Source organism: Aotus nancymaae, unplaced genomic scaffold (assembly GCF_030222135.1).
Source record: "Aotus nancymaae isolate 86718 unplaced genomic scaffold, 86718_ANA_hifiasm-v0.15.2.pri h1tg000004l, whole genome shotgun sequence".
Classification (NCBI taxonomy): Eukaryota; Metazoa; Chordata; class Mammalia; order Primates; family Aotidae; genus Aotus; species Aotus nancymaae.
The window spans coordinates 56,125,773-56,414,130 of NW_026988415.1; the positions used below are offsets into that span (position 1 = coordinate 56,125,773).

Genomic DNA, 288,358 nt, shown 5'->3' on the forward strand with positions numbered 1-288,358 from the left:
ACAAAATTGGTGATTTATTTCCTCCCCCCTAAGGGTCACAACTGACATCCTTATTACAAAGACAGGTTAACAAGAGAGAAGCAAAATAATTATATTTAGTCACAGTTTTATGTTACATGAGAACCTTCAGAATAAAGACCCAAAGATATGGGTGAAGCTATCAGTTTTTATGCTTAGGTTTAATGAAGAATGGTCAACTGTGCAGAGCAATGACTGAAAAGAGACTATAATAGGTAATGCTAATAGATTAAGTAGGGAAACAGCAAGGCCCGTCTATTCATATTTGTCCTGGCCTCTCTGTGCAGCATTTCTTACTTCTGGGTGTGGGTAAGGACCCTTTTTCAAAAGGGGGTCTTAGGACCTACAATCAAACAAGGTAGGTCAGATACGTTCTTTATGGCAGTTAGACAGGATAAGTGATGCAGGAGAGGGCTCTTTCTCCACTCATTAGGAATGTTGGGTGATGGTTCAGCAATTATCACAGGGTCTTAGGACCTACAATCAAACAAGGTAGGTCAGATACGTTCTTTATGGCAGTTAGACAGGATAAGTGATGCAGGAGAGGGCTCTTTCTCCACTCATTAGGAATGTTGGGTGATGGTTCAGCAATTATCACATTGAAAAACTGATAATTGACAGCCAGTGTCAGGGAGAGGTCATTTCCTGATGGTCCACATCTGTTGCACTAAAGTGTTAATTGCAAATGCCACAGAGATGCAACTTCCTGGGCATATGCATTAAGAGACAAAATGGCAAAGTATGATCTTCCAAGGGCACTCCACCAGAAAAGGGAAGAAAGTCTCAGATGAGTGTCCATACAACTTCCTAAAAATACTGTGTGTGCTCATCTCCCAAGGATAAGGAGGGCACTGTGCATGCAGGAAGCCCACTCTAAATGAAGAATCATGGGAAAGGGGCTAGTCTATAAAGTTCTAGTATAGTGGTTAAACATAGCACTTGACCTTCACATGCCCTCCTATGTCTATTCCAAGCGTACTTTCCTTTCTTTCCTGTTCAAAAGACTTTTTAAATAAACTTCCACTCCTGCCTTGGTCTCTTTTTCTGCCTTATGCCTCTCAGTCGAATTATTTCTTCTGATGAGGCAAGAACTGAGGATGTTGCAGACCTGTACGGATTCACCACCTGTAACTTGGATACCTTCCACCCCTAACATATTTGGTACCATGAGACTCAGATATGTGCCACCAGTAACATATCTGTTGCTGGAAGACACGGATATTTGCCACCCCAACATTTTCAGAGAAAGGAAGAGGAAAGTTAGGGTAATCATTTTTAGGTTTTAGAACTATTACCTAATTTATCATTGCTTATTTTATGTCCATAGAAATGCCTTATTGAATATTAGAATGCTGAAATCATATAGAGGTCTTAATTTTGTGGAAGCCCATCTACAACATCTCTTCCAGAAAGGAGACATAGTGTTAACTGTCTCATGTGGAAAAGGAGTTCTAGTTTCTATGATCTATCTTGAAGAAAAGGGGTTTTAGTTTCCATGGCTTCCCTTGGGAAAGAATGAGGGTGTAACAGACAGGAGTGCAGTGCAGAAGGACAGAGGAAACCCATGCTTCTGAAGATCTGCTTCCGAGGTCTTCATTTTGAGTTATTGTTTTATGAACCTCAGTGTTCTCCAATTTGAAACTTCCACAAGAGGATTTGAAGTCCAGAAATTGGGTTGGTGGATTGTCTCATAAGCCATTGTCTCTGTCTCTTAATCCCAAAATAGGCCGGTCCAGTTAAACAGTCAACAGTTAGGTCTCATTTCAGGAAGCGGTGTTGTAGATGGGCTTCCAGACAAGTTAGGCCTCTATATGATTTCACTAATTAAACATTTAGTATGAGGAATTTCTATGGAAACAAAACAAAACAGTTCCTCAGATATTGTACCATTATCTACTACTTAATTTAACATAACATGACTTTAAGATTTTAAATAACTGAATTCTTGAAACTATGACAAATTACATTTATAAATATATAATGCTTATTTTGTTTATATTTGCGTAATTTAATTTTTTATTGTTGGCCTGGTCCAATTTGTTTTATTAATTTTTATTTTATTTTAATACATTTTGGGGTACAAGTGATTTTCTGTTACATGAATGAATTATGTAGTGGTGAATTCTAAGATTTTGATGCACCCATCACACAAGTAGTGCACATTGTAACTAATGCATAGTTTTTTAGCCCTAGCTGCCATCCCACCCTCCCCCTTCTGAGTCTCTAAAGACCACTATATCACTCTGTATCCCTTTGAATATTGACAGCTTAGTTCCCAATTATGAGTGAGAACATACAGTTTTTGGTTTATGATCCCCGTGTTACTTAGAATAATGACCTCCAGCTCCACACAAGTTGCTACAAAAGACATTATTCTCTTCCTTTTAATGGCTAAGTAGTAATCTAAGTATATCTACCACATTTTCTTCATCCACTCATTAGTCAATGGGCACTTAGGTTACTTCCAAACCTTTGCAATTGTAAATTGTGTTGCTATAAATATACGTGTGCAAGTGTCTTTTTCACATAATGACTTTTTTTGCCTTTGGGTAGATACCCAGCAGTGAGATTGCTGGGTTGAACAGTAGATCTACTTTTAGCTCTTTAGGGAATCTTCATACTGTTTTCCATAGAGCTTGTACTAATTTACATTCCTACCAGCAATGTGTAAGCATTCCCTTTTCCCCAAATCCATGCCAATACAGATTTTTTTTTTTTTTACTATTTAATAATGACCACTCTTGCAGGAGTAAGGTGGTATCTACAGACCTTTCAAAGGGTCCTGTTTAGTAACTGCACTGCCTCTTGAAAAAGTTCACAATGTGATTCTGTATGCACTACTTTGTCCTTTCAATATGCTAGCAATGCTTCTAATGTGCCATCTTGAAAAAAGTCAGAAATAAATTACTTATTTTTAACAATTATATTTTAATTGCCCGTAGAAAAAAGAGCTAGCTTTTTAAAAGTTATTCTCTTTCAAAAAATGCAAATCAAAGTTTACCCTAAATCAGCCAATCTCATCCTAACTCATGCATGTGAATCACTGGAGGCAGGATATGTTCACACTGAGCTTGATTTTGCCCTGTTGCTGGTGGCCCAGCTGGTTTAAACACACACGTTCCCAGGGTTTACAATTGCCATCTGCCTATATCCCAGAATACAGAGGCTCACATCTAAGTACATAAGCTCATAGCAAGTCGTATAATGTTTTCTGGGAGCCCAGCATCCAGCCTCCTCAGGTTCCTCCTCCTCACACAAATCAAGTATGTATCAACAATATTATGAAAGTGCAGATAACAAAAAGCTAAAAGTTAAACATGGTTTTTCCCTCTCCTTTAAATATCTAGGAAGTCACCAGTGATGAGTTGAATACCGCCCCAGTCTGATCAGATAAATAAATAAATAAATAAATATCTAGGAGGTAACAAGCTTGTTTGAATAGAAACTATAGGTTTAAAAAAATATGCTTGCATAATAATAAATTTTGACTCTTCTGAAGACATTTTTACTTTTATTTCACAAAGAGTTTTAAAGCTAGGTTTATTTACCTAAGGTTATCTCAGATCGCTTAAACTAAAATGCATTTGAGTTCGTTTTTATTTTTTATCTTCACAAAAGACTAAGATATGTTGTCTACTACTAAAAATAAATTTATGTAGGCTGCAGACTAGATTTTAGGTTTGAATGTTTCTATATTCATGTGGGTGGACAAAATATTCATTACTGCTAAAACTAGATTTGTTGCAATTTTTTTCTAATTTGGTCTTCAGGATTTTCTCTGGATGGTGGTTATAAACTCTAACCCTGGTCTGGCAGGTTTATCAAGAGTGTAACTGAATTGTTTGCAACTCAATGGATAAATGCTGTGGGGATGGATACCCTATTCTCCATGATGCGCTTATTTCACATTGCATGCCTGTATCAAAATACATCATGTACCCCATAAATATATATACCTTCTATGCAGCCATAAAAATTTTAGAAAAAAGGCTATCAACTCTCTAGGAAAGCCCTGATGGAGGGCCAGGTGAATGGGAGAATTAAATTCAAGTGTTTCAGTTAGATGAGACAGATGAGAGACAGGATAATTCAAAAATGGTAACAAAAAAATCATAGGAATTTAATACAGGATTTTACACATAAATACACAAACTAGCCTAGGAGAAAATTAAGATATCATTGCCATTTACTGCCAATTTCTATCTGACTTGATCAGACATCAGACATTTGAGACTTTTTTTTTATCTAAGCATGTAAAGAAACTAAGAGGACAGGAAGCCAGAGATTTCCCTGGAGTAACACCCATTTTTTGCAACCACTGTCAGTTACCTTGGAAATTGCAGCTCTTGACAGTGACTTTTTAGTGACTCTAAACTCAAAGTTCTAGTGTTCTGCCACACTATAAAGTAACACTTGGTACTCCCAAAAGCCAGAGATCACGGAACTCAAGGCAAAAGATAAAAAAGCTTCACACTTTAGAGGAACCCATCCATGACTCTTGGGACTCCACGAGAAAGACAGGATCTCCAAAGAGGGTTTAATGGTGTCCATTTTGTGTTCCTCAAACAATCTCAAGTATGCTACAAGTCTACTTTAATTCCCTCCATATGGTAGCCAGAACTCTAAGGTTACCCGTTAGAGTTCTTATTCATTGGCCACCAAATGGAGAAGTATGGGCTGAAAAAAGCCAGTGAAAAGAAAAAAGGGGGAGAAACAAATTGAATTAGTCTTAAAGGAGCCAGGTTAGGGAAAGTTCAAGTTTTCTATAAAGGCCAATGAAGTTCCAGTTAGCAAGGTTTCAAGAAAAAGGAGTTCACTTGACTTAGATGTTCCCATGGAAGAAATATAATTCAAAATAGAAAAAAAAGAAAGGCTTTCTTTTTTTTTTTTAAAGTATAACTTGAACATCAGCTTTTAATTAAGCTGACCTTTGACCATAGAGATCTTTTTGAAAAAAATATTTTTTAAATCTCAACATATTTCAGCGAGGAGAAACATACAATATGTCTGGTTTTCAAAATATTTTTTTCTTCTTCTTTTTTTATTTTTAGTTTTTTATTTGAGACAGAGTCTCAGTCTATCACCCAGGCTGGAGTATAGTCACACAGTCTCAGTTCATTGCAACCTCCGCCTCCCAGGTTCAAGATATTATCTTGCCTCAGCCTCCCAAGTAGCTGGGACTATAGGCACACAACACCATACTGGGCTAATTTTTTGTATTTTTGTAGAGACGGAGATTCACCATGTTGGACAGCCTGGTCTCAAGCTCCTGACCTCAGGTGATCTGCCTGCTGCGGCCTCCCCAAGTGTTGGAATTACAGTCATGAGCCACCACGCCTGGCCCCCTTTTTTAAATTGAAGGTTTCTATGAAGTGAGTCAGATACAAAACCAATAACACTTGTATGTCTTAACCAAGAACGCACAAAGTGTCTCCAAAGAGGATCAAGAAGCAGGGCTTACAAGATCCAGTGCCACTTCCAAAGACAACGAAAAGAAAAGAAAAGGCTTAATTAACTCCTTGAGAGCTGGCAGCAGGCAATATGCTAGCTCAAAATGAAATCCAACTCATATTCTGTAGGGCCACATTATTTTAATGAGGGCCACCAACCTTTTGATTAGCTGCTTGGACACACAGGCCCAACAATCTCCTTGCTCATAAGGAACAACAAGCCAAACCAAGTTCTTAGGACATAAAATGAGACAAGCAGGAATGCAACAGCTGTTCCTGGAAGAGAATGGATCAATAACAAATGGGTGCCTCAAAACTAAATGTACAGAAGAAGAGTCACAATACAAACAAATCCTTTTCTACTGCTATCCTGAGTTTGGAAAGGAAGGAATAAAGAAAGAATGATAGCTTCTCTTCTTAACTGGGCACTACAGGCAGAGATCCAGAACTGACCCTGGTAGAACTTCTTACCTTACTTTGCTGGCTTTTTGTCAGTTCTCTCAGAACCTCATTTTTACGTTTCTGAGCAATCAGGTGCCTAACCATCTCATCATCATCATCAGAGCTGTAGAAGTGGAAAGGGGATGATTCTTTTCCTATTTATCATAAAGGTCATGGCCAGTACCCCTATAACAAAGACAGGTTAACAAGAGAAAAGCATAACACAATCATTTGATCATAGTTTACATGACACAGGAGGCATAAGAATGAAGAAAATACACAGGGGAAGCTATTCATTTTATGCTTAGTTTCAATAAAGAAATGATAGCTGTGTAGACTGGACAAAAAAGAATATTATCTAACACTAATAGACTGAGGAATGAAACCCAGCAAGGCCTGTCCAGCTTCTTTGTGGCCTCTCTGTGCAACATTCCTTCCTTCCATTCATGGAGCAGGACTCTTTTTTTTCTTTCTTTCTTTTTTTTGAGATGGAATTTCGCTCTGTTGCCGAGGCTGGAGTGCAGTGGCATGATTTCGGTTCACCACAACCTCTGCCTCCTGGGTTCAAGTGATTCTCCCTCCTCAGTCTCTTGAGTAGCTGGGATTACAGGCGTGTCCCAACATGCCAGGCTGACTTTTTGTATTTTTAGTAGCGGCTGTGCATGGTGGCTCACGCCTGTAATCTCAGCACTTTGGGAGGCAGAGACGGGCAGATCATGAGGTCAGGAGGTCAAGACCACACTGACTAACATGGAGCAGGACTCTTTCTAGAATGGGGTACCTATAACCTAAAATCAAACAAGCTAGGTCAGAGAATTTCTTTATGGCCAATTCTTATGCCAAAATTAGGGGGAAAGTTAAGGTAGTAGTTTTAGGGTTTATAGCTGGCTTTGGAGAAAAGTTCTGGTTATGATATCCTACCTTGTGGAAGAGGATTCTAGTTTCTACAGCTTTCCTTGGAGGAGAATGAGGTTAAGAGATGGCAGGGCAGGAGACAGAATTTCTGAGGCTTTCACTTTGGAGTGTTGTTTTCTGATCTCCTACACCCTATTAAAATTTGGTTAGAAAGATACATTACTATCTTTATACTAACCATCAATGTGCACTCAAATAAGTGGTTTCATTCTTCAGAAGGGTCCTGCATTGTATAGTTGTGACCATTTGGACACAAAACTTAAAAGGACATTTTTCTTGTTGGGTCTTATTGTAGTGCTTATGTGAGTCACAGAAAAACACAATTCCAGTCTATCACTGTAGTATTTTCTGTTTTGGGTGTGTACAGTCTGGTTTAGGTTGATTTTTATTTTTTTGGTCTATGAATGTCCAATTGTTCCAATGCTATTTATTGAAAAGGATATTCCTCCTCCATTAGGTTGCATTTGTGCAAATAGTTGGGCAGTCTCCAACTGCAAGGTCAACTCTTCCCTTAGTCTTCAGCCTGCCAATTTACCTTTCAGACTTTCCAGCTTCTACAATCACATAATCATGTGAACTGATGTCCTAAAAGTCTCTCTCTCTCTTAGTAGACATATAGATAGATAGATAGATATAGGTAGATAGAGACATAGAAGAATATAAGTATTATGTATATATTCATGTATCTATACTTGTAAATATCCTGTTGGTTCTCTTTCTTTGGAGAACCATGATGACTACGGATTTTGTTACCAAAAATGGTTCTAGAGGAACAGAGTTTTAAGGATGAGTTTTCTGAATAGCTTCTGGAGTTTCTTGAATTAGTTCTCTAATTGATTTAAATTTATAGACACTGCTGCGCTCTCAAATAGTAATGAGTATATTCCCAAAGGTGAAGAGAGTACTGAGAGTCCATGGCATATTGTGGCAATAAAGGTACACAAAATATCACAATTGGATACTCCTAATCAAATACTTATAAGAGGCAAGATTTTGAACAACTATGTATCTGGTATTTTAGAACATTCTAAACAAACTATTGACTCTAAGGAAACAGGCTGATTGCTCCTAATCTTGCTGAAGAAGTGGAGAAAATAGAGTATAAGCTCAGGTATTCCTACTGTCAGCCCAAGTGCCACATAAATGACCTGAAAGTTTCAATGTCTGGCCTGAAATAAACCTTTATTGTTTGTACCCTCAGAGATGAGATTGCTGAAAACCAAACCCAGAGTTTCATTCGGTGAGTGACTGAATCACAACCCAAATTGAATTTCCAACCTCAGAAAGTGTCTGCTGTTAAAGTGAGATCATTGATTCGAAAGACATGGAATCCTAAAACTTGAAATGGGATATCTGGGCAGACTGTGATGAACCTAAGGATACCGAGTCCTTGAATTTTCATGAGTCTTCTCTCTAAGTAGAGAAGCCTCTGCAACCCCATCTAAGGAGATTAATCCTACATTGCCCAAGGAAACTGTAATGGCTCCCTTAAGGTTATTGCCTTGCAAGATACTCCTGATTCTTCTCAGGATCCACCCTCAACACTACTCTTTACTTCTACACCTATAACTAGACTCAAGTCCCAAAAGGGACTGAAAGGTGGAATACAAAGTGTGATTCATGAGGTATGTTACACTTCAAAAGAACTACATTTTTCCCCCAATTTACACATGTGATATCATAGTGGAAGAAACTTAAAGTTGGAATACGCTATATTTATTGATAGGAGCCCACTAAGCAGAGATTCTCAATTTAAGGTTGTAGCCCAGGAATTTACAAAGTGCTCCAGTAGTTTATTTGGTTGGTTGCCTGAAACATGGATCAAAAGGTGACCCTCAACAAATGAAGGAGAGATGTCAAAACTTTTTTTGGTATGCTGTGGGTGAAGGAATTAAAGCACTTAGAGAGACTGGCAAGTAATTTGTCTTTTAAGACCTGCTGATCCATCTCAGTAGGGTCCAAATAACAAACCTTTTACCATGAGAAAAATGTTAGGGGACCTTTAGCATCCTTGAAGAGCTCTATGGTCGTCCTTCTCTGTGAATCAGAACTTACAGTGGAAACTACTGTTACTGAATTGGGAAATCTAAATGCAATAAGGGAAATTGGATCTTAAGGTGGCAGGGGCCAAGTGGCAGCACTCAATTCCCCCCAAAAAGGTGGGCATGGTTATCCTAATGGACAACATAGTCAAAGAAGTAATCAGAATAGTCTGACTTGAAGAGACCTATGGCTCTGGGTATTTAATCACAGTGTTCCTAAAAGTGAAATTCATAGGAAACTTACTAAATTCTCACATTATCTGTATAAACAGAAAATGTTTAGGTAAAGTGAACAAACATCTACCTTGAATCATAAAAAGAGATAGTAGTTGTGACCTTTTAATCAATTCCCAAACATGAAGCCAGTTTACAGACTCAGAATCCCTTTGATAAAAGAAAGGCCAGATCCACTTGAAAAAGGAATCTGTTACATTGTCAAAATATTTCACAGTTTATCTTACTACAAGCCTTCTCCCAAGAGATTTATGTCCTTTTACCATGATAACTGTGCAGTGAGAAAAAGGATATAATCAGAAACTTTCAGGAATTACCACATACTGGCTCTGAACTGACACTAATAACATCACTCTGTTGCACCAGTCAAAGAAAGAACTTATGGAGGTCAGATGATCAATGATGTTTTAGCTCTGGTCCATCTTCAGGGTCTAGAGGATGCCCCAAATCATTCTGTGGTTAATTCCCTATTTCCATAATCTATAATTGGTATAGATAATCTCAGGAATTGGCACAGTCTCTACATGAGTTCCCTGACTTGTGAAATAAAGGTTATTATGGTAGGAAATGTCAGGTGGGAGCCAGTATGTATAAGTACATTCTCACACTGCTGTAAAGATACCACCAAAGATTGGGTAATTTATAAAGGAAAGAGGTTTAATTGACTCACAGTTCTACATGGTTGGGGAGGCCTCAGGAAACTTACAATCATGGTGGAAGGTGAAGGGGAATCAAGAACCTTCTTCACATGGCAGCAGGAGAGAGAAGAGTGAGCAAGGGAAATGCCAGATGCTTATAAAACCATCAGATCTCATGAGAACTCACTCACTATCACAAGAACAGTATGGGGGAAACTGCCCCCATTATCATGTGGGGATTACAATTCCTGATGCTATTTGGGTGGGGACACGTGGGGATTTGACATGTTGGGAATACAATTCCAGATGATATTTGGGTGGGGACACAGAGCCAATCCATATCACAGTGGAACTGCCACTACCTGGGAGAATAGAAAACAAAAAGCAATGTCATACTCCTGGATAGATTCTAGTAACTGGCATTACCACAGTGGGCATTAAGGATGCAGGAGCAGTGATAATCACCATATCTCTATTCAAGTCACCTACTTGGTATGTACACAAAACAAATTTTGGATGATTACAATAGATTATCATACTCTTAACCTCGTGCTGACTCCAACTGCAGCTGCTGAACCGAATGTGATTCTACTGCATGAGAAAATCTATATATCCTCTGGTACCTTTATGCAGCTGTTCATCTGGAAAATGTTTTTATCTCCATACTATTAGTAACAGCCATAAGAAGCAGTATAATTTCACCTGATATGACCAACAATCAAACTTCACTGTCCTAACTCAGGAGTATATTAACTATTTGGTCTTAAGTCATAATTTTTTCAGAGATTTTGACCACATATTTTCTCCTACGAAAGTCACACTGGTCCAATACACTGATAACATTATGCTGATTCAATCTATAGAACAAGAAGTAGCAGTAATTCTGGAATAATTGGTAAGGTATTTGCCTGTGAGAGAGTAGAAAATAAATCTCAATAAACACCAGAGACCTTTATTAGAGTGAAATAGCTATAGTACTGTGATTGTATCAAGTAAATATATCCCTTATAAGCTAAAGAATAAGTTTTTGTATGTGACCCTTCCCACAACCAAAAAAGTGGCACAATGCTTATGGATCCATTTTGGACGTTAAAGGCAACATGTTTCTCATTCATGTATGCTATCTTGGCCTATTTATTGAGTAACCCAAAAAGCTGTCAGTTTTGAGCAGGGTTCAGAACAAGAGAAGACTCTGTGGCAGGTGCAGGATGCTGTGCAAGCTGCTCTGTCACTTGAGCTATATGATGCAGATAAAATGGAGTTTGAAATGTTCGTGTCACAGTTGCTGTTTGGAGCCTTTGGTAGGATCCTATAGATAAATCACAGTACAGGGCATCAGGAATTTGTAGGAAACTCTGCTATTCTTGGCAGATAACTACTTTTCTTTTGAGAGACAGCCCTTGGCCTACTATTGGGCCATGACAAAATCTGAATGCTTAATCACAGGTCACCAAGTTACCATGTAACTGAAGCTGCCCATAATTAACTAGATGTTCTCCGACCTACCAAGCCATAAGGTTAAGGAAGTATAGCAGCACTTCATTATGAAATGGAAGCAGTAACTCCAGACGGAGCTTCAGCAGGCTCTAAATGCAAAGATGGGTTATATGAAGTGGTGACCTAAATGCCTATGGTCCCCACTCCTGCTGCATTGCCTTCTCTCTCTCAGTCTGCACCTATTGCCTCTTTGGAAATTTCTTGTGATCATCTGATAGGGGAAGGGAAGATCTGGGCCTGGTTTGCAAATGGTTCTGCTTGATATGTAGGCATTACCTAAAAGTGGATAGTTAGAGCACTGCAGCCTCTTTCTGTACATACCCGGAAAACAGTATTGAAGAAAAATCCTCCTATTGGGCAGAACTTCAATAAGTGCACCAGGCTGTTTACTTTGTTTGGAAGAAGAAATGGCCAGATTTGCAGTTGTATGTCAACCCATGACAATAGTTTGGCTTAAAGGTTAGAAAATTTATAGAACATCATTTGAAAATAGTTGACAAGGAAGTCTGGGGGAGAGGTATGTAGATAGACCTCTCTGAATGGGTGAAGAATTTGAAGATATTTGTATCCCATATGAATGCTCAACAATGGGTGACCTCAGAAGACAAAGTTTTTAATAATCAAGTGGATAAGATCACCCATTCTGTGGAAGATACCAGACAGCCTCTTTCCCAGCCAACCATATAATCGCCCAGTGGGCTCATGAATAAAGTGGTTCTGCTGACAAGGACAGAGTTTATGCCTAGGCTTAGCAACATGGCCTTCCATTCATCAAGGCTGACCTGGCTATGGCCACTCCTGAGTGCCCAATCTGCTAGCATCAGAAACCAACACTGAGCCTTTGATATAACACCCTTCCTTGTGGTGATCAGCAAGAAGATTACATTGGAACACTTCCATTATGGAAAGGGTAGTGTTTTTGGTTTTTTGTTTGTTTTTTCTTACTGGAACAAAAACTCATTCTGGAAATGGATTTTCCTTTCCTGCATGTGCAATGCTTCTGCTAAAACTACCATCTGTGGACTCACAGGACACCTTAGCATGCGTTCCACACATATTGCTTCTTATCAAGGAATCCACTTCACAGAAAATAACGTGTGGCAATGGGCCCATGTTTATGGAATTCATTGGTCTTACTATGTTTCTCACTATTATAAAGCAGCAGGCTTAATAGAACAGTGGTATGGCCTTTTGAAGTCTCAGTTCCTATGCCAACTACAGTTACTATCTTGAAAGGCTGGGGTAAGATTCTTCAGTACACTGTTTATTCTCTGAATCAGCATCTAATCTGGTGCCATTTTTCTAAAAGCTAGGATTTCTGTGTCCAGAATTCAAGGAGTAGAAATGGTAGTGGCACGATTAGCTATTATGCCTAGTGATCCACTTTGCATCCTGTTGCAATGACCTTATGCTCTGTTGGCCTAAAAGTCTTATTTCCAAAGGGAAAATGCTTCTTCCAGGAGACATAATAATGATTACTCTGTACTTGACGTTAAGAATACTACCTGGACACTTCGAGATTCTTATCCCATTGAATCAATAGACAAAGAAGTGAAATATTGTGCTGGCTGAGGTGATTGATCTTGATTACCAAGTGGAAATTAAACTGCTACTTAACAATAGCATAAGAAATATAGGAGTCTGAAATACAGGAGATCCCTTGGAGTATCTCTTAGTATCACCATTCACTGTGATTAAAGTGAATGGAAAACTACAACGACCCAATTCAGGCAAAACTACTAATAAAGCAGGCACTTCTGAAATGAAGTTTTGTTTACCCCACCAGGTAAATAGCCATGACTAATCAAGATGTTTGCCGAAGGCAAAGGAAATATTGAATGGGTAGTGTAAGAACGCAGTTGTAAATAGAAATGCTTCTCCAGTTATAATGGGGTTTCATCCTGATAAACCCATTATAAGCTGAAAATATTGTAAGTCAAAAATGCATTTAATACAAGTTACCTACCATACACCATAGCTTAGCTTAGCCTACCTTAAACATGCTCAGAACAGTATTATAAGACAGTATCATACAACATATTGCTAGCTTGGGAAAAGATCAAATTTCAGAATTTAAAGTATGATTTTTACTGAATATATATCACTCTCACATCATCATCAAGTTGAAAAATTGCCAGCAAAAAAATTGTAAGTTGGAGATTGTCTGTATATCCCATGACTATCTGATGAGTTACAAAAGTGAGGATGTAATTATAATAAATGTTTTTTCTTATTTTACTGCAAATATATTTATATGCATATATTTGTAGAAATATATAGACATATAGACATATATACATTCAACTATCTCTATAATGTTGAGCAAATACCATTTTTATTCTATCTCTTACTCTCTTTTTATATAATGTAAGGCATTTTTACTTAATAGCCTAATATTTGAGCATTTTTAACTGTATATTATAGTAACTAAATTCTAGAATATCAAGAAGAAAAGTGAATGTTAAAGATTTTGCATCCTTTTCTGGAGAAAGTGTTAGTGCATTTTTGGTTGTATGTAGTAAAATGTATCATGTTAGGCTGAAGTATAACTTTTTAATTTTGTGTATTTTGAGATTATAGTTTGATATGCATATGCATGCCAGATGGACAAAGGGTAGACTTGTGATGATTCATTTTATGTGTCAATTTGGATAGGCTATGTACTAGCCTATTTAGTGAAACATATTAGGATGTTGCTGTGAAGGTATTTTTTAGGTGAGATTAACATTTAAATTAGCGGACTTTGAATAAAGCAGATTGCCCTCTATAATGTGGGTGGGCCTCATGCAGTCATTTCCAGGATTTAAGGAAAAGACTGATCTTCTCTGAGAAAAAGGGAATTTGCCCACTGACCTCCTTAATATTTGGGCTGCAACATAGACTCTTCCATGAGTCTCTAGCCTGCTTGCTGGTCTACGAGCTGAGACTTGCCAGCCTCAACAATTTTGTAGACAGTTTCTTAAAGTAAACTCTCTCTCCTCCCCTGACCGCCCCCCCCACATTCTATTGGTTCTATTTTTTTCTGGAGAACACTGTCTATTATAGGAATAAAATACCATAATCAGATTGCACCAATCACAATTTATCCCTGAAACAGGAAGGAGCCCAATGTCATCTAATACCTGAGCAGAACTGGGGATTTGTTGGCAAAGAAAAATATGGAGAATGTATATTCAGTGGAAACAAATTGTGTCTGCTACAATCATATTTTTGTTGTCTGCAATCTTGATTGTGAAATTGAATATTTTTTTTTCTTTTGGAGATTTTATGATCAATTCCAAATATACAGTACAGGGTAGATAAAATGATTAAGAAAAAAAATCATATTTAATTCCCCATCAACACAAAGCCATATTATTCAAAATGTGTTTCAAAATACTTAGCCAGATCACCAAATCTCAGTCACTACCTTAGTTTAAACAGTGAAATTGAATGTTTTTACCAAGCACAAGTTTGTAGCAAAAAAGAATACATCCTTCAATGAGGAAACACAAATGATCAGACTTTTTTCCTTCTTTCCTCCTACCCCAATTTTAGGGATATGCAGAGGGAAAGACTATAGCGAAAGAAAACTGTCGATTCTATGGGAATTTGTCCAGTTAAATAATGTGTACTGGCATAATTGTACCAACAGTTAAAAAACAAACAGTAACAGATCTTTATTGAGCACCTTTTGTTTATAGGTTCTGGAGACATAGCAGTTGATAAAACAGGAAGAAAAGAATAGCCCCCAGAGATTACATTCTAGTGTTATGCAAATTCATTGTATTAATCTCTAATGTGCCAAGTAAATATGTCTCTTTCCATCTGGTTCTTAAAGTATGTTTAATGGCTTTATTAACACATAAATCACATGGATAATGGGTACAAAAAATAGTTAGAAAACATGACTAATATCTAGTATTTGATACCACAACAAGGTGACTATCATCAATCATAATTTAACTGTACATTTTATAGTAACTACAAGAGTATAATTCGACTGTTTGTAACACAAAGGATAAATGCTTGAGGAGATGGAAACCCCATTTTGCATGATAGAATTATTTCATATTGCATGTCTTTATCAAAATATCTAATGTATCCCACAAATATATATACCTACTATGTACCCACAAAAATTAAAAATTAAAAAGATGTAATTTACATGCCATACAATTTATGCATTTAAATTTTATAATTTAATGGTTTTTGTGTATTCAACAATATGTGCAACCATCATCACAGTCAATTTAGACTTTTCCATCAGCCCCCAAAGAAATCTCATTCTATTATATTTTTGTGGATTTGTCTGTTTCTCTATTCAGCTCCATCCATTTTGATTTCATTTAATTTTAGGTTATCTTGTTTTGTGCTTACACATTTAAAATCATCATGACATTTTGGTTGGTTAATCTATTTATCATTATCTAATGTTTCTCGTTGTCACTAGTAATTTTCATTGCACTAAAGATCTACTGTTGCCACTGTGGCTGTAGACCCAACCCCTGCATCACACCAACTGCTGCATACTGGTGTGATGCAGGGGATGAGTTGGCCCCTGGATCTCTGGTGGTGACTTAGCCATAGGCAGTTCAATCAGCTTGTTCCAGCAGGTACAGGTTTTCTCATTAAGTCCCAGCAGGATTCTCATTCCTCTCCACCACATGCCCCACTCCCCATTAACTGTTGCCCCAGAGCTAACCTCTTGGCAGTTCTGGGTTTCAGATATCTGTAATGTTTCATCTAGGATATACAGAAGATAAAAGAAAGAAAAAAACCACAAAATTCGCCATGATTATGTTCTTCAAGTCCTGATGTCCCTAGGCATTCCACCTTTAATTCCACCCTTCTGAATTCTTCATTTTGAATTATTTCTAGGGCATTTTGTTTTATTAAGCAGGAGAGAAAAGGAAAAGGAAAGTCTAGGCCATCTCGTCTCAGAACCAGAGCTCTACATCCATATATAAAATATATATCTAAGGTACGCATGCAGGAGGTTTACTGAAAAGTGTTCTTCTGATTAACACCTGTATTAGTGAAGGAAGCAGGATTGGCAGTGGCAGAAGTTCAATAGCAATTCAATGACTACAACTCCCTGTTGTGCATACAGGGAGTGCTGAAGCTGAAATCATCTTTCAGAGTTTCTAGGTGAAGCAAAGGATGGAGCATTTGGAACCTAAGCAATAATCGTTGGAAGTAAGCTGCCTCCAGGACGGAAGTACAGTCTTGGGAGAGGTAGTTTACTTTCACAGAGGGTGATTTTTTTCTGAGTGTCTAAGCTGTGAGCTATTGGCAACCAACATTCCTGACAGTTTAGGGAATGAATTCCTAGATCTGCCAAATAGACGTCAGCACCCACTACACTTAGAAAATTGCAAAACTTTCAGAATGAGACTCTAAAACAGGATATTCTGATTAGGAAAATCTATACTTGTACATGGAATATCTGCAATTTAAAAATCTCCACAAGTATTTCTGGTATACAATCAGGGTTGAAAACTGCCTGTCTATTTGGTTAATTACCAGCATGGTTCTGATGGATACATGCATGAAGGAGATGGAAAAGAAGAAAAAGATTAGCATGAAGTGGGATGAATCTGTGAACATGTTTAGAAAGCGTACATCTTTTAGTGAGTCATGAAGGAAATATAATGATTTAATTGACGGTGATAAAGAGAATTTTCAGTGAATGTGTAATCAAGCAGTATAAGTGAAAACACAACATGCACAGAAAATTCCAGAAGTAGTAATCATATAGTGATTTTAATTATATGCTTTATACACAGATCTGGGACTAATTTTCTGAGATGTGAATCATGTGCTGTGTGACATTCTGTAAGACAGTGGTCCCCAACTCTTTTGGTACCATGGACCAGTTTTGTGGAAGACAATTTTTCCATGGATGGGTATAGGGTGGGGCTGGGTTCTACCTCAGATCAAATCATCAGATATTATATTCTCATAAAGAATACACAACTTAGATTCCTCGCATGTGCATTTCACAATAGGGTTCACACTCCTGTGAGAATATAATGCCACCACTAATCTGACAGGCAATAATTCTCACTAGCCTGCTGCTTACCTCCTGCTGTGCAGCCCAGTTCCTAACAGGCTACAGAGCAGTACCAGTCTGTGGCCCCAGGGTCGGGGATCCCTGCTGTAAGATACTGAAACTTTCAAAGTCTTCTTTCTACATAATGAAAAGCTCCTTCATTCAATAACAATTTATTGAATGCCTACCATATATGAATCACATCTTTAGGTACTGGTGTACAGTGGTGAACACCACAGTCATGGTCCCTATTCTTATAGGCATAATATGTACCTCTTAAAATTGTTGCCTGGATATAATATATTGCATATACAAGTACTTATCATGCTGCTTAGCACATATGAGCTCAATGAATGCTAGCTGTTGTTTGTGTTAATAGTATCATTATAGCCGGAGCAGGATGTCTAGTGACCTGTAAATAGATAGTAAATATGAGATACAGTAAGATATTTCAAACCAAATTTAAGACTTTTGACTTAAATTCATAAATTACAGAAAGGAGTTGTGGCTTACTTTTCTTTTTTAAGTTATATTTGATTTCTAATTGCAAATAATAATTTTATATGTTTATGGGTACAATGTGATGTTTTGTAACATGTCTACATTGTGGAATAATCAAATATGGTCAATTAACATATTTATCACACACAAATACTATCATTTATTTGTGGTGACAGCATTTAAAATCCTTTTTTTTTAGCTGTTTTGATATAAATAATAAAGTATCATCAATTACAAATTAAGTATAGAAGAAAAGTTCCTGAACACAAGAAAATTCATGTATGAAAAGCCAACAGCGATCATCATACTCGATGTGAAAAGTCGAAGGGTTTTCCTCTAAGCTAAGGAAAAAGGCAAGAATGTGGCCTGTCTTTCTAAAACTTTTTTTTAAAAACATGGCAAATACATTTAAAATTTAACTTACTGTCCAAGACACCAAAATAGTTAAATGGAGAAAATTAATTTATTTAAGAATGGAAGATGGAAAAATTGCATATTTATATGAAGAAGAGTAATTTCACATCCTCACATCATACATAAAAAATAATTCAAGATGGACCACAGAGTTAAAGGTAAAATTTCAAAATACAAGGTACGAGAAAACACTACAATAACTCCATTAATTAAGTGAAAGGAAGGAAATCTTAAGTCTTAAGAAATAATAAGCATAAGAAAAAATACTGAAAAACTACACTTCACCAAAATGTAAAACTTCTTAGCAAAATACCTTGTTAAGAAAATTAATAGGTGTGCAGTGGCTCATGTCTGTAATCCTAGCACTTTGGGAGGCTGAGGCAGGTGGATTGCCTGAGCTCAAGAGTTCGAGACCAGCCTGGGCAACATGGTAAAACCCCATCTCTACTAAAAATACAAAAAATTAGCCGGGCTTGGTGGCGTGCGCCTGTAGTCCCGGCTACGTGGAAGGCTGAGGCAGGAGAATTGCTTGAATCCAGGAGGTGGAGGTTGAAGTGAGCCAGAGAGTGCCATTGCACTCCAGCCTGGGCAACTGAGTGAGACCCCCCATCTCAAAACAAAACAAAACAAAAAAACAAAAATTAATAGGGAAGACAAAACTCGAAACTAGCAGAAAATATTTAGAAAGTATATATCTGACAAAATACTGGTAATGCTCATATATTTTAAACGAACAAATCTATTTAAAAATGACAATTTTTAAAAAATAGGGAAATATTATAACACACTCCATTTAAACAAACTTTTTTTTTTTAAGAAATAGGGAACGATTCTAACAGACACTTCACAATTAACATGAAAAAGTCATCAGAAAGATTTTTTTCATATTGAATATACAGTGTGGTACATTCAGCAGAGTGGCTAAAATTACAAATAAAGACTAACAATACTAAATGCCATTTGAGTATGAATCAAGTGAACGCTGAGTGTTAGTTGGAGTGTAGAAAACCACACTGCATTTGGATACGTTTAGCAGACTCTTAAAAATCTAAATAGTACTTATTCTTTTTTTTTTTTTTTTTTTTTTTTTTTTTTTTTTTTTTGAGACGGAGTCTTGCTCTTGTTACCCAGGCTGGAGTGCAATGGCGCGATCTCGGCTCACCGCAACCTCCGCCTCCTGGGTTCAGGCAATTCTCCTGCCTCAGCCTCCTGAGTAGCTGGGATTACAGGCACGCGCCACCGTGCCCAGCTAATTTTTTTTTTTGTATTAATAGAGACGGGGTTTCACAATGTTGACCAGGATGGTCTCGATCTCTCGACCTCGTGATCCACTCGCCTCGGCCTCCCAAAGTGCTGGGATTACAGGCTTGAGCCACCGCGCCCGGCCAATAGTACTTATTCTTAATAGTCAAGAACTGGACATACATGCATCCATCAATAGGAGAGCAGATTAACATTATGTGGATAACTAATATTATTAGACGTATTAAAATCTTCATCTACCCCTAAATCCTTGTCAACTATGGATCTTTTCAACATCGCTATATATTTGCCTTTGCTGGTGTATGGTATAACTGCATTCATATGGTTTGAAGCCTTTTCTGACTGGCTTCTTTCACTTCACAATAGGCATTTTAAATTCATCTATGTTTTCTGTGGTTTGATAGCTCAATTTCAAAAATCAATAGACTTTTTTAAAGCAGTTTTTGACATTACAGAAAAATTGAGAAAAAATTAGAGAGCTTGCTATGAGATTTCTCCCCTTCCTCCAGTTCCCATTATTATTGGTATCGTACATTAGTGTGGTGCATTTATTACAATTGATGAGTTAATATTAATGTATTGTTATTAACTAAAGTCTGTAATTCCCATTAGGATTCACTCTTGGTGTTGTATATACTATGGATTTTTACAAATTCTCATATACAGTGATGTGCATCCACCATTATAGTTTCATAAAGACAGTTATTGCCCTAAAAATCTACCAAGATATGAGCATTCATCTTCCCTCCTCCTCCCTAAAACCCTGGAAATCACTGATCTTTTTATTACCTAATTTTAAATTTTTCCAGGGTGTTAAAAAAGTGAAATTACATTTTATGTATCTCTTCCAGACTGGTTCCTTTCAATTAACAATGCATATTGAAGACGTATCTAAACATTCACTGTCAAAACCAATCACCTAGATTTTGTGCTGTTATCATATCTGAGTTCTATAGTTTTGTATTCCATATTTATATCTATTATCCATTTTGAGATCTATGATCCATTTGTGTGTGCAAGAGAGAAACATGTAAAATATGTGTTTAGGTTCACACTTTTTGCATATGAAAGACCAAATATTCTAGCATCATTTGTTGAAAATACTATTCTTTCTCCAGTTAATTGACTTTGCTCTCTTGCCACAGGTCAGTTGAATATGTTAGAATGGTTGATTTATGGAATTTCTATGTTGTTGACTGGATCTACGTTTCTGTTATTTGCTAATACTATGTTGTCTTAATTACTGTAATTTTATAGTAAGTCTTGTCATCATGTGGTGTGTGTCCTCAAATTTTTTCTTCTTCAGTATAGTGTTGTCTATTCTCTTTTGCTTTACATATAAACTTTAGAATCTGTTTTTTAATATATACAAACAATTTTCTGAGTTCTAAAATGGAGTGCATTGAATATACAGATTAAGTTCAGAAGAATTTGAGGCACGATAAATAAGATTAGGAGCCTGTACTGGCTTGTCCTCTTGTATGAAGCCTAGTGGGCTCTGTATCCCTTGCACACCCATGCATCAGCACCTAATTCTTTTGCAAGGTAAGCAGTCCTACAGGATACCAACAGACTGCCAAATGGTTACATGTTCCTTATACCTAGTACAGCCAGAGAAAGAGAAAAAAGATCCCTTATTCCTCATGTAACTTCCCCAGTCTCCAATCAGTCAGCACCAAAAGCCCAAAAAAATATTAACTACAAATTCCTGCCTGGGTGGGGGCGGGGAGTAACAGGGGCTTCTCTGGAGTCCCATATGTGCAGCCAGGCTCAAGATTTAATTCAGTAACCTTTTCCTCATTTTTAACAGTAAAATAACATGCTCCCTAGGAGGAGATTGTATACCCTAATGATGCATGTGATGCATTTTAGAGCACATACTAAGCACATTTACCAACCGCAGGCCCGCCTTTATGTACTTGATCTCACCAGTATTTTATGAATATGTATGTACGGTTCACATAAAGAGAATTCCCCTGAAGACACCAGGGGCTGTCTTTCTTTTTGAGCTGCCCGCTCTGCCTCTCAGAGTGTAATTTTGTTTTGCAATAAACTTTGCTCCCTCTTACTTTGGACTTGCGGTGAACTCAATAACTTGAACCAGGCGACTGACAACAAATGGACATCTAAATATTGAGTCTTCTAATTCATAGACACAGAGTAATGCTCCATCCACTCCTTTTTTGATTTATTTATTTTTCTCCATTTATTTAGAGGTTTGATTTCTTTCATAAGATTTTTGAAGTTTCCCCACATAGATCCTGTATACATTTTAATAAATTTATATCTAAGTATTTCATTTCTGAGTACTATAATGGTGGTGTATTTTTTTAATTACAGTTCTTATTTCTATAACTAATTGCTGGTATATAAGACATCAATATATTTTTATTTATTATCCTTTTAGTCTGCAACCTCGCTATATTTATGTATTAGTTCCAGTAGTTATTTTGTCAACTCTTTGGGATTTTGTTAATTCTTTGGGATTTTCTACATAGAGAACATGTCATCTGTGAATAAATACTGTCATTTTATTTCTTCCCAGTCTATACATATTTTCTGTACTTGTCTTGTACAAGCTAAGTCATTCCAATAGTACAATGTTGAGTAAGTGACAACAGAGGACATTCTTGACTTATTTTTGACGGTGGGAAAGTATACAGTTTCTCATTTTTAAGTATGATGATAGTTATTTGTATGGTGAACAGTGTTTTGTAAGTGTTTTTTAACAAGTATTCCTCTCTATTTCTTGTTTGCTGGAAGGGTTTTTCTTTGGATCTGTTGATATAATCATATGATGTGATTCTTTTTCTTATTCTGTTGTTATGGTAGACTATATTCTTATTAGAATGCTGAAACAGACTTGCATACCTAAATTTCAGTAAATTTTACTGAATTTAGATTTTTAGATTTGTAGGGTTTTTCTAAAAATTACTTTAAATATTTTATTACACTCTCTTCTTTCTTACAAAGTTTTTGATGAGAAATGACTGTAGTTCTTATTGTTATTTCTCCATGTTAAGGTACCAGCTTTTATTCTGGTTTCTTTCAAGATGTTCTCTCTTTACTTTTCTATAGTTTGGACAGACATGCCTACGAGCTTCTTGTTAAGTTTTCCAACTTGGTGTTTTCTGTGTTTCTTGAAACTATGGTTTGCTATCTGTTATTAATTTTGAAAGTTTTCAAGCATTATAACTTCAAATATTCTGTTCTCCTCTTTTCTTTTGTTATTAGAATTAAGCATATGTCACACCTTTTGAAGCTGTTCCACAATTCTCTTCTTTTTCTGTTTCATTATTTTGTTTAATCTTTGCACTCTAGTATGGCAAGTTTTTATTTCCTTATCATCAAGCTTGCTGATTCTTTCCTTGTACTGATAAGCCTGTCAAGGGCCTTCATTTTGATTTTTAGAGTGGTTTTTATTTCCGGCATTTTCTTTCTCTGTTCTTTTGTGCTACCTTTTCTTTTATCTTTAGTATCCCTAACATTTTAGTCTTAGTTATTTTTATATTGTCTATCTTGCAACTCCAATATCTATCTTGGATCTGAGTCTGGTCCTGATTCTTCCTTTGATTCTTAACATTGTGTTTGACTTGCCTTTTTGTCTGCTTTATTTTTCTTTTTCTTGAAAGGCGAGCATTGTACCAGGTAATAATGTTGTGGAACTTTTTTCTTAGTTCAGCTAAAGAAGGGGTCCTTATCATAGGGCCATGAAAAATTAGGCTCGCAGACAATTTGAAGTGTTATACCCAAGCGAGTATAAACAGAAGTGACATGCACTGAGTTTGTTGAGAGTCCATCTTTACGCCGGTGTCTGAGAGTTAGCTAGAGCTCAAACCTCTTGGCCAATAACAAAGGGTGGTCCACATTTTTATACCAGTTTAGGGTCAGGGGGCGGTAAGCAGATTATTACAGAAGCAGAAGGAGCAGGTTAGGGGAGAAGGGGGGCCTAACAAAAAGTTCTACTTAAAATTGTTTTTTTTTTTTACTCAGGATGTGGGGTAGCAGTTACACGGTTACAGATACAGGATGTACAGGGCCGTTGGGCCCTGTTTCTCAGAAAATTGGTTACAAAGATGCCAGGTGTCTCAGACCGCAAGCTTTAGGAACAGAATGCCCTACATAACTCAGGGCGGGTAAACATAGCTCAAGGTGGGCAAGATGGAGTTGACAGGATTATTTAAAATGTATTCATTATAGCCAACTTCAAGCTAGGGTATTTCAGACGCGTGAGGAGGGCAGGGTTTATTGGATGAAAAGAAAAAGAAGAAAACAGGCACTCTCCGCAAGGCCAGAGTCCCCGCTAGAGTGCTTCCGGCCTGGCAGATTGAACTCCAGGTTCCACCCAGGAAGAGGAGGGGCCGAGCTCCTTCCTGTGGCAAACAGCATGAACCTCCATGGCTCCACCCCAGCACACTCCACCCAGTGAGCAGGTGGGCTGGAGTTTTTCTGGGGACCCCTTCCCACCTGGCTATCTCAATAAGAACTGAGGTAAGTACAACTTTAGAAACTGGCCTTTGTTTACTGTTTGCTGTTTGTGCAGCTGCCAGAGGCCTCAAATTTCCCCACTATCCTTGTTTTTATCTTCGCTGTTGTCTTTTGCTCAGAGAAAGCCTGTGCTGTTCAACTCTTTAAAATTAAACCGTTATTGTACTGTAGGCTTTTAATATGGTGGTAAGTTATGAGGAAGTATATTGTTCTAGAATCATCTGGCTAAACTTTAGTCTTTAAGTGGGCCTGTGTCTCAGGTCTACAGCTTCACAAGTGTGAAGTTTCCCCTGTGGTGTAGCGTTTTTCCGTGCTTGGCCCCTACTCCCTTCTCTGGTTGCAGTATTCTGAATTTATTTACTACAGGCACTGTTTAGTATTATGTCATCCTCTTCGGTGTGAGATAGTAAGTCTGGAGAGGACTGGAGTGGAATCAAAACCCTTGCCCCAGTTGGGATAAGGTTCTGGCAACGTATTTCTTCCTAGAGAGTATGGCTTTGTTAAGGAGAAGGCTTAGGGATTATTCTAAGATGACTATTTTTCTCTCCTCATGCCAAAGCCATAAGCGGATATTTCTCAGGTCTTCTCCTTGTTAACCTGTTTTATTTCTTGTAGCTAAGGCCTGAGAAAGTGCAGGGGGCCCTAAAAATGTGGCCCGTCAAAAGATTCTAATTTTTTTTAATCTATACTTAGTTTTCAACAATTCAGTAAAATTACCATATAACTGCCCCTAAGAGTTTATGGCTCCAGCAGCTTTCCTCCCAATTAACCAGACACAGTTTGTCTCTTTGGGGTCATCTAACGCTCTAGATTTCAAGTTGGCAGCTTTTCCTGGGACCTTAGTTCTGTTATTGATTTCCGGTTGATTGAACTTTCTCTTGTAAAGACTGAAGTGAGGACTCTAAATATTACATGTTGAAGCTGAAATCAAAAGTCCCTGAAGACTTCAAATATAATTTTTAATCCTAAAATATTTCATATTACATAGTTACTTTAAGTACATTTAAAATACTCATATATAAGCTAAAACTTTTGTTTGTAGTAGTCTATTATAAACAGGTCATTAAAGTAAATGACTACCCAAATGATGGCTAGTACAGTGTCTTTTTTTTTTTTTTTTGAGATGGAGTCTTGCTCTGTCACCAAGGCTGGAGTGTAGTGGCGCGATCTCGGCTCACTGCAACCTCTGTCTCCTGGGTTCAAGCGATTCTCCTGCCTCAGCCTCCCGAGTAGCTGGCATTACAGGTATGTGCCACCATAACCATGATAATTTCTGTATTTTTAATAGAGATGGGGTTTCACCATGTTGACCAGGCAAGTCTCAAACTCCTGACCTTAGATAATCCACTGGCCTTGGCCTCCCAAAGTGCTGGAATTGCAGGCATGAGCCACTGTGCCCGGTGCCATTAGTTTTTATAACAAGCTTTTTTCTTCTCCTAGACTCCATTCTTTCACACACTCATACACACAAATATATATTTTATATATATATTTGTACACACAAGTTTGACATATAATTTATTTAATAAATGATAAAAATAATGAATAGGAGCAGCATAGACTTAAAAAAAAACAAAACCAATACATGTTAACTGAACCCTGCTATGCATAATTGTTTATTTATTACACAAAGCAGTATGAGACACATTATTGTCAACTGAAGAATTTCAATATAATTGTGCCAAAAAAGACTTATGAAAAGGTGAACTCAAGAGTTAACAATACATTTACATATGTAACTAAGATCTTCATTTTTCCCTTCATTTTCTGACCATTTTGGTCGTAGTCAGTATGCATAGCAGAGAAACGTAAGAGAGTGCACATGGGATAAGTGCTTCTGGGATGTAGGTGGGATTTGAGAGCCCCAGCAACATGAGGAGGGCATTGTGCATCCAGCGTGCCTTGCTTGAAGTGTCAGAGCCTGACAGTAGTGAGGAGAGTGATTATGCTCAGAAACGGACAGTATGGCATGAAGATTAGCCTAAATAGGTTGAGAAGGATTCTACACAGACGCGTGAGCTACTATGGGGAGTTGGAGCCCATGTATAGTGAGAAGTGCATCCATGTGGGTTGCAGAGAATAAAAGCGGACAGAGATGGGAGACTATTCCTACGTATTATGGTCACAAGTATGTTTTATTTTCTTGAACGGAAAGATAGTGCCTCTTGCTGCTTTGTATAGCACATAGCAAGTAAACATATTAAGAATAATGGGAGACTGAGTTTTCATTGTCAGAAAAGATAATTACTGATATAGAAAAAAAAAACTACAATGCACTAAGTACCATTAGTATGAAATTAGAGATATTAGTGTAAACTCATTGTTTTTACCCTATAAAGGTTGATTAAAAATTAATTAATATATACTTGGATGTGCATATATGTAGATGGATGATGCTCCCATAACAGTGAGTATACAGATCACCAAAATCTATGCTTTTAAATACTATTCTTCACCAATGGGACCAGGTTTCTGTGAGGGAAATGGCTCATTTCAGGGATGAGGAAAAATATAAGATGCATCTAAAATATCTTGTGCCAGGAAGCAAGGGAGTACTCAAAGAATATTGGGATATATTAAAATAACATATAAAATGGCCAAACTGGGGAAAATTTGATAATCAGATAATGCCTCATTATGTCACCAGCTATTATCAAGTTAACAAGTGTTGAGTGAAAATAAGAGTAAAATACAGCTCGAAGAGTTATAAAAGACAGGTTTCTCTGGGGTACAGAAAAAAAAAAGACGCAGAACCAAAACCCAAATAGAAGCAGACATTGAGAAAATAACTTCTGGTAAACCACTCAACCTTGTTAACACAACATATAACTGGAGGAATTTACAGCCTAAGATGCAGTTGGCATGACCTTAAAAATACCAGCTTACTCCTTACTAACACAAACTTCAACAAAAGTCTAGCTGAAGAAAATGTGTGTTCATCAGTAAGCATAAAAATTATTTACCCCATTATTTACTTCCCTTTCTAACATGACTGGCTTTCACAAAAATTATAAGAAATATTAAAAATGAAGAAAAACACACTTTCAAGTGGTATGACAATTATTAAAACAAGACTCAGATATGACAAAGATGTTGACATTATTTCACAGAACATATTTAAAATAATAATGAAATGTTTGTCTCTAATGATAAAAGTAGATGACATGAAAGATCAGAGTACTTTCAACAGGCTCATTGATAACCTGAATATAAATGAGGAAAGCATTCATGAACTTGAAGATAGATCAACTAAAATTAGCCAAATCAAAACAGAGAAAAGTATGTGTGTGTGTGCGTGTGTGTGTGTGTTTGTGTGTGTGTGTGCTGGGGGATCATAACAGTACCTTTCAGAAATGTAGTGTTAACAAAAGATTATTAGATTTGCAGAGGAAAAAAGAAGGACTTTACTTTCTAAATTAAAAAACAAAGGAGAAAAACAACAAAGGAGATGTACATAGGAGAAAAAACAATCTGAAGATTAAAGAGGCATAGCCTTCATTACAAATGAAAATGTGCTCTCTGGAGAGGTCTGGCTTAAACAGGGAAAGTTCTTGCCTTGTTCTCAATCAGGTTCATTCATGTAAATAAAGGATTCAAACTTGTTCATCTATGAATGCTCAAAATAGTCGAGCTCTGATTGGGTGGTTTTCAAGCCCCAAACAAAGGCTTCGGTCAGATGTTTCTTTCAAATAGCAAGGAGGAGGAGAAGAAGATTCTAGTTTATCTTGGCAAAAACAGACTGGTTTGGCTTGATTATAAAAAGGGAGGTGCTGTGATGGCTGTCTGGTTCTGTTTTAACTTGGAATACCTCAGTTAGCCATGGGGAGTCTATTTTGTCTGTTGGCCAGGAGAATATTTTAACAATGAGAAAATGTAAAACATTCTAAAATAGTACAATCAGAAGCACAGATGTAAAGAAGAGAGATAACAGAGAATAAAAATAAATATATATGATTAAAAATAAATATATTGAATAACCAAGATTTCCTCCAAATTGATAACAGTCTCCAAAATCAGGAAATAACTGTAATGATGAGCAACCAGCAGCCCTCCAGGCTACTCTGCCTATGGAGTAGCCATTCTTTTATTTCCTTACTTTCTTAATAAACTTGCTTTTAGTTTGCTCTACGGACTGGCCTCAAATTCTTTCTTGTGCAAGATCCAATAACCCTCTCTTGGGGTATGGATTGGGACCCCTTTTGGGTAACAACTTTCTGTTGAACACTGAAGAGACAATTTAGTGAGGAGACTCCCTTAACCCAAAAGAAACAGACTGAAGCACTGATTGGTCAACTTTGGATAAGTGGTGGGGTATCCGGGTAGAGGATGGGATTGGGTTAGAGGCCCAATTTAGGGGAGTGAAAGTCTGTCCTAAGACAGAGAGGGTTAAAGGCCTATCTTAATAAAAGGCAAGGATGCTTAACCAAACACGGATTCAAGGCCCAAGGTTTGAGTCCTTCCTAAGATTTAGGAGGTTGGATGTTTGTCTCAGTAAAGTTCCTCTCAGCTAACAAGTTTGGTACTATGAGATGCTAACTGCTATTCTCTTCGGATTAATCTGCCTTACACTCTTTCTTGACAGGTATAGGTGACAGGATTTGGCATGTACAGGATCACCAGACATGGGGAGATTTTTTTCTCTCCTCAAAAGAGGAAACTTGAGGGCTGATAGGGCTGTCAGAAAATATCCTTTCATGACTCACAAGCAGCTGGCTGAACGTTTGATTCAGCATCACTGCAATGGTGGGTCTTTCTCTGGCCTCTCTGAGCACCTCACCTTCCCCATTCTGCTACAGACAATCTTCTGCCTCTCTCTTTCTCTCCTTTCCCTTTCTTATCTTTTCTATTACTCAGGGCAACCATATTGCCAAGAAATCCCATGTTGAAACTCCTGGTAGGAGGTTGAATTAACAATGATGGGGCCCAACCTGGGGCAACTTTGAGCCTTACCAGTTTGATATTGAGTGCTAAGCAGAGTGGCTAATGTCTAAGTTTTGTCACATGTATTTTACTCTGGCCAGAATGGCAAATGAGAATTTTCCTTTGTGTTGCTGCTTGTCCCCCAAAGCTATGGTGCAACTGTTGTAACTGAGCAAGTTGTAAAGAAAGCACCACACTCTGAGTTTAAATCAGGCATCCTTTATTGCCGGCGACTGAGAGATGGCTAATGCTCAAAATTCTCTCAGCCCCGAAGAAGGGGCTTGATTCCTTTTTATACCTTGCTTAGAGAAAGAGGGTGGCAAAGTGGAATTTTACAGAAGCAGAAGAATGCTGATTAAGGGGAAGTGGTTGTAGGTAAGGGTATTTCCATACAATCACCAAGGTGGGTATTCACAATAGCAGGAGAACTTGCCAAGCATCATGTGGTTACAACGGTTACAAGGTTCTGAGTACAGCATGACCCCGCTGTGCACCCAAAAGAGAAATGGTGGGGAGGGAAAGGCTAAAATGGGGTTGTCTGGCTCACATCTAAGATGGAGTCTGTTAGGCCAGCACGTTCTCCACTTGTGTTTTTGGGGATTCAAAGTACTGACTCTTCAGTTACAACTAAGGGGATGTATTGGGTTCTAAGGTGCATGAATTTGACCAAGGCTGTGTGTTGTCTTATGAAATTAAGGAGCCAATTTAATATACAGGGTCCAAAGATTAAGCCTAACAGGAGGAGAAGAGGTCCTGCTAACCTTGTTAATAAAGTAGTTAGCCATGGACTCCAATTAAACATGTTTTTGTACCATGGGGTGCTATTTTCCCGTTCCTGTTGGCATTTATCTAAATTTTCTTGAACCCTTTGAAGAGTATCTTTTATGACCCCAGACCGGTTGGCATAAAAACAGCAGCTTTCTCCCAAAGTAGCACATAAACCCCCTTGGGAAAGGAACAGTAGATCTAGGCCTCGGCGGTTTTGGAGAGCAACTTCAGCCAGAGAGTCCACCTGGGTATGTAACATGTTTATGGATGACTGGAGATTTCCTAAGTCAGCATCTACTTGTTGAGATAGGGACATTGGCCCAGTCTCTCCTTTGACCAGAGCTGCAGTGCCAATAGCAACTGACCCAGCTACACTAAGGCTGACCAGGACAGGCACAAAGAGTGGAGCAGCTCGGCGGAACCTGGAGTGCAGTCCAGGGGAAGCGATGAGATGTCCTTCTGGTCCACTGTACACGTAGACCTGGGGAAGCACATGAACCAACACGCACAGGACAGGCCCAGGTTCAGTTCCATTGATGCAGCGGGTGAGGCCTGAGGTGCAGGCCAACCAAGTATTGTTGGGTGCCTGGTAGGAGACTGAGGCATTTAAGGAAGTAACTAGAGACTGGTTACAGGTAGCCTGAAAAGGAGAAGCAGATAGATTATACCCAGTGCTAATTAGGCAGGAGGCATTTCCTGAAATGTCCCCTAGCGTAAGGGAACAGGGGAGTGCCTGACAAGAAAGAGGACTGATGTTGAGAGTGGCTTCAACTCCCAGTCCAATGTAGTATGGGGGTTTGGCCTTTAGGCATAGCCAACAATCCTGGGCCAGTTTAGGCTGAGTAACATTAAGAAGTTGATGCATTCCATTTAGAATGGACATTAGGCCAGGTTAGAGGTATTGATGCTGAGGCCAAGATGGAGGAGCTGGAATTGGCAATGGGACAATTGAGCTGACTTTGTCTGGGTGTTGGTGGAACATGGGGTCGCCTAAATCAGTTAAAGGTCCAATTGGCTTAGGAGAGCTCCATGGGACCAGAACTCTCTTTTGGATGGTGAACAGAGTCCCATGATCAAACCCTGTGACATAGAGTCTTAATCCCCATGTCATACCAAAGTACCAATGAGCTGAGTTAGGGTTATGAATAGTTATGGTAAGAGGATTGCAAGTTCCTACAGTACATGTTTTGGGGAGGGAATTGCGAGCTATGGAGAGAGTTGAGGACTGGGTTGGTCCTCCAGAGTAAGTGGCCAAGGTTACACAAGTCCAGTAAGGGCAGAAAAATTCGTAAACTTGCTGGCAGCTAGTATCGGGGTGATCTCCTGGACAGAGGTAAAAGTCAACAGACTGAAGTCTCTTTTCTGCGTTTGTAGATTCTCCACATCCAGCTTGGCCTCGAGCATGTCCAAAGTGGGTGGCAAGGTTGATGGTGCCCACTCTGGGAATAACAACAGAGTTGCGGGTGGCAATGCTGGGGCCAGGTCCTGGGAACAGAGCACACAAATCGACCACCAGAGAGACCTTATTGGAGATACCTGTCTTCCAAGCCCAGGTGGTATTTGCAAACACATGCCCAGACTTAAAAGAAGTGAGGAGAAAAGAGTAGGTAGGGGTAGAGGACATAGCTGGAGGAAACAGATAAAAAAGATTAACAAGAAGGATTAGTCGGAGGACTTCAGTCGACTCAGGTGTAACTTTAAGGGGCCTGGCACAGGTTTGGGGACCCATGTTTCTTGTTGGGTTTTGCTAGGCTTTTTGATGCGGCAGTGGTGGATCCAAGCAGGAATGCTGTCAACCTTTAGGGCCGTTGGTATGGTGAGGATGATGGTGTGAGGTCCTTTCCAGGCAGGAGTGCGTCCTTCTTTTTGGAACTTTTTGACATACACCAGGTCACCAGGATGGAAAGTGTGGCAGGGCCCGGTCTGGTCAGGAACTGGATTAGGGTTCACTCCCCGGACAAGTGGCTGGATGATGTCTTGAACCTGTTGGAGAGACTGTACATACTGTAATAAGCTTAGGATATTTCTGCTAGATGGGTATCTTTTAGTCTGGGCAAAATAGATGGGGCCCTTCCATACATGATTTCAAAAGGAGAGAACCCTGCCTTTTAAGGGGTGCATCTAACTCTAAGAAGGACTAAAGGAAGTAGGTTTGTCCAACTTTCACCAGTCTCCAAGATTAATTTTGTAAGAGCACTTTTTAAGGTGCAATTCATGCGTTCTACCTGCCCAGAGCTCTGGGGTCGATAGGCACAATGGAGATTCCATTGAATGTTTAAAGCCTTGCTGACTGATTGAGCTATGGACGAGGTGAAGGCTGGCCCATTATCAGATCCTATGGCAAACGGCACCCCATGTTGAGGGATGATTTCATTGAGTAATAATTTAACTACCGTGGAGGCAGTTTTGTTTCTGGTGGCAAATGCCTCAGTCCATCCAGATAAAGTGTCTACCATTACCAGGAGATATTTATATCCCACCCAGCACGGTTTTACTTCTGTGAAGTCTATCTCCCATCTTTCTCCTGGGCTGCATCCTCGGAGATGGCAGACCAGTTCAGGCCTCAGATCTTGCTTGGCGTTTACCTGTGCACAAGCCGTACATCAGGAGGCCACTTGGTTACACCTCATCATGGAAGTGAGGAATTTTGAAACAGCTTCTCAAAAGCTGGGCTAGTTTTATTCCTCCAAAGTGGGTGGCAGAGTGGAGGTGACCAACCAAGGCTTCTCCAAGGGCACAGGGCAAGAAAATTCTGGAATCTGGGAGAATCCACCAACCATCTGGGTTTTTACTGGCCTGAAGATCTGATGTTTGTTTTTCTTCTTCTAGAGAGCATGCCGGGTGGTCAGGTAAGTCAGGCTGTGGGAAAGATACAGTGGGTAGTAGGATTAAAGATGTCACTGGGAGCCGGGCTGCCTCTGAGGCAGCAGAATCTGCCTTTTTGTTTCCTTGGGCAACTGCTGTATCTTCTTTTTGATGTCTTTTGCAGTGGATTACAGCCACCTGTTGAGGGAGCCAAACAGCCTCGAGCAGGGCTAGAATTTCTTTGTTTTTGATGGTCTTTCCGGCTGAGGTGAGTAGTCCACGCTCTTGATAAATGGCTCCATGAACATGTACAGTGGCAACAGCATACTGGTTGTCAGTGTAGATGTTAATACATTTGTCCTTACCCCACCAGAGAGCCTGAGTGAGGGCAACTAATTCAGCCTTTTGTGCAGAAGTTCCGGCTGGCAGGGCCTGGGCCCATAGAGTGTCCATTTCTGTGGTGACGGCTGCACCAGCCTTTCACACTCCTTGCTCAAGGAAGCTGCTACCATCCGTAAATATGGTGGCATCTGCCTTTTCCAAGGGAACATCCTGAAGATCAGGTCGGCCAGTTTCTGTAGTCTCTAACACCTCTTGGCAGTCATGGACAGGTACAGTTAAGTCTGGATCAGGGAGTAGAGTGTCTGGATTTAAATACCTTGTCAGGGAGAAAGTTAGGTGGGACTGGTCTAACAGCACACTTTGGTACTGCAATATACAAGCATTTGACATCCATTTGCCAGAAGCACTGCACAGCAACATTTCAATGGCATGAGGAGCTGTGAGGGTTAAATTTTGACCCAGGGTTAGTTTATCAGCTTCCTGGACCAGACTTGCTGTTGTTGCCATGGTTCGTAGACAATTTGGCCACTCGGAGGCTACAGGGTCCAATTTTTTGGGCAGATAGGCCACTGAGCATCTCCATGGCCCCAAGGTTTGAGTGAGTACCCCTTTTCCCTGACTCTCATGAACAAATATATGAAATGGTTTTGAGATATTTGGAAGGGCTAGGGCAGGGGCCTCAGTTAGTGCCTTTTTTAGGTTTTGAAAGGCCTGTTCTACCATGTCAGTCCAAACCAGCAGGCCATTTCCACCTGTAGCTGCATACAGAGGCTTGGCGATTTCTGTGAATGCGGTATCCACAGACAGCAGTACCCTGTGGCCCCCAGAAAGTCATGTACTTGTCTTTTGGTGGTGAGAGTGGGGACTCGCAGGATGGCCTCCTTTCAAGCACTGGTGAATGCCCTTTTCCCCTCGTTTATTTTGTACCCCAGGTAGGAAACCTTAGAGAGGCAAAGCTGGGCCTTCTTGGCCAAGACCCAATATTCAAGCTCCTGAAGTAGGTGAAGTAACTCTCTAGTATGCTGCAGACAGCTGTTGGTAGTTTCAGTGGCCAGTAACAGGTCATCTACATGCTGGAGTAGAGTACAGTTAGGATGGCTGACTTGAAAAGGTATAAGGTCTTGTTGAAAGGCCTCTCCAAAAAGGGTGGGGGAATTTTTAAACCCCTGGGGTAGCCGAGTCCAGGTGAGTTGGGTGGTATCATCTGAACTGGGATCTGTCCATTCAAAAGTAAAAATCGGCTGGCTTTGGGGGGCCAGAGTGATGGTGAAGAAAGCATCCCTTAAGTCAAGTACAGTGTACACTGTATGTTCTGGTGGGAGCAGACTGAAGAGAGTGTACAGATTAGGGACAGTCAGATGGACTGTGACTGTCCACTTGTTGACTTCCCACGGGTCCTGTATGGGCCAGTAGTCCTTTGTTTCGGGTTTCTGGATTGGCAAAAATGGAGTATTCCAGGCGGACTGGCAAGGTGTGAGTATACTGGCCTGTAATAGCTGTTAAACATGGGGATTGAGTCCCTCTTGAGCCCACTGACTCATAGGATATTGTTTTACCTGGACTGGTAGAGCCGTGGCCAGGAGTTCTACAATGGCTGGTGGGTAGCGTTTTGCTAGCCCTGGAGGATTTGACTCTGCCCAGACTCAGGGGAAAAGAGTTTGCAGATTCAGTAAGAGAGGGTTAGCTTCACCCTCCAGTGGTTGGGAGGATGAAACTAAGAGATACTCCTCCAACAGGGGGGCAGTTAGTAGGTACTGAGCAATAGGAGACGTTGTGGCCCCCAACGTGAGATGAGCTTGTTGGGCCAAGAAAGAGATGGATGCCTGTAGTTTATGGAGTAGGTCTCGTCCGAGGAGGGGGAAAGGGCACTCTGGAACTACCAGAAACAAGTGGGTTGACCCAAATTTACTTCTCATGAGTGGCTGACAGGGTATTCCCGGATAGTTCTGATAGCCCCTTGCATGGCAACCTTTTTGTTAGAGACGCTACCCAAGGGTGCTTGCAGTACAGAGTGTTCTGCGCCAGTGTCAATTAGGAAGTGTACAGGCTGGACCACCACAGTAGCAGTAACCATGGGCTCCTGGGGGCCAAGAGAAAGGGAACCCTGGCTCCATCAATCTTCTTCAGGATCCCTTGTTTTTGGAAAAATGAGAACCTTTTTCTCTGGCTTCGCTGGGCATTCCTTTTTCCAGTGTCTGATTTGTTTACAATATGCACATTGATTTTTTTGTAGGGGTGTTCTCTTTCCCTTTTTATGGGAGTCTTGAGTTTTTGAATCAGGCTTCCCCCCACTATAACTTTTTCATTTAGGATTCTTGCTTAGTTTCCTGGAGTGCAACAACTAGGATTTTTGCCTGCCTTCCTGAAGCCTTTTTAGCTGCCAGAACAGCCTGCTTCTGTTTTTCATGGTCTCGATTGTCAAAAACCTTTTGAGGTATTTCTAGGAGTTGCGTAATATTCATTCCAGCAAATCCCTCAAATTTTTGTAACTTTTTACGAATATCAGGAGCTGCCTGGGCCACAAATGCCAAAGTAATAGCACAGCTATTTTCAGGAGCCACTGGGTCAAACGGGGTGTAAATTTGATAGGCCTCCTGGAAGCATTTTAAAAACGCTCCAGGTGACTCGTCAGGCCCCTGGACAACTTAAGTTGTCTTAGACAGATTTATGGGTTTCTGAGTGACTCCTTTGATACCCACAAGGAGATACCAGTGGAAATCGTCCAAATCTTTCCTCCCTTCTGAGGTATTTGGGTCCCAATCAGGCCAAGTAGAAGGAAAAACCTCGTCTCAGGCCTCCTCCTCTGGTCTAGTGACTGAAGTGAAGAAAAACGTTCTGGCTTCCGTTCGAATACGGTCCCTCTCTTCAGATGTAAAAAGAGTCAGGAGAAGCTGCTGACAGTCATCACAGGTGGGTTGATGAGTCTGGAGTATGGACTCAACCAGCGAGGTTAGGACCTGAGGTTTCTCAGAGGAAGGTGGGTTTTGAGCCTTCCAGTTGTACAGGTCAGAAGTAGAAAAGGGAACATAGACCAAAAATAGGACAGAAGTCTCGCCACCTGGTGGGGATGGTGCCTCCCTTAAGGGGAAGAGTGCGGCAGCCTCCCCCTGCTGAGGCCATACTTGGGAAGTGATAGGCAGAGAGGCCACAGGAGATGAGAACAAGGAGACAGGGGGATCTCATGGGAGTGGGAGGATTATAGGGTGGAGGCAAGAGGTGAAGAGTTTTCCTCCTCCTCAGAAGGGGGCACAACAGGAGGAGCAGAGGCGGCTGAGGGTCGTGGCAAAGGAGAAGTCTGGCTCAGAAGGACCTTGGATGAAGGACTATGAGAGGCACAAGATCGGAGCCAAGGGGGAGGGTTCTGGACTAAGTCTAGCTATTGATCAATATAGGGAAATTGATCAGGGTGTCCAGGCGTTCCAGTAATGACTCGCCAAACAGTCTGGAGCATCAGGGGATCCAAGGACCCCATCAAGGGCCATCCAGTTCCAGAGTTTGGCCATTCCACTTCACAGAGAGTCCAGAGTCTACCTTTTATAAGGCGAACTCCGCAGTCATCCAAAAAACCTGAGGAAGAAATTCTTTAACATACATTGAAGGAGAGAGGAAGGTTGAGACGAAGACGTTCTCATTACTGAGTTAGAACTTAACAGACAAAGTAAACAGGAAGGAGACTAAATTTAAATAGAATTAATGACAGAACTGGGACTCTGTCCTCCAGCATCCTGGAGTATTAGAGTCATGAGGGAGGACAGAGCCAAGTCTTGGAGATGCTGGACTTATTGGGACATGGGGAAAAGAGTTGTTAGGGGTAAAAGATGGGGATGAGTAAGATAAGGGCTACTTGAGTCTTCCTGAAGATTGGAGAGTTGCCACGAAGGGATGTAATAGGAGTGTAGAAGGTGCAGGGCTATATGGGCGTAGGTCTCCCGGCACAGTGCCTTATTTAAGGGCACGGGGAAAGTTATGGGATGACAAAAAAGGTGGGCAAGGAGGTCAACAGGATGGCTATTTTGGATCCACCGCTGGTCTAAGGAGAAGTCTGACCAGTCATTGGGGTGTGGGGTATGACAATCTAGTCACCAACAACCTTTATGATGCCAGAAATCCCAGACAGGTGGATGTTTTGTACAATTTCCTCCGTAACAACACCTGATTTGTTTTTGACAGAAAAGACAGGACTGGGATGGCCAGCCCAAATGACTAATGAGGGATTTGCCTTCCTGTAATAGGAAGTCTGTACTGAGGACCTTGAAGAAGTTCTCACCCAGTCGTCTCAGGCAGTAAGGACTACGGGACATACAAATTAAGACGTTAAAGATAAACAGGACAACAGACACTGGAATAGACAAACAATTATGGCAGTATCAGAGGCAGACAAAAAGGGTGGGTACCATATAGGAACACTCAGATGTCTGTCTGGCTGCACCTCTTGCAGGGACTTTAGGCACCTCATGGCATAAACAGGTCATTTTAAACCCCCGACTCAGATCAGGCCTACTCCCATGCTGTCTTTAAGCTGTATGAGGTCACCACGGAACCACAGGTTAGGGCACACTTGAACTCCGTAGCTTTCACCGTGGAGCCACAAACTGGATCCTCAGAGGCAAGCCTCCAAGGTCCCCATGCACTCACACATACACTTAGAGGCTATGGAAGTTTTTACAATTTTGAGGATACAGGCTTGCAATTTATTAAGCCAGTCAGAATACAGGAGTCATTCCCGGCATCCCAGAGAATTGATTGACTCATTTGAAGATTGACCCTTATCAGGGTTCGCCTCCAGAAATAACCTGGGCAGATCTGTCTTACCTTCTCTGCGGAGCAGGACTAAGGACTCGGAGGAATAATTTGGTTGGGCGTACCGTGAATTGATCTGCTGTCCTCCGGAAAGTGGTGGCCTCCGGGGCCCTGGAATGTCTCAGGGTGTGCCTCCCCTATAGCCCACTTCTTAATCCAGGGGAGCACGCAAGTCCGGTCCGCGCCCAGTGGTAAATCTCTCTGGGGCCTCCAAATGTTGTAACCAAGCGAGTTGTAAGGAAAACACCACACTCCCTGAGTTTGAATCAGGAGTCCTTTATTGCCAGAGACTGAGAGACGGCTAATGCTCAAAATTTTCTTGGCCCCGAAGAAGGGTCTTCATTCCTTTTTATACCTTGCTTAGAGAAAGGGGGTGGCAAAGTGGAATTTTACAGAAGCAGAAGAATGCTGATTAAGGGGTAGTGGTTGCGGGTAAGGGTATATCCATACAATCACCAAGGGGGGTATTCACAATAGCAGGGGAACTTGCCAAGCAGGATGTGGTTACAACGGTTACAAGGTTCTGAGTACAACGTGACCCCGTTATGCACCCAAAAGAGAAATGGTGGGGAGGGAAAAGCTAAAATGGGGTTTGTCTGGCTCACATCTAAGATGGAGTCTGTTAGGCAAGCACATAACAAGCCAGGTCACTAGGGCCACTCAGGGAAAGGGAACACTGAGCCTGGCATGCTAATAAAAGGGTAAGAATTTCTTACTAGTTAGACTTCTGGCCTCTCTCTCTCTGTCTGTTCAAACTGGTTAAATAAATGGTAAAAATCACTGTTTTTCTCCTGTGTAGAATTTTGATTAATGGGAAAAAGGATTTTCAAGGCTAGTCTTAAGCTGTAGCAAATCTGGTGTGCTTTGTGTGTCTTTCTGTATTGTTTTGTCATATAGACTGGTACCTTAGGATGGAATGTGGGCCTAGGACACCTGTAAGCTTGCTGATTAAGATGGCCCAGCAAACTGGTCAGTCATGTCCTTGGGAGCTTGACCTTGTAACCATGTAGCAGTACTTTCTCTTGGTCTCCACCACAAACATGGTATCCCGGGTTCAGGGTTCAGTTCCCAGCTTAAAGAATGAGTCCTTTCTGGTTTGATACCTGTGTGATCTTTAACATTTGTTGATTCTCCTCCCCTCCACAGAGTGTCTTGAATTTCCTTTCTCTGAGCACAGAAATAAATACTATTTGGCCTGACTAAAGTCAGGTAATAAAAAATTTAAAAGGACTTTTATAAACAGTGCTATATTTAAAAGTCAGCTTAATTAAAACCAGATATTGAAGCTCTAACAGACTTGGACTCCTTGGGGAAAACAGAGGAGGCACCACAGACCCAGTTTTGGGGAAAAACAAAACACTTGTTTCCCTCATGAAACCCTAGGAATTTGAAGTGGACAGATTTCTTTCAAAATCTAAAGTTTTGTTTTGTTTTGCATTACATTATCTGACTTTTTTGACTTTTGGGAGTTTCAGAAACTACTTCAAATTATGAGAGAACTTTGGTGTGTAATAACTAGGTAGGAAATACAGTTTGGGGAATTGTTAATGGCAGTTATGGGGTGAAACTCAGCTCTTTCCACGTTTGGATCAGAGAAGCATGCTCTTGACTACCTGGAAAGTATAGAAATCTACCCATCCCACATTGAGAGATAAGACTCCCACGGGAGATGGTCTGATTCCCTCTTTTTGGGATCCAGAATCTGGTATAACTATAGGACCCTTAATTTCTAGAGATCTGTTTTGCCTTCCAGTTGTGCCTGACTATTAGGTTGTAGAAACTGCATGCTTTCCTGGCCCTTTTCCTCCAAAGATTACACCCTAAAACCAATAATCCAATTAGGAATCTGACAAATTAAAAATCTTACAAGCACTGGCTCTTCTTCTGTGTCTGTATTTATATGTGTTGTGTGTGTGATATTAAAAAAAAACTTTAATTTGTTTTAAAATAGTGTTAAATCACATATTTTATCAAAAAATTTAAAAGTGCAATGCCTTTTAGTTCACATGACTTAAATAATCTTTGAGAAATAAAAACAGCTTTAAAGATTTTTGGTAAAATCAAGATATTTGGTCTAAATCAGGAAGGCCAGATATTAAGTTTACTAAATGCTTTAAAGTCATAAACTGCTTCTTTGACTTTTGACAATTGTTCATTTTACTTACTTTGAAGCAATAGATTCTTGCAAAGGCATAGGGACATGTGGAGAGTCATGTGCCCTAGCTATGCTGGAAAAGGTAAGCCATTATCTGCCCTTCTTTCTGATGTCCTAAGCTCCACACCTAGGACATAATTACAATCACCTACTAACCAGGTTTTTCACCAAGAGTAAAAGTTGCTAGGAGTTAGCAGTGTAACATATATTTGAGACTACCAAAGAAACAGCTCTACATGTAAGGCATGTAAGGAATATAGAATATATTTTTGGTGAAAGATTATAAGAAGGCATGGGAGTGTGGATTTCTTGCTTAAGTTTAGAGGTTTAAATGATTGTTTTAAGTTGGAATTGTGTAAAATAAACACTATGTCTGAACATATTGGCTAAACTTAAAGGGGTATACAGTTTTCCTATAAATTCAAGATTTATTGAACAATTGAAAAAGAATAAAAGCACATGTTTTTCTTAACACTGATCTGCTTTTTAACAAAATCTTGCAACATGTTACAAAAGGCTTGAGAATGTTACCTTATGGTCAAACATTAAAATTGGTTAGAAATGTCTGTAAAGTTGTATCAAGGATAAAGTTTAACATTAATAGTGCATTAATGCAAAAATGACCTTTGGCTTATTTGGTATAAAAATCATACAGAAAGCATTGTCAAATATGAAATGGTGTTTGGCTTTCTTTGGGTTGTATTTGTATAAAAGTGTTATTGGTATATGTTCCAAAATTATGAGAAACTCCAAAAATTGTGATATGGCTTAGTGTATGCTATTAATAGTTATAATTGTTATGTGAAATTGTTGTATGCCACAGATGTAAACAAAATTCCCAGTCAACTGTGGCTTTAATAGAGGCTTCCCTAAGGAATTTTTTTTAATCCACAGACAATTGTTTTGCTTTAGTCCTCTTTATAAGGTGGTTTTATAATCAACTATAGGACTTTAACAGGCCCTCTTGAATGGAGGTTTCTGATAGCTTTGGAGATTATAACACCAGAATAGAGGAAAAACTTTCAGGACTCTCATGGTGAGCTGAAATGTTCATGAATATCAAGAAGAACAGGAGTCAACTGCATGAACTAGACTAAGAGAAGATGGAAGTAATTATTTTTTGACTTTGCTTAAAAACATTGCCCATCCTTTGTTTTGTTTTAAAGAGTCAGGGAAACTTTTGAGTTATTTATGGCCTTAATAACTGTGTAAAGTATACTCCTGTGAACAACATTTAGAGCATATTTGTTTCTCTCTACCTGATTTCTCTAAAATTTGGAAATATGTTTGTGAGTATGTTAAATTGTGGCAATATAGTTATTTGCATAAGCGCCATAAGAATGTTTTATTTTGCAAAAGGACACAATTGGATAAACTGTTTATTTCACCAAGACTTTGACTGTAATAACATGCTTTCTTTTAAGGAATCAAATTTTACATGTAGAGCCAATAGAAGCCCCTTAGGAAAACTGGCCTCATACCTTGTCTACAGAGTTCCTGTACAGGGTTCTTGACATGAGATAAGTAAAGAATGTCACTTTCTTACAGGCCCAGGAGCCCCAGGTTGTCTTGAGATCTCAATAGGAGAGGAATTTACCCAACTCATAGGTATTTGATCATAAAACTCCATGGCTGGGCTCAGCTTTAAAAGAAAACAGTCTTGTATGAGATTCCTACTGGAACAGAGTTCAATCAAAACCAATTCAAAAAGCCTATGTGAAAAATAATTATTCTTGCTCCACTTTATACAAATAATCAAGCCAAGTATAATAAAGCAAGTCAGTCTTACTATGATTTCTTTTTAGTGAAAATGGGAGACTGGAGAAATAAACTATGTTTCAAGAACTGTAGTACACTTGTTATTAGATTCTAGTCTCATCAGAGGTTTTTGTGGGTTTTTTTTCCTGCATTTTAGACAGACTTTGCTTATTCTTGTAACCCAACCAATGATCTCTGGCTGCTGCTCAGAACAAACAAGAGAGATGGGTAATGTAAAAATCTGGATCGATATTCTAATTCTGGGCATATATTTGAACAGCTAGTGACCTCATGTCAGCTTGGTTCCAACAGTTGCCCAGTTCATGGAAAGCCTTCTAATTTAAGTTTACTTGGGATAATTTTGCTTATTTTACTTTACTTTAGTGGAATATATTTGTGATTGTACTCTTTGTGTAGGAATGCATAATAAGCTTATTCAGTATTTTCTTAAATTGAACACTTATTAAAATATCACCTTTTGTAGGAATTCATAGTTATGAATGACCTTCACCACACTGATACTTCCTGACTGGGCTCGAATCTACCTGTAATACAAGAGACTCTAATAGCTAAGCAGGAATAACATCACCCTATTCAGGCTGAAGAAGTTACAGAAGATGGATCTTTGCTCCTCTACAACCCTTAAGATTAAGAGATGTCTTATAAAAGAGATGAGGGAAATGTCAGAGGTGTTTGAACCAGAGCAACTCCATCTTAAATAGAGGTTGGGCAAAATAAGGCTGAGGTATAGTGGGCTGCATTCCCAGATGGTTAGGCATTCTAAGTCACAGAATTAGATAGGAGGTTGGCACAAGATACAGGTCATAAAAACCTTGCTGATAAAACAGGTTGCAGGAAAGAAGCTGGCTAAAACCCAGCAAAACCAAGATGGAGATGAGAATGACCTCTGGTTGTCCTCACTGCTACATTCTCATCAGTGCCATGATTATTTATAAATGCCATGGCAATGTCAGGAAGTTACCCTATATGGTCTTAAAGGGGGAAGAACCCTCAGCTCCGGGAATTGCCCACCCCTTTCCTGGAAAATTCATGAATAAAAAAATGGCTATAAAAATGGGCAACCATTTTTATGGTTGTTTCTTGATAAGCCATTCTTTTATTCATTTACTTTCTTAATGAACTTGTTTTCACTTCGGTTTATGGACTTGCCACAAATTCTTTTTTGTGTGAAATCCAAGAGACCTCTCTTGGGGTCTGGATTGGGATCCCTTTCCAGTTACAGTACCAGCTCTAGTCTACTAGAAATGGTAAAAAAATCAGGAAGGACAGATATAAGAAAGGTCAGAGACTTGATTCTGTACAAATTAATGAAGAACACAGTGAATAGATTAAATAAAAGTAAAATTAAATGGGTTATCTTAATTTTAATTGTTCTAAAAGATAACTAACACAAAAATAGAAACAATTTTGTTATTAGCATATTCAAAACTAAAATATATGACAAAAATAGCACAAAGAAAGTGAGGGAAGAATTGAACAAATATTGTAATAAGTTTCTTCACAATAAGAAAAAAACATTCAAAATCAACAAATCTTTGATCTATTAGAGAACTGAGGTCATAAGACAAACTGCTACCCAGAACACTGGAGAGACAGACAGCTTACTGGATGGAAGTTTAGGAGCAGAAGCCCACAACTGGATTTAGTATCAGTAGGAACATTTTAACTGTAATTGACATATTGCTGGAGGTTAGATGTAGACAGACCTGACAGGAGGCTCAGTGGGTATAATCAACTTCAACTTTACGAAATTATGCCAAATTTTTCCCTAAAATAGTTATATCTCTTTATATCCCTACCATATGTGTCTGAGAGCACCCAGGACTCTACACTGCTGCTAACATTTTGTACTGTCAAACTTTGTTTTGCTACGTTCATAATAAACAAGACATGGTAACAGTGTGATTTTGAGTTTACCTGATTATCACTGAGGTTGAGAATTCATCCATGTTTCTCAGTCATGTAAGTGACTTGTGTAAACTGAGTCTCTATATCCTTTGCTTATCTTTCATTTTTTAAAATACATTGATTTGGGCCAGACGCGGTGGCTCACGCCTGTAATCCCAGCACTTTGGGAGTCTGAGGTTGGCGGATCATGAGTTCAAGAGATCAAGACCATCCTGGCCAACATGGTGAAACCCCGTCTCTACTAAAAAATACAAAAATTAGATGGGTGTGGTGGCACGCACCTGTAGTCCCAGCTGCTTGGGAGGCTGAGGCAGGAGAATTGCTTGAACTCGGGAGGCAGAGGTTGCAGTGAGCCAAGATCACACCACTGCACTCTAGCCTGGCGCCTGGCGACAAAGTGAGACTCTGTCTCAAAAAAATATATATATATTGATTTATAGAAATTGTTTATACGTTCCAAAAACTAATCACTTCATGTGTATAAGCACTACATTCCCTAAGTGTTGTTGGTTTATTGTTAAATTATGGAAATAGTGTCGTTATGCAAACTTTTTAAAATACTCAAATTTGTCAGTACAACAGTACAATTATCAGTCTTTTCCCTTATGCTTATACATTCTTTATGTCAGGAAATTTTGACTTAAACCAATTCAACAGAATGCTTACTAAAATGTTCTTAAAATATTTTAAAGTTTTGCTTTTAACATTTAGGTCTGTAATCTTTTTGCTTGTCACTGATTTCTTATTTGTTTTGTTTTCTGTTTGTTTTTATGCTACAATTAAAGGCTCAGATATTTTCCCCTTTAGAGAATCTGTAGTCCCAATACCAGTTTTAAAACATTTTCTTGTCTATTTAAAAATATATATTGTATGTTGACAAATTACAGTTGTATATATTTATAAAGTATGAAGTGTTACTATAATTTTTAATACAATGTGAAGTAATTAGTATATATGTAACCATTTTTTATATTTTTTGTAATGAGAATGTTAAACATTTACTCTTTTAGTGATAACTGAAATGTATAGTACTCAATTATTAGCTATATTAAGCACATTATTCTATTGATCAAAAAATAAGCATTCTTCATATTTAACTGAGACTTTGCACTCTTTGATTATTATCTGTTCATTCCTGACCTCCTGGCCTTCGGTAATCACCATTCTATGTTCTTCCTCAATGAGTTTATTTTAGGCTATACATATAAGTGAGAACATATGATATTTATCATTCGGTATTTGGCACATTTTGCTTAGCATAATGCGCTCTAATTCTAATTCTGGGATTACAGACATGAGTGCGGTGGCTCATGCCTGTAATCCCAGCACTTTGGGAGGCTGAGGTGTGTGGATCACCTGAGGACAGGAGTTTGAGACCAGCCTGACCAACATGGCTAAACCCTGTCTCTACTAAAAATACAAAATTAGCCAGGTGTGGTGGTGGGTGCCTGTAATCTCAGCTACTTGAGAGGCTGAGGCAGGAGAATCACTTGAATGGGGGAAGCAGAGGTTGCAGTGAGCCAAGATCATGCCATTGCACTCCAGCCTGGGCAACAAGAGCGAAACATTGTCTCAAGAAAAGAAAAAAAAGATTTTATTTCTTGTTTAAGGCTGAATGGTATTCTATCGTGTGTATATTTTACATTTTCTTTATCCAATCGTTGTTGAACACTTAGGATGGTACTATATCTTAGGTACTGTGACTAGTGCTGCAAAAACAAGGGAACACAATATCTCTATGACATACTGATTTCAAATCATTCAGGTAAATACTCAGGCATGGGATTGTGGATCATATGGTAATTCTACTTTTAGTTTAATGAAAAACCTTCATACTCTTTCCCATAATGGATATGCTAATTTATATTGTCACCAACAGTGTCCAACTGTTAAATTTCTTACACATTCTCACCAATACCTTTTTTTAATTGTAGTTATTCTAACCGGTAAAAAATTACATTTTGATTTTAATCTGTAATTCCTTAATTTGTAGTAACATTGGGTATTTTATTATCTGTTAATGATTTGTATGTATTCTTTTGAAAAATGTCTATTAAGGTCTCTTGATAATTTCTTTACCTTTTTTTGTTGTTGTTGAGACAAAGTCTCATTCTATTGCCCAAAATGAAGTGCACTTGGGTGAACATGGCTCACTGCAGTCTAGACTTTCCAGGCTCAAGTGATTGTCCTGCCTCCAGAGACACTGGGACCACACATGTGCACCACATTGCCTGGTTGTTATATATATATACATATATGTATGTATTTTGTAGAGACAGGGTCTCCCTATGTTGCCCAGGATAGTCTCAAATTGCCCAGCTTAAGTTATCCTCCTGCCTCTGCCTCCCAAAGTGTTGGGAGGCACATGAGCCATCATACCAAGCCTTGCTAATGTATTAATCATATTATTGTTTCATGTCATCAAAACACTGAATTGTTGTGGTAGAATAAAAATAATGCCTTAAGGTAGCATTTTTCTTCTTTTGAAAAAATATTATGTTTTCATGTGATTAAGGAATATTTGTGTTTATTTCTATGTATTATGTATGCATTTATAATTCTCTCCTTGCACAATTTACAGGTCTGACTTTTTAAATGTTGTTATTTTCTTAATTTGTATAAGCTCTGTCTATACCAGGGATATTACATATTGTTTGTGATACAAAAATTATAACTTTTCCAGTTTGACATTTCCATTGATTATTTCACCTATGTTTCTTTTTATTTTTAGATAATAGAAGTTATAAAAATAAAGCAAAAGGTAGTGAATAATAAGCATGGGAATAGAAATAAATAAAATAAAGACTAGAAAAAAAATAGACACAAATCAATACAACCAAAATTTGCTTATTTGAAAACATTAATCAATTGGCAACTATGGCTAGACTTACAAAAATGAAAATAGAGATGACTCAAATGTGTTAAATTTAGAATAAAAGAGGAGTATTTTTACTGACATTACAGAAATGAAAAGGATTATAAGAAATAACATGAACAACTGTATGAAAGCAAATTAGACACCTTAGATGAAATAGGTTACCACAAATACAAAACTTCTAAAACCCACATAGGAAGAAACAGAAAATAGAAATCAACCTGTAACAATAAAGCTTTTATAATGGCAATTTTAAAACTTCCCATAAATAAGAGTCAAGGAGGAGGTTCCCTTAATATCTAATTTTACCAACTCCTGGGTGGGCAGTTGGGGAGGGATAACATGGGGAGAAATGCCAGATATAGCTGATGGGGAGGAAGGCAGTAAACCACATTGCCATGTATGTACCTATGAAACAATCTTGCAGGTTCTTTACATGTACCTCAAAACCTAAAATGCAATAAAATATATATTTTAAAAAATGTATAATTTTACCAAAAGCTTAAATAACACCAATCTTAAATTTGCATTTACAAGATAATAAAACATTTACAAGATAATAAAGGAGAAAAAAAATTTAATCCAATTATATATGGCCTGATGAAAAAATAGACAATGTCATCTCGAGAAGAAAAAAACAGCTACATACCAATATTTCTTATCAATATATATGCAGTAATCTTCAAGAAGATATAAGCAAACCAATCCAACAACATATAAAAAGATTAGAGGCCACTGGCATAGGTACAAGCAGGAATGCTGCAGCCCCACTCTCTCCAGTATGCCACACCAGCCCATGCATGTGTACTCTGCCACACTGCTGGCACACACAAGCAAGCATGGATCCCACTGCCACTATGCCAACAAAATGCTTTGGCCAGCACTGCCAATCAAAGTGTTGTAGCTAGTGGACTGGGAACACATTGGACCCTCCAGCACAGCAGGTTTTTAAACTTGAGGGGCCACAGAACAAAGCAAGGAGCCATATATCAGCCCCTCAGAATTAGCACACAGAGCCTAAGAATGCTGAGTTGACTTATCCCCTTAAAATCTTCTAGATCTGAAACTAGTTAATTGAACCTACTTTATACCACAATCACGCCCCCAAAGGCATCAAAGAAGATAAAAGCAAAAACCCCATCCAAAGGAAGACAACTTCAAAGACTGGAGGAACAACAGTCTACAATGATAAGAAAGAATGAGCACATGATCTCTGGTAACTCAAAAAGACAGTGTCCTATTTTCTCCAAACAAACCCACTAGTCCCTCAGGAAGTTTCTTAAACAGGCTGAAATGGCTGAAATTAAGGGACTGTGTTAAGGGAAAAAAATCTTCTCTTCCTGGGTCCATGAGGGGCATTGTTTCAAAGGCAGGACTTTCCCAGAGCCACACCTCCATCTACGCCCCCATCTGGGAACACAGAGTTCTTTGTTTGGGTTTCCAGGGAGCAGGCTAGGTAGAGGAATCCAGGTGGGCTTCTTTGTCCAAAACACCCCGGAAAGCTCTGGGAGGAGGGGGCTCTATTGCATATCAAGCAGCCAATCTGGTATCAGAGTCAAAGATCAATCACTCCAGAGGAAGTTTGAAAGAACTCCTCTCATTGGATGAGAACATGAATGAGGAGGGAATAACTCCAGGGTTAAAACTCCGCTGCTACTTACCTATATGGATATCCCCTCCAGAGTCCCCTCCCACAACAGCGTGGGATCTCTCTCTCTCTCTCTCTCTCTCTCTTTCTCTCTCTTTCTCTCTCTCTGCCTAACAAATCGCTTTTCTGCAAAACTCTTTGAGTCCACTATATTTATTTGAAAGGTAAGCTCACCATGCCTTTGGGGCCGTTTTCCCCATTTTGGGGGTAAGAGAGGCCAAGGACCTCAGATTGGGGAACTTGGAGCATCTTTGGGATGCCCTGCTCCCTCCCTGGTTACAAAATGACAGAATTCAGAGAATGGATAGGAATGAAGATCACTGAGATTTGGGAAAATTTGAAACCCAATCTAAGGAATCTAAGAACATGATAAAACAATGAACTCAACTAAACTGACCTAATAGTTGAAAAACTCATTTCAAAAATTTCATAATACAATCTAAAATATTAAGTGTAGAATCAATCAACCCGAGGGACAAATCTCAGAGCATGAAGGCCAGATCTTTGAAAACACTCAGATAAAATTAAAGAGAAAAGAATAAAGAAGATTGAACAAAATTTCTGAGAAATACAGGATTATGTAAAGAGACAAAATTTATGACTCATTTACATCCCTGAAACAAGAAGCAAAAACAAGTAACTTGGAAAACATATTTGAAAATATCAATAAAAATTTCTCCAATTCTGCTAGAGAGGCCAATATTAAAATTCAAGAAGTGCAGAGACCCCCTGCAAGATACTATACAAGGCAACTATCCCTAAGACACATTGTTATCAGATTCTTCAAGGTTGAAATAAAGAAAAAATGACAAAGGCAGCAAAAGAGTAGGAGCAGGTCACCTAAAAATGGTATCCCATCAGGTTAATAGTGGACCTTTCAGCAGAAACACTGCAAGCCAGAAGACAGTGGTGGCCCATATACATTATTCATAAAGGACATAAATTCTAACCATGAATTTTATTCCTGCCAAAATAAGCTTAATACACGAAGGAGAAATAAGATTATTTTCAGAAAAATAAATGCTAATGAAATTTATTACCACTATTTCTGCTTTACAAAAAGTCCTTAAGTGAGTGCTAAATATGGAAAGGAAAGACCATTACCAGCTACCAGAACAACATACTTAAGTACATAAATCATTGATGTATAAAGCAAGTACACAATCAGCTCTGCATATTAGCCAGCTAGGAACAGGATGACTAAATCAAATCTGTACATATCAAGATTAACCTTGAATGTGAATGGGCTAAATGCCCCAAATAAAAGGAACAAAGTGGCAAGTTGCATAAAGAAAGGAAGACCCAATGGTATCCTGTCTTCAGAACCTCTCTCACATGCAATTACACCCATAGGTTCAAAGACAATGGATGCAGAAAAGCCCAGCAAATAAACAGAAAACAGAAAAAAGCAAGGATTGCTATTCTAATTTCAGACAAAACAGATTTTAAACCAACAAACATCAAAAATGGCAAAGAAAGGCATTACATAATTGTAAAGAATTTAATTCAACAAGAAGATATTAATATCTGAAGAATATATGCACCCAAAACAGGAGCACACCAATTTACATAATTAGTACTTAGAAACCTATAAGGAGACTTAGATTGCCACACAATAACAGTGGCAACTTTAGCACTAAAGAGACTATATTAGACAGATCATTGCGGCAGAAAAATAACAAAGATATTTGGGACCTGAACTCAACACTTGGCCAAATAGACCTATTAGACATCTACAGAACTCTCCATCCCAAAACAACAGAATATACATTATACTCTAGCACGTACTCTAAAATGGAGCACAAAATCAGTCATAAAACAATTCTCAACAAATTATAAAAAACAAAAATTATACCAACCATACTCAGACCACAGCACAATAAAAATACAAATCAATACTAAGAACATTGTTCAAAACTGTACAATTACATGGAAATTAAACAACATGCTCCTAAATTACTTTTTGGTAAATATTGAAATTAATGCAAAAATAAATTCTTTGTTACTAATGAGAACCAAGTTTCAACATACCAGAATCTCTGGTACCTAGATAAAGTAGTGTTAAGAGGGAATTTTATATTGCTAAATGCACATATCACAAAGTTAAAAGATCTCAAATTAACAACTTAACATCGCAGCCAGAAGAACTAGAAAAACCAGAGCAAATCAACTCCAAAGGTAGCAGAAGACAAGAAATAACCAAAGTAAGGGCCGAACTGAAGGAAACTGAGACACAAGAAACCATACAAAAATCAACAAATCTAGGTGTTGATTTTTTCAAAACAATAAAATTGATAGACCACTGACTAGACTAATAAAAAAGAGAAGATTTAAATAAATAAAATCGGAAATGACAAAGGGGTTGTTACCACAAATCCCTAGAAATACAAAAAACACTCAGAAATTGCTTTGAACCCCTCTACACACCAAGCTAGAACAGTTGAAAAAAAAATTCCTAGATACATACAACATCTCTATATTGAACTATAAAAATATTGAATCTCTGAATAGACCAATAATAAGTTCCAAAATTGAATCTATAATAGAAACCCTACAAACCAAAAGAAGCTGAGGACCAGATGGATTCACAGCTTAATTTCTACCAGCATAAAGAAAGGCTGATACCATTTCTACTGACACTAATCTAAAATATTGAGGAGAAGGGACTCCTACCTAACACATTCTAGGAGGCCAGCATCACTCTGATATGAAAACCTGGTAGAGACACAACAAAAAAGAAAACTTTAGACTAATATAATTGATAAACATATATGGAAATATCCTCAACAAAGTACTAGCAAACCAAATTTAGCAATGCATCAAACAGCTAATCTATCATTATCAAGTAGGCTTTATCTCTAGGGTGAAAGATTGGTTCAACATGTGAAAATCAATAAATGTGACTCATCACATAAAAGGAACAAAAAACAAAACTGACACAATTATCTCAATAGATGCAGAAAAGGCTTTTGATAAAATCCAACATCTGTTCATCTTAAAATCCTCAACAAGCAAGGCGTGGAGGAAGCATAACAACAAAAAAGCTTTCTATGGCAAATACAGTCATCAGCATACTGAATGGGCAAATGCTGGGAACATTCCCCTGAGAATTGGAACAAGACAAAAATGCCCACTCTCACCACTTTTACTCAATGTAGGATTGGACTGGATGTTCCATGCCAGGTAAGAAAAAGTAATAAAAGATATCCATATAGCAAGAGAGGAAGTCAAACTATCTCTTTGTACTTAATATGATTCTATACCTAGAAAATTTTATAGTCTCTTCCCAAGAGCTCCTAAGTCTGATAAACAACCTTAGAAAATTACCTGGATACAAAATTGATGTGCAGAAATTAGGAGCATTTCTATACAGCAACAACTAAGGTGAGAGTCTAATCAAGAACACTATGCCATTCACAATAGCCAGAAAAAATAATAAAATACCAAGGAGTACAGCTAAGTAGGAAGGTGAAAATCTACAATGAGAATTACAAAACTCTGCTCAAAGTCAGAGAAGACACAGATAAATGGAAAACATTTAATGCTCCTGGACAGGAAGACTCAATATTGTTGAAATAGTCATACTGCCCAAAGCAATTTATGCATTCAGTGCTATTCCTTATCAAACTGCCAATGACATTCTTTACAAAATTAGAAAAACTATCATAAAATTTATATGGAACTAAAAAGAGCTGGAGTAGCCAAAGTAATCCTAAGAAATATGAACAAAGTTGGAGAAATCACATTACCCAGCTTCAAACTATAATACAAAGCTACAGTGACCAGCAAAGTGTGTTACTTGTTGAAAAATAGACACACAGAAAAACTGAACAGAATAGAGACCCTAGAAATCTGCATATCTACAATCACCTGATCTTCAACAAATTTGGCAAGAAAATAGCAATGGGAAAAGCACTCCCATTTAATAAATGGTGATGCAATAACTGGCTAGCCATAAGTAGAAGATTGAAACTGGACTCATTCCTTGTGCCATATACAAAAATCAACTCAAGATGAATCGAAGACTTAAATGTAAAACCTAAAACTATAAAACCTTTGGAATATAACTTAAGAAATACCATCTTGTTCATAGGACTCAGTAAAGCTTTCATAATAAAGATGGCAAAAGCAATTGCAACAGAAACATAAACTGACAAGTGGGACTTAATTAAATTAAGAGCCTCTATACTATGAAAGACACTATCAACAGAGTAAAGAGATAACCTACCAAATGGGAGAAAATATTTGCAAACTATGTGTCTGATGATGGTCTAATATCCAGGATCTATAAGAAACTTTAACAAATAACAAAAAAGACATAACCTCACTAAAAATGAGCAAAGAACATTAACGGACACTTTTCAAAGAAAACATACATGCAGCCAAGAAGCACACAAAAAATGCTGAACATCACTATTTGTTAGAGAAATGCAAGTCACAACCACAATGAGGTACCATCTCACACAAGTCAGTATGGCCATTATTAAAAAGTCAAAAAATAACAGATGCTGGTGAAGATGTAGAGAAAAGGGAATGCTTATATATAGCTGGTGGGATGTAAAGCAGTTCAGTGACTGTAGAAAACAGTTGTCAATTTCCTGAAAAACTTAAAACAGAACTATCATTTGACCCAGTAATCCCATTATTGATTTTATATACCCAGTGGAATATAAATCATTCTACTATAATGATGCATACATACATATATTAATCTTGGCATTAATTGATAGTAACAAAGACATGGAATTAACCTAAATGTTCATCAATGATAAACTGGATTTATTAAAAATATGAAAGATATATGCAATGGAATACTAAACAACCATAAAAAAGAATGAGATCATGTCTGTTGCAACAACATGGATGGAGCTGGAGAAGATTATCCTAAGCATACTAACACAGGAACAGAAACCCAAAAACTGCATGTTTTCACTTATAGGTGGGAACTAAACACTTAGTACATATGAATATAGAGAAGGGAACAACAGACGCCAGGGCTATTTGTGAATAGAAGGATGAGAGGAGGGTGGAGATTGAAAAAAGAAAACAAACTATTAGGTACTGTGCTTTTACCTAGGTAAGAAAATAATCTGTATATCAAACTCCCAAAACAATTTACCTATATAATATACCTACACATGCACCTCTGAACTTAAATGAAAGTTAAAAAAATAAATTATAGGATAATTGAAAAATGCAAATAGTTTGTATGTCATGAAGTGAGATTCACTTCAATTTTGTGTAATATAACATTTGATATAATAACGAACAAATAAACACTTGACCATATCAAGAAGAAAAATTATGACAAAGTTATTCACCCATTCATTATTAAAAACCTTTAAATTTTTAATGGAAGTGAACTTCTTCAACCTGATAAAGAACATCTGTAATAAACTCATAACTAGCATCATAATGAATTTTAAAAGAACTCGAGTTTTTTCCTAATATCAAGAACAAGATTAAAATGTTTTTTCTCATTGTTCAACACTATTGAGCAGGTTATAGCTATGACAATGAGGCAAGGAAAAAACATTTTTAAGTATCCAGATAGGAAATGAACCGATAAACCTATCTCTGTTTGCAGATAAAATGATTTTATACAAAGAAAATTCTAAGAAATAAAATTTAGAAACTATTAGAACTAATAAATAAATGTGTTCTACCAAGTTGCAAGACGTGATTAATATACAAAAATTAATTGTTTTTCTAAAAATAAACAATTCAAAATGAGAATAAAAAAATTCATTTAAAACAACATCAGAAAGAACAGAACCATTAGAAATTAATTTAACAAAATACGTGCAGGACTTGTACGTTGAAATGAACAAAATATTATTAAAAGTAGTTAAGATCTAAATAAATGAAAAGATCTTCCTTGTTTATGGAGTGGAAAACAAAATATTGCTAAAATGGTGGTAGTTTTAAAATTAATCTCAAAAATCAATGCACTCCCTATAAAAATCTCTGCTGATTTTTCTGAAATTGAGATGATAAGTATACATTTTATATAAAGATTCAATTGGCCCAGAATAGCCACAAAAATTAGAAAAGGAAAACCAGTTGGGAGAACTCACACTTTCTAATTTCAAAAACATACTACAAAGCAGCAATAAGTAAAGACACTATGGTACTGGCATAAGAATAAACATATAGATCAATTCAACCACTTAAAAATCTATAAATAAATTCTTCCAGTTTTGGTTAGACTGATTTTTTTTTTCTTTACTGTTTTCTAGAGAGATTACTGAGGAAACCATAGTCTGTTCAATCAAAGTGCAGGGACTATTAGATATCCACATACTAAACAGGATCCACACCCAGTCCATGCTACGTCAATAACAAAAAATCAGGGAAACAGGACACCACCTAAAGAAAATAAATTTCCAGCAAATGACCTCAAATAAATGGAGATCTACTAATTGCCTGAAATATAATTCATACTAATAAATGTGAGGCCAGGTGCAGTAGCTCATATCAGTAATCCCAACACTGTGGGAGGCCAAAATGGGAGAAATGTTTGAGGCCAGTAATTTGAGACCAGCCTAAGAAGCAAAGTGAGATCTCATTTCTAAAGAAATAAAGTATCTGGGTGTGGTGGCATACACCTTTATTATTATTATTATTATTTTTTTTATTGCATTTTAGGTTTTGGGGTACATGTGAAGAACATGCAAGATTGTTGCATGGGTGCATACGTGGCAGTGTGATTTGCTGCCTTCCTCCCCTTCACCTATATGTGGCATTTCTCCCCATGCTATCTCTCCCCAATGCCCCACCTCCCACTGTCCCTCCCCTATTTCCCCCCAACAGACCCCAGTGTATAGTGCTCCCCTCCCTGTGTCCATGTGTTCTCATTGTTCAACACCCGCCTATGAGTGAGAACATGCGGTGTTTGATTTTGTGTTCTTGTGTCAGAATGATGGTTTCCAGGTTCATCCATGTCCCTACAAAGGATGTGAACTCATCGTTTTTGAAGGCTGCATAATATTCCATGGTGTGTATGTGCCACATTTTCCCTGTCCAGTCTATCATCGATGGGCATTTGGGTTGGTTCCAGGTCTTTGCTATTATAAACTGTGCTGCAATGAACATTCGTGTGCATGTGTCCTTATAGTAGAACGATTTATAATCCTTTGGATATATACCCAGTAATGGGATTGCACCTTTTAAGTCCTAGATACTCATGGGGCCAAGAAGGGAGACTCACTTGAGCCCAGGAATTTGAGGCTACAGGGAACTATCACTGCATCACTGAACACCAGCCTGGGTGACTGAGTGAGATCCTGTCTCTAAATAATAGTAATAATAATAATAATAAATGTCATACACTACATTAAATAATGTAGGATAAAAACCATGTGATTATCTTAATAGATGCAGTAAAAGCATTTGACAAAATTCCATATCCTGTCGTAATAAATATCCTTTGCAATTTATGTATAGAAAAATGTATTTCAACATAAAAAAGGCTGTATATGACAAGCTCACAGCTGTCATTATGCTCAATATTTTACTGAAATCCCAGATGGTTGATCTAGGTCCCATTGCTCACCACACGGAAAGCTGATCACTGAGGTTAGTGTTGCTAGGGAAGAAGGCTTTATTCAGGTGCTGCAGCAGAGGATATGAGAGATAAGACTCAAATCCATTCCCCAACCAACTAAAATTGGGAGTTTAAATAGGAAGAAATGTAGCTATATGAAGGAAAACGAAAATTAGGGAAGGGTAAGGAAAAGCAGTTGGTCAACAGGAAGCAGGTGGTCAGTTAGGAAAACAGAAATTAAGGAGTTTCAGTATCTTGACACTACTTCGGAGGCCTCAGGATCAGTTGTCTGTGAAAGAAACTCATAAGACAAATGTAAGTTTCAAGCTTTAAGACTAGGATGGTGTTCTGTGCGGGAAATGCATGAAGGGAAAAGAAAACACATACATACAATACCTTTAAGGGTAAACAACCTTTATCCTACATAAATTGAAATGCAGATATAATAAGCAAATGTTATAATAAGTGAATTGCAATGGGAAGGGGAGAAGAAAATATATAAATATATATATTTAGGCTCACCAGGCTATGAAGTATTCATCACCAGACCAGGAAGCAACAGCCTGGGATTCAGAGTTGTCCACTCCTCTGTGCATAGATGAGGAGAGGTCTCATAAAGCTTCTGCAAGGTCTGGGACTCTAGCCCTTTTGTAGTATTCCTTTCTTGGCCCGAGGCCCAGGAACGAGGGCCCTTCACTGGACTCAGGGAACACAGGAAGATTAGCCGATTCTCCAGATTCTGTTGTTTATTTGCCTTAAGGCAGAAAATGTACCTTATGAGAACAATCAGCATAGGTTATTAGCTCCTGGGCAGATGCCCAGGGGCTATTTACTGGCACATAACCATTCCTTGTGTTCAAGTTCAAATTGAGTTAAAATTTAATATTTAACTTTCTTCCACAGATGGTCAATTTCTATGGTTATAAAAAAAGTAAACATTAATTTCATGGGGAAATTGGGCCAGTTTCAAATGGAGAAAAGCTTAAAGTCATTATGAAAAACAGTATGGAATTTCCTCAAAATATTAAAACTAGAGCTACCATAAAATGCACCAATTCTACCTCTGCATATAAATACAAAATAAACAAAATGAAGTTTTTGAAGCGATATTTGCACTCCCATGTTCATTGCAGCATTACTAACAATACCCAAGTTAAGGAATCAACCTAAATATCCATTAAGGGATGATAAATAAAAAATAATGCATCATACATAAAAAATGGAATACTATTCAGACTTAAAATAGGAAATCCTGTCATTCGTGACAACATGGATAAACCTGGAGGACATGATGTTAAGTGAAATAAGTCAAGCACAGAAAGACAAATAGTGCATGATCTCATTTATATGTGAAATCTAAAATAGACTAATAGTAGCAGAGAGTCAAATGGCGGTTACTATGAGTTAGATGTTGGAAGGGAGTGAGATTGAGGAGATGTTTGTCAAATGATACAAAATTTTAGTTAGTAGGAGAAATTAGTCCAGATCAATCACACAAAAATAGTGACTACAGTTGAGAGTAGATTTTAAATGATCTCATCCTCCAAATATGGTAAGTATGTGATATAATAGATATGTTAACTAGCTTTATTTAGCCATTCTGCAATGTGAACATATTTCAAAGTATCATGTTTTATGTGATAAATATCTATAGACTTCAATAACTAAATTTTAAAAATAGTAATTTTCAGAAAAAAGAACAAAAGAGACCCAAGAAGAATATTTATGAAATACTACTTAAAGACCTTAATTCATAATTTGCAAGAAATTTTTACAACTGAATATTAAGAAACAAATGACCTAATCAAAAATGGGCAAAAGCTTCAAATAGACAGTTTAACAAAGTTGATGTACAAATGGCTAATAAACACATTAAAAATGTCTGTGTCTTAAGTCATTTGGCAATACAGATTAAAACCAAAATGAGATATTGTTGCACATTTATTTCAATGGGTTTAATAAGTGATAGGCCATAATGCATGCTGGTAAGAGTATGGAGATCTTCATGTATTACTGACAGGACTGTAAATGTTACAGCCACTCTGCAAACTATTTTGTTTCTTAAGAAAATACCAGGATTCTTAAGAATTTCTGATATTTTACCAGTATTATTAAAGGTGATATGCAAAGTTGCTTTTATTTGTTTGTTTTTTGGTTTTGGTTTGTTTGTTATATTACTTGCTCAGATTGTTTGTGAGGACTTTAGAGATTTTGAAAAAATCTACAGTATTATCATCACTTTGCCCAAACCAGATAGGTTAAAAATCTTTGTTTGTTTTTTTACTTTAATTTTATTTTATTAACCCACATAATCTGAAAGAAAAGCAAAAAGCAATATAAAATATCACATAGCTATATGCCTTTATTTAAAGAAGATTAATATGTAGTATAAGGAAGCCAATGTCCTTTGAAACATTTTTTGTTAATGCATTGTTTTTGTTAAATTTATTTGTAAAATATTATTCCTCTTACGCTCTTGCAGATGCCTAATTGAACATTATATAAAATATATGCAATAATAATGAATATTTAATGTATCAATACCCAAACTGAATTTTAAGTTTATGCTAATCTTAGTCCAGATACCTTTGATAACTTCACAGCAAGATATCTTCCTACAAATTAATTGAGTCCATACTAACCTAAGAAGATATTTTGCCCTAAATCCAGAAGTTGTTATTGTCTTGAGGTGTAAGAGTCAGCTTTCTAAAGAAAAGGTAGTAATAAATTGATAGAAATGTCATCATAATCTTCTAAGTTTACCATCGTAAAATTTAAAAGAGACATAGTATTTTCACATTTTATTTAGTGATACACTTAAGTTTATCACCATCAACATGTTCTGAGACTAAAAAACAAAATTTAATGTGTGAGAAGCTACTCCACAGATGTGGATCTTTTCAATGGTTAAGTCAAAATATGTGTTTTCTCACTTATAAACTGTCCTATTAAATGCATATTTTCTTACGATGTATTATACAGAAAATGTAGGCATAAGGTACTGCTGTTAATTTTTATTGGTTAAGTTCTAAACTCTGTTGCTATGTGCTTGACAAAAACAGTTTGAAACAAGAACTTACCTAGATACAAGAAGTAAATAAACGTTTGAATACATTACTCTCTATACCCAATATGTTGCAAAAATCTGTTTGTCATTTTATACTGATTCCTGATAGATAACATATGCCTACAAGTTCAGAGCAATGCCATTTTATTTAAGTCCCAAAGTACTCAACTGGTTAATTAAAAAACAAATAACTGCCAAAAATCACTAAGTGACATTGATATGATTCGGATCTGTGTTTCTGCTCAAATCTCATGTGGAATTGTACTTCCAAATGTTGGAGGTGGTGCCTAGTGGAAGGTAATTAAATCATGGAAACAGATTTCTCCCTTGATTCTCATGAGATCTGGTCATTTGAAAGTACATGGTTCCTCCCCACTCTCTTCCCCCTTGCTACTACTCCACCCACATAAGACATGCTTGCTTGCCATTCACCTTCTGCCATGACTGTAAAGGTCTCTCCATAAGCGAAACAAATGCCAGCATCATGCTTCCTGTACAACCTGAAGAAACTTCAGCCAACTAATCCTCTTTCCTTTATAAATTACCAAGGTTCAGATATTTCCTTATAACAGTATAAGAATGGACTTATACAGAAAATTGATACCAAGGAGTGGGGCATTTCTAAAAAGATACCTGAACAATAGAAACAATTCTGAAATTGGGTAATAGAAGGAAGTTGGAAGAGTTTGGAGGCCTCAGACGAAGAAAGGAAAATAGGGGAAATTGTGAAACTTCCTAGGAACTGGTCGAATGATCAAGACCAAAATGCTGCTAATGATATAAATGATGAAAGCCTGGCAGAGGAGGTCTCAGATGGAGAAGAGGAACTTATTGGAAACTAAAGCAGAGTTCACTTTTGTTATACTTTAGCAAAGCGTTTGGTTAAATTGTGCCCTGGCACTAGGGATTTGTGGAACTTTCAACTTTAGAGAGATGATTTAGGGTATATGGCAGAAGAAATTTCTAAGCATCAAAGCATTTTAAGATGTGATCTGGCTGCTTCTAACTCCCTATGCACATATGTGTGAGCAAAGAAATGTTTGGAAACTGGGACTTATATTTAAAAGGGAAGCAGACTGTAAAAAATTGGAAAATTTGTAGCCTAGCCATGTGGTAGAAAAGAAAAGCCCATTTTCAGGGGAGAAATTCATGCAGAAATATGCATTACTTAAAAAAAAAAAAAAAAAGGCAAGTGCTAATATCCAAGACAATGGAGAGAAGATCTTAAAGGCATTTCAGAGACCTTCCCAGCAGCCCCTCCCAGCACAGGCCCAGATGTCTAAGAAGGAAGAATGGTTTCATGGACCAGGCCCAGGGCCTCACTGCAATGCACAGCCTCGGGACACTGCTCACTGCATTGCAGCTGCTCCAGCTCCATCTATAGGTAAAAGAGGCCCAAGTACAGCTCAGGCTTCTACTTTAGAAGGTGCAAGTCATAAGCCTTGGCAGCTTTCAGGTGGTGTTAATCCAGGAGAATTTCCCCAACCTAGCAAGGCAGGCCAACATTCAAATATAGGAAATACAGAGAACACCACAACAATACTCCTCTAGAAGAGCAACCCCAAGGCACATAATTGCCAGGTTCACCAGGGTTGAAACAAAGGAAAAAATACTAAGGGTAGCTAGAGAGAAAGGTAGGGTCACCTACAAAGGGAAGCATATGAGACTCACAGCGGACCTCTTGGCAGAAACCCTACAAGCCAGAAGAGAGTAGGGGCCAATATTCAACATCCTTAAAGAAAATAATTTCGAACCCAGAATTTCATATCCAGCCAAACTAAGCTTCATAAGTGAAGGAGAAATGAAATCCTTTACGGACAAGCAATTGCTGAGAGATTTTGTCACTATTAGACCTGCTCTGCAAGAGCTCCTGAAGGAAGCACTAAACACAGAAAGAAAAAACCAGTACCAGCCACTGCAAAAAATAACCAAATGGTAAAGACCAATGATGCAATGAAGAAATTACGTGAACCAAAGGTCAAAACAACCAACCAGTAATAAAATGGTAGGATCAAATTCACACATAACAATATTAACATTAAGTGTAAATGGACTAAATGCCCCAATCAAAAGCCACAAACTGGCAAATTGGATAAAAAGCCAAGAACCATTGGTGTGCTGTATTCAGGAGACCCATCTCACGTGGAAAGACACAGATAGACTCAAAAGAAAGGGATGGAAGAAGATTTACCAAGCAAATGAAGAGGAAAAAAAAAGCAGGGGTGGCAATCCTAGTCTCTGATAAAATGGACTTTAAACCAACAAAAATCAAAACAGACAAAGAAGGGCATTACATAATGGTAAAAGGATCAATACAACAAGAAGAACTAACGATCCTAAATATATACGCACCCAATACAGGAGCACCTCGATACATAAAGCAAGTCCTTAATGACCTACAAAGAGATTTAGACTCCAGCATAATAATAGTGGGAGACTTTAACACACCACTGTCAATATTAGACAGATCAATGAAACAGAAAATCAACAAGGATATCCAGGACTTGAATGCAGATCTGGACCAAGCGAACTTAATAGACATTTACAGAACTCTTAACCCCAAATCCACAGAATATACATTCTTCTCAGCACCACATTACACTTACTCTATAATCAACCAGATAATTGGAAGTAAATCATTCCTCAGGAAATGCAAAAGAATGGAAATCATAACAGTCTCTCAGACCACAGTGCAATCAAATTAGAAGTCAGGATTAAGAAACTAACTCAAAACTGCACAACTTCACGGAAAATGAACAACTGGCTCCTGAATGTAGGATAAATAATGAAATGAAGGCAGAAATAAAGATATGCTTTGAAACCAACAAGAACAAAGAAACAACATACCAGAATCTCTGGGACACATTTAAAGCAGTGTCTAGAAGGAAATTCACAGCAATAAATGCCCACATGAGGAGCAAGGAAAGGTCTAAAATTGACACCCTATCATCAAAATTGAAAGAGTGAGAGGAGCAAGATCAAAAAAACTCAAAAGCTAGCAAAAGACAAGAAATAACTAAGATCAGAGCAGAACTGAAGGAGATAGAAACACAAAAAAACCCTTTAAAAAATCAATAAATTCAGGAACTGGTTTTTTGAAAAGATCAACAAAATAGACCGCTAGCAAGACTAAAAAAGAGAGAAGAATCAAATAGATGCAATAAAATATGATAAAGGGGATATCACCACCAATTCCAAGGAAATACAAACTACCATCAGAGATTACTACAAACAACTCTATGCACACAAACCAGTAAATCTGGAAGAAATGGACAAATTCCTGGACACTTGCACTCTCCCAAGACTAAAGCAGGAAGAAGTTGAATCCCTGAATAGACCAATAACAGGGGCTGAAGTTGAGGCATCAATTAATAGCCTACCAATTAAAAAAAGCCTAAGTCCAGACAGGTTTACAGCCGAATTCTACCAGATGTACAAAGAGGAGCTGGTACCATTCCTTCTGAAACTATTCCAAACAATACAAAAAGCAGGAATTCTCCCCAACTCATTTTATGAGACCAACATCATCCTAATACCAAAACTGGGCAGAGATGCAACTGAAAAAAAACTTCAGGCCAAGATCCATGATGAACAGCGATGCAAAAATCTTCAATAAAATACTGGCAAACAGAATGCAACAGCAAATCAAAAAGCTTATTCATCATGATCGAGTAGGCTTCATCCCAGGGATGCAAGGCTGGTTCAACACACACAAGTCTATAAATGTAATCCATCACATAAACAGAACCAAAGACAAAAACCACAAGATTATCTCAATAGATGGAGAAAAGGCCTTCAACAAATTTCAACAGCACTTTATGCTAGAAATCCTCAATAAACTAGGTATCAATGTATGTATTACAAAATAATAAAAGCTATTTAAGACAAACCTACAGCCAATATCATATTGAATGTGAAAAAACTGGAAGCATTTGAAATCTGACACAAGACAATGATGCCCTCTCTCACCACTCCTATTCAATATAGTATTGGAAGTTTTAGCCAGAGCAATCAGACAAGAAAAAGAAATAAAGCGTATTCAATTAGGAAAAGAGAAAGCCAAATTGTCTCTATTTGCAGATGACATGATTGTATATTTAGAAGACCCCATCATCTCAGCACAAAATCTCCTGAAACTGATAAGCAACTTGAGCAAAGAAGTCTCAGGATACAAAATCAATGGGCAGAAATCACAAGCATTTCTATACACCAATAACAGACAAACAGAGAGCCAAATCAAAAGTAAACTCCCATTCACAATTGCTACAAAGAGAATAAAATACCTAGGAATACAACTAGCAAAGGATATAAAGGACCTCTTTAAGGAGAACTGCAAACCACTGCTCAATGAAATAACACAGGACACAAACAGATGGAAAAATATCCTATGCTCATGGCTGGGAAGAATCAACATCGTGAAAATGGCCATACTTCCTGAAGTAATTTATAGATTCAATGCTATCCCTATCAAGCTACCAATGACCTTCTTCACAGAACTGGAAAAAACCACTTCAAACTTCATATGGAACCAAACGAGAACCCACATAGCCAAAACACTCCTAAGCAAAGAGAACAAAGCTGGAGGCATCATGCTGCCTGACTTCAAACTATACTACAAGACCACAGTAAACAAAACAGCATGGTACTGGTACCAAAACAGAGATACAGACCAATGGAACAGAACAGATGCCTCAGAAGCAACACTACGCATCTACAATCATTTGATCTTTGACAAACCTGAGAAAAACAAGCAATGGGGAAAGGATTCCCTGTTTAATAAATGGTGTTGGGAAAACTGGTTAGCCATGTGTAGAAAGCAGAAACTGGACCCCTTCCTGACACCTTACACTAAAATTAACTCCAGATGGATTAAAGATCTAAACATAAGACCTAACACCATAAAAACCCTAAAAGAAAACCTAAGCAAAACCATTCAGGACCTAGGCATTGGCAAGGACTTCATGGCTAAAACACCAAAAGCAATGGCGACAAAAGCCAAAATAGACAAATGAGATCTAATTAAACTCCAAAGCTTCTGCACAGCAAAGAAAACAATCATTAGAGTGAACCGGCAACCAACAGAATGGGAAAAAATTTTTGCAATCTACCCATCTGACAAAGGGCTAATATCCAGAATCTACAAATAACTAAAACAGATTTACAAGAAAAAAACAAACAAACCCATTCAAAAGTGGGCAAAGGATATGAACAGGCACTTTAAAAAAGAAGACATATATGAGGCCAACAAACATGAAAAAATGCTCATCATCACTGGTCATTAGAGAAATGTAAATCAAAACCACATTGAGATACCATCTCACACCAGTTACAATGGTGATCATTAAAAAATCTGGAGACAACAGATGCTGGAGAGGATGTGGAGAAATAGGAACACTTTTACACTGTTGGTGGGAGTGTAAATTAGTTCAACCATTGTGGAAGACAGTGTGGCGATTCCTCAAGGATCTAGAAATAGAAATTCCATTTGACCCAGCAATCCCATTACTGGGTATATACCCAAAGGATTATAAATCGTTCTATTATAAAGACACATGCACACGTATGTTCATTGTGGCACTGTTTACAATAGCTAAGACCTGGAAACAACCCAAATGTCCATCATCGATAGACTGGATAAAGAAAATGTGGCACATATACACCATGGAATACTACGCAGCCATAAAAAATTACGAGTGAGTTCGTGTCCTTCATAGGTACATGGATGAATCTGGTAACCATCATTCTCAGCAAACTGACACAAGAACAGAAAACCAAACACCGGATGTTATCACTCATATACGGGTGTTGAACAATTAGAACATGGGGACAAAGGGAGGGGAGCATCACACACTATGGTCAGTGGCGGTGGCTAGGGGAGGGACAGCGGGGGGTGGGGCGGGTAGGGAGGAATAATGAGGGAAGAAATCCCAGATATAGGTGATGGGGGGACGAAGGCAGCAAACTACCTTGCCATGTATGTACCTATGCCACAATGCTGCATGATCTGCACATGTACCCCAGAACCTAAAGTACAATTAAAAAAAAGAAATTAAATTTATTGCTAAAACTGCTCCCCACCACTGAAAATAAAAGAATTTGGATTTGGACATTCGGGTTAGTGGACTGTTAGAAAGGCATGATTGTGTTTATTTCAAAACATTTCAGTGAGGCCATAAGACTTGGGATGAGCCAAGGGCAGAATGATGTGGTTTGACTGAATCCCCACCCAAATATTATCTTGAATTATAGTTTCCATAATCTTCACACATTGTGGGAGGGACCTAGTGGGAGGTAATCCAATCACAGGGGCGGTTACCTCCATGATATTCTTGTGATACTGAGTGAGTTTTCAAAAGATCTAATGGTTTTATAAAAGGCTTTTCTTCTTTTGCTCAGTACTTCTTTTCCTGATGCCATGTGAAGAAGGTTGTGTTTGCTTCCCCTTCTGCCATGAGTGTATGTTATCTGAGGCTTCCCCAGCCTTGTGGAACTGTGAGTCAATTAAACATCTTTTCTTTATAAATTACCCAGTCTCAGGCAGTTCTTCTGCATTCAGAAGCAGGAGAATGGACTAATACAACAGCTAAATATCTTGTTAATTTTATATGGAGAAAAAAAATTACAATATCAGGGATTAAAACAGTAAACTATAGGTAAACAAGAGGATTATTAATAGTATTATAAAATAGTTATGGAAACTGGCAAAACTGTGTATGATTTTTCTTAGAAAATTTACTTTTCTAAAGTATATTCAGGAAAATTGGTATACTTGAACATTCTAGGAATTAGTATAACTGCTGGAAGCAGATCACTATATTGATCATCAGTTTTAATATTAAATATATCATTGCTCATAGAATATAATTTATGTCACTGGGGATAATCAGGTTGTTCTATAGAATTATATTTTTATAGGGATAATAAATTGGTCCCCTAATATGACCACTTGAAAATATTTGTTTCAGTGTCATGCAAACATTTGGATGTGTAATGTTTATTTTGATTATTTACTTTGCTATGCATTATTCCAGAGACCCTAATTCTTTCTATTTTGTTGTTCCTTCTCCTAAGTTGTTATCTTCATCTGCATGTTTGAAGCTGGGTCAAAGAAATTCCCTCTGAATTATGGGAAGTATCCCCACACGACTAGCACAAATCTACAAACAACATTAACCAAGTGGTCAAAAATAACATGAGAGGATTGTTATATTTATAATATGAGAGATGACAATATCTATCTGAAGTATGAGTCTAATTAGCAAGTTATACATAAATACAAAAATACAATTCTACAATTCTGTATAAAAATAAAGGCTTTAGAAATTTTAAATATAAAAATACCATTGATATTATATTGCAAAAGTGAACATTATATAATACAATTAACTATATATATGTAAGTAGTATACAAATAAATTAAAATTGGGAGTTCTTCTAAGTTCCTGGATGAAAACTATGCATATTATGATGTCAATTCATGACTAAATATAATTATTATAATTTACTTCAAATTAAGTAATATTTAGTTATATTTTTAAAATTGCAAATATAATTCTCAAGTTTTCCTGAAACCATAAATAGAATAACAACAAAGAAAATGTATATTTAGAAACCTATTTAATGATGGTTGTGTCAAGAGTTCTGAAAATGTACCATTAAATAAGATGATCAAGGATATAAAGATTAAACAGAACAGAATGTCCAGAACTATTATATAACAAAGTATAATTATTTAATATATGATATATTTTATATATGACCTCCATCAAATACAAATGCATATTATCTTTTTGGGAGTGGTGATTTTCATGCTAAAGAGTAAATATTAAAACTAGTAAAATATAAGATTGATTGATACTACTATAAAAATGTAAAAATCCATGTGTGGATTTTGCAGAGACATACATACTACTTTGGTAAGAGATCCTTAGGAAAGACTGAGCTCTAATTTTTATTTTTATTTTTATTTCTCTCTTTTTCTTTAAGTCATGATCTTGCTCTGTCATCCAGGCTGGATTGCAGTGGCACAATCACAGCTCACTACAACCTCAAGCTTCTAAGTTAAAGCAATTGTCCTGCCTCAGCCACCTGAATTATTGGGACTACACAGGTGTTCCACCACACCTGGCTAACTTTTTAAATGTTTATTTTTAGGGACAGAGTCTTGTTATTTTGTTCAGTCTGGTCTTAAACTCCTGACCACAAAACATCTTCTCACCTTGGCCTCCCAAAGTGCTGGGATAACAGGTGTGAGCCATCATGCCCAGCCCTGAGGTTTAATTTTCTATTCATCCACAAAAATAGGAAATTTAGTGTATAATTAGGTTTATCTGAAGAAACTAAACAAAAGGTATATGTCCTTCAGACCTCAATTAGTAAACTGATGTTGATTTTCAAAGATAAACATGGATATAGAAATGCTCCAAAATTTTTCAGTTCTTAAATTCACATAGTGTGAATTGAGATTGTGATCGATACTTGTATGGGTATAGATACAGATGTATGTTACATGTAAAAAGAAACTATCTTAGTACATTTTTGATCTATAACACAATACCTAAGACTAGGTAATTTATAAATAACAGAACTTTATTTCTTACAGTTCTAGAGACTGGGAAGTCCAGTATTAAGGAGCTGTTATTTGATGTCTTGTGAGAACTTTCTTGCTGTGTCCTCAAAGGGAAGAAGGTAGAAGAGCAAAAGGAAAAAGAATCTAATCTCTCAAAACCTTTTATAAGGGCCCCAATTCCATGCATGAGGGCTCCACCTACACAACTTAATCACCTTGTAAAAGCACCCACCTATTAATACCACCACATTGGTGATTAAGTTTCAACATATGAATGATGGAGGCCATATTCAGACCAGAGCAGAAATAAAGCAAAATGTAGATATTTCTGCATAGTGCCATATTTAACAAATTATCTGCTGTAAATCTGTGTTATTTGTATTAGCAAAAAAAATATAATGTTTAAACCAAATTTTAAATTTTCATTGAGTACAGAATGATAAATCCTTTTATGGGTCTATTACAAGCCAAGGTATTCTGTTGGATTTCTGTTCAAAACTGAAGTCATTTTTACAGCAAACTAAATAGTCTTCAAAATTAGTTCCCATTATATATGTATTATATTATTTATTATGTTAGTTACACAACACTTCCGCAAGTGCCGACTTCATGATTGAGCAGGAAACTTGCTAGGTTATTATATAATAATAGGCAGTATTTGAGATTGTTCTGAATGATATTTACATATAAATTGGAAATCAGCAAAGTCAAAAAGCCTTCACTACCTCCTAAAGTTATTTCTGTGTGTGGTGGTGGTGATGGAGAGATGCATAAACAACTTTAAAGAGTTGGGCCCTCCAAGCCCTCTTAAATTTAACTTTTGTATGATCATTCACATTGCTAATGTATCAAATCCTGCAAAGAAATATTTTTAAAATTTCATAAAAATTAAAAATTTAAATAATTTCAACGAAATGCAGAATACTTCTTTTAATCATGAAAACACTCATAGAACATTTTCTCCTCCTACCCAGAACAATAACAGTGAAACTATATTTCAGGAATACTGACAACTTATTACAGAAGAAAGGAAAAATGGAAATAGTACAAAGCTCCCCAATGGCCAAGTCAGAATGAGAGAAATCTCATTATGTAAGATTAGCATTTTATATTCCTATGAATGTACAAGTTGTTGCTGAAGAAACACAAAAACAAGTGTTAGGGGGCTAAGTATAATTTTACAAAGATAATGACAAATTTTAATGACACTTTGAAATATGTGACATTTAAAAATATGGCAGCATATTAAGAATGAGTAAATCCATTTTTCATGAATCATTATCTACAACACATTTCTACTTTTATGCGGCAGAGATTTTCAAACCATCAAAAACAATGGCACAGGAAGATAAAAGGAGCCTTGCTGTTTTTCAAAGGGCAGAAAAGTTTACTCCTTAAAGAAAAACCATTCTAACTGCAAAGTACCTATTATCTGAAATATGAAATTCTGTCTTTACTTAGATCTGTAGAATTAACAAAGTGGTCTTAGATGTATTAAAACTCAACACTTCTTATTCTAATTTGGAGGCCTAAAAATACTTGCTAGATAATATAGTTTGAATATATGTGCCTGCCCAATCACATGTTAAATGGTAATACTCAGTGTAAATGTGGGGCGTGGCAAGAGGTGTTTGGGTCATGAAGGGGGATCCCTCCTGGCCTGGTGCTGTCCTCACAATAGCAAGTTCTCTTGAGATCTGGTTGTTTAATTGTATGTGGCACCTGCTCTGCAAGTCCCTCTTGATCCTGTTTTCACCATATGAGGTGTCTGCTCCTGTTTTACCTTCCACTACTAGCAAAAGCTCTCCGGGCCTTCACAGGAGCTAAGATGCTTGCACTATGCTTTCTGTACAGCCTGCAAAAAAATGTGAGCCAATTAAATCTTGTTTCTTTTAAATTACCCAGTCTCAAGTATTCCTTTAGGACAATGTAACCATGGCCTACTACAGAAAACTGGTACCAAAAGATACCTGAAAATGTGGAAGGAGCTTTAGAATTAGATAATAGGCAGAAGTTCGAACACTTATGAGGCCTCACGAGAAAACAAGAAAATGAGATAGTTTGGAACTTCTTAAGGACTGGTTACATGATTGGAAACAAACTGCTGATAGTGATATGGATAGTGAATTCTGGATTGCCATGGTCTCAGATCGAAATGAGGAACTTACAGGAAGCTAGGGTAAAGGTGTGCCTTAGCAAAGAGCTCAGCTACATTCTATTCATGCCCTAGGGATTATTGGAAGCTTTAACTTGAGAGTGATTACCTAGGGTATGAGGCAGAAGAAATTTATAAGCAGCAAAGCATTCAAAATGTGGCCTAGCTGCTTCTAACAGCCTATGCTCAAATGCAGGAAAAAAGAATGCCCAAAATTTGAAATTTATGTTTACAAATTTATATTTACAACAAAAACATTTGGAAAATTTGCCACCTGGCCATGTAACAAAGAAAGAAAAACCTTTTTAGGGAGAAGAATCCATGTAGGTTGCAGAGCAACCACTTGCTAAAGAAATCTTCATAACTAAAAGGGAGAAAAGCGTGAATAGCCAAGTCCATGGGAGAAAGACCTGGAAAGCATTTCACGGATCTTTCAGGCAGCCTACCTCATCACAGACCCTGAGGCCTAGAAGGACTGAATGATTTCATGGGCCATGCCTAAGGCCCCACTGCTCTGCTCAGCTCAGCATCAGGATGCTGCTTCCAGCATCCAGGCCACTCCAGCTCCAGCTTTGGCCCAAAGGGAATCAAATACTGATTGAGCTTCTGCTTAAGAGAGCACAAGCAAGAAGCCTTGGTGACTTTCCAGGAGTGTTAACCTGTAGATGCAGAGTGCAAAAGGGAAGGAGGCTTGGCAGTCTCCATCTAGATTTTAGAGGATATATGAGAAAGCCTAAGTGCCCAGGCACAAGCCTGCTGCAGGGGTAGAGACTTAATGAATAAATTCTGCTAGGGCAGTGCAGAAGGGAAACATGGGGTTGGAGCTGCCACATAGAGTTCCCAATAGAATACTGCCGAATGGAGCTGTGACGGGGGGACACTATTCTCCAATCCCAGAAAAGTAGATCCACTGGAAGCTTGAACCCTGTGCCTGGAAAAGCTACAGGCATTCAACTCTAACATGGGAAAAAAGCCCTGGGATCTGAACTCTGCAAAGCCACAGGGGCTGAGCTGTCCATGGCCTTTAGAGTCCACCTCTTGCAACAAGTGTGCCCAGGATGTGGGACATGGAGATAAAGGAGATTGTTTTCCAGCTTTATAATTTAGTGACGGCCTGTTGGGTTTTGAATTTACATGTGGCCTATAGCCCCTTTCTTTTGACTTATTTCTCCCTTTTGTAATGGCAATGCTTGCCCAATGCCAAAACCCCCATTGTATCTTGGACACAAATAGCTTGTTTTTGATTTTATAGCAATGCAAGAACAGCCTCATATACTATATTAGCTGAACATGTACTATTTACAGGTTACGATAGGGGACCCAAACATGAAAAAAAGGGTACTTACATCCAAAATGCAGAATCTAAGGAAAGATAGGTATGCAACTAATCATCTTAGTTTTTGCCCTTTTCTTGAAGCTTCATAACCCACTCATTAGAAATGTCTTTTATTTTTACATTTAATATACTAAAATGTTTCTAGCTCATTATTGTTCAATAGGAATTTTTTTTTTGAAATGGTGTTATAGCACTGCACTGTTCAATATAGTAACTGCTAGCCCCATAAAACTCCAAGCCAGGAAAATGTGATTAGCAAAACAGAGAAATGAAATATTAAATTGTAATTATTTTAAATTTAAATCTAAATAGCCACATTGGCTGTTTACTAAATAGTAGACACTGAAGTTCTACCTTTTTATTCCCTCTCAATGTCCCTGCATTTTTGATTTTGTTTAAAAAACTTTCCTGACACATTTTTGTAGGGATACCTTCTTTTCATCCATAAGATTTAAGCTCATGAATCATTTTCAAAGTATGTGTGTTGTCAGTTATACCCTTACTTAAAATAGACATCAGCCCATTCTTCATTTTCTGTCAAAATATTTTATTTCCTCAAAAGTACTGCATTTATCTTATTTATTCATTTGCTGTTCATTTCTTTTTTGTTTGTTTGTTTATTTTGCTGGAAAATGAGCTCTATAAAAGGAAATGGATATGTTGCTCTTGTGTATCACTCTATGTCAAGAGGTTATCAAAGAGTATGAGGCAGAGTAGGCACTAAATACTTATTTTATTGAGGAAAATATGAATAAATTAATGATAAATGTGTGACTTATTTCTTTTCAAAAAAATAACACCTTTATAGCACTAAAGGTATAGAAAAATTGCTAAGAAGCCAGAAGAGGGAATTAAATTATAATTAATTAAGGAGGTTGGGATCAAGATGGTAAAATAGAAAGCTCCACCATTTATCCCCCTTGCAAAGACACTAAGTTAACAACTATCTACACAGAAAAAAAAACCTTCATAAGAACCAAAAATCAGGTGAGCACTCAAGTACTTGGTTTTAACTTCATATTGCTGAATGAGGCACTGAACAGAGAGAAAAATAACTGTGAATCACCAAAGTCATCCCTCTCAATCTCAGCAGCTGTAGCTTGGTGCAGAGGGCATCTCACTCTACCTATCAGAGGCCCAGAAGCTTAGGGGAAAAAATGGTTTTGTGGGCCAGGTCCAAGCCCCCTACCCCTGCTTTGTGCAGCCTAGGAACTTGGTGCCTTGAGTACCAGTCACTCTAGCCATGGTTAAAAGAGGCAATACAGCTTGGGTCATGGCTTCAGAGAGTGCAAGCTTCAACCCTTGGTAGCTGCCACATGGTGTTGAGCCTGAGGATACAAAGAAGTCAAGACGTGAGGTTTGGGAACCTCCACCTAGACTTCAGAGAATGTATGAAAATGCCTAGATGTCCAGGCAAAAATTTGTTGCAGGGGCAGGGCCCTTATGGAAAACCTCTGCTAGGGCAGTAAGTAAGGAAAATATGGGGTTGAAGCCCTGACATGGAGTCCCCACTGGAACACTGCCTGGGGGAGCTATGAGAAGATGGCCACCATCCCCAAATCCCAGAATAGTAGATCCACCAACAGCTTGCACTGAGCACTTGAACAAACCACAGACACTCAACCCTAGCCCTTGAAAGCAGCCAGGAGTGGGGCTGTGCCCTACAAAGCCACAGGAGTGGAGCTGCCTAAGACCATAGGAACCCACCTCTTGAATTAGTGTTATTTGGATGTGAGCCATGGAGTCAAAGGGATCAATATGGAGCTTTAAAATTTGAATGCCCCACTGGATTTCAAACTTGCCTGGGGCTTTTAGTCCCTTCATTTAGGCTGATTTCTCCCATTTGGAATGGGTGTATTTGTCAAAAGTCTGTACCCCTATTGTATTTAGGAAGTAACTAACTTGCTTTTGATTTTACAGGCTCATAGGTAGAAGGGACTTGCCTTGTCTCAGATAAGAGTTTGGACTGTGGATTTTTAAGTCAATACTGAAATGAGTTAAGACTTTGGGGCATTGTTAGGAAGGCATGATTAATTTTGAAATGTGAGGACATAAAATTTCAGAAAGGCCAGGGGATGAAATGATATGTTTTAACTGTGTCCCCACTGAAATATCATCTTGAATTTAGTTCCCATAATTGGCATGTGTTGTGGAAGGAACCTGGTAGGAATAATTGAATCATGGGGGCAGTTTCCCCCATACTGTTCTCATGGTATTGAATAAGTCCATGAGAACTGATATTTTTATAAGGGGGTTCCCCCCTCACTCGGTTCTCATTCTCTCATGCCTGCCACCATTTAAGATGTGCCTTTCACTTTCCACGATTGTGAAGCTTCCCAAGCCACGTGGAACTGTGAAACCATTAAACCTCTTTTTCTTTATAAATTATCCAGTCTTGGGTACGTATTTATCAGAAGTGTACAAAGCATCTAATACACCTTCTCTGAAGAATTTCAGTTCGATAGACACACACTTACAATTGAGAATTTGGGAGACAGATAGATTTGGACATCTTGGAATTTAGACAGCAATATGAAAGTATCCACATGCAATTGAAAATGCATGATGGGATCTCAGCAAAGGGGACAGAATTAGAAAGTGGTTTTGCATACAAAGAATTGTGACAGTCAAAATTTCAATAGTGGTTTAAATTGCTCTGGTTGGTAGTAAAGGCCAAAATAAAACATAGTGGCTAAATTTTAAGAATGATCTTTATTTAAAGTAAGAATGAATAAACACGAGTCAATGCATGAATAAGATTCAGGTGGAAGGAAAAGGAGAACAGTGCAGTGACACTAAAGAAAAGGAAAAAAAAATTCCAAAAAGTGGGTGATCATCAGAATAAGAAGTTCCAGTTTTAAATTTTGTTGAGTACTGAGAATAGGCTTTTGAATTTGTATTCAGGATACTTTTCATTACTTCTGAGACAGCAATAACTGTGATAAAAGCAGAATTCAGAATTCCATGGATGAATATTACTTCTAATATTGAAATAAACATGTATAACTTAAGCTTTTGATATATCCCTCGATAGAAGAAAGAAGATATAGAAAACTATATATTTCAGGATTAAGAAACCTAATGGGAGGGGTATTTGTTTTTGGAGATGATGTAGTGATTAATTAGCAGATATGAAGGAGGAAGGAATGAAGAGAGTTTGGAGATGAAAGAAGAAACAGGGATAAGTGAATATTCAAAGTTTCAGGAAATACAAAATTAAGCATAAAAGCAAGATTATTTTTGTAACAGAAGAGCCCTTTTTCATAAAAATAAAAGATAGATAAAAATGGCTGAATCATTCTAAGAGACTACAGAAAATTAAGGGAGTTTTTTTTAAAAGTATTTGTTACTTTTATCCTCATGGTTAAAACAGATGAAAAACTGAAAACTCCTTCATGTGAAAAATCATTAGAGTATCCTCATGGTTAAAACAGATGAAAAGCTAAAAACTCCTTCATGTGAAAAATCATTAAACTATTGTTCTAGCATATGTAATTATGCAAATGTCCAATTTTGTGGCAAATGAAGCTTACCCACTCTTGAAACCAAAGAAGTTTTATGAATTTATACCACCATTGATTTCTCACCACCTTCTTAACTTAGCCCCCATTAGTTGGCTTCATCTATGCTATGTAAATACCATCTGTAGAGTATAAGGATCTATCGAGATAACTGACATATCCTCATTGGCATCACTTATTGACTCATAGAGCAATTATGAGACACAATTTGAGAGAAGAATAAACCAGCTGCTAACAATTAGTAAGTTTTGGCATAGATGAAGAATCAAAACAGGAAGCTCCATTTTGGCAAATAAGGTTTGGTAAAAGTTTGCAATGAACTTCCTTCTTAACACTGCCTTAGTTGTGTCCCAGAGATTCTGGAATATTGTATTACTGTTCACATTAATTTGAAAGCATTTATTGATTTCTGCCTAATTTCAGTATTTACTCAAAGCAATTCAGGAGCAGATTGTTTAATTTCCATGTACTTGTATGCTTTTAAGGGATGTTCTTAGTATTGATTTCTACTGTTATTGTGCTGTGGTCTGAGAATGTGATTGGTATGTTTTTTTTAATTGCTGAGCATTATTTTATGTCCAATTTTGTGGTCAGTTTTGGAGTATGTGCCAGGTGGTGATGAGAAGAATGTATATTTTGTTGTTTTGGGGTGGAATTGATAGTAACAGGAGACAGACAAATTTCTGGGCAGACAGGGATGGGTCCCTGGAAAAACTTGACCTTCAAGTCAAGGACAAACTAAAACCTAAAAACCGAGCTACCAGTTCCAGATATCCAGAGGGAGAACTTCCATCCCTGTCTTACCCGCACTCCTTCAATTAATTCTTTATGAATGATGCCTTTTAACTAATCAAACAGTGTCTTTTCCAAGCCCACCCATAAGCCAATCAGCATGCATTCCCCCATTGAAAGCTCACAAAAACCCTGGACACAGCCTCACAGATGGCTGCCCACTTTTATGAACTTAAGCAAATTTACAAGCAAAAACAAAAACAAAAAGCCTCATTAGAAAGTAAACAAAAGACATGAACAGACACTGTTCAAAAGAAGACATGCATGCCGCCAACATCATATGAAAAAAATCCTCAACATCACTAAGCATTAAAGTAATACAAATCAAAACCACAAGAGATACCATCTCACACCAGTCAGAGTGGCTATTATTGAAAAGGAAAAAAAAAATAGATGCTGGTGAGGTTGGTGGAGAAAAGGGAACATTTATACACTGCTGGTGGCAGAGTAAATTATTTTAGCTGTTGCAAAAAGCAGTGTGGCAATTCCTCGAAGAACTTAAAACAGAATTACCATTTGACCCAGTAGTTCCATTATTGGCTATATACCCAAAGGAATAGAAATTATTCTACCAGAAATAAACATGCACATGTATATTCATTGCAGCACTATTCTCAATAGTAAAGACATAGAATCAACATAAATGCCAATTAATGGTATATTGGAAAAGAAAATGTGGTACATACACACCATGAAATACTATGTAGTCATAAGAAAGAATGAGATTATGTCCTTTACGGCCACATGGATGGACTTGGAGGCCATTGTCTCATGCAAACTAACACAGACACAGAAAACTAAATACCACATGTTGTCACTTATAAGTGGGAGTTAAACCATGAGCACACATGGATACTAGGAAAGGAACAGATACTGGGGCCTGCTTGAGGGAGGGTGAGAGGCAGAAGAGGATCAGAAAAAAAAAAAAAAAAAAACCATATTGGGTACTTTATTAGTCGAGGTTCTCTAAAGGGACAGAACAAATAGGATGAATGAATATATAACAGGGAGCTTATTAGGAGAATTGACTCACAAGGTCAAGCCCCACAATGGGCTGTCTGCAAGATGAGGAGCCAGGAAGCCAGTCCATGTTCCAAAACATCAAATGTAGGGAAGCCAATAGTGCAGCCTTCAGTCTGTGGCCAAAGGCCCAAAAGCCCCTGGCAAATCACTCGTGTTAAGTCCAAGAGTACAAAAGCTGAAGAATTTGAAGTCTCATGTTTGAGGGCAGGAAGCATCCAGTACAGGGAAAAGATGGAGGCCAGAAGACTCAGCCAGTCTAGTTCATCCACATTCCTCTGTCTGATTTTATCTTAGCTGCACTGGCAACTGATTGGATGGTACCCGCCCAGACTGAAGATGGGTCTTCCTCTCCTAATCCACTGACTCAAATGTTAATCTCCTTTGGCAACACCCTCACAGACACATTCAGGAACAATACTTTGCATTCTTCAATCCAGTCAAGTTGACACTCAATATTAACCATCACAAGTCCACCCCATGTCAACTTAAACCCATACACATCCTTCAAATAGTACAAAATCTTCAAATAAAGACAATAAGGTCATAATTACACCGAGCACAATACAGCTTTCCTCTGTACAACTGGAAATGCACCAACCTCCAACACAAATGCTATTACATAAGTTAATAAAACTTAAATGCTGATATGACGTCAATAAATCTTATGTCATATGATAAGAAAAAGAACATAGTTTCTTAGTACAAGTGTATACATGCACAAACATGTTCTTAACAACACAGGGAGGAAAATACTCTTGACAATTACAGTCCTTGTTTATGCAACTGGTCACATGGTCACAGCTGGTATTGATGAATACCTTCTTCTACTATCCATTCTGTATTCCCTTTGCCTTTAGCAAGCACCTCAGCAGGTCGTGGAGTTTTACCTGGTGGAGTGACCCAAACCTTCATTCCTGAAGGGTCTGGGCCATTTGTAGTCCTGCCTGGATTGGGCTGTTGTAGTTTCTCATTGACCTTAATCACAGGGTATGGTTATACTAAGACAGCCTACAGGATCTCCTGTATTTCATGCATACGCTTCCTTACTTCTTCTGTAGAGTAGTAGACTGATTTCATCTTGATAGTCTGGGTCAATCACCCCATTTAAAGTTTGAGAATAGGCTGAGATCATTTTGGCCCCATTGGTTACTCAGCCAAGTACATACATGAAATGTCCGAACCTATGGTTCCTCTCATACTGAGCAGGATTACCAAGGCAACAACTATTGTTCCACCTGGGTAGGATTCTGACTTAAAGATGTTCAGCCATAATCCCACAGATGGTGGTACCATGCTTATTTTCCTGGTGATAAAATTATCTGTACACCAAACCGACATACAGTTTACCTATATAATAAACCTGCATATATACCTCTGAACCTAAAATAAAAGTTAAAAAAAAATTTAAAGTTAAAATGTCCTTCAATTGCTGCATCCATAATCAAATTAGGGTGCATCCATTCAATGGAATACCACTCATAAAGAAAGTATTGAAGTATCCACCCATGCAAATACATGAATGAAACTTTCATAATTATTGCTATCTGAAAGAAGACAGTCTGATGAAGCCACACACTTCATATCCCTATTTATATGACATTCTGGAAATGGTAAAACTACAGAGATGGTAAATAGATCAGTGATTTCTTGGGTTGGGAGTGTGAAGTATTCTGTGTGCTTCCTAAATGTTTGATATCTGACCTTATGCATTTGATAAGGTATATAGAATTTTACATCTCAAAGAATGAATAACAATCTATACCAAAAAGGAAGTGTTTGCCATGAGAAAAATCAATGTATGAAATGACCGGCAACACTTTGGATTTATTCTCAGGATGTTTTCTAAAATAAGCCCTTTGTTTTCTCATTCTTTTTGAGAGTTTGTAAAAAACTAATTTTCACTTAGAGAAAATTAAGTAAATGATCAAAGCTCACAGAAAAGAGAAGCTTTATCTCCACTGATAAAGTAACAGCTGATATTCAAACTGCATGTCCAGAAAGCTTTGGTATAAAACACTCATTTGCTGGAGAACAGCATTGTTCCACAGTTCTTGTATCTACCTAACATTTATGTCAACACTGCCACTCCCTGCCTCTCTCCCAACACTTTAAAAATTTAGACCAATTTTTCCCCTTAAGGGTTCACTGAAAAACAAATATTAGTCTATAATTTTGTTGTTATTGTTTCTCCCGAAGGAAAAGAAATATCCAGTATTAACTGTAAAAAGCTATTGAAAAATAATACTGTTTTGTTTATTGAATATTTATTGAGGACATAGTAGAAGTATTTTAAGGTGGCTCTCCTTGGTTTTCTTTTTCAGATTACCTTGAGGAAAAAGTTTGCAAAAAGAAATTTTTATAGAAGTAAGAGACTGCTTATTAGAAAGATGTATTAAACAGAGAATATGCATCATACATTATGTTAATGCTGGATAGAAAGGGAGAACACAATAGATATGATACTGATGCTTACAGAGTTTATATTTCAATGTAAAGACAGAACATAAACAAATGTATAAAGGTGAATAATTTCAAAGTGATGTGAAATAAAACAGGATAAAATGATTGATGAGCCTCATAATCTAAGAGAACAACTCATGAGTGAAATGGCAAGCTTCATTGCTTACTACTACTTTTGGGTAACTCAATGCAATTGCTGTGATAAAAGTCACGTTTTTCAAGGCTCTTCAAAGTGTGAGAAAATAGACAATTCTTAATAAGAGAATAATAGCCCAAATCAACAAATTCTACATATCATCTAGTTCTTTCAATGTTCTACATTGAAGATGAAGATCTACTAGAAGTCTTGTAAAAAGTATAAATGTCATAGGCAATATCTAGGCTACCCTCAACCCTTTTGACTTGTGGTTTGATTATACATGTATGAAGTTATATTTCTTATTATGCAATAACCCCCATAAACAAGAAGGATTAATATTCATAATGGATCAAAATAGCTAGGCAAAGCAGAAAGATATTTTTTGAATTCTTAAATTAATCTGCTAGTGAGGTTACCATTATAATTTTTTCATATAACTTATGAAATCATAGATGATTAGACATACTGAGCATCGTGTACAAAGTCACACTCTAATAAATAGCAGAACTAGGACTAAAATTACAATATCTCCTAATTCAACATCTGTGCCTTTGATCCTACAATATGTTGCTATCTTCTCCCAGTGTCAGAGTTATGCCATAAATATGTTATTTCTTAGTAGTGAGAGGAGCACCTACCATTTTGCTACCTTGTGTTTCTCATTTTCTTTTGGTAGTAAAATGATCTAAATGAGGTAAACAGAATTTTTATTCAGAGAAATGAGTATAGATTTATTTCTATGGAATAGAAAACACAGGCAAAATGGTGAAGTAGTATGTGTTTTCTAAGTTCATTCTACATTGCATTCTGACCTCTTTATTTCTCTGTTTCCCCTTTCCTGTCAACCTAAGCACCCACCCTTCGGGTTCTACTTTCACTAACTAGAAAATTTCATATTGCCCTAGGGTTTTCTTGGTCATAAATGCATTCTATACTAACTCTCATACTTTATAGGACCAGTTTGCCAAGGTTTTTCACAGTTACAATTGTCTCATAAAGGTAAACACAAATGAAATACACATTTACCCCAAAGCTAGAAATGGGTGGTAATGGGATAATGAATTTGAAAAAGAGATTTGTCATTTTCTTATAAAGTTAATATTAACTTAGCCTATATTCTTAGACTTTCACTTTTAGGGATTTAATCAAGAGAAATGAAAATGTGTCCACAAAACCACTTGTCACTTGAGCAAAAATTATAATAGTTATAAAAAAATAATGGCTACAGCTTTAACAATCAACATGTCCATCAACAGGAGAAATAGATGGAAAATATATGGCATATTCAAACAATAGAGTAACACAAAAGTAAATAAAAAATACTGATACATATTCAACTTAAATCAAGTTTTAGAAAAAGATACATAGAGTTAGAAATCACATCAGTGCTTGTTTGCAGTAGAGGTCTATGGACTGAGTGCAAGAGAAGAAATAAGTCTTGGGGTGATAAAGATTTTCTATACCTTGATTAGTAGAATTATTACATAGATGTACATATTTGTCAAAACTCATGCAACTCTATGCTTAAAGTATATACCTTTTATTGTATTCAATTATATCTCAATAAAGTTAATTCTAAAAATATCTGGAAGTTCTTGACAATTTCTGACACTAACCAAATAATAGCTTTATTGTTTTGAATATATGCAATATATACAGTTCAAAAAGAAACATCACTTTTTTGGTTGGCTTATATTAGGGATCAATTCTAATCTCTTTATATTGGTCACTTTCTGCTTTATAGACATAAAAGAATGGCTGAATTCATTTAGTTTTCAGCAATCTGGGCCTCAAGTACAAAATACCACTATAAAATATGATGTGGGGGTGAAATACATGTTAAATTTTAAGAACAGCTTTAGAATAATTGTCTCAATAATCTCTTTTATGAAGGATAACAGCATACTTTTTAGAAGTAGATTTAGAGCTTCAAAAGCCTCCAAAAATGAGGATTCATCCTAGGAGTCATATGGGTGAATGTATTAGGAGCATATTTTCTTTTTCTATTTTAACAAATGTGAGAAGACCAAAATCTTACCCACAATCTATCATATATGTACAGAAATAAAATTTGATGCACCGCATTTGACAACTGAGAAAAAATATATTAAATCAGACTAACCTGGAATTTCTTGTATGCACTGTCATCACAGAAACGAATGTCTATGTTTTGTAATGTATTTTTAGTCCAGTGAAAATTAGCAGACTGTGAAAGTTTAGCAAAGCAGGCAAAAATATTTATTCAAAATCATTCATTCAAAATTATTTATTAGTTGCATGGTGTGTACAGAAAACAGCACTGCAAAATACTCAATACTCACAAAAGTACAAAAATCATACATCAATTCAGGCATTCATGCAATGAATGCATATTTATAGAGGACTTATATGCTACCAGGCTATATTAGAATGATCAAAGTTAATTAAAAAGACACTACCTCTGAACTTATGAGCTTTACAGTCGTGATTTATCTTAAAGTCAAAGCCATTTTAATGATACATTTATAAGGCTCTTTGCAGTCTCTTGTGTTTGTTTGCACTGTAATTCCATTAAAACTCTATTCCTTTTTTTGCACTCTCCAACTAGTCAATATAGCATCTATTAAAAATAAATAAATAATGTGAATAAGACAAAGAAATTTGAATAAAAATAGTTTGCTTAGATTACTCTCTACCCCTCCCTCCACCCTTGTTGTTTTTTAATTCCCTCATTACTGCTATTTTCCATAAACACCTGGAAATCAACTTCAATTGCTCTATAAAACCTGAGACAGGCCTTAATATTATTTTATCACCAAAGTTAAGATTCATACAAGGATTTAAGTGGCAAAAATTAACAAAAGATATTTTTGAATATAAAAAATAAATTTAATATTCCTTTCTACAAATTGGTAGCTTGCGTAATAACATAATGTGAGACCTAGTATATTTAATTATTAAATAATAGCATACGATTAAAACAAAAATTAATCTGGTTTTGGGAAACAATGATAAAAATTTGGGTGTTGTTGCTAGGGGCGATAAATACAATCTATACTTTTCACAGTTACCTAGAAATATGCAACAACAAGTTAACTAAATGTACCTTGTCAAGTTAACTAAATACTTTCTTTCAACTTGTGATTTAAAAATCTATTAACAAGTCATTATATCAATTCAGCAGGGCTGGACCAGTATTCAAAATACCAAATTTCCATAGACTAGGATAGCAATATAAAAGTTTATCACATATATTAAGGGTAAACATTATTTCATGAAACTTTTATTTTCATTACACACACATGTACAGGAGATTCACATTTGTATTTTAATAAAAGGACTTTGTAACTTAAGGGTAAAAAGAAAAATCATTCAGAGGAAGTAATTATACTTTTTATTATAGCCATTGTGAAGTTATTTCATCATACACACTAAGTTATTATCAAACAGTTCTGAGTGTTTCAACTCTTCGTGGTAACATTTGCCTTTTATTATTTTTAATTGACAAAAAAAGAATTCTATATATTTATGGTATATAACATGATGTTTAAAATATGCATATATTGTTGGTTTAGCTAAATCAAGCTAATTAACACATGCATTGTCACACATACTTATCAGTTTTTTGTGGTGAGAACACTTAAAATATATTATATATTAACTATATATTAACTAGTTAATACACTGTTATTAACTATAGTCACCATGCCATACAGCAGATCTCTAGAACTTCTTCCCCCTAACTGAAATTTTGTATACTTTGACTAACATTTACCCAATCCTTTCTTCCCATAATTACTGGCTTAAGTAAATGAAATGACCACCAAATAAACTTCATCTTCAGCACTAATTGCAAGATCAATTGGGTCAGAAACGCATTCTAGTATCCCTCATAATTCACCAGCGTCTGTACCTTCTACAGGTAAGTATGATTCTGATTACAATGTTTTTTCTGGTCACATTAAACAAATCATGGTTTTATTAAAGTACTAAAACGATTCTATGATTTGGAATCCCATTATATTTTTAAGGATCTCCTTAGCTATGGAAAGGTAAAGTGCTTGATACTTAGAGCTCTTTACACATTATAAAAAGAGTTGCAGTAATGAGGGGTCAACTTGCTATCAAAATCAACAAGCATTCACAATATATTAAGTACTCATGTTCAGGAATAAATGAGAGCTTCTTTAGGGACATATTAAATGGCTGAGATGATATAAAAATATTTTTTATAAACATACATCATATATTTATTTTCATGTTTTAATTTGTAAGTAAAAATTTGGAAATGGTTATGCCTTGTTAGACTATCACTTGTCAGACTATCACTCTTAGAAACACATTTGTGGGCACAGTCAACTCTAAAGATATATTTGGACTGGAACACATCCTACTCTGATTTCCACACCATTCCTATATATCCCAGAACATCACACACCACATTTTCTATGGGCAAAATTGAGATACAATAAATTTCAAAAGCTAATAAAGTGATATATAGAAAACATACAGAAAGAAATTTTCATCAGTTAAGTGACAGTAGAGAATAATTAACAAGCTAATATATATGACTCCAATCATTCCTAATACTAACCCTTCACTTGGAGTTACTTTTATAGACATTGGAGAGATACATTTTTCCAAACTGCCACATCTAAACCATTTGCATTGATTCCTCAAACTCTGGGATGCAGATGACAGAGTCTCAAAATTAAGCTTTCCATTCACTATCTATTACAGTTAGTATAACAAAAAGTATAGTAAGAAAAACATACAGTAAGAACTATGTAGTAGTAGTAAACTTTTAGTTCTAAAGCCCAAATAAAGAGTCCTACAAAGTGTAAATCACATTAACGTTTTAGCACTTTTGTAATGAAAGTGACTTAGTTCATTAGTATAGAGTGTAAATGCTGCCATCTTCCGCCATTTGCATGGGGGAATTGACCAGTTGGGAGAAAGTCAATGGATATTCAGAAACTCTTCTTTGTGAAGTAATTTCAATTTTTTTTCCTCTAATTAATCACTCAAGAACTCATTCACACATAATAGCAGAGTCAAGTAAATTGTTTTTGAAACTTTATTACTTCAAAATTGCTCAAATTAGCTAACACATACAGATTTCAATTTTGTCAAGTTCTGTCTCCCCAAATCATGAGAAATAAATTAGAGAGTCTAAGTATTTTAAGAGTGGTTGGCATTTCTTTTGTAACTGAAAAAATGGTGTTGCTGTTATTTATAGTCTAATGTGCCATTATACATTGATATAGAAAAATAGTCACCAGCCAAGATGTATAAGTAGGTCAAGGAGTTAGTTGTTAAGGTTATCAGACTTTATAACTTACACTAGCATGATCAGCAAAGGTTCCCAAATTATGATCACAGGACAGGGTGGTTGGCTTTCATGAAGCTTGTGGCCTCAAACACATGCACTGTGCAGGAACCAGTTTCCACTACAAACAGAAAGATCCTGGTAAGAGACCTGGGTCATCAGGCCAGATTTTCCTTTTCATGATTAGCTTATATTTAGGATCTTTAACAACTTTTCTGTCAGCAAATCTAGATTTGGAGAAATTTAATGCATCAGAGACACCCAAGACAGTGCCTGAATACCTGTTGATATTCTCACAATTAGTTGGTTCTTCCATTCAAATTTACTTAATTATGTCTAGTATGTAAGCAATAGGAAGATTATTTAGGGGTGTGTGTGTGTGTGTGTGTGTGTGTCTGTCTGTCTGTCTGTCTCGCTATGTGTTTAGGTGAAGAGGATGTGTGATAATCTTTTTACCTGGAATAAATAGGTATTGGACAAAGCCACATTTTGTTTTTGTATAATACATAAGATGTTGAGTGAGAAAAATATGTTTATCTCAATTTAAAAATATCAGTTAATAGTTATGGTACAACTGTGTTACCCTCAGAGCTAATACAATATTTAGCTGGCATTTCGTAAAGCAAATTCCATTAAACTTGATATAGTAATAAATATTACCTAAGAAATAGGTTTGTTTCATACTCCGATATAGTTTGGAAGTGCTCAGTTATATAAACATAAGTATGTTTCTTTAATGGAGTGTCTATTAAGTTATTTGATATTGTAATGTGTATTGTGAAAGTGCAAGAGTAGCATGAATAAGCTGAAACAATAAACCAATTATGTTCAGAATTTCACAGAATAAGTAATCCCTGAATACTCTATGATGAATTTTATGTAAGCTATCTACACCAATTGAATGACCAGATCATCATAATATATAAACCTCAAGAAACAAAATCCTAAAAGGAGAAATATATCACGATAAAAACATTTAATAAGAATGTTCTGTGAAGTAATACTCTGCCTCTTTCTTCCCTTCTCCGAGATTTGCAGTTTAAGCATGGTAACCTAGAAGGTTGCCAGAATAGTCTAGGCTCTGGACCAGAAAAAACTAAACCCCATTTCTCTAGAGAAAAGCACTGTTTTTTCCAATGATTAATAATATTAATCAAACATTACCAAAAAACAAAGAACAACAACAACAACAAAAAAAAATAGAAAACAAATCAGCATCAATTAGAGTCAAGAAAAATAACAAGCAACAGATTCACAGAAACCTAAGATTACAGAAAGAGAGACATTCAAATTAAAAAATACTAATAAACCTTCATGAAATACTTACAAAATTAAAAAAAAAAAAAGAATACACAAAAAGAGAGAATGAAGAGGAATATTTTATAAAGAACTGAGTTTGAACATGTAAAAATGTAAAATTAAATTCTCAAAATTAAAAAAGCAATGTGACTGTTAGCCTTGGCCTAGAGGCAAATGTCACACAGTACAAACACGATACCAAGAACTCTCTTATAGATTTGTTTGAATAGCGAGTGATAGTTCTCAGAGAAAGGAGAAATATTATGGACTGACTTGAACTTCCCAAATATCTCTCCTTTGGTAAGCTTCATGTTCCACATTACTTTGACCGGAAAAATTCTGAGTTGTATTATTTGATCCTCCAATTTTCAAAATCTTTACAAACAAAAATATTTTCTCTCTCTCTCTCTCTCTCTCTCTCTATATATATATATATATTTATATTTATTGCATTTTAGGTTTTGGGGTACTCTGGAAGAACATGCAAGACTGTTGCGTAGGTACACACATGGCAATGTGATTTGCTGCCATCCTCCCTATCACCTATATCTGGCATTTCTCCCCATGCTATCTCTCCCCAACTCCCCACCCACCGCTGTCCCTCCCATTTCCCCCTGACAGACCCCACATGTATGCTTCTTCCTGTCATTATGTAACTTTGAATTAGGAATGCATCCGTATGTAATGTTAAAGCATTAAATGTATCAAGTTTGCCTCTCTACTACATTATAACACACATACAAATTAATTAGTAATTTAAACGGTTTGAAATCTATGATTTGAAGAGAGATGAGAAGAAAAATGACCAGTTCATCATATATAATCTAAGCTTTGTATATGGTTTTCTTGTTTTGAAAAAAATGGACCTTGTAAGTTAAGAAAAAGGTGATTGACAAAATATCTGTGTAAATTATAGACATAATAAAATAAAATTATACCAGCCCAATTTCAAAGTAACATGTATGAATAGCTTAATCAACTCTCCTGTTTTAGATCCTTACATGAACCAAAATTCTGCTGCTATTTATTACTTAATAGGAAGCCAAAAGAGCCACAGATGTTGCTCTGAAGAGCAGGATGCTATGAAGTACTGTTTTAAAAACCTTATAAAACACTTCAGTGAAATAGGAAGTCATTTATGTAGAATTGCTAATACCTTTCACTGCATTTAAACCACAATTTTCAAAGGAAAAAGGGGTTCCTTTCTCATAGTTTTACTGTTATTTACTTTTAAAAATCAAGTGTCAATACCTTTAATGAGAACATATTGGGAATATCTATGTGCTATGCTCTGAAGTAAGCATTAGGGCAAAATTAGATGATTTTAAAAGTCAAAAAAATTAAAAAAGAAAACAACTCATAAAATAGATTAAGCTACAGTTTAGTCAGTTGAAAAGAAAATTTAGAACTGAATGATAGAGATGAAAAAATTACCCAGAATGGAATATTGATAGGCAAGTAGATGTAAAATATAAAGGCTGAATAAATGTGAACAACTGAGAAAGAAGACTGTTGAAGTCTCAGAAGAAAGCAATAAACAGAATTAGTGAATTATAATATTTGTCAAGACATTTTCTAAGATTGTCGTAGCTCTGATTAAATATAAAGAACCAGGAAAATACAGAATACTAAAATGGTAAAGGAAAAGCCATTGTAATATATAATTGCAAAACATTAAGGAAAAGGGTTTGTTTTTAAAATAATTAAAGATTAAGAGTAGGGGCTTAAAAATTTCATCTCAATAATGACAACAAGAAGACAGTGTATGAAAAGTGTGAGAGAAAATAAATGTTAAAAAAATTGTGTTATCAAAAAATTATTAAGAATGAGAATTAAATAAATAAATTTTCAAACAACAGCCAATTTTATTACCAACTGGCTTACTCTAAAATAATTTCAATATTGCAAGAAGAGGAAAACTTAACCCAAAATGAATATATGTGACAACAGAAAAAATATTAAGCAAATAAATTTATAGACAACGGGGAAACTTAACAAATAAATTATCATTGCAAAATAATAAAAATATGGTTTAATGTAGGGATCCATGAGCCCCACACATTGGGTGCTAGAATGTAGGGATCCATGAGCCCCATATTGGGCACCAGAATGTAGGAATCCAGCCCTACATCACCCATGGATACCCCGAGTTTGGGGGGAACGAGAGAAAGACAGATAAGAGAGAGAGTGGGCTAGGGGGCCATCACTTATTACTTTGGAGGAAACAGTGAAGGCCCCAAGCTCTGATCACCCACACTATTTATTGGTTACAATCACTTTGATCTATAGGGTAGGGTGGAGTAATCGTGGGGAGAGGGTGACGTGATAGTGGAGTGAATCAGTGAGCCGGAACTGAATCAGTGAGCCGGAACTAGTGTGTCATTCTAAGAACTGATAACAGTGGTGGTTTGAGAGTTTCACAAAATAAGAACATGCGGTTGTCTTTAGCTTATTATCTATGTACAGCTGATGGAACGTGGACCTTACAAGGAGCCTACAAGTCTGGCAACGTCATAGTACTACAAAGGGGTTTTATGTCCTTGAGCACATTGTATATGGCAACAGAGTCTAGGTCATCCTGCACCAGAACATGAGGCATGGTGAGGCCTTCCTCCTCAGAGGTCTCCTGCGGCCTTCTGCACTTTGTTGTTCCTTGTTTATGTGTTACGCATAACCAATTTATGTAGGCACTCTGTAAGTCCTTTCTCCTTTGCTGCTTCTCCAAACAGTTTAATATGAATCAATAAAAAAAGAAGTATATTTAAAAATTCTAAGGAAGATTTTAATAAAGAACAAATCTTAGACACTAGACAAAATAGAATGTAAGTGATGAGAGGCTGAATTATGGTTAAGGGAGTTAAAAATCTTTCTCTTGTATAAAAAATACATTAAGGTATTATCTTCAGACCTTGTTATATATGTAATGTGAAAGGTCTTGGAAGAGGGTAACTACTAACAAAATAGAAGTAAGGTATATAATTCCCAAGCCAACAGACCAAGAAAATAAATAAATAAAACCAAAAATACCTTGACTAAAAAAGAATAAAGAAATAGACATAGAAAAATTTAAAATAGAAAGCAAAAGATAATATGTGTGAATATCTAAAAATGCCATACTTCCAATAAAAGTAAATGACCTAATATTTCACCTGTAAGACAGAAATAATCAAATTTAAACTAAAAAAATACCTATGTGCTATATACAAAAATGCAGATGTGCAAAATTATTGATGCAATATAAAGTTTGAAAAGAAAATGAAGGTGGGTACATTAATATCAGACAAAATAAAATTACTAAGAAAAAGCATTAATAAGAGACAGTGTCATCTCATATAGTATACAGAATAATGGACCCCAAAGATCTTCACATCCAAATTACTGGAACCTTTGAACTTGTTAACTTATAAGGTCAAAATTACATTAAAATATGTTTAATGTAGTAATATCCTGGATCATTTAGTTTCACTCAATCTAATCATATTAGTCCTTAAAAGTGGATAAACTCCTTAGGTTGTAAGCAGAATAGAGATGTGTCAAAAGAGGATGCATAAAGGAAGTTCAAAAACATTTGAAGCATGAGAAGGACTCAAACCACTGTCTAATTTGAAAATGAAGAGAGTCATGGTTTAGAGAATATAGGTGGCCTCTAGATGCTGAGAAAACTTCCCTGGCTGACAGACAGCAAGGAATCAGGGATCTCAGTCCTATAACTATGAGAAACAGAATTTAATCCACATCCTTAATAAGCTTGGAAGTAGAATTTTCCTGAGAATCACCATTAAGGAACACAGTCCTACAACACCTTGATCTCAGCTGAGCCTGCTGAACTTCTGACTTACAGAAATTTGAAATAATGAATGGTTGTTGTTTATGGTAATTTGTTATGTTAGCAATAAAAAAAACTGATAAATTTAGAACAATGAAATGATCAATCCATCAAGATTTAATAATTCTGAACTTGTATGAACATAATAAAACCACCTTTAAATACACAAAGCAAAGCTTGATAGAGGTGCAGAAAAATATTGACCAAGTCACCATTATAAAAATAATTTAAAAAAAACTAATCATAGACTTTACAAGATGGCATACAGTTATTTCTCCCTGCTCTTATTTATTAAACATAACTTTATATCCTGGAAATAATGCAAGAAGCAACCAAAAAAAAATTCTGAAAGGTGATAAGAAGAAGAAAAACTGGTAAGGGACTCCAGAAATGGAGGAAAATGAAGTAGGATGTCTTGGTCCTCCCACCAAACAATGGAAGGCCATCCAGGCCCACGGTTTTCTGACTCCAAATCTAATAGCAAAAGGCATCCTGGCCAATTTATTCCTCCTCTGGAATGAACAGAAGACCCTATGACATAAAGGGATCCTGGCATCTTGGGCCAGACAACTTGATTAAGATTCTTGGCAGGAAAGCATCCTGTCTCTTCCAATCCTGAGACTTTTCCAACCCACATGCCTAGAATTACTAGAGCAGTGATTTCTATCTAGAATCCCTAGATAGAAAAAGAGACAGTGCTGAAAAATGAGAAACCTCTTCTTCCCCAAAAAGCCAATGCTATATTTCCATCCTACAGAGAAACCAGGGTAGGAAGAACTAGAAAATGGGATACAGTCACAGCAAGCGTCTTTACCCACAGGCTCAAGATTATCTCCTGCATAGAGACATCATGGTTGGTGGGCTAGTGACACAGCTACAGCAAGTGGCCCAAGCCAGAAAGCCTCTTTGTCCCTGCAGGCTGAGACTCTCCTCCCATACCCAGAGATAGGTGGAGAAATGATTAGGGTAATCCCATTGAAACCATCCCCCACCAAGAGACATTCAGAAGCCTACCTTGGAGAAACTCCCTTAGTACCATGAGGCAGCACCAGATGGAGCCATTGAGAATTCCAATGGCACCACTACAAGGGTTCTTAAACTGTCCTTTGAACAGTAGCCCACAAAATAGGCTAAGACCCGCCTATTAAAATCATGCTGCGATAAACATGGGAGTACAGGTATCTCTTCAAGATGCTAATATCAATTATTTTGAATATATGCCCAATAGTGGGATTGCTGGATTATATGGTAATTCTATTCATAATTATTTCAGAAACCTCTGTACTGTTTTCCATAGTGGCTGAAGCATTTTGCATTTTTACCCAAAGTAAAAACAGTTCCAATGTTTTCACATTTTCATAAATACTTTAACATTAATTTTGATAATATCCATCCTAACAAATGTGAGATAATATCTGATTTGTATTTCCCTGACGATTAGTATTGTTGTGTATCTGTTTATATACTTGTGGACAATTTGTGTATCTTCTTTATAGAAATATCTATTCAAGACTTTGATCATTTTTTTTAAAAATCTGGTTTTTCTGTTCAGATATATGCTACTTGTATATTTTGGATTAATATTAATCCCATATCAGATACATGGTTTAGAAATATTTTCTCCTGTTCCATAGGCTGCCTTTGCATTCTGTTATTTTCTTAGATGTGCAGAAGCTTTTTAGTTTCATTTAGCACCACTTGTTTTTGTTTTTGTTGCCTGTGATTTTGGTGTCATATTCAAGAAATCATTCCCAAGCCCAGTGTCATGGAGCTTCCCTCATAGGTTGTCTTCTAGGAGTTTTATAGTTACAGGTCTTATATTTAAATCTGTAACAGTTTTGAGTTGATTTTTGTGTGTGATGTGAAATAAGATTCCTCTTTATTTTTTTAATATGGATAACTAGCTTTTACTACACCATTTGTTGAAGAGTCTATCCTTTCTCCATTGTATATTCTTGGCCCCCTTGTTGAAGATCACTTGACCACATACTGATGGGTAGTCTTTTATCCCTCACCCACCTCCTATCATTCCCCCTGAGTCCCCGGAGTCCATTATATCATTCTTATACCTTTGCATCCTCATGCTTAGCTCCCACTTATAAGTGAGAACATATGATATTTGGCTTTCCCTTTCTGAGTTACTTCATTTAGAATAATGGTCTCCAACTTTACTTTGATTGCTGTGAATATCATTATCTTGTCCCCCCTTTTATGACTGAGTAGTATTCCATGGTGTATATATACCACATTTTCTTTATCTGCTTGTTGGTTGATAAGCATTTAGGCTGGTTTCATATTATTCAGTTGTGAGTTATGCCACAATATCCATGCGTGTGCAAGTGTCCTTTTCATATGATGACTTATTTTCCTCTGGGTAGATACCCAGCAGTGGGATTGCTGGATCAAATGATAGTTCTACTTTTAGTTATTTAAGGAATCTTCATACTATGTTCCATAGTGGTTGTACTAGTTTATATTCCCACTATCAGTGTAAATGTATACTGTTTTCAACACATCCATGCCAACATATATTATTTTTTTATTTTTATTATGCTATTCTTGTAGGAGTAAGGTGGTATCTCATAGTGGTTTTAATTTGCATTACCCTTATAATTAGTGCTGTTGAGCATTTTTAAAATATAAGATGGGGTTTCTAGAGAGCTAGATTGCAGTGACTGTTATTCCTCTTCTGGGTCTAGCTACCCAGCGGGCTACAAGGCTCCAGGGTCATGCAAAGAGTCCTGTGATTGGATCTATCTTCAGGTCTCCCAGCCATGGATACCAGCACCTCCTCTGGTAAAGGTGGCAGGGAAGTGAAATAGACTGTGTGAATCTTTGGTTGTAGGTATATTAAGTGTGCTGACTTTCTCAAATGCTGGTTATGGTAGCAGTGAAGATGTCACATTAGCATACTCAGGAACTCTTTAATGAGGATGTTGTAGGAAGTCAAATTAGGTATTGTCTTCTCCTTCCTGGGTCAGGAACTCATTCTGTGATGAGTTGCAGTGGCCTGTGTTCTTTGGCCTTCAGCCAAGACGTGGTGCTTTCTGGAGAGCACCAGCTGCAATAGTAGTGGTGATTCTTAGCTTGCCCTAAGTTGGTCAGGGTGATTATTTCGATTTCTAATGAGATGGGCAGGGTTATAAAGCTCCCAAGAGTTTCTGTCTCTTGTGTTTGGCTAAGAGAGCAGGTAGAGTGATACCATCAGATAGGGCAAGGGTAGGTAGATCTGGGCTCAGACTCTCCTTAGGCAGGGCTTGCCACAGCCACTTGGGTGATTTAGCGGTGGTTTTCAGTCTATTGGGATTATGTTCGAGAGAGGATCTTGGCCATCTCTGCTGTGATATATAGTTAACCAGGGAAGTGTTGGATAGGCTGTAGAGAGAGGCCTCACCTAGCTTCCATTCAGTTCACGAGGCCAGTCTAGGTCCCAAAGTGCCCCATTCAGACCCTCCCCCAAACTGTGAGTTTCCCTGCTGAGAATGCAAGCATGGCTTTCTCTTTCAGACCTTACTCCTCTTCATCTGCCCACTTTGTCTGGGCAGCTACCGTGCTCCTTCACTTTTATCTGTAGTGTATCTTGCATGTTCCCCAGAATCCACTGACAAAAATCTGTTCTCAGTCAAAACCACTGCCAATTTTAGTTGGAAGCTTCCTTTGCCATGAAACCCCTCCTCGATTCTGCTGGCTGTTATTCTTGGGGGTCTCTGTGAGGTATAGTCAAGGATGCTTTTTCTGTGCTCCAGCTAGAGACTGTATCTGCAAGGCACGTCCCACTGCTACTTCTACTTTTATATTTCACACAATTCCCTAAATCTGTTTCAGCTCTAGGTACGGGTAAATCCTTCTCCATGATCTAGATTTTTAAATTCCCCAGTGAGGATGTGTTTTGGAGGTAGGTTTTCCCCCTCTCACACTTTGGGAAGTCACAGTTTTTCACCTGTTTCATAAATTTGCAGCAGTGTGCTGCTTCTTTCAAAGGATCTGTGAATTATATTCTTTTTCAGTAGTTATTCTATTCTCTCTTTCAATTATATTTTCTGTAATCTGTACTATATTGTTACTTCTGTTAACTTTTGGCTTAGTTTTTTTTCTTGTTTATTTGTTTGTTCACTTATTTTATAGTTCCTTGAGGTTAAAAATTAAGCAGTTTGTGTAGACTTAAAGAAAATTTTAATGTAGGTGTTTATGTTATGAACTTTTTTCTTAATACTGCCTTTGTTGCATCCTATAAGCTTTGGTATGTTGTATTTTCATTTGTATTTACCATGAGACATGTTTTAATTTCTCTCTTTTTGTCTTCTTTGACCCACTGGCTGTTTAAGAGTATATTGTTTATTTTCCACATATTTTTGAATTTTCCAGTTTTCCTTCTGATATTGATTTCTTGTTTCATTCCATTGTGGTCAAAAAGTTGCTCGATATAATTTCTATATTTGTACAATTTTAACACTTGGTTTGTGACCTAATATATAATCTATCCTAAGGAATCTTTTGAGTATGCTTGAGAAGAATATGTATATTGCTGCTGTTGGGTGTAATGTTTGAGAATTTAGAAAAAAAAACTGCACCAATTATGAAAAAACAAACACAAGCTACCAATTCTCAACCAAGATAAAATAGTCTGAATAGACCTATAATTAATAATTGATTTGTAATTTCACATATCCCCAAAATGAAACATTCAGATCTAGTAAGTTTCACTGAAGAATTCAACCAAATACCTAAAAACTAACAACAGTTATAATAAACTCTTCCAGGAAATAGTCTAGTAGAAAATATTTCCAAACTCATTTTATAAGGCTAGTATTACCCTCACACTAAAACTCCAAAAAGGTTATACAATAATAGAATACAACAAACCATTATCACTCAGGAACTGTAGTGAAAAAACTTTTAACAAGTATGAGCAAACTGATTGTAAGCATTAATTCTAAAACAAATTTTACAGGTAGTAACATTAATTAAAATGGCAGTGTCAGGACATCTAAGGGCTCTAACCTTCACAGAAACTATATTAAAAAAAAAAAGCAAAAACTCTCAGAATCAACTTTGTAGGAGTTGCCCTACCACTCTTCCTAGCATGGAGGTGAGCTACATGTGGGTTCCTGGTTCTGGAGGAAAGTAGAGTGAACTTTGTTCTTAAGAAATTGTGTCTGTCTATTATAATCAGTCTGATGATTCCCTGAAGGACTGGCACAAGGGGTTTGCCTCTTTGTCTACCTGGGAAATCTCTCCAGGTTAAAAAAAAAAAAAACTGGCTAGGAACTACTTTTCAGAATATGGACTTGTTGAAGATCCCATGTGTAAAAGAGGAGCTACAAAGCTACATAATTTGCATAAGGTACACTGAAATTTTATAATAGACTGAAAAAGACCCTAAGATGTTTCCTGTGTGTGACCTTTAGCCTCAGAGCAAGCAAAAAATGAAAGCTAGGGAAAAGTCTATAAACTGTGGCTAAGGGATTAAATAATATCCTGATGATATAGAGCCAATCTGCAAAGATCAGGAGAAGTATAATATTGAAAGTTGTTTAAGAAAATGTCTGTCATATAACTAGCGGTCTATATCCTGAATAAACAGACTTAAGAAATAAAAATCAGTTTTGAAAATTCACTTAAAAAAACAAACAAAATCTACTATTTACAGCAAGCAACAACACCAAACAATTAGGAGGGAGAAAATTTTATTACCAGAGTTCCACAATATAATATTTTAAATGATCAGTTTTTGACCAAAAATAGGGGCTTGGAAAGAAATAAAAATTATGGACCATCCTCAGGAAAAAATTAACAAAAACGTTTCTTGAGGATCTCAAACATTGGACTAATTAGACAAAGATTTCAGAAAAGCGATCTTAAATATACTTAGGAAGCTAACTAAAACCATGGACAAAGTACTAAAGAAAATCAGAACAATGCTACAAAAAATAGAGTATATCCATAAAGCACTATAAATGAACAAAAAATATAAATATTGAAAATAAAAAGTATAATAACTGAAAAAAACACCCAACAGAAGGTTTCAACAGGAAATTTTGAGCAGGGAGAAGAAATAATTGCTATACTTGAAGATCAAGTTCAACTGAAATTATACAGTTTGAGACTGAAAAATGGAAATAAATGGAAAAAAATCGACAGAGCCAAGGAGTCCTCTTAGACAAGATAAAGTTCACCGACTTATGTGTAATTCCAGTTCCTGAAGTAGAAGAGAAAGAGAAAAAGAAAGAAAAAATACTTGTGAAAATAATGACTGAAAACATCCAAAATTTTATAAAATATATGAATGCATGTATACAAGAGGCTCAATGAGATATGAATAAATAAATTCAAATAAACCACACTGAGGAATATTATAATCACACTGTGGAGAATCAAATAAAAAGTCAATTTTAAGAGCATAAAAAAAGAGTGACTCCTCATATACAAAAAAATTTCAGTAACATTAATAACCAATAACAAATGCTGGCAAGAATGTGAAGAAAAAAGATCACTCATACATTGTTTGTGGAAATACAAATTGGTACAGCCACTATGTATGAGAGTATGCAGGGTCCCAAAAGAACTAAAAACAGAACTAACATATGACCCAGCAATCCTACTGCTAGGTATATACTCCCAAAAAAGAAAATCAGCATATTAAATAGGTATCTATACTCTCATGTTTATTGCATCACTATTCATAATAGCCAAGATGTGGAATCTCTATTAGCAGATAAATAAAATTTTATACACACACACACACACATACACATACACATATGAGTAATATTCAGCCATCAAAAAAAAGACGCCCTGTCATTACAACAACATAAATGAAACTCGAGGTCTGGTTCAGAATATCAGAAAGACAAAGTTTTCATGCTCTCACTCATTTGTGGGAGCCAAAAATGAAAAAAAAAAAAAAATCTCATTAAGATACAAAGTAGAAGGATGGTTACCAGAGTCTCAGAAGGGTAGTGGGGAGGTGGGGTATGTGGGAATGATTAATGGATAAAACAATACAGTTAGGTAGAATGAATAAGATCTAGTATTTGATAGCACAACAGAGTTACTATACTCAATAATAATTTATTGTATACTTTTAAATAAATAGTAAAATTGCCACGTTTATAACACAAAATAATAATAAATGCTTGAGGTGATGGATACACCATTTACCCACGTGATTACTACACATTGTATGCCTGTACCAAAATATCTCACGTACTCCATAAATATATACACCAACTATTTACCCATAAAATTAAAAATTTAAATGTTGAATAAATAAAAAGATTAATCACTAATTTCTCATTAGAAACCATGGACCAAGGGGACATAGAAAGAAATATTTAAAGTGTTGAAAGAAGAAACCATGTCAAGCAAAAATTCTATATCTAGCAAAAATAACCTTCAAAAATTTAGGAGAAATTAGGACATTCCAAAATAAACAAAAGCTGAAAGACTTTGGTACTAGCAAAGTTGACTCATAAGAACAGGTAAAAGATAAAACAAAAGATCAGTAGAGAACAAATTCAAGTCCCATGAAGAAATAAAGAATACTAGAAATGATAACTACATAGGAAAATATAAAGGTCATTATTATTTTTGGTTGGCAACTATACTTTCTTCCTATAGGATATAAAAGACAAATAAGACAATATAATAAATCAATATTAATTAGTACATAATAAACAAAATGGCAACATAAATTAGGAGGGAAAGAGAGTTGCATGGGAGCAGTTTTTATATAATATTAAATCTAAGTTGGAATTAATTTAAATTAGATTGCTATAAATTTAAGATGTTCATTGTAATCCCTCAGGTAACCATTAAGAAAAAAATGAGAATATATATATACAAATAAAAGCAAACAAATATTAAAAAAAACCACAAAAATGTAAATGAGAAGGGAATCAAAATGTATACATAAAAATAATTTAACACAAAAGAAGACAGCAATAAACAAATGGAAGAACTTAAGAGATACAAAACCTACAATAAATAAATGAAACAATATGGTAGTGTTAAGTCTTTCTTTAACAGTAATTAATTTAAAACTGTATAGGTTAAACTCTCCGATTAAAAGGTAGATATTAAAGAAATATATAAAATATACATAATCCAAATACATGTTGCCTATAATAGATTTACTTCCCTGTCTCCTCAGCTTTATTAAAGTATAATTTACAGATAAAAAATATATATCAAGATATATTACTTTATATCCAAAAACCCAAATGCACTGAAAGTGAAAGAATGGAAAAATATACTACATGCAAATATTAATCAGATAAGAGGTAAGGTAGTTATACTAACAGGCAAAATCAACTTTAACATCTTTACATAAGACAAAGAAGGATATATGTAATAATAAAAGTATCAATTTCTTAAGCACTTATAATAATTATAAAACATATACACACATAAAAACAGAATCTTAAAATAGATGTGGTGGACTTTGGGAAAAAATATCAAAGATGATCTTTAAATACAGTATTAAAGACTTCCATACTCTATTTTCAGAAATAAATACAGTAAAATTGAAGATCAGCTAAGAAACTGAGGACTTGAAAAACCATAAACCAAGACCTGTCTGATTATAGAGAATACTTCAGGCAAAACCAGCAGAAAACACGTTTTCACAAGTGCATACGAAGCTTAGTCAAGGAGATACCATCTGTTGGCACAAAACAATGCTCAGTACATTTTAAAAGACTGTTAACATACAAAGTAGTTTATTTGATCACAATGGATTGAAATTAGAAGTGAAAAACATAACAATAATTAGAGATTTCACAAATACATAAAAACAAAACCCCACTCTTGAATAACTATTCAATCAAAAATAATTAAAAAATAAAATTAGAAAGTATTTTTAGATAAGGGAAAATAAAAATATGGTACACCAAAACTTATGCAATGCACCATAAGCAGTACTTTAAAGAAAATTAAGAACTGAAAATGTATACATTAAAAAAGAGAAAGATCCCAAATGAATTTCCTAACTTTACCCTATAAAGAACTAGAAAATGAAGAGTAAGCTGAACCAAATTCTAGTAAAAAGAAGAAAATAATATAAAGTAAAAATCAATAAAATAGATAATAGAGGAAATAGAGAATATTAATAAAACAAAACGTTTATTTAGTGATCTAAACAGTTAAATATCTTTGACTAGTGGACTAGTTCAGCAAAATATATTTCCCCTGAGTGTCTAGTATCATTTATCAGATGGTGAAGTTCTGGTTATGGGCACAGTTAACTTGGTATGAGACCCGTTTTAGAAGAATTCTCTTTAGTTGTTTCTAGAGTTTCAGACCTTGAAGATATGCTTGCCTAGAACAGAGCTTCTGCCACATGAAATAGAGCAGATTAGAAATGCTTGTAGCCTGCCACTATCAGGTACATATTATAACCCTAGACTTGGAGCAGGGCACAGGACAAGCCCTGGTTTCTTGGCTATAACCATCTGGGTCAAATGTCCCAAACTCCTTGCTGCTCTTACCAAAGGCTAGTAGATTTTCCTAGTATTTCTCCACTTGTTTCATAAACTTAGAACAATTTCCATAGACCTTACATGATGGTTTTTATTTCCTCTGCTCTCTTCATTTTCATTCATTTAATTTTTATGGTTTGATTCTTAGCTATTCTCTTCAATACATATGCAGACAAAAGTCAGAGAATATGCATGGATGAATAAAAGAAATGTGATATAAGTTTCAGTCAGCCATTCTTTCAAGCAAGACCATGCTGAGAGGAGAAAGAAGGCTGAGGCCTTGGACCTCTGCAGTGGGACAGTTCTACTGTAACATAGGAGTGGAGATCCTGGCACGTGTAATTTCTTTCTCTTTTTTTAACTTTTATTTGAGGTTCTGGGGTATATGTAATGGTTTATTATATAGGCAAACTATTATTACAGAGATTTGTTGTACAGATTATTTTATCATCAAGGTATTAAGCCTAGCATTCAATAGTTATTTTTTTCTCTGCCTCTCCCTTCTCTCACCCTTCATCCTCAAGCAGACCCCAGTGTCTGTTTTTCCCTTTTTTTGTGTTCATGAGTTCTCATAATTTAGCTTCAAATTATAGGTGAGAACATGTGGTATTTGGTTGTCTGTTTCTTCATTAGTTTGTTAAGAATAATATCCTCCAGCCCTATCCACGTTTTGGTAAAATGTATGATCTTCTTTTTTATGGCTGCATACTATTTCATGGTGTATATGTACCACATTTTCTGTATCCAGTCTGTCACTGATAGACATTTAGTTAACTTCATGTCTTTGCTATTGTGAATAGTGCTGCAATGAACAATTGCCTGCATGTATCTTTTTGGTAGAATTTTATATATATATTTGTCTATATATCATTCTATCTATCTATCTAGAAAGATAGACAGACAGATATAGATATAAATATTCCTCTGGGTATTAGTTCAACCATTGTGGAAAGCAGCATGGAGATTCCTCAAAATGCTCACAACAGAACTACCGATCAACCCAGCAACCCCATTACATGATGGTTTTGAAATGATTTTTGTTATTTGTGATTGTTCCTCTAAGGACATTCTTGGAGATCTTCATGCTACTTTTCTGGCTTATATAACATGTTTGAAATTATACAATTTAAAAAATGGAAGATAGAATGGTGGTTACTAAGGATTAAGACAGAAAGGAGGGTGGGAATTATGAGTTGGTTATTACAAAAGGGCAACGCAAGGGATCCTTGTACTGTTAGAAAAGTTGATTATTTTGACTGTGTCATGAACACACAATTTACACATGTGATAAAATTGTATACAAATCAGCATGCACAAAAACATACAAAGGCCAGGCACAGTGGCTCATGCCTGTAAGCCCAACACTTTGGGAGGCTGAGTCAGGTGGATTGCTTGAGGCCAGTAGTTCGAGACCAGCCTGGCCAACATGGCGAAACACCACCTCTACTAAAATATAAAAATTAGCCAAGCTTGTTGGCAAATACCTGTAATCCAGGTTCTTGGGAAGCTGATACAGGAGGATCCCTTGAACCTGGGAGGCAGAGGTTGCAGTGAGCTAAGATCACATGCCACTGCACTACAGCTTGGGTGACAGAGCAGACTTTGTCTCAAGAAAAAAAAACAAAAGAAAAAGAAAACATCCACAAATGAGCACAAGTAAATCTGGGAAAATCTGAGTAAGATCAGTGGATGTTATCAATGTCAAAATTCTGTTTGCAATATTATACTATAGGTTTGCACAATGTTATCAGGAGGAAATTGGGCAAAATTTATAAAACCATCTCTGTGTTATTTTTTGCAACTGCCTGTGATTCTACAAAAATATCAATAAGTAGTTCAATTGTGAAAAGTGTTAAATATTGCAAAATAGCCATAGCTATTTAAAACTAATAGATAACACTTGATCAATGTCACTTTGTGTAATTCATATCAGAAACTGGCTAAAGTTCGTTACCTTATATTTTTCTTATGTATATTAATAGCACTTGTAATAACACCAGAAAAGTAACTTTGTTTGCCTGTCAGTCCATTTTTTTCTTCTGAACACTGCAATATAACTTTAGTAAAAATAATATTAAAATATTTAACAAGACAACAAAAAATTGAATTACATTGAAGAGTGTCATGGAATATAGCAACTTAGATATAGCATGAGTTTAACTTAGGAAATTTTTGGTTTCAATGTGTGTTTGTCTGTGTGTGTGTGTGTGTGTGTGTGTGTGTGTATTATATTTCAAAAACAAGGTATCTAACTTAAAAACTTGAGAACCACACAGATAAAACCAAGTAAACAAGAATAAAAGAAATAATAAAATATATAGCCAGAAATTCATGAAAAATAAAGCAGAAGCTCAAAGCGAGGTTGTAGAGAAAACATTTTTGTTTTTGCACACTAGGGTTTTTTTTGAGTAAATCTTACAAAAACTTGGAATCTGAGCTTACCAACGAGTCTAGAAGTTAAATTATAGCAGATAATATAGTGAGAGACCACCTACAAGGAGTTTCCTTCTGAAAATATATATGTTGAGATTTCAAAGGAGGGTGAACCTTGGATTATAGAGAGACGTCCTGGGTTATAAAGATGGAGACATTTTATTAAGACACTAGTCTTTCCACTGCAGAAACTTATTTACATTACAAAGTGTGAGAGTAGAAACTAAGAATTCTTCCCAAGGAGAAAAGTATTTTTCTCCTCCTTTTATAAGGGGATGAGAAGAAACTCTCTCTTCTATATAAATGCTCAGATTTACACTTTTAGTATTTTTTACCTACTCCATTAGGCATATGATGACATTCATCTCTCATAGTTTTATGCTAGGGTTAAGCACTGAGGCAAAGGGAAACTAGCATAACTACTATTATATATATGATAATAATCAACCTGCTCTTATCCAGCAGCCTGGTATTTGCATTCATGACAATATTAATATGATTATTAAAAATATAACACAGATTAAAAACTTGGTTCTTTGAAAAGATTCATAAAATAATGTTTCAACAAATAATTAAGTAAAATAAGAATTCCAAAGAAACACTAATACTAATGAAAAGATATAACCACAAATACAGAAGAGGTTTAAAAGAGAATAAAAACATAGTGTGAGAATCCTTATGTCTGTAAATTTGAAAACTCAGATGATATGGACAAATATCAAAAACTGATTTAACAAGTAGGAAACCTGATTTAGCTTTATTTTTAAAAACTCTTCACACAAAGATTTTTTTGGTAGGCCTAAATAATCTTCATGATCAATGCCAGATTACTGTTTATTGGAGTCATCTGATCATCCAAATTTTGGTGGCTTACCTAAAATTTGGTAGGGAACTATTAGAAATAATTCCAATTTTATATATACTACTCAAAGACATTAGAAAAAATTAAATTATTCTTCAACTATGCTATGGAAAAATATAATCTTAATACCAAAATGAAACTTATATTAGAAAAAATATAGACCCGTGTTACTTATGAATTTAGAAGTAAATGCTCGAAATAAAATATTAGTAAACAGAATAGAATGAACCCTTAAAAATATAGTAAATCATGACTATTATGATTACAAAGTGATATTATATAAGAAAATTTTCAAATGTTATTTACCACTTTAAGAGATTTGAACAGAAAATTGTATGATCAAATCAAGAGTTACAGAGAAAGATTGAAAGCCAGATTTTCTTGGCCAAAATAGAAATTTAAAGGGTATTAACGCTCATCCCAAATCAGATCTCAGACATCAACAGCAATCATCATTATAATGGTGATAAATAAATTTATCACCTAATCAATTTATCATAACCTAATACAATTGTGCTCATTTAAATGAGGAAAAATAGAAGAATATTCTCCATCTTCACTTCAGTTCAACCATGTCTTGCAAAGCTCAGCTAGTTCACTAAGTCAAGAAAAATGCAAAGAAAAGCAATAATGCATTATATGCATCTGATATTCTTGTCTAAATAGAAACACTAATAGAAGTACAGATGCCGCATTAGAATTAATTAGAAAGCTTACCAAAGTATCCAGCAAATATCATTATCTAAAACTTAATGGCAATTGTCTACTCCAATAATTAGGAAATTCACTTTAAATACTTATTTAAGATAGCAATAGTAAACCTGAAAAGAGCTAGAAAAGTAGAAAGTTTTATTCATTATCAACAATAAAGATCTATATAAATAATTATGCAATATTTATGGAGAGACATAAAATATATCAAATCTCCTCTCACTTATTTTTATAATCAGTGATATTACAAATAAAATTTGAACTAAATTTGAAAGGTCCTTAGTAATCAATTTCTGAAATTGATGTGGGAGAGTAAACAAAATTACATACAGTTTAATCTGGTAAAAATAGTTAAGATATTAGCACTATTTTGGGAAATTAAATCAGTACATATAAATGTATTGCATTTCTGCATAACAGCCACAGATCTGGAAACTATAATTTTAAAAACTATCACTTATCATAGCAACATGCTGATTCTAAAATCTATATGAAAAGAAACGATTCTAACATAGACAATTGTATGTTGAGAAGGAAAATATTGTGGGAGAAATTAACCTTCAATATATCAAAAAGTGTGGTATAAAGTTACTGTATTTGTCAGGGTTTACTAGAGAAACATAACCAAGTATGAACTAGTTGATGATGATGATAATGACGTTAACAATAGAACCAGATAGATAGATAGATGATAGATAGATAGATAGATAGAGAAGGAAAATAAAATTAATCATAGAAAATTTCTTCATGCAATAATGAAGGTTGAGAAGTCCCATGATCTGTTGTGTACGAGCTGGAACCAATGATGTAATTCACTCTGAGTCAAAGACGTGAAAACCAGGGAAGCTGAATCCCAGTTCAAGAGCCTTAGATGAGAGAAGATGCCCCGGTTAAGTAGGCAGACAGGAAGCAAATGAAAAAGTGAATTCTTTCCATGAATTAAAATGCTAATTTAACACTCAGACACCCTCATGGCCACACCAAGAAATTATGTTTAATTTGGTCACCTCATGGCTTATCAAGTTGACACATAAAATTAACCATCACAATTACTTATAGGTAACAGAGAGAGTAATATTAACCCAGAGATAGATCTATTAGGCAAAGATGGATTGATTATTCAATAGATCGTTATCATGCTCTCAGATATCCTTACGGAAAAATTGTTCAGAATCAAAATTTCACAAGATTAATAAAAATCAACTTTGAATATATTATGGATTTAAATATAAATGGTTTTTAATCATTTAGCCATTGTATCATCAACTTCAGAAACATTCCTGCCAATTTTTAAGTCATTTTTGTAGGATCATTGCCAATAATTCCTTTAAACAAACTCCCTATTTATATACATCCTGGGTTTTCCTGTATGTGTTAATTTACCCACAAGGGTAATAAATAAGTTTCATCTATAACTACTACCATGACAACCAGCTGTATACTCCTTTCTCCACCAGCTTCTGTGGCTCTTGGTTTCTATCACAAATTTACATTATTAGCCAATAAGTATTCATCCAGCACTGACAGGCCCCAGAGGCCTGCTTCTAAAAAGAGGTACTAGTTACCCATAGGACCAACAGCATTGGTATCAGAACGGCTTCTGCCTCCACCACTCTGGTCTCCATCTGTGGGAGATGATCCCAATAAACAGCAACCAGGGCTGGGTGTGGTGGCTCACGCCTGTAATTCCAGCACTTTGGGAGGCTGAGGTGGGTGGATCACTTGAGGTCAGGAATTTGAGACCAGCCTGGCCAACATGGCAAAACCCCATCTCTACTAAAAATACAAAAATTAGCCGGGCATGGTGGTGTGCACCTGTAATCACAGCTACTCACCAGGCTGTGGGAGGAGAATTGCTTGAACCCAGGAGATGGAGGTTGCAGTGAGTCGAGATGGTGCCACTGCGCTCCAGCCTGGGTGACAGAGTGAGACTCCATCTCAAACAACAACAACAACAACAAACAAAAACCAGTAATCTGGCATTGATTAGGTAGAACCCTAAATACAATACTGTATATATTTGCCCATGCCCCCAAAGCAGCAGTGATATTCTATTTGCCATATGCATCACACCTTACCTACCTACTCTGCTCACCTCTGGAGTTCTGTTGAGGTTCTGATTTTTATGTTTTAAGTGTGTATCTGTCTTAGCAACTATTGAAGCATAATTAAACTTCTGAAAAAAATGTACCTACCAATGACAGAGAACAGGATGTTTTAAAAGTTAAAAATAAATAAGTAAAAGGTAAAACTTTAGAACTTTCAGAAGAAAATATAGACGTTATCTTCATGCTTTTCGGAGTAGAGATGTATTTCATGAGCTACACACATAATAAAATGCTACAACTGGCTATATTACATTAAATAATTCTTTTTATTAAAACCACCATAAAAGGAGGAAAAGATGACAATTCACAAAGTGGGAGAAAATATTTGCAATATTTATCACTAACAAAGTTGTCTCTATAAATTATATAATACCTGAAAATCAAAAAGAAAGGGACAACAGGCATATTTTTTGGAAAAAAATAACAAAATCAGGAAGAGAAGTTACATAAGAAAGGAAAAAAGTGCCAATACATACCTGAAATAATGCTGAAACTAATACTAATTAGAGATATGTAAATCAAATCTACAAAGAAGTGTTTTAGCATGTTCAAAAGTCAGCCATAAAAATAATTTTTAAGATGCCATGTACATGCATTGACAGGTATAAATTAAAGGAAACTTATATAATCTTTATATTTTTATTTTTTTAATTATACTATAAGTTCTGGGGTACATGTGCAGAATGTGCAGGTTTGTTACATAGGTATACACCTGCCATGGTGGTTTGCTGCATCCATCACCCTGTCATCTACATTAGGTATTTCTCCTAATGCTATCCCTCCCCTACCCCTCCACCCCGTGACAGGCCCCGGGGTGTGATATTCCCCACCTTGTGTCCATATGATCTCATTGTTCAACACCCACTTATGAGTGAGAACATGTGGTATACACTATTTATAAAAATGTAACTTGCACAAACAACTTAGCAAACAAGTTGGAATTATCTTGCAAAGCTTAAAATTCACATACTGTGACCAAGGAATTTTACTCTCAGGTGAATATCTCAAAAAATTTGTGTCTGTTTGCAAGTGACATGTAAACAAATGGTCAGGAGACTATTTGCATAATAATCAAAACCTGAAAACAACCCAAATGATGTGCAATAGGAGAATACATAAATACATTGTAGTATATGCATACAATGAATTAAATTACCACAATAATATTAATGGGGCTCATGCATCAATCTAGATAAATGTTAGAAGCACAATGAAAACCACAAATCATAAAATAGTATACAATTTTAAAATGGTAAGCTGAAGTAAAACTTCCAAAATAAGATCTATACATTCATCCATAAAGCGAGGATATATACAAAATTTTGGATTGTGATTATTTTAACAATAAGAGGTATGGCTAGAGCCATGTAAGCCATGTAAGCTTAGAAACTTACATGTTCTTGTATAGGAATGCTACTGCCTTTTGTACATTGATTTTGCATCTGACACTTTGATGAAGCTTTTTATCAGATCAAGGAGTTCTTGGGCAGCGACCATGAGACTTTAGAAGTATAGAATCATGTCATCTGTGAAAAGGGATAGTTTGATTTTTCTCTTCCTATTTGGATGGCTTTTATTTCTTTCTCTTGCCGATTGCCTCTGACCTGGACATCCAGTAGGATGATAAGTAGGAGTGGTGAGATTGGGCATCCTTGTCTTACTCTGTTTTACATGGGGAATGCTTCCAGCTTTTACCCATTCAGTACCATGTTTGCTATAGGTTGGTCATAGATGGCTCTTATTATTTTAGAGTATGTTCCTTCAATGTCCAGTTTGTTGAGGGTTTACATGAAGAGATACTGAATCTTATCAAAAGCCTTTAGTGCATCTATGGAGATAATCATGTAATTCTTGTTTTTTAGTACTGCTTATGTGGTAAATATCATTTGTTGATTTGTATATATTGAACCAACCTTGCATCCCAGAGATAAAGCCTACTTGATTATGGTAGATTAGCTTTTTGATGTGCTGCTGGATTTGGTTTGCTAGTATTCTGCTGAGGATTTTTGCATCAATTTTTATCAAGGATATTTGCCTGAAGATTTCTTTTATTGTTGTGTCTCCATCAGGTTTTGGTATCAGGATGATGCTGGTCTCAAAGAATGAGTAAGGGAGGAGTCTCTCATTCTCAATTTTTTTGAAATAGTTTTAGTAGAAATGGTACCATTTCATATATATATATATACACACACACATATATATATATATGTTCCCTTATATATATACGATATATATGTTCCTCTCCCTGTGTCCATGTGTTCTCATTGTTCAACACTCACTTATGAGAGAGAACATGTGGCATACACTCTTTATAAAAATGTAACTTGCACAAACAACTTAGCAAACAAATTGGATTTATCTTGCAAAGCTTAAACTTACATACTGTGACCAAGGAATTTTACTCTTAGGTGAATATCTTGAAAAATGTGTTTGCAAGTGACATGTACACAAATGGTCAGGAGACTGTATATATATCTTGTAGAATTAGGCTGTGAATCCATCTTGTCCTGATCTTTTTCTTGTTGATAGGCTTTTTACTACTGATTCAATTTTGGAAATCATTATTGGTTTGCTCAGGGATTCAATTATTTCCTAGTTAATCTTGAGAAGCTGTAGGGTTCCAGGAATTTATCATTTCTTCTAAGTTTTCTTGCTTGTGTGCATAGAGGTATTCACAGTAGTGTCTGAAGGTTTTTTGGTTGTTGTTGTATTTCTGTGAGGTCAGTCATAATATCTCCTTTGTTATCATGATTGCAATCATGTTAATATTTCTCTATTTCTTTATTAGTCTAGCTAGCAGTCTATTTTATTAATTCTTTCAAAGAACCGACTCTTAAATTTGTTGATTTGTTGGTATGGTTTTCGTGTCTCAATTTTTTTCAGTTTAGCTTTGATTTTGAGTATTTCTGGTCTTCTGTTAGCTTTGGGGTTGGTTTGCTCTCATTTCTCTAGTCCCTCAAATGGTAATGTTTGGTTGCAAATTTGATACCTTTATACTTTTTTGATGTGGGCATTTAGTGTCACAGACTTTCTTCTTAACACTGCTTAACTGGGTCCCAGGGATTCTGGTATGTTGTACCTTTATGTTAGTTTTAGAGACCTTCTTAGTTTCTGCCGTAATTTCATTAGTTATCTGAATGTCATTCAAGAGCATGTTGTTTAATTTCCATGTAATTGCATAGGTTTTAGTGATTTTTTTTCAGTCTTGACATCTATTTTTATTGCACTGTGGTCCAAGAGTGTGTTTGGTATAATTTCAGTTATTTTGTATTTGCTGAATATTGTTTTATGTCCAATTATGTGGCCAATTTTTGAGTACATGCCATGTGGCAATTAGAAGAATGTATATTCTGTTGTTTTTGGCTGGAGAGTTCTGTAAAGGTCTCTCAGATCTATTTCATCTAATGTTGAGTTTAGATCTTGAATATATTTGTTAATTTTTTGCTTCGATGATCTGTCTAATACCATCAGTAGAATGTTGAAGTCTTTCACTATTATGTCATAATCTAAGTCTGTAGGTCTCTAAGTACGTGCTTTATGAATCTGGGTGCCACTGAGTTGGGTGCATATATATTTAGGATAGTTATGTCTTCTTGTTGAACCCTTCAGCGCTATACAAAACCTTCCTTTGTCTTTTTTGATCTTTGTGGGTTTAGAGTCTGTTTTATCTGAAATTAAGATTGTAACACCTGCTTTTTTCTGTTTCCCATTTCCACCAACCCCAGCGAAGCTTTTGAACCAGAAAACTGACCTAATTTCTGACTGTTCCCTCCCAGTGTCACTTGTCCACATTATGCCATGCTGTCTGGCAGCTGTGTTTCCATAGAGCTCTTATGGAAATTACATTTAGTTTTTTAAAATGTAAAATAGAATAGAAAATATAAGTGAGACTAGAGCTGCATTTAAGTAAATGTTTTCATCTACACAATTCATATTACAGTGCAGGAAAACTCAACAGCCTATCACATAATAAACTTAATTTTAACTGAATCATCCAGATAATTCTGGGTGAGTTATTTATCTCTTATCTTCAAATGCTACAAAAAAATAGAACTATTATACTTTTAACTAATAAATTTAAAAATTGTAAATGACCGAAATTAGGATAAAAGGAATTTTTGCATCTCACACGTAATGATAGGAGGACAAAACAACGTATTTACCACAATAAAGGGCATTCTGTGCAAAAATTGAGAGAAACAAATGAGAGAGTCTAATATCCCCACTTTCTTTCGAGGGAATATACAATGAGCTAAATGAATCTTAAGAGATCATACACAATCTTAATATCACAGATTGGATGGAATGATAAAGTGACAAATGTGTTGTGGTGTGCTGTGTGTGAAAATCTGCACTTTATTATCAAAGATCAATTAATGTACATGGTCCAAAAGCAGGTTTGATTTTTCTTCCATTAGAGCAGCTTAATTATGTTCATTTTTAAAATAGTTATACATATATTTTCAATACAATATTATCTGGGAGAAGCTATTCATTCAGATCTTTGTATTATTATAGTATTATAATTATAACTATAATGATAACCTTTCCACATCTAGAATTATTAGTTTATTTAAAATCTTAATATATGCACATTTTTCCTATGATGAGGCCACAAAGGATAATAAAAGAGAAAGAATTATGCTGACTATAGAGCTGGAATCTTGGTGAGTACCATAAAAGGTAGTTTTTCTTAAAAGAAGAATCAGTCTAAACAAAGAAATTACCCCACTGCCAAGGAAAAGGGCCTTCAAATTGCCTATCCAGCAGCATTGCATAATTGCTATGAGTCTCTCATCCTCCTTTATTATAAATGGGATTATTTTTATTGTCATGATTTTGTTCCAGCCCCATTATTTTATATTTGGTGGAGTGGCAAATAAATTGTTTTGTAATTTCATGCATTCCTGGGCCATAAAAAATACCCAGCTGATAAAATAACTGTGTTTCACTGGGTTTCACATAAAAAATTATATATTGTTCTAGATTTTGGATCCACAGATTTATTTTTTAAAGTTATTCCTAAAAGAATATATATAAATTTTATGCAATTTCCTATACATCTGTTATACTTTTCAATGAAAGCTGAAATTTAAAAAAGAGAAAAATACTAAAAATTGGAATTAGAAATAAGTCAACATATATCTACAAAAATGATGCCAGTAGATTTCCAGAATTATTTTAAATCTATATGCAGTGTTCAGAGGTTTTACCAAAATCACAAGGAAACAGGAATTGTTATAATAAAACAATACAAAATAATACGGCAGGCAAATAATAATCAAAAAAGAGCTACTCTGGTTATATTAAAATCAGATAAAATAAACTTCAAGGGACAATGAACAAGAGATGATGGGGTTCAATTTATCAGAAAAATATTAATACGTTAGTTCTAATCTGACATAAATCTGTATGATACACATTCATGCATGTGCATACATGGCTATGTCTATATTTATATAGATAAGGTTACCAGTATACACATGTTCCCCTACTTAACTATGGTTCAACTTAGGATTTTTTGACTTTATGATGGGTTTATTGGGGTGTGACCTCACTATAAGTCAAACAACACCTGAACTTATGATAGTCCAACTTGTTTTTTTTTTTACTTACAATGTATTTATTGGGGTATTAAATACATTGTGATTTCCAATATTTTTGAGTTATGAGTTTATCAGGACATAAATCCATCATAAGTCAAGGAGCATCTGTATATGTGTAAAATATGCTGAAAATTGCCACATCAGTGAGGATTTAAAAACGTATGTTTCAGTAATCGATGGGTGAAACAGGTAAAAATTATGAAGAATATTTAAGTAACATATAGTAAGAATGATAAAATGACTATACATAGAACACTATACCAAACAACTAAAGAATATACAGTTTCAAGAAACAGGAACCATTCATGAAAATCAACAATATAATAGGAAATAGAGCAAGTCCCAGTGGTTTTACAATATTAATTTCATATACATAATAATCTCTAACTGTAATGTTATTACTTTATATATATATATATATATATATATTTTATTGTACTTTAGGTTCTGGGGTATGTGCAGATCATGCAGGATTGTTGCATAGGTACATACATGGCAAGGTGGCTTGCTGTCTCCATCCCCCCATCACCTATATCTGGCATTCCTCCCGATGTTATCCCTCCCCAACCTCCCTATCCACACTGTCCCTCCCCTAGTCTCCCACAACAGACACCAGTGTGTGATGCCCCCCTCCCTGTGTCCACGTGTTCTCATTGTTCAACACACACTTATGAGTGAGAACATGCGGTGTTCGATTTTCTGTTCTTGTGTCAGTTTGCTGAGAATGATGGTTTCCAGATTCATCCATGTCCCTACAAAGGACACAAACTCATCATTTTTTATGGCTGCATAGTATTCCATGGTGTATATGTGCCACATTTTCCATGTCTAGTCTATCATTGATGGGCATTTGGGTTGGTTCCAGGTCTTTGCTATTGTAAACAGTACTGCAATGAACATATGTGTACATGTGTCCTTATAGTAGAATGATTTATAATCCTTTGGATATATACTCAGTAATGGGATTGCTGGGTCAAATGGAATTTCTATTTCTAAGTCCTTGAGGAATCACCACACTGTCTTCCACAATGGTTGAACTACTTTACACTCCCACCAACAGTGTAAAAGTGTTCCTATTTCTCCACATCCTCTCCAGCATCTGTTGTCTACAGATTTTTTAATGATTGCCGTTCTAACTGGCATGAGATGGTATCTCATGTGGTTTTGATTTGCATTTCTATAATGATCAGTGATGATGAGCATTTTTCCATATGTTTGTTGGCATCACATATGTCTTGTCTTCAAAAGTGTCTGTTCACAAGGAGAACACATGGACACAGGGAGGGGAGCACTATATATGGGGGTCTGTTGCGGGGGAGTGGGGGGGACAGCGGGGGGGGAGTTGGGGAGGGATAACATGGGGAGAAATGCCAGATATGGGTGAGGGGGAGGGAGGCAGCAAATCACACTGCCATGAATGCACCTATGCAACAACTTTGCATGTTTTTCACATGTACCCCAAAACCTAAAATGCAATAAAAAAAAAAAAAAAAAAAAAGTGTCTGTTCATATCCTTCACCCACCTTTGGATGGGATTGTTTTGTTTTTTTTCTTGTAAATCTGCTTTAGTTCTTTGTAGATTCTCGATATTAGCTCTTTGTCAGATAGGTAGATTGAAAAAATTTTTTCCCATTCTGTTGGTTGCCTATTCACTCTGATGATTGTTTCTTTTGCTGTACAGAAGCTCTGGAGTTTAATTAGATCCCATTTGTCTCTTTTGGCTTTTGTTGCCAATGCTTTTGGTATTTTAGCCATGAAGTCTTTGCCTATACCTATGTTCTGAGTGGTTTTCCCTAGGTTTTCTTCTAGGGTTTTTATGGTGTTAGCTCTTATGTTTAAGTCTTTAATCCAACTGGAGTTAATTTTAGTGTAAGGTGTCAGGAAGGGATCCAGTTTCTGTTTTCTGCACATGGCTAGCCAGTTATCCCAACACCATTTATTAAACAAGGAATCCTTTACCCATTGCTTGGTTTTGTCAGGTTTATCAAAGATCAGATGGTTGCAGATGTGTGGCGTTACTTCTGAGGCCTCTGTTCTGTTCCATTGGTCTATATCTGCACATAGTTTCCCAAGCTCTTTCCCCTTTAAAACTCCTTTGTCCAGGCTGAGAAACTGGAGATGGTCTTTGCTATCCAAGTCCACTATCTCCTCGGATTATCAGCTCCTGAATAAACCTGCTTTTTCTTCCACCAATGCTTGCCTCTCAAGTTTTGGCTTTCAATTGGCAAACAAATGAACCTGAGTTCATTTACAGTCTCATTACTAATTAGGAAATTAAAACCACTGTGTAATACATTTACAATCTGATTGAAAGTATTACCCAATCATGTGAAGCCAAGGGAGCTATGGATATGTAAACTGTTACAACGGTTCTGAAAATCAAGTTAGAAATATCTTGGGAATGTAGAAGTTTCAAACAGCTGATGCTTCAACAAGTCCATATCCAAATATATACATTAAAAAATTAATCTTCAAACTGTTGTATGCTATAATATACCTTAGGGGTAAACTCAGACAGATCTTCAGTTTCTAAACACATTTCCTCCACATATTAACCTCACTGAGAAGTCCTTGTTTCTACTTTTGCGAGTCCTTAGTCATAGTTAACAATCTCCAATTGAACAAAATAAAGGCAGCCATTTCTCCTATCTGGAACATTATAATAGTACATTAGAGAGTACCAATCTGTAGAGCACCCTACAAGGAAACAGTTTGAGCATACAAAGTTTCTGAGCAAGAGTTTTATTGTGAAAGCAAACTAAAAAGATATGTAAAAAATACTGCCTTTATTTCACCTAAGTACAAAACTACTGTCAAAATTTTCTATCTCTTTCAATCAATTACTCTATTAATCATCTATTTATCTGCATACTGTATCTATCTAAGAATCTTTAGAAATGAGATGTTTAATGGACATCTTAAGCTTTATTGGAGTTCAAAAGTGAAATTACTCTTATTGGCAATGCAAGTATTTTTTTTTGGCAATTCTTAGTGTGAGAACTGTTTTGCCAATTAGAGCATATAGTAGACATTTTCCCAAATTGTATGGGCTAAAGTTATAGCTTTAAAGGTTTGAGGAAAACACGTTTTAAGACACATTTATAGTATGCTAGAAATTAAATCTTTTTGTAATTCTTTTACATAAAAATATTTAGACACAAACCCAAACATATGTTAAGGGGACATAGTTTTTCTCAGTTATATTAAAGAAGAAGTTTGAAGATTGATGCTGAAGAGATACTCCCACATTCAGTAGACAATGTGCACATAATACCAGTAGCATCTTATTTGTAACAGGAAAATGGTAGAAACAACCAAAATAACCACTAGCCAGGGGATGCATAGATATAATTGTGTAATTTTCATATGGTGGAGAACTGCATAGCAGTGAAAATAAGCTACATATATATAAATAATATGGATGAATATCTTACAGATATTCTTAAGTAAACTGATAACAAAATCTAGAGTATTATATATGCTGATTCCAGGAAAGTTGCTCTTTCCAGGGATGTTGAGGGAAATGAGATTCATGAAAGCAAATGAAATGTTTCAAGACTATTAATAATCTATTTTTAAAAATAGTATGATTGTTACATGGTTGTAGGTTTTATGATCCTTTTAAGTGGTTAAAGATTACATATGATATGTGTCACACACATCAACACACTCACACATACATATACATACACCACACACAAATACACAGTCATATGTAAAGATAAAGCTTTCCAGCAAAAACATGACCTCTGAAAACTTTAAAGATATTTAAAAGTATTATGTACATATATACTGTGGTCGATATGGAAAGGCATTCTGTTATTTTAAATCTGAAGGCACAGCTTAAATCATGTTTTTATTTTATTTAATTCAGAAAAAGTAACTAGTTTTTCAAATTTCTATATTTGGTTTGATGCTAAAAAAATAAATGGGAACAGATGCAAGTAGTGTCTGTGGAGAAATCACTCAGAAAGAGTGAGCAAAATATGTGTAACATTCTTCTGCGAAAGGAAATGTGAAAATAATTCTGTCATATGGCTTCTAATTTTTAAAGACGGTAAAACAGTTTTAATCAATAGGAAGAATAGGGTTTCTAAATCTGGACATTACTGACATTTTGAGTTAGAAAATTATTTGTGGTTGGGGGCTGCCCTATGCATTATAGGACCTTTCACAACATCCGTGGCATCTGCCTACTGGATACCAGAAACACAACCCACACAGTTTTGACCATTGAATATGCCTCCATAAATAATATGTCTTCTGAAGAATCGGGGTGGGTAAAATCACCATAGTTAAAAAACTCTGATCTAGAGTTAGGTAAATGAACGAGATATACTTAAAAAATATATATATATACACACACATATATATATATTCAGCATATAAATATATATTTACTATATTCCAATGAATATATCCAATTGAATATAAATATAAATTGAATTACCATTGTTTATGACTGCTGTTGAGATGCCACTGGGAATCATGCTTTTGAAGGTCATGTATGTAGGCAACATGTAACAACAGTCTTAATTTATATCTCTTGCTCCAGAAATTCAACTTTCCAAAAGGAAGAAATAAATGACTAATAGCAAATGTTGATGTCAATCTAAATGTCCATAATAGAAAAATTGTTAAACTGATAATTGGTAAAGACACACAGTGGAAATCTAAACAATATTTCAGCTGATTACATGTAAAGACATAAAAAATAACATATAGTTACAAAAGTCCCTTTTGCCATGTTAGGTGACATATTCACAGGTTTTGAGGATTAGAATGTGGGCATCTTTTGAGAGTATTATTCTGTCTACTACACAAACCCAGAACTCATCACTGTCTTACAAGGCAAAAACTTGAACATTAAAATTAAAACAAATACTCCAACTCAATTTCAGTTCTTTGAGGCAGAGACCAGAACTAAATGTTTATTTAATAAAAAGTGAGCACAGATGTGATTTTGTTAAAAGTAATTAGAATGACAGAAAACACACCTTACAAAACAGAAACAGAAAATAAAATTCAACAGGAGATGGCAAAAACACCAGGAAGCATAATGGCTGCTTGTCATTCTAATAAATCAATGAAGTTTTGTATCATTGCTATTGCTTTAAGAGTATTTATGCAAAATTATTTGGTATAAAAGGAGCTCTTCTGTATGACTTTCATCGTCTTTTAACAGGGCATCCACATTTGCTTTATGCTATGTTACACTACTTCAATAGTGTCTCCGCATAGCTCTAAGAAAAACAGTTGTCAACTTCAGGTTCCAAGATTTCAGGATATTATGTAATGTATCAATAAAATGCTACAATCAAATGAATAACAAGTTTTATCAATATTTCTTCTGCTAAATTACTAACAGATTTTATTAAATTGTGTTCCTTATTTTTACAATTATTAGGTAAAAATATAAAATATAAAAATATAAATTTACCAATTTGACATTGAAAGCAAATGAATAAAAATATAAAATTACATAAATTATAAAAATTATATTTTTATTCATTTGCTTTCAATGTCAAATTGGTAAGTTTAATAAATAATTATACATTATCCTTGAATGTGAATTTAAGAACATATTATTTCATGCAAATATTACCGTTATGACACTAAGAGAATTATAATAGCTATATTACATAAGCATTAAACATTTTCCGCAAGGTCAGTCTGAGAGTCCATAGCAAACATAAGCTATTCCTGATTATCCTGCTAGCATGACTTTGTTTTTCATAATTTTTAAAAGTTATAGCCTATTAAATCGGATGCATTTAATAAACAGACTTCCAAATAGTTATTTCTGAGTAGCATGTTGAAATAGCTAAAGTGAACTTTAAATTTCCTAAAATTCTATACCACTTTGAATTATTTTGTTTTCTATCTGGGAAAGTAGTCTGTATCAGGTTAAATAGATGAATGGATGTAAAAACAAGACATAATGATTGTTGCCTACAAGAAAAACACTTCACTTGTAGTACACATACACTGAAAACAGAGATGGAAAAGGATATTCTATGCCCGTGGACCAAAAATGAACAGGAGTAGTTATATTAGACAAAACAGATTTCAAGACAAAAACTATAAGAAGAGACAATAAAGTCATTATATAATCATAAAGGGGTTAGTTCAGCAAAAGGAAATGACAATTATAAATCCATCCAACACCAGAGCACCCAGATATATAATACAAACATTATTATAGCTAAAGAGAGACATATACCTCAATAAAATAACATTTTATTGAGTATGCTGGAGACTTCAACACCCCACTTTCAACACTGAACAGTTGCTCCCAGACAGAAAATCAACAAAGAAATATCACATTTAATCTGCAACATAGGCCAAATAGACCTAATAGATAAAGACTATTTCATCCAATGTTTGCAGAATACACATTATTCTCCTCCTTAACACATGAATCATTCTCAAAAATAGATTATGCATTAGATCACAAAAGAAGTCTTAAAACATTCAAAAATTTTAAAATACTATCATGCATCTTCTCTGACCACAAAGGAATACAACTAGAAATTAATAACAAGAGGAATTTTGAAACAAAACAAATCATGGAAATTAAACAATATGCTCCTGAATGACCAGTGGGTCAAATGGAGAAATTAAGAAGGAAATTGTAAAGTTTCTTAAAACAAATGATAATTGAAATACCACACCTCAAAAACTATAGGATATAGCAAAAGCAGTGCCAAGTTGGAAATGTATAGCTACAAGAGTACACATAAAAAAATTTCAAATAAATAACATAGTGATACATCTTAAAGAATTAGAAAACAAGACCAAACTGAACCCCAAATTAGTAGAAGGTAAGAAGTAATAGAAATCAGAGCAGAAATAAATGAAATTTAAACGCATAAAACAATACAAAAGGTCAGCCGAGCACGGTGTCTCATGCCTGTAATCCCAGCACTTTGGGAGGCCGAGGCGAGTGGATCAGGAGGTCAGGAGTTCAAGACCAGCCTGGCCAATATGTTGAAACCCTGTCCCTACTAAAAATACAAAAAGTAGCCGAGCATGATGGCAGGCACCTGTAATCCCAGCTACTTGGGAGGCTGAGGCAGGAGAATTGCTTGAACCCAGGGGGCGGAGGTTACAGTGAACTAAGATTGTGCCACTGCACTCCAGCCTGGGTGACAGAGTGAGACTCTGGTCTCAAAAAAAAAAAAAAAATACAAAAGGTCAATGAAAGAAAAAGTTGATATTTAGAAAAGATAAAATTGGCAAAACCTTACCTAGCCTAATTAAGAAAAAATGGAGAAAACCCAAATACATAAAATCAGAGATGAAAAAGAGACATTACAATTGCTAACAGAGAAATTCAAAGACTCATTAGTGGCTATGAAACCCTGTCTCTACTAAAAATACAAAAATTAGCCAGGTGTGGTGGTGAGCACCTGTAATCCTAGCTACTCGGGAGGCTGAGGCATGGGAACCACTTGAACCCGGGAGGCAGAGGTTGCAGGGAGCCGAGATCATGCCAGTGCACTCCAGCTTGGGTGACAGAGTGAGACTTTGTCTCAAAAAAAAAAAAAAAATCACTCATTATAACCAATGGGATTTACCCCAGGGATGCAATGATAGTTCAACATACACAAATCAATCAATATGATATATCTTATCAACAGAATGAAGAACAAAAACCCTATGATCATTTCAATTGATACTTAAAAAGTATTGGATAAAATTCAACATCTCTTTATGTAAAAAAACCCTCAAAAATTGGGTATAGAAGGAATATACCTCAAAATAAAGCCCCAAGTGACACACTCACAACTACTATCTTACTAAATGGAAAAAACTTGAGAGCTTTTTCTCTAAAACCTGGACAGGGATGCTCACTTTCATTCAATATAGTAATAATATAAGTCCTAGCTAGAGCAGTCAGAGAAGATGAAGTAAAGGTCATCCAAATTGCAAGGGAAGAAGTCAAATTATCCTTGTCTGCAGATGCTATAATCTTATATTTGGAAAAATCTAAAGACTCCACAAGAAAATTATTAGAATTGATAAACAAATTCAGTAAAGCTTCAGGATATGAAATCAACATAAAAATCAGTCTCATTTCTACATGCCAACAGTGAAAAATGTGAAAGAGAAATGTAAAAGCTAATCTCAGTTACAATAGCCACACATAAAATTAAATACCTAGGAATTTACTTAACCAAAGTGAAGTATGTCTACAATTAAAATTATAAGATACTGATACAATCAATTGAAAAGCAAACAAAAAATGGAAATATATTCCATGTTCATGGACTCAAGGAATTAATATTGTTAAAATGTCCATAAGATCAAAACTCATCTAGAGATTCAGTGCAATCCCTATCAAAATACCAATGGCATAAAAAAAATCCTCAAAATTATATAGAACCACAGAAGACCCAGAATAGCCAAAGCTATTCTGAAAGTTAAAAAAAAAAAAAAAAAAAAAAAACCTGGAAGAATCACATTAACTGAGTTCAAATTAAATAACATTACCTGAGTTACAGTAAACAAACAACATAGACAACATAGTAGTACCGGCAAAGATACAGACATATGGATCAATTGAATAGAATAAAGAACTCAGAAACAAATCCTCACACTTACAGTAAACTCATTTTCAATGAGGATGCCAAGAGTATACATCAGGGGAAAGTTCTCTTCCCACAGCCTGGTATATACCCCAAAGAAAGGAAATAATTATATCAAAGGAATATCTGCACTCCCATGTTTATTACAGCACCATTCATAATAGCTATGATTTTGAAGCAATCTAAGCGTCCATCAACAGAAGAAAGCATTAAGTGTAGTATTCATACACAATGTAGTACTATTCAGACATACATCATTCACTCATGATGAACTCCTATTTCTTGTATTTTTTTTAGAGATGGGTTCTCACTGTGTTACACAGGCTGATCTGGAATTTCTGGGCTAAAGCAACACTCCTGCCTAAACCTCCCAATATGCTGGGATTATAGGCATGAGCTACCATACTGGGCCACAGCTAACTTTAAAAAATAACTTAGCTCATTTTTTTTACCCAAGAATATATATATTTTTTGTTTGAGACAGAGTTTCGCTCTTGTTACCCAGGCTGGAGTGCAATGGCGCAATCTCAGCTCACCACAACCTCCGCCTCCTGGGTTCAGGCAATTCTCCTGCCTCAGCCTCATGTGCCACCATGCCCAGCTAATTTTTCGTATTTTTAGTAGAGACGGAGTTTCACCATGTTGACCAGGATGGTCTCGATCTCTTGACCTCGTGATCCACTCACCTTGGCCTCCCAAAGTGCTGGGATTACAGGTGTGAGCCACCGTGCCCGGCAAGAATATTTTATATATTATAACTTGCCTTCAGATTCAAAGAAATATTATTATAAAATACATCAATCCCAATTATTTTTTATTTTTTAACCTTTAAATCATGAGTAAAGTCTAATTCACAATTGTTACAAAGAGAATGAAATACCTAGGAATACAATTATAAGGGATGTAAAGGACCTCTTCAAGGAGAACTATAAACTACTGCTCAAGGAAATAAGAGAGGACATATAAGAGTAGTTTGTAGGTTTAGGCAGGAGTGCTGCATCCTAACTGCTCATGGTTAGGAAGAATCAATATCGTGAAAATGGTCATACTGTCCAAAATAATTTATAGATTCAATGCTATTCCCATCAAGCTACCATTGACTTTCTTCACAGAATTAGAAAAAGCTACTTTAAGGCCGGGCGCGGTGGCTCAAGCCTGTAATCCCAGCACTTTGGGAGGCCGAGGCGGGTGGATCACGAGGTCAAGAGATCGAGACCATCCTGGTCAACATGGTGAAACCCCGTCTCTACTAAAAATACAAAAAATTAGCTGGGCACGGTGGTGCGTGCCTGTAATCCCAGCTACTCGGGAGGCTGAGGCAGGAGAATTGCCTGAACCCAGGAGGCGGAGGTTACAGTGAGCCGAGATCGCGCCATTGCACTCCAGCCTGGGTAACAAGAGCGAAACTCTGTCTCCAAAAAAAAAAAAAAAAAAAAAAAAAAAAGAAAAAGCTACTTTAAATTTCATATGGAACCAAAAAAGAAGCCGTATAGCCAAGACAATTCTAAACAAAAAGGACAAAGTTGGAGGCTTCACGCCACCTGACTTGAAACTGTACTACAAGGCTACAGTAACCAAAACAGCATGGTACTGGTACCAAAACAGAGATATAGAACAATGGAACAGAACAGAGGCCTCAGAAACGACATCACACATCTACAACCATCTGATCTTTGACAAACCTGACAAAAACAAGCAATGAGGAAAGGATTCCCTATTTAATAAATGCTGTTGGAAAAACTGGCTAGCCATAAGCAGAAAACTGAAATTGGACCCCTTCCTTACACCATATACAAAAATTAACTCCAGATGGATTAAAAACTTAAACATAAGACCTGAAACCATAAAAACCCTAGAGGAAAGCCTAGGCAATATCAATCAGGACATAGGAATAGGCAAAGACTTAACGACTAAAACACCAAAAGCAATGGCAACAAAAGCCAAAATAGACAAATGGGATCTAATTAAGCTAAAGGGCTTCTGCACAACAAAAGAAACTATCATCAGAGGGAACAGACAACTTACAGAATGGGAAAATGGTTTTGCAATCTATCCATCTGACAAAGGGCTAACATCCAGAATCTATAAGGAAGTTAAACAAATTTGCAGAAAAAAAACAAACAACTCCATCAAAAAGTGTGTGAAGGATATGACCAGACATTTATCAAAAGAAGACAATTATGTGGCCATCGAACATATGAAAAAATGCTTATCATCACTGGTCATTAGAAAAATGCAAATCAAAACCATAATGAGATACCATCTCATGCCAGTTAGAATGGTGATAGTTAAAAAGTCAGGAAACAACAGATGTTGGAGAGGATGTGGAGAAATAGGAACGCTTCTACACTGTTGGGAGTGTAAATTAGTTCAAGCATTGTGGAAGACAGTGTGGTGATTCCTCAAGGATCTAGAACCAGAAATACCATTTGATCCAGCAATACTATTATTGGGTATATACCCAAAGGATTATAAATCATTCTACTATAAAGGCACATGCACACATATGTTTACTCCAGTACAATTTACAATAGCAAAGACTTGAAATCAACCCAAATGTCCATCAATGATAGACTGGATAAAGAAAATGTGACACATATATACTATGGAATACTGTGCTGCCATACCAAAGAATGAGTTCATGTCTTTTGCAGGGACACGAATGAAGCTTGAAACCATCATTCTCAGCAAACTAACATAGGAATAGAAAACCAAACATTGCATGTTCTCAAGTGGGAGTTGAAAAATGAGAACACATGGACCCAGGGAGGGAAACATCACACACCAGTGCCTGTGAGGGTGTGAGGGGGCAAGGAGAGGGATACCATTAGGAGAAATACCTAATGTAGATGATGGGTTGATGAGTGCAGCAAATCATCATGGCACATGTATACCTATGTAACAAACCTGCACGTTCTACACATGTATCCCAGAACTTAAAATATAATTTTAAAAAATACAAAAAATAGCCAGATGTGGTAGTAGGTGCCTCTAACCCCAGCCAGTTGGGAGGTTGAAGCCAGAGGAGTTCTTGAGCCCAGGAAGTCAAGGCTGTAGTGAGCTGTGATGGCACTATTGTACTCTAGTATGGTTGACAGAGCAAGACCCTGTCTCAAAGAAAAATAAGAAACTACATTATTAAGAAGTAATAGTCACTATAATTATTAGCTCCTTTTGCTTTAAGAGAAAACAATATATTGAATTTGTGTAAATGAGACAGTTTTTTTATGTTGGCACATATTTAACACTAATCTAACTCTAAGATACAGTAGTCCTCCATTATGCTTGTTTTCACTTTCTGGGATTTTAGTTACCCACCATCAACTACAGTGTGAAGATATTACATACAATAAGATATTTTGAGAGAGAGAAAGACAGAGAGACAGAGAGAGATCCAAGATGGCTGATCACTAGCAGCTCGGGCACGTAGCTCCCAGTGAAAGCACAGAGAACGAGAGGATGCCACACATTCAGACGAATATTTGTAGCTCACGGACCAGGAGATTCCCAGCGGAGGAGCTCCACAGGTCGCCAGAGCGACTCTTGTGGCCGGCGCGGTGGTTTTGCTGGTGCCTTAAAGCAGCAGTTCTTGGTGCAGAGTCCGGAGATTCCTGGGCAGAAAGGCACCATCAACCTTAACACCGCTGTCTTGGCCGGCGCAGTGGATTGCTCAGATTTCGGCGCTGGGAATCAAAAAGTTGGACGTCCGCTCAGAGACCTAGTTAGAAAGTCGGTAATTACAAAGACGACAGATGGATAAATATATAATCAAGGGAAGAAAGCAGCCTAAAAAGGCAGAGAATACTCAAAATCAGAATGCCTCTCCCTCTACAGGGGATCGCAATTCCTCATCAGCAACGGAACAAGGCTTAATGGAGAACGAGTGTGTTCCAACAACAGAAGCAGGTTTCAAAATGTGGGTGATGAGAAACTTCTGTGAATTAAAAGAACTTGTTCTAACCCAATGCAAAGAAACTAAGAACCTTAAAAAAAGGTTTGACGAAATGCTAACGAGAATGGACAATTTAGAGAGGAATATAAGTGAATTGATGGAGCTGAAAAGCACAACACGAGAACTTCGCGAAGCATGCACAAGCTTAAACAGTCGAATTGATCAAGCAGAAGAAAGGATATCAGAAGTCGAGGACCAGCTCAGTGAAATGAAACGAGAAGACAAGATTGGAGAAAAAAGGATAAAAAGGAATGAGCAAAGTCTCCAGTAAATATGGGACTATGTGAAAAGACCTAATCTATGTTTGATAGGTGTACCTGAATGTGATGAAGAGAATGAATCCAAGTTGGAAAATACACTTCAGGATATCATTCAGGAAAACTTTCCCAACCTAGCAAGGCAAGGTAATATTCAACTCCAGGTAATACAGAGAACACCACAAAGATATTCTTCAAGAAGACCAACCCCAAGGCACATAATTGCCAGATTTATTAGGGTTGAAATGAAGGAGAAAATACTAAGGGCAGCCAGAGAGAAAGGTCAGGTTACCCACAAAGGGAAATCTATCAGACTCACAGCAGATCTCTCAGCAGAAACCCTACAAGCCAGAAAAGAGTGGGGACCACTATTTAACATCCTTAAAGAAAAGAACTTTCAACCCAGAATTTCCTATCCAGCCAAACGAAGCTTTATGAGCAAAGGAAAAATTAAATCTTTTGCGAACAGACAAGTACTTAGAGAGTTCACCATCACCAGGCCTGCTTTACAAGAGCTTCTGAAAGAAGCACTATACATATAAAGGAACAACCAATATCAGCCTTTCCAAAAATATATCAAAAAGCAAAGAACATTAATACAATGAAAAATTTACATCAACTAATGGGCAAAACAGCCAGCTAGCATCAAACGCCAGTATTAAACTTGTATATATTTCAATTGGATAAAAAGCCAAAACCCATCGGTATGCTGCATCCAGACCCATCATACATGCAACAATACACAAAGACTCAAAGAGAAGGAGGAAGATTTACCAACCAGAGAGTAAAAATAGACAAATAAACAAAAAGCAGGAGATGCAATTCTCACCTCTGATAAAGTAGACTTTAAAGCAACAAAGATCAAAAGAGGCAAAGAAGGACATTACATAATGGTAAAAGGATCAAAGTAACAAGAATAGCTAATGATTCTATAGATCAACGAGATAGAAACTTAACAAGGATATTCAGGACTTGAACTCAGACCTGGAACAAGTAAACTTAATAAACATTTATAGAACTCTCCACTTCAAATACACAAAACATACATTACCACCTCACACCTATTCCAAAAGTGACTATATAATTGGAAGTAAATCACTCCTCAGTAATCGCATAGCATTTCATAGGTTTAAATGAAATATTGGTTGGCTGTTTGTTATCTTCTTCCCTTATTCCTTCCTGACTTCATCATTAAGTATAATTATCAGTATACAAGAGGTTTTCAATACCCATTACTAAATTGCATTCTAGCCTGGGCAAGAAAGCAATACTCCCATTCTCTCTCCCTCTTTCTTTTCCTTTTTCCTCCTCCCCATTCTCTCTCTTTCTCTTCCTTTTTCCTTCTCCCCATTCTCTCTCTCTCTTTCTCTTTAAAAAAAAAAAAAAAGTTAAACATAAATAAATTTAGGATTAATTAAACAAATTAAACTAAATATTAAAAAAAAAAAAAGACATGACAGTGTAGGTGAAAAAGCAGTGAATTTGTCTTATATTATCTAACTTCAAGTCCCCAGCTCTGTCACTGAGCACTATGAATCCCCAGGCAAGATATTTAAGCTCTCTAAGCTTTAGATTTTCTTACATAAAATAAGGAATTTAAGTTAAATGACATATGGCCCCCTTTTATCTATAACATACTGTAATTTAACAAAATCTACCTTAAGACCACATTAGTAAGAAAAGTACATGGAAGACATCTTTCTTACTGATTTTTTAAAAATAAAGTTCATATATTTAAAAAAAAAAAAGACAGAGAGACTACATTTACATAACTTTTATTACAGTATGTTATATTATGATTGTTCTAGTTTATCAGTTTTTATTAATCTTATTGTGTTTAATTTATAAATTAAATATGATCATAGATATGTGTGCACAGGAAAAAACATACTACATATAGGGTTCAGTATTAACAGTAGTTTCAGGCGTCCACTAGGTATTTTGGAACATAGCCCCTACAGATAAGCGGAACTGTAACTGTGTTTTGGGGTGCTGGGGAGGCACAGCTCCCCCGAGAGAATGTTGTAGGTTCTTGGTCTCTTGCCCTATCAAGAATGAGAGAGGGGACCACAGCAGGCGCACGGTAAGCTCGTAACTACCGGACCCAAAAAGTGTTGCAGAAAAGTTATTTATTTAGAGAGAGGAAAAAAAAAAACAGGAGAAGAGAGAAAACTTCCACATGAGAGAGAAGAAGTGTGTGGAAGGGGATCCAAACATGGAGTCCAAAGGGGTGTGGAAGGGGACCTTTAACCTGGGAGGAACCCCCGCCTTCTCCAAGACCTCTGGCCAATGAAAGGAGTTCCTTTAAACTTCTGCTGAGGTGATTGACTTTGACCCTTTTCCAAGCCTGCCAAAATTTAAACATAAACTGTTAAATCTCCCGGATGGAGAGAGGTGGGAGTGGGGCATGGTGCTGGAAAGTTCTTGCCCTTAAAACTATGCCCCCTTGTGGACTCTGGGAAGAGAACACATTCCCTCAGGAGCACTATAATGTTTTCCTCTGAAATAATTTTTGATAAATTACATAAATTGTTTTTATCTATATCTTTTTTATATCTTCAAAGCTATTTTTAGTTCTCATTAAAAACTTGCCAACTGCTTGAATTGCCACGTGATTCTGAAAGTTCACACTCATGACTGTGTCAAGGCTTCGAAAGTACTACACTGAAAAATGGCACCTTGGTTGAGACTCTCTGATCTGACTTCGCCCCTAATGATCCTCATGGTATACGAGTCCCGCTCCATACTCTAGGGGAAGAAATGTCTATACAGAGATGTAGGAAATAATCTGAACAGTCCTTGTGCAAGTTTATCTCAGCTTATATAATATCACTAGATTATATTCTTTTTTCCCCAATCATGTTTTTTCACAACTATCTATTTTTTTCCATCATACTCAGCATAAAAATATACCATTTTCTCTGGGTCTTTTGGTTTCCATTTATTTATGAAAGCTCTCATGTCACATAAAATTTTGGTTATATAAATAAACCATGATTTTCTCTTGTTAATTTGTCTTTTGTTATAGAGGTGTTAGCTATGAACACCATTGTGATGGGTGAGGAAAACCTATCACTTTTTCTCTCCTAAGACAGATGGTCAATCTTTCCTTCAATTCTTCTCTAGTATTTTAAAAGTAGGGTTTGTGTATCGTTAAGAGCCCATCTCTCTGGATGTCTAAAAAAACAAGATATGGTACAAGGTTTAAACATTTTTTTTCTCAAGATAGAGAGTCATTCTGAGGGGAGAGAGACAAACATACTGAAAATGAGTTCAATTATTTTAATTTTTAGCTCCCTAATATAATTGAATTGTTTGTAGCACAAATGATAAATGCTTAAGTTGATGGATACTCCATGTACCCTGATGTGCTTATTATGTGTTGCATGTGTGTATCAAAATATCCCATGGAACCCATAAATATATATGCCTACTATGTATTCACAAAAATTTAAGGTAAACACAATTTAAAATACAAAACAAAACAAAAGATTGGACACGTAGCGAGAAATAGAGACAGGTGATAAAGAACCCTGGTGATAAATCACTGGCCATCTTTGTTTTTTCTCTTTCCATATTTTTATTATTTTATAAGGTCCCTGGGATCCTTCCAATACACTTTGATTTATGCTTAATTTTGTTTTCTGTAACTTGCAATCAAGGGTCATTGAAAGTAGAACAGAAAAACCAAGCTGACACCTGTGACAGTTAATTTTCATTGTAGACTGGATTGAAGGATGCCTCGATGACTGATGAAGCATTGTTTCTGGATTTGTCTGTAAGGATGTTTTTGGAGAATTGGCATATGAGCCAGTCAACAGAGTGGGGAAATGCCATTCTCAATGTGGTCAAATCCAACTGGCTAAAGGCTCCTATAAAATAAAAAAGGTAGAAGGGCCAATTATATCTTTCTCTCTTTTGAAGTAGGACACCCTTCTGCGGCCATTGAGCATCAGAATTCTAGGTTGTTCAGTCATTTGACTCTGGGATTTGCACTAGCAGTCTCCTGGGGCTCTCCTGCCGCTGGACTCAGATTGAGACTTTCATCATTGGCTTTCTCAGTTCTTGGACCTTCCAAATTGTACTGAGGCATGCTAGTGGCTTCTCTGGTTCTTCAGGTTACAGATGATCTAGTGTGGGACATCTGAACTTCCATAATAATTTGAGCCAGTTCCCCTAATAAATCCCCTCACATATATTTATATATCTATTTTCGTATCTATCTATCATGTATGTATCTATCTATCTATTGGTTCTGTATATCTGGAGAATTCTGACTAATACAGAACCATAAATAAAACATTTTTGTGTATCTATTCATGAAATGATTGCTGAAAAAGTATTCTTATGACCAGGCCTAATCATAAAAGTTTTTATTAGCCTATTAATAGAGCTAACGTCATCACAATTTAAAACTTTTTAATAAATTGGAATCACTCATACTTTCCTGTATAATTTAAAAAGTGCTCATTGAAGAAATGATTTAATCAATAGGATAAATTGCCCACACCTGGATGGAGCAACAGGCATACAATAAGTAAGGTAATAAAGCAGAGTTGCAGCAAAACAAAACAAAACACCTATAGGATTAAGGTGGGGAAAAGGGTAGTTTGCAGAAAAATAGTTTAGTTTCTCCTAAAGATAAAATGGGGATGTGAGATTAGACCAGAAAATAATACCTGTCTACTACAGCTTGTCATACCATTTGTGGATAAAATATAAAGAATGACATCCTGTCATTTGCAGCAACATGGATGGAACTAGAGGTCATTAGGTTAAGTGAATAAACCAGGTGAGAAAGACAAACTTTGCATGTTAAATTAAAACCATTAAACTCATAGAGATAAAGAGTAGAAGGATGGGTAGCACAGAGGCTGGGAAGCATAGTGGAAAGACTGGTGCAGAATGAGGATGGTTAATGGGTACAAAAAATAGAATGATTAAGATCTACTGTGTCATAGCACATCAGGGTGACTATAGTCAATAGGAATTTATTATACATTGAAAAATAATTAGAAGCATAGAATTAAATTATAATACAAAGAGATGATAAATGCTTGAGGTGATGGATACTCCATTTACCCTGATGTGATTATTATGTTTTGTATGCCTGTATCAAAATTGCTCTTGTGCCTCGTAAATATATATACCTACTATGTAACCACAAAAATTAAAAAGAAAAAAATATTTTAGAAGATCAAAATGGTAGAAGTGAATCTATCTCAAAAAACCTAAGAGTAGGAGATCAAGGAACTCATAACATAAACACCTATTTTGCTTTGATAATTTTGTTACCAGCTAACATCTTGGACTACCTATATAAAGACATAAACTAAATTTAAAAACATTTATTTACCCAAGCAAAATAAAGCAAACACATGAGGAAATAAAACCCTTACCTAACTGTAACAAAAAGACAAAAAGATTTCTAAAACTTGCCAAAATGTATGACTTTAAGTATTCTATTGAATTAAAAGAAGCAAATTGAACTAAAGAGTATTGCTCCTACAAAATGCTTTCCAGTTTTGATTTTAAACAAGGACTCAGGAACAAATTTAAAGATGCAATTAATCATATTCAAAGTCAAAGAGCAAAACCATAGGCTGACCGTATTTTATTTTTTCTTTCCTCCCCAGTCTTGATAATGCCATGACAACTCATATCAAGTAGAAAATGTTTTGAATATAGCGAGCATGCACGCACTAGTAATGCTTTAATTACCTTAATGAGTGCAAAAGATTTCTTGTTACAGACAAGTGAACAAAATAACTTTTTATAGATTTACAACTGAGAACAATGAGAAAGTTAATGAGCTACTTATGAGAAAATGCATTTTAAAGCATAATATTCCAGATTCTCATAGATGTAAGAGGCATCTGCCACAAATTTCTAGTATCTTGAAAATGTTTCAGAGTCACTGGGAAATCATATTATTAATTTTGGGGCCTAATGGCAAATTATCATATGCCTAATATTGTCTGTGATACTATATATAATGTAAATAGAACACACTTGCAAATTAATTAATATGTCACTTACAGTTATCTTCGTGAAGACACAGGTATAATCAAGCTTATTGCATGTAACAGATTATACATATCTGATTATAAATTAATCTTTAGATGTAGAACAAATGACTACAAAATGGCAGTGTAAGTGTGGCACATAGGACATGAAATATTAATGAGAACTAGTCATACTTGCCTCTCAACAGCATCTAAATAGGAATCTGATTGCAGACCTTGAGCGGTTGTAGCACATTTCTGCTATAGAAAAGAAAATAAATACAGTGAACTTTAAAAAATGTCAGCAAGCCAGGCTTTCAAATGTATAATTTACTATTTTATTGGCTGCTTATAAGTGGATAATAATAAACTGCTGGCTGAATGCAAGCTCATAAATGCAGGATCAAAAATGGGAGAATGCCATAAGATGATAAATGTATAATTTTATGGTACTAATTTTCCTCTAAGTAATCACAGTGGGAGTAAAAAAAATACAACTATGGTGTTAAAATGTGAATAGAAATTTTGATATTCTGCTTTTGCAGAACAAGGTTTCTATAGGAAAAGAATTTTGGAAATATAATCATTCATACTTCTGTAACAATGCAGGATCAGCAATGCTAAGATTGCTGCTTAGGTTGAACAGTTTCAATGGGTAATAATTTTCATATTTATTACTATCTGCTTTTTTGACATATTCCTAAATCTCAAGCATGTATAGATTAGCTAGTCATGTTAATCAACAGTGATGAATATAGAAATATTTTCTCTTAGTGTTTTGATATAACTATTAATATTTTCATTCATGATAATTGCTCACATATTTTTAAATACAAAAACACATATGTATATATACACATGTGTGTGTGTTTACTATATATCTATTTTGGTACTAATGAACATTGTCATTAGTAATAATGTAATAAATAAATAAATTGTAATAATGTAATAGAATTAATGATTTTATTAGTATTTTATTTATTATACTAAATATAATACAGTTTTTTCCAAGCTGACTTAAATACATTAGCATCCAGAATATGACAAAGATTTGAAGATGTCAACTGAAATCAACTATAATTTAGTAAATCTTCATTGTGATGCCACTGTGGTAAGAGAAAATAAAGACAGGCTATTTACTCATTTTTATATATTAATTATGAACTAATATTTACCTGATTACACAAAAAGAAAAAAATAAAGACAATGATTTGATTGATTTAAATATATCAATAACATTTGGGAAATTGTGAATTTTGTACTGGCTTTAGACATCACTCACAGGTATCTATGCATTTAATATAATGATTTCTAAGACTCATTCATGATCTCCAGACTCCTATGCCCAGATATCTACTAAAAATTTGTACATAGGTATCTAATGGGCATCAAAAACTTAATGCATGCAAAACTGAGCTCCTGGTTTTCCCTCAAAATCTTCTACCAACTGCCTTCCCTTTTTCAGTAAATAGCAAGGCCATTCTTTGATGTGCTAAGAACAAAAATCTTGAATTCATTTGTGTTACTTAGAATTTAAGCTACAATACAAGTAACAGAGACCTGATTCCAGTAGTTTAAACATACAAGAATTATTTTTTCCAATTTGACAAATATTTTAGATATAGACAACCACTGTTACCAGTTTAGGGCTTAAAATGCATCATTTACCAACGTCTTGGCATTTTAGTCCATATTCCGAATAGCAGAAAGGAACAAAAAATGAGTACATGCTATACAATGTGCTTATTTCACATTGCATGCTTGTATCAGAGTATCTCATATACCCCATGAAGATGTAACTCTACTATGTAACCATGCAAAAATCTTAAAAACAAAGAAAATTTCAAAAAGAAGAGTACAATAAAGTATATATTGTAGCTAAGCAACTCATTTTAAAGTACATTCCCAAAAGATCCACCAGGCAATTTTATCTTTGCATTTTGTTTGGATACTTTCCTGTGAAAGAGAAGCTGAGAAATGTATCCTCTTTCTCCTCTTTTCTTCCCCTCCTCCTTCTCTTCCTTCTTTTATAACTTGAAAACATTGCCACCTCCACTAATAAGGATATAATAAGGCTAATTTGTTATTAAGAAAGAAGAAAGAAGAAAAGGGCAAGCAGTCAGCAGTCACTTCTTAATTATTCTTGAAGCCTTCTTTTAAGCTCTACTTCCAGTCCACAAGAAAATACTATCATCTATTCCATAAAAAAAAAAAAAAAAATCTAAAATTCGATACTTTTTATCTCTTAAACTACTACAGCTTTGTTCCAAGCCAGTATCTCTCACCTGTATTATGGCAATAGCCTCTAATTAGTCTGTATTTTGGCCACCACTGCACTCTGATCTACTCTCAGTGTGGCAGCCATATTGATTCTTCTAAAACATTTTGTCATACCTCTCCACTGTTCAAAACTTTCCAATGGCTTTTTATTCCATTAAATGTAAACTTGAGAGTCCTAATAGTGAGTTAAAAGGTATTACTTCAGAACTTTCTATATTTCAGTTCCTATTGTACTCTTCCTTTCTCTCTTAGACATTGGAAAACACCAGGTATCATTCAAGGGCAGTGTCCACAATGAAAGGAGGCAAAAAGAATACTACATGGACACGAGATGATGATGGAAATATTTAAAAGAGACAATATTAGCTCCCCTGGCCACTGAGCATATGGATAGATAGAATTATAAGATTGAGAGTGCAAGCGAAGAAAACAAAAAAAACAGAATGTGTTTCTGCATCACTTGTTATTTGGAACTCTGGAAGAAGACATCATTACAGTCTGTTACATGCCAACATGAGATAGCTACAGTGGAGTACAATGGGATATATATTTTATTTTTTGGTAAATAGAGTATTTAAGATGATTTCTTTCTTTGTTTCACATTGCCCCAATGGGCCATGGAGAAGAACCAGAAATTTCTGCATACCCTACGTAATGGGAAGGTGTAAGAGTTTTGGGAGAACTGATGGCCAAAATAGGCCTGGGCTTATGACAAAGAAGGTTCAAAGTCTGTGGTTCTTATGAATACAGGCCACTACACATTCCAAATATATCAGCAGTCAATGTTAGCATATGTCCAAAATGTAGGACAAGCTCAGTTGCAACAAAGCAGTTAAGGTAGAACAGAGGAAGGCACAGCAGACCAATTGTGATAAAACACTCTAGCAGACATTGATGATGCTCCAGAAGACAGTACATAAATAAGGCATCACTCCCAATGTTTTGCAGTTTCTCTTGCACCTAGACACAAGCAGAAACAAGAATATAGGAGTATAACACTGATAAAGACTTGTACTGTACAGGATTTTTCTCTATAGAATTTTTTATTCATTCACTAAAAAAAGTGCAGAAATATTACTTCTTGTATTTTCTTTATAAATGATGTCATAGATAGCCATGAGAAAATGGAAAAGTAGACAGAAGAGGAAGTTTGCCTTTTAAAATAACATCCTTTTTTTTTTGTATTATTTGAACCCCTTTCAGTAGTAAGGACTTCACAGGCAAATGAGCAACACATCTGGTTAACAAAGAAAAATTATATTTATTTTTAAGGAACTGAATATGTTAGACCTCCAGAGGACATCTGAATTTTAAAATGAAGAGCATTTGTAGGTTTGATATCTTATCTAGAAGAAGTTAGTAGGAGATTTTAGTATTTCATTATACAAGTCATATGTATTTAGCAAAGGAGCTCTGCATTGACACACTTCTCATCAAACCATATAAGGCTAACTCCCTTGCCTATCCTGCCTATGCAAAAATTCTGTCCATAATGGCAGAATAATATATTTGCTACTTAACTTCAAAGGAAACAGAAGACCTGCTAAGCCTGGAATTGAAGAATATTTAAGGAAGGGACTATTCCCCAAGTTACGGCATGACTAAGAGAACTAATGAGGCAGACTGAGGCATTTGGTAACTAGCAACAGAAAGAAGTCATTGCAACCATTAGCTCTCAAGGGACAAAAAGGAAGAAATGGTGATATTGAAACATTGTTAGAGCTAAAGCCATACAAAGCATACAAAGCATACAAAGGAGGTTGCCAAACAGGAGCTATATTTAGTCATCTTTTTTTTTGCTCCATGCAATTCTTTGTCAGAAAAAAAAAAAAAAAAAAAAAAACTACATCGATCCCTTCACAGGATAATAATTTTAAATGCCAAAATAAAATATATAGGATTAAGAAACATAAGAAATTAATCTCACAGTTGAGAGACAAGTATTTCTTAACATAATAAAGTAATCTCAGAGTTGAGTCACAGGTATTCCAGAATCAGAGAGACTTGCTTTTTCCAAGCAGTAAGTACATTAGTTTATAGGATAATATTCTCTAAATATAATCAAATGCAAACTTTCTAACTTTAGTTAGTCTTTGATATTTCCACAGAGAGATTAACTTTTGGGGCTTATTTTATTTAAGTGTTGTGATTAGAAAATTAGTTGTGAATTATATCAAATTTACTTTTACCATTTATTAAGATCATATTTCACTTTTATAAAAATGGTGAATTGAGTAAAAAAGATAAAACTATGACTGTATGATCTCTGGATTCCCAGGTTTATCTGAATTGATCATGATGTAATTTTTATGCATGTATTACAAGAGGCTATTCAGTTACATAGCATCAAAAATGTATTTGTTAATGTCTATCAGCGAGGTGGAATGTTTCTTATATTTCTCTTAGCTCTGTCTTTGTCAGATATTGGTTTCAATGCTACGATGATTTAGTAATAATGAAAATAACCAAAGTAGCACACTATCAGTGTGCTAAGCATATTTCACTTATTCTTGAATCTTCAAAAATGCATAATTTTTCTTTGTTCTCTATAGTTAGAAATAGTAAATAGCAACACAATTATCTGTTCTTAAACATGTTGCAAAAACTGCTTCCAAGATTTTCTGGGCCAGAAAATTTTCATCGTATAACCCTTTGAAAATGTGCTCAGTGTTATATATAATACTTATCTGATTAGCTTTTCTATTGCTTCTTGGGTCATTTATTGGTAATTGTAGTTTTCTTATAAATGAATCATTTTACTCAACTTTATATAAATTCAGTTCAAAAAATAATTAATTTTACTTTTATTTGCTTTGTTGAGTGCTTTTCTGTTCTTTGTTTTTCATTGTAATTGTGGGCTTTTCATAAATTTTATTTTGTAATTGATCTTATTTAGAATAATTTATTGTCTATTAGTTTACTTTTTCTAATACTTCAATATAATATGCATATTTCTTCAATTTTACTTAGGTTCTTATCTTAATCAAAACCATTAAATTTCTCCTTTTATTGTGTTTAGGAAGAAATTTGTTTAAAAGCTATCACGTATTTACTCTGCTTATCTCATAAGGTTTGATAATCTCATGATTATTTTCTGTATAAACATAAGTGCTAGTCTTGAATTACTCATAAATCTACAAGTTGTTCAAAAGAGAGCTCCCCACTGTTCTATCCATGGTTCAATGTTTTTGTTTGCTTACTGAGTACTAAAGTTTTCAGTTCATCCATTATATGAGACAAAAACACAGACCTCTCACTCCCATCAATGCAATTACAACTCTGTATAATGTTTATTGTCCGATAAATTTTCTTTCCTTGCATACATGCTCATTTTAACAAACCAACTAGAGTGTTTTTCTTTCAGAATGATGATATGAAGTGTTTCACAGAGACACTCCCTTGTGAAATAAGCCTAACTAGCATAAAAACATTTAAAAAACACAACCATTTAATGTCCCTGGAAATTGTCCTAATTAATAAAACTAAATTATTCAAAAAATCTACTAAAACTTAATAAGAACAGAGATACCCCACGGTATCTGAGACTTTTTCCTTCACACAGCCTGTGCTCATCCTGACAAAAACTTTATATTGGGTGGATATAGCCAAGAAGATAGACTTTCTACTCTCAAATCCAAATTAAGGTTTACTGTATGTATCTCACCTAGAGGGGTAGGTCATCAAAGTGTTTGATCTCCCTCAACTCCTAGTTAAAGAGGCCAAATTAATAGGGAGTGTGACCAAGAAGTGGGACCTTGTACCTACACCCAATGTCTACATAGAAGATGGAAACTCTAACCCAAGTGCAGTAAGCTTAGAATTCTGGGACCCCCCCAAATGCTCTTGCCCTAGCTCATTTATTGAGCAAAGTTTCCATGTCAGAAGAGGCAAGCATAAGAGAACAGTCTAGTGGCCTGCCTAGTGCTCAGAGTAGTTACTCATATAGTTAGCCAGAGGGAAAGGAAGAACATAAGGAAAAAGAGCTATGTAGCTCTCCTTACAAAATCTGACTTTATAGAACATGTGGGAGTTTAAGATTAAGGACACTCTCAGTAACAATGGTTCTTCTCAATCAAGATCAGCGATCTGAAACATAGGCCAGATACTTTACCAGAATGTATGAAAAAATATAGATAAGAATAGCCACCCTAAGGTCATAACAAAGTTTAAAGACTGGCCTTAAATAGTATTCTTGCCCCAGCTTAACTGGACCAAATTGCTGAGCAATTCTTCACTCAGGGTATTGCTGAATACAATAGAGAAAACAGCTGATAATTAGTGGAGCTTAATTGGAGGGAAATAATGCCAAATGTTTCAGAGAGTTTTACAGAAAAAAATATGAAAAGTGATAATCAAAGAGATCTCTGACAAAGTCACTACAATCTGAGGGTCATTATACACACCCATGTAGGTGCCTTCAAAGGAGGAACACAAAAGGCTTCAAACTGCTGTGGCAATCAATTTCACTACCATAGCCTAGCCAGGTCAAAGAAAAAAAAATAACAAAGCAACAAGAGAAACAAAGCCAGAAAAAAAAAAAAAAGAATTAGTACTCCAAATTGCCACAATATATGACCTATAACGTTCAGTTATCAAAAAAACTACAAGATATGCAAATAAATAGGAATGTGGGGATGACACACAGAAAAAAGAAAACAATGGGAAAAGTATGTAAAAATGAAGAGTTATCAGATATAACAGAAAATGACTTAAAGCACCCATGATAAAAATGTTCAAATAACTATTAGGAAGATCTCTATTAACAACTAAACATCACACGAGGAAGAACAAGAAAAGTAAGACCAAACCAACTCAAAAGCAAGCAGAAGACAAATGAAATAAGCAAAATTAGAGCTGAACTGAATAAAATTGACACAAAAAATAAATTTATTATAAAACTACGTTTGTTTTTTGAAAGAATAAATAAGATTGATAGACCACTAGCTAGAAAAGTAAAGCAAAAAAAAAAAGGAAAGAAAAGAAAAGAAAACAAAATCCACGTAAATACAACCAAAAATGACAAAGAGGACATTATTACAACACAGCCCTCGCAGAAATACAAAATTTATCAGAGACTACTACAAACACCTCTATGAACACGAAGTAGAAAACCTAGAAAAAAATGAATAAATTCTGGAAATTTTTGAGAGAGCATACAATCTCTCAAAATTGAACCAGGAAGAAATTCACATGCTGAACAGACCAATAACAAGTTCCAAAATTGAATCAGTAATAAAAAGCCTATTAACCACAAAAAGTCCAAAACTAGATGAATTAAAAGCTGAATTCTACAAGATACATAAAAAAGAGCTGGTGCCATTCTAACTGAAACTGTTCCAAAATCTTAAGAGGAGGGATTCCTGCCTAACTCTTCTATGGGGCCAGCATTATTCTGATAACAAAACCTGGCAGAGACACAATGACAGCAACAACAACAAACACTTCAGGCCAAAAAAAAAAAAAAAAAAAAAAAAAGGAAGAAGGAAAGAGAAAAGACTAGCAAAATGAATCCAGCAGCATATCAAAAAGCTAATCCACCACGATCAAGTAGACTTTATCCCTGAGATGCAAGGTTGGTTCAGCATATGTAAATCAGGAAATGTGATACATAAGATAAACAGAACTTAAAACAAAAACCACATGATTTACCTCAATAGATGCAGAAAAGGATTTCAGCAAAATTCAGCATCGCTTCATGTTTAAAACTCTCACCAAATTAGGCAATGAAGAAACAGATTTCAGAGTATTAAGAGTCATCTATGACAAATACATGGCCAACATCTTACGGAACAGGCAAAAACTGGAAAGATTCCTCTTGAGAAATGGAACAAGACAAGGATACCCACTATTCCATAATCCTAGTGAACATAGTACTGAAAGTCCTAGCCAGAGCAATTAAGCAAAGGAAAGAAATGAAAGGCAACCAAATAGGAAGACAGGAAGTCAAACTCTCTCCCTTCATAGATGATGGGATTTTATACCCAGAAAACCTCATAGTATCTGCCTCAAAGCTCCTAGATCTGATAAACAGCTCTAGAAAAGTTTCAGGATACAAAATTGTTACCAGTGGAGGGTCTTGACTACACACTGTCTAGGTCCTAGGCGTTATAAACAAAGAACTGAACAAAACGCACACAGTAGCAGAGAAATGAAATGCTGGAATGAAGCACCAAAAGCAGAAATTTATTAAAGAGAGAAAGCACTCCGCAGGGAAGGAGTGGGCCTGAGCAAGCGGCTCAAGGACCCAGTTATAGAAGTTTCTGGGCTTCAAGAACTCCGTTTGAGGCTACCCCTTATCTAGATGAAGGATTTGGTCTGTGGCTAATTAAAGGCTGAGGTGAATTGTTGCCCTATGCAGATAAAACAATGGTCCCTGCTTGGCCTATGGCTAATCCAAGGCACTCTCCCTTACCTTGGGAGATGTGGTGTAAACAGGAGGGAGGGCTGTTGGGAGAGTACCCTTTGATCCTTTGTTACTCTGTGTGAGAGTTGGGGTTTTTCCTTTTGGTTTAGCTTTAGGAAGTTGGTGTTAATTGGCCTTAGGTTCCTTACCCCCCAGACCCAGGTGTTTTCCTTTTGATCCAGCTTTGAAGTCTGAGTAAATTGCCCTTAGATTCCCTGCCCGCAGAGCTTGGTGTTTTTCCGTGATTCAGCACGTATAGGCCTTAGGTTTCCTGCTTTTCTAAGCCCTATTCTCCTGCCTCAAAATCAATGTACAAAAATAAGGAGCATTTTATACACCAGCAACATCCAAGCTGAGTGTCAAATTAGGAACACAAACTTTACCCAATAGCTGCAAAAAGAATAAAATATTAATACCTAGGAATACAGCTAACCAGGGAGGTGAAAGATCTCTTCAAGGAGAACTACCAAACAGTGCTCAAAAATCAGGGCACAGTGGCTCACGCCTGTAATCTCAGCACTTTCAAAGTCTGAGGCGAACAGATCGCTTAAACTCAAGAGTTCGAGATCATCCTGGGCAACATGGTGAAACCCTGTCTCTACAGAAAAATACAAACAATTAGCCAGGCAGGCATGGTGGCACGCAATTGTGGTCCCAGCCACTCAGCAAGCTAGGGTAAGACCATCTCTTGAGCCAGGGAGGTAGAAGGTGCAGTGAGTTGAGATCGCAGCACTGCACTCCAGCCTGGATGACAGAGTAAAAACCCTGTCTTAAAAAAAAGGGGAGGGGAGGAAGAGAGAGAGAGAGAGAGAAAGAAAGAAATAAAAGAAAGAGAGGACAAAAACAAATGGAAAAAATTCCATGCTCATGGATAAAAAGAATCAATATCATAAAAATGACCATACTGCCCTAAGCAATTTACAGATTCAATATCTCTATCAAAGTACCAATGACATTCTTCACAGAATTATATATAAAAAAAATTTAAATATATATGGAACCAAAACAGAGCCAGAATAGCCAAAGGCATCCTAAGAAAAACAAAACAAACAAACAAAAAATTAAAGCTGGAAGCATCAAATTACCCAACTTCAAGCTATACTACAAGGTTACAGTAACTGAAATAGCATGGAAGTGTTACAAAAACAGACACATAGATCAATGGAACAGAATAGAGAGCACAGAAATAAAGCCACACACCTACAACCATCTGTTCTTTGAAAATGCAACAAAAAAAGGCAATGAGGAAAGGCATCCCTATTTAATAAATAGAGCTGGGATAGCTGGCTAGTAATATGCAAATTCTTGAAACTGAACTATTTTCTTACACCATATACAAAAATCAACTCAAGATTTATTAAGGACATAAGTGTAAAACCTCAAATTATGAAAACTCAGGAAAACACATTCTAGACATAAGCCTTGGCAAAGATTTTATGACAACGATGCCAAAAGCAATTGCAACAGAAAGAAAAATTGACAAATGGGACCTAATTAAACTAAATAGTTTCTGCACAGCAAAAGAAACTATTAACAGTATAAATAGGCAACCCACAGAATGAGAAAAAATATTTTCAAATTATGTATCTGACAAAGGCCTCATATCCAGAGTCTACAAGGAACTTAAAAAAATTAACAAGCAAAAATCCTCAACATCACAAATCATCAGGGAAATGTACATTAAAACCACAATGAGGTATTACCTTAGAGCAATTACAATGACTATTAGTAAAAAGTCAGAAATCACCAGATGTTAGCATGGATGTGGTGAAAAGAGAACAATTACACATTGTTTATGGGAATTTAAATTAGTTCAACCTCTATGAGAAACAGTCTGGAACTATTTCAAAGAACTAAAAATAGAACTACTATTCAACTGGCAATTACACCACTGGGTATCTACACAAAGGAAAACTTTATACCAAAAAGATGTCTGTACTCATATATTCATCCCACCACTATTCACAATAGCAAAGATATTGGAATCAACCTAAGTGCCTATCAGTGATGGACTGGATAAAGAAAATGTGGTGTATATATAAACCATGGAATATTTCACAGCCATAAATTTAATGAATTTATGTTCCTTTTAGTAACATGAATGAATGGAGCTGGAGATCATTATCCTAAGTGAACTAACTCATAAACTGAAAATCAAATACTGCATCTTCTCACTTAAAAAGGGGAGCTAAAAAATGGTTACATGTGGACATAAAAATAGACATAATAAACACTGGAAACTCCAAAAGGGGAAAGGTTGGGAGGGAAGGAAGGGAAGAAGAAGAGATCTAAAATCAATAACCTTAACCTCCACTTTAGGAAACAGCAAATAGAAATGTAAATTAAATTCAGTGTGAAAGAAAATAAAACCTAGGGATACCACACTCACTTTGACAAAGGGAAAGCTAAGTTTGGGAAATGAGCCATACAGAAACTTCTTACGTGTTGTTCTCAAATACATAGTGGTAATTTAGCAAACCTGTGACGTAGTTTTATTTTCTCTACTCCCTCTTATTATATGTTTACTTTATCTTATGTAAAGTGTAGATTTAATGAGCATTAAATAATGCACAATTCGCTTTTTCCTCTCCTCCCCCTTTTCACATGTAAAATGTACACTTACTGAGGCTAATCAGAGTCTCAGAGGAATGTAACTCTCTGTCTCACTGTCTACCCTCCCTTTAATGATTCTTCTGCTTGCTCTTTCCACTTTAAATACTGAAGTTCCCAAAACTCCCTAATGGAAAAAACACAAGTCACAGATGCTTTTGTGATTTCTATTTTTTCCTAGGTGCATCCTTAATTCTGGCTAAATAAAACTCTAAAGATTGAGACTTTCCTCAGTCAATTTTTGGTTTATAAAAGTAAGCAAAAAATAATAATAATAAGATAGTACAAATTAGAGGAGAAATCCATGAAAGTGAAAAAAATGTGTAATCAGTAGAGAAATCAACAAAAAAATTGTGCTTATTTTAAAAGGTCAATAAAATATGTAAACAGCTAGTGAGGTTAACTATAACAAAAATGAATGCAGACACAAATTATTAATATCAGAAATAAAACAGGGAACATTATTACTGGCCCTATGGACATTAAAAATATAGTAGAAGAATATTATAAACAATTTTATAACCACAAAATTAATAGCCTGGATAAAATGAATATTTTGAAAGACACAATCTACCAAAAGTGAAACAGGGAAAAATAGATAATCTATATATAGTTATTTATCAAATAATCAAATTAAGAATTAAAAACCTGTAACAGAGACCACCAGTTTCAGATGGCTTCACTGGTAGATTCTGCCGAATAGGTAGGGAAGAAATTAAACCAAATTTCTACAACATTTTCTAGATAATATAAGCACAAGGAATGCATCTAACTTATTCTCTAAGACAAGCAAGACACTATAACTAAACCAGGCAAAACCTTGTAAGGAAGAAAAACTACTCAATGTTATCTCTCATGAACATGAAGTCTCATGAGATATTTTATTTTCTCTACTCCCTCTTTATTTCTCTACTCCCTCTTATTATATGTTTAATATTTGTTATCTCTCATGAGACTTCATGTTTAATATTTGATATCTCTCATGAACATAAAGTGTTGTGAGAGATATCAACAAATATTAAACAGAATTTAATAATCAACAAAATGTTAGCAAATCAAATTCCACAATATACAGAAATAACTATTCACCACAACTAAGCCAAATTTATTGCAGATATACATGGTCATTCCACATTTAAAAATAATTTACGTAAATGATCTTATCAACAAGTTAAATAAAAATATATATAATTATATAAATAGGTAAAATTACAAAAGGTAACACTATTCATGATAAAGCCTCTCAACAAACTAAGTATAATGGGAAGATTCACCAATTTGATAAAGAACAAGTTTTTCACAGTAAACATAACTTACAGAGAGTGATGCTATCAAAATGACAGATCAGTAGGGTACAAGGCCTCATTTTCCTATTCAAACCTCAAATAAACCAACTTGCAGGCCAGGTTAGCTTTCTGGGAACTCTAAAAACAGATTAAAAGATGTACCAACCAAGTGACTATTTAATCAAGAAAAAGGCCAGACTCAAAATGGAAGAACATTTTGTGGCACTTTGCTTGCCCTTGTCCTACCACCTCCATGGCATCTGCAGCACAGGTGGGAGAAAGCTGACCAATTCCTGATCCCTCTCTCAATAAAGTGAAAAGAAAAGAACTCGCTTGCAGTGTTTTAACTTGACTTGGGGGTGTCCAGGCATATTGTCTCACCTGATATAGAGCACTGACAGTACTAGTTACATAGTTTATATATCAGATTGGAAGCTGCTAAAGCAATTGTGAGTTCCATAATACAAGAGAGCTGCTGGAGCACTTCAGACTGTTAGGTGCCTGTGGGCATGAGATTACAAGCACAGAAATAAACTGTAACAGCTAATACTCCAAGAGGAAGCAAGGGTGACACTTCTCAGGAAATTAAGACATTTAAAAGTGTTGTTCTAACGAAGAAATTGTGTGTGTTTGGGGGAGCGAAGCACACGCACAGTCCCAGAGAAGATGAACTCCACAAAACGACCTGGGAGAAATTTGAGTCTTCGAACCAGTCTAATTAATGTAGGCATTTTCATGCAAAAACCCAATCTGCTAAAACTGTGTTCTGTGCGGGGAAATGTGTGAGGGGAGAAGAAAAGACACACGCACAATACCTTTAAGAGTAAACAACCTTATCCCACATTAATGGCAATGCAGATATAATAACCAAATGATACAATAAGCAAATTGATATAATAAAAAAAAAAATGCAATGAAAGAGGAGAAGGGAAAATGTATATATTTACACTCACCAGACTATGGAGGATTCATCACCAGACCAGGAAGCAACAGCCTGTGCTCCAGAGTCGGCCACCCATCCGTGCACAGACGAGCAGAGATCTCATGAAGCTTCAGTGTGGTCTGGGATTCTAGCTCTTTTTGTAATGAGTTGTTTGGCATGAGGCCCAGTCACGAGGGTCCTTCACCGCTAGGCTCAAGGAACACAAAAGGTCAACTTGTTTTGGGGATTATCTGTTGTTTCTCAACAACTAACTTACAGGAACAGATTGAAATAGAGATTTCTCTGAAACAGTGCTGGATGAATGCCTCAAGGGGCTCACACAACCTGTTCTAGGACTTGGTGACCATTGTTTGTGCCCACATTCAATTGAGTTCAAATTTAATATTTAACTTCTCCTCCACAAACTGGTAGACGTGGGTGTCTTTTCAAATACTCAATTTTCAACAAAAGATCAGAAGACATATAAAGAAATGGGAAAATATGGCCAGTTCAAAAGAAAAATCTCTGTGGTTTTCCTTGCTGCCCTTGGACTGCAGAATGAACAAAGACCCTGAATGCTTTAGTTATGTCCCCAGCATGCCACAGATGTCATAGAGAGTGCAACCTAGTTTCTTATCCCTGTGGGCCTCTGACCCCCTGCTCTTCACCAGGCCGGGCTCCCAGCTCTGGCCCTCAGTGCAGCTGCCCCATTCCCAGCTGAACACTCCCATTGGCAATGGCTCTGCATTTTTCTAAAGTGGAGCTCCCAGAGGCAATTGAAAGTCTCTGCCACTGCTACTGCAGTGGTACTGCCCTTGCTCTCCTCAGACTAGGGAGGGAACAAAAACCCTGATTGCTTAACTTGAACCTCCAGCATGCCACAGTCACCTTATAGAGAAAAGGACAGTCTGTCTTCTGTACAAGTTCCCAATCCCCCATGTTTATCACCAGGCAGAGCCTCCCCAGCTTGGGCCTGCAACACAGCCATCCCATCCCAGGCTGATCATTCTGATTGGCAGCAGCTCTGCATTTCACTGGGCTGGAGCCCAAAGAGACAAGTGAAAGGCTCTCTGCTCTCTGCCATTGCCACAGCCAAGGTTTCCTTCCCTGATGCCCCTAAGCTGTGGAGGGGACATAAAGCCTGAGCTTGTGCCAGGGCCCCAGTGAGCAGCCTGGGAGTGCCAAGCTGAGATCTGCAGCCAGCAGTTTAGTGGGAGAGTTCACACTCTCAGAGCAGTGAAAGAAAGCATGGCTACAAATGCAAGGAAATACAGAGGAGCCACATGGATGAGCAAGAACCTACCTACCAGTCATCACAATTAAATGCCATTTACTGAATCACAGCCCAAACTTCAATATCAAAAATACTTTGTGAATATACTCCTCTGTGAAAAGGACAAGAATTCAGCCACAAATAAATACCCTGCATGTAGCCTCAGCTCTGTGAAAACATCCAGAAACAAAGTCAACCAACTATACTCAAATTACACTGCAGTTAAAGAAACATTAGCCCACATGGATGAGAGAGAAGCAGCACAAGGACTCTGGCAACTCTAAAAGACAAACTGCCTCCTTGATTCAAAACAACCACACTAGCTCCCCAGAAATGGTTCTTAATGAGAAGAAAATTGCTGAAATGACAGACTTAGAATTCAGAATCTGAATGGCAACAAAGATAAGATTCAGGAGAAAGTTGAAATCCATTCTAAGGAAATTAAGGAACCCAGAAAAACAATTAAAGAGATGAAAGATGAAATAACCATTAAAAACAAACAAAAAACAACAACCACCACAAAAACACTGAATTGGTAGAGCTGAAAAAGTCACCACAAGAACTTCATAACACAATTGGAAATATTAATAGCAGAATAGCCCAAGCTGAGGCAAGAATCTCAGGGCTTGAAGACAGAGTCTTTGAGTTAAGTCAGTCAGGAAAAAAAAGAAAGAAAAAAAGAATTTAAAAACATCAACAAAGCCCCCATAAAATATGGGATTGTTTAAAGAGACCAAATCTATGATTCATTAACATTCTTGAAAAAGAGAGAGAAAGGGATTTGCAAAACGTATTTAAGTATATTGCCTATGAAAATTTTCAAAACCTTACTAGAGAGGTCAACATACAAAATCAGGAAATTTAGTGAACCCCTGCAAGATACTGTACAAGATAGCAATTCCCAAGACAAATAGTGATCACCTTTTCCAAGGTCAATGTGAAAGAAAAAAAATCTCACATGCAAGAGCTCCCGTTAGGTTCAAAGTAAAGGGATGGAAAAAGACCTAGTAAGCAAATGGAAAGCAAAAAATCAGGTTGCTGTTCTTATTAGTCAAAACTGCATTTAAACTAACAATAATCATAAAGGACAAAGAGAGGCGTTAGATAATGATAAAGGGTCCAATTCAATAAGAAGACTTAACTATCCTAAATATATATGCACCAAACACTAGAACACCATGACTCAAAATAGAAGTTATTAGAGACTTTCGAAGAGACTTACATAACCACACGATAATAGTCAGAGATTTCCACACCCCATTGACCATATTGGACAGATTTCCTGCACTAGTTCTTTCTCATTTGTGTGGGCTGTGTTCCTTTAATCTTTCAAGGTGCTGTCCTTTGGATATGGCTTTTTGCTTTTATATTCTTTTATGCCTTTGAGGGTTTGATTGTTGTATAAGGCGGGTTCAGTAAAATAGTTATATGCCTGAATGATTTCAATGGGCTAGAGCTCAGCTCAGTACTCTTAGGCTGCATGCTCTAACCCTATGGGGCTGAGATCAGGCCCATAGCTTTTTTCTATATCCCTTGAGGTTAAATATCTGTTGCACTGGGGGGAACACATCTTTCCCAGTCTGCTGGCAACAACACTTCAATAGGGGATGCCAGAAAAAGTGCTTCACTGCAGTGGTGGCAGCAGAATCTGCACTCGTGTGTGTGCCAGTGAAAGCAGGACAGCAACAGGGCAGCAACGTATTGGAGTTTGCATGCACTGGTAGTAATGGGGCAGCAGTGCAGCAGGGTCCACAAACACCCACATGCTAGTGACAGCAGGGGAGTAGCAGCAATGTCTGCATGCATGTCCCAGTGGTGACTGGGCAACAAGATCTGCATGCACGTGCAGAGATCGTGGGCAGGTGCATGCTGGCAGAGGCTCATGTGCAGAACCTCTCCAATGGTAAGGTAAAATTTGCCAGTGAAGGAGTTATAGCAGCAGCTGCCAGGAAATGCCCTGGTTTGGCATCTGAGGCTGTGCTGCCAGCAGGTGTGGCCAGACATGTACCTGGGCAGAGGCTGGCAGACAGGGTTTTTTTCAGATCAAAGTGGTTTTGTCCCATGGGCAAGACAACCCTGCTCTTCAAGTCTGATAGTCAATAAATGAGAACATGTAGAGCCTTGGGAGATGGGTATTCTTGGCTGTACTCAACTTCAGCTGCTCCCACACCAAACCCTCTGGGCTCTGAACAATCTGGAGTCCTGCCCTGCCAACTCTTTAAGAATATTTCCCTGCCAGCTCAAATGTCCACCGGGGTCATGGGATCTCCTGCAGCTAGGACCCCAGGGGTCTATGGCAAGAGTGGGCCACTCCATGGCTATTCAACTCACCCCTTCCCCAGGAGCTGCCATGGACCTCTGGCATCTTAGCTGCACGGACACTTGAGCTGATAGGAAGAGCTGTTTGGAGAAGAGGCAGTGACAGGACTCTAGCCTGTATGGAGACCAAAGGCTTGGTGCAGAAATGATTGCAGTGGAAGATGTCCAGGGACACCCATCCCCCAAGGCTCACCATTTCTTCTAAGTGTTTTTGGTCTTTTTGGACAGAGAATGGTTGTCTCACCAGTGGGACAGAGCTACTTTGCTCTGAGTAAACCCCAATCTGACAGCCTCTCCCGGGGTCAATGTGTGGCTGCGTCCGCTTGCAGAGCAACCTCAGATGCTGAAAAAGCGTGCTTCCTGGTGGCTGCCACAATAACTTCTGCACCAAAACATCCTGTCTAACCATGGGGGAGCTTCAGCTGACAAGCCCCTGCCCATGCGCTCCCACTCACAGCCTCTCACCATTTTTCCAGCATGCATACGCCTGTAGCCTCCCCTCCTGCTTTGAAAGTGTGTGTATGTGCAGACTTCACCACCTTATTGTCACCAGTGTGCACGTACGTGGGCCTCACCACTGCTGCCACCCCTATGCTAGTGTGCATGCACCTCACTATGCAACCACTGTTGATGGCACAGACACACAGTCAGACACTGGCACATCACCACCACCAGCTTGAGTGTACAGGTGTGGTCTCTGCTGCCATTGGTACACGTGCACAAGCCTGAAATCTGATATCACTGTCCAGATGAAGCACTTTTTCTGGCAATCTTCATTGGAGTCTGGCTGCCAGCAGACGAGGAAGAGCTTGGCCATCCAGTGCAGTAGGTTCATAATATAAATGGGCAAGAGAACAAAGCCAGGGGCCTGACACCAGTTCTCCAAGATTAGAACATGCAGCAGAGAAATGCCAAGCTAAGGCTTGGCCCTGTGAAATCATCAATAAACAAAGCCAGTCAATTAAACCCAACTTACACCATATTCAAACCCTCAAGGATATCAAAGAATATAAAAGCAAAAAAAAAAAAAAAAAAAAAAAAAAAAACTCCATTTAAATAATCTAGGGGATGCAATAAAATGACACAGCACTATTCACAATAACTAAAATATATGGAATCAACCATCTCAGTTGAAGTCAGGAATAGAGACGCAGTTATAAAAGAAAGACTCATGGACAATTCTCTTGGCTGACGGCTTACACCCCAGTGAACTGTATGGGAGGCCAATGAGGTTTTTAAGAATTTTATACAAGCAGAAATGCTATTAGCTTGGACTGAAGGAGTCAGAAATTGGACAAATTTTAAAAAGCTGTCAGACCTCTATAATTCTATGGATAGGACAATGGAACTATGTAACTGCAAACATGCATTACTCAAGAAAATGAAAAAATATTAAGCCTAGTACCTATTGGTTATTTTTATTAATTCTCTCCCTACTAGGCTTTGTACCTGAGTAACAAAATAATCTATTCAACAAACCCCCATGACACAGGTTTACTATATAACAAACCTGCACATGTACCCTTGAACTTAAAATAAAAGTTAACAACACACACTAGGGCCTATTGAGGGAGGGCAGGGGAATGGGATAACATCAGGAAAAATAACTAATGCATGCCAGGCTTAATACCTAGGTGATGGGTTGATAGGTGCAGGGCGGCCATTACCACCACAGACCCAGAGAGGACAGATATGGGTGGTAAAAAGGTCTCCTCCTCAGTTCCAAAAGCTGAGCTACATGCTTGGTTTCAGAGGGCCAGATTAAGGCTGAAGGGTCAAGATGGCCACCAAAGGTGAGGACTACCACTCTGGTAGGTCTGAAGAACAGAGCACTGGGCCAAAGAGAATTATTCTCAAGGCTTAAAAACTAATAGAATTTTCCCTTTTAGGTTTTAGATTTGTATTCATATTTCTGCTTTCTATGTATTACTTGATTTTTTGTAGAGATTTAATTTATCTATAATGTTTCTAAGGGTATCTTTCTGTATAGCTTTTAGTAGTTGTTCTAGGTATTATATTATATATACACAATTTATCTGTATTGTCATTTTACCAGTTCAAGTATAGATATCTGCCTTTTGTTCATATCACTTTATTCTCCCTCATGTATAATTGTCTAATATATTTCATCTACATACATTCAGAACCACATCAGACACTATAATTTTTCTTTCAACAATCAACCATAATTTGAAAACCTCAAGAGGGGTAGAAACATTTATTGTATCTACTCAGAGATTCATTTGCTGCATTCATTTTTCCTTCCTAATATACCAGTATTCTTGTTTAAAAATCATTTTCTTTCTGTAAAGAAACTTTTAAAATATATTATTTTAAACTTTAAAATACATTATTTTAGGACATGTCTGTTGGCAACAAATTCTCTAAGTTTACTTTCATCTGAAAGTATCTTTATTTCCCTTCAATTTTTGAATGATAATATCCTCATGGTATAGGATTCGGAGTGGACAGTATTTTTAGCACTTGAAAAATATGTGTCATTTCCATTTTCTATCTATGATTTATGATGAAAAAATCTGTTGTTCATACATTTGTTTTCCTCCCACAGGTGAGCTATTCTTTAACTGTTGCTTTCAATAATTCTTCTGAGACTTTTTCAGATGTTTCACTATGATGAATTTTTATATGGATTATTTATTTGTCTTTATTCTGATTAGATTCATTCTACTTTCTGAATCAAAAGATTTATTTTTTTTCATATTTAGGAAGTTTTCAGCCATCAAGTTTTCAGTCATTATTACAAATTTGGGAAGTTTTTAGTCATTATTTGAATACTTTTAAAGTTCTGTCCATTTCCTTTACTGCTTTTGGAATTCTGATAGCATGCATTCTAGATATTTTGCTATAGTCCCATAAGTCCCCAAGGCTCTCTCTCTCTCTCTCTCTATTTTTATCTCATTTTACTTTTATTTCCATTGTTCAGATTAGGCAATTGGTATGGTCACTAATTCTTTTCTCTGCCTCTCTGTCATGCTGTTGAGCCCATTCAAAGTTTTGTTTAGTTTTTATTCATTATATTTTAGAGTTTGTCTTAGTTTATTTTGTGCTGGTGTAACAGAATACCACAGACTGGGTAATTTATAAACAATATAAGTTTTCTGGCTTACCCTTCTGGAGGCTGGTAAGTGTAAGTTAGAGGGGTTGCATCTGCTGAGAGTCTTCTCCCTGCAACATAACATGGCAGGAAGTATCACATAGAGAGACATCATATGTGCATGAGAGAGAACAAGAGGGAACCAAATTCACTTTTATAGCAAATCCACTCTCATGATAATGAACCCACTTCATTGATAATGGTATTAATCCACTTAAGAAGGCAGAGTCCTCATGATCTAATTACCTCTTAAAGGTCTTGTAATGTTGGGATTCAGGGGAGCCTTAACTCCCCTGAGAGGAATTTTTTTAGGTTTTTGGTTTATTACTTACCCAAGAATGGGAGAGGAGACCACAGCGCAGTGCGCTCATAAAGTAAATACCGGAACCCAAAACAGTGTTTGCAGAAAGTGATTTATTTAGTTAGAGAAAGAGAAAAAGGAGAGGAAGAGAGAAAACTTCCACAAGAGAGAGAGTGTGTGGAAGGGGACCCCAGAGGGGAAATTTACCCCGATGAGAGAGACATGGACTTTTAACCTGGGAGGAATTTTTACCCTTTTTAAGTTTCCTGACCAATGAAGAGTTTTTTTAAACTTTTGCTGGAGTGATTGACTTTTGACCCTTCACCGCTTCAGCAAAAATTAAAACAGAAACTGTTAAATTTCCCAGATGGAGAGAGATGGGACGGGGGCATGGTGCCGGGAAGCTTTTGCCCTTTAAACTAGGCCCCCTTGTGGACCTGGACAGAGAACACACTCTCTTATTTTTTCCTTCGAAGAGGAAAGTTTAATTTTTGTTGGAACATGGGTGTTGATTGCTTTTTAACTACTTTTTCTGAAATGGGGCATAGAAGGGGCCCTGCAGTTGAGGTTTTTTTAGAGGGGAGCCTTTTAGGGTACAGGTTGATTTAGAGGTTTATGATAGAGCCCACAAGCCAAGGACATTTGAGGTTTTAACAGCAGGATTATTTGTGACCTTATGGTTTTAGAAGAAACGAATGTGACAAGGTGGTTAGACATGAGAGGTCCAGAGGCCAACAAATATAGAATGCTTAAAAACGAGCTTAGAAGAGAATAGAGCTAGGACGGTTAGTTGTTAAACAAGCTTTACAATACTTTTTTTTGAAGGTTTTTAACCCCGTGTTTGATTGATTCCTGAGTTTTTTAACTTTGTTTAAAACAGCACTTAACTGGTTTACAAAGTAGCAACATTTTTCCTAGAAAGAGACAGGTTTCCTTTTCACTATGAAAAGGATAATTGGAGTTTGAGAATTATTTTGGTTGGGCCAACTTTTCCTCCTACTACATGTAGGGGGCAGAGTTGGGGCATCTGGGTAGCCTAAGATGCCCTAGCCATTTTGGCCCTTTCTGGCTCCTGCTGGGGTACAGGAGCTGAGGAGTCCTGGTTGGCATTGGCAGAGGTAGTTGCCACAGGGAGTTTTACATGTGGAGGTAGTTTTGAGGAGGGCTGACTAGGGTACGGGGTACAGGTCTGACAGAGCTGAGGCTTATTCCTGAGGGAAAAGAAAAGTTGAGAGAGATCCAAGATGGCCGATTCCTAGCAGCTCAGGATTGTAGCTCCCAGTGAAAGCACAGAGAACGAGAGGATGCCACACTTTCAGATGAATATTTGTTGCTCACAGACCAGGAGATTCCCAGCGGAGGAGCCACACGGGTCACCAGCCCAACTCTTGTGGCCGGCACGGTGGTTTTGCCAGTGCCCTGGTGTGGCGGTTCTTGGTGCAGAGTAAACGGGACTGGGTCCCCTTTTGGTCGACGTTTGGAGCTCCGGGAAGGCAGAGTCGCCTATTCAGCTGATTGGAGAAGGGACTCAAGAAGGAAGCCAGACTGGAGATTCCTGGGCAGAAAAGCACCATCAATCTTAACCCCGCTGTTTTAGCCGGCGCAGTGGGTTGCTCAGATTCTGGCGTTGGGAATCAATAAGTTGGACGTCCACTGATAGACCTATTTTGAAAGTCAGTAATTACAAAGACGAGATGTGGATAAATTCACAATGATGGGAAGAAACCAGCGTAAAAAGGCTGAGAATACCCAAAATCAGAATGCCTCTCCCTCTACAGGGGATCAGAGTTCCTCATCAACAAGGGATCAAGGCCTGATGGAGAACGAGTGCATTCCATTAACAGAATTAGGCTTCAGAAAGTGGATAATAAGAAACTTCTGTGAGTTAAAAGAACATGTCCTAGCCCAATGTAAAGAAACTAAGAACCTTGGAAAAAGGTTTGACGAAATCCTAACGAGAATAGACAATTTAGAGAGGAATAGAAGTGAATTAATGGAACTGAAGAATAAAATACGAGAACGCCGCAAAGTAGGCACAGGTATTAACAGTCAAATTGATCAAGCAGAAGAAAGGCTATCAGAGGTCGAAGACCAACTTAATGAAATGAAACGAGAAGACAAGATTAGAGAAGAAAGAGTAAAAAGAAATGAGCAAAGTCTCCAAGAAATATGGGACTATGCGAAAAGACCTAATTTACGTTTGATAGGTGTACCTGAATGTCATGAAGAGAATTAATCCAAGCTGGAAAATATTCTTCAGGTTATTATTCAGGAAAACTTTCCTAACCTAGTAAGGCAGGACAATACTCTACTCCAGGTAATACAGAGAACACCACAAAGATATTCCTCAAGTAGAGCAACCCCAAGACACATAATTGTTAGATTCACCAGGGTTAAAATAAAGGAGAAAATTCTAAGGGCAGCTAGAGAGAAAGGTCAGGTTACCCCTAAAGGGAAGCCTATCAGACTCACAGCAGATCTCTCAGCAGAAACCCTACAAACTAGAAGAGAGTGGGGGTCAATATTCAATATCCTCAAAGAAAAGAATTTTCAACCCAGAATCTCATATCCAGCCAAACTAAGCTTCATAAATGAAGGACAAATAAAATTTTTCACGAACAAGCAAGCACTCAGAGATTTCATCACCACCAGGCCTGCTTTACAAGAGCTTCTGAAAGAAGCACTATACACAGAAAGGAACAACCAGTATCAGTCACCCCAAAAACTTACCAAAAGCTAAAGAGTATCTCCATAATGAAGAACCCACATCAACTAATGAGCAAAATAGCCAGCTAGCATTAAACGACAATATTAAACTCACAAATATCAAGATTAATCCTAAATTTAAATGGATTAAATGCCCCAATCAAAGACACAGACAGGCAAAATGAATAAAAAGTCAAAACCCATCAGTACGCTGTATCCAGATCCATCTCATAAGCAAGGACACACAAAGACTCAAAACAAAGGGTTGGTGGAAGACTTACTAATCAAATGGAGAGAAAAAAAAAAAAAAACAGGAGTTGTAACTTTCGTCCCTGACAAAATAGACTTCAACGGTAACAAAGACTAAAAGAAACAAAGAAGGACATTACATGATGGTGAAAGGATCAATGCAACAACAGGAGTCAATGATCATAAATATATATGCACCCAATATAGGAACACCCAGATACATAAGACAAGTTCTTAATGACTTATAAAGAGACTTGGGCTCCTGCACAATAATAGCGGGAGACTTTGACACCACATTGTTAATATTCGACGGATCAACGAGATACAAGATTAACAGGAACATCTATGATTTGAACTCAGACCTGGAACAAGTAAACTCGGTGAGTATTTATAGAATTCTTCATCCCAGGTCCACAGAACATACATTTTTCTCAGTAACACATTACACCTATTTTGAAAGTGACCACATAATTGGAAGTAAATCACTCTTCAGCATTTGCATAGCATTTCACAGACTTAAATGAAATATTGGTTGGCTGTTTGTTTGTTATTTTCTTCTCTTATTCCTTCCTGTCTCCACTGTTAAGCACAATTATCGGCAAGAAAGAGGTTTTTAACACCTATTTTTAGATTGTATTCCAGCCTGGGCAATAGAGCAAGACTCCTGTTCTCTCTCCCTCTCTTTCTCTTTCTTTCTTTCAAAAAAAGAAAAAATAAATGTGTATTGGTTTATCATTATAAATAAATATATATATATATATACTACCTTGCTTAAAGGGAAACTGTTCAACTTCCTCTCCATGCTCGAGATTTGCATTGAAGAACTGGGTGGATACACTCAGAAGCTCTCAGATAGAGGGCTTTGGGTATACACAGGTCTCACCCTGAGCCTAAGTCTTAGGCCAGTTGGTTGCCTTGTGATGTTAGTACTCTGGTGCCTTCAACAACAGATACACTTATTGACTTTCTGGCTTTTGTTGTAAAATGAGAGGAATGCTCTTTTCAGCTCTCTTTTATCCCCAGGCAGAACCTGAAGTCAGTGGGATGAATTTGAAATAAAAAGTAGAGGGGCCAGGCGCAGTGGCTTGTGCCTATAGTCTCAACTACTTGGGAGAATTGTTGAGCCCAGGATTTCAGTGTTACAGTGAGCTATGATCACGCCTGTGAACAGCCTCTGCACTTCAGCCTGGCCAACATAGTGAGATCCTATCTCTTAAAAACAGAACAAAACAAAAAAAAGTAGAGAGAATGAAATTGTAGTCTAGAATTGACAATATGAAATGAACTGAGAGCCTCAGGCCAACTGGATATTGAAAGGTGTGTAGAGCAATGAAGATAGCACTTAGTTGAAATTTTCTACCACTTTGCGTTCTAACACTCCATGAGATTCCTTCTCCAACATTCTTTAATTGCTTCCCTCTCTTAAGAAAAAAAAAAGACCAGCCTGGCCAATATGGTAAAACCCCATCTCTACTAAAAAAAAAAAAAAAAAAAAACCCACAAAAATTAGCAGGGCACGGTGGCAGTGTCTGTAGTCCCAGCTACTCAGGAGGTTGAGGCAGGAGAATTAAAAAAAAAAAAAAAAAAGTCGAATGCACATGTCACATGTACATGAACTACATTTCAATTTATTCCACACACATTCTTCTTATATTTTAACATTTCTGAAATCAGAATGCATAGCTACAATCAATGGTATCTTCCAATTGCTATTGGCAAACCTTTTTTCTTATCTCAATGTGTCTATTCAGGGTTCAGAAAAGAGTTACCTTCCCAAGCAATATGGTCTTTCAAAAGGCTATATGACAACGGTCCCTGAAATTTCATGTACTATGCATTGCACATTTAGATGAAAGCTGTTCCTTTTGAATTGGATAAAAATAATTTAAAAAAAAAGTCAAGTAACATTGCTTTTAAATAAATTTCATAGACATTTCTCAGCCTTCAGAATTGACCATCATTTTACCCCCCAAGTAGTCTATTCAGCCTTTTTTGTTGTTAGAGAGTCTCAAAAAAAGAAAAAAAGTTGCACATAGGGGACCTTAAACCACTTACCCTTACTTTTACAATACAGGTTTAATTGTAGCATAGTGCTATAATTTATACTTTCCTTTGGAGACCAGGTTTTTTTTACTTGGCAGGGGGCAATTTGGACACGCTGTTTGGCAGAAGAAAATGAACCACTTTTTTTAAAGGGTTGTGTGTCAAATTGGCTTTAATTTTTTAGTATACACTTTAATGGGGACTTAATCTTGGGAAGACTGGCACCCATCTGAAATTGAACACAAGGAATGCCAGCATTCCCAGTTAATAATTACAGCCGCTTGACCAGAGGCGTCTCCCAGGTAAGATACTGGTAATGGAGTGTTTTTTAGGTAGTATTTTGAATTTTTGGTGCCCAAGATGCATGATTATTTTTTGGGGGGAGCCTTTCATGTACTGGATTTGAACTACGCCTACCAGCGTTATGGGAACACTAATGCTTACTGGTTGTATGCCTTTAGTGACCATTATAGAGGCATGAAGGACTGCTGGGTTGAGTAGTTTGTACTAAAGAGTCCTTGGCCAGTAAGCCTTAGGATATGGATACCAATATTCCCCAGCAAAAGTTTAATTTACACAGACCAATTTGTAAAACTATCCCAGAAGAGTAAACTTTTAGGGAGGGGCCATTAGAGCACACAGTTTAAAGAAGGCAGGCCAGCCGTGACTGAGGCTGGAACAACATCTTTAGGGCCCAGGCCTTCTTTTTTTTTTTTTTTTTTTAACCCATTTTCCACTGTAGGAAAATGCCCTTAGGGATGTGAGATCTGCCATTAACTATTTGGGCCCTAGAGTCGGTTTAACTATGATTTTTTAGATGGAAAAATTTTGCCGTGGAGAGAGAGCCAATTTTAAGCAAGACAAATCATACACTAAACACAAAGTTCCATAGACTTTAGCTTTTGAATTTTCCAAAAGGGTTTTTCAATAGAAGACTGACTTCACTGGGGATTTAAACCAGCAACCTTGCAGTTGCAGGTCCTATGCCTTAACCAACTGTGCCAACAAGCCACTTGTGTTAATATAATGCAGAAACCTTTTTAAATCTGTATTTGAATGAGAATGCTGCACCCTGAGGCGGTGTGGCGGGCCAAAAGTGGGGCTGATAGCTAGCAGCCGTTTTTTTTCCCTCTTAGCCAGCGCACCAAGAGAAAAAAAAATCACTTGCCACTGTGAGTTTAAATGCCGCTTTTGCAGCCGCTGTTGGGCCGGCTGTGAGTTTTGGGAACCGTGTCCTGCACCCGGCAACTGCAGCTAGTGTTTGCCTGCCCCACCTCCCACAGGTTTTTGTCCCAGAGATAATAGCCAAAGGATAGAGAAGGAGAGGGAATGCAGAGAGAGAGCTTGGAGGAAAAAAACTGTCTTTAATTCTGGCTGGCCCGCGCGTCGGCTCCAGTGTTCTTAAAGAGACAGGACAGAATGGGGCTGGTTTTACTTACGGTTTGAAGTCTTCTTCTCCTGGCTGGCCCACCGAATGTAATGTTGGGGTTCAGGGGAGCCCTTGGCTCCTCTGAGAGGACGTTTTTCCAGGTTTTTGGTTTATTGCTTATCCAAGAATGGGAGAGGAGACCATGGTGCAGTGTGCTCATAAAGTAAATACCCCACCCGAAAACACTGTTTGCAGAAAGTGATTTATTTAGGTAGAGAAAGAGAAAAAGGAGAGGAAGAGAGAAAGCTTCCAGGAGAGACAGAGTATGTGGAAGGGCACCCCAGAGGGGAAATCCACACAGATGAGGGAGACAGGGACTTTTAACCTGTGAGGAATTCTCACCTTCTCCAAGTTCCCTGGCCAATGAAGAGTTCCCTTAAATTTCCGCTGGAGCGATTGACTGTTGACCCTTTCCCGCGCCCGCGAAAATTAAAACTGAACCGTTAAATCTCCCGGATGGAGACAGATGGGAGGGGGGCATGGTGCTGGGAAGTTTTTCCCTGAAAACTCCGCCCTCTTGTGGGACCGGAAAGAGAACACATTCCCTCAGTCTCGCCTCTTGACACTATTTCACGGGATATTAATTTTCAAAACATTAACTTTGGGGTATACATTCAAACTATAGCACAGTTACACAATTTTTGTTTGCTGCTTCTTATATCTTCTCTTTTTAAGTTTAAAGATTCTATTTCTTTGATGGAACTTTGTATTTTGTCATTTGTTCAAAACACTTTAGTAAGTGCTCATTGAAGTATTTTTATTATTGCTGTGTTAGAGTCTCTGTCAGATAATACTAACATCTCATTTTTCTTGGTGATGTCAACCATTGCTTGCCCTTTTTGTGTTCCTTGTGCCATCTATAGCAGCCCAGATTAGAGATTTCATATCTGTAAAATGTTGGCCATATTGGAACCCTGATTAAAAAAAAAGACTGTGCTGATAATTTCTCTTTATTTTTACTTTGTATCCTCATGTTTGCTATCTTAAGCCATTATAATATATAGAACTGAAATATTACATTTTTTTTAATTTTTCATTTTTTAAGAGACAGGATCTCACTGTCACCCATGCTAGAGTGCAGTGGCACAATCATAACCTACTACAACTATGAACTACTGGGCTCAAGCAATCCTCCTCTCTCACCCTGCAGAGTAGCTAGAACTACAGGTGCATGCCACCACACCGTCTGTTTTTCAGTTTTGTAGAGATGGGGTCTCACTATGTTGCCCAGGCTGGTCTTGAATTCTTCACCTTCAAGGAATCTTTCTGACTTGGCCTTCCAAAGGGCTGGAATTACATGCATGAGCCACAGCAACAAGTGACATTTATTTAATAGCGTTTTATGGTGCCAATTTTCAATGTTTAGAAGTTGAAAATAATATTTTATACTTTCATTCCAGGAGAAGTTTCTAACTTCCATTGTGCATGTGTGCATATGTACATGTATGTGTTTATGTGTGTACATATATAATCAAAATGTATATATATACATAACATACATTATATAACACATATAAAACAGTTATTTACTATATATCTACATATGTAGTAAGATATTATATATGTCATGATAGATAGATATAGTACACTACAGTAGATTAATCTATATATATTATATATGTAAGATATATATATGCTAGAAATGTGTAAATTCAGCAAAGCTCTCTTAACTGTGTTGTTGCTTCTTATATGATAGTAATTAACTCCAGAAATAATGTCAGAGACAAATAATTTGTGATATAGATGAAAAATAAGTCCCCACCTTAGGTTATGGCCTAGGCCTATCAGCTAGACACTGATAAGAAATGATTATGAAATGATATTAGCTGAAGAATAATATGTTAATGTTTAACCAGAAATCGTGATGTAATAAAATGGCAAGATAGTTCTTGCTAAAAGCAAATAATTTTGTCTAAGGTTAAATAATTCAGTCATACTTAACTAATAATGCCATACTTAAACTGAATCTTACTGATAGTAAAACAAATTAACATAAACACCTTTCATTGAAAGTGTTCTTTGCAGTTTATTCATGTCATCTTGCAATTATCTTTAAATGTTTAAACCTTTACTCAAAAATCAATGAGCTTACTTTTGCAAGAGACATACATCTAATGTTTGGTGTTTTAACGCTTTCCAGCCTATGCAATACATATCAGGCATGTATTTATGTAATATTATTTGAGGTTGAGTTTAAAATTTCAAAGCACATGTTTCCTAGGAGTGGAACCTTAACATAATGATGACTATATGACTAGAAAATGTTTTAACCACCATTTGTAAGAATGATATCCCCAAAAAAGGTCAATTTTATACACCAAGAGAATAGCTATTATATTCCTTGTCCACTATTCTCATCTTCCTCTGGCTTTTTGCCAAATAGCTGCAAGTTGTTAAAGGAGGCTACGTTATCTCTTCCCATTGTTATCTACTTGCACTATGAGCAGTAGAAGACTCCAAACTTTATAAATGCAGAATTTAACATCTACTTTTAATGTCAAAATATTCACCTGGTCAGTACATCTAGTTGACATATGCCAGAGTGTATCACATTTTATTTTATTTTTTATATTCTTGGTCAAAGATGCATATTTCTAAGTAAAGAATGGCCTAAAATCACCTCAACCTATAGCTTTTCCACTGAATGTTCATTAAGTTTCTAACGTTTAACTTCAGGAGGTAATGTAATAACGTGAAAGTAAAAAGATGAATAAGATTATGTCAAAACACTTCACTTATGCATTTATGCATTGTAATGTTATCAACTAAATTTAACATGACTTTAGAGATGTAATTTTAGCTTTTTAAAAACTAGGATGACTAATGCAAAGAGGAATTGTAGAAAACATAAAATGGAGTAACAAAAGATTTTAGAATAGCTATATAAAACAGTTTCAGATGTTAATGACTAAAGACTCCAATAATTAGTAATACTGACAACGTTTATTGTTTACTAGGTGCTTGATGTTAAATTACCTAATTCTTACCACAAACTCATAAATTAGAAATTATTTTCCCATTTTAAATGAGGAAAAGAAACTTTATGTAAGTTATTGCCCTAGTCTAAGTTTACCCATCTAATGAACTATTTTAAAACTTGTGTTCTTTGCTACTACTCTATAACAACCTTCTTTGAAACAATTACCTTAGTCATGTACTTGAAAGCACTAATGCAGACAAGACTCCCGTTTTCTTCAAGATTTCTGGCACCCTCAAACATCGGGTCTAATTGATCTCTGCTGAGTATGTTGATAAAACCAAACTGCACAGCACATTGTTCTGACCGGAAACTCTGATAGCTTTTAATAGAAACTGTAATAAGTGAGTTATTACATTTCTTCACCTTTCTTGAAGTATACCCCTTATTATTTGTTCATTAAGAAATAGCTGTCATTGATGGACAGGCCTGCATATGGATGATAGTACATGCAAAAGGGCTATTAAAGCTTCATTGAGTGCAGTAGTCATAAACCACAAAAAATAAGGCAGATTGTGATGGTTAATGTTAGGTGTCAACTTGATTGGATTGAAGAATGCCTAGATAGCCAGTAAAGCATTGTTTCTGGGTGTGTCTGTGAAGGTGTTGCCAGAGGAGATTAACACTGGAGTCAGTGGACTGGGAGAGGAAGCCACATGCAAAATGTGGTTGGGCACCATCCAGTTGGCTGCCAGTGCAGTTAGAACAAAGCAGGAGGAAGAAGGTGGGATAAACTGATTTGCTGAGTCTTCTGGCTTTTATTTGTCCCCTGTGCTGGATGCTTTCGTCCATTCCTCCTGCTCTTGAACATCAGACTCCACAATCTTTGGTCTCTGGGCACTTGGACTTATGCCAGTGTTTTGCTGGAGGATCTCAGGCCTTCAGCCACAGACTGAAGGCTGGACTTTTGGCTTCCCTGCTTTTGAGGCTTTGGCCTCTGGCTTCTTTCTTCCTCAGCTTGCAGATAGCCTATCGTGGGAATTCGCTTTGGGATCCTGTGAGCCAATTCTTCTTAATAAACTCCCTTTCATATATACATATATCCTATTAGTTCTATCCCTCCGGAGAACCCTGACTAATACACAGATTAATTAGAAAAATTTAATCACTGGTAGTCAGTTACATTATGGACTATTTCCTTTATTCTCATATTATTTATGATTACTGTCAAATACATAGTGTCTCAGAGACCCATAAAAGTATAGTTATGTAAATCCTAATCTGGTACAACAAAAATGGTTTGACTATTAACACTTGAATATCAATTCTTAGAAAAAAAAAATGAAAACATTATAATGAGAGTACAATGCATGTTTTTGTATCTGATTTTTAAAAATATATTGTCAGTATTCTTTTCCTGTAAAAGGTCATTTGTGGACATTTCAACACAGCTATAAAGTATATAAAGGTAGTTAATGATGGTGGTAAAATTTAATACAAAGTTTTAAAGAAATTTATATTTATCTGATGTTAAGATTTTACGAAGACTTCAAGAAAGATACTGGCCAGGCATGTTGGCTCACACCTGTAATCCCAGCAATTTTGGAGGCTGAGGTGGGAAGACCGCTTGAGGCCAGGATTTCAAGACCAGCATAGGGAACATAGGGAGATTCCATCTCTACAAATAATCAAAAATTAACTAGGTGTAGTGTCACACGCCCATTGTTCCAGCCACTCAGGCTAAGGTAGGAGGAACGATTGAGCCTGGGAGGTCCAGGCTGCAGTGAACTATGATCACAACACCGCACTCCAGCTTGGGCAAGAAAACAAGATCCTGTCTAAAAAAATAAAGTAAATAAAAAATAAAAGATACATGCCATGTTAATTTTGATAATTCGATCTGATTTTCTGTGGTTAATGTTATTCATTGTTTCTTATTTAAAATCATTCCTTTCCATTTTAAAGTAGCCATAACCTCCCTGAACAAGTAAGAGGTTTAAAAAAAAATAATTCTTGGATTAGCAATTTTACTTCTAAGAACGTATTATTTGAATATTGCCTGAAAACATCATAAACACACACATATACATTTTTATCAAAAAATTGTTTATGATAATCAAAAATGGAAAGATAAACTGTACCCCAAAATAGGCAAAATATATACATACAAAACATCAACTAGATTAGATGTTATACAGCCACCTACAACTACGTATACAAAGAATTTGCAACATCATGAAAAATGATCAGAAATAATTTTAAGTATTTAAAAGTAAAGAGTATATTTCATGTATAGTGTAATCTGAGATATGAATATATAACACTATAATAAAATATAGTAAATATTACTTTTTTTCAAAAAACTCAAGAATTTAAAATAGTTTTTTTATTTGAATGGATGCAAAACTTTTCACTAATATTTTTGTCATTCCTAGATTAAAATATATGTGTGTTAAAATAGTCAATGTAACAAAACAAAAAAATCTTTAGGTTGTGAATGGCTCTAATCCAGATATGGCAAAGCTTATCTTCATATTGAATCTTATAACTTCTAGTGATACTTAATTTTCTCTAATATCATAACTTCTTAATAGTTCATTAAGCTTACTTCTATTATGCAAAACATTATAATTGATCAATTTTATAAATTGCTCTTATCAGATTATCATTAATAATCTGATATATATCATCAAGTAACCTTGAAACACATATGTGATTTCATAATTCCCTAACTTATACATGAATATTAATAAAACATGTATGTGTGTGTATATGCATATATATATGTAGTTTTTTTTTTTTTTTCTGAGACAAGGTCTTGCTCTGTGGCCCAGGCTGGAGTGCCGTGTCACTATCTCTGCTCACTGCCACCTTGGGCTCCTGGGCTCAAGCAATTCTCGTGCCTCAACCTTCTGAATAGCTGAGACTGTAGGCGTGCATCACCATACCGGGCCAATTTTTGTATTTTTATTAGAAATGTGGTTTTGCCATGTTGACCAGGCTGGTCAACATGAGCTCCTGGCCTCAAGTGATCTGCCCACCTGGGCCTCCAAAAGTGCTGGGATTACAAGCACGAGCTACCATGCCTGACCATATATACTTTTAAATACAGATTTGGAATGATACAAAATATGTATTTTTCTCTGTAAACAAAGTTACAAAGTATCCCAGGCTATTCTAATAAAACTTCTGCAATATTTACTAATGGTAGACATTAGAGTCAGCATGATTTGTGCTCAAATATAGGCTCTGCTACTTACTTGTTGTGGGATTATGAGCATATAAAAATAGATAATGTAGTCAAACTCTCAAGTTTGCTATTTATAATTAAATAAAACATTGCATATGAATTGCCTATGTATTAAAATTCAGTAAGGCAGCAATTGATGGAGTATATGATCATCATTATCTTCATCATCATCATCAATCCTATGTTTAGATTTGTTACTTAAAATTTGACTCCTTAAACTTAGAGAAAAGAGAAGACACAAATTAAATATCCAAAGAGAAGATATGTATCTCTACATGCCATGAAGTAAATGTAGCTACAGTTATTTTTAATAATTTTGTTTTTTTAACCTTTATACTGGAGTTATAAGTGATTTACACACCACTGTTACAGAATTATTCTGAATTTGACTATATATTAGCCTTTATCAGTGAATTTTATACAATCATGTTTTCATCTTACTAATTAGTAGCTTCATATTTAAGCTGTAAGAACTCTCTTTAACTTATTCAGTAAGGTAGGCCTAGCAAAGATGAACTTCCACAGCTTTGTTTTGTCTAGGAAACTCTATTTTTTGTTCCTGAATTGTTTCAGTTTCTTATAGATTCTGGATATTAGACCTTTCTTAGATGCATAGTTTGTGAATATTTTCTCCCATTATTTAGGTTGTCTGTTTAATCTGTTGATAGTTTGCTTTGTTGGGCAGAACTTCTTTAGTTTAATTAGGTCCCACTTGTCAAATTTTGTTTTTGTTGTAATTGCTTTTGTAGACTTAATCATAAATTCTTTGCCAAGATTGATATTCAGAATGGTATTTCCTAGGTTTTCTCCTGGGTTTTGTTTTAGGTCTTACATTTAAGTTTTTAATTCATCTTGAATTAATCTTTGCATATGATTAATGGAAAGGGTTTAGCGTCAATTTTCTGTATATAACTAGCCAGTTATCCCAACACAATTTATTGAATATGGAGCCTTTTGCCCATCATGTGTTATTGCCAAATTTGCTGAAGATCAGGTGGTTGGTAGATGTATAGCTTAATTTCTGGGTTCTATAACCTTTTCCATTGGTCTATGTGTCTATGTGCTGTAGCAGTACCATGATGTTTTGGTTATTGTAGACTTGTAGCATAGTTTGAAGTTTGGTAGTGTAAAGCCTCTGTCTTTGCTCTTTTTCCTTACAATTGTTTTGGCTATTTGCACTTTTTATTTGGTGGTGGGGTTCCATATAAAGTTTACAATAGATTTTTCCAAGACTGTGAAGAATGATGTTGGTACTTGGATAGAAATAACATTGGATCTGTAAATTTATTTGGGCAGTATGGCCATTTAAGCAATATTGATGCTTTCTATTTGTGAGCATGTAATGTTTTTCTATTTCTTTGTGTCTTATCTGATTTCCTTTGGCAGTGTTTTGCAATTCCTATCGTAGATATATTTCACCTCCTTGGTAAGCTATATGCATAGTTATCTTGTTCTTGTTCTTTTTTTTATTTTACAGTTTTTCCCATCAAAAGGTATAATCTATTATCCCTTCTTTTGACTCTTAACCTGCATTGTGACTTGCTTTGGCCAATAGAATGCAGGATAAGTAACTATGTACATGCTCTGAGCCTGAGCTATAAGTTTCCTAGGCTTCTATTTGTTCCCTGAAAACTTGTCCAGTTGCCTCGTGAACAAGTCTGTGAATACGGCTGCTCGAGGATGAGAGACGACATGGAGCAAAGATATACTGTTCCAGGTCAGAGTTTCCTAAACCATCCAGCCCCCAGTCAACCCAACAGCTGGCTGTGATGCTAAGGATGAACCTACAGGGAACCAACTGAAAAAAATCTAACTGATATACTACAAAATTTAAGTATTCCTATGTTTAGTAATTCCTGCTCATGTATCTCTACAGATTCACAGTACGATGATCTCTGTTGTATGAAAACATGTTCTATTGCTTATAAGCCAATGCCTTTTTGTCTAGAGGGATCCCTGCTGTTAGGAGGATCTCTAAATGCTGCTGTTGTTAATGTTTGTCCTAAGAAACATTCAGGCTAAAGGCAAACTGGTAATAATAGAGATTAATCTAGGATATCTGGTAGTGGAAGTGTCCCCTTATTGTACCTTGAAGGAGCTTTAGCTAGGGCGTAAACAAAGAACTATGAAAGGAAATACTGTTTGTGGGTAAACCTTGCCAAAATAAGTGGAAAGAAGTAAAGACATCTGTTAAACTCATCACTTAGCATTAAATAGCTACAAACAAGCTGACTGACAAGATTCAACTGCCTTTTTTGAGTTTAAGTTGGTTTTTGAACACAGTTAAAGTATTGTTTTAAGGCATGGCTTACATATATATCATAAAAAAGAAATTATGGGGACTTAACTCCACAAGAAGCAAGAGAGATTTTACACTTTAGTTGCAAATAATAATTATAACAAAAATTAAGTTGAAACACACTTGACAATATTTATTTTCCACCTAATTATTATATTTTCTTCAAATAAATTAGGCCTAGAAAGCATAACATAATAGATGTAAAATATTTCTCATAGGAAAACATGTTGGTCTTCAAAACTGAATTAAGTATCAAAAACGGTATTTATCCTTTAGTAGTCACATAAAACTTCAGCCAAAAAGAATAATGATGCTGAAATAAAACCCAAAATAATTTGAAGATATTAGATGCCCTGATAACACTTTGAGAGAGCCATCCATACTCTATCTGGTTTCTGATATTAGGCTATAACATTTTTCAGAAGATCCACTGATTATAAAAAGAATCAAAACTAATGAAAATGAAAATGATGGTGGAAACATTTGATTTAGAATAGTAACACATTTTCAGACACTAAAGGCAATATAATTACATTAGAGGTTTTAAAAAAGACACAACATTCATTACACTGGTTATGACATGCTCTTGCTTCAATATGTTAATATCAGGAAATTTGGTTTAATAGAAGAGTATTTCCTGGTGCAGAATCTTCAGCATTAACTGTTCCAGAAAGATGCTGCTCTCTTCAAGTAGAAAGCAAACTTTTGCCACTACCCTCTAAATATATTACTTTCATATATATGCTTTCTAAAGCATAGATAAATGAGAACAAATCCAGAACCAAGAGTTCTTCAGCTTCTGTAAAGTACTACCTGCATTGGAATTATCTTGCGTGCTATTTAAAAATGAATATTCCATTTCTATTCAAAGAAGACAATCAAATAAACAGGTAACAGATCATTTAGAGACTGAGATAAGCGTTGCAGTGTTGACCAACAAAAGATTGATATCTAATTCATGCAAATAATTCTCCCACATCCACCTTAAAAAGATAGAAAGTCAAACAGAAAACACAATAACGCAAAAAAAAAAGCAAGTAATATGAATAAATCATTCACCATTTGATCAATAGGTGCCTGGTGCAACGCTTGGCACAAAATAGTCACTTAGTTAATATTGAGTGAATGGAGGGGTCACATAAATGACCAACAATTACGTGAAAATGTGGTAAACCTCACCAGTTATTGAAAAGGTGAAATGTAAACTAACGCATGTGCTATATTAGAATTACTAGGAGGAAAATGGAAAGTCAACTAATTTCAAATGTTGGTAGAGGTTGGAGAACAGCAACCCTTACTATATAGTCATTGAGAATTAAAACTGCTGTGGCCATTTTGGAAGTCATTTTCACAATACTTATTACAACTGAGGATTCTTATGATTGAATAACACTATGCCTGGGGGAAATATTTAAAAAGAAATAAACTTCTGCCAGGAGCACAAAGAGCTATGCATTAGCTTGTTCAGTTAGTTAAAAAAAAAATTAACAGAGAAGTAATTTGTGGTAACAGAGATAGAGACAACACAGATGTCCACATCTATAGCAGAATGAATGCATGAAGTGTTTATATGATGGAATGTAATGCACTTTAAAATTGCACAAGGAAGCATGCATACATTTTACAATAATATTAAGTGGAAAAGTAATGCATGAAATGAAAATAACTGCAGAATACAATTTGAGAAAACATATACAACCAATATTTCATATTTTCACAGCTCCATCTCTCCATCTCTTATTAGTCTCTCTCTTTCTATCTTTTTAATCTCTATTTCCATCTTTCTTGTCTATCTAGAGTAGATAGAGATAGTATGTAAGATAGATTGATGGAACATATATTAAATACATGAGACTGAGTGTCTATGGGAGAAATGAAGAAAGATTGGAGAAAGATGAAAAATAAGACCAGTTAAAATTATGTTTTGCCAAATAAAGGGATGTTTTGATGACAATGATCTATGAACTGAGCATGAATAACATAATTCTGCACTCTGGAGTTAAGACAGGGGAAAGCATATTCCTGGATCTTAACACATGTCTTTCTAATATACTCTTGAAGTTATTCTGATGTCTACTAAAATTTATAAATAACTGTCACAGCTTATGATTTCAATTTCATGCTAGTTGTTGGCGCCACATAGTTTTCTGAGTTCTAGAGTTGCCCTTAATAATATGTACAAGAATACACACAGAGCAAAAGTAAAATTGGAGGCCTACATAACATAAATCTGAACACTAAATGTTATACTGTTAAACGAATGCTATATCTTTCTGCAGTGACAAGTACACCTTTAAAACAACCAAATGGAAAATACGTGTTTTCATCTATCAAGGCTTTAGTGTTTATTTCATACAGGGTGTGACGTGATTAGGGGAAGAAAAGGAAGTTTGTTCAACCACATCTGGAATTGAGCTCAGTTTGGATTTTGTTGTTGCTATGGTTATTTTCATTGTGCCACAAACTTCAAATTCCTCCAGCAGTGGGTCTGCTGCTACGTCTTGCTTAGTGTGAATTCTAGAGTGTTGGAGAGTTTTGTCAATATGCCTGCTTCATTCTCAATTTTCCAAGGACCATAAATAAGTTGCATTGATTCTGCAGGAATCTCTCTCTATGATCACACATCGTTCAGCAGTAGATTTCTGTGTCTGGTCACACACAGTTAGGCACATGTAGGAGGAGACTTATTGGTTCTCCTAATCACATGTAGGCCTTACATTTCTTTAAAACTGATTGCTTAATTATATTTCATTTTCTCAGTAAAATAAGACCATTTTTGAAACTCTCAACTTTCAGTTTGGTTCCCAAGAGACTTATTTACTTTTATTTTCTGAGAATTAGCCATAATAAAGTAAATATATATTTTCATAATTTACATTATATATATATATAAAACATGTTATAGTATGTCTATGAATTGAAAAATATTGGCAAAATTGTATACTAAGCATGTTGTATTTGTAATACTGAATTCAAGGGACATTCTGGGTTACTTGTTTATATTCCTTCTATTGTTATTGGCTACTGAAATAACTTAGGTAGGATGCATTATAAAATGGCATAAATTTATCTTTAATAAAATTTCTAATATTCTAATAAATGATAACATTTTAATCCTTGAAAAACACTAATAGACTAGAAACATTATATAACAGAGAGTTTTTGGGTACCAAGTTATACATCTGTGAGTATTTGCAAATAAAGGAGAATAATGACCACTTGAAGAGCAATATTTGTGCTTTTCTTGGTCAGACAATGACTTTTACTAAAATGCATAGAAAGCATATATTTGAAGCCCAGATAAAGAAGCAAAAACAAGACTAAAAGCAACAAATCGCACAGGACACAATTGTATCATTAACATTAACTGATATTTTTGGCCATTCACTTGATCTATACTGATTCAACTAGACTATAGAAATAGGTTGCTGAGATTGAAGAAAGTCAGAGCAAGTACAGAATAGTGTCCTTACCTGTCCTCTCCTCTGATCCATTAAAAACACATTTAAGAAAAACCACACCTTTGGCAGGGAACGGTGGCTCACGCCTGTAATCCCAACACTTTGGGAGTTCGCGTAGGGTGGATTCCTTGAAGCCAGGAGATCATGACCAGCCTGGCCAACATGCAGAAACCCTGTCTCCACTAAAAATACAAAAATTAGCTGGGCATGGTTGCAGTGAGCCAAGATCAAGCCACTGAACTGCAGCCTGGGCAACAGAGCAAGACTCTGATCTTCAACAAACAAAACAAAACAAAACAAAACACACACAACTTAAACAATAACAATATTTTGTTTCTTATTTAATTATATCAACTCAGTGGAAGTCTTATTAGGAATCTTACCCTTAAGTTACGGAAAATGCATGAAGTTAACCTGATGCACAAAATTAGTAGAGTCAAAATAAGAGACAGCCTTAAATGAAATGTCATGAGACACTTGATTTGCCTCTACACAATGAAGGGATTTTTGGCTATTTCAAATTGTTTCACCCCCTGAAAAAACAAAGATTTCATATGATCATCTCAACCTCTCAGGTACCATGTACCATATATTCTCTATTTTGAAAGTACTTGATGAGAAGATGAGACTCCAATGCAGAGCTCTTTTCCAAGTGCTTCAGAAGATAGTTCTCACAATTATCCATCCATTCAAATGTAGAAATATATGAGTTAGAAGTTATTGCTATATTGTTTACTAATTCATTATTTTGAAAATGATAAATCTTTGTGAAGATATAATACATTAATATTAAATTCTACAAAATGTTGAGCTTTCACCTTCTAAACAAGAATCATATATGTGCTTAAGGGAAAAAGAACAATAAAAGTACATTGGGAAATAAAAACTATGTAGTTTCAAAATACTATTGTGTATATATATATTTATACGTAGTATTATATATATGTAGTTGGTATATATACATATATGTGTAGTATATATGTATATATATTGAGAATATTTATGATATACTTTCCTAGAATCAGATGCAGATGTGCAAACAATTTTTATATTTAAGATAATAGTAATGGTATCATCCACCTATAAATTAGCAATTGTTTCTTTCTCCTTGCTACCTATAATCTTTGTCTCTTCTCCCAATTTCAGTGATCTATTTTCAGAGGCAATTTCATTCAGCAATATCTCTGCATTTGTAATTATATTTTGTTTTGCTTTTTTTTTTTTTTTTTTTGATATAGAGTCTTGCTCTGTAGCCCAGACTGAAGTTCAGTGGCATGATCTCGGCTCACTGCAACCTCCACCTCCCGGGTCCCAGTTCAAGCAATTCTCCTACCTCAGCCTCCCAAGTAGCTGGAATTACAGGCATGAGCCACCATGCCCAGCCAATTTTTGTATTTTTTTTTGGTAGAGATGGGGTTTCACCATGTTGGCCAGTCTGGTCTTGAACTCCTGACCTCATGATCTGCTTGCCTCGGCCTCCCAAAGTGCTGGGATTACAGGCGTGGGCCACCGCACCCAGCCTGTTTTGCTTTATTTTAATTAATAGGAAACAAAGGTTAGACTAACTAAAAATAAGACACGATTGGTTATTAGTTTTAAAATGCCAGCTAACAATGGTCAAGTTTTCTTTTTGCCAGTCTTAAAAATCTTTTCTCTGTAATCAGGAATCAAACCTGCATGTTATTTTATCAACTGAATTTACATGATGTGCAAAGAGCTAGTTTTTTTTTGTCAGAAACAATGTTAAAGTTCAAAGTTCTATCAACGCATAGAAGCAACAAGTTGCGTTTGAAATGTAGTTGGTCATCCATTTTAAGTGTAATTGTTAATGTTATAATTAACATATAATCATTGACAAATAGGAAACAGAAACAAAGTAATACATCCAGGGATTGCTAAGAACTTAACTGAAGGGCACACACACACACTCAAAAGATTAGTAAAAATAAATATAATTATCATTAGATAAACACAGCCAAAATGGCAAAACAGGTATTACAATAAAATATGATCATTTTATACATATATTTGCCTCAATATTTACATAAAATGTAACATGAGATTTCATTAGAGTTATGGAAGAAGTTCAGGACTAATCTATCATAATTGAAAAATAAAGCAGAACCAGATAGCAGTGACTGAATAAGAGCATTTCTAATTGAAAATAAATTCTATCTTGATGTGATTTTGGATATGATATTTTCTGCCAATCAAGACTCTCAAACTGGTATATTGATTTTTGTCCACCAATAATATACACTGTATTTGTATTTTCATAGCAACACTTTTAAACACAGACACAAATACCAAAGTACATCCTCTTTCTTAAGAAGTATTATCATATTTGATCAATCTGCTATAATTTATCAATATTTGTATAGCAAAGTAGAAATTTAGACATCACCATTCTAATGTTCTTAAAATGATAATTTTCTTTATATTTTCCTCTTGATCTATTAGTCACATTTCTGCTAATGGAAATTTGGGGGTTGGAGAACACAAAATAAACAAACAAACAGGAAAATGTAAGCCTGACAATTATAAAAATTCCTAGCCTGTTATTTTGTGTATATTGACAAACTGATTCTAAATTACATATGGAAATGCAAAAGACCCAGAGGAGCCAACAGTACATTGAAAGAGAAGAGAAAATCAGAGAATTTATATTAGCTGACCTCAGGACTGACTACAAAGTTAGAACAATCAAGACAGGTGGTATTGGTAAAACAAGAGATATATAGATAAATGGGATATAATAGAGAGCTCTGAAATAGAGTCATACAAATATATTTAACTGGTGTTTGACAAAAAAAAAAATGTGAATGTCCTTCAGTGGAGAAAGTATAGACTTTTTAAAAAGTAGTGGTGGAACAAACAGACACTCACATGCAAAAAAACAAAAACAAATCTAGACACAGATCTTACATCTTTTATAAAAATTAGCTTTCGTGGGCTGTAAACCTAAATGTAGAACAAAACTATTACATGTTTAGAAGGTAACATAGGAGAAAATCTAGGTGATCTTGAATTTGGCAATGACTTCTTAGCTACAACACCAAAAGCAAAATCCGTAATATAAAAAATATATAGAGTTGAACTTGATTTAAATTAAAAACTTCCGCTCTGAAAAATACACAGTTAAGAGACTGAAAAGATAAGCCACAGAGTGAGAGAAAATCTTTTCAAAGCACATACCTGATAAAGGACTGATATTCAAATATACCTAATAAACTCTTTGAACTTAACAATAAGAATACAAGCAACCTAATTAAGACATTAGCAAAACATGTGGCAGGCATCTGACCAATGAAGACCTAAAAATGGCAAATAAGCCAATGAAACGTGTTCAGCAACATATGCTATTAGTGAACTGCACGTTAAAACCATGAGTTACTAATAGATATCTATCAGAATGGCCAAAGTGAAAAGAAAAAAAACTCCAATCACACCAAAAGCTGACAAAGAGGTGGAGCAATAGGAACTCTTTTGCATTTCTGGCACTAAAGCAAAATAATACAGCTACTTTGAAAGACAATGTCATAGTTTCTTATGAAACTATTTACTCAAATATGTTGAAAACTGACATCCACACAAAAACCTGTGCAAAAATGTTTGTAATAATCTTTTTCACAATTTCCAAAACCTGGAAGTAACCAATACGTCCTTCACTAAGTGAATGGATATACACAGTGTTGTACATCCATATAGTAAAATATTATTTAATGATAAAACGAAATGGGCTATCAAGCCATGAAAATGCAGAAAAAGGAATCTCGAATACATATTGTTAAGTGAAAGAAACTGAAACAGCTGCTTAGTACTTGATTTTAACTATATGACATTCCGGGTAAGAAGGGCCAAACTATGGAGATAGTAAAGGATCTGCAGTTTTCAAGGGCTTTCAGTGGAGTTGGAAAATGATTAATAGATGGAGCACAGGGAAGTTTTAGGGCAGTATAACTATTGTGTATGATACTATAAGAGTAGATATATGTCATTATACATTTGTCAAAACACAACTGATGTACAAAGAGTGAACTCTGATGTCACTATGGAGTTTAATTATAATGTATCAATATTACATCATCCATTACAACCAATGTATCACAAAAATGAAATACATTAATAATAAGATAAATTTCTAATTGCTGGGGTCAGAGTGGAGGGTGCCATGGAGTGTACTGAAACTCTGTACTTTTCTCTCAATTTTTCTGTAAACCTAAAAACTTCTCAAAAATAGAGTTTATTGATTTTTTTAAGGTGAAATTTATAATGTAAATGACTTCTCATAATTGGTAAGGTACAGACTTGCTTCTCTACAATTGTGAAATAATATATATGCTATGCATTTCATTATAAAAAGCAACAAAAATCCACCTGTATCAGGAGTAACTAATTAGTTATTAATAAGTATAGATGAAAAACCTCGTATATTTTTGGGATCTGTAAAATGTGTATAATATTTTGTCTTCAGTGTTTTGAGGAAACATAGCATACTTGCAATTATTAATATTAGACATTATTTTGTGAATTAAGATTTTGCTTGTTTACCAATTATTGATCTTTCTTAGGTGCTCTGATGATGTATTAAATAATTTATGTATTCTATACAATGTTTTTCAATATATTGAGGTGGACTACGAGAGTCAATTAAGTTATTCAGAATTTGGTCCAAAAATTCAGGTTTTTCTCCCATATTTATTAGAAAATAATGCATAAATTAAAGATTTGGTTTTTTTTTATATGACTAGGTAAAACTTAACTATTTACTGAGTGGTTATTACAATGTCATATCCAAAGCAAAGTAGTTCAACAAAAATTACTTTATTTACAATTCAATTTATATATTTAATAATCAGTCTGGCTGCCACGAAAAACTTGGCAATGTTTTAAAATTCTTATCCTGTATGTTGCAAGTAAATGGTTTAACTTCCCACAAATTTTGGAAGTTCTCATTGTGTTTGTCATCAGGATCTCTTTGAATTGGTTATGTTTCTTAATTTCTACTATTTTTATTTTTATATTAGCATTCTTTTGGATTCTGTAAGGCTTTACTTTTATTCTTATGTCATTGTATTGATACTGCTTCAATCAACATTTTTTGTTCTTTTCTAATTCTTGTTATTAACTTTTTTCCTATGTGAAATGGGGGCAGTATGGATGAGACTTACCATTCACTATTGTAGACTTCCTTTGAGTACGATCAATTCATTAACTCAAACTAAATTTACTTAAACTTGGAAACTTTCCAATTAATTGTTTCCTCTTCTTATTTATATTTTATTACTGTTTTCTTTTCTTAACCTATAATTTATTGAACTTGATCTAATTTTTTAAAAAATTTTCCACCAGTTTTCCTAAATAATTCTCAACTTCTGAGGGTGTATCAAATGTATTATAAATCTTTTAGACTGCTTCGTTTCTGCTAAATATTGCATGATACTACTCTTCTATCAAATACTTTGATGACTTTGCTAATCTCTCTTCACATTTTTTCCAAACACATTTCTGGCATTGGCTTGCTTCTTTACTCATTCTGACCCCGTGCAATGGAGGATGAGCTAAATGATTGGTAAAAATGAGAATAATAACTTAGCTTCATTTTTTTTTCTTTGCTTGGAATTACATTACTCTTCCAGAGAGTTCCTTTCATCAATACATACCAGGTGGGTATTGATTCAATACTGCCTTCTATTGGCTAAGACCATCTAATTCTGGCATTCAGTAGGTAGCACTTTTGGATTTTATACTAAGCTGTACCCATCACTTTTGATGTTTTCATCTATAAGGTGGTATCTTGGTTCTTGATCAACAATGTCTTTATTTTTTGATTTGTTCAGAAATTGGGCAGGGGGATATGGGAGCAATTTATTAGGGCTTTGTAAAAACTCCTCATAATGGTGATCCTGATAAAGCAAAACTATTTTATCCTAAGGAAACTATTCCTTCTATACATTGGAGTAAAAGTCATAATTCACTCTTTTCTAAAAATTTAGCATTAGAATAATGTGGGAAAGCATCCAAAGAATTAAACATTTCCCATAGTAGAAGTGGAACACAAAAACAAAAACAGAAACACCAAACCTGTTTTTCTAAATCTGGTGGTTAGTAATATTCACAGACAAGAGCAAAAGATTTAACTATCCTGGACTGCAGGGCTTTTCATAACATGAATAATGACACTTAACAATTATTTTAGATTTTATTCTAGCATGCTTATTTTATTCATAATCTTATTCTAAATATTTTTAGTAATGTCTCTGAGTCACGCTAATCATAATCTTATTGAAAACCCTATCTCATGGCTATAGAAGTGTTTTCTCCCTACATTTTTTCTTTTCTTTTATCAAATACTCTAATATAACATTTTGCTCTTCATGACAAAGAGAACCAAAATAATTTTACTTGCATTTGACAATTAGCCAAATGCTTTTAAGTAATAGCCTGCATTCAAATCTAGTAGTGAGCATCAGTGAATATCAGTGAATTTTCTATTTCTAGGACCCAGAAGAAACTAGAAAATTAAGTTCTATGCTAAAAGGAAAGGATATTAACTGGTATCTCAGGATACAAAAAGAATTAAATATTTAACTACACAACGTGTGATCTCTTTTTACAGTAATTCTTAATGACAGTAATTTATGTCTGATGTACATTGGCAGTCATTTAATTTTCTTTTTTGTCCTTTTTGTTTATCTGTTTGAATGAGAACCACATTTTATGATCAAGTGAGTAGATGCCATGAAAGAATGTTCTTAAAATAGATTCAAGGTGTAGCATACTGTTGTTCAAACAATTCTTCCATTAACTTCTACATATCCAGAGGGGGAAAAAACAGCAATGGTTTTCTATCCAGGAACCATTAAAAATAGGAGCTTAAAATGCCAATTTTTGAATATCAACACTTATTATCAAATTATCTTTCTTGACTATCAGATGTGAAGTCCCAGGTATGTGCCTTCAATAGCAGTGAAGGCATGCCCCTCTGAGTAAGGTTGCTGGTCCTCCACTAAGGTCTCAGAGTACAAATCTCTGCTTCTTCCGCTCAGGTTTGACTTACATTATCTACTTCCTAGCTCTTCTTCATCAACCACTACATCGTCTCCAAATATACCAGCTATGCCAACCTATTTGAATCTTCCCTAAAATGTTTTCAACTTCATTGCTCCCATGCAAGTGCTAGTAGCTCAAAGGTATATTCCCCAATAGATAATCACACAATATAGCAATTATGTTTCATTTATCCTTCAGCTCAGCCTTCCTCATAAAAAAACTGCCTGATTAAAAGTTAAATCTGAAATTTTCTGATATCAGAAAATAAATGGTACTTAAGATGGTATAGATATTACAGATAATCCAATTTGGGCAAATATACATAACACCCTGAAAATTGTGTGTAGATTGTTTAATGTTACAGATCATATAAACATTCCCAGAAAGCCTGATACTCAGCAAGTGGTTTTGCACAGTTAACACTTCTTCTATAATGGCAAAAAATCCCCAAGTTTCTTCTCATAATCTCTAAATTTAGCTACTTGAATACTAGATTTCCCAAAGCAGGATATAACCATGTTGTTTTTGTTTTAGAGCAACTTAGGCTAAATTTTGAATGTAGATCTCTATTTCATAGTTGATAGGGGAATTGAAATAGACTCTATGGTTCTCAATAGCTCCTAGGATAGGTTTAAAAAATATTTCCCAGAAATGAAATGTGCAAATGTAAACAGTAGATTCTGACAATGTCCTCCAAAGAGCCTTTCTTTGCACAGCACTTACAACTTACAGGTGAACGTATTGTTAGTTTCCACTCCACGATCAACTCCATCTAGCAACAATAAATGTTCATTTTTCTATAAATCTGGCCCCTCTGATGGTAGAGCCAGGACAGTAAATGACTCTCAGCAGAAATACCTGTGACTACATATAACAGGATATCTTGCCACAACTCAGATCAGACAAAATTACATTGAGGAAGCTACAAAGTCAGTGTGCAAGTAAAATTAAATCTTTAGTTTCATTAGTCACCTCCTATTTGCCAGCTTTCATAATTATTTCTTTATGTGTTACTCAGTACCTAGTTAAACGTTTATTTTGGCACACGTAGGGACTCAATAAATACTGTTGATTAAAAGTCAGTCCCTGCTCCTTGTCATGGGCTATGATAAATTCAGTCTTTATCTATATTTTTATTTCCTCATGACTCTGATATAGTATTCCTGTCATAAGCTTGTTATTTTCTAGAATATTAATATTCTCCAATCCAGTCTTCTCTATTCTAATAGTTTCACACTTTTCCAGCCCTAATTACTTTCCTCCACACTTGACTGACTTATCTCATTTCACCATTCTTGTAGCCTCATAAATTTCACCTAGGCCTTACATAGGAATATTTATTTGATCTTCTGGAAAGGATTTATAGACCATTTTAGATTATCTTCTCAGTTTAATAAGAATGCTGCGTGACAAGAAAAGAAGACTATGCACTACAAGGGAATCACAGAGAACCTAGTGTCTACCAGTGTCAATGATAAGACTTAATTAAATTACTTATTCATTCACTTCTTCTGCTGTCAGATATTAACTAAGAAACTACTACCTTTTACTCATGCTGATGAGTGCTTGATTCAAGAAATACTAGACTAGAATGTCATGACTCTGACATTCTGTCATAAATGACTAGAATGTCACCTGTTCTCTCTAGTAACTCAATCGGAAAGAGACAAATATGTCCACAGATAACTACAATGCGTTAAGTTCTATAGTAGAGGTTTGCAAAAGTTCTGTGGCAAGATATATGTTCACTCTTTGAAGAAATGAAGGGAGGCATCTCAAAGGAAATGGAATTTATTTGGGCTAAAGGGTCAGAATTAGATTGTACAGTATTAAAAGTTGGTGAAAGGGTTCCCACGCAAAGAAATAGCATGTGCAAAGAGCATGGCACTAATGAGAATGACTTATTCAGAAAAAAAGAAAAAATTATTGGTAGCCGGTGGATGAGATACAAGGGAGGTAACATTTAGAAATAAGGCAAAAAAGTCAGATTTTGACATTATTTCAGAGGGCCTTATAGAGCAAAGAACAAAATCTGGACTTTGTGCTGTAGATTACAGATAGGTAACATAAGTTTTTTTGTAGTTTTCATTTGTAGAGAAATTACTCTGAATCCTGTTACACAAGAGAATTTCAATAGAGAAGGATTTATTTTTTCAGAAAAAAAATGATAAAACAATTTTTGTCTTTTCCTAGTAGGAGAATTATTGACAAATGCCAAGTTTGAAAATTTGTCCTAGCAATATTTTTATTGTGCAAAGAAAAATAATGGTGACTAAGTAGCTATAAGCAATTTTTATTTGAAATCTTTGTAAAGAAAATGTGAACAGAAGCAGAAAATAGCGAAGGGGCAACAACAGATAATAAATGCAATGTCAACAAGGAAGAAAGAAGCTCAGAATGATTAAAGGAGATGTAACCATTGTTCATGCCCTGCTCTTTACTAGTTTTTTTTTTTTTTACATGTAAAATCTATGCTTTTATTTATTCATTTGTTTGATTGTACTTTAGGTTCTGGGGTACATGTGCAGATCATGCAGGATTGTTGCATAGGTACATACATGGCAAGGTGGTTTGTTGCCTCCCTCCCCCCATCACCTATATCTGGCATTTCTCCCCATGTTTTCCCTCTCTAACTTCCCCATCCCCCCACTGTGCCACCCCTGGCCCCCTGCAACAGACACCAGTGTGTGATGCTCCCCTCCCTGTGTCCGTGTGTTCTCATTGTTCAGCACCCGCCTATGAGTGAGAACATGCGGTGTTTGATTTTCTGTTCTTGTGTCAGTTTGCTGAGAGTGATGGTTTACAAATTCATCCATGTCCCTACAAAGGACATGAACTCATCGTTTTTGATGGCTGCATAGTATTCCATGGCATATATGTGCCACATTTTTCTTGTCCAGTCTATCAGTGATGGGCATTTGGGTTGGTTCCAACTCTGCTATTGTAAACAGTGCCACAATGAGCATACATGTGCATGTGTCTTTAAAATAGAAAGATTAATAATCCTTTGGATATATACCCAGTAATGGGATTGCTGGGTCAAATGGTATTTCTATTTGTAGGTCCTTGAGGAATTGCCACACTGTCCTCCACAATGGTTGAACTACTTTACACTCCCACCAACAGTGTAAAAGTGTTCCTATTTCTCCACCTCCTCTCCAGTATCTGTTGTCTCCAGATTTTTTAATGATCACCATTCTAACTGGCATGAGATGGTATCTCAATGTGGATTTGATTTGCATTTCTCTAATAACCAGTAATGATGAGCATTTTTTCATATGTTTGTAGGCCTCATGTATGTCTTCTTTTGAAAAGTGTCTGTTCATATCCTTTGCCCACTTTTGGATGGGTTTGTTATTTTCTTGTAAATCTATTTTAGTTCTTTGTAGATTCTGGATATTAGCCCTTTGTCAGATGGGTAGATTGCAAAAAATTTTTCCCATTCTGTTGCTTGCCAGTTCACTCTAATTATTGTTTCTTTTGCTGTACAGAAACTTTGGAGTTTAATTAGATCCCATTTGTATATTTTGGTTTTTGTTGCCAATGCTTTTGGTGTTTTAGTCATAAAGTCCTTGCCTATGCCTATGTCCTGAATGGTTTTGCCTAGATTTTCTTCTAGGGTTTTTATGGTGTTAGGTCTTATGTTTAAGTCTTTAATCCATCTGGAGTTAATTTTAATGTAAGGTGTCAGGAAGGGGTCCAATTTCTGCTTTCTGCACACTGCTAGCCAGTTTTCACAACACCATTTATTAAATAGGGAATCCTTTCCCCATTGCTTCTTTTTCTCAGGTTTGTTAAAGATCAGATGATTGTAGATGTGTGGTGTTGCTTCTGAGCCCTCTGTTCTGTTCCATTGGTCTATGTCTCTGTTTTGGTACCAGTACCATGCTGTTTTGATTACTGTAGCCTTGCAGTATAGTTTGAAGTCAGGTAACATGATGCCTCCAGCTTTGGTCTTTTTGCTTAGGATTGTCTTGGCTATGCAGGCTCTTTTTTGTTTCCATATGAAGTTTAAGGTGTTTTTATCCAGTTCTGTGAAGAAGGTCATTGGTAGCTTGATGAGGATAGCATTGAATCTATAAATTACTTTGCGCAGTATGGCCATTTTCACAATATTGATTATTCCTAACCATGAGCATGGAATGTTTCTCTATCTGTTTGTGTCCTCTGTTATTTCATTGAGCTGTGGTTTGTAGTTCTCCTTGAAAAGGTCCTTTACATCCTTTGTTAGTTGTATTTCTAGGTATTTTATTCTCTTTGTAGCAATTGTGAATGGGAGTTTGCTCATGATTTGGCTCTCTGTTTGTCTGTTATTGGTGTGTAGGAATGCTTGTGATTTCTGCACATTGATTTTGTATCCTGAGACTTTGCTGCAGTTGCTTATCAGTTTAAAGAGATTTTGGGCTGAACTGATAGGGTCTTCTAAATATACAATCATGTCATCTGCAAATAGAGATAATTTGGCTTCCTCCTTTCCTAATTGAATACACTTTATTTTTCTTTTCTTGCCTAATTGCTCTGGCTAGAACTTCCAATACTATATTGAATAGGAGTGGTGAGAGAGGGCATCCTTGCCTAGTGCCAGATTTCAAAGGGAATGCTTCCAGTTTTTGCCCATTCAGTATAATATTGGCTATAGGTTTGTCATAAATAGCTTTATTATTTTGAGATATGTTCCTTTGATACCTAGTTTATTGAGAATTTTAGCATAAAGGGCTGTTGAATTTTGTCAAAGACCTTTGGGATATAACCCAAAAATAATCTTGGTGCTGTTGGTGTGGCACAGTGGTAGTGAGACTGGCCTTGCTGGCTGCATGGGACCTGGATAAGGCCTGCCACTGCTGGCATTCCCCACCTTTCTTGGAAACCTGTATGATGCCAAAGAGGCAGCCATAATCTAAACGGGAACATAACTCCATTGGCCTGAGAACCACACCCCCATCCTCCATAGTGGCCACAGCAAGGCCTGCCCAAGGAGAGTCTGAGCTCAGACACACCTAACCCAGCCCCCAGCAGATGGCTCATCTCTACCTACCCTGGTAGCTGAAGATAAAAGACATAAACTTTTGGGAGCTCTATGGCCCCATTCATTTTCTGAGAAACTAGAATACTTATCCTCGGCAACATAGGGCAAGCTTATATCTCCCTTCTACTACTGCAGCTTGTGTTCTCTTGAAAGCAACACCTTCTGGCTAGAGGTCAACCAACTCAAGACATTACAGCAACTCATAACAGGACTACCCTGCTCCATAGAAAAAGAAAAAAAACAGCGAATTCCACCACACACAACACTGTGGCTAACCTGAGGACCTGAGTCTCTCCACATGAAAAATTAACTGTTACCATAACCAGCATTTGAGAAAACCAGTGTATTAAACAAAACTACAACCAAGGACTCCCACAGAGTCAACCTCATTCCTCTGCCACCTCCATTGGAGTAGGGACTGGTATCCATGCCTGGGAAAACTAAAGATGAATCACATCACAGGACTCTTTACAAACATTCTCCAGCAACATCCCCAAGCCCACTAGCCCCAGGAAGTAGCTAGACCCAGAAGGGCATTAAAAATCACTGCAGTCTGACTCTCAGGAAGCCCCATCCTTAGGGGAATGGGGAGAGCACCACATCAAGGGATCACCCCATGTGACAATAGAATATGTACAGCAACCCTTGAGTTTCAGATCCTTCCACTGAAACAGTCTACCCAATGAGAAGGAATCAGAAGAGTAATTCTGGTAATATAAAAAAAAAGGTTCTATAACACTCCCAAAAGATTACTCTAGCTCTTCAGCAATGGATACAAACCAAGAAGAAAACTCTGAAATGCCAGATAAAGAATTCAGAAGGTTAATTATTAAGCTACTCAAGCAGGTACCAGAGAAAGGTAAAAATGAACTTAAAGAGATTTTTTTTAATTCAGAATATAGATAAAGTCTCCAGAGAAATAGATATCATAAAGAAAAGACAATCACAACTTCCGGAAATGAAAGACACATTTAGAGAAATGCAAAATACATTGGAAAGTTTTAACAATAAAATTAAAAAAAGGAGAAGAAGGAACCTCAGAGCTCAAAGACAAGGCTTACAAATTACCCAATCAAACAAAGAAATAGAAAAAGAATTAAAATATAAAGCCCACAGGAAATCCAGGATTATGCTAAATAACCAAACATAATAATTGCAGATCTTGAGAAAGAAGAGAAATTCTAAAGGTTTGAGAAATATATTTCAGGAAATACTTGAGGAAAACATCTCTGATCTTGCTAGAAATCTAGACATCTAAATACAAGAGGGTGAAAGAACACCTGGGAAATTCATCTCAAAAAAGATAATCATCTAGACACATAGTCATCAGGTTATCTAGTCAAGACAAAAGAAAGAATCTTAAGAGCTATGAGGCAAAAGCATCAGGTAACCTATAAAGTAAAGCCTGTAAGATTAATAGCAAAATTTTCAGCAAAAACACTACAAGCCAGAAAGGATTAGGTTCTCATCTTACCCCTCAAACAAAATATTTATCAGCCAAAAAGTTTATATTCAATGAAATTGGGCTTTATAAATGAAGGAGAGACAAAGCCTTTTTCAGAAAAATAAATGCTGAGAAAGTTTTTTACTACCAAACCAGCACTACCAGAAGTGCTAAAATGAGTTCTAAATCTTGAAACAAAACCCTTAAATTCACCACAATAGAATCTCCTTAAAGCGTACATCTCACAGAGCCTATAAAACAACAACACAATAAAAAAAATATTCAGACAACAAATGGGAACACTTCCCATGCTCATAGATGGATAGAATCAATATTGTGAAAATGATCATACTGCAAAAAGTAATCTACAAATTCAATTCAATTCCCATCAAAATACCACCAGCATTCTTCAAAGAACTAGAAAAAAATACTAAAATTCATATGGAACAAAAAAAGAGCCTGAGTAGCAACAGCAAGACAAAGCAATAATAACAAAACTGGAGGCATCACATTACCCAACTTCGAACTATACTACAAGTCTATAGTTAACAAAACAATGTGGTACTAGTATAAAACCAGGCACATAGATCATTGGAACAGAATAAAGATCACAGAAATAAAGCTAAATAATTATAGCCAACTGATCTTTGACAAAGCAAACAAAAACATAAAGTGGGGAAAGAACACTCTATTCAACAAATGGTGGTGGATAATTGGCAAACCACATGTAGAGGAACGAAACTGGATTCCCATCTCTCACCTTTTATAAAAATAAACTCAAGATGAACCAAAGACTTAAATCAAAGACCTGAAACCATAATTTCTAAAAAATAATATCAGAAATCTTTTCTAGACATTGGCTTAGGAAAAGAGTTTATGACCAAGAACCCAGAAACAAATGCAACAAAAGCAAAGATAAATAGATGAGACTTAATTAAACTAAAAAGCTTCTGCATAGCAAAAGAAATAATCAGCAGAGAAAGCAGACAACCCACATTGTGAGAGAATATGTTTGCAAACTATGCACCTGACAAAGGACTAATATCCAGGATCTATGAGGAACTCAAACAAATCAGCAAGAAAAAAAAATCCCATCAAAAAGTGAGCAAAGAACATGGATAGATATCTCAAAAGAAGATATACAAATGGCTAACAAGCCATGAAAAAAAATGCTCAACATTAGTAATGATCAGGGAAATGCAAATTGAAACCACAGTGAAGTACCACCTTACTCCTGCAAGAATGACCAAAATTTAAAAAAAATCAAAAAATAAAACAGACGTTGGCATGGATGTTGTGGAAAGGCAACATTTTTACACAGCTGGTGGGAATGTAAACTAGTACAACCACTATGGCAAACAGTATGGAGATTCCTTTTTTTTTTTAAATTTTATTGCATTTTAGGTTTTGGGGTACATGTGAAGAACATGCACGATGGTTGCATAGGTACATACATTGCAATGTGGTTTGCTGCCTTCCTCCCCATTACCTATATCTGGCATTTCTCCCCATGTTATCCCTCCCCAACTCCCCACCCTCCACTGTCCCTCCCCTAGTTCCCCACCACAGACCTCGGTGTGTGATGCTCCCCTCCCTGTGTCCATGTGTTCTCATTGTTCAACACCCGCCTATGAGTGAGAACATGCGGTGTTTGATTTTCTGTTCTTGTGTCAGTTTGCTGAGAATGATGGTTTCCAGGTTCATCCATGTCCCTACAAAGGACACAAACTCATCGTTTTTATGGCTGCATAGTATTCCATGGTGGAGATTCCTTAAAGAACTAAAAGTAGAACTGCCATTTGATCCAGCAACCCCACTACTGAGTATCTACCCAGAAGAAAAGAAGTCATTATATGAAAAAAGACGGTTGCACCTGCATGTTTATAGCAGCACAATCTGAAATTGCAAAAATATGGAACCAGCCTAAGTGGCTGTCAACTAGAGTGGATAAAGAAAATGTGGTATACATTTATACCATGGAATACTACTCAGCCATAAAAAGGAATGAAATAATGGCATTCACAGTAACCTGGATGGAGTTGGGGACCCTTAATCTAATTGAAGCAACTCAAGAATTAAAAACAAAACATTGGGCTGGGCATGGTGGCTCACACCTGTAATCCCAGTACTTTGGGAGGCTGAGGCAGGTGGATCACCTGGGGTCGGGAGTTCGAGACTAGCCTGACCAACATGGAGAAACCATGCCTCTACGAAAAATGCAAAATTAGCCAGGCGTGGTGGTACATGCTTGTAATCCCAGCTACTAGGGAGACTGAGGCAGGAGAATCACTTGAACCCAGAGATGGAGGTTGCAGTGAGCTGAGATCACACCATTGCACTCCAGTCTGAGCAACAAGAGTGAAACTCCATCTCAAAAAACAAACAAACAAAAAACCAAAACCAAACACTGGATGTTCTCACTTACAAGTGGCTATGTTATAAGGATGCAAATGCATAAGAATCATATAATGTACTCTGTGGACTCACGGGGGAAGGTGGGAGGGGGTGAGAGATAAAAGGCTACACATTGGGTTGACTGTATACCGCTTGGGCAATGGGTGCACCAAAATCTGAGGAATCACCACTAAATAACTTACCCATGTAACCAAACACTACCTGTTTCCTAAAAGCTATTTAAATAATATTATAAATGAACTTTCATAAACATAAGTTATCTAACCCAGTACCTCTAAATAGTTGATGCAAGAAGTCTATAACCCCAGAAAGTTCTTCTCACCCAATATGTTTAGAATAGCAATATGTTTTTCAAGGGTAAAGTTATGTTTCTAGGTGCATTCCAACTTTATAAATACTTTAAATCTCCTCTATTTTAGAAGCCATTCTATTTCACAATAAGCTAAGTAGTTAACCTAGTAGCAATCGTAAGTGGTTAGCAGAATCAAAGCAAAACACAGTAACTGCTAATATTTAAAAAACAGAAGTATCACAGAAGTGACTACTGTACATTTCAAGTGGATAACTTCTAAAAAATGACTCTGACTGTAACACCAGTAGTTCTATCAGACTACAGCCACTATTAATGCTTCTACCCATCTGAACATAAGTAAACCAAAATAATATGGTTATGTACGGAAATTTGAAATCTCTGCTCGAGAGCATCTAGTACACAGTGCTTGCTCAAAAAATATTTGTTTTGATTTTCTTCTAGAATATATATTGATTTTAGTGCAAAGCAACTACACTTTGAAAAATATATTAGTTTTTATTTCCTGTGTAACAAATTACTACAAATTTAGTAGCTGAAAAAAATACCTATTTATTAGCTCACAGTTCTCCAGGTCCTGAGTCTAGTACAGCACAGCTTACTTCTGTGCTGAAAGTATTACATGGTTGAAATCAAGGTGTACATTACAAGGGGTTGAAATCAAGGTAAAATTATATAACGGTTCTTATATGGAGGCTCGAGGGGGAAAACCACTTCCAAATTCATTCTAGTTGTTGCCAAAATTTAGTGTATTGTGGTTATATGACAGGTGTTCTTTTCTCTTGCTGGCTGCCAGCCAGGGAACTCTCTTAGCTTCTTAAGATTGCTCACACTTCTTCTCATGTGGCCACCTCCTTTTTCAAACCAGAAATGGTGTACTAAATTTCACTACAACTTGAAATCTGTCTGGTTTTCTTTTTTTCTGCCACCAGCCGGACAAAGCTGTATTCTTCTAAGGGTTCATGTGATTGCATGGGGCTAACAAAATTATTTAGGATAACCTCTTTATTTTTAGGATCCACTATACTGTACAATATAACATTTTCGCAAGAGTGACATCTCATCATTGTCACAGGTTCTGAGGATTAAGGTGAGACATCCCTGGGATATCATTTCAGAAAGTTTGCTTCACATATGAGGGCACATGGAAATGCTGTAGGAACCTTTTACAAAATAACTCTTTATAACTAGGAAAAGTGAGACTTGTATCTTAAGGAAGAATATATTTCTGAGAAAATATGAAGAAACATAAAATTCTCTTTGATAGGCTTATTTCAGAATTCATGCTTCTATCAAAACATCTCATGTACCTCATAAATATATACACCTGCTGTGTACCCACAACAATTAAAAATAAATTAAAAAACCCTTCGAATGCCAACTTTTATATTATAGCATGGAGATCTACTACTTAGACACAGGATTCAATTTATCCGAGCCAAAGCTGACATGCTGCTTCCAACAAGCACCCATCACAGTAAGGATGTTTGCGCTTTTGCTGAAAGAGATTATTCTTTAATCAGTGTGGGAAAGTTGTAGAACCACAGACAGAAACAGAAACTGAATTATATTTCAAAGCAATTCTGCAAACTAAGATAAACTTCATGATGTGCAGTATGAAAAGGAAAGATTGACCAGAATAAGCAGCATTCTTTTTCAAACATGGACAAGCAGACACACACACACACACACACACACACACACACACACACACACACACACACCCATGCATATTTACCTGACTACGAAAGTGGGGAGTAGAAGACAGTATAATCTCTAAATTCCTGAAGGTTCCTTTAATCTTCCGTAATCTGATATCATAGGAGAAAAAAAAAAACATTTTAATGAAAAAAAATTTAATTACATTTTAAGTTTTGTTTTGTTTTTTCTTCTTTTTTGCTTCTGCTGGTTATTAAAAAGAACCTATAACGAGTATACAAACAAGATTGCAGGGACACTATGTAAACCTTTTAAGGGAGTAAAATATTTTGCATCACTTTTATGTATATAAAACATCATAGACAAAGCAGATTAAAAGGAATTGCACAGGCTAACCCTGTGGTAAGTTGGTTCTTTTTTTTTTTTTTCATCTTATGTATCGTTTCCTCACTTTAATCAAGTCTCTATACAAATATTATCTTCTCATGGAAGCCACCCACAGACTTCCTATCTACAACATGGCCATTTTCATTCTTTACTTATTCCTTTTATTTAATTGTTTTATACGACTTATCACTACTTGATATGATACTATGTATTTGTTTCTTTATTTTCTGACTCTGCCACAAAAATTTAAGCTCCATGAGGCTGGAGAATTTGTGTCTTTGATCCCAGTATATCTTCCGTATCAGAACAGTGCTTAGCGTATAGTAGGTACTTAATAACCTCAATTTATTGGCAAGAAAGATAAATTAAATACTATAGATATATAATATTTATACACACATATCCATATATACTTATCTTGCTTTACAGAAATTCATACTAGTTTAACGTTCCTTCTAATCAGTTAACATCTGTGAAAATGTAAAATTTAAATTTGCTGTAGAAGACTATCAGGTGCTAACTGCATATCAGTTTGTATGTGTTTCAATAAACGCAAAGATAAGCACCAATTTAAAATGGATTCTCTAAGTCTTAGTTCTACTGCAAGCTCTACACACTTTATATCGATGTAAATATTTTTGTCAGAATGATGTTACCAATAAGCTAATTATTAATTATGCTATACTGTAAATATTTTTGAATTACAAACGTAACTATTTTATTTGTAAAATTAGACCATGTCAATCTTTTCAAGAAATGACAGGAAGATAATCTATGCCAAATGTGATTATTGTAAGGAAAAATATACCTTCAATAGCATTTTCTAATTATCAAACCAGGAGAAGGTAACTTACAAAACAATATGCTATCCATGAAAGCTTGATATTGATGAAAAGGGTGGTTTACCATTTTAAGTAACTTTCAAAAGATGTGTGACAAAACTACTCTTACAGCCAAAGAATCAGAATTGCTGCTGCCATAGCTCTGTTCCATTCTTCATTTGGATGACATGACAGGATATTGCACTTGAATTCTTCCAAAACCTGAGCTATAACACTAATGCCTGGGTTGGCTGTACATTAATGTTAAGGTGTATATTAATAAATCTCTTTTTTCACTCATCAGAGCTCCAAGAGAGAATACAGGATAGGAGGAGTAAAAGAAAAGGAGACTTTGTTAAAGACTTAAGTTGCACATAGCATGTTTAACACAGTTATCTTATAAAAACCTTATGTTTTACTGCAATTAGTAATAATGCCCTAACACTGATAGGTTATATTTTTGATACTTAGACATTTTTCTTTCCCATGAGTCTGTTTTGAGTCCAGTCTTGACATAAAATGATGTGAGAGATGTACAAATTAGTAATTTACAGTGAAATATAAATTATGAAACCTCGATGTCTAATGAATTTCAGCAATTCTACACAATCTCACCTAGTTTCCTCTGTTTTCTAACTTTCTGCTCAGCCTGTCATTTAAGATTAAGTTTTAACATGCAATTCTGTAACAGTAAAAAGAAGTATAATCCTATACTGACAGCCAGAACTACTTCATTGAGACAGTAGGGACAGAAAATGCTTAATTATTTTTTTAGGTTCTGCAGGTGAAACAAATTCATCAGCGTTGTCTAAACAACAGAGGTATACACATTAGGAAGCAGATATTAATTGGTGCAGCCACAGTGCAGTAGTCTCTAAACCATGAAGGCTGAGCTGCATACTTCCAGCCTACAAGCATTTCTTAGTTTACTGAGGAATCTGTTAAAATAGCTCTTCTGTTACTGTTGGCCATAACTGTGATATCATTAAAGATTAATCAGCAGCAGAATAAAATGTTTAAATCTATGCTTTTTGGGGAGTAATTTTAAGCAGCTCTTAAGGCGTTCAAATACAAAAATCTTCATTTTTCCATTTATATAACTTAAAATATAATTAATGTATTTTGAAATATTGTGATAACTATACAAATATTATAATTTTGCCTCTGCTTTCTGGTATCTCAGTTAAATCTTATTCATTCCTATATTTTTGTGAGCCACAGACTTTTGAAAGATCACTATATTGCAATATTCTTTAGTGCTTCATAGAATATTCATGGAAAAATAATAAAACATTTGCAGATAATTAAGAAAGAAAGTGCATAAAATATTTTTAAATAATCATTATTTCATGGCTAATTATGTTTTAAAATCTACTTCATATGAGAGAAAGTGACTTAGCTCTGTCTATAAAACTAATTAAAAATTTCATTTTAAAGATCTCTTTTTGCTGGTTATTACATGCCTTTAGTGAGTTACTTATCTTGCAACACACTGCTTCCCCAACAGTGGCAGATGTATCTGAAGACATGATAGTTTTTTTGCCATTTTTGACTACTCTTTTAACTGTTCTTCCCTTCATTTAGAAATTAAATGGATTTTTATGCATGAAAAGTGTCTGAGTTATTACTAAGAGTATATGAGAATAAGGTAAAACGAAACAAAAAGTTTTTTAAAAAAGATATTACTATAGATGAGAAATAGATGTACATACGTGTTTAATATCCTCTGTAATATCCATCAATAAAATTGTATATTTCTCTAATATGTTTTTGTCACTGAACATTTTTACCATTATACTTACGAACAAAATGCGAGTGATGGTAGTTGTTTTGCTCTGCATTAAACTAGCTGTCATATATGAAAGCTGGGAATTTATTTCACAGAACCAATGTCATCCTAGGCACAAGTTTGAATACAGAAAGAGGTTTGGCATCATCGAGAATTCTTTTTTAAGGAATAGAACAGACTTTGTTCAAATCCAAATGAAAGAATTCTTTAAATATCAGGTTAGTTTGATGCCTTTAATCTCAAGTTGAGAGAAATTTCACATCTCACCTGTGAAGGAGATAAACAAGATGCTAAACTACAATGACATTGGCAAACAAATAATAAAAGTAAAAATATGGTATTTGCTCATAACTTTTATAAAACATAATTCGTTAAAAAAGGCACATCCAGTCAAGTAACTATTGCTGCCTTTGTGACAATAAACAAGTGGGTTGAAAAGCTTTCCTTTATAATAAGTATCATTCAGCAAAAGTCTATCTGAGCACTCTGAAGAGGCAATGTACCTGAATTAATAGGACATGAATGCTTTAAATTGTAAAGAGTGTATGAGATACACATAAATTAATAAAAACTTGAATCAGAGTTCTATCAGTATGTTCATATTCTTATATACAATTGTCAGCTTATAAAGATCAGGTCTCATGAGAGGGTGACCTAGTTTATTCACATGTATTTAATTACTCATTTCTACTTCTTAATTCCACAAAACTATTTGATATATGTAAGGTTGGGATTTCATGACACTCATTAAAATTTCAATGACTCTATGCTTTAAAGAAATCATTTGCTTAATATGTATCAAAGAATGAAATATTTGGTTTCTAATACACAACTTACAAACATTTTATTAGTGACACCATTATTGTTCCCATTTGAACAAAAATCATTTTTTCCATATTCTGTTTTATGTAAAAAATAACGGTTATACTATCCATATAAACAGTCATTTTTTCATCCTAAAAATGGCAGGATGATTTCCCAAGTGTCTACAAATAAATCCTCCTCAGAATGTTTGTCAAAATAATTTTCCCCTACTAAAAAAATTTCTGACTCATTTATGTATTTAAATGCAATGCTACTTGTTAACAGGAGAACAGATTTTACTTCAATAAACCTCAGACCCTGATTTGTGTTAGCCCTTCTATTTTGTTTTGTACAGCATTGCTTCAGTAGGGGAGCATGGGTTGTCTGTTAAGCATCTGTGGGATCAGTTGTGAAGGATTTTACAGGCACTGATAATGAAAGAACAAAAAAGTGTATGAATATTATACTGACATTACTTTCCAATCACAATTCCTTTACTATCATTTGATAATTATATTCAGTATATAGACTCTGAATCCAGCATCACAACTTACTTCAAGACGGCTTTGGCTGAAGTTTCTTTTCCATTAAAAATGTATTACATCACATTTAAAATAAAGCAGGGAAACCAAAATAAATGCAGTCAGATTTTTTTTTTCACTATATGGAGAAGAAAAAAATTAAACATATCATCTTAATTTTCATTGTTGCCATAACAAATTACTACAAATTTTGTAGCTCAAAACAACATCTATGTTTTCTCTCACATTTTTTTTTGTTTTTTTGTTTTTTGTTTTTTTTTATTATATTTTAGGTTTTGGGGTACATGTGAAGAACATGCAAGATTGTTGCATAGGTACACACGTGGCAGTGTGGTTTGCTGCCTTCCTTCCCTTCACCTATATCTGGCATTTCTCCCCATGATATCTCTCCCCAACTCCCCACCCACCACTGTCCCCTCCCCTATTTCCCCCCAACAGACCCCAGTGTGTAGTGCTCCCCTCCCTGTGTCCATGTGTTCTCATTGTTCAACACCCGCCTATGAGTGAGAACATGCGGTGTTTGATTTTCTGTTATTGTGTCAGTTCTCTGAGAATGATGGTTTCCAGGTTCATCTATGTCCCTACAAAGGACGTGAACTCATCCTTTTTGATGGCTGCATAATATTCCATGGTGTATATGTGCCACATTTTTCCTGTCCAGTCTATCATCGATGGGCATTTGGGTTGGTTCCAGGTCTTTGCTATTGTAAACTGTGTTGCAATGAACATTCGTGTGCATGTGTCCTTATAGTAGAACGATTTATAATCCTTTGGATATATATACCCAGTAATGGGATTGCTGGGTCAAATGGAATTTCTATTTCTAGATCCTTGAGGAATCGCCACACTGTCTTCCACAGTGGTTGAACTACTTTACACTCCCACCAACAGTGTAAAAGTGTTCCTATTTCTCCACATCCTCTCCAGCATCTGTTGTCTCCAGATTTTTTAATGATCACCATTCTAACTGGTGTGAGATGGTATCTCAATGTAGTTTTGATTTGCATTTCTCTAATGACCAGTGATGGTGAGCATTTTTTCATATGTTTGTTGGCCTCATGTATGTCTTCTTTTGTAAAGTGTCTATTCATATCCTTCGCCCACTTTTAAATGGGCTTGTTTGTTTTTTTCTTGTAAATCTGTTTTAGTTCTTTTTAAATTCTGGATATCAGCCCTTTGTCAGATGGGTAAACTGCAAAAATTTTTTACCATTCTGTTGGTTGCCGAATCACTCTAATAACTGTTTCTTTTGCTGTGCAGAAGCTGTGGAGTTTGATTAGGTCCCATTTGTCTATTTTGGCTTTTGTTGCCAATGCTTTTGGTGTTTTGGTCATGAAGTCCTTGCCTATGCCTATGTCCTGAATGGTTTTGCCTAGATTTTCTTCTAGGGTTTTTATGGTGTTAGGTCTTCTGAATGTCAGGAGTGGATCTAGTTATAGTTGTTTTTTAGTATGACTTACAATAAACATCTTTAAAGAGGATTAATCCCTAACATTTGAGATTAGTGTTTTTTAAACATCAATAATGCAATATGATTACATTTCAAAGGTAAAAATTAGGATATATATGTCAACATAGAGATAAAAATGTATTTGTGGCCAGACGTGGTGCTTCATGCTGTAATCTCAGCACTTTGGGAGGCCAAGTTCAAGACCAGCCTGGGCAACATGACAAAACCCCATCTATATTTTAAAAAATACCAAAATTAGCTGGGTATGTTGGTGCATGTCAATCATCCCAGGTACTTGGGAGACTGAAGTGGGAGGATCACTTGAGCTCAGGAGGTCGAAGCTACAGTGAGCCATGGTCATGCCACTGCACTCAAGCCTGGGTGAGAGTGAGACCCTGTCTCAAACAAACAAACAAAAATAAATTTTTGACAATTAACTAAATAAATACCGATAAACAGATTGTTGTTTTGCAGAGAAAAGCCTTTGTGAAAGAAAATATTTATTTCAATTGAAATAAATTCCTTCAAAGATTGCAGGAAACAATTCAGGAAAATGGTATTTGAAATTAACACAAATGGAATAGCCTTTTGTGAGCAATAGAGAAAGAGTGATCAGAGACTGTGATATAGTTTAGATGTTTTTTCACTCTAAATCTCATCTTGAAATCTTTGCCCCAGTGTTGAAGGTAGAGCCTAGTGGGAGGTGTTTGGGTCATCAGTGCAGAACCTTCACGAATGGCTTGGTGCCATGCCCTATTTATGATTATTACTCTATTAATTCACTTGAGAGCTGGTTATTTGAAAGAATGTAGCATCTCTTCCCTCATTCTTTTGTTCTTTCTTACCATATGACATGCCAACTCCCGTTGGCTTCTGCCAAGAGTAAACTCTTCCTGAGTCCCTCACTAGAAGCCAAGCAAATATCAGTGCCTTGCTTGGTGTCCAGCCTTCAGAACCAGAATTGTCAGCCAAATAAACCTCTTTAGACTCAAGTATTCCTTTATAGCTACCCACAGTTAACTAACACAGACTGTAATAAGAAACATAAAAATCTACCTATTTGCAACCCACTGCCAGGCAACTTTCAAGGAATAAAGAATAGTTATGTTTTGCAGAAATCAAACCCAAGCCAAAGCCCCTCTGACTTAGTCAAATTTCATAACATCTTTCTTCAACACAGAAAGTAATTTCTGTTTTCTCCAAACTTATTCAATGTGGATTTTGAGATAAACTTTATCTTCTACAAAGCACTGAAATTTTCTAGTGATTCATGTTAAATTTTCTGGAAGCTAGGACCATGCATTTAGGTCTTCATTAGTTCCACAGAAAACACCAAAGCTTCTTTCGGGCCAAGTCCTATGCATATAACATAAATTATGCTCACTTGGTTTCTGTGGACCGAGAAGTTCATGAACTAATACACTCTACTGGATAAGAGAAATTCTGACCTATTGCTTCCAAATAAAGTGTAAACCAAAAATAAAATTCTCATCTTCCCAATCAATTAAATGGACCCCTCTCTTGGCCAAAAGAATCCAAAACTAACCTGAAAAAAACCAGTTCAGGACATGCAGGAACAGGGGGTTAGACATGCTTTATTATACTGACCTTCGTTTGGAGTTTAGACACAAGTGACTGGCATTAACACTAAAACAGAGATCTTAAGTCTGAAAAAATAGAAACTTCGTAGCAATTAGAAACCAAATTCCAACTGACTCTGGCATAGCATCACATAACAGATAGCAGACCCTGAGGGAAATCAAAGTATTTTATCCCAAATATATTTATTTGACATATTTTGAAACTCAAGATTGTTCTGCAAAGCTATCCTTGGGAGAAGAATTTGCATTCCATAGAGAATCTCCTTACTTTACTAGGTCTTTTCCAGAGAGTTTGACACCTTTCAAGGTCTGATAAAACATGTTCACTGAAGCTTGCTACCTGAAGTCTTTATCTACATGATAAGAACCTTACATTTCACAATCCCTTCCCCTTATCATAGCTCAAGCATTTCGCTATGCTGACTTCAACTCTTCAGGCAGAGCGTCTCTTTCAACAAATTGCCATTTAGAAAATCTTTGAAAATCCACCTATGACCTGGAAGCCCTGAATTTGAGGTATCCCAACTTTCCAGGCTGAACCAATGTATGCCTTCCATGTATTGATTTATGTCTTTGCCTGTAGCTTCTGTCTTCCTAAAATGTACAAAAGCAAGCTGTAACCCAACCACCTTGGGCATATGTTCTCAGGACCTCTTGAAGCTGTGTCGTGGAAAATGGTCCTTAACCTTGGCAAAAATAAACCTGTAAACTGATTGAGACATGACTCAGGTATTTTTTGGTTTATAAAGGGATAAAAAGGAAGTATCTTTCACCCTCATCCCAAAGAAGGTTTCAGGTACTCTTCTACTGCAAGCAATGTTTGCAACTTCGTAGAGCTTACAGCATCTGGGATCTGCCATAAATGGCCTTACCGTCTCTCACAGATGTAGAACTCAGACAATATGAAGCAGAAACTTCCTCATCTGGTCACTTACATAAACACTTGAATCTACCTGCAAGGTTTTTACATTTTTTTCCCTTTAAGTCTCCACCATTAGTCATGAGAAGGAGTCGTCCTTACAATAATCTTGATTATATAAAAATATGCAAGGAAAAATATAGTAAAATGAAGGACTGCATTTATGGAGAATTTTTCACTTTGATAGTCAAAAATTAGAAGACAATGATGACTAGATATGCTTTTATCAAAAGTAAATAAATGTTTTGGAGTGGCACAATGCAACTTCGCATCTTAACTCAGAAAGCACTGGTTGAATCAAGTTAGCCAATGAAGGGTTGTCCTTTAAGTGAATCCATCAATATTCCCCTAGATAACAAAGATTCCCTTTGGCATAAAAGACAGACTCGAAATAAGCCAGAAAATGTTTCCTTTTCTTTCTTTGCTGTCCTCAAATTTGCCTATTTCTCATGCTATGCTATGGGAAAACACAATTTCTCAAGCTGATGTGTGTTACCCTTTTTTAAGAAAAATAGTTCTTTCAATACTGCTTTATATTTAAATATCATCTAGATTACTCACAATTAGCTTGGGAACAGATGAAGGCAATTTTATATTTTCTTTCTTAAACATGATGTGCTTGCTAAGCTAAAGCGTGTGTGGAATGAGAACAGAGAGGGACTACACAACTTTTCTTCCAATATCTCTTAGGATGTGGCCTGCATGTGGAGAAAACCAACAAACAAACAGAATATGCAGTGGGGCTTATAATATCTCTAAGAAGCTAAAAGCAAGATTTTTTTAATGGTGATTTAAAAATAATTCAGAAAATATGGTGGCAGAAAATTTAAAGCTGTTTGTAGATATAAGCCTGGTTGCTAGAGTACCTTTAAAAGAGAAATCTGGAGAACTGAACATTGCATGAAGTAGCTGATGTAAACAAGGAAGCAAATAAAAACAAGCCTCCAGTGCTTACAAATTCTTTTTTAGATACAGTTATGCACAAAGAACTGTCTGAAAGACCTGTGACTTAATCAAATTTTAATAGGCATTCTGGCTGCCTTTGAATGTTCACAACACTGGATTAGTATTGTTTTTGAGGAAAATGTGATTGTTGAAAACTCTGCTTATTATATATATATATGTTAAAAAACATTTTGACTATATGTGGTATAAACTTGAAGAAAAACAAGTATGTAACACAAAACAGTAATTTTCATCAATAAATCATGAAATATGGAACACAGAAACAAAATAACATAAAACTACAAGTCAAAGAAACTAAACTGAAATTCACTAGCTTTTTCAGAATTTATTAGGACTTACACAGATCGTTTCAATTGTCAGAACTTTCACACAAATGATTTTCTACATACATATACTGTCTTCTTCAAGATCTGATTGACAAATTCAAGAAAAATTGGATTACTAAAAATCATTTTATCTTTTTAAATGCCAAAAATAGTCTTACAGATAATGTTTTAAACTTAAGAGCTAGAAATTTTATTATTCAATGTTTATGATCAACAGGAAAAATTGATACTTTCAAATAAATTTGATCTATTTTTAAAATATTATCTTAATATATGAATATATTTTTATATACATAATACATTTTAAATGGAATCTAGCTCTTATTTTAAATGGAATCTATAAAAATTATACATTCAAATATGCAATACTGATTTCCTTATATTGAACCTGAATAATAGTTTGCATTTATTATTTGCTTTACAAGTTTTATGTTGAAGATTTAGTTTACAAATACGAATTTAAATACTTATTTTGTCTGATGTACTTACTAGATACAAAGGGATACAGAAATGTAAGATAAGATATTATCTCTACAACAACAAAAATTTATAATTTATTGGCATAGATAGATGAATAAGACACAAATAATCATTTGTTGCTCTAAGAACAAATAACAGACTGCAGAAAAGCTGCAGGACACCCAAGAGATAGACTTAATTAAGGCACGAAGAATGTAGGCAATATGCAGAAAGCTACAATTGAGGTGAATTTTGGAGGACAGGTACATATTATTGAAGAAAGCTTGGAGCTGATTTTGCTTGAAGATAACAATACAGATAAAGACTCGGAGTTTCAAGGTGGCATTGTGCTGTATAGAAACTTCACGTAATCTATTATTCTATTATTGGTGTATGGTATGCTCATCAAAGAGGAGGCTTAAAAAAGATTGCAGACATTATACTGTAAAGAGTCTGGTGGTACATGCTAAGTTACCGGAACATTATCACTTTAGAGGTTCTGGCAAGACATTGAAGAATAAACATCAGAGTGAAAAACGTCAGTTTTGCATTCTCTAAAAGTTATTCCAGTAACTATTACAAGGTGGAGTGCTGCAGAGTGAGGAAATACGAAGTGCAATGTGTGGCCTGGGCAGTACTGAAGAGAAAACGATCAGTTAGCACTAAATTGTAGTGTCCAGTTTAAATGTGATCACAGCCTAAATATGAGATGGACAGTAGACATGTCAAAAAATAAGCAAAAGTATAGGTATTTTAGGAGCTAAAATTAAAGGCATTTCACAGTAGTATCATCTGTACACTTAGCTGTGGATTTTCCTTTAGAAGTCTTCTGCAGTCCAGGTACAGGAGCAGAATAGGCAGATGGCTGTATTGATCTAGGGCTAGAATTGTTTAAAGTGGTTAAGAGGAAAGGTAGCAAGCAATATGAAGGTACTGGTGAGATAATAAGTGACCTAATTTAGAGTAATTATAAATCTGCATAGCATATCCACCCACCTATTGAGGGACATTTGGATGGTTTTTACTTCTTAGAAAGGAAAGTTACTTGGGGTGATGGAACTAGTCTACATCCTGATCATGATGGTGGTTACACCTAACTATGCATGTATTAAAACTCACAGACCTGCAAACCAAGGAGCATAAATTGTAATGTATGTATTTTGTTAAAAAATGCACAGTAATTTGGTAAGAGAGCTATTGAGTAGATAATTTATACATGACATAAAAACCTGAAGGTCAAGTTATACACTGGCAAATATTCAATAAGAAAGCAAAAATTGCCACCACTCCAACAGCTGGCTTTTCTGTTTTTATTTACTTGTATCTCACTGAAAATAAACGGAACTTCTGCATGTATGTGATCTTGTTCATCTAGCTCCAACTGGTCCAAATCTTTAGTTTATCCACATCATTTTCTTATGCAAACCCTGCATCGGCATGTATAGTTGAAGACTTTCTTCCTAAAAATGCAGGCTTCAGAGACAGGAATCCTAGATTTTTAATAGTTAGAATGCTTAGTCACAACCAATCGAAATATAAAAATTTTCATGAGAGAGAAGAAATATATATACTCTTCTAAAGGAAATGCCAACTGAAGTTTTGTGTATCTATTAATTTTTTGACTAGTTTACATTATAAAATTGGATATTTTAAAATTGGAGTGAATAGTACTATCACTCCATTAACGATTTAAAAATACATTTAACATTTTCATATGTTCAGTTGGTCACTGTCAGTGTTACCAGCCTTTCACTGCTCTACGGGATAAGATCTAGAACAGTGAAGCATGTAGCAATACACACTGCCGCTAGTCTGCAAAAGAATTTTTGCACCTCCACTTCAAATATTTGTATCATACTTTGCACTGCTCTTAGGTAAATAAACATTAGTAAGATACAAATTCTGACAGAAAAGACTTGTTTAGTGGGAGAATGTGACTAAACATCATTTTAGAAACACTTTCCTAGAATTCTGCCAACTGGAATGGCAGTCTGTAGCTTCATTTTTAATGAAAGTTAACCAAAGATGCTATACACTGATTAAATTAGATGTTCAAATCAAAGTGTATTTGTTTATGTGAATATCTCTGTATTTTGAAATAAATGATTTGTCTTTCATATAGTTCACTCAGTACACAATTCCCTTTTCTGTCATATCTCAGAATCACCACTGGGGAAATAACTAAGAGGAAAGGAAAGAGAGACACAGAATGGCTCCTAGTTTTGAGATCGTTGTACCACATAGCTAATTGACTTAACATTGAGCCAGAGCCTCCAACTCAAATCTTGTTCAAAGGAGTAGAGGGACTAGTGCAGATTCATTATCAAGCCCGACAGGTAAGTTTTCTCCAACTCTTTTTCTTAATCATTTCATATGATTATTTTTTTCCCTTCAATTTTTACCGGTATGAAAAAAAGAGAGAATTTGAGAAGAATATGATAGATGTTTGGAGAGTTCTCTAGGCTTTAGTCTTGTTTCTTTTTTATGAATAAATAAAGGTGATATATTATGAAATAAATATAGTTTTTTGTATATTTGAACTCATGTTAATACATATTACATTGTTACTTATCAAATACTAAACTTTCACTGGATTTTTAAAACAGTAAAATTTCACTTCAGCTTTTATATTTCATGTCAATAGAGATCATCATGGAAAGAATGTTTATTTACAGTAGGTATTTTTTCTAGATAAACAAGGGACACCGAAGGGAATTTGAAAAAAAAAATTGTAAGGAACTGAAAATCTTTCACAGGTTTTTGTCTTAATAGAAGTCTGAGGTGAAAAGACACCTATGGTTTAGCTCAACTTCTAGGAAGCTGTATCACTGCAGTTGTGAAATATGTCTGATTTGAAAGGTTGATCATAACATTCAGCTCAACGAATTTCTATTGGTCACAGCCAGATAACTTTACACCAGTTAAAGACAGCCTAATGCGGCTGGCCACGGTGGCTCATCTCTGTAATCCAAGCTCTTTGAGAGGCCGAGGCAGGCAGATCACAGAGTCAGGAGATCGAGACCATTCTGGCCAACATGGTGAAACCCTGTCTCTACTAAAAATACAAAAATTAGCTGGGCGTGATGGTGCGCGCCAGTAGTCCCAGTTATTCAGGAGGGTGAGGCAGGAGAATTGCTTGAACGCGGGAGGCGGAGGTTGCAGTGAGCCAAGATGGTGCCACTACACTCCAGCCTGGCAACAGAGCGAGACTCTGTCTCAATTAAAAAAAAAAAAAAAAAAAAGACAGCCTAATGCAAGAATATTGAATTAATTTCCTATGGATGTGCTGTAACGAAGAAAACCTTATTACTCCAAAGATTGTCAGAAATACTTTAGGGAGGCAAAGAACACTAGACAATATTAATGTGCTCCTAAATCTCAGTACTACTTGGGAAATACCAGTAATCCTCTTAAACAAAGCAAATCTAAAAGGGTGTGAACAAGGTAGGTTAGCAGTGCATTCTCAAAGTGGATTCCAAAACACTAGAGCTGTAGCCAAATACCATACCTGGGGTCCCATTTAAAAAACCTGGATAGGCGCAAACTCAGTGCACGCACTCCTGTCTGCTTACGAGGGCGCCTCCCTCCAGCTTTGGTCCCTTGGGGCGTCTGGGCAGCCTATGCTTTCCGACTATGGAAATGATATTAGGCAAAAAGCAACTTTAAGCGATTTTCTTATTTGAGTTCAAAATGGGGCATAAAGCAGCAGAGACAACTCGAAACAGCAGCGCATTTGGCCCAGAAACTACTAATGAACGTACAGGGCAGTGGTGATTCAAGAAGTTTTGCAAAGGAGATGAGAGCCTTGAATATGAGGAACACAGTGGCGAGCCTTTGGAAGTTGACAACGACTAATTGAGAGCAGTCGCCGAAGCCGATCCTCTTAGAACTACACAGGAAGTTGCCTAAGAAATCAAAGTCGACCATTCTATGCTTGGCATTTGAAGAAAATTGGAAAGGTGAGAAACAGCAACAAACCATTTCCCAGTCAGATTGGGACGTGCAACAAAAAGTGGATTTTATATGACAGCCAGTGATGACCAGCTCAGTAGTTGGACTGAGAAGCTCCAAAACATTTCCCAAAGCCAAATTTGCACCCCAGAGAAAGGTTGTGATCACTCATTGGTGGTATGCTGCTGGTCTGATCCACTACAGCTTTCTGAATCCCGGTGAAACCATTATATAACAGAAGTGCACTCAGCAAATCTGTGAGGTTTGCCAAAAACTGCAACACCTGCAGCTGGCAATTGGTCCACAGAAAGGGCCCAATTCTTTGAGAGACATCACCCAGGCTGGAGTGCAGTGGCTCAGTTTCAGCTCACTGCAACCTCCACCTCCTGGGTTCAGGCGATTCTCCTGCCTCACCCTCTCGAGTGGATCGGATTACAAGCACCTGCCACCACCCCAGGCTGGTTTTTGTGTTTTTGGTGGAGACGGGGTTTTGTCACGTTGTCCAGGCTGGTCTCAAACTCCTGACCTCAAGTTATCCACGCACCTGAGCCTCCCAATGTGCTGGGATTACAGGCGTGAGCCACCGCACCTGGCAGGTCCCAATTCTCCATGACAATTCCCAACTGCAGGTTGCACAACCAGTGCTTCAGGAGTTGAAGGCATTGGTCTATGAGGTTTTGCCTCCTCTACCAGATTCACCTGACTTCTTGCCAACCAACTACCACTTCTTCAAACATCTTGATGGTTTTTTGTGGGTGAAATGCTTCCACACCAGCAGGGTGCAGAAAATGCTTTCCAAGAGTTCGTTGAATCCTGAAGCATGGATTTTTACGCTACAGGAATAAACAAATTTATTTCTCGGCAAAAATGTGTTGATTGTAATGGTTCCTATTTTGATTAATAAAGATGCGTTTGTGCCTAAAAAAAAAAAAACCTGGATATATGAACCTGGATAAACATGTATTTTATAGATTATTTTTTTACCAAATTTGGTTTTAGCCTTAAATCAAGGTAACAGGATGCTCTAAGTCATTAAACCAAAACATCCTGGACACACATTACATTCTTAAGAAAATGCTATTGCCAAATTTAAAACTCACATTAGAAGCAGATTTCTTGTATCCTTCACCACAGCTGCAAAGACGCCAATTTGTACAGCAAGGAAGGCAAACAGCTTAGAATGATGTACCAGATTAATTTAAAATGACTTTACTTGAGAACCAAATTCTTTAGGAATATCTATAATTAAATGTTACTGTTTGGGGTACAATATCTAATAAATTAAGATTTTCCAATTCTGGTAGAAATATACATGGAAACTGGAACTAATGTATAAAATAATTTACAACATAATTGAACTCAGGGCAGGAGGAGTAATGACCAGCTATGTTATAAGAATCGCTAGTGATGACAAGCAGTACTTTCTCAGGGCACCATGCTTATATGAGACATAGATCAAGGCCTATTCAATGCCAAAACACGTATGAGGCTTCTTTTATGTCTGGTAATTTCCAGTGGACCCATCGTGTCATTATTTCTAGCTATAACATTTATACATATAATGATATGTTCCAAAAGTGTAAGAAAATACTTAAATGTTTAAGAGGTCAACGTCATGCTTGTTTTAAAACAAAACAAAGCAAACAAGCAAACACACACACACACACACACACACACACACACACACATATCTGTATTTTGGAAAGCACACAAGAATTAATATAATGACCAGAGGGAAAAATTCACTATGTTATCCTCTAAAGGTTTTATAACCAAAACACTTTGGAATATATAGTTAAAAATTATAAATTGGATATCTGAAGCAGCCAAGGTATATTAATGTAAACTTAAATGTTAGAGTGAGGATAGCTTGAATAACCAGCCCTATTTTCCAGTTTATTTTTATATTACAAAGTTAGAAATACTTCTATTAAGTGCTATCCTAGTATGAAAAATAACCACCAGTAAAAGATCTTGAAAGGTTGACTTGAGGGGTAAAACATAAAGGTCATTTCTTGACTTTCCCGAGTATAATGATACCTTTAACATAAATGAGCCACTTATCTCTAAGTCTTAAGACAGCTTCTTTTATGTTGGTAATATATTAATACATAAATTGTTTAACCTGTGACAATATACAGTGGAAGTAATTTATACTCTGTCACTTTATGTTAAGTAATTCTCATAAAGTGGTTTTTAAGATAGTCTACATCCGTTTCTTTGTCTCACCCAGTCCTATGAAATAGATATTCTAGAAAAAGTTTAAAGACATCGACAAATGCATTTATAGTAAATTGGTGATTTTTTGCAACAATGCACTGATATATATTTGACTGTAAGTAAAATATAACATTTTAAAATTTCTATTTTTTGATGTAGCATGCACTTACGTAGGTCTTGTTTTGCAACTCTTCATATCTCACTTCACATATTTTCAATTAATTTTAAGATTTGCAATAAAGCTTTATAAATAATTGTTAAAATATGTCTCCATACTACAGACAAAGAAACTTTAGTGAAGACCTTTGTGGCTTCAAACTAAAATGATAAACTCATTCTTTTAGGAAACATCACTTATCAAAGGGGCAATGCCCAGGGTTGTACATAGTTCCCATCCATATTTATCCGGAAGTGGTATAACAAGTCCTATGAGGGCTGTGAAATTAGGCTAGCCAGGCCGGGTGCGGTGGCTCACGCCTATAATCCCAGCATTTTGGGAGGCCGAGGTGGGTGGATCACGAGGTCAAGAGATCGAGACCATCCTGGTCAACAAGGTGAAACCCCGTCTCTACTAAAAAATACAAAAAAAATTAGCTAGGCATGGTGGCGCACGCCTGTAGTCCCAGCTACTCGGGATGCTGAGGCAGGAGAATTGCTTGAACCCAGGAGATGGAGGTTGCAGTGAGCCGAGATCGCACCATTGCACTCCAGCCTGGGTAACAAGAGCGAAACTCTTATACATATACATATGATACATTTGTATACATAGATGTTAATTTTATGTATACAAATTCTCAGGACAAATTGAAGGCAGAAGATGCCAAATCATCTCAGTGATAAAGAAAGTAAATAAATAAAGAATCCATATTTTTACACAAATAGGCCATCAACTTAAGGGTGCTACAATTGAAAATATACGGTTTTATTTGCATTATTCTATGTTCCACTAGAATTTAGAACTGGCAACTAAGAGTCTTGATGACTTTGTAGGATAGAGAAAGTCTAGGGTTGGGAAATTAGAAAAACAGCATAAATTATACAAATCCCAAGGATACAAAACAGAAGAAGAGAACATGTTTATTAACTAAAAAAATTCAGAGACTGATGTTGGAAATAGGTAATATGGATATTCTGAATTTATTACTGACAATCCTCTTCTAGATGTTAAAATGTGGCTCACACCTGTAATCCCACGTCTTTGGGAGTGCAAGTGGAGGGATTGCTTGAGGCCAGGAGTTTGAGATCATTCTGGGCAACATAGTGAGACCCCATCTCCACAGAAAATGAAGAAGAATTTAGCTGGGTCTGGTGACATGCAACTATAGTCTTAGCTACTTGGGAAGTTTACGTGGGAGGATTGCTTGAGCCCCGAAGTTAAAGGTTACAGTGAGCTATGATCATATCACTGTACTCCAGTCTGAGCAACAGAATGAAACCCTATCTTAAAAAAACAAACAAACAACAACAACAAAACATTAATTTTGGCAACCAGAATATACAGTTTCAATCACTCAGTGGATTACTATGAATTACCATAGTGGGGATATCACCTTTCTGGGTTACTTTTTGTTCAGTAATTCTCTGCTTTCTACCACTGAGGGGGCTAAAAGGTGCCCAGAGTAGTTACACTGAAGGAAACTTTGGAAAACACTTCATTTAAAATAATTATCTTCCTTCTTCAAGAAATGAACAACAAATAAATTTGCAAACAAATGTGTGAGCACAAAACCAGAATTTACAGTATTTTAAATCTCAAGCAACAAATTTAGTCCCTTCCTCGATTCTCATATTAATTTTCTATTTTTTTCTATTCAGCATTTTGCTTCCATGTTCTGATTCTATGCGTGAAGATGAAGGCACAGAGAATGATGCTGATTCACAATAATATTATGATTTTTACATGATGTGTTCTTGTCCGATCCTAAGGCCAATCCTTGTTCTAAGGTATTGTGAAATATAACTCTTCTGTATTAAAATGTACGACTGTAGAGTGTCAACAAAATTTTATATTAAATAAAAAATATTTCAAAAAGTAAGAAGGCAAGGGTGAAGGGGCAATGGCTATAATAAAATTATACTTTTCTAGAAAATAATAGCAGGAAGATAAATCATTGTTATCTCAGAATTTAAAATCATGCTTTAAGTTTCAAAAATCTTTTCAATCAAATGTGATTTTGGTTTAACAAGGAGATGTGCTTGTATATTCTTAGACCATACTTTACAACTCCAAAACAATTTAATCCAGAGTTCAGGCCGTTGCTTCCCAGATCATAAAAATCAAGTAGGGTGTTTGTTTAAAATAAGCATTTCCTACATACAAGTTTGGACGGAATGAACCAGAAACCCCAGTGTATGTACGTAGGAATATATATGGTACCAAGATATCTACTTAGCAAGTTTGGAAAACACCAATTTAGGTGAGAAATACAAGGACGTCATAATTTTTTTAAATTGGTGTGTGTCAATTTTGGTGACTGAAGACTAAAATTACACTTTCACTGACTCTATTTATTTCACTATTATGTCCTGTTTTTTGTTGTAAGAAAATAGATATTGTGTGGAATTTTTATAGCTTTTTAATGGGTAAGTCATAATTATATTTTCCTCTGAATATTGACATAAAATATTTAACCACCTAAATTTTGAAGGTCTATTCATTACAAATGTTCTACCACTGCCCTTTGAGCAGTTTTAAGGAAGGTATAGAATATAGTAATTAACAGTTCAGTCTTGGTTGTTTTTTTTTTTTGAGATGGAGTCTTGCTCTGTCTCCCAGGTGCAATCTCGGCTCACTGCAACCTCCATCTCCCAGGTTCAAGTGATTCTCCTGCCTCAGCCTCCCGAGTAGCTGGGATTACAGGGGTCTGCTACTGCGCCCAGCTAATTTTTGCATTTTTTAGTAGAGACAGGGTTTTGCCGTGTTGGCCAGCTGACCTCAGGTGATCCACCCACCTCGGTCTCCCAAAGTGCCGGGATTACAGGTATGACCCACCAAGCCTGGCCAACAGTTCAGGCTTGGAATGTAACTACTTATTTTGGAGTCCCTACTCTGCCACTTACTAAATGGGAGACCTTGATCAAATTATTTAACAACCATATGCTCTGGTTTCTCTGAGAGCTTAAAGCAGCCAAAAGAATAGTAACTGACTCATAGGGTGGTTGTGGTGAATAGGTTGATTAATACATACATTGACACCTGGAATCTACTAAGCCTTTAATATATGTTAGCTATTGTATCACCAACATAGAGGTATTGGCAGATAAGCATTAGAAATAAATTATAGCTATAAATAACAAACTTTTGCAGTGTATTAATATGGCAAGAAGGAGTAATTATGCAAGACTTTTTCAAAATCATATACATTCAAGAATTTTCATACTGCTTCCCCAAACATTTGATAATTCTAAATGAAGATCATTACATACACAATAATTAAATAATGTAACACAATTAACTCTTCTAATGAAACATTAGGATAATTCAATAGAAGGTAATTTCTAGTTTACCTTTGCTTAGTAAATCTTTTCTTCAAGGAGTATGCACATTAATTGAATAAAAATAATTATAAGACTAACGCATAAAATGCTCAAGACTTTATTTCTTTAAGTACTCTCAATCATTATAAGAAAGTTATTTATAAATTATTCACATTCTATTTTCAAATAGTATATAAATGTATATATATGTATATACACAAACATGTATATAAATATATGTAACATAATTATTGTGGTAAGTCTTCTATAAATTTTTACTAAACTAGTCTCTCTCAAACATTACTGGACATCTGAATCACCTGAGGAGTATTTTAAAATGCAGATTCTTCACTGAATCATTGTATCCAGAATTTTTGCTCCGTGGATCAGCTTTAATGGATCAAAAAATACAACCTTATACATCCTTAGCCTGTTTGTAGGCAATAAAACTGCCTCAGTGATGCGTCATTCTATAAACACTCAATTCCATAATTATCTATTAAGTCCTCAAATCTGACCTCATTTCCTTTCCCCACTATACCACACAAACACACACGTACACACGCACACACTTCACCACCTTTACTAAATGTTGTAGTTTTTCTGGAGCTCAAAAGTGATCAACAGCAAACATTTCTACATATTCCAATGATATCTTGAATACTCAGTTCACTTTATTCCACTCTAAACGATACAGCTTTTTCTAAAGCTCTCTCAAGCACAGCCCCCTCCCCATCTGCATCATGTCAGGGCGTGGTGATAGAGAGGTGGCTTCCTTACTTCCCACCACTTCCAGACTGTCTTTCCTTTTATACAAAAACAAACTCCTTTCAAATACATCATTGGATTTTACTACTTGCAAGTGCTCCATGTTGTTGACATGTATCAACCTAGACACAACGCTTAATTCATAAGATATTTAATACTTATGTTACTGTAGTTCGCTTCATCATCATTCATAAAAAATTCTTCATCCATATAGACAAGAAACTCAAGATGCTAGCTTCTGATCCTTCATCACACTAGCTTCTATAATCTCATGTCTAATGGTCTTAGCATCCACTTCAACTCAGCTGTACAATCTCATGGTTCTACCTTTGACTACTGTGTTTCAAACTTTCTAGATCGTTACAGTTTACTGCTAACTCCATGGTATACCAAATATCTGGATGCTGTTGGAGAAAACTCACGAAACCTTGTTGATTGGATTTGCTGAAAATTTATGACATCGTTTCTCAAGTGAATAATCAACACTGACAAAACTTTTACTGCACTTCTCTAAAAATTTAATTTCCTTTTCTCAAAGACAGGCATTTTAACCCTTATTTTTTTCTTTTTGAAGTCTTAGTCGGAATCACCTACCTCAGCTAATGACCTAGATGTAAACTTCATGGAAAAACATACGCAATTAGGATATAATGACTTTGACCTTTATATCATATATTCTACCATTCTAGACACACATATACTGCTTTCCCTTTTACAATAATAGAGAATGAGAAAGAGGACAAGATGGCTGACTAGATGCTCCCAGGAAGCACCACTTCCATCGAGAGAGCTCAAATTAGCCAGTAAACCATGACAATTTGCTGAGAGTGGATGGAGGGGCAATGCTGATGATGAGGCTGAAGAGGGAATAAACTGGGAAACTTGCACAAGGAACTTGAATGCCAGAGCTAGTTTCTGGCCTTGAATGGCTTTTGGGAAAGGGATACATGAGGGAATTTAGGCACAACTCATTCTTACTGTGGTTCACTGGGATCCTAGCTACAGGAGACCCTGCATTTCCCATGAACCTGTAAGCCGGCAGGGGGATATCCCCAGGAAGTGAGAAAAGACAGGCCTTTTAGAAAACAGCACAGAGCCCAGGAGCTTCAATGTTCTGGGAAGTTCCAGTGGACAGAAGCCATATATGTCCATCTCCCAGGGCTCCCTGTCATCATCTGGGAGTCATGGGCCCCAGCTGACCTCTGAGCCAGGAAAGTGCAGAGCCAACTTCCCCATGGGACTGGGGCACATCTGCTCTGCTAGCCTTCCTGCCTGCTGGCCCCTCTGAAACTATGCCAAGCTATCCTGCAGGAGTGGGTGCACAGTGAAGCCGCCACAGAGCAACCTAAGTACATTGCTGCACCTGAGTAATTTCCAGGTGACCCAGAAGCATATCGGATCCCACAGGGTAGTCAAAACCTCAACCTGAGTCATGGACATCCTGGACTGCAGCACACGAGTATGGAGTCAAGACCTGTGGCTGACATTTGAATGGGAGAGGAGCCTTCACCCTCAGAGCACTGAGAGGGATGAGACATGCAGGTTCCTGACCTAGAGTGGGAGCAGGGAATGTCTCTTTCCACAGAATTGGTCCAGAAAGTGTGTGGCATATCTCTCTGCCACAGCTTCTCTTAGAGGGGGCCCCTTGGCACAGAACGCCTAATAAAGAAATGCAAATGCGTGCTAGTAATCAAAGGGGCTCCTTCAAGGCCCAGGAGTGAACCTGGTAAGGGGGCCACTTCTTCCCTCAAACTCACCACCGAACATGTTTATGAATTACAGGATATGCAAAAAAACTACACAGTTGAGTATTAACCTAGGTACTGGCCATTACTCTTAAGTGCCATCTACTGGGTCACAGCCCAAACTACAACAACACAAGTGTATTCTACTAATGTATACAACTGAAACCGAGCCCAATAATTCACCCACAGGTAAAGATTTATAGCCTTCTGAAAGCATTTAGGAATGAAGCCAACTGACTATATTTAAGTCACATCACAGTTGAAAGAACACCAACCCTCTCAAGACATGAAATAATTAGCGCAAAAAATCTGGTAATTCAAAAAGCCATTGTCCCCATACCTCCAAACAATTTCACTAGTTCCATACTAGTTAACCAGTGTGAAATGCCTGAAATGACAGATATAGAATTCAGAACCTAGATGCCAAGGAAACTCATCAAGATTCAGAAGAAAGTTGTAACTCCATCCAAGAAATCCAAAGAATCCAGTAAAATTATCCAAGAACTAAAAAGATGAAATATCCATATAAGAAAGAACCTAATTGAACTTCTAATGCCAATTAACTCCCTACAAAAATTTCATAACACAATTGGACATATTAACAGCAGAATAGACCAAGCAGAGGAAATATTCTCAGAGCTCAAAGATCAATTCTTCAAATCAACTCATTGTTACAAAAATTTTTAAAAAGAATTGAGAAAAAGAAACAAAATATCCAAGAAATATGTCATTATGTAAACAGACAAAATCTATCATACATCAACATTTTTGAGAGACAAGGACAGAGAATAAGCAACTTGGAAAATATATTTGAGGATACGGTCCATGACAATTTTCCTAATACAGCGAGAGAGGTTGACATGTAAATCCAAGAAATACAGAGAACCTCAGACAGAAACTATGCGACATAACTGTTCCCAAGGCACATATTCATCATATTCACCAATATCGATACAAAAGAAAAAATCTTAAAGGTAGTTAGAGAGAAGGATCAAGTAAAGTACAGAGGGAACCTGATCAGGCAAGCAGCAAATCTCTCAGCAGAAGAGATGGGAGACCTATTTTCAGCATCTTTTAAAAGATTCCAGCCAAAAATTTCATATTCTACAAAAATATGCTTCATACGTGATGGAGAAATAAAACCCATCTCAGACAAGCAAATGCTGAGGGAATATATTTCAACTAGACAAGCCCTACAAGTTTTCTTTAAGAGAGTGCTAAACATGGATTCAAAAGAATGACACCTGCTACCACAAAATCACACTCAAGCACATAGCCCACAGGTGCTATAAAGCAATTACACAATCAAGTATACATGACAGTCAGCAAACAACATAATGACAGAATCAGAATCACACGTATCAGTAGTAATCCTGAATGTAAATGGAATAAATGTCCACTTAAAATGCAGAGTGGTAGACTGAATGAAGAGGCAAGAACCAACTGTTTGTGGTTTTCAAGCCATCTCACATGCTACGACACCCACAGACTCAAAGTAAAAAGAATGAAAAAGATCTGCCATGGAAACGAAAGATGAAAAAGAGCAGGAGTTGCTATTCTTACATCAGATAAAACAGACTTTAAACCAATGTATTAGTCCATTCTTGCATTGCTATGAAGAAATATCTGAGACTGGGTAATTTATAAAGAAAAGAGGTTTAATTGGTTCATGGTTCTACAGTCTGTAGAGGAAGAATGGTTCTGGCATTAGCTCAGCTTCTGAGGAGGCCTCAGGAAACTTCAATCATGGCAGAAGGCAAAGAGGGAGCTGGAACCTCACATGATCAGAGAAGCAAGACAAAGAAAGAGAGAGGGAGTCACTACACACTTACAAACCACCAGATCTTGTGAGAACTCTATCATGAGAACAGTACTAGGGTGATGTTGCCAAACTACTGATGAGAAACTGCCACGATAATTCAATCACCTCCCACTAGGCCCCACCTCCAATACTGGGGATTACAATTCAACATAAAATATGGGCAGGGACACAGACCCAAATCATATCAATCAATACAAATTAAGAACAAGGAGGGGTATTGCATAATGATTAAGGGTAGACTTCAACAAGAAGCATTAACTTTCATAAATATATATGCACCCAACTTTGGAGCACCAAGATTCATAAAATAAGTTCTTTTAGGCCTAAGAAAAGACCTAGATAACCACACAATAATGGGAGACTTGAACACACTACTTACAGTATTAAACAGATCATTGCAGCAGAAAACTAACAAAGAAACACTGGACTTAAACTTATTACTTGACCAATAGGATGTAATAGACATCTACAGAACACTCCACCCAACAACCACAGAATGTACATTCTTCTCATTTGCACACAGAACATATTCTACGATTGCCTAAATGCTTCTTCAGAAAGCAGGTCTCAATAAATTTTTTAAAAATTGAAGTCATACCAAGCACATTCTTGGACCACAGTGCAATAAAAATAGAAGTGAATATCAAAAAATATACCTTAAGGGGGCACAAAAAAATGGAAATCAAACAACTTGCTCCTTAATAACTTCCAGGTGAACATCAAAAATAATGCAGAAATTTAAAAATTACTTTAAAGTAATGAAAACAGGGACATAACTTAGCAAAATTTCTGGAGTGCAGCCAAAGCAGTGTTAAGAGAAAAGTTTGCAGCCCTTCATAAGGCAAAGTTTATAATACCTTCACCAAGAAGTTAAAAAGATCTCAAATTAACAGTATAACTTTGCACCTGAAGAAATTAGCGAAAAACAAAACAAAGCAAAACAAAACAAAACTACCCCAAAGCTCCAGAAGAAAAGAAATAACCAAAATTAGAAAAGAAGATAATGAAATTGAAATTCAAATATTCATTCAAATTATAGTGAAATCAAGAGTTGGTTCTCTAAGTAAAAAATTGTAAGATTGATAGACTGCTAGATAGATTAACCAAGAAAAAGGGAAGAAGATTCAAATAAGTACACTCAGAAATGACAAAGATGACATTATAATTGATAGCAGAAAAATTAAAATGATTTTCAGATAATACTTTGAACAACTCTATGCATATAAATTAGAAAATCCAGAGGAAATGGAAAATGTCCTGGAAACATACAGTCTCCAAAGATTGAATCAGGATGAGACTGAAACTCTAAATAAAGTTCAATACAGAGTTCTGAAATTGAACCTGTGATTTAAAATTCTATAAACCCAAAAAGCCCTGGACCAGATGGATTCACAGTCAAATTCTACCAGGCACACAAAGAAGACAGCGTACCAATCATTTAAAATAAATCAAGGAAGAGGGACTCCTCCTTAACTCTTTATATAAATCCAGCATCAGCCTAATATGAAAATCTGGCAGAGATATGACTAATAAAGGAAACTTCAGGCCAATATCCCTGATGAACATAGATGCAAAAATCCTCAGCAAAATACTAAAAAATCAGATCAGCAGCATATGAAAAACTTAATTCACCATGACCAAGTAGGCTTTATTCCTAGGATGCAAGATTGTTTCAGCAGTCACAAATCAAAATGAAATTTACCACATAAAGAGAAATAAAAGCAAAAAACGTATAGTCATCTCAATAGATGCAAAAAAGCTTTACATAAAATCCAAAATCTTTTCATAATAAAAACCGTCAACAGACTAGACATTGCAAGAACATATCTGAAAATAATGAGTCATTTATGACAAACTCACAGCCAACATCATACTGAGTGGATAAAAGCTGAAACCATTCCCCTTGGGAACTGAAATAAGGTAAGTATGCTTACTCTCACCACCTCTATTCAAAGTAGTACTGGAAGTCCTAGCCAGGACAATCAGGCAAGAGAAAGAAATAAAACACAACCAAATAGGAAAAAAAGAAAGTTGAACCATCTCTTTTCACTGATGATATTCTATACTTGGAAAACCCTAAAGACTCCACCAAAAGGCAACTAGAACTGATAAATGACTTCAGCAGTGTTTCAGGATACAAAATCAATATACAAAAAATTAGCAGCATTTCCACACACCAATAACATCCAGGCCAAGAGCCAAATCAAGAACATAATCTCATTTACGATAGTTACAAAGAAAATGAAATACATAGAAATAGAATACAGCTCACCAAGGAGGTGAAAGATCTTTACAAAGAGAACTACAAAACACTGCTGAAAGAAATCAGAGACAATACAAATAAATGGCAAGGCGTTTCATGCTCATGGATTGGAAGAATCAGTATCATTAAAATGGTCATACTGCCCAAAGCAATTTACAGATTCAATGCTATTCTTATTGAACTAAAAACATCATTATTCACAGATAGAAAAATATAAAAAATTCACATGGAACCCAAAATAGCCTGTATAGCCAAAGCAATTCTAAACAAATAAAACAAAGTTGGAGTCTTCACACTACCTGACTTTGAACTATGTTACAATGCTACAGTAACCAAAACAGCATGGTACTGGTACAAAAGCAGACACACAGATCAACAGAACAAATTAGATAACTCAGAAATAAAGCTCCACACCTACAACCATCTGATCTTTAACAAAGCTGACAAAAACAAGCAATGGGGAATAACTTTCCATTAATTAAATGGTGATGGATAATCATATGCAGAAGAATGAAATTAGACTCTTTCTTTTCACCATATACAAAAAGTAACTCAAGATAGATTAAAGATATAAATTTAAGACCTTTAACTGTAAAAATCCTAGAAGAAAATTTAGGCTATACCCTTTTTGATATCAGCCTTGGTAAATTATTTATGAACAAGTCGATAAAAGCAATTAAAACAAAAACAAAAACTGACAAATGGGACCTAATTAAACTAAAGAGCTTTTACACAGCAAAATACCCTATCAGCAGAGAAAACACACAACCTACAGAATGGTAGGAAATGTTTGGAAACTATGCATCTGACAAAGGTCTAATATCCAGAACTTAAACAAATCAACAAGCAAAAACCAAGCAACCCCATTAAAAAGTGGGCAAAAGACATGGACACTTCTCAAAGGAAGTCATACAAGTGGCCAGAAAATATTTGAAAAAAATGCTTATCATCACTAATCATCAGAGAAATGCAAATCAAAAACTACAATGATATACCATCTCACATCAGTCATGATGACTATTAATAAAAGGTAAAAAAAACCCAAAAAACAAAAAACAAGTGATGCTGGCAAGGCTGCAGAGAGAAGGGAACATTTACACCCTGTTGATGGAAATATAAATTAGTTCAGTCACTCTGGAAAGCAGTTCGGAGATCTCTCAAAGAACTTCAAGGAAACTACCACTCAACCCAGCAATCTCATTGCTGGGTATATACTCAAAGTTATATAGATTATTGTACCAAAAAGACACATGCACTTGTATGTTCTTCACTGTGATAGTCACAATAGCAAAGAGTCAACCTCGGTGCCATCAATGGTCAATTGGATAAAGAAAATATGGTATATACACACCACAGAATATGCACAGTAATAAAGAAGAATGGATAGAGCTGTAGGCCATAATCCTAATCAAATTAACATACAAACAGAAAAGCATGTTCTCACATATAAGTTGGAGCTAAACTTTGAGCACACATGGATATTAAGATGGCAATAATAGACACTGCAAACTACTGGGAAGGGAGGTGGTTGGGGGATGTGCTTTGGAAAACTACCTATTGGGTATTTTGCTTACTACCTGGGTCCAATGCATCTATATAACAATCTTACACATGTATCCCTTATATCTTAAAAAAAACCCCTGAAATTTAAAAAAATCTGCAGTATACTGAAGAAGGAAGAGATTAAAGCTTTAAGTGTCTGAATAGAACACCTGTAATATGTATATATACCTATATATGTAATATTTTATGTATATATATATATGTATACACACAAACACTTCATTCTCACAGGAGAGAATTGAAGAAACATTTAGTATATGTTTAGGGAAAGTAAGAATAATGGGTAACTTTTTCTGGTATAAAAAAATGTATCTAGATACCACAGTCTTATTTTGTATCTGCATTCTTTCAAAATAAACTTGTTGTATATGAGAAAAACAGAGCAAGTGTTTGTATGACTATATAAAGTAGCACTGTCACTTTTCCCTGAATTTCACACATTCATATCTTCTCTATGACCTCATTTTCTTATTATATCTCGGTTTCACTTCTGTGTTTTCAACTTCTGTCTCTATTGAATACATTCAATTTGCATGTGTCCATATCTTCATATCCCTTTTTTGTTGTTTGAAAACACACACACACACACACACACACTTTATTACTGCTACTGTGACTACTATCACTACTGACACCTTGAACACAGATTTTCCTTCAGCTACTTCTGCTAGTAAGAATAGAATTCTGCTAGACAATCCCTATGCTCTCAAGACTGCAGCTTTCTAAAGAGATAACACATTTTTGTTCTATTTGATTTTTGGTTACCAGAATAGACACATGTCTAGAAGGGATGACTTTCTCCAATTAGACAAAGGTCATTCCATGGTAGGTTAACAAATTCCTTGAGATGATTCAAGTCTCTTCTCTCTTTACGTTTCTTCTATTTATGAATTTTTTCTGGGTGATCTCATCCAGTTGTATAACTCTGAATACAATTTACTGACCTTTTTCTGTAGTCTGGATTTTATATCCAACTACTTTCCTAAAATCTCCACTCACATGTCTGATAGGTATCTCAAAGTCAACAATGCTAAAACAGAACTATAATTTTACTCCATATCTGTCTGTTCAAATATTTTCTATCACAGTGAATAAAAGTATTTCCCTTCACCCACCCTTGCAACCCTAGAGGAGCTCTCCACATCACAGTCAAGTGTTATCTTTATAAAACTTAAATCAGACACTACTACTCAAGAGTTTACAATGGATTTTCATTGTGTTCAGAATAAAAATCAATATCCATACCATAGCCTACATATTACTACCTGATTTTGCCCCTATCTACGTCTTCTATATCATCTACTTTCTTTTTTTGTTCATGCTTCCCTAAGCTCCAGACAAAACAAGGCTTTACACTTTTCTAATCCAATTACTTAGGTTTTTCCTTCAAAATCTATATGGTTAATCCCTTCTCATCACTCAAGGCTCAAATCAAGCATCAATTCTTTAGAAACATTTTCTCCAAAATGACCTTTACTAATGAGGTGGCCATGCTTCCTAGCCAGTTCACCTCTGCCATACTACCTTATTCTATTTTCTTCAGAGTTACCAATATTATTTTACTAATGTATTTGCATGTTTATTTTTTCTCCACTAGAATATAATTGTTTAAAGGCAGGTACTTCCTTTGACTTATTCTCAGCTGCAGTCTTAGCATTAGACACATAGTCAGGATTCAAATCTAGACTGAATGACGAATAAAGTGGCACCCATACAGAAGTGTGGATTCACATCCTAAGTCAGTCACAAAATACTCTTAAACAAGTTATCAAATTTCTTGTTCAGTTTCTTTATTTATAAAGTATAAACAATAATGATGTCCATCTTTATGGTTTTTCTGTAGATTAAATAATATAATGTATGCAAACTGTGTAAGAGTGCTTAGCACATATTAAGAGCTCAAGTAAAATTTATGATTGCACACATTATATAAAAATAACATCAATTATGTAATACATACATATCACTAATTAGAACTAACTACTTCAAATAATCTGAAATAATGTTGACTTATTATGCATATATTTGAAAAGCTATTCAATTACTTCTTCAAATATCAAAGCATGCAACATTGGAAAAATACATTTTGGGTTGAGGTTTTTTATATGTAAATAAGTTCATGAGCTTGAACAAATTTATTTATAACCAAGATCTATTCTGATTTTAATTATTTTCCATAATATAATCCTTATTGATTTTCTGACTTTACATTGATTTATATAAATATATAAATATTGGCAATAAGAAAATGAGGGTTAAATAGTTTAGTAATTAGCTAAATTATGTGTAATTTGTGTAACAAATTATGTGTTATAATTTGCAAAATGGCTAAGTTAAAATTATAATGCTGTATCTTCCCTATAGGTCTTCTTGTTATATTCTGGGATAGTTTTTAAAAGAGACAAAAAGCAGAGATTCAACATTGAGCTTAAACTATATAAGCTTTTTTCAAGACAAAATGGGTAATAAAATACAGCAAGAAATATAGCAGTACTGGAGCTACCTAATTTGGACACTCTCCTAATGCAAGCTGTCATTAGAAACTGTATTATTTTACAGTCATTATTGCTAGTTTGTACTATTCAAAACACTCTTAAGAATAAATGACCACATAGGCTAAGAAGCAGTCCAATAAATGTGAAAATTCATCTTATGTTATTCCCCACTGACAAAAATTAGCATTTTCTTAATGGCTCACAACACATTTAATAGATAAGAAGGAAAGACAGTTATTGTGCAATAAAGTGTAAAGCGAAAAACATTAACTTCAAGTAAATGGCAAATATTCTCTTTAATTGCAATACTTTGGGTTTTCTTAGGCTCAGAACATCTTAAATTTATTACAACCTAATACTTGTAAGAGCAAGTGCTGCTGCCATGAACAAAAGTCTTAGTGGAGTTTAGAGTAATCTGTACTTTAATAGCAAATTTTATGTTCACAAATATTTGTATTTTATATTAAAGTGAAAATACAATTGAATTTAAAATTTAAGTACATGAATATGAGTGCAAAGAGCACCATATACCATTTCCAAAGGTTATACCAAAATAAATGTAGACAACACTTCATGGACCCAGACACTGAATTTTCATCTGTGTGATATCTAGGGAGTTAATCTTCCATCAGTCTTACAAACTTTCTAAAAATATCTTACAAAATGATAATAATTATGCATCTTAAATCTAGAGGTTTTCAAACAAAATATAGCATCAGTTTTTACAATTATTTTTGGTTTGCCTGGCTATGAATCTAAAGCAGCCACATCATAAACTAAGTGCATAATTAATATTTAACTCTATTCAGATTGACAGCATTTCTTCCCACAAATATTATGAGAATATATGTAACATATAATGTATATATATACACACACACATACAATCCTGAGTATGCATATATTGCAAATACATATAATACATAAATATTACATATATAAATAATATATGCATATATTAATATATACCTATAATAATATATACATACTATAATATATAAATAATATGTATATATTATATATATAAATTGTTTATAAATAGCAATATAATATATATGTTTATACTATAAACACACTCAGGATTTTGTGTGTGTGTGTGTGTGTGTGTGTGTATATTTGTTAAGTTATGCAATGTTTTCACCATGACCTTTAATAGGTTTTTTAAAAAAACAATGGCATATTTAAATAAAATCCCAGAAAACAACATTAAGATCAAGCATAGAGGAGGTCGATCCAAGATGGCTGCATAGATACAACTCCAGCACACAACACCCAGCGAGAGAAACGCAGAAATCCAGAGATCTCCTAGCTCCAACTGAGGTACCAGGTGCATTTCCATGCATCTGGTCCGACAATGAGCAAAGCCCACTCAGGGCAGACCGAGGCGGGGAGGGGTGCTGCTTCACCCAGAAAGTGCATCTGAACAGCGAGTCAGAGGCTTCCTCTCTGGCACTCTGGTCCAGATACAGCACTTCCCCCAAAGCCTCAGCAATACACAGAACAGGGGATCTTTGCCAGTCAAGCGCCGGGAATTGAAAGTGTGGAATTGAATAATAATCCAGGATGGTGTCCACAGACCTAAACAGACACATAAGCCCAAAAGGTGGCCGGGAGAACCTGTGGACTGAGCTATTGCCCCCTCCCTCCACCCGGAGAGAGAGGGAGCTGTAAGCGGAAGCAGCTGGGTGGGCCCCTACCCCATGACTGGAGAGAGAGGAAGCTGAAAGGGGGAGATGGTCGGGGTGCTGCTGGGTGTGTCCCTACCCTCCCCTACAAACCCCAGAGGGCTGAAGCTCTAACTCTAGTGGGTTGCATAGCCAGTGCCACAGTCTAAGCTGAACCCTGAATGATCCAGCCCAGTGGAGGAAGGGCACAACCCACCATTAGAGGGGTGGGACTGGGTTACATGTTTTAACAAAAAGCACAGGAAGCCTACGTAGCAACGGGACGGTATTCTTGACAACCCAGCAGTGCTAATCTCCCAGTATAAACAAAAAAGACACAAGAAGCTTCCCTAGTAACCTGAAGGAGTCCGTAGAAACCCAGTAGCACCTCCACAGGCAGACAAGTGACCTCATCAAGCAGCTCCCTGACACCACAGCCAAGTAAATCCACAAAGATGGGAAAAACCAGCACAAAAAAGATGAAACCATCAAAGACCAGAACACCTCTTCTCCTTCAAGGGATCACAACTCCTCAACAACACAGGATCACATCATGACTGAGAAGGAGTGTGACGAATTAACAGAAACAGGCTTCAGAAGGTGGATAATAACAAACTTTTCTGAGTTAAAGGAACACATTCTAACTCAATGCAAAGAAACCAAAAACCTTGAAAAAAGGTTAGACGAAATGCTAACTAGAATATCCAGTGTAGAAAAGAACATAAACGACTTGATGGAGTTGAAAAACACAGCACGAGAACTATGTGAAGCAAACATAAGTGTTAATAGCTGAATCGATCAAGCAGAAGAAAGGATATCAGAGATTGAAGATCAACTCAATAAAATAAAAAGAGAAGGCAAGACAAGAGAAAAAAGAGTGAAAAGAAATGAACAAAGCCTCCAAGAAATATCAGATTATATGAAAAGACCTAACCTATGCTTGATCAGTGTACCTGAATACAATGGGGAGAATGCATCCAAGCTGGAAAACACACTCCAGGATATTATCCAAGAGACCTTCACAAGCCTAGCAAGGCAGTCCAAATTTCAAATTCAAGAAATACAGAGAACTTCACAAAGATATTCCTCAAGAAGAGCCACCCCAAGGCACATAATCATCAGATTTGCCAGGGTTGAAATGAAGGAAAAAATGCTAAGGGCAGCCATAGAGAAAGGTCAGGTCACCCACAGAGACAAGCCAATCAGACTCACAGCGGATCTCTTGGCAGAAACCCTACAAGGCAGAAGAGAGTAGAGGCCAATATTCAACATCCTTAAAGAAAAGAGCTTTCAACCCAGAATCTCATATCCAGCCAAACTAAGCTTCGTAAGTGAAGAAGAAATGAAATCCTTTACAGACAAGCAATTACTGAGAGATTTTGTCACCACCAGACCTGCCCTACAAGAGCTCCTGAAAGAAATACTAAGCATGGAAAGGAACAAGTACCAGTCACTGCAAAAGCAAACCAGTGGGCAAAGACCAAAAATGCAATGAAGAAAATGAATCAACTAATGGGAAAGAAAACCAGCCAGTAACAAAATGGCAGGATCAAATTCACACATAACAATAGTAACATTGAATGTAAACGGCCTAAAAGCCCCAATCAAAAGACACAGACTGGCAAACCAGATAAAAAGTCAAAACCCATCAGTGTGCCGTATCCAGGAAACCCATCTCACATACAAAGACACACATAGACTTAAAATAAAGGGATGGAAAAAGATTTACCAAGAAAATGGACAACAAAAAAAAGAAGGGGTTGCAATCCTAGTCTCTGATAAAATGGACTTCAAACCAACAAAGATCAAAAGAGACAAAGAAGGATACTACATAATGGTAAAAGGATCAATCCAACAAGAAGAGCTAACTATCCTAAATATATACGCACCCAACACAGGAGCACCCAGATACATAAAGCAAGTTCTTAACAACTTAAAACGAGATTTAGACTCCCACACAATAATAGTGGGAGACTTCAACACTCCACTGTCAATATTAGGCAGAACAACGAGACAGAAAATTAACAAGTATATCCAGTACTTGAATGCAGAGCTGGACCAAGCGGATCTCATAGACATATACAGAACACTCCACCCCAAATCCACCGAATATACATTTTTCTCAGCACCACATTGCACTTACTCTAAAATTGACCACATCATTGGAAGCAAATCACTCCTCAGCAAATGCAAAAGAAGGGAAATCATAACAAACAGTCTATCAGAACTCAGGATTAAGAAACACTCAAACCCGCACAACCACTTGGAAACTGAATAACTTGCTTCTGAATGTCAACTGGATAAACAATGAAATGAGGGCAGAAATAAAGATGTTCTTCGAAACCAATCAGAATGAAGACACAACTCACCAGGATCTCTGGGACATCTTTAAAGCAGTGTTGAGAGGGAAATTTATATCAATAAATGCCCATATGAGAAACAAGGAATGATCTAAAATTGACACCCTATCATCAAAATTGCAAGAGCTAGAGGAGGAACATCAAAAAAACTCAAAAGCTAGCAGAAGACAAGAAATAACTAAGATCAGAGCAGAACTGAAGGAGACAGAGACACAAAAAAACCCTTCAAAAAATCAATAAATCCAGGAGCTGGTTTTTTGAAAAGATCAACAAAATAGACAGACTACTAGCCAGATTAATAAAAAAGAAAAGGGAGCAGAATCAAATAGATGGAATAAAAAATGATAAAGGGGAAATCACCACTGATCCCACAAAAATACAAACTACCATCAGAGATTACTACAAACAGCTCTATGCACATAAACCAGTAATCCAGGAAGAAATGGATAAATTCCTAGACACTTGTAGTCTACCAAGACTAAACCAGGAGGAAGGTGAAACCCTGAATAGAGCAATACAAGGGCTGAAGTAGAGGCAGCAATGAATAACCTACCAATCAAAAAAAGTCCAGGTCCAGACGGGTTCACAGACGAATTCTACCAGATGTATAAAGAGGAGCTGGTTCCATTCCTTCTGAAACTGTATCAAACAAATCTCTATTTGCAGATGACATGACTGTATATCTAAAAGACCCCATCATCTCAGCCCAAAATCTTCTCAAACTGATAAGCAACTTCAGCAAAGTCTCAGGATACAAAATCAATGTGCAGAAATACAAGCATTCCTATATACCAATAACAGACAAACAGAGAGCCAAATCAAGAGAGAACTCCCATTCACAATTGCTACAAAGAGAATAAAATACCTAGGAATACAACTAACAAAGTATGTAAAGGACCTCTTCAAGGAGAACTACAAACCACTGTTCAATGAAATAAGAGAAGACACAAACAGATGGAAAAACATTCCATGCTCATTGTTAGGAAGAATTAATATTGTGAAAATGGCCATACTGACCAAAGTAATCTATAGATTCAATGCTATCCCCATCAAGCTACCAATGACCTTCTTCACAGAACTGGAAAAAAAAACACTTTAAATTTCATATGGAATCACAAGAGAGCCCACATAGCCAAGACAATCCTGAGCAAAAAGAACAAAGCCGGAGGCATCACACTGCTGGACTTCAAACTATACTATAACGCCACAGTAATCAAAACAGCATGGTACTGGTACCAAAACAGAGACATAGACCAATGGAAGAGGACAGAGGCCCCAGAAGAAACACCACACATCTACAACCATCTGATCTTTGACAAACCTGGCAAAAACAAGCAATGGGGAAAGGACTTCATGTTTAATAAATGTTGTTGGGAAAACTGGCTAGCAATGTGCAGAAAGCAGAATCTGGACGCCTACCTGTCACCTTACACTAAAATTAATTCCAGATGGATTAAAGATTTAAACATAAAACATAACACCATAAAAACACTAGAAGAAAACAGCAAAACCATCCGGACATAGGCATAGGCAAGGATTTCATGACTAAAACACCAAAAGCAATGGCAATAAAAGCCAAGATAGACAAATGGGATCTAATTAAAATTCAGAGCTTCTGTACAGCAAAAGAAACCATCATTAGAGCTAATCAGCAACCAACAGAATGGGAAAAAATTTTTGCAATCTACCCATCTGACAAAGGGCTAATAACCAGAATCGACAAAGAAGTAAAACAGATTTGCAAGAAAAAAAGCAAACAACCCCATTCAAAAGTGGGCAAAGGATATGAAGCGACACTTTACAAAAGAAGACATATATGAGGTCAACAAACATCTGAAAAAATGCTCATCATCACTGGTCAATTAGAGAAATGCAAATCAAAACCACATGGAGATACCATCTCATGCCAGTTAGAATGGTGATCATTAAAAAATCTGGAGACGGCCGGGCGCGGTGGCTCAAGCCTGTAATCCCAGCACTTTGGGAGGCCGAGGCGGGTGGATCACGAGGTCGAGAGATCAAGACCATCCTGGTAAACATGGTGAAACCCCGTCTCTACTAAAATACAAAAAATTAGCTGGGCACGGTGGCGCGTGCCTGTAATCCCAGCTACTCAGGAGGCTGAGGCAGGAGAATTGCCTGAACCCAGGAGGCGGAGGTTGCGGTGAGCCGAGATCGCGCCATTGCACTCCAGCCTGGGTAACAAGAGCGAAACTCCGTCTCAAAAAAAAAAAAGAAAAAAAAAAAAATCTGGAGACAACAGATGCTGGAGAGGATGTGGAGAAATAGAAACACTCTTACACAGTTGGTGGGAGTATAACTTAGTTCAACTACTGTGGAAGACAGTGTGGCGATTTCTCAAGGATCTAGAAATAGAAATTCCATTTGACCCAGCAATCCCATTACTGGGCATATACCCAAAGGACTATAAATCGTTCTATTATAAAGACACATGCACATGTATGTTCATTGCAGCCCTGTGTACGATAGCAAAGACCTGGAACCAACCCAATGCCCATCAATGATAGACTGGACAAAGAAAATTTGGTACATATACACCATGGAATACTATGCAGCCATAAAAAACAATGAGTTCGTGTCCTTTGTAGGGACTTGGATGAATCTGAAACCATCATTCTCTCAGCAAACTGACACAAGAACACAAAGCCAAATGCCTCATGTTCTCACTCATAGGTGGGTGTTGAACAATATGAACACATGGACTCAGGGAGAGGAACATCACATACCGGGGGCAGTTGGGGGGGTAGGGGAGAGACAGCAGGGGGTGGGGAGGGAGGGGAGTATAGGGAGGGAGGGGAGGGTGGGGAAAGCTAGCATGGGGAGAAATGCCCGATATAGTATGCACCTAAATTTATATAAATATATTAAAAAAAAGATAAATCAGAAAATATCTTAAGGCAAATTAAAATGAAATAACAAAAGAGTACCAAAACTCATGGGATATAGCAAAAGCAGTTCTATATGGGAAGTTTTTTGAGGTAAATGCCTACATTAATGAAGAAGATTTTCTCTGATCCAGGAGTCTTGTAAAAAATAAAAAAGGAACACCACAAATTAACAATCTAACTTGATCCCTCAAAAAACAACATGAACAAACCAAGCCAGAAGTTTAACAGAAGAAAGGAAATAATAAAATCTGAAGCAAAAATAAATAAAGATTAGAACAAATCAATGAAACTGAGTTTTTTTTAAATCAACAAAATTGACAAACATTTAACAAGACTAAGGAAAAAAGAGAGAAAACTAAAATTAATAAAATCAGAAATAGTAAGGAGACATTACAATTGTTACCACAGAAATAAAAAATCACAAACATTTTTATGAGCAATTATACAATAAGAAATTAGATAACTTAGAAGAACTGAAGAAATTCCTAGAAACATACAACCTACTAAGACTGAATTCTGAAGAAATCAAAAACCTAAAATGACCAATGACAGGTAAGGAAATTCAATTAGAAATCAAACAACTCCCAACAACAGCAAAACAACCTCAAGACCAGATGACTTCATGAATGAATTTTACCAAACATTTAAAGAATATACAAAACCAATCATACTCAAATTCTTCCAAAAAATTTAAAAGGAGGGAATACTTTCAAACTCATTTTGTGAGTCCAGCATTATTCTAATATCAAACTCAGACAAAGATGCTACAAGAAAAATAAGCTTCAGATCAATATTTCTGATGAACATATATGCAAAAACCCTGAAGAAAATACAAGCAAATCAAATTTAATAACATTTAAAAATGTACACTATGACCAAGTGGAATTTATCACTGGGTTGCAAGGATGATTAAGCATACAGAAAGACATTAATGTGATACATCACATTAACAGAATGAAGGATAAAAACCACATGTATATCTTGACAAATGCAAAAAATTGTTTGACAAAATTCAACACAGTTGCGTCATAAAACTCAACCAACTACATATAGAAGAAATTTATATCAACATAGCAAAGGCTGTATATGGCAGGGTCACAGCTAACATAGTTAATGTTAAAAAACTGAATTCTTTTCCTCTAAGATCAGAGACATGACAAGGATGCATACTCTTGCCACTTCCTTTTGGCAAAGTACTGTAAGTTTTAATCAAACCAATTAGGCAATAAATAGAATAAAACGCCATCCAATTTGTGAGGAAAGAAGCAAAATATTCCCATTTGCAGATGATATGATCTTATATGTATGTAGAAAACCAACAGATTCTACTAAAAACCTGTTAGACTGCAAAACAAATTCAGTAAGGTTGCAGGACCTAACATCTACATGCAAAAATTAGTTGCATTTTATACACTAACAATGAGTTATTTGTAAAAGAAATTATTAAAATAATCCCATTTATAATATTGTCAAAATACTTGTGAATGAACTTAAACAAGGAGGTGAAAGATTTTGAGACAGCCAGGCAGGAAGGGGTTGCTGGAGAAACTCCAACCAGCCAGCCCACTGAGGTGGAGTCAGGAATTTCATGATATTTGCAGCAGGGAGGAGCCTGGCCCCTTCTCTTCCGGTGTGGAAACAGATTTGAATGGCCTGGCTAGAAGCACTCTAGCAGGTGCTCTGGCCTTATGAGAGTTTCGATTTCCCCCTTTTCTTCCTTGTCACCCAATAAAACCCAGCTTTACTCATCCTTCAAACTGTCTGTAAGCCTAAATTTTCATGGCCATGGGACAGACAAGGACCCCATCTTTAGCTGAACTAAGGAAATGTCTTGCAACATTTTGGGCATGCAACATGGGGGCTTGAGATGCGGTAGGTAAAATGGGGACTCAAAACCTCTCACTGTGGTTTCCCAGCATTTTCAACCTTGGACTTATGTGCTTACAGAAAACCGCACCCCCACACCCTGTTGCTCCCAAGGGTTGAGGTCTTTTCGTGGCCATTTTCTTCCTTTTTTGGGACAGAACGGTGAGCAGCAGCTCCCAGCGGCTCCCCTCTGCAGGCCAGGGCTGGTTTGCACGGCCCACCCAAGGGTGGGTCCCACACAGCCGGCTGTGCTGGTTCCAAGCCACAAGCTGCTTCAGCCTTCCCCTTCCCCAACCAAGGGGTTTTACTCCTCCATCAGACAGTAATTAAGCTTAAACTTTTCTCCCTGGTGAAGGAACCAGTTGCATAAGAGTAAGAGGTTTCCTCAGGCATTTTAAAATTGTTTCTTTTCTTTCCTCTTCTCCATCCTGTCTGCAGTTAACTTTTAAAGTTTTCTTTTCTTAGTGGCAAGGCTTTGTTTAGCAATCTTGCCTTAGGGAATAAGTTTCTTTCCGGTTTTATATCTGCTTGTTTTCCTAGCCCTGTCTCTTAAAGGGTCCCACCTGGCAACTAGGCTTTCTTCTGCCTGTGTGTGTACTGTGTGTGATATCGGTAAAAAGAGCTCTAATTAATTTGGCTTAAAGAAAAACAAACATTTCGGTGTAATATTTTTTACAGGGAAGTTAAAAACTGTGGAAACTTTCAGTTCATGTAATTTTAATCTTTGAGAAACAAAAACAGCCCTAAAGACTATTTGTAAAATGCACATCAGCTGCAAGGTTTGCTAAGTGTTTTGAGGTTACAAACTGCTTGTTGGATTTCAAGAACTATTTGACTTGCTGGCTTCACATCTGGTAAGGCCAGGGGACATATGGAACTAACCATGCCCTGCAGTTAGCACACAATTAAAGCAACTTACTAGGTTTTACCTTAAAGTTAAAAATTGCTAGGAGTTAACTGAAACTACTAGAAATAGATTTACATGCACATTGTGTAAGAACAGTAAAATGTGTTTTTTAGTAAAAGGTTATAAGAAGGCATGGAAATGTAAACTTTTGCCAAGAGTTAAATGATTGTTTTGAGTTAAATTAGGAAAAAGCTGAAGGTCCAAAGAAGTGGTGAAATAATTGTGGGAATTAATCTTGCAGAAGAAGTTCTCTGTGTGAACATATTGACTAAATTTAAAAAAGAGAAGTATATGGTTTTTCTGTAAATTGAGTATTGAAATAAAAGCATCACAAGGTTTTCCTAAGCTGCTAATCTGCTCTTTGTCAAAATTTGTAAAGGGTTATGAAAGGTTTTTCCTTCTTTAAAATTTCTGAGTTATCATGCTATCAAAATAATAAATCTGGAATCCTATTTCTTAATATCAAGTGTTTTAAACCTCAAACATTTAACAGCCTCCCCCAAATCAAACTTCAATTTCAAAATTGTCTTTTGTGGCACCTGCATTTTTGAATACTTCAGAGAATCCCTGAAGTGTCCAGAAAAGAGAGGTCAGCAGGATTATTTGACATGTTTAGGTACATGGGATGGCCAAAATGATGCTCAGTCTTCTTTAGGTTATATCTTGGTGAATAATGCTAATATATGTTTCAAAATTGAATGGGATTTCTAAAATTCTAATGTCTGAGTATATGCTATCAATCGTAATTAAGATTTTAATGTTAAGTTATTGTAAACCATGGAGATAACCAAATTTCTTTGTCAATCCTGTATCTAACTCTAACCTAGACATTTTGCTCTTCACAATTGTTGTCTTGTTTTAATTTTTTTCAAAGATGGTCTCTAATGAGCTGTAGAACTATAACAGGTGCTCTGAAATACAAGCTTCTTGTAACTTTCTAAATTGCAACATTGGAATAAAGGAAAATGTACAGGACTCATGAAGAGCTGAAATGTTCATGAATATCAACAAAACAAGAGTTAGCTAAATTGATTGGGCTCAGAAAGCTGAAGAAGCCTTTTTGATTTTTGGTTGGAATATTGTTGATCCTTGTTTTGTTTTTCATAGTCAAGGAAACTTATTTTGAACTATTTACAGCCTTTAATAATTGAGTCAGGTATACTCCTATGAACAAAATTTGGAGTGTGTTTGTAACTCTCTGCCTGGTTACTCCAAAATTTAGAAACTCTCTGTGAGTATTCCTAACTTATGGCAACATAACTGCATCAGTGCAATAAGGATCCATTTTTCTTTTGAAACAGAACACATTTTGAGAAAGTGGTCATTTTACCAAGACTTAGACTGGAAGGATATGCTTCCCTTTAAGGAGTCCAGCTCGAGTTACAGAGCCAATAGAAGCCCAATGGGGACACTGGCCTTGTACTCTTGTCTCTGTAGTTCCTGTAAGGGTTCCTGACCGGTGGTCAGTAAAGAACGTCACTTTCAAACAGGTGTAGGAGCTCCAAGTTTATCTTGGAACCTTAAAAGATGAGGATCACCCAATTCACAGGTATTTGAGGATACATACCCATGGTGGAACTTGGCTTTAAAAAGTCTTATCTGAGATTCCTTGTGGACAAGAATTCCACCAAAGCTAATCCAAAAGATCTATGTAGAAATAATTATTCTTGCTACATTTTATGTAAATAATCAGGCCAAGAATAAGATTAAAGTCTATTTAAACAACTCAGTCCTGTGATCATTTGTTTCTTAACAAAAATGAGGACTGGAGAGAGATACATTATGTTCCAAAACTTATCATACATTTGTCACTAAATTCTAAACTCATTAGTTTTTCTTAAGTTTTTGTCCACATTTTAGATTAACTCTACTTTTTCCTGTGAACCTACCAGCAATCTCCAGCTGCCGTTCAGAAAGAACAAAAGGAATGGGTAATGTACAAATCGGGGTCAATATTCTAGTTCTGAGCAATTGTCCTGCAAATCTTGCCAGGTGATGGAATAAATCGGGAATAAATAAGGTGCCCATCACCCAGAGGTTTCCTTCTGGGAAAGTAAAACCAAGGGAACTAACAAAAGCCAATCCTAGCAAGCATAACTATAACTATCACTTATCTGAGTGTGTCACAAGACATTCCTTCCTCTCCCTTGTTGAAGGAGGACTCAGCTCCACAGTTTCACCTTAGCATTTGGCTTATGATAAGGAGTCCATGCAACCCACCCTCCACCCCCAAGATACATTTTTGTCCCAGACTCAATTCCAAGCTTTGGGTCAAAGCCCTAGGAAAGAAAACTGGATCTGAGGGATCTAGAGGCAAATGACAACAGAGGTTAAAAGGCACAGCACAGGTGAGTGTGGCTGGTGCCTGACAATTAAGCCAACCTCAAACTTCCTATTTCATAAATAAAACCCATGTTAATATCCATGGCATAAATGAGGTCTAGGGAACTCTAAGACTACTGACAGTAGGTAGGAAACAGACATAGGTGAGAGTAGATATTTCTAATTCTCTAGGTCTCCCTGCTTCATGGATGCAAGCCTCTTTGACACCTGCCAAGTTCACTGTAACTCAGAGATACAAAGATCGAAGAGGGAAAGAGGACACTCCTCTCTCTTCCTCACTTTCTCCCAGATATCTACTAGGAAGAGAAGGAAACCAGGAACACCTGCTTCCCTCTTTCTAGATGGGTAGCTATTCATCTTCAGTCTGTACCCCTTTTGAATGCATCCTGAGCCACTGGGACACCTTTGAAAAAATGTCATGTTTTTATTCCTTTCTCCTCCTCAGTCCTCTCTTTATTGATAGGTAATTGTTTCTCTGTACTATGAGACACTCCCCTCAGATGCATCCTCCAAACTAGAAAGAGTTAATTTCTCAAACTTTAAACTGGTTGGCTTAGGATCGGGCCCAGGGGAAGGGAACCCAGAAGCCCAAAATGCTGGCAAAAGTGTAAAGTTTGTTGTTGTTGTTTTTTTTAATCAGTCAAGCTTTTGGCTTCTATCTCCCTGTACAAATTGGCAAAAGGCCTGGAGATCTTTCAGCTATCCTTACCCCTCCCCTTGTTTTGTTTTGATACATGTTTCCTAAAAACCTGGTTCATCTGTTCTTGCCTTCAGGACATCACACTCCCAATAGTCATGCAACTGGAGCCTCTGACAATGGCCCCTTCTGCTGGGCCCTTAGATAGGCCTCTGAGGGAGCTCTGACTACCATTTCCCCCAAGCAGTGCCCCTGTCAGCAGGAAGCAGTTAAGATAATATTTGTCCTTATCCTTAATCTAACGGCAGATAGATGCACTTCTTTAGAGGGGGAAATGAGACAACCAGTTGGAAAGGAGTTCCTGGAGAAAATCCAACCAGCCTGTGAAACCTCAGGAATTTCACAACATTTGCAGCAGAGAGGAGCTTGACCCCTCCTCTTCCTGTGTACAACCTGATATTCAAATAGCCAGGTGGAAAGCACTCTAGCAGAGACTCTGGCCTTGTGAGAGTCCCTATGTCCCCCTTTTCGTCCTTTTCACTGAATAAAACCCTGCTTTACTTAACCTTCAGATTGTCTGTAAGCCTAAATTTTCTTGGCCATGGGACAGACAAGGACCTCGTCTTTAGCTGAACTATGGAAAAGTTCTGCAACAATTTGTACATCAAAATCTATAAAACATTGATTAAAAAAACTAAAGTAGACACCTTAGATATCCCATTTCCATGGATTGGCAGAATTAATATTGTTAAAATATGCATACTACCAAAAGTAATCTATGATTCAATGCAATCCCCATAAATATCCCAATGACATTTTTTACATAAATAGAAAAGAATCCTAAAATTCAAATGTAATCACAAAAGACTGTGATTAGATAGTCAAAAGAATCCTGAGAAAGAAAGAAATCTGGAGGTATCACACTTTCTCACCTCAAAATATAGAACAAAGTTACTATAGTTACAACTGTATTATACTGGCATAAAAATAGACATATAGTCCAATGGAAGTGAATAGACAGCCCAGAAATAAACTCCTATAGATATAGTTGCCTGACATTTCACAAGGGTGCCAACGTTACATAATGAGGAAAAGTTAATCTCTTCAACAAATTCTGCTGAGAAAATATTTACATGCAAAAACTGCAACTGAATCTTTTTATTATACCATACTATACCATACATAAAAATTTACTCAAAGTGAATTAAAAATCTAAACATAAAACCAGAAACTATAAAACTACAGTTATTAAAGAAACCATTGGGAAGAAAAATGTAGAGAAAACAATTCTTGACACTGACTTTGGCAGTGATTTTTTGGATATCACACCAAAAGCTCAAACAGTGAAAGCAAAGATAAAACATGGGACTACATAAGATTAAAAAAGCTTCTGAATAGTTAAAAAAAAAAATCAACAGAATGAAAAGATAACCTAAGAAATCAGAGAAAATATTTGCAAACAATGTATCATAATAGAACAATATTTAAAATGCATAAGTAACTCCTTTAACTCAATAGCCAAAACCAAATAAAACAATTTAAAAATGCTTAAAGTACTTTAATAGAGAGAAATTTTCCAAAGAAGACGTACAGTTGACCAACAGGCATATTAAAAAATTCCTCAATATTGTTATTATTGGAGAAGAACCGAGTAGTTACCGGCGGCCTATTCTTGCAGATTTGGAGCAATTTCAGTTCTTGCCTCCTCAGAAGAAAGAATTCAACTGACGAGCATAAAGCAGAAAAAGAGATCACGGCAAGTTCCAGAGAAGGAGTGGAAGTTTATTTTAAAAGGCCTTAGCACAGGAAAGAAAGGAAGGGGCACTTGGAAGAGACCCAAGCGGGCATGTGAAGGTAAAAGGGAAAGTCGAGTGCCCTGTTTAACCATGATCCTAGTACTTTCCTTGCTCTTTGTAATTGAGCATGCGCGTGTGTTAAGGGAATTATGAGCCTGTCCATCTGAGGTTTTCTTCCCTTTTCTGGTGGAATGTGTCCCCGGAAGATGATACTTTACCATTTTTGTCTCTTAACACTCATGTGCAGGAAGTTGCTTCTCCCTGGGGCCTGCATTCAATTAATATTTTGATATTAACAGGTATGGACCATCAGGAAGTGACCATTCTCTGGCACTACCAAATTATCATTTTTAGAGAGGCAATGCCATAACTGCCGAACCATCACCTGACATCCTAGTGGGTTGGGGGAGAGCCCTCTCCTGCCCCACTCCTGTCTAACTACCTGTAAAAATGTCACTAATTATCAGAGAAATGCAAATCAAAATCACAATTAGATATCATCTCATGCCTGTTAGGATGGATATTATTTTAAAAACACCAAAAGATATGAAGTGTTGTGGAGGATGGAGAGAAGTGGGAACACTTGCACACTGTTGGTTGGAATATAAAATGAGGCTTCTGATATGAAAAATAGTATGAAATTTCATAAAAAGCAAATATAACGAAACAACCATATGATACAGCAATCCCAGTTTGGGATACATCTCCAATAGAATTGAAATCGGTATCAAATCAAAGTCATATCTGAACTTTCAGGTTAATTGCAGCATGATTTACAATAGCTGAGATATAGAAACAACCTAAATGTCTATCATCAGATAAATGAAAAAATAAAACCTAATATATATGGACATTGGGATATTATTCAGCATAATATAAATGGACATTGAGATATTATTCATGATATAATTATCAAAAAAATATTCTGCCATATGTGACAACATGAGTGAGACTGGGGGGCATCATGGCTAAGTAAAACAAATCATTCACGGAGGGATAAATACTACATGGTTCTTTTCAGTTATATGTGTAATCTAAAACTCAGAAGCAGAGAGTAGAATGGTGGTTGCTAGAGGCTCGGGAGAAGAAAGATAGGGAGCTGTTATTTAATGGCAATAATGTTTATTACACAAGGTAAATAAATTCTACAGAGCTGCTTCAAAACACAGTGCCCACAATAAACAATACTATATATTGCACTTAAAACAGTTAAGAGGGTACTTCTCATGTTGTGTTCTTCCCACACACGTGTGTACAGCACACACATATGTACACACAAACAAGTAACATAAGAAAACTTGGGGAGGTGGTGAAGACCTTTATTACCTTCACTGTTGTGATGGTTTACTGGGTGTATGCATATGTTCAAACTCATCGAAGTATATAAATTAAATATATGAAGTTTTCGGAAATCAGTTATAACTCAATAAAGCTGTTAAAACACAAACCCACCCTAGGTTATGCCATGAGACAAAAAACAGAAGTGATATTGCTCTGACAACATAGGAGCTCTGTGATGGCTTTGGGGAAAAAAGCCTTTTCAAAAAATGTCCAGTAATTGACAATTTTCTCTGATATTCTCCTTCTGAAGAAGTTATGGCTGTGTTAGTGTCTGTGCAACTTTCAGAAGCTTGTAATTTCACTTATCTTTCGTTTCCATCATTTGGAAAAAGCAGAAATAATTACATGGAGTAGCAGCAGCGCTGTGTAAAGTAAATGTTACCTATCATCACAATAGGAGAACAACTAAAAGAGAATTGCAAATAAAGCTTTGCACTCTCTCTCTCTCCCTCTATATCTATGCATATATATATATACACATATATATTAGATATAACTATATATAGTTATATAATACCCCCATTACACACAAAAATGAAAATGTATTTTTGTATTACTAGTATAAATAAGCTAAGAAGAAACAACGAACAGAAGAAAGGAAGGAAGAAAGGAGGAAGGGAAAAAAATGAAGAAGAAAAGAATGCAGCAAAAAGAGTATTAGATGTCAACAGAGTCAAACTAACAGACCCATTTTGAAGGTTTACGGACATTTATGTGATGACTCATATGGTGGGTTTATTGTGTCAAGAGTTAGAAGAAAAACTCTTTCATTGGCTCCTCCATTAAGCCTGTTCTAAACCATTCTTTCACTGCTAACAAATAACAAGGGACAAACTCTAGACCATTTTGAGCCATAAGGCTACACTTTGGCCAGAGATCAGGGCAGGTATAATTAGAAATTCCCAATCTCTTTCAATATATTTTTTCCTCATGTCAACTATTTTAGAATTTCAATGAATAGCTCTATGTTCAAATTTCAAATTCTATGGCACTTCTTTAATAGAATCATCTCACAAAAAGTTAATCTCATTCTTCTCTTTACTTGTCAAGGCCAATTCTACAGTTTCTCTAAACATAGAAAATTACTATGCATGTGGTGTGTCAATTTCAGGGAAGCAGCAAGCTCAATTACTCCTGGATAATAATTCATTTTCAACTACTCATTGTGTAGCCCTTATCAAACTTATATTCATAAAAATGGTTATTTGAATTGCTTTGCAATGACCCCTTCCCATAAATTAAAAAGAACTTTAACCTAATGTTAATTTAAATGAGGTAAAGCTTTTAATCTCTTTCATTAAAATAGTAATCTAGAAGACCATAATTTTTTGCACGTTGCTATGACAGTTGGATTAATGTACTGCTATTGTATACTACAGTTTTCATAGTCAAGAGGACAGTAACAGTAAACTGACAAGGAGTCATTACAAACAAAATGATTTTGTTAGTGATTCCTCATCACCTTTCAATTGAGAATTAAAAATTTTGTGATCTCTGGGCTCAATTCAGAAGTAGACAAGGCAAAACCTCAATGTATGAGGGCAAAGAGAGGTACATCTGAGTTTAATGAGCAACAAACTGCAGGAATATACAAGTGAACGCTAAACAGTTATTCCTCTTGTAAAACGGTACAGTGGAAAGGGATTTTCTTACGTCTACACAAATGTAGGATGAGACACCCTCCCAACATTCGGAACAACTATGGAATTCAGGTTATGTTTTACTTGACAACTGGTAAAGAAGAGGGAAGGGAGTGGAAATACCATCTGCTCCCACTCCTCTATTAGTTGTTGGCAAGATAGAATCAACTAGGAATGTTGAGTTACCAAGATGAGAAGCAGCAGGAAGACACTATTTTCCTTAAACCTGAATGGGAAAAAGGAGAGAATAGTATAGTAATATCAAAGTCCAACAGGAGTCAAATTGGAGTGAACTACTGTAAAGCAATGAGCAATTTAAAGAATAGCAGAAAATTCTTTCTCCTGTTAAAATTCTGTTAAAAACATAATATGGAGGCAAGGATGGAGCAGGAAAAAAAATACTGTGGTGTAATAAAAAATGTGTTTGCTCTTTGTCCCTGATTTTAGGAGCTCTGTGCTCCTAAAGAGCTCTCTACTTAACCTGTGGGGTCTGTACTAAATCCAGAAGTTTGTGGCAGAATTGAATTGAATTTTCAAACACCTTGTTGGTATTGGAGAATTGCAGAAATGGTGTGGAAAAATACATGTATTTGGTGTCAGAATAAAATGATATAATTGGTGTCAGAATTGATGTCAGAAAACATAAAAAAAACTTGGCCTCTTTTGTCTCATTATCTTATCTCTTGCTTCTGCCTTCCTCTGGCTTAACACCACTGGGAAGAAGACCAGCAGGGTAGCTCAGGTAGTATATTCTGACACGGATGTTGTGGGAAAGAAAAAATACCCTTTCTTCCCATGTTAGGTTGGTGGCTGAGGCTCCTTTACCAAAGGACATAATAACGTGAGAAAAACTTACAAATATATATGATATAAGTCTTACATGACACAGGAACCCTTAGAAATAATGACCCAAAGAAACAGGTAAACCTTTTGAGGAGTGATGAAGAGTGGATAGCCATGGAGAAATGTAATTGGAAGACAAAATGATATAAACTAACAGTAATTAGCTGGGGGGAACTTAGCAAGGCTTGTTTGTTCACATTCTTCTTTGTGTTCCTGTGTCTTCTGAGATAAGAATGTTTCTTTCCTTCATACATATAGAGAGAATCTCTTAAATGAGGGTCTTAGGACTCAAATACCAAGGTACCATATTTTGAGGTAGCATACCCTGAATTGCACCAAGGTCAGTCTCCTGGGTCAAGACCAGAATAGAGATGGGTAAAAAATGGATATAGGAGTGGGGTTAGGGGCAGGGACAAATGCAAATAATCAACACAAAAATAACCATATTAATTTATTGAATTTTTAAGAAACACCAACTTTCTCCATTCTGACTTTCACAGATTGGGTTCCTTAAATGTGGATTCTGAGACAGAGGTTAGAAGTATTCTATTAGAGAATACTCTTCAATTCAATTCAATTCTTGTGGTAGGAAAGTGAAGAGAGTTGAATAAACAATAGAAAATGGAAAAGATGCAATGCATTCTGATTGGAATGACTGAATTTAGTCTGTTTGGAGTTCTGAGAATGGGGGGACCCTTCAGAGCTGTCCTGAATTAGGGCGAGAAAAGGCCTTTATGCTCCTGATCAGTATTTGGCTGCATATCATCTTGGGAAGTGGGCATAACCTTGTGCAAGTCACCCTTCCTTAGCTGAGGAGTCCTGAAAGGGGATGACCACTGAGGATTTTCTACTGGCAGCACTCCCAGCACCTGCAGAATGAATCCTTTATTTACGAAATGAGTTGAGGTCATGTGTTATAACATCTACCACATCATCTTGGAAATGTCAGTTCTAAAATGGACTAGAAAGGTCTCTAGAGATGATATGATTTCATTCACTCATTCATTCACTTATTGAACAAATACTTAAAGAGCACCTACTAGATGTAAGTCACTGTGCCTTGGTTTGGGAATATCACCACAAACAAAATAGACATGGTCTCTGCTCTTGGAAATTTAGCAAATACAGAAGAAATGCAAATATCCAGGTTGATATTATATGCTAACTTCTAAGATGCAGAAAATAGCAGGTTTTTGAGACCATAGAAATCGGGTTCTCGAGTAACACTTGGGGGCATGCAGGTGAGTTATACTAAAATAAATGAGCACGGGAGTGGTCTTAACAGTAAGCAGGAGTTGTCTAGATGAAGCAGAGAGGGGAAAATATTCCAGAGCGAAGAATCAGCCTGTGGAGTTCTAGAGAAAACAGAAAATGCCATAGTTGGAGACCTGAAAGATGTTAAATGTGAAGAATACAGAATACAGAGGGTCATTGGTGGGAGAGTAATCAAAAGTCATGGAGGAGTTTTTAGTAGATGTAGTAGTAATCATATTTGACTTTTAACTTGTCAAAATTTCACTTTTTCTTGTTTATTTTCTTTTTATATTTCTTATTTGAAAATATATCAACTGATAAACTATTAGGTGCCAGACGCTAGGTGCTTAGAATAAAGTGTCAAACTAAGCTTTAGAGGATGAGTTATAGGAAGCGACACAAAGAAAAAGACTACTTTGGGAGACCGAGGTGGGCGGATCATGAAGTCAAGAGATCGAGACCATCCTGGCCAACATGGTGAAACCCCATCTCTACTAAAAATACAAAAAATTAGCTGGGCATGGTGGCATGGACCTGTAGTCCCAGCTACTTGGGAGGCTGAGGCAGGAGAATTGCTTGAACCCGGGAGATGGAGGTTGCAGTGAACCGAGATCACATCACTGCACTCCAGCCTAGCACCTGGCGACAGAGTGAGACTCTGTCTCAAAAAAAAAAAAAAAAGAAAAAAAAGAGACTACTTACGAGGTCATTACAGTAGCCCAGTTGAGGCTTCTTAGTGGCTGATAGGATGATGTTTTTGAAAATATAGAAAAGTTAAAGGTTCTTCATGGTATTCAGGAGGTATATTTAAAAGACATTGGTAATTGCTTGGTTGAGAGATATGATGGAGAAGGAGAACTTAAGAATGGCTTTCAGGTTTCTGGTTTTAGTACATAGATGTAAACTGGTATCTTTCATTGAGACGGAGTGTTGGGTATAAAAAAATTTAGTTTTAATACCTTGAATTTAAAATGCATGTGGGATATGTAAGAAAAGGTTAAGCGGCTCTAAAAATACACAGATTGAAAGCTTGAAAGAGATCTCTTTCTATCTAGTAATTTCTAATAATGTTACAATTATTTTTAATCTTTGGAAACTGTCTCCCTAGACATTGTAGCTTAAATTGGTTAGGTTTACCATACCTAACACACCCAACAAATGATGTCTATACGTACCACCAGTTGTATCACATTAGTTTCTATCTTCATCAAAATCCTCTTACACCATTAGAGGTAGGAATGGAAAGGGGGATTTCACGTACGTTAGCATTGTATTTGAAGTGACATAATGGTGCCTCTACCCAATTCTAGTATTCTCCTAAACAACAGAATAGGATGCCGTTCCCTAAGAGAATTGACATTAATTTCCTAGGCACTTCCAAAATATCATCATTGTTCTTAAATAGTATATAGTCCCAGAAAACCTAAGATACATTATTATATTCTGTAAAATTCATGTTTTAGCATAAAATAAAACACAAATTTTAATTTAGATTTAATTTTTATATATTCATTCACTTATTTTTCCTTATATTACTTGTTTAACGTTGGAAAAAAAATACTCCACATCTGATTTTTTTAGCTTCAAAATGTTGTGAATCTTCTGAAAATTCTTGAATTATGTCTTTACCATACCACTAGAATTCATTATCTGAGCTACAAAAATGAAATGTTAATATCTGCTTGATAAGTGAAAAGAGGAATGTTTAATGTTAGGACTTAAAAGGATTGGAAATGTAAATTTTATTGACTGCCTTGTTTCAGAACTTCTGACATGCCATTTCATTAAATCCTCACAACAACCCTGAAAAGTTGTTTCCCCATCCCTTTTACCGATGGTGAAACTATTTCAGGCTAAATTCCTGATGACTCCCACTTGGTGGATCTATGGACACTTCAGTAGTTATTCCAATTTTAAAAGTCTATTGTAGCAGAAATTATCCATGTTCTGTTTCCCTAGCCTGATTTCCAACATCAAACACCTACATTTTGTCAGATGGTTGCCTCTTGCTACTAGAACCCATTTTGTCCATGTGAATGGCTGGCCAGAAGTACTTAGGAATATTTTCTATGGCACCACTGTTAAATAAAGTATATATTTTTAAATGAAATAGCAGCATATAAGTGATATCTTGGAAGTACTTCACTTTTAACAAATCAGCATTTCTTTTTCCTTTTTAGTTCTCCTTAACATATGAGGTAAGAAAACTAAATATTACTTAAAATTTTAGAGAAAATGAGTGATACAGAAAGAGAAATGGTAAAGAAAATAACTGATTATAATTACTGAAAAACAAATTTATAAAACTTTGTTTGCCCAAGGCAAGTGCTCATGCACTTAAAAATTTAAAATGTAGGAGCACCCAGATACATAAAACAAGTTCTTAATTACCTACAAAGAGACTTAGACTCCCACACAATAATACTTGGAGACTTTAATGCTCTACTGTCAATATTAGACAGATCAACGACACAGAAAATTAACAAGGATATCCAGGACTTGAACTCAGATCTGGACCAAGCGAACCTAATACACATCTACAGAAATCTCCAACCCAAATCCACAGAATGAATATACATTCTTCTCAGCACCACATCGCACCTACTCTAAAATTGACCACATAATTAAAGTAAATCACTCCTCAGCAAATGCAAAAGAACGGAAATCATAACAGTCTCTCAGACCACAGTGCAATCAAATTAGAACTCAGGTTTAAGAAACTAAGAACCGCACGACTTCATGGAAACGGAACAATTGGCTCCTGATGTTGACTGGATAAACAATGAAATGAAGGCAGAAATAAAGATGTTCTTCAAAACCAATAAGAACGAAGACACAATGTACCAGACTCTCTGGAACACATTTAAAGCAGTGTCTAGAGGGACATTTATAGCAATAAATGCCCACATGAGAAGCAAAGAAAGTTCTAAAACTGACACCCTATCATCAAAATGGAAAGAACTAGAGGAGCAAGATAAAAAACTCAAAAGCCAGCAGAAGACAATAAATAACTAAGATCAGAGCAGAACTTAAGGAGATGGAGACACAAAAAACCCTTCAAAAAATCAATAAATCCAGGAGCTGGTTTTTGAAAAGATAAACAAAATAGACAGACTGCTAGCCAGATTAATAAAAAGGAAAAGAGAGAAGAATCAAATAGATGCAATAAAAAATGATAAAGGGGACATCACTACTGATTCCACAGAAATACAAACTACCATCAGAGATTACTACAAACAGCTCTACGCACATAAACCAGTAAACCTAGAAGAAATGGATAAATTCTTGGACACTTGCACCATCCCAAGACTAAACCAGGAAGAAGTTGGAACCCTGAATAGACCAATAACAAGGGCTGAAATTGAGGCAGCAATTAATAGCCTACCAACCAAAAAAAGTCCAGGTCCAGATGGGTTCACAGCCGAATACTACCAGATGTACAAAGAGAAGCTGGTACTACTCCTTCTGAAACTATTCCAAACAATAAAAATAGAGGGAATCCTTCCTAAATCATTTTATGAGACCAACATCATCCTGATATGAAAACACGGCAGAGACACAACTAAAAAAGAAAACTTCAGTCCAATATCATGATGAACGTAGGTGCAAAAATCTTGAAGAAAATACTGGCAAACCGATTGCAACAGCATATCAAAAAGCTTATCCATCACAATCAAGTAGGCTTCATCCTGGGGATGAAAGGTTCGTTCAACATATGCAAGTCTATAAATGTAATTCACCACATAAACAGAACAAAAGACAAAAACCACATGATTATCTCAATAGATGCAGAGAAGGCCTTCGACAAAATTCAACAGCTCTTTATGCTAAAAACCCTCAATAAACTAGGTATCAATGGAACGCATCTCAAAATAATAAAAGCTATTTACCACAAACCCACAGCCAATATCATACTGAACAGGCAAAAGCTGGAAGAATTCCCTTTGAAATCTGTCACTAGACAAGGATACCCTCTCTCACCACTCCTATTCAATATAGTATTGGAAGTTCTAGCCAGAGCAATCAGGCTAGAAAAAGAAATAAAGGGTATTCAAATAGGAAAGGAGGAACTCAAACTGTCTCTATTTGCAGATGACATGATTGTATATCTAGAAGACCCCATCGTCTCAGCCCAAAATCTTCTCAAACTGATAAGCAACTTCAGCAAAGTCTCAGGAAACAAAAATCAATGTGCAGAAATCACAAGCGTTCCTATACACTAATAACAGAATAACAGAGAGCCAAATCAAGAGCAAACTCCCATTCACAATTGCTACAAAGAGAATAAAATACCTAGGAATACAACTAACAAAGTATGTAAAGGACCTCTTCAAGGAGAACTACAAACCTCTGCTCAAGGAAATAAGAGAGGACACAAACAGATGGAAAAACATTCCATGTTCATGGTTAGGAAGAATCAATATTGTGAAAATGGCCATACTGCCCAAAGTAATTTGCAGATTCAACGCTATCCCCATCAAGCTACCAAAGACCTTCTTCACAGAACTGGAAAAAAACACTTTAAACTTCATTTGGAACCAAAAACAAGCCCGCATAGCCAAGGCAATCCTAAACAAAAGGAACAAAGCTGGAGGCATCTTGCTACCTGACCTCAAACTATACTACAAGGCTACAGTAATCAAAACAGCATGGTGGTGGTACCAAAACAGAGATAAAAACCAATGGAACAGAACAGAGGACTCGGCGGCAACACCACACATCTACAACCATCTGATCTTTGACAAACCTGATAAAAACAAGCAACGGGGAAGGGATTCCCTGTTGAATAAATGGTGTTGGGAAAACTGGCTAGCCATGTGCAGAAAGCAGAAACTGGACCCCTTCCTGACACCTTACAATAAAATTAACTCCAGATGGATTAAAGACTTAAACATAAGACCTAACATCATAAAAACCCTAGAAGAAAACCTAGGCAAAATCATTCAGGACATAGGCACAGGAAAGGACTTCATGACTAAAACACCAAAAGCATTGACAACAAAAGCCAAAATAGACAAATGAGATTTAATCAAACTCCAGAGCTCCTGTATAGCAAAAGAAACAATCATTGGAGTGAACCAGCAACCAACACAATGGGAAAAATTTTTGCTATCTACCCATCTAACAAAGGGCTAATATCCAGAATCTACAAAGAACTAAAACAGATTTACAAGAAAAAAACAAATAACCCCATTCAAAAGTGGGCGAAGGATATGAACAGATACTTTACAAAAGAAGACATACATGAGGCCAACAAACATCTGAAAAAATGCTCATCATCACTGGTCATTAGAGAAATGCGAATCAAAACTACATTGAGATACTATCTCACACCAATTAGAATGGCGATCATTAAAAAATCTGGAGACAACAGCTGTTGGAGAGAATGTGGAGAAATAGGAACACTTTTACACTGTTGGTAGGAGTGTAAATTAGTTCAACCACTGTGGAAGACAGTGTGGCGATTCCTCAAGGACCTAGAAATAGAAATTCCATTTGACCCAGCAGTCCCATTACTGGGTATATATCCAAAGGATTATAAATGTTCTATTATAAAGACACATGCACATGTATATTCATTGTGGCACTGTTTACAATATCAAAGTCCTGGAACCAACCCAAATGCCCATCAATGGTAGACTGGACAAGGAAAATGTGGCACATATATACCATGGAATACTATGCAGCCATTAAAAACGATGAGTTCATGTCCTTTGTAGGGACATGGATGAATCTGGAAACCGTCATTCTCAGCAAACTGACACAAGAACACAAAATCAAACACTGCATGTTCTCACTCATAGGTGGGTGTTCAACAATGAGAACACATGGACACAGGGAGGGGAGCATCACACACTGGATTCTGTTGGGGGGACTAGGGGTGACACAGCAGGGGGATGGGGAGGTTGGGGAGGGATAACATGGGGAGAAATGCCAGATATAGGTGATGGGGGGATGGAGGCAGTAAACCACATTGTCATGTATGTACCTATGCGACAATCCTGCATGTTCTGCACATGTACCCCAGAACCTAAAGTACATTTTAAAAAATAAAAAAATAAAATTTTTAATTAAAAAAATTAAAATATTTTAATATGTAAATTTCAATGTCAATTTAAAATTTAAATTTTAAATATAAATTAAATTTAAAAATGTAATTCATAGAAAAAGTAAAAAAAGAGTTGTTATGAAATATTTAATAAGAAGGTCTGTGGATTTTAAAAAAAAATATCTCTGGGATTGAGCATTTTGCAAGCAAAATTTAACTCATGCTTTGATTTAACATTTGAAGAGGTTAAAAAGTCACCAGATTATAATTGTCAATCAAAAAGTTTCCAGCAGGACACACAGTGCTCCATAGGAGGGAAGGAAGACATGGTGTCTGAAAATAAAGCAGTTTTATGATTTTAAAAATCCATTGAATTTTAACAAATACGTAAATAAAGCATCACTTTGACTCTTTTGTTTTAATTAGTCTTTCATGCTTAAAATACACTATGTTGGGCCGGGCGGGGTGGCTCACGCCTATAATCCCAGCACTTTGGGAGGCCAAGGCAGGTGGATCACGAGGTCAAGAGATCGAGACCATCCTGGTCAACATGGTGAAACCCCGTCTCTACTATAAATACAAAAATAATTAGCTGGGCATGGTGGCACGCGCCTGTAGTTCCAGCTACTCGGGAGGCTGAGGCAGGAGAATTGCTTGAACCCAGGAGGTGGAGGTTGCAGTGAGCCCAGATTGCGCCATTGCACTCCTGCCTGGGTAACAAGAGCGAAACTCCGTCTCAAAAAAAAAAAATACACTATGTTAAATTACTTGGATGGAAATAGAAAACTCCCCGACATTTTTTAAGCTATTGAGCTGGATGAAAAGGTTCAGTTTCTCTGGAGATTTTTAATGCTGTCGTTTATGGTAACTGCTGTGAGTAAGAACAGACATGCAACTTTTTCATGTCATCTCTTGATCACTCTCAAAGGAGTCCCACGCAATTTCAACCCTCCGAAAACTTTTGTGTAAACTTCATGAGAGTGTTCACCTCTGTGAAATATTCAATTTGTGAGGCAGGTGGTAAAGAAGAAGATATTTCCTGAGAACTACTGGTAACTATTCAAAAATAACAAAAGGGCTATATACTGTCTGCTAATTTTTATGGCATTAAATCAAAATTAACACAGAAGTTGATCATCGCGACAAATTTTTCAGTTCCTAATACTATCATTTACAGTAGTACCATTGTTAGAATGCTTTTTAATGACATATGTGTGTTTGTTTATATATGGCACTTACACAAATGGCTCACAATCAGGTGATATTAAAAGTTATTGTTTAGAATGACAATGTTATTCTATTAAAAATGTTTTCTTATTTAAAAAAAAACCTATAATTGTGCTACATTTTCATTTTGCATTTGTATTTATGAAATTTGTTATACCTTTCAGATTTATGACTTTGTTCATTAAAAATCTCCCTATTAAGAACTGCTTAATAAATTCCAAATGCAATTAGAAAGCAAAACTTTATATTTCTAATTAGACTTAAAGCTGTGGTTCTATTTTTATTGTTAAATAGAAACAAAGTCAATTTGAATGAAGGAGATTCTGTCTTATGTATAGGACCTTCTGCCATAATTTTGTGTCTGCAGAAACTTATGGTTTAGTGTATCTTTATGGATTCTTTACTTAAATTTCAATTGCATACTCTAATTTTCAGACACTGAAGTGCTATTAAACATTTTCATATAATAAGAAAGACACAATGAACTTGAGACCACCTTGAGGATATTGGTTACAGATTTGCAAATTTCAAATTGAAACTACTGTGAAATGTAGTTCATTACGTGAATGTATCAATGTAACCTAATTTCCATAATCATAGAGTAACTTATTAAAAGCCTACTTACATTACCATGGCACACTATTACTTGCTCGAATAAAGGATTTTGCTATTATAGTCAAGGTATAACAATACTTGGACTTGGAGAAAGGATAAAAACAGTAAATATTTTTATACTGATATTTAATACTTAGACATAGTTCCTTAAGTGAGTAACAGTTTGTCTTACTATAAAATTACAGAAGAAAATAATACTGAACCAAGCCTGATCTACAGCTTGCAATGGGAAACGGCAAATGCCTGTCAGAGGGAGCATGGAGGATGGGAGATGTGGAAGTCAATTATCAGCTCACCTCAGAATAATTATTTTCCCTCTCTTGAATTTTTTGTTTATCACATCCATTGCTTCAATGCCTTTTAAAATATGACATTTGTACCTTATTTGCTTTATTCAATCATTGCAGTAGGAATTTGGGCCGTTCACCACATACTGTATCTTACTTAAAAGTAAATAAATATAGCTACATTTGAATGTATTTTTTTTTTACTTAAATATACCTTAAGAAAATAAAAAAGCAAAACAAAATGAGGTAAGGAATTTGCAACACACATATTGCAAATGACTAATACCTGGATTATATAAAAAAGTATTACAAATCAATAGGCAAAAGAGAATATTTGTATCACCAACAAACAGATTGAAATGGTGTTTAACTTAAATCTACTAGACAATACTATTATACTCCCACAAAGAAGGCTAAAAGTAAAAGGCAGAAAAGATGAAGTATTGGAGAATAAATGGAACAACTGGAATTTTCATACACCACTAATGGAGGTTATATTTAACTGCTATAATCATTTTGTTAAACTACTTTGTATTATATACTAAAGCTTAACATGTGCACATCCTAAGACTTAACCATTCCTACAATAAAAATGCACACATATGTTCATGAAAAAACATACACAACAATGTTCACCGTAGTATTATTTACAATAAACCCAAATGGAAAACCACCCAAACACTCATCAATAACAGTTTGGATATATAAACTATAGTATATTCACAACGGAATATATACACAAAGTAATGAGAATGATTGATCTACAGCTATACAGAGCTGCACAGATGAATCTGGCAAGCATAACAGTAAGAGTAAGAATGCTTGTAAAACCAAAAAAAAATAAACAAAACTAGAAAACAAAAGAGCAAATAAAATATGATTCCATGTATATAATGTTCAAAAACAGTAAATACCAACCTTTGCTTTAGAACTCAGAAGAGTGATTACTATCAAGATAGTATTGTTACAGTCTCACCAATACACCTCAATGTAGCAGTGTTTCTCCATTCAGTATGATACTAGCTGTGGGTCTATAATATATGACTTTTATTGTGTTGCAGTATGTTTCTATTATTCCCAGCTTTTTGAGGATTTTTGTAACAAAAGGATATTGAATGTTATCCAATGCTTTTTCAGCATCAGTTAAAATTGTTAAATCGTTTTTGTCCTTCATTCTGTCGATAAGATATACCACGTAGATCATCCTTGCATCTAAGCTGTTTTTTCTTTAGGTGGCATCCTAATTGCAGTAACTCTGTGGTTCTTACAGACTCATAGAGTTTCCACCTTGATGGTTCTGGAAGAATTATGTAGATTACCAGGCTGAGACATCTGTTCTCTTCCCTTATTTTTTCCAGAGTCTCTCTCTCTCTCTGTTTTGAGATACCTGGAGCTGCAGGTGGTGTAAGACAAACACCTCTGTAGTCACCACCAGTGAGACTGTGCTGGGTCAGATCCGAAGAAAGCATAGCATGAGATCTTACCCAAGGCCTGCTGTAACCACTCACTGGCTACTGCCTATGCTTGCTCAAGGCACCAGGGGTCTAAAACCAGCATATGTCAAATCCAGCCAGGTCTGTGTCCTTACTTCAGGGCAGCAACTTCCCTTAGACCCCAAGTATGTCTAGAGTTGCCATCTGGGAGCCAGGGACTAGAGTCAAGATACTTAGAAGCCTACCTGGTGTTCTATTGAACTGCAGCTGAGCTGGCACTCAGAAGACTAGATGCAGTCCTTCCCACTTTTCTATTGCTTTTCCAAAGGCAGAAGATCCTCACCCCGTGGCCACCACCACCACAGGCCTATGGGGAGAATTGCCAGTCTATCACTGATGTTCCCTTAAGACCCAAGGTCTCTTAAGTCAGCTTCTGATGACTGTTGCCTGGCCTGGAACTCATACTTCAGGGCAATGGGATCCCCTGTGTCCTAGGACAGTTCCGAAAATTCAGTCCAAGAGCCAAGTCCTCAAATTTGGGACCTCAAGAGCCTGCTTGGTGCTCTTTCCCTCTGTGGGAATGTTGGTCCTTAAGGTGCAAGACAAAGTCTGCTTTACTTTTCATCCACTCTTCTTAAGTGGATGGGGTGTCTTCTCCTAGCCACCATAGCTGGGGATGTGCTGAGTCTCACCTGAAGCAGCAAGTCTCAGTCTCACTCAAGGCCCTCTGTATAGTGTGTGGGTATTACTGCTGATTATTCAAGGCTGAAGGGCTCTTCAGTTAGCAGGTGATACCTTCTGCCAGGACTGGTTCCTTCCCTTCAATGCAGCAAGTTCCCTTTTGGCCATGGTGTGTCTGAAAATGTTGTCTGAGAGTTAGAACCTGGAAAGGGGATCTCACAACTCTGACTAATGCCCTGTCCTGCAGTGGCTTTGCTGGTATCCAAAATACAAACAAAGGCCTCCCCTCTCTTTCCTCTTCTCTCCTCAAGTTGAGAGAAGGAGTCTCTTTTGGTGCCATGAGTTCTGCAGCCTAGGGATTTTGGAGGGGTGATGTTAACACTCCCTTAGCCTCCCCAACTGGTGTCTCAGTAGGCAACATGCCCCATCAGTCCACTGTCTCTGGGCCCAGTTCAGCACTAGGACTCACCATAGATGTTTCAGTCCTTGTGGCCTACACTGCTTTTCAAGTTTATTTAGATCCCCAAGGCACTTTAGCAAGCAGTGGTGAGGAACGTGGGAACTCATGTTTCCACTATTGGTATTGGTAATTCCCCTCTGGTTAGGGCTGTTTTAAATGCTCCCTTCCTTGGTGGGAATCAGCGGAGTTTGGTATGGGTTTTTTTTGTGTCTGTTATAATAGGATGGCACTGAGTTGCGTGCCTCACAAATTCTGTGATCTCCCTCACCCTAGTGCACTGAAATGTTTCCACACTATGCTACCACTGCCCAAGGATGGTGAATGGGTGGTGTTTTGACTATTAAAGAATTTTACCTACATTTTCACTGCCTCTTTCAATGATATAAAGTGAAAACCAGGTATTATGTCTGCTTATTTGATTTTTGGTTCTTATGAAGGTTTCTTTTGTGTATATATTTGTTCAATTGGTGTCCTTGCAAGAGAGACAATCAGTGGAGCCTTCTATTCTGCCATCTTGCTCTGCCTCAAGTCCCACCTCAAACACTTTTTGATCAATTTCAATCCAAGTAGTATCTCCAGCTCTGAAAAAATTCCAAGTTGGCTCTATAAAAACAAACAACAATAGTCCTTTAAGAATGAGGTATTACTTTTCCCGCTGAAACTAGAAAACCAGTACTAAAAATTTCTTTCAGTAATGCAGCTTATTGTCTTCAAGGCCATCACCAAAGTGAGTAGCAGAGGATGTTATCAAAGTAAATAAAAATGCCACACAACTCTTTTACTAACTCAGCTGTTATTATTTTTTCAAAAACCTTTCCCCTGGTTTCTGTAAGTTTTTATTACATTTGGGAGTGCTGAAAAAGTTGATTCTGATTGTTTTTGCTAGCTTATTCACTGTGTTTTAGGTGGCATGGACTTATTAGGTTTCCTTTTGGCTATTTTTTTCTAATATCATGTTACCTTAACAAATTTAGAAGAATAGAAATCATTATAACATATGTCCTTAGATCATATGAAATAAACATTTAAATCGATAGGAAAAAGCTGATAATTTTAAAAATATTTCAAGATTAAGCACTAAACTTTTAAATAATAAATGTATCAAGGAAAAATACTCAAGGTAAATTTAAAAAACATATATTGTGAACTAAATAAAAATAAAAATATGACATAAAAATTTGTGAAAGTCAGCCAAAGCAATGAAGAGTGGAAAATGTATAGAATTAAACGCATAAATTTGAAAAGAATAAATTCCTGTAATCAGTAATCTCAGGCCATCTTATAAAACTAAATAATAAAATGACAAATATAGCCTACAAAAAGTAAAATAATAAATGACTTAAATGTCAGTCTATAAATCAATAAAATTAAAAGCAAAAATAATACAGAAAAAAAGGAAAAACCAAATCTGGTTTTTGAAAAGATGAATAAAATATTTTAACCTCTAGCAAGGTTAGCCAAGAAAAAGAACAAAGAGATAAGTTAACAATATTTTTTTAAAAATAAAGTCTACTCATCACAAGTAATTGACAATAACTCCTAAGACTATATAAGTAATTATTACAATGTCACAAAATATACTGTTAATATGCAAAATTTCATGCCTAGGAATACATCTAACCAATAAGGTTAAAGATCTACACACACACACATGCACACACACACACACACACACAAATAATAATAATAATAAAACACTGCTAAAAGAAATCAGAACCTAAAGTACAATAAAAATAAATTTTAAAAAACTTATTTATAAAAAACAAAAAGAAATCACAGGTGACACAAACAAGTGGAAAAGCATTCTATGCTCCTCGATTGGAAGAATTAATGCCATTAAAATGTTCATACTCTCCAGAGGAGCTACAGATTCAACACTATTTCTATCAAACTACCAATGTAATTTTTTTTCACAGAATTGGTAAAAATTATTCTAAAATTCACAGAGAAACAAAAAACAGCCCAGAGGACCAAAGTGTTCATGTGGAAAAAGACCAAGCCAGAGGCATCACGTTACCCAACTTCAAATTATACTGTCTACAGTAGCCAATATACCATGGATCTGGTATAAAAAAACAGACACCTAGAACAATGGAAGATAATATATAACCCAGCAATAAAGCTGCATACCTACATCCATCTATTGTTCAATAGTCAATACAAATAATCAATGAGGAAGGACTCCCCATTCAATAAATAGTGCTGGGATAGCTAGCAAGGCATATGCAAAAGAATTAAACTGGACTCCTACATTTCATTACAAACAAAAATAAACTCAAGATGCATCAAAGATTTTAATGTAATACCTCAAAGTATAAGAATCCAAAACCAAAACATAGGAAACACCACTCTGGATATTAGCCTTGGGAAAGAATTTATGACTAAGTCCTCAAAAGCAAATGCAACAAAACCAAAAAATGGACAAGTGGGACCTAATTAAAGAGCTTATGCACAGCAAAGAAAAACTATAAACAGAGTAAAGAGGCAACCTACAGAATGGGAAAAAATATTTACAGACTATGCATCTGACAAAGGTCTGATATCCGAAGTCTATAAGTAAATTGAACAACTGAACAGGTGAAGAATAAATGACCCCATTAAAAAATGAACAAAAGACATAAAGAGAAACCTCTTTAAAAAAGACATTCAAGTGTCCAACACACATATGAATAAATGATCAACAGCACTAATCATCAGAGAAATACAAATCAAAACCACAATGAGGTACTTTTTAAAACCAGTCAGAATGTCTTTTATTAAAAAGTCGAAAACAATAGATGTTGGTGAGGTTGCTGAGAAAAGGGAATGCTTATACACTGTATTTGTCAGGGTTCTCTAGAGGGACGGAAGTAATAGGATATATGTTTATATGAAAAAGAGTTTATTAGGGAGAATTTGTTCACATAATCACAAGGTGAAGTCCCAGAAAAGCCATCTGCAATCTGCAGAAGTAGCCAGTAGTGGCTCAGTCCAAGACCAAAAGCCTCAAAATCAGACAAGCTGCCAGTGCAGCCTTTAGTTTGTGTTTGAAGGCCCAAAAGCCCCCAGCAAACCATTGGTGTAAGTCCAAGAGTCCAAAAACTAAAGAACTTGGAATCTGATGTCCAAGGGCAGGAGGAACAGAAGTAAGCATCCAGCACAGGAGAAAGATGAAAGCCAGAAGACTCAGAAAGCCAGTTTATAGTCCACTTTCTTCTGGCTGCTTTTTTCTAGTCCTGCTGGCAGCTGATTGGATGGAGACTGCCACATTTTGAGTGGGTCTTCCTCTTCCAGTCCACTTACTCAAATGTCAATCTCCTCTGGCAACACCCCCACAGCCAATACCTTACCAGCTATCTAGGAATTCTTCAATCTAGTCACGTTGATTCCTAATATTAACCATCACATACACCATATGTGGGAATATATATTAATTCAGACTCTTTGGAGAGCTGTTTGGAGATTTGTCAAAGAACTTGCTACAATATGACCCAGCAATCCCATTAGTGGATATATATCCAAAGGAAAACAAATAATTCTATCAAAAAGACACATGCAACTGTATGTTAATCACAACATTATTCACAATAGCAAAGACATGTAATTGACCTAGGTGTCCTCTAACAGTGGATTGGATAAAGAAAATATGGTACATATACACCATGGTATACAATGAAGCCATAAAAATCAACAAAATCATATCCTCCACAGCACATGGATGCAGCTGGAGGCCATTATCCTAAGCAAATTAGCACAAGAACAGAAAATCAAATACCGCATGTTCTCAGATAGAAGTGGGACTGAGCATTGGGTACTAATGAGCATTAAGATGGCAACAGTAGGTACTGGTGACTACTGCAAGGGACAATGTTTGAAAAACTGTTGGATATTCTTCTCCAGCCTGGGTGATAGGATCTTCCATACTGCAAATCTCTCAGCATGACATAATATACCCAGGTAACAAACCTTTGTGTACCACCTGAATCTAAAATAAAATTTGAAAATCAAAAGAAAAAATGTAAATTATTTTTATCAGAAATGAACACTTAGGTTAAAAATAAGTTTAAAAAGTTAAAAATAGTAATTTGCTTTATAACTAAAAAACAATGCAAAAAACACTTAAGTGTATACTTAATAAAGTATGTATAGTACTTGTACACAGAAAACTACAAAACTCTGATGAAAGAAATCACAGATATAAATAAATGAAGACGTATTCTATATTTATGGATTAGAAAACTCAACATTGTTAAGATGTGAATTTTTCCCAAATTGGTGTATGTGAAATAAAATTTCAGGAAGATATTTTGTGGTTATTGAAAAATTAATATTAAAGTTTATATGAGATGGCAAAGGCAAAGGACTTTTTTTTTTTGGAGATGGAGTCTCATTCTGTCACCCGGGAGTGTTGTGGCAGGATCACGGCTCACTGAAACCTCCGCCTCCCAATTTCCAGCAACTGTCCTGCCTCAGCCTCCTGAGTAGCTGGGACTACAGGCGTATGCAGCCACACCGGGCTAATTTTTGTATTTTTAATAGCAACAAGGTTTCGCTATGTTGGCAAGGTTGGTCTCAAACTCCTGATCTCAGGTGATCCACCTGGCTTGGACTTGCAAAATGTTGGGATTAGAGGTTTGAGCCACCATGCCCAGCCAGGACTCTTAACAGCCAACAACATACTGAAGGAAAAGAAACAATTTGCAGGTATGACCTACCTAACTTCAGGCTCAGTGTAAAGATACTGTAATCAAGATAACATTTCATTAGTAAGAGAATAGACATATAGATTAATGGGACATAATAGAAAATTCAAAAATACATCCACAGAGTGTAGTCAACTGGTCTTTGTCAAAAAATCAGAACAAACAAACAAAAGGCAATTTAATGGAGAAAGAATAATATTTCAGCAAATGGTCCTAGAATAATTGAATGTACATTATGTAAGAAAGAAAATCTAGACACAGTCTTTATGCCTTCACCATGATTAACTCAAAATGAATGAGACTTGAAGGTAAAATGCAAAACTATAAAACTAATAGAAAACAAGAGAAAATATAGATGGCATTTGGTTTTAGAAGATTCTTTTAGATACATTACCAAAAGCAGAATTGATGAAATAAAAGTTAATAAATTGGGCTTTAATAAAGTTTAAAATTTCTGCTGAATAATTTATGCTGTTCAGGCATTGAAAAAACAAGTTAAATACTGGAAAAACAGTATTTGTGAAAAACATATCTGATAAAGGACATGTGCCCAAAATATACAAAGAATGCTTATAATGCAACAACGAGAAACAAACAACTCAATTAGTAAATGGGCAAAAGACTGCAAACACGCCATGAAAGAAGACAGTAAGTAAGTATGTGAAAAGTTCAAGTCATGTGTAATTAGGTAATTGCGAGTTAAAAACATGAGATACCATGATATACTTATTAAAATAGCTACAATTATAAAACTGACTATACAAAATGGTGGCAAGGATGTTGCTATGGTCTAAAAGTTTGTATCCCTCAAGATTCATGTTGAAACTGAATTTCCAGTGTAACAGGATCAAGAGGTGGGGCCTTTCAGAAGTTATTAGGCCATGAGAGATCTGCCCTCATAGATGAGATTAGTGTCCTTTAAAATGGTCTTGAGGTTGAGAGAGGCCCCCCTTTTTTTGCCCTGCCATACCTTCTGCCTTATGAGGACATAGTGTTCAAGGCACTATATCAGATGCCGAGACCTGGGCCCTTAGCAGACACCTGACATGCCAGTGCCTTGATTTTGGACTTAGGCTTCAGAACTGTGAGGTAATAGAGTATTATTTATATATTACTTACCCAGTCTCAGATATTTTGTTATAGCTCCACAAAGGAACTAAAACAAATATGAAGCAACGGGAACTCTTAATTATTGCTGGTGGGAATGCAAAATGGTTCAGCTAGTTTGGAAGACAGCGAGGCAGTTTCTTACTAGTCTAAAGATAATCATACCACATGATCTAGCAATTGTGTTCTTATTTACCCGACTGAGTTGAAAGTTTATGTCTGTACAAAAACAGGTTGTACTTTTGTATTGGAAGGTTATGGAAAAGCAAGAGCAGGCTGAAATAATCCATATGGTAATGAGCTAGAGTTGGATGCATCAGAAAACAAACATGTTTAAATATATAGATAGATGGTAAAATAGAGACTTATGTATACATATGTGTATATAAATAGGTTAGTATACACATAAATAGTTATTTGCTCTGTCAGCAGAGTACCTAAAAGATATAGCGTTCTAGTAGTAACAAGAAAGCTAGGGCCTAGGTCTTGGTTTCATTCTCCCTTCAAATGATCCAGGACTTCTTTGAGAAATGGCTAATACTGGGATTGCAGTAGGAAATATAGAAGATGAGCATGAAGATTCGAGTAGTGCCAGAAAATATGTGTGTGTTCAAAAACAAAATAACATTGATGGAGTTATATCAGAGGGATACAGAAGTCAAATGAAAAAGCTCTAAGTGGCCAAACCTGGCACAAATTGATCAATAAAATAACAAATGTAGTGCCAGAGAATGATACAAAGTCTAAAATAAATATCTAAGAATTCATACAGAAATAAATAAATGAATTATTGAATAAATTAAAATTGTGGGAAAGAGGGAAATCTTCCATCTTGGAATCCAGATAATTTATGTAAATACTCCTCTCTAAAGGAAGTAGAAGATAACTTCCCATTCCTTAAATGTGGACAGCATATAGTGACTTTCCTCTAGAGTATACTATATCTTAATAAAATAAAATTAATTTTAAAGTGGAGCAATCTTAATATTACCACTTCAGCTAGTAATCAATATCAACATAATTAATCATAAATCAAGTATATACCTAGATATAATATGATTAGAATTCCACTTTGTCTCTGATTTTCCTCTCCTAAACCCATATCATCAATCTAATCATGAGAATAAAATCATGGGGAAGAAAACATCAGGCAAATTCTAATAGGGAACATCTTGACCAGTGGTAAAGAAAAATATGTGCAAATATTTGTATTAGTCATAGATCTCTAGAGAAGCAGAACGAATAGGATACAAAGAGAGATTTGTAGAAAGAGATTTATTCTGAAAGATTGGGTCATGTGTTTATGGGGAATAAGAAGTCCTGTGATCAGCCATCTGTAGGCTAGAGGCCTAGGAAAGCCAGTGCTATATTCTCAATTCAGGTCCAAAGGCCTGAAAATGAAGGGAGCTCATAATGTAAGTATTTTCAGTCTGAATGGGAATGCCTGAGAACCAGGGCACTGATATCCATAGGCAAAAGAAGCTGGATACCGAAGATGAATATTCCAGCTGCTGAACAGTAAATTTTACCTATGTGCATTTTTTGTTCTTTGTAGGATCTCATTGAATTGAATGAGGCCAGCTCACATTGGTGAGGGTAATTTTTTTTACATAGTGTACTGATTGAAATGATAATCTCTTCCAGAAATACCCTTATAGACATAGCCAGAAATAATGTTTACCAGTTATCTGGCATCTCTTAGTCCAATTAAATTAACATATAAAGTTAACTACCGCATCTTTTAAAACCATAAGGAAGAATTTATTCAGGACTATTGCAATAGGTGTTATAAGATCATCACGATAAGGGAGAGAGATTGATTTTAGCTGTGCATACAGCACAGATATCTGGGAAGTTATAGCCAGTGAACAGTTAAGGGGTCAAAGGACAAAAAATTACCACAAAAGACAATAGGGAAAAGATACTTTTTCTAAACCAATTTAATATTATTGCTGAAGGCAGAGCAGTGTGATAAATATCAACAGTGGGAAATCCTTTCCAAAGCAACTTAGCAGTATTCTTGCTAAAACTAGGCTATGGAGGCCTGGCCAGGATGGGGGCCAAGGTCCAAAAGAAAGCTGAGAAGAGCATGACTGATGTTTTGTCAAGAAGAGAGTCTGTCACCAGTACTCCTGTCAAAGTGATAAAAAGTAAAGTCTGAGACAACCTTAAAGCCAAGAGTAACCTGAGGAAACATGACAGTCAAAGGTAATGTGGGACCCCGAATGGAATCTTGAAGTACAAAAAGGCCATTAGGTAAACACTGAGGAAATCTGAATAAAATATTGAATTTAGTTAATAATAATGTATCAATTCATTAATTATAAAAATGTGCCATAGTAATGTAAGATATTAATAATAGAATGGTGCAAGTCAGGCAATGGGGAGGTATACAGATACTTTCTGCCCCATTTTTCTATAAATCTAAAGCTGTTCTTAAAATAGTCTATTAAGTAAAATGAAAAAAGAGAGGAACATGTATTTGTGCCCTACAAACATACTGATGGGTCTCCTGAGTATAAAGTTATTTTGTACAATTAATTAATAAGCCATTATTATGCCTAGCACAATTCACGGTTTTATGGAAGATTCTATAGACGTACACTACAGCTTCTGCCCTCAGGAAGGTTGAAATCAGCATATCCTGATCATTCACTTATATGCTGGGTCTGTCCCGCAGACCCTGGCCCAACGACAGATGAAGTGAGTACTCAGACACAGGTATGCAGTGTAAGAGCAGCTAGGGGACTACCCAGCTCAAGTGCCCAAAGTGCAGCCGCCCCAAGAAACTGGAGCTGCTTGGTTTTATTCAGTACAGACATAATGCTGAAAGCCTGGAGCAAACATAGTCTGCAGGAAATTAACATTTATCGTTCCCCTTTCATGGAACATCACACAGTTCCTGGAGCAAACATAGTCTGCAGGTAATTAACATTTATCGTTCCCCTTTCATGGAACATCACACAGTTCCTAGTCAATATAAGTAAACAAGCCTGTTTAAGATAAATTCCCCTACTCTTCCTTGTACCTACCCCTTCATCTGCCACAGGGTTAGAGAATAGCTGCCTTCAGCTATTCTTCCTCAAAGCTTTGCATAGCTTTCTGACCTTTCAGAAGGCCTGTTCCTTTCCCTATAGTTTCTCCCACTACTGTGACCGATCTCTTACACCTATAAACTGTGAATGCAGAACAGACTTAAGGAAATTAGGAAAGTTTGCCCTTTTGATGCCATTCCGCCTACCACCATATTCTAGTTCTTATACATATCCATTTTTTCTGCTTTTTCTTAAACATTATCTCAAGTCGATGTTCACTCAAGTCAACATTCTAAGAGACTGATTTATGTAGGATTTGATATTGTCCTTTCTCACTTTTGACCTTCATTCTCATACCTGGTTACATGAGTTTTTTTCTGCTTTAAGGGAGACAAGGAACATCAGAAGCTGTCTTTACTACGGAGATGTGCTACCTTCCCCAATGCCATATTCTGGACACTAAATTTTAATTTGAAAACTTCTTATGACCCTCACTTAAATTTCCATCTACTATTGTTTTCCTCTCCAAGCGAGTCTTTTTGATCCTGCAGTGGTAAGAATGCCTTACTCTAGGTTAAAATAAAATAAAACAAAAATCCAGCTCATGTTAACGTCCTAGAGTAATGACAAAGAAATCATAACCTGCCAGATAACAATGTAATTTAGATAATGACTTTCTAGAGACAGTGTACCTACTTTTATTTAGAGCGGAGAAATTATCAGACTAATGACTGTACCCATTCTATATTTAGATACAAATACATGCCACTGTGCTACCATGATCTACAGTATTTAGTACAGTAGCATGCTGTATATGTTTATGGCCTAGGAGCCTTAGGCTATACCATATATCCTAGAGGTGTAATAAGCTCTACCATCTAAGTTTATATAAATATACTCTATAATGTTCACACAATGAGAAAATTGTCTAATAACACATTTTCCAGAAAGTATCCCCATTATCAAGTGATATGTGACTGTGCTTGTGTGGAGTTCCTTTATCTGTTCCATTTAGGTGAATGCCTACTCCACATGTGCATGAAACGGTTATTTATGAAAAACAATAAAATCTCCGAACTTTTATATTTAGATATATCTAATATTCAAAAAATATGTATAATATTTAATTTTTTTCTAATTTGCAGTTCAAGGTAAAGTAAATTATTTATTCTACAGAAACAAGTCATTTAACTGTTTCCTTTGTTTGGGTAATGCCAATTTTTAGCTATTTCATTTATATTAACATTTAATTTTAAAAATTACATTAGGAACAGATGATTGAAGACATCAGGGTCATAGCTGTGTTTTTAAAATAAATAAAAATAAAACTCTAAGTTTGCAGTTTCTGGTTTGCTTTGTCATTGTGACAAGATGGTATCATCTAAAAAAGACTAAAACAGCTTTATCTCCAGGAGGCCTTTAAATAGATCTGCATGCAAAAAAGGGTTTGTATTTTCCTTCAGCGCTCAATCTAGACTGACAGTGTTTGTAGTAGGGTAGACATCAAACACTGAATAAAATAAATGTTATCTTATATTCAAGAATGAGGTTAAATTCAGAAAGTTGTCATATCTTCCCTGCCTAATTATCTAAATGTGTAAAACCATTTTAAAATTTAAAATAAAAAAATCATATCTAACATTAAACACCTATTGAACTGGAGACATTTTCTTTTTGCTCATAGAAAAATTAGCCACACACCACAGCTGCTTTTTTTATGAAAAGCAAAGAAGAAAATCAAAAAGTATAAAGAAAAATAATGATTATGCAACCAAAATACTTAATGTGTAATTGGTAGGTCAACTTCTTCAAAGAAATACCTGCTCTAGTAATTATAAAATTAATGATGAATTTTCTATTTTGGGAAACACATTATTACTTTACTGCATGATTCTACCTCAACCCATGTAGTAAAGATACATAGCAAAGCTAAGTTCAAAGAAACAATTTTCTTAGTTTTTCTCAAAATCTTTGGTTGTAAAATAACAAAAAGGGAAAAGCCATAATGTAAGGATTGCCCAGGCATCATCACAACCAAATATGCACATAACTCATGATCTCAGCAAAAAAAAATTTTTACTATCAAATCACCATGTTTGTCTTCAGATCTTAAAGAAATGGTGGTGTATTCTGGAAAGATCTCTTTAAAATAATTGGTCCTTGGTTTCTCCCAAGAAGGAATTCGAGGGTGAGCTGGTGATAGAAGGAAACAGCTTTATTGAAACAACAGCGTTAGGGCTCCTTGACTGCTGCTGCAGAGCAGGACTACCTCACAGGCAGTTTAGAGTAGCAGCTCAGGGCAGTTCTGTAGCAGCTTGTATACTCATTTTAATTACATGAAAATTAAGGGGTAGCTTATTCAGAAATGTCTAGAAAAAGAGTGGCAACTTCTGGGTTGTTGCCAGGGAACCTGTAAACTCTCACAATGCTGGTGGACGTGTCTTATGGAGAGGTGCTTCGAATTCTTCCCTGTTTCTCAGTCTGGTCCAGAATGGAGTCCCACCTCCTATTTCTCTTTCACTCAATTTGCTATATCATCCCCGGAGAGCAACCATATCAACAATATAAAATATTTTAAAAAGCAGACTTTTAACAACGTTTCAGCTTTCGTAAGTTAGTTACATTCAGTCTACACTCAGCAATTTTTCCACACCATTTTTCTTTTTAAAGCTCACTTACTGTATTTATAGATTGCCTCTTGTATTAAATGCTAACTACTAAGGGCAAGGCTTGTATTTTATTCATCATTACATCTCCCAAATCTGTAGAAGCAGTGTTTTAAGCACAGAAAGCCCTGAATTCTAGTCTCATGCTAAACTTTATTGAAAGAGACCAATATATATTAAAAATATAATACAGGCATTACTAGTTAAAAGTAGAGAGCAAGAGAAAGGGAAAGGTAAGATACAGAAGTGAAAGAGACAATAGGAAATAGTAACAGAAAGTTGGAGGGAAAAAATATATATAAGAATAGTTAAAAAAAAAAGGCAGGAGAAAGAAGACATTAGATGAAATGACAAAAAGAGAGGAATTTCAACAAGCTATTAATTGAATATTAGACTCTAATAAATGAACTTAATTGTATTTTCTTTTTGTTGTCTAAATAGCTATGCTGTTCCTACTGTGTATCAGGTACTGTTCTAGGTGCTGGTGATTGGTTTTCAGTAGCTGACATTTGTACAAGAGATCAAGCAGTGAAAAATAAATAAGAACTAAATATTAAAAATTAGACATAAACAAATTATGTGTAAAAAATGATGATAAATAATACAATGGAGTGATTGGAACCCTAAGAGTTACTGAAGGACCATTTGAGGAGGTGATATATATCTAAAATCTAAATGATACTAAGGTCCAGCAGTGCAACATCAGGGAGAAGACAGTTCAGAAAGTGGGAGCAGGTAGTCCAAAGAGTACATGGGAACTTAGATACTATATATAAAACAAAATAAATATATTAATATCCAATACATATTAATATATAATTAATATATGATGTAGAATATGATGTATTATATATTATTATATATGATCTGGCCTCAGCCATATATGTTATATATAATATAATATATAATATTGTAATATTATATATTATATATTATTATATGATAAAATATATAATATAATATATAAATATATATGAATATAAATGTATAAATATATGTTTATATATTTATGAATTATAAATATACATTAATATAATATATATTATATAATATACATTAATATAATATATATTATATAATATACATATATATATTTTAAAGGATTGGTATTTCTGAAGCAAAGGAGTTAGTGGAAAAGTGGTCAAGTTGAAGAAGAAGGCAGAGGCCAGATCATGGGGCCAAGGTATGTAATTTGGTTTTTATTTCATAATAAAGGAAATAAAACAAAGGATTTACATGGCCATTGTGTTACACAATTCCCAGGAACACAATTCACCTAATATTTCTATGAATGTCTCCCCCTGGAGATTATGATGTAGCAGGCAAAGAGGTCCAAAACAGACCAATGTAGCATAAAATTATTTTGAGCTTAAGAAAGGTGAATGCATAAAGTTTTGATCTGCCAAAAAGCAGAGCCTCCCAAAAGAATGCAAAAGAACCCAATTGTCATAAATCTCCTCCCTTGGAGCAACCGAGGAAGATTGACTCATCACCAGAGCAATGAGAATTCTTTCCATCACACCCAAACAGACATCATAAAACTGTCATTTTTTTCCATCTATACTCCTAAAACTCATTTGTTTTTCCTAAAAATTATTTGTTTTTCCAGAAGTGCACTATACCTTCCTCATTTCACCAATTAAGAAAAAGTCATTTATTTTTCTGTAAATACCCTTCTCTCCTTCCAATTTTCCTATTAAGATGTTATAAAAATCCCCGAAGTCTAAATGCCTCCTTGAGTCACATTTTTCTGTGAACTTTCATACATAGTACATGATTGAGACTGTCTTTTCTCTTGCTGATCTGTCTTTTGTCAGTTTACTTTGCAGGCTCCAAAGTATAAAACGAAGATGGTAGAAGAAAAGTTTTTCTTTTGGACACAGGCCTGGTAAGCTTGGGCATGAAATGATCTGACTTACGATTATTTTGTTTTAAATTTATTTCTTGATGCTCTGTGGAGAGTGGCTTATAGGAGAAGAAGCAAAGAGACTATTTAAGAAGATATGGTAAAGCGAGATGTAATAATGGCTTAGACTAGAGAGGTAATAGACATGGAGGAAAGCAACTAGAATTTTAGTATATATTTTGGAGTAGAATTAACAGAATTTACAGATAAACTGGATATGGAGAGTAAGAAAAAAAGGAATCAAGGATTTTTTTTTTTTTTTTGACTAATAGATTGAAACCTAGTTGCATTTATTGAGATGGGGAAGACAGAAAGAGAAACTGACGGCAGTAAAAGGCCTGCTACTTTGGTTATTTAGTTTAGCCCCTGCACATCCCTAGAGAAGCATCATTCTCAACTTAGGCATTGTGTATTTTGATATTTGCTTTGGACACTTTTTACAGATTGCAGAAAAGTGTCCTATTTTAATACTATGTGCACATTATACTTTTCTTATAATTATAATAATTGTAATTTAAAAACATTTTTATAATTCACATAAAGGAGCATTAGAAGAGGGTTAAAATCAATAGTTTTATTCTAGCTGTATTAAGTGTAAGGTATATAGTACGCATTCCAGGAGAAATGTAAAATAGGAAAATGGGTCTTAGAGCCTAGAGTTCTGAGAGTAGATAAGGTTTAGACTTACAGATCTGGGAATCACTAGCAGCTATAAAGCATTTAAAGCCTAGAAAACAGATAAAATTACAAAGGTAGAAAATTCAGGTAGAAACGACATGTTAATCATTTTTCATATTTAACTTTCACTAACTAAAGAATAAAATTCTGGATTAGGAAGGTAACCTAGAGGATATCTCCATTCCACTCTAAAATTCATGAATCATCATTATAGCATCCCTGAAATGTAAACATATAATCTTTGAATATTTCCAGGTGTAAGGAGTTTGCAGCTATGCATGGAAGCCTATTCCATCATTGAATTATTGGAATTTTTTAAAAAGACATCCTCACTCACAGGTTCTGCATGGATGACACTAGATATTGTCTGAAATGGTGGATATAATCAAGCAAAGAGATTTTGATAAGGTTCTTGGAATTGGAGTTTCCCATCTTGCTCCAGCCATCTGAATTAATGTCTCCATAAATTTACTATCAGTAAATAATGTAGAAGACACCAGCTCATTGTCTATTCTTATCAGATTTTAAGCCTATGTGATAATATTACTCATTTTTCTTACCAAGATTTTACTCAATAAGGCTCTTCTTTTATTCACTCGATATATTTCAGTGCTATGCCTTATTAATCATAGTACCCAGTCAGATATAACGTACTTTGTGGAGAAGTAGTAGTGTTCATTTTGTTGCAAAATTGCCTTTTGGTACCAAGAAAATATGCCTACATTAAAAATATGTAAGGAATTTTCTCCCCAGGTGTTAGGGTTCAGGAATAAATTTTATATAACTAAAGTCACTCGGGGCAGAACAATGGGAGCCTGCTCAGCAACTGCTGCTGCCCTGAAGCCAGATGCATGGTATGAGATGACCTATGCAGGTTCACTGCATTCGGCTGCTCATACTATGGCATTGAACAACTACAAGGGCACGTGCTGCTCCTATACACTGTGATGTAACTGATGTTCCTAGAATTTTGCAACACAGGAGATCTGGTCCTGAAAAGTAACCAGTCTTCCTCAGACCTAAATATTGGAAAAGGCAGAGAAGTGGATAATAATAACAATTATTGCTAAATGTTATTGAACCATAAAGGAAATGCTTTACTTTCGAATTTTTTATTTGACCCTCATAGCTATCCTACAGAGTAGATAATACTTACTGTTTCACAGATAAGGAAAGTAACAGATAAAAAATATCACATTCCTGTTAACAAGTTGTTTACATTCAGTGAGAGAAAAATGCCTTTAAGGAATCATCACAATGCAATTTATTCCTCTTTGATGCAAAAACCTGTGAGTCATCTTTGACTATTTCATCTCTTTCTCTGTATTTAGTAAGTTATCAGTTCTTATCAATCACACTTCCAAATATCTATTATTATTTTCGCCTCTGTCTACCTTCACTATCACTGCCATAGTTTTACCTTTTCTTCTTCCCGGTATTTTTTTTTTAAGCCTTCTAACTTGTCTCTCTGTCATTAATTTTTCCACCCCAAACTATTGCAAGAATACCTAGTTTCAGTGCACTTCATTTTATCGTACTTCACAGATTTGCATTTTTGAATTTTTTATTTATATGTAGTATGCTACATATTTATGAGCTGCATGTGAGTGTTTGTTACATGTACAGAAGGTGTAATGATCAAGTCACGGTACTTGGAATATCTATCACCTTTAGTGTTTATCATTTTGGGTTGGTATTTTTTGAAGTCATCTCTTCTGGTTACTTTAAAATACAGGTAATATTGTTGCTAACTATAGTTATCCTAACCTGCCATAGCTAACCTCTCTTCATCTACCCTTTCCTCTAGTAACCCGTCCCAGTCTCTGGTAAGTATCACTCAATTCTCTGTGTCATGAGGTTGTTTTTTACCTCCCACATATGAGTGAAAACATGCAGTATTTGTCATTCTGTGTCTGCTTTATTTCCCTTAACATAATGACCTTCAGTTCAATTCATGCTGCTGAAAATGACAAGGCTTCATTCTTGTTTATGGCCAAATAGTATTGGTAAACACTAAGGTTGGTTTCATACCTTTACTATTTATTGTGAGAAGTGCTATCATAAACCTGTGAGTGCAGGTATCTCTTTGATATGTTGGTTTCCATTCCTTTGAATAGATACCCAGTACTGAGAATGTTGGGTCATATCATAGCTCTCTTTTTAACTTTTTGAGAAATCTTTATACTGTTTTCCACAGTGGTTGTACTAATTTAGTCACACCAAGAGTGTGTAAGAGTTTCCTTTACTCCACATCCTCACCAGCATCTGTTATTTTTATGTCTTTTTAGTAACAGTCATTCTAACTGCTCTTAGATGATACTTTGTTGGGATGTTGATTTGCATTTCCATCGTGATTAATGACGTTAAGTATTTTTCATATGTCTGTTGGCCATTTTTATGTCTTCTTTTGAGAAATGTCTATGCATGACACATTGCCATTTTAATTATTTATTTGTTTTTTATTGTTTAGTTGTTGAGTCCCTTATCGGATAAGTAATTTGAGAATATTTTCTATTTAACAGGTTGTCTCCTCACTCTGTCCATAATTTATTCTACTCAACCAAAGCTTTTTTAGTGTAATATAGTCCCATTTATTTTTATTTTTGTTGTCTGTCCTTTTCAGGTCTTAGTTATAAAAACTTTGCCTAGACCAATTCCTGAAGGGTTTTCCTTATGTTTTCTACTGCTATAGTTTTGAGTTTTACATTTAAATCTTTAGTCCATTTTGAGATTACTTTTGTATATGATGAGAGACAGAGTCCAGTTTCATTCTTCAGCATCTGGTTATCCAGTTTTTCTAGCACCATTTGTGAAAGAAAGTGTTCCTTCCCCAAGTATGTTCTTGGCAGCTTTGTCAAAGATCATTTGGCTGTAAATATGTGGATTTATTTCTCTGTTTTCTATTCTGTTTCACTGGTCTGTATCCATTTTTATACCAATATCATGCTGTTTTGGTTACTATATTTTTGTAATATGTTTTAAAGTCAAGTATTGTGATGCCTCCAATTTTGTTCTTTATGCTTAGGATTGCTTGACTATTCTGGTTTTTTTTGAGTTCCATGTAAATTTTAGGATTTTTTCCATTTCCATGAAAAAATGAGTTTAGTATTTTGATATGGATTGTTTTGAATCTGTGGATTGCTTTAGGTAGTATGGTCGTTTTAATGATATCAATTTTGACACATGAACATGGGATGTTTATAAATTTCTTTATATCCTCTTTAACTCCTTTCATCAGCATTTTGTAGTTTTCCTTATAGAGAACCACCACCTCCATTGTTAAATGTATTCCTAGGTACTTCATTTTCTTTAGCATTGTAAATGGAATTTCCTTCTTGATTTCTTTCTTGGATATTTAATTATTGCTATATATAAATGCTCCTGAGTTTTAGTGTTAATTTTGCATCCTAAAATTTCATTGTGTTTATCACTTCTAAAAGTTTCTTGGCAGAGTCTTTTCATTTGTGTAGACATACTATCATGTTGTTTTTAAAGAGAGAATTTTATTTCATTTTTTCCCAATTTGGATTTTTTTTTTTTTTTGGCACATAGAAACGAGCCATATATTTACTTTTTTTATTTTTAAATTTTCTAATTTTATTATTTCAATAGCTTTGGGGATACAAGTGGCTTTTGGTTACAGTGATGAATTGTATCATGGTGAAGTCTGAGATTTTAGTGCACCTATCACCCAATTAGTGCATATTGTATCCAATATGTCATTTTTTATTACTCACCCTTTCTGACTCACCCTTCTGAGTCTCCATAGTCCATTATACCAATCTGCCTGCCTTCACAGACCCATAGCTTAGTTTCCACTTGTAAGTGAGAACATACAGTATTTGATTTTCCATTTCTGAGTTACTTCACATAGAGTAATGACTTCCAGCTGCATCTAAGTTGCTGCCAAAAAAAAAACCATTATTTCATTCTTTTTTATTGTTGAGTAGTATTCCATGGTAGATATACACCACATTTTTTTAATCCACACATTTGTTGATGAGCACTTAGGTTCATTCCATATCTTTGCAATTGTTAATTATGCTGCAATAAACATAAAGTACAGATGTCTTTTGGATATGATGACTTCTTTTTCTTTGGGTAGATACCCAATAGGCGGATTGCTGGATAGAATGGTATATCTACTTTTAGTTTTTTGAGAAATTTCCATACTGTTTTCCATGAAGGTTGTCGTAATTTACATTCTCATCAGCAGTGTATAAGCATTCCCTTTTCCTTCCATCCATGCCAACATCTATTGTTTTTGACTTTTTAAACAATACCCATTCTGGCCGGGGTAACGTGGTGTCTTATTGTGGTTTTAATATTCATTCCATAATAATTAGTGATGTTGAGCTTTTTTTATATGTTTGTTGGTCATTTGTATATATTTTTTGAAAAATGTCTATGTATGTAATCTGCCCACTTTTTGATGGGAGTACTTTTTTTCATGATGATTTGTTTGAGTTCCTTATGGGTTCTGGATATTAGTCCTTTTTGAATGCATAGTTTTCAAAGATTTTCTCCCACTTTGTTGGTTGTCCATTCACTCTACTGATTTTTGCTTTGTGCAGAAGCTTTTTAGTTTAATTAGGTGCCACTTATTTATTTTTATTGCACTTGCTTTTGGAGTCTGAATCATAAATTCTTTGCCTAGGCCAATGTCTAGAAGAGTTCTTCCTAAGTAATCATCCAGAATTTATATGGTTTTGGATTATAGATTTAAGTCATTGATCCATCTTATACTGATTTCTGTAAAAGGTGAGAGATAGGGATACAGTTTCATTTTTCTACATGTGACTATGTAGTTTTCTCAGCAACATTTATTAAATAGGGTGTCCTTTCTTCAATTTATGTTTTTGAATGATTTGTTGAAGATTAATTGGTTTAACTATTTGGCTTTATTTCTGAATTCTCTATTCTCTTCCATTAGTCTATGTGTCTACTTTTATATGAGTACCATGCTGTTTTGGTAACTATAGCCATGTGGCATAATTTGAAGTCAGGAAATGTGATTGCCTCCAGAATTGTTCTTTTTGCTTAGGCTCAATTAAGAACTAGTTTCCTTTAGATGCAACTGGGGGAGCATCAATGTCCCAAGCTCCCTGTTCTGAAGAGGTTCTTAGCCTTGCTAAACCTGAAGAATGGGGAAAGGGGCTCTGGAGGCACAGCGAGGTTGCTGTTGGAATAAATATCATGGACCCAAAGAGTTTTGTGGAAAAGCAATTTATTAGACAGGGAGAGAGAGAGAAAAAAGACAGCTCCCACGCCATCATGGGAGGGGACCCAGAGAAGGAATCCATTCACATAAGGAGCAGCTGAATTTTAACCCTTGAGTTATTCCTTCCCCATTCATGTTCTCGTCTAACGAGAGGAGTTATTTCAAACTTCCTCTGGAGTGATTGATCTTTGACGCTGATACCGAATTGGCTGCTTGGTCCACAACTCTGAGTTACAGAGCCCCCTCCTCCCAGAGCTTTCAGTGGGCATTTTGAGACAAAGGAGCTCACCTGGTTTTCTCCACCTAGCCCATGCATGGGAAACCTAGACAAAGAACTTTACACTTGAAACCCCTCTGGTTCCCGGATGGAAGTGTGGAGCCGGAAAACTCCTGCCTTTGAAACCATGCCCCTCATGGACCCGGGAAGAGAAGTCCCTCACTTTCACAGTAGTTGCAAAAGACATTTAGGAAAATTTTTAACCAAAGATGTGAAAGCTCTGTACAAGGACAACTAAAAACACTGCTGAAAGTAATCATAGATGATACAAATGGAAATGCATCACATGCTCATGGACTGAAAGAATTAATACTGTGAAAATGACCATACTGCCCAAAGCAATCTACAGATCCGATGCAATTTCTATAAAAATATCAACATCATTTTTCACAGAATCAGAAAAAACAATTCTAAAATGAATAAAGAGCCCTAAAAGCCTTGCATTTCTTTTTTCTTTTCTTTTCTTTCTTTCTTTTTTTCCTGATTTCTTCTAGCTAGCACTTCCAGTACTATGTTAAATAGCAGTGGTAAAAGTGGGTAGTCTTCTCTTGGTCCAGTTGTTAGAGGAATTGCTTTCAACTTTACCCTAATGCAATATGTTACCTGTAGCTGTCATCTATGTCCTTTATTATTTTGAAGTATGGTTATTCTTTGTTTAGTTGAGAGAGTTTACCATAAAAGATTGTTGTATTTTGTCAAATGTTTTTCTTTTTGTCTACTAAGAGGAACATATGGTTTTGTTTTTTCATTCTGTTGATGTAATGTATCATGTTTATTGATTTGTGTGTGTTGAACCACACTTGCATCTGTGAAACAAATCCCACTTCATCATGATGTACTTTTTATTGATGTGCAGTTTGATTCAGTTTGCTAGTATTTGTTGAGTATTTTTACATTTCCGTTCATCAGAGATATTAGCCTGTGGTTTTCTTTTTTGTGGTGTCCTGATTTGCTTTTAGTATCAGGGTAATAATGGTCTCATAGAATAAGTTAGAGAGAATATCCTCCTCTTCAATTTTTAGGAAGAGTTTGAGTAGAATTGGTATTATTAGTTTTTCTTTATATGTTTGGTAAAATTCAATAGTGAACTCATCTAATCCTGGACTTTTCTGGGGAGAGGGGAGACTTTCTGTTACTAATTTAATTTCACTGGTCCTTATTGGTCTGTTCACGTTTTTTTTTTTTTTTTTTCCCGATCCAATCTTGGTAGATTGTTTGTTTCAAGGAATTTATTCATTTCCTCTCAGTTTTTTGCTTTGTCAGTGTATAGTTGTTTGTAATAGACTCTGACATTCTCTCATATTTTTGTGGTATTAGTTGTAATGTCCACTTTTTCATTGTTGATTTTGTTACTTGGATATGCTTGATTAGTATTGTTAGCAGTTTGTCAATTTTGTTTATCTTTTCAAAGAACCAATTTTTCATTAATCATTTGTATATCTTTAGTCTGTATTTTGTTTGGGTTTCCTCTGATCTTGTTATTTCTTCTGTCAATTTGGGATTTGATTTGTTCTTGCTTTTCTAGTTCCTTGAGATGCATGATTAGATTGATTATTTGAAATTTGTCCTTTTTCATTTGTTTATTGTTATAAACATTTTAGCACTGCTTTTGCTAAATTTGGTAGGTTGTATTTTCATTTTCATTTAGTTAAATATATATTTTTAAATTTCCATTTTAATTTCTTCATTGCCCCAGTGGTCTTTTTCAGGAGGATGTCATTTAATTTATATGTATTTGTATAATTTCCAAAGTTCTTGTTATTGAGTTCTAGTATTAGTCCATTGTGGAATAAGAAGACACTTGATATAGTTTTGATTTTTTATATTTGTTGAGACTCATTTTGTGGCATGACATATGATCTATCTTGAAAAATGTTTCATGTGCTCATTAGAAAAATGTGCATTCTGCAGTTGTTGGATAAAACATTCTGCAAATGTCTGTTAGATACATTTTCCCTAAAGTCCAATTTACCTCCAATGTTTCGGTGTTAATTTTCTGTGTAGATGATGGATCAAATGCTGACAGTAAGGTATTAAAGTCACCTATTATTATTGTATTGGAGTCTTTCATTTTTAGATCTAGTAATATTTAGTTTTTAAATCTGGATGTTCCAATACTGCTGCATATATATAAATACAAATAGAAATAAATAACAAGAAGAATTTTGAACACTATACAAATACATACAAATAAAACAACATGCTCTTGAAAGAGATTATTGAGTCAATAAATAAATTAAGATAAAAATTTATAAAAAATTTACATAAATGAAAATTGAAACACAACAAATTTTTATACCAAAACTTGCGGGATATAGCAAAAATACACATAAAAAAGGTAATTTCAAGTATGTAATCTAACAATGCCTCTCAAAGAACTAGAAAACAAGAATAAAGCAAACCCCAAATTAACAGAATAAAATAAATAATAATTCAAGGAGATCTAAACAAAATAGAGACTAAAAATTGAATTATTACGTCCTTTTACTGGACTAATCCCTTTTTATCATTAACTTCTTTGCCTTTTTTTTCACTGTTTTTGACTTACAGTCTGCTATATCTGATATAAATATAGCTATTCCTGTCCACTTTTGGTTTCCATTTGCATGGAATATCTTTTTCCATCTCTTTATTTTTAGTCTTTATGTGTCTTTACAGGTAAGGCGCATTTCTTGTAAGCAGCATATTGTTGGATTATTTTGTTACCCATTCAGTTAGTCTGTATCTTTTAGGTGGAGAATTTAACCTTCAAGGATATTATTGATATGTGAGATTTTTTTCATATCATACTGATAATCATTTTCTAGTTGTTTCATATATTTTTTTTCTTTTCTTATTCTCTTATTGTTTGCCCTTGCGGTTCATTGGTGTTCTGGGGTGGTAACATTTGAGTCTTTTCTCTTCCTAATTTGTGTGTTTACTAGTGAATTTTATACTAACATGTTCTTGATAGCAATCATCATCTTTTGCTTTTAGAATTAAACTCCTTTAAATATTTTTTGACAGGTCAACCTAGTGATGATAAATTTCCTTGGGATTTGCATGTCTGGGAAAGTCTTTATTTCACCTTCACCTATGAAGGATAATTTTTCTAAATATAGTATCCTTTGGTGGCAGATTTTTTGCATTTGTAAATTTGAATATATCATCCCATTTTCTCATGGCCTGTCAGGTTTCTGCTAAGAAGTCTGCTGTTAGTCTGATTGGCACTGCTTTATAGGTGACTAATTGTTTTTCTCTTGCTATTTTTAGAATTTTCTCCTTGTCATTGACTTCAGACAGTTAGACTGTAACATTCCATGAAAAATACCTTTTTGCATTGTAGCTGTTTGGGTATCACTGGGCCTATTGTATCTCAATGTCTTCATCTCTTGCTACACATGTAAAGTTTTTATCTATTATTTCATTAAATATGTTTTTGAAAACCATCACTTTTTCTTCCTACCTTTCTACCTTTGAAGATATTAATAAGTCATATATTTTGTGGCATTATGGTGTCTCATATATCAGGAAGGCTTTGTTAATTAATTAATTAATTTTTTCACGATTTGTGTCTCACTGGGTTATTTCAAAAGATCTTTGCTCAAGTTATGAGATTCTTTCTTCTGCTTCATTTAGCTTATTTTTGAAGATTTTTGAGTGTATTTTGTTCTTTATTCAAGGACTTATTCAGTCCTAGAATTTCTGTTTGGTTCATTTAAATAACATTTTCTTTTTTGGTAAATTTCTCATCTATATTATGAATTGTTTTTCTAATTCCTTTGTTTTAAGGATTTATGTTATATCTTACTGAGCTTATTTAGTACCATAATTTTGAGTGTTTTTTTTTCTGGAATTTTGACAATGTTTTTATTCAGATATATTACTGGGGAACTATTGTATTCCTTTCCTAGTGTCATATTTTCTTGTTTTTCTTGCTTTATCTATCCTTACATTGTTATCTGCATGTATGGTGTAATAGTTGCTTCCTCCAATTTTTTGAATTTGCTTTCATAGGAAAGGACATTTTCCCAAAAATGTACCAATATTGTCAGTTGAGCAGTCCACTTTGTCTTTGATTCTAGGAGTGTGCAGTTGTGTAGTCTGTGTATGAGTTCTTCAACTGTAAACAACCTCAATGGTATCTGTGATTTCTTAAGTGGTCTATGCTATGGATATTAATGGAGGCTATGGTAAAAAGTTTTCCTGGGGATGGGGATACCAGGTGGGCCAGTCTTCAGGCCTTAGTGGTAGCAATGGAGGGTTTGAGTATGCCTGTTCCTGGGACTCAGGACAGTATACCCTGTTACCAATGTTAGCAGCACCAGCCAAGCCAGTTCTTGAATCTCAAAGAGACTTTCTCAAATGCTGGTTGTGGCAGCAGTGGGCTGGGTGAATGAAAAGCTTCCCTGTTCCCTAGGCAGCTGGTTTGATGTGGACAACAGCAGTAGTAGTTACAGGACGATAGAGTGGGTAATGCACAGTATGTGCTGGTTTTAGTAGTTGTTGCAATGCAGATTCAACACCCAAAGCCCTGGACAAGTAGTTCTCATGCTTGCCCACTCTCGCCAGCAGAAACATGACAGCACCATGTAAAGGTATAGAATGACCCATCATTTGTGAGTGAGCCCAAGCACAGAGGTCATGTTACCAGTGGGTGGATGGTCACTACTCACAGCCCCAGGCAGGCAGCAGTTTTGCTCATTCACCCCAGTGCTTGGTAGCAGCAGCAACAGCTGTGGCTGCAGAGATGTGCAGAGAACAAAAGCGGGTACTTCTCTCTATGCAGGAGACTGAGCACAGAAGTCACTGTGATGGTTAAGGTGGAGTCATTGACCCCAGCCTCCGATTGTCAACTCTCAGACTCACCAACCTGGGTTTCTAGTGGTAGCAACTGCTGTGGCAGAGTGCAAAGTGGGACAGGGGATCATGCAGTTTGCCTGCCAGTCCAAGCAAAATTTCGTGCCACTGCTGGGAAAAGTGTCTCTTTTCACAGCACTAGAGCTCTTGGGCTCTGGAAAGCATGTGCTTTGATCACTTTTTGGTGTGCTGCACTGTCCTATTCTCAGGGAGTGGTACTCCCTATTGGCTACAGTCTTGAGAATCCTGTAATACCTTTGGGTTCAGCCAGTGCTGTGCCACTGTAGCTTCCTGAGTTTACACTGGGGGATATATGTTGGAGCTCCCAGAACTTGGAGATATGAGGGCTGTGGCTCCACAGGGCACAATGCAGTCCCATTATGGCAATGCTCTCCCAATGATGCCCTGATCAAACCACTTAGGTGTCTGGGTTGTCAGTGACCAGGCACATATCCCCTGTCTGGTGTAATGCCCTTACGTGGTCTCCAGATTACTGACAATGGTAGTCAAGATTTCTGTGGATAGAGGAGCTCTCCTGTCGTTTGGATTGCAACAATTGATGGTGGGGATGTGGACTACTAAATTTTTCTCATTTAGTCTTTACCTGCAATAGCAAGCCCCTCCAGGCTCCCAGCCAATGTCAGCTGCGCTGGCCATGACATGCATCTTTTTCTGTGCTCAGGTGTTTCCCATGGCTTCTTTGCTGGACTCTAGTGTTCCTCTCCTAGATGCTCTATTTGTAGCATAACTGTCTATTCATAATTCAGTTATTTGTTTTCTGGAAAACATGAATGTCTCATGTCTCTAGTCAGCCATTATGAACCACAACAAATATTGCATTTTTAAAAATTGAAGATCTATGTCAATCCTGCATCGAGCAATGTTATCGGCACCATACTTCTAACAGCATGTGATCACTATGTCTCTGTGTCATGTTTTAGTAATTCTTGAAATATATCAAACTTTTTTTATTATTAAATCTGTCATAATGACCTGTGTGTGCAGTAGTATACTCAGTGCTCTTTAATATTATTATAATTGTTTGCAGACACCGTGAACTGTACTCGTATAGGACAGTGAACTTAATCAATGAATGAATGTGTTCTGACTGCTCCGTCAACCCACCACTCCCATTTCACTTTCCCTCTTTTTGGTCTTCCCTCTTCCCTGAAAGACAAGAATACTGAAATTAGGCCAAGTAATAACTCTAAAATGGCCTCTAAGTATTCCAGTGGAAAAAACAAAAACAGAAAACAGTAACATATCTCTCACTTTAAATGAAAACCTAGAAATGATTAAACTTGGTGTGGAAGGAATATTGAAAGCTGTGATAGGCTAAAAGCTGGGCTTCAGGCACCAAACTGTTAATCAATTTGTGAATGCAAAGCAAAAGTTATTGAAGAAAATTAAAAGTGCTACGTAGTACATGCACAACTGATGAGAAGGCAAAACAACCTTATTGCTGATATGAAGTCATCTAGATTGATCAAACTAGCTATAACATTCCTTCAAGCCAAAGTCTAATTTAGAAAAAGGCCCTAACTCTCTTTAATCCTATAAAAGGCGATGAAGCTGCAGAAGAAAAAGTTTGAAGCTAGCAGAGTTTGATTCTCGACGTTTAAGGACAGAAGCCATCTCCATGAGGCAAGGTAAGAAGAGCTGATGTGAAAGCTGCAGCACATTATTCAGAGGATCTTGCTAAAATAATCAATGAAGGTGGCGACACTAAACAACAGACTCTCAGTAAAGACAAACTAAGGTTATACTGGTAGAAGATGCTATATAGGACTTTCATAGCAAGGAATGGAAAGTCAGTGTCTGGCTTCAAATCTTCAAAAGGCAGGCTGGATCTCTTGTTATAGCCTAATGCAGCTGGTGACTTTAAGTTGAAGCTGAATCTAATTTATCATTCTGGAACTCCTCAGGTCCTTAAGAATTATGCTAAATCTGCTCTGCCTGTGCTCTATAAATAGGACAGTGAAACCTGGGTGAAAGCACACCTGTTTATAGAATGGTGTATTAAATATTTTAAACCCAAGTTTGTGATCTATGGCTCAGAAATAAGATTTCTTTCAAAATATTACTACTTATTGACTATTCACCTTATCACCAAAGATCTATGATGGAGATGTCCACGGAGATTAATGTTGCTTTCATGCCTGCAAACACAACATCTATTCTCTAGCCCATGGATTAAGAAGTAATTTAAGCTTTCAGATCTTATTATTTATGAAATGTATTTTGTAAGACTCCAGCTGCCATAGATGTTGACTCCTCTAATGGACCGAGGCAAAGTACATTGAAAACCTTCTGTAAATAATTCACCCTTCTAGATGCCATTAAGAACATTTGAGATTAAACATCAACATTAACAGGAATTTAGAAGACGTAGATTCCAACCCTCATGGATGACTCGGAGAGGTTTGAGCCTTCAGTGGATAAATTAACTTCAGATGTGGAGGAAATAGCAAAAGTACTAGAATTAGAAGTGGAGCTTGTAGATGTGATTGTATTGCTATAATCTATGATAAAACTTGAACAGATGAGATGTTGCTTCTGATGGGAGAGCAGGGAAAGTAGTTTCTTGAGATAAAATCTACTTTTGGTGAAGAAATTGAACATGATGAAATGACAGCAAAATATTTAGAATGTTGTATATACTTAGTTTATCAATCTGCAGCATAGTTTGAGAAAGCATTTACTTTCATTTTGAAAAATATTCTATGGGTCGAATTCTATGAAACATCATTGCATGCTACAGAGAAATCTTTTATAAGAAGAGAGTTAATTGGGGTTGCAAACTTCATTGTTTTTTAATTTTAAAAAATTACAATGGCCACCTGACTTTAAGCAATCACTACCTTGAATAGTAAGCAGCCATCAACATTAAGACAAGACCTTGGACCAGCAAAAAAATTATGATTCATTGAAGGCTCAGATGATCCTTAGCAGTTTTTAGCAATAAAATATTTTTAATTAAGGTATATACATTTTTAGACATGTTGTTGTATACATAATAGATTAATGTATAGTATAAACCTATCTTTTACATGCATTGGGAAACCAAAATAATGTACACGGACTACTTCATTGTGATATTTGCTTTATTGTGTTGATATGGAACATGACCAAAGGCGCAGAGGAGCCTGCATGTGCAGAGATCACATGGCAGGAGAGGAAGCTAAAGAGAGAGAGGAGGGAGGTGCCAGGCACTGTTAAGCAATCAGCTCTCACCAAACCTGCAATATCTCCAAGGTATTCCTGTGCCTTTGTTCTGTCAGAGTGATTGCTTGAAAACAAATATCTGGATTTCAGCTGTGTGATAGATTTGATGCAGCATAGGTCAGTGGTTATCAAAGTGTGATCCAGGACTGCTAGTTTTTCCCAGCGTCAATTCAATGAATCTATAAGGTCAAAACTATTTTCTGGTACCACAGGCATACTTAGTCATTGGCCAAGAGCAGCCTAAGGAATGCAAAATTTTAGCACAATGCAGGTGGCGAATCCAGAGGTGTGGAAACATGGAATGTCAGTCAACTATGCTTCCTGGAGCCGGCCATCTGAGTAAGAGATTTCCATGGCCACTACAGTAGGGGTGGGAGAGTATGCAGGTGCTAAAGAACAGTGGGGTGCCCTTAGTGTGTGGTGATGTTGGTGGTGGTAAATGAACAATAGGCTCATCTTCCACAGTAAGTAGTCGTCACATTACATACAGTGCTAAAAATCAAGGAATTAAATAGTATAAGCTTGTTATTATGAAATCTAGTAGTAAATACCACAAGAAATAGCTAAAATAATTTTAGTGAGCACCTACAGTAAGTTTTTTAAAACATGTGTGCCTATAGCTTCCATATAGAATAAATAAAACATATTTGAACAGGTCCCTTAGTAGAGGAAAACTCTTCAGTAAAGTCCCATTACCTTGAGAATAAAATCTGAACATATTGAAGGCAATGCATGGTGATCTATATCCTACCTCCCTTTTGAGACATTTCTGGTGTTTGCTCTTCTGTTGTCTAAACTCCAGCCACTTTGGAATGACCTAATCCTCAGAAAACACACATTTTTTTGGTAATATTAGCATTTTATACATATGAATTATTTGTGCTGAACTATAGGACATAAAACAAAAAGGAGGTTTTCTAGTTGACAGAGTAGATTCAGTAGCTTGAATCCCTACCCACCAAAACTTGATTACTTTAGTACTTCTCCATACAAATGTAATGTGCTATCAAACACTACTAATAGAACCCCTATGCTTAGGCAGCTAGCAGTGTCTGAGAATTCAAAGAATGTGCACTAAATAAAGTACCTGGAACAAACCTGGAACATTCTGAAGCAGAGCTTTGGAAATCCAGAAACATAATGCTCTTGCCTTCCTGCCTGCCTACCTTCCTTCCTTCTTTCTTTCTTTCTTTCTTCTTTTTCTTTTTTCTCCTTCCTTCCTTCCATTCCTCCCTCCCTCCCTCCCTCCCTCCCTCCCTCCCTTCCTTCCTTCCCTCCCTCCCTCTCTCCCTCTCCCTCTCTCTCTCTTTCTTTCTTTTTTGCTGTTTTTTTTTTAAATTATTATTATTATACTTTAAGTTCTGGGATACATAGGCAGAACGTGCAGGTTTGTTACATAGGTATAAACGTGCCATGGTGGTTTGCTGCACCCACCAACCTATCATCTACATTAGATATTTCTCCTAGTGCTATCCCTCCCCTAGCCCCCACCTCCTGAGAGGCACTGGTGTGTGATGTTCCCCTCCCTGTGTCCATGTGTTCTCATTGTTCAACTCCCACTTATGAGCAAGAACATGTGGTTTTTGGTTTTCTGTTCCCGTGTTAGTTGGCTGAGAATGATGGTTTCCAGCTTTATCCATGTCCCTGTGAAGAACATGAACTCATCCTGTTTTGTGGCTGCATAGTATTCTATGGTGTATATGTGCCACATTTTTTTTTCATCCAGTGTATCATTTATGGGCATTTGGATTGGTTCCAAGTCTTAGCTATTGGTAATAGTGCTGCAATAAACATACATGTGCATGTGTCTTTTTTGTTTAATATTATACTTTAAGTTCTGGGGTACATGTGCAGAATGTGCAGGTTTGTTACATAGGTATACACATGCCATGGTGGTTTGCTGCACTCATCAACCCATCATCACAATTAGATATGTCTCCTAATGCTATCCCTCCCCTAGCCCCCACCACCTGACAGGTCCCAGTGTGTGATGTTCCCCTCCCTGTGTCCATGTGTTCTCATTGTTCCACTCCCACTTATAAGTAAGAACATCCAGTGTTTGGTTTTCTGTTCTTGTGTCAGTTTGCTGAGAATGATGGTTTCCAGTTTCATTCATGTCCTGCAGAAAACATGAATGCATCCTTTTTATGGCTGCATAATATTCCATGGTGTATACGTGCCACATTTTCTTTATCAAGTCTATCATTGATGGGCATTTGGGTTGGTTCCAAGTCTTTGCTATTGTAAACAGTGCCACAATAAGCATACATGTGTATGCATCTTTATAGCAGAATAATTTATAATCCTTTGGGTATATACACAGTAATGGGATTGCTGACTCAAATGGTATTTCTAATTCTAGAGAAATTGCCACACTGTCTGCCACAATGATTGAACTAATTTACACTCCCACCAACAGTGTAAAATTGTTTCTATTTCTCCACATCTTCTCCAGCATCTGTTGTCTCCTGACTTTTTGATGATCACCATTCTAACTGGCATGAGATGGTATCTCAGTGTGGTTTTGATTTGCATTTCTCCAATGACCAGTGATGACAAACTTTTTTTCATTTGTCTGTTGGCCACATACATGTCTCCTTTTGAGAAATGTCTGTTCATATTCTTTGCCCACTTTTTGATGGGGTTGTTTGTTTTTCTTCTTGTAAATTTGTTCAAGTTCTTTGTAGATTCTGAATATTAACCCTTTGCCAGATGGATAGATTGCAAAAAATGTTCTCCCATTCTGTAGGTTGCCTGTTTACTCTGATTATAATTTCTTTTGCTGTGCAGAAGCTCTTTAGTTTAATTAGATCCCATTTGTCAAGTTTGGCTTTTGTTGCCATTGCTTTTGGTGTTTTAGTCATGAAATCTTTGCCCATGCCTATGTCCCGAATGGTAACCTAGGTTTTCTTCTAGGGTTTTTATGGTTTTAGGTCTTTATCCATCTTGAGTTACATTTTGTATAAGGTAAGGAAGGGATCCAGTTTCAGCTTTCTGCATATGGCTAGCCAGTTTTCCCAACACCATTTATTAAATAGGGAATCTTTTCCCCATTGCTTGTTTTTGTCAGGTTTGTCAAAGACCAGATAGTTGTAGATGTGTGGCATCACGCTACCTGATTTCAAACTATACTACAAGGCTGCAGTAACAAAAGCAGCATGGTACTGGTACCAAAACAGATATATAGACCAATGGAACAGAACAGAGACCTCGGAAATGCTTTTGCCTTTCTATTGAGTAATCGAACTCTGAGAATATTTTCTTTCTATGTTCTTCCTATTGTACCATTATTGTCTTAATCTGTTTCAGTTGCTGTAAAAGAGTACCTGATACTTGGTAATTTATATAGAAAATATATTTATTTGGCTAATGGTTCTGCAGGCTATACAAGAAGTATGGGGACAGCGTATGCTTCTGGTGAGTGGTACAGGCTGCTTCCATTCATGAAGAAAGCAAAGAGGGGGCTGTAGGTGCAGAGATCACGTGGCAGGAGAGGGAGATACAGTGGGTAGGGAGTTGCCAGGCTCTATTGAGCAATCAGCTCTCATGTGAACTAATAGAGAGAGAACTCAGTTGTTACTGTGGGAAGAGCATGAAGCCATTCACAAGGAATCAGCCACCATGACCCAACCCCCTTCCACTACACCCCACCTCGAACACTGGGGATCAAGTTTCAACATGAGTTTTGGAGTATCCAAACCATAGCAATGACCTATAAAGTAAGGTAAATACTTAGATACTCCCTTAGCATCTTTCAAGTTCTAAGATGTTTGAGTCTATGAATGTCCAAACTACGTAAAATTAAATACCTCAAATGGATACGAAATTTTATTTTCCTTCTTTTAATGGCTGCAGAATGATCCATTCACTTATTAAGCATTATTTAATTCTTTATGTGTTAATTGAACTTTACTAAATACTAGGGATACAATGTAAATGAGGTGAGAACACAAGGAACTTATCCAAGACAAGCTTAAGGTAAAGTGTGAAAGAATAACAAAAAGGTTGCAAATATATAGACAGATTAAGCACTCATGTTCATATTTATATATTTTTTGAGACAGAGTTTTGCTCTTGTTGCTCAGGCTGGAGTGCAATGATGCGATATTGGCTCACTGCAATCTCCACCTCCTGGGTTCAAGCAATTCTCATGCTACAGCCTCCCAAGTAGTTGATATTACAGGCACGAGCCACCATGCCCAGCTAATTTTTTGTAGTTTTTGTGGAGACAGGGTTTCACCACCTTGGCCAGGCTGGTCTCGAACTCCTGACCCTCAGGTGATCCATCTGCCTTGGCCTCCCAAAGTGCTGGGATTCCAGGCATGAGCCACCACACCCAGCCTCATGTTCATATTTTAATCAAACCACAGGCATCATTTTTCTCTCAAGTATAAAAACAATGCCAAAAGAAAACACAAACGTGCACACATACAAACACACAGACACATGATTTTCAATATAATGTTAAAACGTCTGGGTTTTATGAAGGTTTGCACGAATAGGGAGCAGTGTGTCAGGGAACATATTAGGTGAAGTGTGTCAGTGAACATATCAGGTGAAGTGATCTTTATAAGTAAAGCCATTGTTAGAAAAAGCTGTGCCTATGGGATAGAGAGGATCATGGTCACCTGAAAGAGAAGAGATATGGATAGAAGTAACAAGGAATGTTATGGAATGAGTCAAGAAGGTAGGAAGCAGAGGAATTAGAACATTTAATTGAAGGAGATCTTTAGATATCCAGATTAGTAGGTGAACTTTGACCTTACTATCAAAAGATAATCTCTCTAATTTTGTCATATCAAAGAAACTAGTTAGGTTTTTCCAACAATGTGGGGACAAGTCTAAGTGGAAATGGGATAGAAATGGAGAACAAAGAAGAAACCAAACCATATTTCAAGGAAAGAATTACTTTACTTAGTAATTGGTTTATACAGTAAAAGAGAAAAATCAACAGATTTCCAAGGAGGTGTTCTCTGAGATCAAGGGGAAGATAGTGCCGATGGTTACACTGGAGGATTTAAAAGGGGCCAGATTGGTAGGAAGGATGAAGAGGTAAAATCATTAAGCTAATTTTCTGGAGTTAACAGAGCCACTATTTTTTTTTTTTTGTCTTGAGTACAACTAAGTGAAGATAGAAATACTAGTAAACATCTACACACTCCACTGACCTTAGAGGTAATTAATTTAAAAAGATACATTAATTTCTTACTAAATCTAACAGTACTGAACTTAAAAGTGTTTATGTATATAATGTTTAACCATCTTCAAACTGCTTAATAAACTGCAAACATGGCAAGTGCTGCCTAGATACCTCACTAGACTTTCAATATAGGAATTAGTGATTGTACAAATACTAGTATAGAGCTTCAGGTTACCATTTTAAAGAGAAAAGAAGATTTTTATTTAGAATCAAATCTGCTATTGTAACCGGGGTGGAGCTGCATACTCAGTTCCCTCCCCATTCCAGTTCTAAGGTCTTTGGCCTCTCTAACCTCAAGAATGGGGAAAGGAGCCACGGAGGCACGGTCAGCTTACTGTTCGAATAAATATCGTGGATCCAAAGAGTTTAGCAGAGCGTGATTTATTACGCAGAGAGGGAGAGAAAAAGAGAGAGAGAGAGCTCCTACACTGCCATGGGAGGGGATCCAAGGAAGGAATCCAAGGAAGGAATCCATATAGGTAAGGAGCATGGAAGTTTTAACCCTGGAGTTATTCTCTCCCCATTCATGTTCTTATCCAATAAGAGGAGTTCTTTCAAACTTCCTCTGGAGTGGTTGATCTTTGACTCTGATACCAGATTGGCTGCTTGGTCCACAACGGAGTCCCCTCCTCCCAGAGCTTTTAGCGGGCTTTTTGAACAAAGAAGCTTACCTGGATTTTTCACAGAGCCCACTGTAGGGATGGGGGCATGGTGGCGCTGGGAAGCTCCTGCCTTTGAAACCATGCCCCTCATGGACCTGGGAAGTGAAGATTTTCCTTAACACAGCCCCTCACTATCATATTATTTGTCTTGGCTTTGGGGCCATATCTGAGAAATGACAAAGTACAAAATTTTTTGAAATGTGCATACAAATTTTTAATAGTGTTATATTTTTTATCTTTTCCCTGAACTCTCTGATGAAGTCTATTTACACTTATATCAAAGGTTAACCTTGGGCAATGAGGGCATTCATCAAGATAAAAATCTTGATATGACATATTCACATAATAAAATTATTTTAGAAAGTCATGGATATTATACTATATGAATTAAATGAACACAATTCTCCAGACAGCCTTTTTATTTCAGATACTTTGACCTAGTTTTTGGATGCATCAAAAAATAGGTAAATATTTGACTTCCCTGTTTTATTTTAAAAATATTAAAATAACAAAATAAAATGATGTCATTCATCTCAAATAGTCTTTGACTGAGTTGCATTGTGATATCCCTATTTATGGAACATAATTATTTGCTGATACCTTGCTCTCACTCTGCAAAAGCTATTCTCAGTATTCTCTTATTTTGTTCATTAATACATCTATTTGTAGAAATAACCAGCATTCCGTTTATTTACCTAAAATGAACTTAAAAAACACAATATTTGTCCCCTCTTTGCAGTACCCTTGAATTTCTGATATTACTACTATTATTCAAAGTCTGTGAACCTGCCTACTTTGAACAAAAACAGTAAAACACACTAAATCTACACTAACTAAAAGGAAAAATAAAAGCTAACCTGTGGTATGCATGTCTTCTTCATAATGTATTTGTAAGGTGGCTGAGAGAAAGGAGAATAGACCCAAAGTCAGGCCAGCAAGTTTTATTAACCTGCCAGGCTGCCCCATAACAATCAAAGGAGGCAGCCCCGAGTTTACAAAACGAGGGGTTTATATGGGGTGAGAGGGGCATAGGAGAGTTTTAGGACTGAGGCCATCTATCCACTTGTAACAGGCACAGAGATAGTTTGTCAACTTGTGACAGACCTACAATACATCATCCTGTGACTTTTGTGGCGGCTATTTTAAAAAAAAGAAAATCCAGGATTTTACACGTATGTGTCAAACAGGAATTTACAAGTATGGATAACAAACATTTGTTTTCCCAGTCCTCCCTCAGCTGCCTGGATGGCTGTAATCAGGCTTTGCTTAATTGTAGCACATCTGGCAGCCTTCATGTGGCTCCTAGGTAGGAGTTCAGGAATGCAGCTGCAGAGCAATCAGAGTGGGGGGAAGGGGTCAGTTTGCACGAGGGGGCTTTCTGAGGCAGATTTCCCTAACAGTATTCATTTAAGTGCAGATGACCCAAGATAATAAAAAATGTCCTCCCCTGGATAGTCATACATATTATAATGACGGAGTGATTAAGACATTGCAATTTGTGCTTCATTGGGTCAAGATCTTGGTTTCAAATCTATTGTCTTTAGTGCTTTATTTACATTAAAATTAGTAGTTGCAAAGGGTTTTACCTGACATAGAGTTTAACAGAATAAAGAAGAAACTGAGTATGTTTAGTAGTTACGGATGCAAGTCTAACGATAGATAGAACATAACCACAAATCCTATATTGCCCCTTAAATACATAGAACGTAACTGAATTGCAAAATAAGGGCCCCTAGAAAATCTGACTTTATAAAAGAATAATGAAGATCAATCACTGGGAATCGCCTTTAATACAATGTTGGAAAAGCAGCAGTGGTGTTTGAAATCTAACACATAGAATCTTCTGATATCTTTTTTAAAAAAAGACAGTCATTTTTGCAAGTGTATAGAAATCTATAGTTTCTTATTTCATGCATTTTTATGTTGTTCTAAAAGCAACAACTAGCCTTGTTAAATAGTAAATATTTTTTATCTACATCAATTGAAAACAGTCACTCTATATAAATCAATATGCCATTTTACTCAGACATGTTAGGAATCTAACTGTGATGTGAACCATTAACTTCTGCGTAATGTCTCTGTTATTAAAAAAAATAATGTATATATGCCTATTAACAAGAGGAAATTCACCTTTAAGGATATGTTTATAGAACAAATAGAATTCAGGATAAATGATAATAACATTGAATACCTTGTTTTCAGCTCTTTAATATTATCTACAGTTGATATTAATGATTGCAGCTTTGTGTGCTTCTTGTATCTTTGATCTCTATTATTGGTTAAATAAATTCATCTGGGAGTCAGCCTTTTACCTCAGAGAATCTTTCTAGCTTACTATTTCTGTGTGAGCACTTAAAATAGTGCTCACTATTTTAAGATAACAGAAGCAAATATAATTGGTAGTAGATTAGGTTCAATTTTAAAATCTGTATTTTTCTACAAATGCATCTTAGTATAATATTTGTGACACAAAGGATATAAAAATAAAAACTTACATTAAAAATTTTTTTTTAAGGATAGCATGATAAAGCTTTTTGAGCTGATGGTACTATTTTGTATGTTGATTGTGACGACTGTGATACAAACCTATGAATGTTTGTCAAAGGAAAGCTAGAACTGGATAACAGTTAAAGCAGTAGAACATATCTTACCCAGAAACTATTGAAATAGGGAAAAAACATCTCATAATGGAACTGGAATCAATTCTGAATGCAATAAAGAAAAGTGGAAATTTACAGTCAAGAATGGAGAGGAGAAGGTGTAGGTGGATAGAAATTATTAAGAGAAGTTATCAGGGATAAGAGAGGATTCTGGATAAACCTATCTAACATGACTCTTGGTGAGGTCAGACCAGCCATCAGATATCATTTGGAGGATTGTGGGGGATGAGAAACACAATCAGATAATCAGAGTAGGGGATTCTTAGCAGGATTCTGGCTAAAATTAGACAATGCAGAGAAGAACATGAAAACCCAGGAGTCAAATCCTAATTGGGAGGACAATTCAGAAAAGCTTGACTGGAGTTTTGTCAAGGAGAGACTCTTATTCAATATCAATAAAAATTTAATGTGCAGTAATTTAAAAAATAAAATTATCTTTGAAAACCTATTTTAAAACTTTTATTTTATGTTGTTAGTTTATTTATTTTGAGACAGTCTCACTGTCACTCAGTCTGGAGTTCATTTTTTCTTTATTTTTAAATAAATATATATTAAAGCAACTGTACAAATTCAGTTTTATAGAAAATTGAGTGCTCACATTAGTTCAGTAGTTCAATATTCTGATATAATTAGGAATAGCTAGAAAATACACCTACACAAATTTTTTATGGCTCTTGATATTTCTTGAAAAAATATGATGTAATTTTGCTTTGGTAATTGATATTACCAAATTTTCCTGTTATTTATTCTTCTTTTCTAAAAAGTCAGTTGTATAGCCAAGATAAATTGTAACTTTCTAATTGTTTCTAGCCCCATAATCCCAAATATTATATAATGTATTTTACACACACATACATGAACACATATGTATATTTATGTACATGTAATATACAATATAATTTCATAATGTCTGACATGTTTAGGCAACAAAAGGCATGCTATTAGTTGAAAGATATGTAAAAAATTCAATTTATCTATCTCAAAACAGCAAAGAATTAATTGAAAAACAAATATTTTTGTAATAAAATAGTGTAAGGTAGGGGGAGTGGGGGTATCCGGAAGACACTCCCAATTCCCCAATCTGAGGTTCTTGGCCTCTCTTACCCTGAAGAATGGGGAAAGGTGCCCCAGAGGCACAGTGAGTTTGCTGTTAGAGTAAATATCATGGACCCAAAGAGTTTTGCAGAGAGCAATTTGTTAGGCAGAGAGAGAAGGAGAGACAACTCCCATGCTGTGGTGGGAGGGGATCCAAAGAAGAAATCCCTATAGGGAGGGAACAGCAGAATTTTAACCCTTGAATTATTCCCTTCCCATTCATGTTCTCATCCAATAAGAGGAGTTCTGTCAGACTTCCTCTGGAGTGACTGATCTTTCACTCTGATACCAGATTGGCTACTTGGTCCACAACTCTGAGTTAGAGAACACCATCCTTCGCCAGCTTTATGCAGAAAGGAGAGCACCTGGATTTCTCTACCTAGCCCCCGGGGCGGGGCGGGGGGGACCCAGACAAAGAACTTAATGCTCTGGATGGAGGGGTGGAGCTGAAACCTGGACCCTTGCAGATACAGGAAGAGTGCCTCAATAGTGTAGTAGGTTGGCTGGTAAAGAAACAAATGTACAACAATCACTAACTTTTCTATGTATCAGAAATAATCAGTAGAAATATTAATGAGAGTAATGGCATGTTAATATAAGAACAAGATATACTATCTAACTAGATAGCATCTTAAATAAACATACCTAAAGCCTACTTGAGGAAAACTCAAAATTAACTTGCAATTTGGAGACATGAATACATTTTAGACATTTTCAAATGTTAACTATATAAAAATATGTTATATTTATTAATTGAGAATTAAAACTCTTACTGTAAGAAGTGATAGATACATAATTTTGAAAAGTTAAGCAAAAAGTGAAATCTGTTGGTTTTTATATCCAAACTACCTGATGGAAAGGAGTGAAACTAGTCTCAGAAATGATAGGAACTATGCACTTAAATGCCGTCAGGACTCTGATTCTCTTCTCTGGTTTCTCTCTGCCTGTTAGCAGAAATGGGATTGCCAATGGCACCTGACTTACAGACTTACAGATCCAGAAACAAGACAGAAAAGATATTTTCAGCACCAAATCTATGAAGTAGACTTTTAGTTTATAAAATGAGCAAAAATATATTTGATTGAACCACATTAATAAATACTTAATGAACTACCACTGAGACAGAATGATTGATTTACACTAAAAATAGAAAATCCCATTCAAATTGAAAGTCTAGGCTAGGGGAGGAGAGGGAAAAAGTTACCAAAATAAAGAAGCAAAACATTTATGGCTACTAGGAAAATTGTGGTAAGCTGGACAACATCCCCAGATTCTGATCTTTGTATAGAGAAAGATTGCATATTGCAACTATGTTAATACTTTAAAATCAACACGTAAGTTTAGTGCAATTTCAATAGGAATTTTGTTGAAAGTATGGCAGTAAGGAGGAAATTTAATAGAATTTTTCATGAGGGTGGTGTAGCAGTGAGGAGGGAATTTAAAAAAAAAAGATCCTATAAGATATTTGGAGGAATAACTATGGAATATAATCTTTTGTGTCATAAGATCAGATCATTATGTTTTTAAATACTAAGATATATGGGAAACTAAGCTATAAAAAATGCAGTGGCTGAATTTAACAATGAAAGATAGACTATTTAATGCATTATAATGGCGTATATGCTTTTTAAATCTAGAAATAAATGAAAATGAAACTATCTTATAGAGGAAACAAAAATAATCTCCAGATGTACTAAAGTGTAAAATGTAAATATTAAAAAGTCTTGCAAGAATATCTAAAAGTCTATTCATAAAATTGAAGGATGTTGGAGCCTTCCCTAACCAAGATATGAAGCTATACAGTTAAATGGATACGTGTTTGAATTTTATTTTTTTAAAGACACCATTTTTTTCTTTCTGAGGCAGTCTTATTTCCTAAGGCATATCTTTATTTTGGCCTGTGAGCTCTTATTCTCCTGGGGGTACTGACTACTCAGATGGTGCTAATTTTTCAGGGCCAAAAGAATTGCTTCCAGAGAGGAGGTGAACAAGTTCTATTGTGAAAAGCCCAGGTTCCATAAAACCATAGTTAATTATTCACCTAACCAAACAACTCTTCAGTCTGGGTTTCAATTTTAAATCCTCTGAAGACCATAGTAGACCACTAACTGGGGGAATGGAAGAAAGGAGTGGAGGCTGGTAAATAACATTCCAGTTAGTAGCAGTCCTTCACCCCAGCAGTGTTTTTTACCCTGCTCTGATATTAGCCTTATTTACATTTGTGTTAGCAGTGTGGAAATAAATGAAGACCAACTAAATAAAAACAAACCAAGGCTGTTTATTGAGAACTTGCTATAGTAAGGAAGTCAACCACCATCACTTGATTTTGGCAAACTCAAAGATATGCAAGGAAGTGGAAAAGCTATAATAAAAAAAAAAAAGGGAAAGCATAATTATGTTCTGATTGGAGGTTGTTGGCATGAAAAATCTAGAGGTATGCTAACTAGAAGTGGGGCATCTTAGGTGATTGATTGGTTGGGGAGCATATTCAACTTTTATTAGTCCCAAGTCTGAAGCTGGGAATAAAAAAATAGGGAAGCTTTCAGTCACTGACCAAGTTCTGACTCTTCTGTGCTGATTGCTACGTAAATGGTTTGACTTCCTGGGCTGCTTTCGGCAGAGGCTATGGGTCAGAGTTCTGTTTTCACACATGATCTGGGAAAGCCCATTTGTGTATTCAATCAGTGATCTGGGTTATTGCCTCAGGATTACTGTAGTGAAGAAGCTGACATTAATTGTCCCAAAGGAAATGGCAAGGAGAATGGAAGAACAAAATTCAACAGTTTTTCAAAAATTTCTTCATTTTCACACTCCGGGTTGAATGAGAATTATATGATAGGCTCACTCTAACAGTTCACTGGAGACCATAGCCAGGTTTTCTGATCCAGTAAATCCACAGTGGGGTCCCAAAATTTCCATTTCTAACAATTTCCCAAGTACATGATGCTGATTGTCTGGAATCACACGTTAAGAACCACTGCTCAAATTTATTATTTCAGAGTTGAACCTGCTGCCTCTTGCTATAGAGTGTAGACAAATACCTTTTCTCCTGCAGAAAGTTAAAACAGCTTCTGTCATCCAGGGGGTTTTCTCCTTGTTGTTGCAGATTTCTCTATTCCATATTCTTTCTATAGTTTGCCAGAGTTTATATTTTGGGAGGAGAGAACCAAGAACCCATGTTAATAATTATTTTTTCAGAAACCAAAACTACTCTAGAGAGACTAAAATTACTTCTATAAGACGTGCATAGTTCTTTTAAATTGACAAGGAAAAAATGTATAAAACTCAATAGAAAAGAACGGGAAATAGATGACTAGACCCTTCACAGATGATCAACCCAAAATGATAAACATTCCACATGAAAACACTTTTAAATTTACTAAGTCAAGAAAATCACAATTAAAGTGATTAAGAACTATCATATTAGTCTCTTCCAATATAAAATAGTAACACATTTAACATTGGCAGATATGTAGGGGTCTTTTTATTTTAGTACCCTGATGAAAAAGTGTGAAGATTTGGATACCAATTTGTAAGAGCGTATATAGTGTATATACAAACATATATATTGCAGCATTTGTTGTTGTTGTTGTTGAGATGGAGTCTCTCTCTGTTGCCAGACTGGAGTGCAGTGGTGTGATCTCAGCTCACTGCAATCTCAGCCTCCTGGGTTCAAGCAATTCCCTTGCCTCAGCCTCTCGAGTAGCTGGGACTACAGGCGTACACCACCATACCCGGCTAATTTTTTGTATTTTAGCAGAGACAGGGTTTCACCGTGTTGGCGAGGATGGTCTTTATCTCCTGACCTCATGATCCGCCTATGTTGGCCTCCCAAAGTGCTGGGATTACAGGAGTGAGCCACTGCACCCAGACCTACAACATTGTTTTATAGGGGCCAAGAATTGAAAATAAAGTGACTGTCATTCCAAGGTAACTGTATAAAATAAAATTAAGGGGTGAAAAGAGTTCAGATATATAGAAACTTGATTTTTCTTATAACTGCTTTATTTTTAAAATAAAAATAAACAACACATTTAGTTATTAAATTAATCTGGGATGTATTGTGTTTATATTATTAGTCATTATTTTCTCTAAAATGTATTTATGAAAACAACTTGATGGCATATACTAAATTTTCCATTCTAATATATGATAAGAAATGTCCCTAGGGCTTTTTAATAATGTAGACCTTGTCACAATAGAAAAAAATGAAAAAAAAGGTTATTTTGATAAATTTTATTTATTTATTTATTTATTATTACTGTTATTTTTTGAGACAGAGTCTCGGTGTCACTCAGGCTACAGTGCAATGGTGCGATCTTGGTTCACTGCAACCTCCGCCACCTGGGTTCCAGTGATTCTCCTGCCTCAGCTTCTTGAGTAGCTGGGATTACAGGCATGCACCACCACACCTGGCTAATTTTTGTATTTTTAGTAGAGACGGGATTTCACCATGTTGGCCAGCTGGTCTCGAACTCCAGGGCTCAGGTGATCCACAGGTCTCAGCCTCCCAAACTGCTGGGATTACAGGCATGAGCCACCATGCCCAGTCAATTCTGATAAATTTTAGTAACTGAAAATGTATATGTTGTATGTCAAAAATCACTGTGAACTGAAAGTCAATAAATCAATAAAGTGAACATTCACATATTTTAATATATATCTTGATTGCCCA

At 36.0% G+C, this 288,358-nt stretch overlaps 1 protein-coding gene, 1 long non-coding RNA gene and 1 other non-coding gene across 6 annotated transcripts; 2 read left to right on the forward strand and 1 right to left on the reverse strand.

The window, feature by feature from the left end:
- Positions 1-3,368: 3,368 nt before the first annotated feature.
- On the forward strand, positions 3,369-3,413 carry LOC135269361 (small nucleolar RNA SNORD31). The gene has a single exon (XR_010337657.1). It is a non-coding gene; the product is annotated as a small nucleolar RNA SNORD31 (small nucleolar RNA).
- Positions 3,414-29,123: 25,710 nt separating this feature from the next.
- Positions 29,124-155,985, reverse strand: ERVS71-1 (endogenous retrovirus group S71 member 1, envelope). 4 transcript variants are annotated; one of them, XM_012464510.2, is made up of 5 exons: positions 155,927-155,985; positions 149,202-149,259; positions 142,513-142,688; positions 83,865-83,972; positions 29,124-31,618 (listed from the first exon to the last, which is right to left on the reverse strand). In XM_012464510.2, the coding sequence occupies exon 5, from the start codon at positions 30,504-30,506 to the stop codon at positions 29,457-29,459; it is 1,050 nt and encodes a 349-aa protein (XP_012319933.2). In that variant the 5' UTR covers positions 30,507-31,618; positions 83,865-83,972; positions 142,513-142,688; positions 149,202-149,259; positions 155,927-155,985; the 3' UTR covers positions 29,124-29,456. The 4 variants fall into 4 exon arrangements, 2 of the variants coding, with proteins under 2 accessions (XP_012319933.2, XP_012319943.2); XM_012464520.2 differs by lacking the exon at positions 83,865-83,972 and having other exon boundaries at positions 142,513-142,680; XR_010337396.1 differs by lacking the exons at positions 29,124-31,618; positions 83,865-83,972; positions 149,202-149,259; positions 155,927-155,985 and adding exons at positions 126,121-126,847; positions 129,180-129,238 and having other exon boundaries at positions 142,513-142,672.
- On the forward strand, positions 39,499-46,102 carry LOC135269047 (uncharacterized). Its single transcript, XR_010337397.1, has 2 exons — positions 39,499-39,807; positions 41,968-46,102. It is a non-coding gene; the product is annotated as an uncharacterized LOC135269047 (long non-coding RNA).
- Positions 155,986-288,358: the final 132,373 nt, after the last annotated feature.

Coding starts and splice junctions, on each gene's coding strand:
- ERVS71-1 (XM_012464520.2), bottom strand. CDS start 30,506: ATGTCCATTCTAAATGGAATGCATCAACTTCTTAATGTTACTCAGCCT.